Source organism: Gouania willdenowi, chromosome 17, assembly GCF_900634775.1.
Source record: "Gouania willdenowi chromosome 17, fGouWil2.1, whole genome shotgun sequence".
Taxonomy (NCBI): domain Eukaryota; kingdom Metazoa; phylum Chordata; class Actinopteri; order Blenniiformes; family Gobiesocidae; genus Gouania; species Gouania willdenowi.
This window is the reverse complement of record NC_041060.1, coordinates 25431445-25719802: the sequence shown is the minus strand read 5'-3', so window position 1 is coordinate 25719802 and position 288358 is coordinate 25431445. Positions and strand designations below refer to the sequence as shown.

General features: G+C 38.2%; 9 protein-coding genes and 1 long non-coding RNA gene across 27 annotated transcripts in view; 7 read left to right on the top strand and 3 right to left on the bottom strand.

Annotated features, from left to right (window-relative positions):
* Window positions 1-27992: 27992 nt before the first annotated feature.
* Window positions 27993-36359, bottom strand: LOC114478799 (mitochondrial ubiquitin ligase activator of nfkb 1-A-like). Its single transcript, XM_028472081.1, has 6 exons — window positions 36062-36359; window positions 33084-33203; window positions 30250-30337; window positions 30044-30164; window positions 28564-28795; window positions 27993-28484 (listed from the first exon to the last, which is right to left on the bottom strand). The coding sequence occupies exons 2-6, from the start codon at window positions 33198-33200 to the stop codon at window positions 27993-27995; spliced, it is 1050 nt and encodes a 349-aa protein (XP_028327882.1). The 5' UTR covers window positions 33201-33203; window positions 36062-36359.
* Window positions 36360-42525: 6166 nt separating this feature from the next.
* On the bottom strand, window positions 42526-43539 carry LOC114478864 (uncharacterized). The gene is made up of 3 exons (XR_003675913.1): window positions 43407-43539; window positions 43143-43343; window positions 42526-42743 (listed from the first exon to the last, which is right to left on the bottom strand). It is a non-coding gene; the product is annotated as an uncharacterized LOC114478864 (long non-coding RNA).
* A 14700-nt stretch (window positions 43540-58239) lies between these two features.
* LOC114478851 (uncharacterized) lies at window positions 58240-69928 on the top strand. 2 transcript variants are annotated; one of them, XM_028472141.1, is made up of 17 exons: window positions 58240-58749; window positions 60650-60759; window positions 60974-61042; window positions 61386-61439; window positions 61767-61983; window positions 62253-62328; window positions 62652-62902; window positions 63029-63094; window positions 64189-64262; window positions 64344-64477; window positions 64815-64985; window positions 65504-65590; window positions 66760-67016; window positions 67243-67371; window positions 68858-68998; window positions 69160-69265; window positions 69696-69928. In XM_028472141.1, the coding sequence occupies exons 1-17, from the start codon at window positions 58735-58737 to the stop codon at window positions 69911-69913; spliced, it is 2175 nt and encodes a 724-aa protein (XP_028327942.1). In that variant the 5' UTR covers window positions 58240-58734; the 3' UTR covers window positions 69914-69928. The 2 variants fall into 2 exon arrangements, with proteins under 2 accessions (XP_028327942.1, XP_028327943.1); XM_028472142.1 differs by lacking the exon at window positions 58240-58749 and having other exon boundaries at window positions 60252-60759; window positions 64788-64985.
* A 2339-nt stretch (window positions 69929-72267) lies between these two features.
* LOC114478853 (uncharacterized) lies at window positions 72268-78000 on the bottom strand. Its single transcript, XM_028472146.1, has 8 exons — window positions 76881-78000; window positions 75899-76211; window positions 75436-75634; window positions 75311-75356; window positions 74801-74892; window positions 74422-74532; window positions 73380-73656; window positions 72268-72770 (listed from the first exon to the last, which is right to left on the bottom strand). The coding sequence occupies exons 1-8, from the start codon at window positions 77055-77057 to the stop codon at window positions 72576-72578; spliced, it is 1410 nt and encodes a 469-aa protein (XP_028327947.1). The 5' UTR covers window positions 77058-78000; the 3' UTR covers window positions 72268-72575.
* A 12025-nt stretch (window positions 78001-90025) lies between these two features.
* On the top strand, window positions 90026-151423 carry mbnl1 (muscleblind-like splicing regulator 1). 12 transcript variants are annotated; one of them, XM_028472148.1, is made up of 12 exons: window positions 90026-90587; window positions 101593-102477; window positions 134852-135022; window positions 135164-135385; window positions 139999-140229; window positions 141204-141257; window positions 143121-143274; window positions 145031-145066; window positions 146852-146943; window positions 147190-147234; window positions 147872-147943; window positions 148057-151423. In XM_028472148.1, exons 2-11 carry the CDS (start codon window positions 102304-102306, stop codon window positions 147926-147928), a joined length of 1236 nt encoding a protein of 411 aa, XP_028327949.1. In that variant the 5' UTR covers window positions 90026-90587; window positions 101593-102303; the 3' UTR covers window positions 147929-147943; window positions 148057-151423. The 12 variants fall into 12 exon arrangements, with proteins under 12 accessions (XP_028327949.1, XP_028327948.1, XP_028327954.1 ...); XM_028472147.1 differs by lacking the exon at window positions 90026-90587 and adding an exon at window positions 91257-91472; XM_028472151.1 differs by lacking the exon at window positions 90026-90587 and adding an exon at window positions 91258-91472 and having other exon boundaries at window positions 147208-147234.
* Window positions 151424-156117: 4694 nt separating this feature from the next.
* LOC114478862 (ras-related protein Rap-2b-like) lies at window positions 156118-158152 on the top strand. The gene has a single exon (XM_028472169.1). It carries the CDS (start codon window positions 156374-156376, stop codon window positions 156920-156922), a length of 549 nt encoding a protein of 182 aa, XP_028327970.1. The 5' UTR covers window positions 156118-156373; the 3' UTR covers window positions 156923-158152.
* Window positions 158153-176088: 17936 nt separating this feature from the next.
* Window positions 176089-251335, top strand: kcnab1b (potassium voltage-gated channel subfamily A regulatory beta subunit 1b). 4 transcript variants are annotated; one of them, XM_028472162.1, is made up of 16 exons: window positions 176089-176199; window positions 190114-190170; window positions 190782-191253; window positions 207127-207170; window positions 214594-214631; window positions 222836-222915; window positions 223389-223433; window positions 229069-229113; window positions 230877-230920; window positions 237845-237931; window positions 248899-248984; window positions 250017-250137; window positions 250245-250339; window positions 250433-250553; window positions 250664-250752; window positions 250846-251335. In XM_028472162.1, exons 3-16 carry the CDS (start codon window positions 191039-191041, stop codon window positions 250933-250935), a joined length of 1200 nt encoding a protein of 399 aa, XP_028327963.1. In that variant the 5' UTR covers window positions 176089-176199; window positions 190114-190170; window positions 190782-191038; the 3' UTR covers window positions 250936-251335. The 4 variants fall into 4 exon arrangements, with proteins under 4 accessions (XP_028327963.1, XP_028327962.1, XP_028327964.1 ...); XM_028472161.1 differs by having other exon boundaries at window positions 190114-190174; XM_028472160.1 differs by lacking the exon at window positions 176089-176199 and having other exon boundaries at window positions 189856-190174.
* Window positions 251336-253206: 1871 nt separating this feature from the next.
* Window positions 253207-273456, top strand: pask (PAS domain containing serine/threonine kinase). 2 transcript variants are annotated; one of them, XM_028472139.1, is made up of 21 exons: window positions 253207-253480; window positions 253566-253808; window positions 255771-256000; window positions 256073-256243; window positions 257637-257771; window positions 257871-258005; window positions 258139-258331; window positions 259797-259978; window positions 260070-260175; window positions 260277-260460; window positions 262787-262989; window positions 263072-263186; window positions 264088-264665; window positions 264760-264902; window positions 266130-266297; window positions 266434-266559; window positions 266634-266768; window positions 271095-271294; window positions 272564-272697; window positions 272790-272939; window positions 273026-273456. In XM_028472139.1, the coding sequence occupies exons 2-21, from the start codon at window positions 253601-253603 to the stop codon at window positions 273196-273198; spliced, it is 3669 nt and encodes a 1222-aa protein (XP_028327940.1). In that variant the 5' UTR covers window positions 253207-253480; window positions 253566-253600; the 3' UTR covers window positions 273199-273456. The 2 variants fall into 2 exon arrangements, with proteins under 2 accessions (XP_028327940.1, XP_028327941.1); XM_028472140.1 differs by lacking the exons at window positions 272564-272697; window positions 272790-272939; window positions 273026-273456 and having other exon boundaries at window positions 271042-271154.
* A 1490-nt stretch (window positions 273457-274946) lies between these two features.
* Window positions 274947-284050, top strand: mterf4 (mitochondrial transcription termination factor 4). Of its 2 annotated transcripts, none has more exons than XM_028472165.1 (4): window positions 274947-275007; window positions 275897-276278; window positions 278741-278925; window positions 283269-284050. In XM_028472165.1, the coding sequence occupies exons 1-4, from the start codon at window positions 274981-274983 to the stop codon at window positions 283674-283676; spliced, it is 1002 nt and encodes a 333-aa protein (XP_028327966.1). In that variant the 5' UTR covers window positions 274947-274980; the 3' UTR covers window positions 283677-284050. The 2 variants fall into 2 exon arrangements, with proteins under 2 accessions (XP_028327966.1, XP_028327967.1); XM_028472166.1 differs by having other exon boundaries at window positions 274962-275007; window positions 275941-276278.
* A 4296-nt stretch (window positions 284051-288346) lies between these two features.
* LOC114478797 (probable G-protein coupled receptor 148) overlaps window positions 288347-288358 on the top strand; it is a 1561-nt gene continuing 1549 nt past the window's right edge. The window contains exon 1 of the mRNA XM_028472080.1: window positions 288347-288358. This exon is cut by the window's right edge and continues 97 nt beyond it. The gene's annotated coding sequence lies outside the window, so the exon portion shown is untranslated.

The window sequence follows — 288358 nt, the reverse complement described above, 5'->3', positions numbered from 1 at the left end:
CCGTACCATGGGAGTTTGTCACGCATTGCAAATGTATCGGCCAGCGTTGGTTGAGTGAGGGAGCCAGTTTGTTGTTTCTTCGCCTCGATAGTCTTGCGAAAATCCTCATGCTGTTTCAAATGCTGCTACTTCAAATGCGCAATGAGGTTGGTCGTATTAAACTTTGCTGGTTTTGTGCCACCACAGGAAACGTGTGCATGACAAGTGTTGCACTCAGCTGCAACGTCTTTGTTCGAGTTTATGGTAAAATATTCCCACACGGCCAACATCACTTCTCCTCCCAGTAGCGCCACGCACACGTCGTTGTTGTGATCATATGGGATATGACCGACAGTGTGAAGGCTTATTGCTGCATTGTTGGAGTGTGAACCACAGTCATATATATATATATATATATATATATATATATATATATATAGCACCTATATTGGTGATTTTAGATGACCGATAAAATCCGATATTCGTTTTCTGGCTGATATCGGACCGATATCCGATATCAATATCGGATCGGGACATCCTTATGTAAAACATCTTCTCATGAAACAAATACTGTTAGATAATAAACTTTAACTTTTGAAAATCTGTGCTTTGACCTATATTCTTTGTGCATGTCTTTATCTTTGATGAGCTCATGTTTGACCCTGACAATCACAAATATCTTACGTATCACAACAAAAGAAGACACAGATGCAGCCTGCATGTCCCAGCCGAAGGAGGAAAAAACTAGATAACAACATAGAAGGAAAATGCTGAGAAATCTTCATTTGAGGCCCAGGGAGTGAGCAGGCCCTGACGCCCATAGCTGTGAATTTGATGAGTGCCTGTTCTTCTATTGACTTGATATGACTTATTGATTCATTTTCTGTTCATCTCTAATAAATTGATTGATTCAGCAAAGAAAAACTTTTGACTATGTCTCTCTCTATGCAATCTCAGGTACTGAACACGAGAGTTAGCTCAAAAACTCTAACAATAGCAGAGCTGCCAAACGTCACCCTTTGAGTGTGACAGTCACGCAATTTGACCCATTCTCACACCACACGCCATACTGGGCATTTCTCACGCTTATATTTCCCCATTCATGATAATGAACTTTGGTCCTCGCTGATTGCCGTAGTTCGAGTAACTCTGATTGACTGACCAAGATAACCAATCCCAGACTAAGCCAAGTCTCATTTGTGCCTAAATCTAACCAACCACGGCAGGCACCACGCAATAATAAACCAATTAGAAGCAACGTAAGGCGGGTCTTGACTGGCCGTCTCTAACTAGTATCTTCCTCACACAACACGCGCCGAGTCGTCGACATGCTGTCAGAAAGAAAGTTTCTAGTTCACTGTTTATATTGCTGTGTGTGTTATAGTGTTAGTTTAATCGTCTAAAAAACTAACATTTTGTGTGTGTCTCTCTCTCTCACTCACGTGTGTGTGTCTGTGCTAGACATGAACTTAAATGAATTAAAACTCTTATTCAGCTACTAGCAGTGTTATGAACACTGCTAGTAGCTGAAACAAATGCCTTGTCTAATCTAATGTTCATTTGAACTGTTCTCATTTGATTATTTTTGTATCTAATACTGTCTTTTTATGGACCTTGAGTCTGCTGCTAAGACATTCATTCAATCAAAAAACACTTGATGTTTTAATATTTTTTACATGATTTGCTTTTTAATGACCTCCTTTCTGTTGCAGACAAGGAGAGCTGAGGTAAAGGTAGCACTGCCTTGGGCCACAGTGTTTTAAGTGGGAGCCCCCTGCCTCTGTCATCAAGGCATCAAAATTTGCGACAAACACCTACAATATGAGCCATGTCCCCAGTTAAATGATGGAGTGTTGGTTGAAATGAAATATTGACAAATAAATGTATTTTCTTGTTACAGTTTTCATTTCTAATTTCTGGTTGATTAAAACTAGCATTAGGAGGCCACAGTGCAGGGAGAGCTGCTGGCATGGAGGTGAGGACATCAGTCTTAAGGTATAAATCAATGTTAAAACAGGTCAAAGCCATGTTGAAAAAGGCCAACATATTTTTTCCCGCCAGAACGCATCATGTCACTAAAGTCTCACTCTTGTCATTTTCTGAAACTTGGCAGCCCTGCAAAAGCTTTTAAAACAAGATTCAACAAACGTCCACATGCAACAAACTTGTAGAAAACTGTAGATTAAGATTTACAGTGAAAAATAAAATAAAAACTTACATTAAGATGTTCATCATTGGCTCGACCTCTCCTGTACATGTAATAGCAGAATCCTGACACGGCCAAAGTGGCTCCCGTTAATAATAGTTCTGTAGCAGTCAAAGAAAACCCAGCCATTTCCTGCACAGACAGACACAGTAAAACACATCAGCACAAATCTGACTTCACGTTCAAGCTTTTTATAACTGTAGTTAAAAAAAATAATAATAATAATAATCATAAAAAATATATATATATACATATACTGTATGTCGTATTTTTTACTTAATGTATTTTTAATATGTCGTGCATTTAATTAAAAGATGTATGTTAACATTTTCTGAGAATGCTGGTCAATCATCTGTGCTTACGCGTGGTCTCAGGAGGTTCTATTTTAGTTTGTAGAGTAGAATAAATTCAAACAAGAATACATTGATTAATTTCAGATTTGTGCTTTAAATGTTTTTTGCACGGTTTAAGAACAGATTGTGTGTATGTACTGTTAATGACTGAGGCCCATTGTGTCTGACATGACTGATGACTTTGACAGATTTCTATTGTAGATAAAACACAATAATGATCCTAAAATGGACTCATGTGGTACCCCACACTGTATCATAGCACCCTGACTCATACCATTTATGTTGACAGACTTTAGTCTGTTATACAACTGAGCCAGGACATTGATGAGAAAATCCAAGTTAAAATTTTACAACAGCTTTTCCCAAAACTCCCTCGTTTTTGCGCTGTGTCCGCTTTCGTTGCTACCCGTCGGCCACAATTGGGTATACTTGCTTTATTTGGCCGATTCCACATGTTGTATCGACGTGAGCCGTCGTGGTTGTGGGTAGGAATCTCTTTGAGGGGCTGCTCAGCTAAGCAGAATGGTAAAATTGTAAATGGACTTGATTTATATAGCGCTTTATCACCACACTGAAGCAGTCTCAAAGCGCTTTACACATCAGCTCATTCACCCAATCACTCTCACATTCACACACCAATGGGACAGGACTGCCATGCAAGGCGCTAGTCGACCACTGGGAGCAACTTAGGGTTCAGTGTCTTGCCCAAGGACACTTCGACACATAGTCAGGTACTGGGATCGAACACCCAACCTCTCGATCAGTAGACAACCCTCTACCACCTGAGCCACGGTCATTCTATATTTTCCAAATCATAATCTTTTCCATTTAAGTTCACATATTGCCTGCTATATCTTGTAGCCATGGCAACCATACTTGCAAGTGACCATCAAACTGTGTACATGCATAAATTCAATGTTGATAAATGAAATAAATATACTTAGGTAGTTTTTTTTGTACTTTTACTCCACTATTGAAAGAATAATATAAGGATGTAGGACTGGAAAAGTTTTAAACTTCTTCTTACACCTTTTAAACAGGAATATCTTCATTGAGATGATTATTAAATGTGCATAAATTTATTCATTTATTATTATTATTATTATTATTATTATTATTATTATTATTATTATTATTATTATTATTATTATTATTATTATTATTATTATTATTATATTTTGCTTTTTTGTTGCTTTTTAACACACACATATATAAATACACACACACATATATATACATATTATACACACACACATATATATAAACACACAATAAATAAAGATCTTATCTAATCTACATTTCTCTCAATGCCCTTGTTACTCTGTACATTTTCTCTCCTGAAAGCTATTTTTTTTTTTTTGTCATTGCTTCATTTTGGATAATGAATGAATGAATGAATTATTTAATTAATTAAATAAAAAAATACATTTTATGTCATTTCGACAAATTTTGGGCGTCCTTATATTTCTTGCATTTTCAGCTTCCAGTATCTCAGGAACTACATCACATAGGAAACTGAAATTTGGTATATAATACAGTTCCACCTGCTCTCTCAGAATATACAAAACGATCTGACATACATCCTATCTGGTGGACATGCCAGCTCATCAAAAATAAAAAAAAGCTTGTTGGGGTTTGGGTCTGGAACATGTTTTAGTCTTCAGTTAACAACTTGGCATGTGCCGCTTCATGTAATTTGATCATCTTTGAGATACTGTATGTACATAGACTGTTCACATCACTAATGATTAGTCACATATATGCATTGGTTTTTCTTGAGTGACAGTCTCTTGAAATTTGGAGAAAAATACCTCATTTAATATAAGGAATATAAGAGAAAAAAAAACCTGATCGCTGTTTTAATTTATAGTATAAAGATGACTCTTTCTTGGAATATAATTTTCTTATTTATGCGATTTCTTTACTTTTATTTTGAACCCCAACTTTGTGAATAATGAAAATCCTTAACATGAGGCTATTGTAGCTAGCTTCTTGGTCTTATAATCATCCATCCATCCATCATCATACCCGCTTATTCCCGTTTAACAGGGTCGCGGGGGTCTGCCAGTGCCAATCTCCGGCTCTCATAGGGTGCTGTGCGGGGGTACACCCTGGACTGGGCGCCGGTCCATCACAGGGCAAGTCTTATAATCACATGTTATTTATTAGTTTTTATCCCCAAACCCCCCCAAAAAAAATTCCAATTTTGTGGAGCTGGCATGTCCACCAGATAGGATGTATAGCAGATAATTCTGTTTATTCTGAGAGAGTAGGTGGAGCTGTATTACTATACCTTATTTCACTTTCCTATAGTTATTGAGATATTGGAAGCTGGAAATGTAAGAAAAATAACGACGCATTAAAATCAACACAGACCCCCCCTCACTATATTGTCCATATCTCAAAAAGTATTCATCTGATCAAACTAAAAAGTACCCAGACAGCACGCATACGTCTCGCCGATGTCGGCCTCAGATCGTGCCTCGGCATTTTACTCCTAATGCATCATTTTGTGTGTTTTTTCCCCCAACATTTGTGATACCACTTATAAAATTGTAGAACTGTAAAATGTCACTTTCTGTTTTGGCTATGTCACTTTTCTTTTGGCTATGCTGCTGAAAAAACATTTATGACCATGAACTGTGTCTCTCTTTATTTTGTCCACACATAATAAGCTATTTAGTGGTAGGATATTGTTTTGTTGTTGTTGTTGTTGTTGTTGTTGTTGTTGTTGTTGTTGTTGTTGTTGTTGTGATAGCCCATAGGGGCTTCTGGGAGTGAAAAAACCCGCGAAACTGAGAAGTAACTTTGTGTAATCCATTGATTTTAACAATGTACCTGTAATCTGATTACCAATCATTTAAACTGTAACTCAGTGGTGGGCCGTCAGGGCCAGCAAGGCCTTCTCTGCTGGCCTAAACATAATCAGAAAATAAATTTAATTTTAATATATTTTTTTCATAAATAGGTATTAAATTATTCCTCATAGTCATTTCACTTCATTTCATAACCTTCCTCTTGGTTGCGCTGCTTCCAGGATTGTATATTTATCTAATAGCTTTCATCCAATCATATTTGAGCTGTCACGTGTTGCCAGGCTCCACAAAATCTTCCCGAGGTTTTCAGAATTTACAGTGGGGGCGCCTGTACACTTAAATGAACTGAAACAGACAGATTGTGATAACCAATCAGATTTTGAGTTGACGACATCAGGGCCAGCTAGCAGGCATCACGTTGAACGTGACACGTTCTGACGTTCACGTCTTCTGATTGGTTACGCACTAGTGAGAGGCAGCGCTATGCAAAGTAGAGTGACGTTAACCAAATTGAAGCTGGTGTCCCGTTAGCGACTCGAACGAGCTAAAATGTTAATAGTATTTTTTTCAACCCACAATGGCTGAAGGAGGAGAAGAGATTGACCTGGTCGCTGATATACATGCAACGCCATTTTCATGACGGACCTTTCAAGAAAAACTTGATATTGTGAGCAGGTCGTCCAACCCCCGCGCTAGCTAACCTGTCCCAGCCGGGAAAAGGGTTTGTGCGCCACTTTCAAAGCAGCAGCTACGAGCGGGATCCCTGGCTCAAAGGTTCAGAGAGACTCTGCTTTCAGCACTAGCCTCCATGTCGATAGAAAAAGGACTTATTGGTGGAACTGAGACGGACAGATAAACTGTACAACAGTCATTGAAGTCTTCTTGAGGAAAGAAAGGAGGATGGATTTTGTGTTCAAATAAGCAGGGATAGTCATTTTGGTGAGTACAAAGCTTTTTTTTTTTAATATATATTTTTGTGATTTTATTTCGTGAGCCCTGTCTTGACGGTCTGGCGGAGCGGTCTCCGGGCGCAGCCTGTGCTTTGCCGTTGAGACAGAGCTTATAATGTGGCGGTACCTGGCGCACCTGTGACTTCAGTGAAGGGACTGAATTGTTTATCTTTAATCTATATCAAAGTGGACGTTCAAGAAGTAGGCTACACCATTTCACCACTTTTGGAACTGAATGAATGAAACTGCTTCACGGGTGCGACAATGTGCTGTTTAGTGGACTTTAGTGGACTTGTGCAGTTTAGTGGACCCTCTACCACCTGAGCCACCGTGGCTCAGGTGGTAGAGGGTCGTCTTCTGATCGAGAGGTTGGGGGTTCGATCCCAGTACCTGACTATGTGTCGAAGTGTCCTTGGGCAAGACACTGAACTCTAAGTGGCTCCCAGTGGTCGACTCTCACCTTGCATGGCAGTCCTGTCCCACTGGTGTGTGAATGTGAGAGTGATTGAGTGAATGAGCTGATATGTAAAGTGCTTTGAGACTGCTTCAGTGTGGTGATAAAGCGCTATATAAATCAAGTCCATTTATATTTATTATACTTATAAATTGCATAATAATTTATTTCTGTGTTTTTGTTTTCGGTCTTGGTTTTCTCATTTTTGGTTTTTGGTTTCAGCCAAGAATTTTCATTTCGGTGCATCCCTAACCTTTTAGACTGATTTGAAATTAAACATATGATCCCACTTTAAACAAGGCACTAAGAACTGTGAGATTGCTTTCTCTTCCTTAGGAATCTGATATAATATTTCTTGACCTTTATTTGAATTAAAGCATTTTAGAAATTAATTCAATTTGACTTTTTTGGAAAGCACACCTATTGAGCTACGTCAAACGACTGTGCATTATAACTGGAAAACACAGAAACACACTTGTAGTGCAGTTCATAGACTCAGTTTCTCACCATGAGCGTGACCGGCTGTTCCACGGGCGCCTGTGCTCACAAAATGTAAATTTCTGCAACACGCCTAATGTTTACCGATTGACTTCACTGTACCTAAAAGAACGGCAGAAAGGAGGGGAATGGTTAAAATACACTGAAGTGAATTGGTAACCAAACATATCAGCAGAACCACAATTCCCTTTCTCCTGGAGTAACCCTAATAAGGTTCTTATAAGGGTTACTTAGAGATTGAGAAATACCTCTTTCTGTCGTAATGTCCATGCACCGATGCCGGTGCTGTTGACGTGTCCCTCTACATTCGATGCCAACGTATATAATGTCTATGATCAGACGCACTTCCATTAGGTGATGTAATAATTTTTTATTTCTTTTAGACGATAATAGTTATAGTAATGGTAATAATAATAATAATAATAGCAATAACAAAATAATTTAATAAGAATGCAGTAATAATAATAAAAACAATAAAAGTATTAATAAACAATATTTATTATTATCATTGATAATAAGGTAATATAATAATATAATGTATAAATAATAATATAGCAATAATAATTATAGTAATAATACAATGAGAATACCAGTAACTATAATATAAAATATTATTAATAAAATAATAATACATAAATATGAGAATATAATCATCTTTATAAGAATAGCAATAACAATAATACAGTAGTAGTACAATTATACAATAATTGTAATCATTGTCAAATGCAATGTATAGCCTTAAACAATGTTGTCAATGTGGAATCACCTTTCACATGTAAGATATTACAACACTATGACCAGTGACGTGCCGTGACCACTAGGGTTGGGTAGGCACGTTGAAAATCGAGACCACCAATGACAATTTCATATGTTTCTGCTGGCAAGTGTTAATTCAGTTCAAATCAACTTTATTTGTATAAAGCAATTTACAACAAAGTCATCTCAATGCGCTTATCAAAATATAAAATTCATAATAAGAAAGAAAAAACCCAACAACATCCACATGAACTATGTGTCGACGTGTCCTTGGGCAAGACACTGAACCCGAAGTTGCTCCCAGTGGTCGACTAGCGCCTTGCATGGCAGTCCTGTCCCACTGGTGTGTGAATGTGAGAGTGATTGGGTGAATGAGCTGATATGCAAAGCGCTTTGAGACTGCTTCAGTGTGGTGATAAAGCGCTATATAAAATCAAGTCCATTTACCATTTAATAGGAAGTCCTAGCTTTGCAGAGAGCTTTTTTATAAGCTAATAAACTTTCTCTCCAGGCAGTATAAACTTCTACCATTTTTGAGGAGAGCCACTTCCTTTCTAATTTTTGCTATGCCTGTTTTAGAAGACGCAATTCAAATTTATACCAGGGGGCGACCTTTTTATGAAATATCATCTTCTTTTGTAAGAAGTTGTGCTGCTGTAGTAGGCGACTAAATCATTGTATACCCCTATTTAATGTAGGAAGAGGGCCAGAAATGAATATTGATTTCCCACATGCCTTTAGAACATTAAAGAGAAAGTTAAACTTGTTCATGGTCTGTATCGATTCATGTTGGGTGGTATCGTTTGTCCCTACATGTAACACTATATTAGTGACAGTTGATGGCAGCGTAGGTAACATTTGATTAAGTTTGTTTAAGATAGTTTGAACTGTATCACCTGGAATACAGTGTGTATTGGCATTAAAGAATCTAATTTTCCTCGTTATTGAATCGCCGATAATGAGTGTAGTTTGCGGAAAAAGAGTGTTAGGAGTGGGTGTACGCATGTTATACTGACCGGGATTGTCCGGAGGGCGGATCACAGCTGGTTGTGGTGGAGTTTCCGTCCTCGGAGTTGACTAGCGTTGGGGTGTCTGTGTGGGAACGTCTGGTGGTGATCGGGTTGCAGAAAGCTGCGGGAACGTCTCTGTTCCCGGCTCTGGTTGGTGTTGAAGCAGTTCTGCTTCTAACGGCATGAGGGTCGCTGATATCTGTGGGTGATCCTCTGACATCAGCTGGCAGTGAAGCGGTGCAGCAGTAGCATGTCTCTGGACTGCAGCTTTGAGGAGGTTTCGATGGGCTACAGAGGAGGTTTTTGGCCGGTGGGAATTTAATCCAGGCGGTGGTGGAGGCGTTTTCCTGGCTGTTGTTTTAGTCGGCATAATTCAACTGAGTTTGTCCCCGTTTTTATATGAGAGCTTCAAAACCATTGTGGAGAGTAAGCAGAGGAGGAGGGACGCCATTTTCTGTGTTATTTTGTTCTCTATGTCTGCAGACAACAACCTCAGCCCACGATGGCAGGTGTGATGTGAAACAGGACAGTCCTGGACCCGGATTCTCCCAGGGAACTTTGTCGTTGTCACATAGAATATTTTGGAGGCAGGATGATAGCGCTACTGCTACAACCGTGTCTTGTACTTGGTGAGTAATTCATCTTTCTTTTTTAGCTTGTTAGAAAGGCGACAAATCTCTTTTTGTTTCTTTGTTGGCATTTCGTAGCAAAATGTCTCTCTGACGGCAGGTGAGGAGCAGCGTCTCCATCGTCTGTAGATGCGTTTGTAGATGCGGCCATCTTGCGGTACTCACGGAATAAAAGCGGCTCCATCATCCCCAGCAGCTTCAAAAGCCCTGTCTCAGTGGGGTTTATATATATATATATATATATATATATATATATATATAAGGAAACAATGTTCAGATGTTAGAGTTGTCACTAAAGCAAAAAAAAAAACAAGCTTTAAAGTCACTGACAGGGTTTTTTTTTTTAGAAAAAGGCTGTTTACGAAACAAGCCAGAAACTAAAATGTTATTTCTTATGAAAGTATAGGCTTCAATCTTTCAGAATCTGGTGTCAGATTAGTCATAGTACAAAATATTCTGTGGGTCTTTAAAAATCAATCAATATGCTCAAAAACGGCTGGCACTCAGGGGGTAGAAATTTTGAAAATGGCTGGCACTGAATGAGTTAAAAAGATGAGAAAGGCCTGTAATTTTCATCATAAGTATACCTAAACTATGAGAGACGAAATGAGAAAAAAAAATCCAGAAAATCACATTGTAGGATTTTTAATGAATTAATTGGTATATCCCTCGGTAAAATAAGTATTTAATCACCTACAAACAAGCAAGATTTCTGGCTCTCACAGACCTGTAACTTCTTCTTTAAGAGGCTCCTCTGTCCTACACTCGTTGCCTGTATTAATGGCACCTGTTTGAACTTGTTACCAATATAAAAGACACCTGTCCACAACCTCAAACAGTCACACTACAAACTCCACTATGGCCAAGACCAAACTGCTGTCAAAGGACACCAGAAACAAAATTGTAGATCTTCACCAGGCTGGGAAGACTGAATCTGCAATAGGTAAGCAGCCTGGTGTGAAGAAAAACAACTGTGGGAGCAATTATTTTAAAATTGAAGACATACAATACCACTGATAATCTCCCTTGATCTGGGGCTTCACGCAAGAAAATGATCACAAGAATGGTGAGCAAAAATCCCAGAACCACACGGGGGAACTAGTGAATGACCTGCAGAGAGCTGGCACCAAAGTAACAAAGGCCACCATCAGTAACACACTACGCCGCCATGAACTCAAATCCTCCAGTGCCAGACGTGTCCCCCTGCTTAAGCCAGTACGTGTCCGGGCCCGTCTGAAGTTTGCTAGAGAGCATTTGTATGATCCAGAAGAGGATTGGGTGAATGTCATATGGTCAGATGAAACCAAAATAGAACTTTTTAAAACTCAACACGTTGTGTTTGGAATAGAAAGAACACCATACCTAGCCGTAACGTGCATGTGCCTGCCTGCCTACCTCCTCCTCCTCCTCCTCCTCCTCCCCCTCCTCCTCCTCTATCTCCAAATCTGTCTGTTAGGAGACCTGACTATGCTTGATATTCCAGAAAACCAATCACAATCCATCCTTGCGGCACTCGCCACAGCAAAAAAAAAAAAAAACAATATTAGTGAATTGGAAAGATAAAAAATTGTTAAGCATAAACCAATGGCGAAATCTCCTCATAGAATTTATTTCCATGGAAAAGATCTCTGCTCTCAGAAAAAATAAAATAACCTGCTTTGAGAAACAAAAAATCAAGATTCAATGCAAATACAAAAGGACTCCTTTTCTAATTGCATTGGATCTTGATTTTTCATTTTTAGCCTGATGATCTAGCCTACAAGCAACTGCCAGCACCACTCTTTAATAACACACTGATCTAACTGTAGTCCTGGACCTCCAAGGGCTTGTGGGGTGGCCTTGACCTGGGTGGCTTGAGTGGGTTGCTGGGGTGTTTTGTGTGCCTCTGCGTGGGCGTGCGTCCCTTTCGGGTCCTGGGCAGTTTGGTGTTGCTCTCCTGCCCCCTTCGTGCAAGTCTGGGTGGCCGTTAGGGCTGGGGGCCTGCGTGTTTCTCTGCCACTCTTTCCTCTTGCTCTCTGGTTGTTGGGTGGCGGGGTGTTGCGATGGGTTGCTCCGCCGGCCGGTCTGGGCGCCTTGGCCTGGTTCCCTGGGGCGCCCCGTCGCTGAGGGTGCCGCTGGCGCGGTGGGCCGGGGGTGGGTCTTTGGGTTCGTCGTCTCGGGGCGTGCCCCCCCGCCGTCGGCCCGAGGACTGGCCGTGGTTCAGCAAGGTGCCTCGCCGCCTTGGGCGGGGTGGGGCTGGTGGCTGCGGCCTGCTGTCCTCCGGGCTGTGCTGGCGTCGGGGGTGTCTCATGTCGGCGCGTGGGTGATTGGGGTGGCCTCTGTGGGGGTGCATGGGTTCACCTGCCTATCGGTCCGTGGCTGGCGGGGTGGCCTTGCTTGAGTGGTTGGTGGCGTCCTTTCTCGTAGGGGGGGCCGGGCCGTCCACCTGCGGAGGGTGCTATGTTGTGGTGTCGTGCGGGCCTGTGCTGGCCCTGGTGTAGGAGCTGGCCTCTCTCCTGCTCGGCCGCCACCTGCTCTGGCTGCCCTACTAATCCCTCCAATTTTAATTACACCTCAACATACCACCCCCCAGAGGGTGGGACCACCACTTCCACCCTCCGGAGCTATTGCACCACATACACATATATACACATAGGCTGGATGGGGAGCACCGCTCTTCTGGGGCAGATGCTGACGGGGGGCCTTGGAGTTGGGGGTCGGGGTCGGTGGCGGGATGCTTGGGTACTCGGCTGCTTGGGGCTTCCTCGGATGTGTGTGTGGGGGGCAGTGGCTGCCTCTCGGCCTGGGATCTTGGGGGCGTCTGGGGGGTTGCTCGGCCGTGGGGGGGGTGGCCTGGGGCTCCCTGGCCCCCACTCTTTCTGCTGGCCTGGCTGCATCTGCAGGCCCGGGGCAGTTCCTGGGTTTGCGGTAACGGTTTTTTGCACATATATTGGTATACGATGCACTGGCACGCCTTGGGATGTGGGATAAAACTCATATTGGCCTAACTTTAGACACGTTAATCCCAAATACCTTTAGGTACTACCATTCACTCATTCCCCCTGTCCACAGCCACGACCATTATAGCTAAGCTTCACATTTGTCACCATACTGGCTTAATTACACAACATAATAAGCACAATATATTCTACAACTTCACCTCTCACCCTCACTGTATAACAATCTTTTCTCTTCCCCACCCTTTTTATTTCCTATCTTGAGTCTCTCCTCCCTGCTCCCTTTCCCCTCCCCCTCCACTTAGGTGTAACACTGCTCTCCCTTTTTATATCCTCCCTATGATAAAAGATTTCTTACCCTTCCTTAGGGAGGGCTGGTGATGGTCACAATTAAGCAATAAAATAAATCAATTTATTTTATTGCAATAACAAAACATGCATTGCTGTCATAATGATTGCACTTCTTGTAGTGTTGACCTTTGACAGCATGTGCAGACAAGAAAAAAAAAAAGATAGCAGTGACGTGCCATCAGGGTTGGCAATGCCTACCCAAGGGTGAATTATTATTTTGATTATTTGTTTTAATTATAATAAAATTATAAATTATTTATTTTTCCATTTCCAATAGCCTACAGTACCTATAAGTTTGAAAGTGTTCGCACTTTGCTCCTCTGCCTCAGTTCCCATTGCATGTTTTTACGTGTTTGCACATGCGCAGTCAGGTCCCCAAGATGACAACCATTTACGTCCAAAGGCAGCGTAGAGAGCTGCCTTTGGACGTAACCGCGCATATGCTAAATGCTATACGTAAGTTCACAGTGCATTAGTGAATCGATGCCATGTGACCGCTGCTGCTACGTTCTCTAGCTAGTGGGCGGGATAACACTAGAGTCAGGATGACAGCGCTAGAGATGATAAAGAAACTTTCTTCTGAAGAAAAACGACAGCTTTTAAAAGATGGGAGACCAACACCTGAGTTACCAAACCTTCAGCAAAGGTAAAGTCAGAAAATGTTTCATACCTTTCATCTTGAATGGTACAAAAGGAAGGATTGACTTTGTGGATGCTCCTCACTGAAGCTGTTCTGAGTTGTTGTTGTTGACATTTTCTCCGTGTTTCTGTGTTTCCAACACAAACGACGAGTATGGAGGCTATACTGAATAATTGTTTATCTTTCTTTAATGGTGTTTTACGATGTTGATTATGTTAGATGGCTGAATGCTTGTTCATGTGGATGTTGTTGGGTTTTTTCTTTCTTATTATGAATTTTATATTTTGATAAGCGCATTGAGATGACTTTGTTGTAAATTGCTTTATACAAATAAAGTTGATTTGAACTGAATTAACACTTGCCAGCAGAAACATATGAAATTGTCATTGGTGGTCTCGATTTTCAACGTGCCTACCCAACCCTAGTGGTCACGGCACGTCACTGGTCATAGTGTTGTAATATCTTACATGTGAAAGGTGATTCCACATTGACAACATTGTTTAAGGCTATACATTGCATTTGACAATGATTACAATTATTGTATAATTGTACTACTACTGTATTATTGTTATTGCTATTCTTATAAAGATGATTATATTCTCATATTTATGTATTATTATTTTTATTAATAATATTTTATATTATAGTTACTGGTATTCTCATTGTATCATTACTATAATTATTATTGCTATATTATTATTTATACATTATATTATTATATTACCTTATTATCAATGATAATAATAAATATTGTTTATTAATACTTTTATTGTTTTTATTATTATTACTGCATTCTTATTAAATTATTTTGTTATTGCTATTATTATTATTATTATTACCATTACTATAACTATTATCGTCTAAAAGAAATAAAAAATTATTACATCACCTAATGGAAGTGCGTCTGATCATAGACATTATATACGTTGGCATCGAATGTAGAGGGACACGTCAACAGCACCGGCATCGGTGCATGGACATTACGACAGAAAGAGGTATTTCTCAATCTCTAAGTAACCCTTATAAGAACCTTATTAGGGTTACTCCAGGAGAAAGGGAATTGTGGTTCTGCTGATATGTTTGGTTACCAATTCACTTCAGTGTATTTTAACCATTCCCCTCCTTTCTGCCGTTCTTTTAGGTACAGTGAAGTCAATCGGTAAACATTAGGCGTGTTGCAGAAATTTACATTTTGTGAGCACAGGCGCCCGTGGAACAGCCGGTCACGCTCATGGTGAGAAACTGAGTCTATGAACTGCACTACAAGTGTGTTTCTGTGTTTTCCAGTTATAATGCACAGTCGTTTGACGTAGCTCAATAGGTGTGCTTTCCAAAAAAGTCAAATTGAATTAATTTCTAAAATGCTTTAATTAAAATAAAGGTCAAGAAATATTATATCAGATTCCTAAGGAAGAGAAAGCAATCTCACAGTTCTTAGTGCCTTGTTTAAAGTGGGATCATATGTTTAATTTCAAATCAGTCTAAAAGGTTAGGGATGCACCGAAATGAAAATTCTTGGCTGAAACCAAAAACCAAAAATGAGAAAACCAAGACCGAAAACAAAAACACAGAAATAAATTATTATGCAATTTATAAGTATAATAAATATAAATGGACTTGATTTATATAGCGCTTTATCACCACACTGAAGCAGTCTCAAAGCACTTTACATATCAGCTCATTCACTCAATCACTCTCACATTCACACACCAGTGGGACAGGACTGCCATGCAAGGTGAGAGTCGACCACTGGGAGCCACTTAGAGTTCAGTGTCTTGCCCAAGGACACTTCGACACATAGTCAGGTACTGGGATCGAACCCCCAACCTCTCGATCAGAAGACGACCCTCTACCACCTGAGCCACGGTCGCTGACACACTGACACAGGGCTTTTGATGGCAAAATTATTATTATTTATCTATCTGGCTCAGAGTTGAATTGATTTCTCTCTCTCTATTTGTGCATAGTTACGCTCTGCAGGTGCCAAAGAGCGTGATGCAAAAGCAATGGGGCATTCTGAGCCATCAGTTATTTTGTGTGACAAAACAGCACCAATGCCGTATGGTGAAGCGTCACAAGCGTGTCAAAGGGGCAACTTCGGGTCAAAGTGTGTCAAAACTTTTTCTGACACAATGAGTCTCTTTGCCTTTTTAAAGGCTTGTTCACAGTCATTAGTCCAGCTCCATTTTGTGTTTTGATGGAGAAGACCATTGAGTGGGTGCAACAAAGATGACAGATTTGGCAAAAACTTGTGATAGTAATTAATGAGGCCAAGAAATGAGCGTAGTTGACTTACGTTTTCAGGTTGAGGAGAATTCACTATGGCCTCGATTTTATCTTGTGTTTTGTGTAGTCCATTTTTGTCTATCCTGTGCCCACAGTACTCAATGCATTCCTTGAAAAACTCACATTTCTTTTTGTTAGCCTTTAGTCCATAGTCCTCAAGTTTTGTGAGAACTGCATCCAAGTTTGCTAAGTGAGTCTTTGTCTGAGCCAGTAACAATGATGTCATCCAAATAACATTGTGTACTTGGGATCCCTTGGAGCACCTGGTCCATTGCGTGTTGCCACATTGCCGAGGCACTTGTGATGCCAAACACAAGTCGGTTGTATTGGTACAGTCCTTTGTGAGTGTTTATGGTGAGATACTTGCGTGAACTTTCGTCCATCTCCATTTGTAGATAGGCCTGAGCAAGGTCTATTTTTGTAAAGTGCTCACCATTTGCCAAAGATGCAAAAATGTCATCAATGCGAGGAAGTGGATACTGGACTGCGTGCAGTACAGGGTTAACTGTTCCTTTGAAGTCACCACAAATACGCACTCGTTCTGAAGACTTCTTAGCCACTGGTACGATTGGCGTTGCCCATTCGGACCAATCCACTTTGGACAAGATCCCTTGATCCATTAGTTGTTGTAGCTCAGCTTCAACCTTTGGGCGTAGAGCATACGGTACCGGGCGTGCTTTGTGGAACTTTGGCTTTGCATCATTTTGAAGCTCTAGACACGCTTTAATGTTTTTCATGGTTCCTATGCCCTCGCTGAACACTGCTGCATGTTTCTCTATTATTTCTGACAGCCTTTGGCCTGTGAGCTGTTTAGAAGCAATGTTCATAGTCTTTATTTCTTGCCAGTTTAGTTTGATTTGTCTTAGCCATTGTCGTCCAAACAGTGGCGCACCTCTTTCTTTGAGAACAAACAGTTCCAGATTACATGTTTGATTTTTATATTTCACATTTACTTTCAACTTTCCCAGAGGAGCTACTCTTTGACCTGTATAGGTTTTCAGTTTCACACTTGTGCGAGACAACTTCATGTCTGGAAAGTTTTTCATGTAATCTTTGTTGGATATGAGTGACAGTGCAGATCCTGTGTCCAGTTCCATCTTTAATGGCACTCCATTGACTTTTGGTGTCACCCATATTACATCACTATCATCCTCATCAGTTGCATATAGTCCAACACAAGACATTTCCTCCTCACTTGAGCTGTCGAACTCTGTTTCTGTGACTTTATGCAGCTTTTTCCCCCATTTTGCATTTGATTTCTCTTTATTGTATTTAGCTTTACACATCTTCTGTATGTGCCCCCTTTTACTGCATTGCCTACAATCTTTATCTTTAAACCAATAGTCAGCTGGGTCATGTGATTGTTTACCGCATCTGAAACACGGCTTCAATTTGAAACTACGTTGCTTGGTTTGTAATTCATACACAGCGCATGCAGCGGCCTGTTTACCTTGTAGTTCAGGGGCGTCTCTCGCTGCTGTTTTCACCGACACAGCGACATCCACCGCACGTTGCAAGGTGAGCCTATCCTCTGTTAAAAGGCGTTTTTGAGTGCTCTCATTGTGTAGACCACAGACGAACCGGTCTCTCAGTGCGTCAGATAGCCCCACTCCAAACTGGCAATGCTCCGCCAGCCTCCTCAGTTCAGCTATGTACTCCGACACGGCCTCAGTCTTTGCTTGGTTTCTTTTATGGAATCTGAAGCGCTCTGCGATCACCAATGGGGCTGGATTCAGGTGATTTTTGAGAGTTCTCGTAATCTCATCGATCATCTTGTCTGCCGGTTTATCTGGTGCAGTGAGGCTGCGGAGGAGATTATAGGTTTTTGCACCCATGAGGCTCAAAAGAACAGCCACTTTTCTCTCATCCCGGATGTCATTAGCTAAGCAATACTGTTCAAATCTTTCCACATAGATTGTCCAGTCCTCCACTGAACTGTCAAAAGTGTCCATATGTCCCACAAACGCCGACATTATGCCTCTTTATCGCGTCCAATCACTTTCTTTAGTCTCGTGTTATGATCATCCCCAGCTCCGGCGATCATATTTCCGGGTTGAGCAAACGCAATATTGCTCACAAAACCAAGTCTGTTTGTACCTTTTACTTGTCCTCGAGCATCCGCAGTAATTGCCCGGGTTCATGTGAATCCTCGTCGCCAGTTTTTTTTATGTTTATCACTTACATAACCTTGTAAAATAATAGACAAAAGCTCCGGTTGCCTGTTGGGTATTTTAAGATGAGGCACTATTCATTTCTATATTAGACATTTTAATTTGTCTCGTCCACCCCCCTCCTCCACCTTCGCTCTGTGCCTGGTCTCCCGTTGAGTTTGGCGTGAGGGGCTGCTGTGGGCCCGGGATCCTGGTGGGGTGGCTGTGGCCTTCGCTTGGGGGGGTGGGCATTGCTGTGCCGGGTGGGTGGCTTGGGGGTTGGCTCGTCTGGGGGCCTTGGGTGGTGGGGTTCATGGCTGTGCCGGGTGGGTGGCTTGGGGGTTGGCTCGTCTGGGGGCCTTGGGTGGTGGGGTTCATGGCTTCGGGACAGGGGGGGTCCGGGGTAGGGGTGGCACTGGGGGTGGCTACTCTTGGGGGCGACGCTTGCGTCCGGGGTTGTTGGGTGGCGGGGTGTTGCAGTGGGTTGCTCCGTCGGCCGGTCTGGGCGCCTTGGCTTGGTTCCCTGCCCCCCCCGGGGGCTAACTTGGGAGACCGCGGGGGCCGGCGTGTGTAGCTTCCGGGGGAGGGAAAAGTGAGTTGTGGGGCCTCGCCCGCGCTGGGGCCTCCCCTGGGTCGTGCTGGGTGGGTGTGTGTGGGGACGCGTCTGGTGGCTCCTGTCCTGGTGGATCCGCGTCGGGGGTGGTTGGTGTGCTGGCAGGGGGCGCCCGGGGCAGTTCCTGGGTTTGCGGTTGCGTTTTTTGCACATATACTGGTCTACGATGCACTGGCACGCCTTGGGATGTGTGATATAATTCATACTGGGCTAAACTTTAGACACGTTAATCCCAAATACCTGCTTTAGGTACTACCACTCACTCATTCCCCCTGTCCACAGCCACCAACTTTATAGCTAAGCTTCACACTTGTCACTATACTGGGTTGATTACACAACATAATAAGCACAATATGTTCTACAACTTCACATCTCACCCTCACTGTAAAATAATAGGTCTAACACTGCTCTCTCTTTTTATATCCTCCCTATAATAAAATATTTCGTACCCTTCCCTAGGGAGGGCTGGTGATGGTCACAATTAAACAATAAAATAAATCAATTTATTTTATTGCAATAACAAAACATGCATTGCTGTCATAATGATTGCACTTCTTGCAGACAAGTAAAAAAAATAAAAATATATGGTTAGTGCTTCTAAACCAACAACCTGTCTTTTAGATCCGATTCCAACTCCACTATTTAAAGATGTTCTTCCACTAATCAGCACTAATATGATGAACTGGATTAACACCGTGACAGGCTATGAGCCACAGGCCTTTAAAATCGCTGTAATCAAACCCCTCCTTAAAAAACCTACCCTATGCTTCATCCCGTTCAGAAGAATAAAGCATCAATGTTCAGCTCTGCTTCATCCTGTGGTGAGAATGAACTGAACTAAAACCCTGCCTCCAGTAAACTGATGGATGATTTCACTACAAAGGTAAAGGAAACTGATTTTTGAAGAAAATCAGAAGGAGCCAAAACTTAACAGTTAAAGACTGATTTAAATGAGTATATACATAAATGTTTGAGGAATATTTACATGCAGAGCATACAGTAATTATATACATTTAAATCTTGTAAGATGAAATCTGTCATTTGTTTCTGAAAATGTTGGCTTTTACAGTAATTTCACTGAGATGAACTGTTTGTAAAATACATCAATTGTCATTCAATGATATTCCTTTTTAAAATAATTTGTTTCCTCTAAATCTCACCTGCTTAATATCAAAATGTCAGTTGAGAATGATGATTCTCCTTGTGGTGGGTTAGCTGATCAAATAGAATTTTTCTGTGAAAATCAAGAAGATTCAGACCATGATGCAGCAGCAGAAAGTGATAAAGGACATAGAGAGCTTAATCCACCCATTGAAAAATCATAAACAAGGAAGTTCTCCCGTGAGAGACGGTTAACCCCTAAAATGCAAGAGCTAAAACAGCAAGAATCAGTTCAAAGAGAGGGAAAGTTCAAGTCAGCTTATGAAAAATGGAAAACTGAAGTTAGAGAAGTGCGTTCAACATTAAAGCATGAATGTTCTGAAAGCAAATTGTGTAACATGCTGGACACAGTGGAAAGACTTGAGACTGAACTGAAAAAATTATATGACAGCATTAGAGTCCATACAACACCAAGCCAAGAAATTAGGAGAAAGATAGATGCATGCACAGTTGTATCATCAGATCTAGTTGACATGATGAGAGTACGCTTGACTGAAGAAGGAGAAGACTTTGATTCAGAAGCTGAAAAGAGAAGATTACGGATGCTACTGGACAACAAATCTATCTATGGATCAACAGTCTCCAAAAGCAATGCCAACAACCGCAGCTCCAACCATTCCTCAGTTATCACTAACATTTCAGCCACACAGCAGCAAAGAAAGCTGAAATTGAAATGGAAGCTGCAATTGATGCACAATGTAAACAGCTAAAACAACTACAAAATCAAAGAGACATTGAAGTAATTGAAGCTTAGAGTGTACAATGAAGAGGAATTAAGAGCAAAGAGTGACATATGCAGCCCCCCATGCAGCATAGCACAGGGTCCTGCTCCACCTTATCCCTTCACAGATCAATAACAAAAGATGTGTAACAAAACAACGAAGCTATTTTATTGCAAGCAATGCAAGAATCAATGGCTCTGTCTCAACTTCCCTTACCAGAACCTTCTATTTTTTTCTGGTGACACACTGAAGTTTACAGAATGGAGTTCAAGCTTTAAAACTCTTATCTCGAGACGATGTTCAAATCTTGCAGATAGATTGTTTTACCGACAGTAGTACATCTCTGGAGAAGCAAAATCTGTTTTGGAAGGCTGTTTATACAGGAAAGACGATGAAGCATATCAACAAGCATGGAAGAAACTAAATTCCAGGTATGGTCACTCCTTCTCAATGCAGCGTTCCTACAGAGAGAAGCTTAATAAATGGCCATAGAGTGGCTCTAAAGAGTATATTAAGCTAAGGCAGTTCAGTGACTTTCTCCAAACATTGATTACAACGAATGGAAAGATGCAAACAAAACAAAGAAATGGAGCACATCAGCAAACAGCTCAGGTCCAATCAAGTGCATATGCTGTGTAGAAAACCATTCCATTCAAAAATGTCAGAGGTTGATGGAAAAGTCAGTGGAAGAGAAAGGGAAATTTGTGCAGGATAATAAATTATGTTTTGCATGCTTAAGAAGAAGACACAACTCTAAACACTGCAGAAACAAAGCAATGTGTGACATATGTAAAAAGAACCATCCTACTCCTCTGCATGAAGAGCGTCCCCCTGCAGACAACTTTCCTAATCAGAATGTACCTCAAGTGAGGGAAAACACGACATCATTGTCATGCTACGTAACTGGAGATGAAGATGCGGCAACTTCTATGACCGTTCCAGTGTGGATCTCATCATCAACTGTTACAGATTCTGAAATCCTGGTTTATGCCTTACTGGATACACAAAGTAGTCACACGTTCGGTGACAAAGAGGTGTGTGGAAGATTAAAGGCAGTAATGGAGCCAATAAAGCTAAAGCTTTCTACCATGACAGCAAAAAATTCAATTATATAGAGTCAGAGGTTTACTAGACTCCAAGTGCGAGGCTTCAACTCTCAAGATATAATCAAATTGCCTTCAGCCTATACAAGAGAGTTCATCCCACTTGAACATACACACATACCTAACGACCAAATAGCAAGTAAGTGGAAACATCTAGAGGCCATAGCAAAGAAATTGTGGAGTTGGTCTTCTAATTGGCTATGACTGCTCCAGAACGCTGGCACCAAGAAGAGTCATCACAGGAAGTGGCAATGAGCCTTATGCCATAAAGACTGACCTTGACTGGAGCATTGTAGGTAGCCCACAACACAGAGTAAACTCTAAAAATGCTATTGGTCTGTGCCATCGCAAATCAATCAGAGAGCTTCGACCTGTTACTCCGGCTGTTGTGTTAATAGCGCTTGACTCATATTTTTCACAAACCCCAGAGAAAAGAGCGTATCTCAAGAAGATATTCAGTTCCTGCAAACATTAAAAAGAGAAATCCATCAAAATAAGTGTGGTCACCTCGAGATGCCCCTCTCATTTAAAGTCCGACCCCACCTTCCAGACAACAAAAAACTTGCTCTCTTCAGGTTCAAGCACCTGCAAAGAAAGCTCGACAGAGATGCTAAGTTAAAAAATGACTGTTACGTTTATGGAAGGTGTCTTTAAAGATGATGACGCAGAGAGAGCAGACAATCCTCCGGTACCAGGGAAGGCATGGTACATTCCTCACCAAGGGGTGTACCACCCAAGGAAACTAGGAAAGATCAGGGTCGTTTTTGACTGCTCTGCTAAGTACGAAGGCATTTCCTTAAACAACCATCTGTTAACAGGGCCGGATCAAACAAATGAACTCACCAGAGTGCTCTGCCGATTTTGCAAACATTCCATTGCAGTCACTTGTGATGGGGAGAAGATGTTCCCTAGGTTCCACGTCGGCAGCGAAGACAGAGATTACTTATGTTTTCTGTGGTGTGAAAACGGAGATACGGATACTGAGCAAAGAGAATGCCGCATGAAAGTCCACCTCTTTGGAGCCTCCTCCTCCCCTGGCTGTGCTAATTATGCCCTGAAACATCTTGCCAGCCAGAATGAGAATGAATATCCTCTGGCGGCTAACTTCATCTAAAAGCATTTTTATGTGGATGTTGGCCTCATAAGTGTGAAATCTGTTGAAGCAGCAGTGAAGCTGGTGGAGGAGGCCTAGGACATTTGTGCAAAACGAAAACTACACCTCCACAAATTTATCTCTAACAACAGAGAGATTCTCGAGTCAATCAACATGACTAAACAGGCTGCTGAGGTGAAGCACGTGGATTTCACTTGCGACAATCTTCTAATGCAAACAGTATTAGGAGTGAGGTGGAATGCAGAGAATGACACCTTCTCCTCCAAAGTCTTGCTGGATGAGAAACCAGCTACTCGTCATGGAATTCCGACAGTTGTGGCTGCCGTTTATGATCCATTGGGATTTTTGGCCCCATTCATCCTGACAGGAAAATGAAACCTCCAAGAAATGTGTCAAAAAGGCATAACTTGGGACGAACTCCTGATAACCGAGTTGAAACCAAGATGGGAGAGTTGGGTTAACGACTTAGATTGAATAGAGCAGATTCAGATCCCAAGATGTTTCATACCTAAAAACTTTGGAAACATCATGAAAGTTGAGTTGCACCATTTCTCCGATGCTAGCAATCAAGGCTATGGTCAGTGCTCATACATCAGACTGGTTGGTGAGGATAAGGTCCACTGCTTTCTTATCCTGGGTAAATCAAGAGTTGCACCCACAAAGATTGTCACCATACCAAGGCTAGAGCTAACTGCAGCAGCGATCTCTGCAGCCGTGAGCAAGCTGCTAAAACGTAAATTTAAGCTTAAGGTTGACGTAGAATACTTCTGGACCGATTCACAAGTCGTCCTGGGCTACACAAACAATGAAGCTAAATGGTTTCATGTCTTTGTTGAAAACAGAGTACAGAGGATTAGAGAAAGCACTCATCCAGGACTGTGGTTCTACTTTGACATGAAGGAGAACCCTGCAGACCATGCCTCAAGGGGCTGAAAGGTGACAGAGTTAACTGAATCCAACTGGCTCACTGGGCCAAAGTTCCTTTGGGAGAGAGAAGTAGTTGCTAGCAAGGAAACAACAGAGTTGCTGGTGTGAGATCCTGAGGTCAAGATAACCCATGTGCTGAAAACTTATGCAACAAAGCACATAGACATCCAAGAACGACTTGCACGGTTCTCAAAATGGACTACAGCCATTAATGAAATCGCCCGCATTCAAAGACTTATAAAGAAATGTAAGAAAACAGAACCGTTAAAAGTTGAGGAAAGAAGACAAGCTTCACTCACACTAATAAAGCTTGCACAGCAAGATGAATTCAAAGAGGAGCTATGCATCCTCAACAAGACATCTGGAAGACTGCCTCGTAACCACAAACTCTACCAGCTTGACCCACATCTTCAAGATAATATCATGAGAGTAGAAGGACGTCTTAAGAACACAAATGCATCTCTTGCCCAATAATTCTCCCAAGAGATGGTCATCAATCGTCTTATATTAGCACACTGCCATGAAAAAACTAAACATCAAGGCCGATGTCAAACCCTGAACAAGTTGAGAGCCAGTGGCTACTGGATCGTTGGTGTCAGTAAGGCAGTGGCTCAGTATATAAGACAGTGTGTCGTCTGCAGAAAAGCTTGCAGGCCACTAGAGGAACAACGAATGGCAGACTTGCCTTCTGATCGAGTCAATCCCACACCACCGTTTACATACTGCGATATGAACTGTTTTGGTCCTTTTCAAACAAAGCAAGGTCGCAAAGTTAAAAAAAGTTATGGTCTCCTCTTCACATGTCTGTGTTCCAGAGCAATTCATATTGAGATGCTAGAATACATGACAACAGATTCATTTATCAACGCCCTAAGAGGCTTCATTGCCATTGGAGGAACCGTTAGGCACATAAGATCAGATCAGGGCACTAACTTTGTCAGTGCAAAACATAAAATGGGAAAAGTTCTGAAAGAAATGGATGAAGGCAAAATCGATGCTTATCTGGCAGATAGACAGTGCGACTTCTTCATGAACACGCCAAGCGCTAGTCATGTTGGAGTCATATGGGAGAGGCAGATCAGAACCGTGAGGAGTGTGCTATGTTCAGTTTTTGCTTGTGGTGCTGGAAGATTAGACAATGCTTCTTTGAAGACTTATTTTTATGAAGCCATGTCTATTGTGAACAACTGCCCACTAACAATAGACAGCATAAATGACCCCAAACACCTCGAGCCACTGACTCCGAACCATATTCTCACAATGAAGTCCTCCATTGCACTACTTCAACCTGGACACTTCATCACAGATGACCTGTATGCAATAAAGCCCTGGAGAAAGGTCCAATACCTTTCTGAACAGTTTTGGAGTAGATGGAGAAGGGAATATCTTGCAAACATCAATCCAAGGAAAAAATGGCACACACAAAGGAGAAATGTGAAAGTTGGCGACATTGTCATTGTGAAGGAAGACGAGGCTCCTCGTAATGACTGGAAACTTGCCAAAGTCCTTGAAGCTCATGAAGAGTGACCCTTAAGATGGGACAGCCAAAGATGAGAAAAGATGGTTAACGTTTAAGCAAGCCATCTGTTATTGAAAGGCTCATTCAGAAGTTAGCTATTCTCGTAGAAAGCAGCTGAATCTTTTGCCTATCACTGAATAGTTAGCCAATGAGAGTGACTATTTCCAAAATATGTACTAACTTTTTCAGGATTTATGTAGTTAATGGCTTTCATCTATGTCTTGAAGTATTATTGTATTGGTCTGAGCTAAAAGTTATAAAAATACACTTACATTACTGAGTCACAAGTAGGGCTGGGCGATATTTTTAGGCCATGTCACGATACACGATATATATCTCGATATTTTGCATTACCCTTGAATTAACACTTTGATGCACAAAATCACACCAGTATGATGATTCTATATGTCTACATTAAAACATTCTTGATCATACTGCATTAATATATGCCAATTTTAAACTTTCATGCAAAAAAGGGATATCACAACTAAGTCAAAGTTGACATAACTGTATTTATTAAACAGTGAGTGGCTCAAACATAAAATTGTCAACAGAAAGTGCACGTTCTGTGCAAAATTGTCACAGAGACATTTCAAAACAAGACATTAGTGCAGGATGCAACTCACATGGCATTTCAAAACACAAAATTAAAGTGCACTTTTTGTACATAATGCCACTACAATATTTTAAAACAAATAGTGCCCTTTTGTGCATGTTGTCATTAAGATGACATTTCAAAACAACACTAAATTTAAGTGCACCTTTTGTGCATAATGCCACTAAGATATTTAAAAAAAAAAAAAAAAAGAAAAAAAAAAAAAAGTCTGCGAGTTTAACGGTATGGTCATTTTCAACACCGCACAGACTACAAACGGCGATATATCGAGTATATTCGATATATCGCCCAGCTCTAGTCACAAGGTTACAAGTGGAAGAAGTACTTGAAAATTACCATTCATTTATTTTGAAAAAAAGGGTTCATATTTTCAAATATGTGTGTGTTCTTGATCAAAGGTAATTTTGGTGGGAGTGTAGCTGATACTGTCAGTCTGTTTTAGTTGCCATGACAACATGAGTGGTTGATTTTATTACAGTTGTCATATTATTTAATTTTGCATTCAATTATAGAATGTCTGCTTTGGTACTGTCATTTTAATGTCAATGTATTATTTTATTTATTTGTCCGTGATATTTGTCCTGTTAATAAAGTTTGAGAATGACGTAATTGTGCGACGGAAGTTTACTGGAAAGGACTCATAGTTAAGGCGGTTTTAAGCACGGAAAATATACACTCGTTGACCTATTTTTGCTCCTTTTTTCTGTTGAATATCAGTCGAACACGGTAAATATTGTTTATTCAATGCTTATGAGTGGTTTAAATAGTATGTGTGACATTTATATGGTAATTTGTGTCAAACTGTGAATCGTCTTTGTTATTTCAGTTTTCACGGTGCTCCACCCGTCAATTTTTCTGTGAAGATTAAAACTTTGAGTGACATCAGTTTGTCTCGTGAACTTTTTGAAAAACCGACAGTTATATCGCCCCTGCAGTTCTCAGTGCTCTCTCATGCTGTATTTCATATTTTAGGTTTGAAAATCTTTTATTAGATTTGCTGAGTCATCTGGAGCCAGGAGTGATGTCATACCACTTTTCTGCCTGGGCGAACCTCCCAGTGGGGCTGCACAATTAATCACATTGTTATCGTGATCACACTTTTGGTTGCCAGTATTAAATTAACCTGATCTTTGGCAATATTTACATTTAAAATGTGTGCTCTGCTGTAGGGGTGTCCCGATCCGATATTGATATCGGATATCGGTTCGATATCAGCCAGAAAACGAATATTGGATTTTATCGGACTGTATCTAAAATCTCCGATATAAGCGCTCCGATAAGTTTTTGATGTTTTTGTCCCCACCCTCAGTTGTTCCCACCATATACTGACAGTAAAAAATAACTGAAGTGAACTTGAATTGTTGACTATTGTTCTCTGTTTGAGAAACATCACTTGATCAAGCCTTTTCTAACATTCCACACTACAAAATAAGTAATAAAAGTATGTATGATTCGTGCTGATATCGTATTGGATTAATATCGGTTTTGGCCACCACACAAGGCTGCAACATCGTTATCATATCGGAAGTGAAAATGTTGTATTGGGACAGCCCTACTCTGCTGCTTATCTAATCAGGCACTTTCTCAACCATTAGTCAGTGGCAGCTTTCAGTAATTTTGGTGGATTGATGAGAGCTGTGAGCTGCAATTATTTCCAATGAGTTGCATTTTGTGAAAGCACTCTGTAGTAGTGTATTTATTCAGTTAACCCTTGGTACATTTTAAATTTGTGGGTTAATATCTTTTTTTTTTTGGTACAATTTTTATTTAAAGCTTCATTTTGCACTGTATACTGTTCATATATTGTTTTTTTTTTTTTTTTTTTTTTTTTTTAAAGTAGTTCAAAAGAAATACAGATTATCCCTAACATGATGAATAATTGTAATTATAATTGTGATTATAATATTGATCAAAATAATCGTGATTGTGAGTGTCAAATTCCCCGTTCATAATTAGCAAAAACAACTACTTTGAAGATCTGCTGAGCAGTTAAAAAATTTTAATCCTTCTGATTACACACATACAGTACAACCCTTTCAAAACAGCAAAAGTCTCATCATCAGTGAGCAAAATAAGGCACAGCGAACTGTTTCACTTTGAATATTTTTAACAAATTAATTTCAAGAGCGTAAAAACTTGGCATTTGTTCTTTGAATTCACTTTTATTGGAACAGGGATTGTAAAGCACACCGAGGCCTTGCAATCACGATGTCACCTCAGTCAACAATTGAACCACTCTAATGATGGCCTGTCTGCAGACGGGGCAGCGTGGCTGTGGTAAGGCCTGATAGCATCTGAAACAGCAGCATACATGTCCACAGTACAACAGGACACAGTTACGTGGCTGGTTGAGGCAGATCACGCAGGTATTGTCCGGTTGGTTGTCCTGTCCATCTTTAAGTCCAGTGGCGTTTAGAGCCTCACCCATCAGCCTTTCAAATTCCCTTCGTTCCTGCTCCTGTCTCCTGCGGCGATAGAAGCGAAAACCCACCCAGAAAAGCACTGCCACCCCTGCTAGGGCACAGACACCAAACCCAAACTTCCACCAAAAAGTGGAAGACAAAGCTTTTTCCTTCACATGGGAAAAGTCTCTCAAGCTGAGGAGGTACTCGGCTCCATTGGTAGGAGCTCGGAGGCTCAGGGTTCCATCTTTGTCTATTATTAACTCTCCAACGCCTGTGAGTGTGGTGCCAACCTGGAACAGACAAGTCCAGTACTTTACAACCAAGAATCTATTTGGAAACATTACAATATAAATAACATGAGATTCTGACCTTGAGCATTTTCTCGATCTCCAGGAAACCTTTAGGCTTCACCCCACTGAGGCATTGTCCTATGATGTCACCAAAAGTAGAAACGCTGCGGTAGAACTTCTCATGAACCGTCTCCAGGTATTTTCCAGAGGCATGGAAAGGTTCCTGGACCCTGACTGTGGTTTCATCTGAGCCCACCAACACAAATGGTACCATGGAGGCTCTTTGATAGACAACTCGGTCAATGACATCCCTGGAACAAACATATTGAATCAACAGGATTAGGAAACACATTGTTTTTAAAATGTCTAACAATCCCTTAACTTCAATTCCAAAGCAACACTTTGAGGTTTCCAGCAGTTTGAGTTACTCAGTCTACAGACTCAGATTATACATTTCAAAATGTCCCAAATTCTGTTTTATTTCCATTTCATTGGCTTTACCTCACTAAATGTCATTACGGACTATTAAGTTCACTGAAAACATGCCAAACATGCTTAATACGGAAACTGAGTTAATCTATTGTTATTAATTTCATATTTCTCTGCTGTAGAAGTGTGCCTAATTACCTAGTGCGTGTTTTGACATACGTCTGTTTTTGCTACACTTAGTAGACACTGTTTCATATCACCAGATTTCATAGTGACAATTGAAGTTTCCCTCTCTTTACTCAACCATTTCTGTTGTAAAATATCATGTAAATGCATAACCTTGGCCCAAAACATGAAGGTGAGGGTATGGTCTCTGTCATATTGCAATTTCTGCTTCTGGTTTCAGAGTCTGTTTGCGCACGCTTCTCAGAGATCCTCTGGACTTTATCACAACTGTACTTGGTCCACGTTATAACGATACAGAGCTCTGTGTGCTTGGATAATAAATAAAGCTAAGAAGCTGATTTTTATCAAGAATTTCAATGCACTTTGTGTTTTATTGAGAGAACATATTTAATTTGACTCTTTCAGCAGCCCAGTCTGTTAAAGGCCTGTACAATATTATTTAATGTATGAGTGGGGTCAAGTTAAACATTGTATTTAATGTTGTGCATTGTTAGAATGTCAGTGCTAATTTTTTTTTTTTTTTAATGCAATTGCAATGTTTTAATTTTAGTGAGGTTAGTACACATTCAGAGGCATAAATGCAATTGGACTTATAAATTGCATAATCATTTATTTCGTTTTTTCGGTTTTCGGTCTTGGTTCCTCATTTTTGGTTTCAGTCAAGAATTTTCATTTCGGTGCATCCCTAGTCTTTTAGACTGGTTTGAAATTCAACATATGATGCCACTTTAAACAAGGCACTAAGAACTGGGAGATTGCTTTCTCTTCCTTAGGAATCTGATATAATATTACTTGACCTTTAATTTAATTAAAGCATTTTAGAAATTCATTCAATTTGACTTTTTTGGAAAGCACACCTATTGAGCTACGTCAAACGGCTGTGCATTATAACTGGAAAACATAGAAACACACTTGTAGTGTAGTTCATTGACTCAGTTTCTCACCATTTGAGTGACAGGCTGGCCCACTGGAGGCAGGGCTCTTGAAGCATAAATCTCTGTAACACGCCTAATGTGTCCTTGAAGAAATGGCTCCTCATAGGTTCACCAATTGACTTCACTGTACCTAAAAGAGTGGCAGAAAGGAGGGGAATGGTTAAAATACACTGAAGTGAATTGGTAAATAAACACATCAGCAGAACCACAATTACCTTCAATGACAGCATATTGGAGACTTTCTCCTGGAGTATCAATAATAAGGTTTCTGAGATTTTCATCTATAGGGAGGATTGGGGCTCTCTGAAATGACAAAACACACATTAGAACACATGCTAAAGTAGACAGTAGATCATTTTGGAATGGATTATTATTCATGGTTTCTTTTTGTGTGTAATACTATAATCATATGTCTTTATGCTCAATAATCCTGTTAATAAAATACATTCTGAGTCAGGCCAACTTTTTACAAAGCCCCACAGGACAAGGACAAAGTTTTAGAACATCTGATTTCAACTTCATCTAAATCTAAAAACAGCACAACCATGTACGTAAGCGAAGAGACAAATCAGACATAAACAAGGGAATCAGATTAACACTAAAAGTCAGTTTGACCCAAAGATCACAAAGTCTAAATCATTAACAAAAAAGAATGATTATATTTTAAAATTAAACTTTATACACATTAAACAACTCATGTTCATATACTAAATAAATCAGACACCATAGACCCCTAAATGATAAAAATAAGGAATAAATCAATGATCTTATACATCATTTGTATTGCTTTAAATCAACAGTAAAATGTCATCTTTAACTAACTATAATAACTGATCATTGGATTTGTAATCGTAAAACATCTTCTCATTGAACAAATACTGTTAGATATAAACTTTAACTTTTGAAAATCTGTGCTTTGACCTATATTCTTTGTGCATGTCTTTATCTTTGATGAGCTCATGTTTGACCCTGACAATCATAAATGTCTTACGTATCACAACAAAAGAAGACACAGATGCAGCCTGCATGTCCCAGCCGAAGGAGGAGAAAACTAGATAACAACATAGAATGAAAATGCTGAGAAATCTTCATTTGAGGCCTAAGGAGTGAGCAGGCCCTGACATCCACAGCTCTAATAAATTGATTGATTCAGCAAAGCAAAACCTTTGACTATGTCTCTCTCTATGCAATCTCAGGTACTGAACATGAGAGTTAGCTCAAAAACTCTCACAATAGCAGAGCTGCCAAGCGTCACCCTTTGAGTGTTACAGTCACGCAAATTGACCCATTCTCACACCACACGCCACACTGGGCATTTCTCACGCTTATATTTCCCCATTCATGATAATGAACTTTGGTCCTCGCTGCTTGCCGTAGTTCGAGTAACTCTGATTGACTGACCGAGATAACCAATCCCAGACTAAGCCAAGTCTCATTTGTGCCTAAATCTAACCAACCACGGCAGGCACCACGCAATAATAAACCAATTAGAAGCAACGTAAGGCGGGTCTTGACTAGCCGTCTCTAACTAGTATCTTCCTCACACAACACGCGCCGAGTCGTCGACATGCTTTCAGAAAGAAAGTTTCTAGTTCACTGTTTATATTGCTGTGTGTGTGTTATAGTCAGTGTTTTCTAGTTACTGAAAAAAAGTAACTAGTTACCGTTACTTCATTCACAAAGTAACTCAGTTACTATTTTGACTACTTACACCAAAAAGTAATGCGTTACTGAAAAAAGTAACTTTTGAGTTACTTAGATTTAAAGAATTTGTGTCCATACAGCTTCATATCAGTGCTGTAATAATATAATAATCCACTGTTGTATCAACTGTGTATGAAGATATATATGTTGCAAAATGTGAGAGCTTGTAAAATGTGATGTGAGAGCTTGTAGAATGTGATTTCAGCTTGTGCATAAAAAATCCATTTAAAAAATAAATTTAATGTCACAAATGATGGAAAAAATGTATAGACTGATATTTACACATAAAGTTACAGCTTCAAACTTGTAATCCAACATTTATTCACTTGTTTTTAATTACTTGTGTAAATGATCATTTACAACCACAACTCACCGGTTACAACTTCTCCAATCTGCCGCTACAGATGCACAAACTACTTTTCTCGTGTGAATCTGCGCTGCTTGAGTTTTGCAACACATTTTGCGAGACGTTTGTAGTTAGGAAAAGGTTCTTAGAGTCATTTATGAACAAAAATAGTCATGGAGAGGGATTCTCCTTGTTTATATTTAGGTGGAGATGAGGATCGAGAGCTGACAGCTGATGGAGTGGCCAAGCGGTTAATGTATTTTACAAAATCTACAATCTGTATAATGTGACGAAGCAATAAAACAATGAACATGTATGTGAACTGTCTCATGAAAATGAAGATTTTGTAAAACACATTAAACGCTTGACCACTGCATTCATAAATGCCTACGGACCTTGAGTCTGCTGCTAAGACATTCATTCAATCAAAAAACACTTGATGTTTTAATATTTTTTACATGATTTGCTTTTTAATCTGTTGCAGACAAGGAGAGCTGAGGTAAAGGTAGCACTGCCTTGGGCCACAGTGTTTTAAGTGGGAGCCCCCTGCCTCTGTCATCAAGGCATCAAAATTTGCGACAAACACCTACAATATGAGACATGTCTCCAGCTAAATGATGAAGTGTTGGTTGAAATGAAATATTGACAAATAAATGTATTTTGTCAAAATTCTTGTTACAGTTTTCATTTCTAATTTCTGGTTGATTAAAACTAGCATTAGGAGGCCACAGTGCAGGGAGAGCTGCTGGCATGGAGGTGAGGACGTCAGTCTTAAGGTATAAATCAACGCTAAAACAGGTCAAAGCCATGTTGAAAAAGGCCAACATATTTTTTCCCGCCAGAACGCATCATGTCACTAAAGTCTCACTCTTGTCATTTTCTGAAACTTGGCAGCCCTGCAAAAGCTTTTAAAACAAGATTCCACAAAAGTCCACTTGCAACAAACTTGTAGAAAACTGTAGATTAAGATTTACAGTAAAAAATAAAATATGAACTTACATTAAGATGTTCAACTTTGGCTCGACTTCTCCTGTACATGTAATAGCTGACTCCTGACAGGACCAAAGTGGCTCCCGTTAATAATAGTTCTGTAGCAGTCAAAGAAAACTCAGGCATTTCCTGCACAGACAGACACAGTAAAACACATCAGCACAAATCTGACTTCATGTTCAAGCTTTTTATAACTGTAGTTAGAGTTTAATGAATACAACTTATCTGTTCACCTGCTAAGTAAGAGAAACCAAAAGTGACCTTTAAAAGTTGAAAAAAAAGCTTAAGCAGGAGCATGAACAGCTGAGGCCAGAAAGCAAGTTGTACATTTCCTGTTAATCCCATCTAACAGCGTTTGTTGTTTTGGACGATTCTAAATACCTTGAAGAGAAAATATGCTTCTCATCATGTTATTTTCCTTCTTCTTTGGGTTTTCATGCACCCTCTTTGTCGTACTACCGCCCTCATCTGACGGTTAACTCGTACCACCGTTCTTTAACCCCCGGAAGTGTTTAATTGGTGGCCACCATAGATATTATAATACGTAGAGGCCGCATCGACTGCTGCAGCCATAGATATCGTATATAAAGGCTAGATGCCTTACGGCGGATTCTGCCATGGCATCACCGGCGGCCATCTTTACTTATTTTTATTTATTTATTCAGTTTATTTCCGACATGGTTACATTCCCTTTTTTTTTTTTTTTTGTATATGCCGAAAAAGGAGACAAGAGAAGCAGTTTGCTTATCTAAGTCCCGTCCCCTATTTTGAACACAGAAAAATTACATCAAAGCTTGTCTCTCTGGTCAAACATTCTTAGGTTGTTCTGAACACAATTTCATTTTCTTTTTTTTTTTTTGTTCTTTTTTGTGTAGGATTTATTCTCATCTGTAGTCAGTGTTGTCTTTTTTTATTCCTCCTCCTCTCTATCGTTGTTCGTGTCTGCCTTGTTCCCTGTGGATTTCATTCCCAGACGTTGTTTGCGTTCCTCCAGTTCAAAAGAAAAGTTCATCTTCTTTCGAAGAACCTTGATATCTTCAGAAAATTTTCTCAACTGACCAATCACCATCAAGGCCTAATTAGGGGGCGGAGTTACTCACAGCCCCGGGCAGCTCTCTGACGGAGTCTTGAGGAACCAGAGGAAAGGAGAGTGATCTGCCAAATGTAAATACTTTTATCTCACTAAAATCCTGACGGATTTGGATTCGGTTTGCTTTCTTATTAACGTGGCTACAATTCTGGATGTTTTCAAATGTTAAAATTGCAGCTTCTCCCTTCAAAAAACAACTTAATCATGGAGCATAGTTGTGTAAGGCTGAGACCGCCAGATTTAACTTTGTTAAAAAACATCTCACGCTATGTTTCCTTTAGCAAATTGCTGACTGAAGATTGAAGTGAAGATTCCAGACTTTTGTGCAGTCTACGGATGCTCTAATCGCTGTTGGAACCAGAGCCTGTGGAATCACCTCTCACATGTAAGATATTGCAACACTATGACTATATTTAGGATATATTTAGTTACTTAGTGGAAGTATGTACAATACAGGTCCTGTTACAAAGGAACAGCGGGGCTGACATAACAGAATTGCAATATTGTTGTTGACACAAGGCTATTTAGAATATGTTTGTTTAATCAATCACTGAATGTTTCTTTTGGACACCTTTTTACCACTATTTTAATGTGGTTAGTCTTAAAATATCATCTGAAGTATCTTTATGTAATAAATATTGTTTATTGATTCCACTATGTTTTTGGGTCATTTCTTATCTCTGTCCTCCATGTGTGTACCTCCACAGTAGTCTAGTTCTGGGATTTCAACATGCAGCATTTCTTAATGTGTATTTGTAAACGGAAATCTTGTACATATTTTTTATTGCAAATAAATGTCACATTTATAAAATATTACTATGATACAATATTTGTTTAAACTAAACATGTAATAATTAAAATCATTTTATCATATTAGTAATATTCCTGTAATAAAAGTATACATATATCTCGTGTTGCCATTCTGTACGCCGAGTTTTAGTAGCTCATATATTAATTTAACATATTAATACTGTGTGTGTGTGTTCATTGCACCTATCTGAAGTCCAATGGGGAAATAAGTAGGTCATCCAAAACTATTGACTGGAAGTGTAATATAAATATCCATAAGTGCAATGTTATAACGACACCTCTGACCTTTATAAAATAAACAAAACCGTTTGAAAATTGGTAGAAAATTGAGCAAGATATTCTTATTTAAAAAGTACATGCACAATTACTACACAATTATGAGCTGACCGTGACAAGATGGCCGCCAGTGCGTACGAGACATTTAGCCTTTATATGATATCTATGGGTGCGTCAACAGGGCGGCCATCTTGGACCGGTGGCACTCGCTCCTACAGTCATCTCTAGAGGAATGATGTGTTTACACAATTAAAGTTGTCATAAATCGCTCAATTCTCAAGCAATTTTCACGGGGTTTGTTTGTAACAATCGTCAGAGATAGATAGATAGATAGATAGATAGGTAGACAGACATAAATAGAACAAAAGGAACCTAGAAAACGTTCAGATGTGCTCAGGGTTTTATTGACAACATTTTTATAGGCTATTCACTGTATTTGACAATTATTATTATTATTATTATTATTATTATTATTATTATTATTATTATTGTATAATGTACTACTACTGTATTATTGTTATTTCTATTCTTATAATTATCATTATATTCTCATATCATTGTATTATTATTATTGCTATATTATTATTAATATTACATTATATTCTTCTTCTTCTTAGTAGTAGTAGTATCAATAATAATGAATATTGTTTATTATTAATATTATTGTTTTTATTATAAGTGTTGAGTGGTAAAACCAGCATTTTAAATATATCGAAGCACCTTGTATCATAGCTACATGTGTGATATTTTTTTTAAATTAAACAGCTTGAAAATCTTTTCAAAATTCAACTACTTTGAGATTGAGAAATACCTCTTTCTGTCGTAATGTCCACTGTCTCCAACAGCACCGGTTCAATATGGCAGCGCTTTTAACGTGTCCCTCCACATTCGATGCCTACGTATATAGTGTCTTTGGAGTGGCCAAGATAAAAGAACGTTTCCTGATGAAAGGAGGCGCGGCCATAGGATTATGACGTCACCTAATGGAAGCGCATCTTAAAAAAGTGATCGCCTTTACTTCACTCCATTCCTTAACGTCGTCCACGGGATTAAGGAAAAGTGGAAAGGAAAGGAGATAGGAGGTGAACACTTGGACTGTTTACAAACTCTTCTTTTTCTTCTTTTGTATTTTATGGCGGTTGACATCCTGAACGTTGTATTACCGCCACCTACTGGATTAAGAGTGAACCATGGCTAACAGGAACCAACCATTTTGTCTTGTTTTTTAATTCATTTTTTTTATTGAAAAATAAAAATTTACAACAAGTCAGAAGTGTACGTTATAAAAATTTTCAGTGAGGAGACAAGCAAGAATCACATCTACAAAACTGAAAGAAAAACTAAATAAATAAGGGTTAATGAGTAATGATTCCATTTCTAAAATACTATTGTATATTGTCAAGGATTGGATGCTCTTCGTCTTCTTTTTATGAATAAGGGATATAGTTTTGATATATTCTTTAAATTCACACAGAAAACTTACAAAGTGGGGAGTAAATTTGTTGAACCTACATTTGTGAATATAGAATTTACCATATGAAATGAACAAATTTACAATGAAATCAACTTCATTATTCTTATCTTCAAAATAGATATCGACACATTTACAATTAATTTAACCCTTGTGTGGTGTTCGGGTCTGTGGGACCCGTTTTCAGTTTTTATTAAAAGAAAAATGATAGAATTAAATAATTTTTCAAACTGAGACTCACTGGCTTTGGCTCATTTTCTGTGAAGAACATATATCAGAAGACATATTTAATGACCACACACCGTACACCCCCCCTACACATTTCTATTACATATAAGATGTTCGGGGTCCACTGGACCCGGAGGTATTAGAAGTGTCTCTGGAAAACTTTCACATCATTTCCAGGATTATCCGCTTTGACAACCGAGATGACAGACCAGCTCGACGGCAGAGAGACAAACTAGCTGCCATCAGGACAGTGTGGGACAAGTGGGTGCGCTGCCTCCCCCTGCTGTACAACCCTGGGCCAAATGTCACCATTGATGAACAGCTGATGCCATTTAGGGGCTGCTGCCCCTTTCGGCAGTATATACCATCTAAACCTGCAAAGTATGGCATAAAGATCTGGGCTGCCTGTGATGCCACTTCCTCATATGCTTGGAACTTACAAGTCTACACAGGGAAACCTGATGGAGGAGCCCCAGAGAAAAACCAAGGAATGAGAGTTGTCCTCGACATGTCTCAGGGACTCAGTGGACACAACATCACATGCAACAATTTTTTTACCTCGCACAAACTGGGACAGGAGCTCCGGAAGAGGAAGCTGACCATGGTGGGAACAATAAGGAAAAACAGGTCAGAGCTCCCACCTCAACTGCTGACTTCAAAGAACAGGCCTGTAAAGTCTTCCAAGTTTGTTTACACGGCTGACACATCCCTGGTATCCTATGTGCCAAAGAAAGGCAAGAATGTGGTACTCATGAGTACACTGCACGGGGATGGAAGAATCTGTGACCAGGAACATCACAAACCAGAGATCATCATGGATTATAATGCCACAAAAGGAGGGGTCGACAATATGGACAAGCTGGTGACGGCCTACAGCTGCAAACGGAGGACTCTACGCTGGCCACTGGTAATATTCTTTGACATGTTGGACATCTCAGCGTACAATGCCTTTGTCATTTGGATGGCACTGAACCCAGAATGGAAACGAGTGAAGCTCCAGAAAAGACGGCTCTTTCTTGAGGATCTGGGAAAGGAATTGGTGAGACCACAAATCGAGACAAGAAAACATATCCCCAGAACCCCAGCCTCTACAGCCATGGTGAGGAGGATTCAGGAGGAGAATTCTGGTGCCCTGTCCACCCAACCTACAGAACCACAATCTGCAGAGCCTGAAGTAAGTGTGTGATGCTGTTGCAGTACATGTCTGGCACTCATGTCTTGTGAGAGAGAGAGAGAGAGAGAGAGAGGTGTTCTGATGTTTTCATTATTCTAGGTTGTGAACACCAGCAACAAGAAGAAGCGGTGCGAAGTGTGCGGACCCAAGATGGACAGGAAAACACAATATACATGCATCAAGTGCAGAAAGTATATCTGCAACACACACACAGTAAAGCTCTGCCCCTCATGTGTTATATAGGCTAGTGGCTAAAGGCCATGTGTTCAATGGGGCTGATGTGTTGTCTTGTTTACTCTGTGTTCATGTGTTGAGCTTGTGTTGTGCACCTGAATGGGTTAAATTTCTAGTTCAAAGAAATAAAAGTCAGTAGTTTTGAAAAACCTTGCTTCACTTGTAAATGTTTTCCACTCATATCTTGATTTTAATTGATTTTCTTTATTATGTTTTAAATAATAAGTTATAAATGTGACCTAACAAAGGTAAAGGGCAAATATTAACCATATATATTGTTTATACTGCTTGTAATTGGGATAAGGTAAACATCTGTTCAGTATTTTAACATAAAAGTGTTTGATTGTGAGGCATTAAAAGCCACAAAATGGAACGGGTCCATCAGACCCACAAACACTGGCTGAGTAACAACAATATGAACATCACACAAGGGTTAAATATTATTAATCCTGTGTTTAAAGTACTTTTCCATTAGAGCCCAAACATTTTGTGAATATTGAGTGAATACAGTAATAAAATAAATGTGTGAGGGATTCTGGTTCATTATTACAAAAACTGCATTTATTGTCAGTGTCTAAAAATGTGGAGAAATACAAAGTGTAAGATTTTAATATGATTTTCTTTATTCCTGTTATTAAAACAAAATTTGTAAGGCAGTGTCCAAGCCTTCACCCAATTAATGTTTGTAAAAAGGTTTCCTCTTGGAGATATTTTCCTCTTTTCATAAAATGTATCTCGTATATGTTTGTTGCACTTTGGGTCCATGATATCTAAACCATTTACTATTAGAAAAGGTTCCACTCTTATGCTTTCTTGAAGCTGAAGATGACTTTAAAAGGGATAAACCATCAGGAACAGCTTTGGTTACGATGGAAATTTTTTTGCTAGTAACAAGGAACAATTTGATTAGAAGGAAACGCTCGTAGCTTAGTAATGCTCCTTCAGAGTCAAAGAAATCACTTGTATAAATAATACATGATCAACCCAGTTTTGTCTAAATATTGATTTCCTTCTGATCGTAATGTTTTCATTACTTAAAATTATAGATTTGTGCAGGAAGAAATTGTGAGAGTAACACATTTTCTAAGCTAGAAGAGCCTGTTGATAAAATGTACATAATTTTAATGGTAATTTGTATTATATTATAATTACAAGTGAGTAAAAATGAAGACCACCAAGATATTATTTGGAATAAAATACCAGATAGAGTTAAGAGTTTTATGACATTCCTTTATCCATTTAATCTTAAAAGTATAGTTCAAATCAATAAAATTTAACAGTTCCTTGATCCTGAAAATATATCTTTTTTTAAATGGTGCTTTTTATTTTTCCAAGTAAAGTTAATAAATATTTTGTTAATTTCTTTAGACGTTGATTCCTGAACAAATAGAGATAAAGCAAGATATATTAGTCTTTAGATACCTTCAGCTTTTGTTCAGAGAATTCTTCCAAACATAGTCAAATTACGTTGAAGCCACATATTCAGAATATGTTGTGTTTTCTTAAACTGGAGAAGAAAGTTTTGTTGTCTAGTTATCAAGTCTTTTGTGACATCTATTCCTAAGTAATTGACAGTTTTCTTGAATGGTATATTACATACACTCTCACTGTCTGTATCATGTATGGGTAATATTTATTAATATTAATATTTACCTATGTTGAGATGTGAGCCAGATGCTTTGGAAAATGTAATTAATTGTATTGCTGGTTCAATGTGGTTTTTATCTTTTAAAAACAAAACCGTATCATCCGCCAATTGTGTAATTCAAATTCCTCTTTGAAATATTGATAAACCTTCAATTTTAGAGCTGTTTAGGATTTGCAATGAAAGGAATTCTGTTGCGATTATAAAAAGAAATGGTGAAATTGGACAACCTTGACGAACAGATCATTAATCATTAAGTTACTATTTATATCTTTGTAAAGCATTTTAACAATTGAAATGAAACTTTCCCCAAAGCCCATGAGATCTAAAATCTTGTATATAAATGGATGTTCCAGTGTGTCAAACACTTTGTAGAAGTCTAGAAAAACTATAACTGAGTTCACATGTTCATAATAATCAAGCAAATCCAATATCAGTCTAATGTTATTACTGATGTGTCGATTTGACATGAAACCTGTGTTTCATTTATGATTTCTCCAAAATCTCTTTTTAAGCATTTGGCAAAAACAAGTGAGAATAATTTATAATCAATATTTAGGAGGGTAATTGGCCTCCAATTTTCTATGCATAAAAAATCTTTGTTTGGTTTGGGAATCAAGCTTATTAATCATTGTTTCATAGTGGTTGTCATTTCTTGAATAGCAATGCAATCTTTATACATATTCATTAATGGGGATTAAATAATCTCCCAGAAAAATAGATAAAACTCTGTGGATTACTCTGTGGAAGCAGTTCAATACGAGATCTCGGGCTCAACCACACCCTTCTGAGAAAAATGCCTACAACAGAGTCTTGAGCAAAATCAAAGAGGAAGAGCCCAGACTTCATGTGCAGGGCTAATTTATACTTTTCACTTACGTCATCTGTTCCTCAGTCACTGTGACTGTGTGTAATCTGAATCCAATAAATAATACAGACAGAGTGTGGTTGAACCGTTATAATCTTTTCAACATCTTATTAAATAACAGCACAATGTTACAAATGATATCTCAAGTAATTCAGAAAGTGAGTTTTTAACTGTTTACACAAAGATTTCAATAATGCCATATATGGCATTGACCTTGACCATTCTAGGGAAAAAAGTGAGTGGCTGCAATAGCTCAGAGTGGAAAATTACAACAAAATGTTGAAACAGGACATGTTTACCTGCTGCACTTGTCTTTGCCTTCAGCAATGGTTTTAGCAATGATTATATGGTTAAATCAACACCCAACTAATTATTTAAAACCTTCAATATCTACAAATTATGTAATGCAATTTCAACAGAAATAGATATTCATGTTGATTTTATGAGTATGATATCAAGGTAACTATTTGATCCGACTGCATGTACGAGATCTATTGATCATAAATGGACATGAAGTCAGACTGTAGTCATACATATGCTTAGTGAAGAGTGTTTTACCTTGACAATGAGCCCTTATAAAGGGAGCTGTGGTGGCTCCAGTTTGTCTCTTTAGGTTTAAGTTCTCCAGGTCCAGTTCACTGGTTTCCTTCCTATCCATGGGTCTGACCCCAACACAACCTTTCAGCATCAAAGGTTTCAAATCCACAATCTTCCTGAATTGACACTTTTTTTTTTACCCAAAGGGCATTTCAAAAATTGACCCAAAGCTTTAGTGTGTATTGGGCTGGTGTCACATGACAGACTAGAGTTGTTTTTTTCTTAGTGATCTGATACCTACTACTTTCTCTCCTGTTGAATATTTATCCACCCTCTGGATGTAAAGAAATAATTGGTGTTTGGGGGAGGTTTCTCCTGTGGTCTCAGTTTGTTAAAGGGACAAAATGAAACCGGCTTTACACTCAACTTTAATCACTGTATCAAACCAGAGCCATCGAGAAAGGGAGGGAGTTGCGTCAACTCCGTTCACTCCAATGGTTCAGTTTTTTCACAGCAATGGCGGCTCATGGAGACTTGCATTCGTTCCCCTGAAGTAAGCAGTTCACTGATTAAGCCTATTGAAGCCACAGAAGGGAGAGAGTTTGTGATGCATTTTTGAACGGTAAGACGTTTAAATAATCATATTGGATATTATCATCAACGTGTGCATTAAAGCATGTTAGTGGATTATCCCCCGCTAAACTAGTAGATTAAGGGATAAATAGGAGATAACGGGTAAGGATATGGCGTGAAATTACAGAAAATAAGTTTGAAATAAAAACAAAATAAATACTTCAATTATTTTTGCTGTAGTAAATTCAATTAATGAATTAAATATTACTTTAGGACAAATGATTGTACAGTAATGAGTGAAAAATGAATGGATTTTTGGAGTACGAGCGAGGATGATAAATTTAACGTTAAACAATGAAGAAAGCAATTTTTGTGATATTGCTATGAATTTATACTGCTGCAGTATATTTGAGATTTCTAAACAGCAAGCTTAATGTGGCAATGTTTATGGGGACAACACCACCTGGGGGCCTGCACCCCAGGATATACATTTCCACGAGATGGGCACAAAGTCTAGAATAAAAACCCACAGGCAGAGAGCGTGATTCCAATCAATTAAAACGACTTTATTAATACGTAAAACAAACTAAATAAGAAAATCCATAGTTTGAGGACCTGCAAAGGAAAAACACAGAGCTGGGGCTTACCACCACAGCGGTAACAAAAAAGGGAGAGGATCCAAACTACACAACAAACCAAAAGTGAAAGACAAGGGACCACCACCACCACCACGGATCCGCTGTTGCCAAAAGGCCCCCAGCACCTGTCAAACAAAAAGAAAACAGTTAAACACATGCATTAATGGCGGCCCTCATACCACCAGAAACAAAAATAGACAATAACCCAACCCGAATAACATAGAAACAAAGCAACAAATGGAAAATAAGAAATGAACAATGATTACGTCAATAATTCAACGCACTGGTTTATAGGGAACAAAAATAATGAAAACAAATGACAAATCAACGTTTAGTGTGAGTTTAAACAATGGAGGCCATCCGCTGTCCCAGGAGCACAACAGGACTGAACCAAAGCAGCCACAGACACCAACAGTGACGTCAGAGAGACTCAGAATGTGTAAACACTGTAAAACAAACAAATCAATAACTAATATAAAATAATTAAAAAAAAAATACACATTTAGGGCTGAAATCATACTTACAACCCGGATATCAGGTTAGTGCATCACGCTACAGGAGGAGGTAAACATGTGGCTCAGGCCTGGGAAAGAGTTCCAAATAGCTTCCTCAGACCATCCTCATCGCACCATAAGGCAGACAATCCAACGCCCTACCTGCGGGTTTAGTCCTGCGCACCCACACAGACTCCAGGAAGCAGCTCCGCTCCCAGCCACACCACATCACTACAACGGAGGGAACCGGAGTAAACACAGCGCCCAGAGGATTGAAAACCAGAGCATGCCTACCTTATTATGCACATGGCTCCACACCAACACCAACACAGCGTCAAACACGTCAAACACCCCACACACGCACACACACGCACCAGCTCCGTGAAGAGGGAGAGAGAAGAAGAGGCCAGCTGGGTGCATTTATGTGCAGTGCACTAATCACTTAGTGGCCATACTGCCCCCCTGCGGTAGGGAGAGCAACTCCCTCTTGCCACATTAGGCAAAAAGGTAATTTATGGATTGAATTTTTGAATCTTTGAGTTTCTCCTAGGTGTAAATATCATGAATAAACTCAGCTAATTATGATCACGGTAGAGGGAAGGGGAAGTTAGAAGCCCTAAGTGAGATTGAAAGCACACAGAAGTTTCAAATAGGCCAACAATGTTGAAAATATTGTCAATAATGCAGTTATTGACGCCACCAAAAATTACAGTGATGTCAATTGATTTAATGGGCCGCCAGTGACGAATTCAGTCTTACATGAATCACGTGACGGTGAAGGATTTTGGACTTCCGTTGTCGCAACTCTTTCTATATGGTTCTGTATCAAACCAAAGATTAATGTGTTTCAGGGTTGGCATCAATTATAATTGTACTCACGTAATTGATAATTCATTACATTTATGGCGTAATTGTAATTTTGAAAATCTGTTACTGTTGTAATCATAATTAAATTGTAATTGAGTTCAGATAATTTACTTTGTAATTGTGATTGCCATGAAAATTCTATAAAAAATGTCAATTATATAGAAAACTGGGGAACCATGTTACAGTTCTATGTACAGTTCTACACATATGTAGTTAACAATTACAATTAATGTATGTATTAATAATTAAAATATGTTTCATATCAAGCTATTCCACATTTTACCTTTTGAAAAAGATACACAAAAAAGGCTCAGACACCCACACCAAAAATATCAAAACCTATGTTTTCAGTGATTAGGTAATTAATAGATAGGGTAGAAATTAGATGATAGATATTTGTTTTTAGTGTATTTTACAGCTGATTTAGGACCTGTTGTCATTAAAGATGCTCACACAAGAGGAAGGTTAACTTTTAATAGGTTATTTATTTCATGTTCAGTAATTGTGATTAATTGTAATTTATGTAACGTTTGTAATTGAAAACGTAATTGTAATGGACTTTGAGGATACAAAAGAATTATAATTTAATTTTAATTTAAAAAAATGCTGGTCACTAATCGTACTAGAATTGTAATTGAACATGGGTAATTGAAAACATAATTTTAACAGAAAAATGTATTTGAACCCAACCGTGGTGTTTATACCATTCTACAATTTATCTTATTTGAAGAAAAACTATTTTTTTTAATTGTGTAAATATGTCAAATGTTTTGTAGGTGAACCACAAACTAAAAAAAAAAAAAAAACAGATAGTGCACACACTGCTGAGTTGATCATTAACATTAAAGTAGGCTAATGGTACGCTTTAATGAGTGGGTATCATTTTCTTTGCATGGCCATGAATTACAGTAGGAGTGCATGTTGTTTTATGCCTAGAGGAATGTGTCTGAATGGCTGTCACTGTGTTATCTGCTGCTTTTCTGCACTCTAGTGTACAGTATTCCCACAACCATGCTCTGAGAAACTCAACACCCAAGTTAATAGTGGTGCTATTAAGTCTAACTTTAACTGCCAAGCGTGTTTTAGTTCTTCTTATGTAATGTATCAATACAATACAGTGAAAGGGATAGGCAAGAATGTAAGATATGAACGCAAGGAGCATTACTTAAAGAGAAATACATAGAAATACATGATTTAATTCAAATTAATTTGAATTAAAAATGTGCAAAAATATACAAACTATGGAATTCAATGTGCAGGAAACCCATTTTGTGAAAGCACATCCTAAAGTGTCTAACTGGGTCCAACAGCTGTGTTATGGCTTGCAATAAATATCAAGTTGCCTGTTTATGTGTGCTGGTTTTGTGGCAGCACTTTGCATGGTCCGAGTTCCTCTCATTCCACAGGACAGTGTGTAAACTGTTTGTCTGCTGATAAGGAGCTCCTCTGCAACGGACGGATACACTCCTTATTGGGCTATCGAGATGTTGACAGCACACTGACCAATATGGGCTGTGTGTGTGTGTGTGTGTGTGTGTGTGTGTGTGTGTGTGTGTGTGTGTGTGTGTGTGTGTGTGTGTGTGTGTGTGTGTGTTTGTGTGTGTGTGTGTGTGTGTGTGTGTGTGTGTGTGTGTGTGTGTGTGTGTGTGTGTGAACACAAAAATGTTCAAGTAATATAAAAGACAATAGAGTCAGGATTGACTGGATATTTGTTTGTGGGTGTGGATCAGAGGTGAACAAAGAAAAGGTGAAAATGCTTTTACTCTGGCATAAGAGAATGCAATGAAACCCATGATCTTATGTCTGAGACACAGCACAACTATACCCTCTGCATCATTTGCACCATTAGCACCATTAGCATGACAGGGCAGCAATGGTAATAACTACAGTATACATCAAATTCATATTGAACTTGATGTATGGTTATTACCAGAAAGCCAGAAACCATTAAACGTGCAATATATGGAAGAATAAAAATACTTAACATTGCCAAACAATATCGGAACTAATACCTGAACACAATTGATGAGATTATGCATTGAATGATTAGAGCAAATATATTAATTTAATAGTTTAAGTAGGTCAGGTGTGTCAACATGGGCAAGGTAGATTTTAGGTAAGGAAAAAAGAACTTTAACATTATTGTGCCCTAGTTTATATGATCAGTTCAATTCACTTCAAAATTTCTTGATTTTATTACTAATTTGTGTGTGTGTGTGTGTGTGTGTGTGTGTGTGTGTGTGTGTGTGTGTGTGTGTGTGTGTGTGTGTGTGTGTGTGTGTGTGTGTGTGTGTGTGTGTTTGTGTGTGTGTGTGTGTGTGTGTGTGTATCTATGACGGTAATTGTAAATTTTTTAATGCATGCTGTTTCTAAGTTGTCCAGCAGGTGGCATACACTAAATACTCAGACTAACATTTCAGAGCGTTAATGCAGTGAAGTTCTGCTCTAGTGAAAGCAGATGACATTCTCCATCAGCTATGTTTTAGAATGCTGCATTCTAAAGCAGAGGCAATAATTGATTTTTATGTATTTATGTATTCTATTTTATTTTTTGCAAGTGATGACAGAAGCAGAATTCAATATGCTGCTTTTGATTTTGGCTCTTTTCATTGCTGCTATTTGCTTTGCAAACATGACACCAGAGGGCAAGGGCAGCTCCCTTCAGAATCCCACACTCATCATTTTAGCCAAGCTGCTGTTGACTCTGCACCAACACTACAACAGGACAAGTAATTTAATTTGCCACCGGTGCTGACCTTGAAAGCAGGGAATGTAAGCCAGCAGAATCCCAATAGGGAGGCTTGAAGAAAAAACCCTTGTAGCTGAGAGGAGTGGTCAGACAGTGAAGTACGAAGCTCTCCCTATACCGAAAAGGAATCCTTCCGTCCTTCGAATGGGCATGTACAAATTTCTAGCTTTCTATATCTGAAAAATCCCCTTCAAACTTTGGTTATTAAGTTTTAAAACCAAATCAAAATAACAAATAAATGGTGTGGTTATTTAGTTTTACAGACTAAAAAACCAAAAACAGAATTACAGAAAAATCAAAACCCAGACAAGCAGCATTTTTCTGTTTTAAAGTTAAAACATTGCACTTCTTGTAGTGTTGACCTTAGACAGCATGTGCAGACAAGGTAAAAAAAAAAAAAAGAAAAATCTTCTGTTTGTGTGATATTTGGATATTTAAGAGAAACTAGGAGGAGAGTTTCATGTTTTAATCTCACCACACAGAGGGGACACACAGGGGGGCAGACTTTTACTCCCTGACCCAAAAGGAGCAAGTCATATGTCACATTACTGATGAACTGGTGAATTGAATCGTTACTAATACATAAATTTAAAAAAAAAAAGGATGTTAGGTAAAAAATGCACAGGATATGTGATTAAAGGAACCAGAGGTGGTGTAATGAATCTACTGGTGCTCCTAGTTTCTTGTGATCTACTCCTGTGTGCGTTGACGGCTGCCGTTAGTGGCTCAAGGCATTATAACGTGCAAAAAATATATTTTTTACTGTCCTCAAAAAAGCTGTGTAATTGTTTTTGCTAAAGTGTCAAATCGTCAAAGTTCTAACATCTATATCTCACACCAGCCTCAGAGTCGATAATAATAAACGGTCCTCCTAAAGCAATGGAAGCACAGCTTGTTAATGCAAGACCAATGTGAGTTTAAATCATTTTGTTAATGATTTGTAAAAGTGGTTGTAATCTACCATTTTTTAAAACATGATTTTTTAACCCTTAGATGCATAAGTGGGTCAAAAATGATCCGGTGACATTGTTTTCTTGCAATATCTTTGTATGAAAAATTTGTTATAATTTCATATTCCAGGTATTCCTCAAAAAACATGTTTTTGATGTGATGCCATTGAAAAATGTATTTTACCTTTTATACATTTTTTAAAAACATTAGTTTTTGTATTACTACCCCAAGCTTCCATAAGTGGGTCAAAAATGACCCGCATGCAATTCCTATTGAATCTAATGAGATCCTTTGATTCTAATCAACTGTGGCTGAGAATAATCTATTTATTTAGGACCACACACACTTTACATGTAAGTATTATCATCTTTCAATGATTTTCATTTTCAACAACATACTTGCACATTCATGTGTGTGTGCGCATGTGGATTTAATGGCCACCTTACCATGGTAAGCTATGTCAGACAGAAAGGAATGGCTGTGGTGCTCCTGAGCACGATGCACCATGACGAAATGGTGAATGAATATAGCAGTGATCAAGTGATCACATTCTTCAACAAGTCCAAAGGAGGTGTAGACACCATGGACCAAATGGTTGGCACCTACACCTGCAAGTGGGTATAGTTGTGCTGTGTCTCAGACATAAGATCATGGGTTTCATTGCATTGAAACACTTTTCTCTTATGCCAGAGTAAAAGTATTCTCACATTTTCTTTGTTCACCTCTAATCCACACCCAGAAAGAAATATCCAGTCAATCCTGACTCTATTGTCTTTTATATTACTTGAACATTTCTGTGTTCACACACACACACACACACACACACACACACACACACACACACACACACACACACACACACACACACACACACACACACACACACACTTTTCTATTGCTTTGTTCTGTGCAATCAATTTTCATTTTCTTTGCTTTCAATTATTAATGTTCAAAATGTTTGAACATGTTCCAAATGTTAAAAAGTGACAAAAATAACTCAAACATGAAATCATTCTTGTGTGTACAAAACATTACACAAATGTTTTAACAAAAATGACAAAAAAGGCACAAAAATGCATTGATTCTAATACGGGTCATTTTTGATCCACTTATGGAAAAGTGTAGGGTCCAGTCACTCATGCATCTAAGGGTTAATCTAATCTGGAGAGAAAGGTGTTGGAGATGGATAGATACTAGAGGTTGGACGACTGAGATAACAATACACTACACGATTATGTGTTCACAAGCATAATATGATATGATATTTTTAAAAGAAAAAGACAAAAAATTACAATTGACCAAAAGCAATTATTTTTATTGGATTTTAAACTCAGATTTTCACATTTCAAACTGAATACAAAAATAAAATAAATAATACCCGCAATAGAACAACTCGGACCCTTGATGAGACATCGATATTGCAAGATATTATGCAACGAGATCCGACCGCTAATAGATCCAAACTTCCTGAGCTTCATTTCTGGCTAAATCAATAAGTAAAACTGGACAAGAAAGCTATTGTATGTATTGCTTTATCTCGACCAAGAGGCCCTTCTATTGGAATCAAAAACATCTGGTGTGGGAAAAGACTTTATCATAAAGTTAATATGATTCCTTTGAAAACAAGGCTTTTAATGGTTTCATATGACTCCCGGGAATAAAATCCTGACTCACTGATCACATGGAAGTCCAGAAAGTTCCACATAACTAAGTGCGAAGTGCCAACTGAAGCTGACATCATCAGAGGACATGGAAAATCTAGGTCACATCTATTTTTATTATATGATACACACAGTATCAATAATTATAGCGTGTCTACTTCATCCATATCTCACAATGAAGCAGTAGATATGTTTTTATTATGGATAGCCACAAGGTTTTGCTAAAAGAACACTTTGCTTTTTATATTCTGTTACAGACTTGTTGATCTCATTTGCTGTGTTTGTTTTATTTATTTATTTTAATAAATGTGTTACCCTATGATGCAAATAGGGTTACATAAGATGATTGATTCCAGTTTAAGTATCTTGTTTTCATGTTGCATGTTGCATTTCTCTTGAGCTTTCGTTTGCGATAATTAGTGCTTATGCAAAATTCTTAAGTTTCAATTACCGATATTATCCTGTTAAGGGGTTGCCAGACGTCATATGCTGTCATGCTGTGTATGACTTTAACAGGGTTTCTATTCACCACAGCTGTGTCAAGTGTGGAACAAGTAGGAGTAGGAGGTAGATCTTAAATTCAAACTGCAACAGATAAGTCTGAGGACACCATTTTTAAAACTGGACCAAGTAACAGAAGTGTGTTCTGTATCGTAAATGGTAAACAGGGTTGGGAGCACTAACCATTGCGTATAATTTGCTGTAGTTTACATCTGGATATGGTGCAGAACATCTAAAATATTTATACGTTCTTCTACATTGTTTCTGCTACAAACAAAATTATTAATTCATTATTGACGAGAAAATAAAATGAACGTGTAATGACCACAAAGAGAAGAGAATGTGACTGCTTTTTTACACACATAATATATCAGGGGACTTGGTTTGAATGGTGGGAAAGGCAGATACCTTCATACAAAGAGGTCTGTAGAATGCAAGGGGCAGTATCTTTGGGTTGACTCAAAGTGAGTTCGTAAAGCTACTTTGTCATTGCAGCTCTTTCGCTATTGTCTAGTGTCCCATCAGCAGACGTATTGTGACGGATAAAGGATAAATTATGATTCTCCAGTCGCTAAAGTGACACATTCTAGAGTCATAACACATAATAACATTATCGTTTAACACACAGACACATTCCCTGTCACGTCGCTCATCGCCCAGAGGGAACAGATGTACTAATGTCTTCTCATAGTCATGTGATGTGATGTGATCCCATCGTTATTGCATTCGTAGCTTGTTGCCATGTCAATGTGGCATCTTAAATAACCCTGGTGAAAACATCTTCGGCCGGATTTCAATATTCACCATAATTCTAAATATAGGTCCATGGAGACTAAGTAGTTTCACAGACATCTTCAGGGGCTTCCTGCATATCGTCCCCAAAGCAACTGCTTTAAAGCAAGTAGTTCTGCCTTTTTAAGAATATTACTGCAGCATTTGTGAAATGTTGCAGATATGTTCAAAAAGCTGTTTCGGTGGATCTTTTTTTATGTTATTGTTCTACTGTCCCTCTATCAGAGTTTCAAAATATAGGGTTGCTATGCATGCATTGCAACGCAGTACAGTCTTCAATGGCAGAGTCTAAAACCACACTTACATTTCACTGGCTTCATTATGACTCAGTAATCATAGGCTACATTTGGTTTGCTTTTTTCTCTCTTCTGTAACTCTGCAGTGTTTAAAAAAACTTCCAGGCTTCTGTCTCGCTCTCTCCTTTCTGTTTATCCTCATCTTAGAAGACAGACCCAGAGTAGCTGAGCTAGAGGAGCTACTGGAGAAAGTGTTTGTTGACTTTTGGGCACAGACTGGTGCTCTGTATGAGAGCAGTCTGTTATTTATGGCACAGAGCTCTGTGTGATTGGCTAAAGAGGGATATAATTATGTCTGACGTTTGGCTTTGGTCGTTTAAGAATTAGAATAGGTGCCTTATCGAGTTCACTTGTTGCTAGGTTACTGAGTGACTTTTGGAGGATTGTATAGAAAACAACTCACCCTCAACAGTACACACTGATGGAACAAAAATTTGTTGGGGAGTTTTATTTTTTATTAAAGACATGGTTAGTGTTTGTTTGTGACTTGTTTGAAGCTTGATGGAGTCTTTATTTTTAGATAATAAAAAAAGTTTTCATTGTTGATTTACTGTTGGTGGCTGTTCTGTCTGCATTCAGAGTAGGGCTGGGCAATATGAACCAAAACTCATATCTCAATATTTTTTCTCAAAATGGCGATAAAAGATATTCTTCTTGATATTTTTAAGAACGTGTCTATATGTACGGTTGCCGTTCAGACAACCCCCGGTGCTATTGGTTACCGAAGTACACGTACGTAGCATCTTAGGTTTAGGTTTAGGATTAGGTTTAAGGTTAGGGTTAGGTTATAACCCAATATTGCAAAAATTAGCATTCACTTAGCATTAGCATTAACCTAACATTAGCCTTGCAATAGCATTAGCTTAGTATTAGCTTTAGCTGCTCTATTTATATTCTAGTTTCCAATGTTGTCACAGTGGCCCCTCCGACCACCACCAACACACTACATTCATACTAGGCAATGTGGGTAAAGTGCCTTACCCAAGGACACAATGAGAGAGACCACTGGGGTGACTGCCACCCCACTGTGGCACCTGGAATTCTCAGTGTTCTCCCATCCACCAACTAACCAGGCCCAGACCTGCTTAGCTTCCGAGATCTAACAGGATACATTACAAAAATGTAAGAATAAGACATCAAAAGTCAAAAAAAAATAAATGTGTCTTTCAAAAGTGGTACATTTCCAAATAAAACAAAGGTTGCAAAAGTTATTCCTCTGTACAAGGCTGGAGACAAGCACCAGTTTACCAATTACAGGCCGGTTTCATTACTTTGTCAATTTTCAAAAAATGTACAAGCACTTTGTTTCAAGGATGGACAGTTTTCTAGAGAAACAGAAATTGCTTATGAATATGGTTTTAGGGGAGGTAGATCAACAGCACAAGCAATAATAGATTTAACAGAAGAGATCTTAAGTGCTATTGATAATAAGAAGTATGCAATAGGTGTATTCATTGACATGAAAAAAAAGCATTTGATACAATAGATCATGGTACACTACTAAAAAAATGGAACAGTATAGGGTGAGAGGGGTTGTTCTAAAATGGATGAAAAGCTACATCATGAACAGGCATCAGTTTGTACACTTGGGTGACATCAAATCAAGTTACTTTAACATTACCTATGGAGTCCCACAGGGTTCAGTGTTGGGTCCAAAACTGTTTATCCTATATGTAAATTACATATGCAGTGTATTGGAGAAAGTAAAACTTGTGGTTTTTGCAGATGATAGTAATATTTTACCTACCGGTGAGGATTTGTAGCAACTGTTGGATGTGGTCATAGAATAAGTGAGTAAATTGAAATCACAGTTTGACCAAAACAAAACTCTCTCTGAATTTGGACAAACCAAAATTAATGTTATTTGGTAACCTAACTGTAATACAAACATAGATGTGAAAATGATAATTAATAATGTAGATATTGAGAAGGTATATGAATACAAAGAGTTATATTCAACCACAAACTTTGCTGGAAAGCCCATATAGAAGACATTGCCTCAAAATTAGCAAGAACTGTTGGAGTGTTAGGGTGAGCCAAATACGTTCTGAATAAAAAAGCATTATTTATTTTATATTGCTCACTTGAACAACCTCAAAACCACCCCACAAACATTATGTATATTGCAAAACAAAAAAAAAATCAATAAGGATTGTACATAAAGTGGGTTACAGAGACCACACCAATCAACTGTTCTTAACGTCAAGAGCATTAAAATGTATGGCTCTGGTCAAATTTAAAAGAGTGCAAGTAGTTTTCAAAGCCAGAAATAAATGATTACCTGATAACTTAAACAAATTGTTTATGGTCAAAGAGGGAGGGTATAAACTGAGGGGAGAGCAAAATTTAAAACAACCCAGTGTAAGAACGACTCTCAAAAGTAATTGCATTACTATCTGTGGGGTGACTTTGTGGAACGGTTTACAAGAAAACATCAAAATGAGTAATAATGTCATAAAACTGAAAATGTGTTATTAAAAAAAAGCCATTCTGGAGGTGTATGGTACAGAGAAGGAATGAAAATGTTGAGGATGAATGAGTGAGTCAAAATGTGGAGGATGAAGGAGTGAATGAATGGGGGGGAGGGGGGGGGGTATTAAGAATCAGTACTAGGAGTAGGACATGAAAAGCCTTTGCTTTTTCCTACTCCTTTTCAGACAAGAAAATATTGTATGGGGTGTATGGGAGTTTAGGGATCATTTTTTGCATTATCGTATATTTTAGTTATTATGGTATTAAATTGTTGTTGGTCCGAGACAAAAAATGATTCTCGCTTAAATGAATTTAAAAGAAAAAAAGAAGAGTAAAAATACCATCAAAAGTACAGTAAACAATGTTTTGAAAGAATCAGTCTGCTACTGAACTATTGTAACATTTAACAGTTTGCTAATGAAAACACGGCAACTGTTTTAATGTCTATATGTTAAAGCTGATATCTGGAGTTTCTGAGGAATCTATGTTTATGTATGATTCTTTTGAAGTTCATAAAAATACCTAACTAGTCTTTTACTATGGTCTACTGCCGGTGGTCATTCATATACATTAATGTATATAAGTCCCTCCTTCGTCCTATAGACCCTTATACAAATGGAAACGATCACCGACTGCTCCCACCCAGTAGGCTTCGACTTCCTGTTTTTGAGACTGTCAATCAAAGTGGCTTCCTGTACTTGAGACTGTTAATCAAAGTGAATGCGGAACTGTGCACGGAAACCCGATGCGACCTTGTTATGTTCCGCGATGCACGTGTAGAAAAGTAGAGGCGTGGTTGATTGCAGAGGCAGTGGGAGGATCTGGAGCTGAGGGCGGTACATTGAGACGTCCTCTCAGAAACTCTGGATAGCAGTTTTAAGGAAGGACCTAAGCTGGTATGAAAGATAGTAGTGTATTTGAATAAAATCTCCCTCATTATGGGCGCAATGATGTCTCGCTATTGTGTTATTAAATCACGAGACGAGTTTTTGAACTTTAAAAAGTCAAAGTCCATTTTATTATTTATTAATTTTGACTGTCATTTTATTTGGATAATATTTTTTGCCTTGTCTCTTTTTTTGGGATGAAATAATTGATTATTATTAATTTCAAGCACATATACTGTATCTTAATGAGTGACATTGTCGCACCAAATTTCCATTGCAAAATGTGCTCAAAAAGGACTCTAGTGATTATAGTAGTGATACTTTCTACCAAATACTAAACTGCATCTTGTTTTAAAGCAATGCTGATGCAACACTTTTAAACTAGTTGGATGTGTCATTTTGTTTTTCAATGAAGTAAGGAATTGGCTAATTTAAATGCTGGCAAACAAAGGAATTAGCAGTGCTAATTTAATCTAAGCAACAAGTTCTTATGAACAGAGTGTGCCATTACAGTGACTGTTCAGCAAAGTTTAGGATTGTTCACAATTCACACACACTTTAGAAGAACATGCACAGTTTGCAGGAAGAGGAGGACTGGATTCAAACCTTGATCTTTCTGGCTGGTGGCTATTACATTTCTGCACGAGTATCTCACTTAAATGATTATTGAATACACAAGAGGCATATACATAATTATTCCTTCCAAAGGCAGTTACTAATGGATATTCATATGTTCTTTATCTCCTCATTGTGCTTAGCGGTTGTGGGGGGCGGGGGTGGCGGTGGAGCGGGACCTTGAACAGACTAATGGGATTATGTCAGTTTGAATATTTCTTTGTCCGAGTGTTTCTGCAGAGTTGCAATGCAGCAGCAGCCGTTCATTCTCCTGCGTCCCATAGGTCAAGGCAGAGCTGGAGATGATTCATGAACATACAACCATAGATAATCTCTTTTCCTCGCCAGGGATTATGTGATCACTGCCTTCTATGATACATATGTATTCTTATTATTGAAGTATAAGGGGAGATGGAGCTCAGTAAGAAACCCTCATCTAATCCAGTTATTTTACATATATGAATTACTACGGGTAATACATACTGATGTGTCCATTATCATGCTCCCAATAAAAACAGTACTGCATTGATTTTTATTTTGTAGTATGTCGTGATTATTATTATTATTGAGGATGCAGGAGCCATCCTCACTATTCTTACTATACTATCTGTTTTCTTCTTCTGTCACAGAATTTTGGCACATTTCAACTCCTTAATATCAGAAAGTGTCATTTGTGAACTTTTGAATTTTTTATTTGTTTTTTTGTTAAAAAATGTCCCCATTCATTTCGATTGAGAATTTCAGCGTTTTAAGATTTACCAGCTTCAACTTTGAACTTCAGCTGTTCAGCCATTTTTCAACGGATTTCAACCATTCAGCTTTTAAAATATTCAGCTGTCTCATGGCTAATGCTAGGCTAATGCTATTGCTAGGTTAGTGCTAGGATCATGCTAATGCTATTGCTAGCTAATGCTAATATCAAGTTAATGTTAGGTTAATGCTAGGCTAATACTAATGCTAGCAAATGCTAATGCTAGCAAATGCTAATACTAGCAAATGCTAATGCTAGCAAATGCTAGGCTAATGCCAATGTTAGCTAATGCAAGCTCGTGCTAATGATAATGCTAATGCAGTGTTCAATGACGCGGGTCAGCACCTACATCCTCACTTGCATTTTCTTCAGGAAATGAATGCCAATGTTAGCTAATGCAAGCTCGTGCTAATGCTAATGCTAATGCAGTGTTCAATGACGCGGGTCAGCACCTACATCCTCACTTGCATTTTCTTCAGGAAATGCAATTATTGTAGTTATTATTGTTATGTTTTTGTTTCTTTTTAAATTTGATTATCAGGTTGATTTACTTTTCAATAAGATAGAGATAGAGATATCTGAAATCCAGAAAAACTACAAACCAGGAAAATTGTTAAAAGTCCCAGCCTCCAGTCCAAGCTGATGCACTTAACCTATGAAAGTTGATTTCTTGACTACAGGTATCTACCTATAAAAGCAAGGATGGTCTGTGTGTGTGCATGTGAGTGTGTGTGTGGAACAAATATCTCCCCAACGCGGTGCAAGTTCGACCTGAAACTTGGTCAACGGTTTCCAAATACCCCAAGTATGTGTATCTGTTATTTTGGAGTAATTTGGTCATTTCAAAAATGTTTATTTTAATTTTATTTCACTTCTGGACGGCCCCGAAATGAAACCTATTCAACTTTTGACCTCAGGGTGTGAGGGGGCGCTAGCGCACCATCTATATCTATTTCACTGCACAGCTCACTTCCGGTGCGTGCATGAGCTCCCGTGGACTTCTCTTTTCTCTTTTGAGGGAAAACACTTTTTTTACTGTTCTTTATTTGGTGATGACATTTCGAAACGTTTATTTTCATGTTAGTTTGACCGTTCGCTATTTAGACCAGACAGACCTCACCCGGAAGTTATTGACGGAAATGGGTGCTGTGTTGAAAGCTGCACATTTCTCAGCAGCGCGTGTGTGAGAGAGAACCAACGGAGGAGATTTGTGTCCATGGTAGAGACACACACACACACACACACACACACACACACACACACACACACACACACACACACACCAATCAGGTGCGCTTCATTATTGATCACCGTCTACATGTGTAATGGGCCACCATTTAGTCCGGTACAGTCTGTGTCACGACACCCGTCAATTGGATGGTAGTGACTGTAGTGTTGAGTCAGATCAGTAAACTGTGCTACATAGTGAAGCCCGCCTGATGATTACTGCAGCTTCACTCACGACACACCTGCCACTACGCCTAACTACTGAAAATAGATAGGTTTAGTGAAAGTTAGGCAGGCACACACACACTATATGACAACAAAAAATATGAAAATGGCTCAAAATACACAAAACTAAACATTTATACAAAAAATACACAAAATTACTCCTGAATCACACTATAATAGCAACAAAAACAATAATTATACAAAAATACACATGACTCCAAAAAAAACATACATTACAAAAAAATTTAAATAAAAAAACAGCAAACATTTATGCACAAAAAGACAACAGAAAGATATACAAATACACATGACTCCAAAAAACATACGTTACAGAAAAATACACCATACAAAAAAATATAAAAGTGATGAAGTTATGCACATGTCCCATAGAATTAAACCAACAAAATTGCACCCACATTTTGCACCCGCAAATATACCCCTTATGCTCCCACATGAATACATACTTCCGACGGGCACTGTACTAGTCTAACTAAAAAGCAAGGGAGGTCTGTGTTTGTGTGCGTGCGTGTGGAGCAAATATCTCCCCAACGCGGTTCGAGTTCGACCTGAAACTTGGTCAACGGGTTCCAAATACCCCAAGTGTGTGTATCTGTTATTTTGGAGTAATTTGGTCATTTCGAAATGTTTATTTTAATTTTATTTCACTTCTGGACGGCCCCGAAATGAAACCTATTCAACTTTTGACCTCAGAATGTGAGGGGGCGCTAGCGCACCATCTATATCTATTTCACTGCACAGCAAGAGTCACGTGTGCAGCCAGAGCCAATCGCTGCGCTCACAGCCAAGCAGACACGGACTGTAAACAAGAGTGAGAGAGAAGAAGACAGTTTTATACCGGAGAGGGGAGAGCAGCCGTGCTTGCACTGATAAACTAGCAAAGCTGATAAACTAGCAAAGCTCTTAAGTCTCACTTATTGGGCCTGATGTTAGTCACTGATGTTCGTGTGTGTGAGCCACGGCAGACTCCACTTCCTCCTGTGCCATGCTATCGTTAGCTTCTCAAACACGGGAGCTCTCTGAATAGATCATTTGAAACCGCCAGCCACTGGTGAGTCTTCTGCAGACACGTTTCCCATTGTTTAAACCATATAACTGTTGCTCAATAACTATGGGTTCAATATCATGCCACAGACAATTTGTGCGTGCAAAAAGATTTTGCATGTGAAATGATGTTTTGTAGTTGCATTCAAACGAGTCGTGCTTGTAAAAAAAATCTGAACCCGCAGAAACATTTTGTGGCTGTGCAAAAAACCTTTGTCTGCAGAAATATTATTTGCAAACATGTAGATCAGTTTTGTAGTTGTGTTTTTTTTCTGTGTGTGTGCAAATTAAATTTGTATCCGAAAAAACTTTCGCAATACAAAATATCTGTACGAGTGAGACATCTTGGGCTCGTGTGCAACACTGCACCTACGAGCTCGCAAAAAAAAAAACTACAACCACAAAACATTTTTACGGATTGAAGGCCAGTCAATTTCGTGCCACTAACGGCCAATCAGGACGCTGCATACTGGCGAGCCAAACAGCCAATGACAGAGGACTACTTCTTTTGAGGGAAGAAGAACGAAGAAGCAGCTCGCTTTTCTCGCTGCTAGCACTGAGAAACAATGGCCGAAGACCAAGTAAGTGAAGGCTGAGTTGCATTATAGAAAATAAATAATGTGATGTAGACTACAGAGTGCAAGCCTAGGTGTTTAAGATTGTCCTTTTCCACGTCTTTCACCTTACATTAAGGATATGGTCCCATTTACGAGGTTACATATTAATTTTAGCTTTCTGTGCTTCGGTTGCTAGTTAGGGTCCCGCTGTTTTGTCGATTCTACTTGAGCCCTGCCCTGACTCCATTCAACCCTGATCCGTGTTTATTCAGTTCTGAATCAACTCTGTCCTCCACACTGCTGTCTTGTCAGTAATATACAATAATGTAAAGGATTGAGGTACTGCCAGGCAACATTTAACAGGTTTAGCAAAGCGGCAAGAGTTCCTTTGATACCCGCCGAGAGTCAGGTTTTCACGTGACTGACTAACACAGGTTGGCAGGTACCCTTCGAACTATCCGGCATGTGGCGGTCAGAAAATGCTATTAAGGCCCCTACACACTGTACGCACTGTTACTTCATCCTCTGAATAAAGTGAATACAAATATGTTAATGTTGTGTTAATATTTACATCAATCATTATCTGTGTTTGTCACACGTGATCTTCACATGTACAGTATTGTAATAAAGTAGTATTGTAATAAATTGATTAATTAATTGTATTATAGTAGGCTAGTTGCTGTTACAGTAGCCCTACATGTTCATATTCAATTCATATTAATGCTTATTTATAAATAAGACATTTTGACCGTTCTTTGCACTACATATCCTTTATTTTAAAAAACAATTATCAAAATTCACAATGTTGCTGGTACCTTTTTGATTTGTCATTTTTTGTCAATAATACGCTATCCAATTCATTACTACGCTATTGTAACTTTTCGGCGGGAAATTTGAAAACGTAAAAAAGTAGAAAAAGCTTCACAAATAACACACCTGGCATACTTAAACGCGCGTTTGCGCCGGGGTCGGCGCAAGGAAAAAGAACACTTGCGCGGAGCAAGTAATGAAAGTGAACGGTAGTTGAGCGCAGATTCGAACGTTTGCGCGTACAGTGTGTAGGGGCCTATGCTGTAACCGCAATTCACCACAACACAATTAACACTAGAACGGCCAAGGCGGTCATTTTGACCGTTTTAAAATTAGCATTTTAAATAACTTTGTCAAATAAAATCGATGCTTGCTGTTCCTCTAACCTTTTCCTAAAATGGTGTGAATTTGCATTAAAAATTGATTTTAATATCGAGTATGTTAATAACAGAGGAAATTATCATTTCGGCCACAGGCGCATAGGATTTTGCGCTGTTGTATTTGTAGTTACCCAACGTTCTGGATCAGATAATGTTGAAGTATTCTGTAAAGGATTGTATGTATATATATTTACATAGATATGTGTGTATGTGTATATATACAGTGTATATATATGTATATATATATGTATATGTGTGTGTGTGTGTATATATATATATATATATATATATATATATATATATATGTGGAATCTAGAATTGTTGCTTTTACTTTAATTTTGGAAAACATTATTTGATTATAATTGATATTATTTAGCTGTATACTACCTATAAAAGGAAATGAGGTTTAAATGTAGCGGTCTGCTGGAGGCTGTTTTAGTAAAATCGTGACCGTTCTAGTGTTAAATGCAACTCTGTCAAAGATGGCATGTTTTGACACATCAGAAAGGCACCCATTATTCTTATTTTGGTTCACATGTGTCGACTTAGTTGCAAATTAAATGTATTATAGGGAAGTAGAGAAAAGTGAACCTGTTCTTGCCTTTCTGCTTTTGTTCCGCTCTTCTCACAATTACATGTTTTTTTCCCACGAGAGGTAGGAAAGAAAAAAGACTCCTTATGAAGTCTTCATTACATTTGTGAGATATTGAGATTAATGGTAACATCTCTTACAGGAACAGAACTCCAAGCTGGAGACAGCTGTTAGGAATTTTATCCAGGTCCTGTCTAACCCGCAAGTAATAGGAGCCCAAATGCAGGCAGGTAGACAGGGAGGAACACAAAGGTATATGCATTTTTTTTTTTTAAACGGGAATGTTTGTGATTGTGTCCATAATTCATTATATTCTTGCCACCTGCATTCACATAGACCTAGAAGTACGGTAAGCTACTTCTGAATTGTGACGGCTAACTTGGATGTTAGCATTCCAACTTTGAGACAACACTTGCCTTTGTACATTTTGAAATACTTAATTGTAAACAAGAACTTTATGCTCCAGCAACCAGCCATCCACCCAACACCGTACAGTACCACGGGCAGGCTCAAGTGTCCATCAAGAATTGCAAAGGTAAGGAGTGTGAATGAACATTTTCACCCCACTAATGTTGCTCTAGACCGGGGGGGGGCTGGCTCATCCTGCAAGATTTCCATGTTTCCCTGCGCAAACACACCTGATTCAAATTAATTAGTAATTATGCAGAACTTCATTGGCTGTTGGATCCATTTGATTTGAGTCAGGTGTTTTTTTTTTTGTTTTTTTACTCAGAAGCATTACTGCATTTTCTCTCATTGAATAGGTTGATTAATTCAACTGATTGATTGTGATAAACTTGGATGTTGATACCCCCTTTCAAAGACATTTTTCCCATTTGTCGATTTTCTAAAACTCCACTAAACACTTTATTCTCCAGCAACCAACACCAAACACCGCAGGCAGGCTCAAGTGTTAATCGTGAAATGCACAGGTAAGGAGTGTGACTGAACATTTGCACACCACTAATGTTGCTCTAGACTCTCCACACTGTTGATGGCGTTTTTTACTTAATGTTTGATAGGCATTTTGTTTTAATTTGATACAAATTGGTTGATTCATTTAACTGATTATGACTAAATGTATTTGAGTAAACCTTTAACTTGTAGAGTGCTCTGAATAGTAGCTATCGTAGTAAAGTGCAGTAATGAGCAAGGTGCCGGGTAGGGTAGGCTTGGCCAACAGCATGAAGTTATAGGAATTTGTTTTTCCAAAATAGTAACATTTATCCCATTTTTAAATGTGTTGATTTTTGGTACAGATCATTTCCAGCATTTTTCCAGGGGAAGAGTGCAAAGAGAGGAAAGAGACCCTTTCCAAGTGCCAGAGCAGTAAATTCCTACGGCAAACCGCTAGACTTCAATTTCTGTTTGCTGCCCGAGAGCACAACACAATCACCCCAGGATGAAATTGAATTATTGCAAGCTGGTCTCGGCAGGCGCTCTCTTACTATTTCTGAGAATGCAGATCATGAAGAGGTAAAATTATATACATTTTGGGGTAAATCTTTACGATTTGAAACAGCATGGTACATAATGATTGGACCTTTCACCAAATGTTTTGTGATGACTTTTGATAGCCATCAAAAGCGATAAACTACTCCGTGTTGATTATTATGTATTGTAAGGATTGCGTTGAAAGTAAAATGGGATGAATTTGACAACCAAATTTGCCACATCCTTATAATTTTTTGCTTTCAACAACCTTTTTACTTATAAATACCGTGTCATGTCATATCTTAATGTAGATAAACAGAGTCATCACAGAGGCATATCCCAAAATGATGAACTTAACCGGAGGTTGGCTCCTTTATAAGGCGGCAGGTATGATTTCCTAATCATAATAAAAGTGAAATGCATAATGTGTCTTTTTTACAAGGACAACAAACCCACCTGTCACATCATGTTAGCTACTTGAAAGAAGGGTCAGTGACACACCTCTTACTTTCAGTTAATATTCTTTTTGTGGTAGCATTACATCAATTTAGGATAGTGTTGATACATGCTCAGTAAACTGCATCAAATATAACTATTTTTGTAATCAACAAAGTATAATTTCTTGTATTGAAGTCAGATCCAAGATTAAAGTTTTGGGCATATAATCCTTCTATCTTTATAAAGACGTAGTTATTTCTTTTTAAACATAGGTGGCAGTGGGCGGAGGAAACTTACACTGGTGCCACAAGGTTCACAAGGCTACACTGCAAAGATGCTTAAAACCAACACTTCAAATGGAAAGCACATGCTGTACATAATACCCCTGCAGGAGAAGCTTGATGTTACCCCACTTCCTCATGATGCTCAGGAATTCAGCACAATGCCCAAATCATGCTGCATGAAATGCGGCACTACAATGCCCCTTCAGCTGCTAGTTGGACACATTGATGCATGCGTTGATGTAAGTTTTTCATTTACCACCAGTTAATGTCAAGAAAGATTATGCTTACAGTTTAAGAAAAAGCTGTCACTATAAACCCTTGAATAGTCATTGAAGTATGCATTGTTAAATATTTTTTGTTGCCAGGAACCACTGTTGGGAGACAGTGAAGATTTGCTTGAAATAGATGTTGCTACCGAGGATGATGTTAAGGTTTGTGGTTTTTAACGTTGAAAACTTTGTGTGTACATACCTTATGTGCAATGTGTTCAGTCATATTAATCCTCATGCGCAACACTCCAAAGAGTTGAGACAGATCCAAAAATTACTCACACATACACAAACCCGGCTCTGTGGAATGCTGCAAGATGTTCAATTTATTTGAATGGTCGACTCCCAACACTCTGCTTGTTCATTTTGCTTAATGACCGTTGAAAAAAAAAATGACCTCAGTCAATAGCGATGGGTGTTACAAAAGTGTCAGTTATAAAGAAATTACTAAAACATAATACTTCAAGATGCTTTTTAACTCAGATTTTTGGTAAGCAGACTGTAATAAGCGTGATAATCTAGTGTCCATTTGTCAATACCAGAACTTTAGCCCTTTCAGGACGAATCAAGACCCCTCCGCTTTCCCGAAATTAAAATACTAGAGAGCCCTACTTTACGTAGGGCTACTTAGGCTACGTATCCCTCCCCTTGATTTGGGGATTGCTTCAAATGTAAACGCAAAATGACAAAAATTCAAAAGTCTTTGTCATTGTGTGTTATACATTTGATGCAATCCACACAAAATGACAACAATAACATCTGTTGGGGGCTGCACCTCCGCTTTTGACATAAGAATGTCATGGCTGAACTACTGTTGTCAGTTATATACATGTTTGAAATGAATATGGTCTCTTTATGTCTTGCAACAGATCAGGGCCATTCAATGATTACTTTAAAGATATTTCTTACATATGTTTCCTTGAAAGTACACTATGTTTATATGCAAAATACTCAATGCTAAATATGCATTTTAAGGTCCAAAGAGAGGTGGATGCCTTTTGGAGACTAGCACATAATCAGATTTGCACTGATGATGAACACGTTTTGATCGGCTACTCCCTGAAACATCGGTCTCCCTCTGTTTTGTTCTTGACTGCATATTCAGCACTATTATACTAGATAAAATCCTTGAATTACTATTCTGTAGATGACCAATTCTTTTTAATTTCCATGTTCCTGCTACCTTGTCCCATTTCTGTACTACTTTTGCTGGAAATTATTTGTCTAACATATGACAAGTTTTGTTTATTTTGCAGGGCACCTGTCCAATTTGTGGTGTTGAGTTTCCTGTTTTTGTTTTACCCCATCATGCCAGTTCATGCGGTGAAAGGTAATGAAACAAGGCAAAAGTTTGATAAAGGGTTTCACATATTTGCGCTTTCTTAATTTCATGTTTATCTTCTGCTTCAAGGGCACCCCCTGATCGGGCAGGTACAAGTGGCTTGTCTCCATCTACCTCTTCGTGGGCACCTCCTGATCGGGCAGGTCCAAGTGGCTTGTCTCCATCTACCTCTACCTCTTCGTGGGCACCTCCTGATCGGGCAGGTAAATAAAGTACAATGCCTAATCTTTCAACCCATCACATCATCAGATGATGACAGCACCTGTGTTTCAACACCCAACAGCCTAGCTTTGGACAGAGATTGTTGTACTAAATTATGTCAGAATTATTTTCTCGACAGATTTCACATTCTGATGCCTAGTATTTGAATGCTTTAAATATGTAATATTAACGTCTCAGAAGTATTTTCAGTTACATATGCCTTTACTTAAAAATATGCACCTTACTTTCAGAGTTGAAGTAATTTGTAAAATGCCCTGACCCCAGAACCTGTTTCTCTGAACCGTTTACTAGCTTGGAAAAATGTCCTTTGTCCGAAAGGAGCAACAGCCCTCTACAGGAGACAACTGTTAAGGGAGAAGGAAACGGAGCCTCCAATTCGAGCCAGCATAGAAATAAGAGGGGACCAAATATCCCAAAGTAGAGAGATTCTCATGTTTTACAAAACCCCTGATGTTGACTGGGCATGTCCCCTACATTGTACTCTACAAGGTAATTCCCAACGCCTTAAGTGACGCACCATTACAAGATGCTATTTTCAAGTTGGTCCAACAGGTCTTTGTATGACAGACATAGAAAGGGTATAGCATGGAAATTGCTACATCACTTTTTCATGTCAATGCTCCATTAGATGGAACCTGTAAAAGCCAGAGTGAATGATGGCTGAACTCTAATGCATCAACAGAATTAACAGTTACCATGCTCACCATTGTCAGTAGTCCTAAAAAACTGCACTGCAACTGAACCAGTTGACTCCTTTTTTTATGCCACAAGTTTCTTTTGATTTGCAAACCTGAATATTGTTTACATGGATAATTTCCGCCAAGCTGACAAATGGGATAACCGCCTTGATTTGTCTCAAAGTACAAAACTGTTTGACTCTTGAGCAGACCCTTGAGGCAACTTTATTTTTCACAATGTGTTCCTGTTTTTTTTTTTCTTATGTGTAAAGTGGATCATTTAATACTATGGTGCATGAATACTTTGTGTTGTCTTTTTTTCATGCACAGGTGACCCAGCTGTTGGAGTCGGAGTGAATCGCCATTATCTTAGTTTGGCTATGTCAAAACTCCAAAATGGCTTCAATGTGAACACTGGTATGTCATTTGTTTACATATCCTTCATGGTTGTTGAGGATGACATTTTGTGTGAAAGATTACGCCTTGAGTATGTGAAATGAGTGTCTGGATATTAACCGTTCCTACAAGAAATATACTCTAGGGTTTTTTTTTATTAAATGTCCTTTACCAATTTATAATGCACATCCAGATTGGGAAACTTTTCCTTTTCAGTACCAATAGACTATATTAGAAAGTAGAAAATGCATAAAGTTTTTTAACAGTGCAATGTCTATATATCAATAAGTTAATGAAATGCGTCGATAAATAAAGACGGAAAAATAAGATATCCCACACGATCATCAAAAATGTGAAACACTGACAGATCAAATTCAGGCAATCACAAAAATCAACCTATCGCCTTAGGAGTATCTCCAGGATAAAAGATCTGATGTCTCAGCAGGACCTGGAAAAACTAATCCATGCATTCATTTTTACTCTGCCTCATTATTGTAACAACGTCTTTAAAGGTCTACCTAAAAAAATCAATCAGGAAACTGCAGCTCATCCAGAACTCTGCTGCTTCAGTTCTCACTAAGACCAAAAAAGTTGACCACATCAGTCCAGCTCTGAAGTCTTTCCACTAGCTGCCTGTCCATCAGAGGATAGACTTTAAAGTTCTGCTGCTGGTCTATAAAGCTCTAAATGGTTCAGGACCAAAATACATCAGTGACCTCCTGACCCAGTATGAACCAACCAGACCCCTCAGGTCATCTGGATCCGCTCTTTTATCAGTTCCCAGAGTCAGAACCAGACATGGAGAAGCTGCGTTCAGCTTCTATGCTCCACATGTCTGGAACAAACTCCCAGAAAGCCTCAGATCAGCTGAAACACTCAGTTTATTTAAATCCAGGTTAAAGACCCACCTGTTCTCAGCTGCACCTGCATAGGTTTTATTCAATAGTTCAAATCTGCACGGCTTCTTTTTAAAATTGAATCTTTATTTTTTTCTTTAATATTTGTTAAATTTTTGTTTTTTTTAAATTTGAAATCATGCATTTTATCTTTGTTTTCCTGCTCTTTTTTGTAATGCTTTTAATATTTTATGTAAAGCAATTTGAATTGTCTCGTACATGAATTGTGCGGAACAATAAAACTTGCCTTGCCTTTTTAAAATTGTATTTTTTTTGTTTTCTCCAATTCCATAGATCTGACCAACATCACAATGCTGTTCGAGGGAGAGCCGAACCATCTTCTGCCTGCCACTTCAGAGACTCTAATTGAGTCAGATCTTTTTGTTGTAACAGGCAGAATGATGGGCCATGCTTTTCTACATGGGGGCCCTCCATTTTATGGCCTTAGTGAGGCTATAGTTCACATGCTCATCCATGCTGGAGACATTGACACAGCAACTGTTACCATTGCTGATGTAGCTGATTATGACATAAGAGATACAATTAAAATGGTAAGAGAAAATGTTGATGTATTTACATTAGTTTTAACTAGCGTAATAACTGAATTTGAAGTTTACAGTAGCACCTATTCAATGAACCTGACCGCCAACCATCAGTGTTGTTTTTTATTCAGTAAGTTTAGATGCTTTATTGTGAAGCATTAAGTTGGCACACCTATGAAGATTTGATGTAAGAATATGGTTAAAATGGACTTTTGTTGTTTTATTTGTAATTAAGGTTGATGGAGAAGTCGATCTAACAGAGGATCAAACATCAGACATAAATAGCCTTGCTATGTCTTGGGACCTACCTCCAGTTTGCAAAGTCAATCGGCGCTGGCTGTACCAAAAGCTCCTGAAACATGCGGTGAGATAAACATACTTATACAGATAATTGTGTTGTTCTACAATCCTGCCCAAAAGCCATGTCGCATGTACCCATCTTATTTATAACAGCCCATAACTTGTTGAAAAATCTGTGTATAATTTGAAATTGGATATCAGTTTTCATAAAAAAATATGCTATATGGTTCATCAGAGTTGTAGAGCTTGATGAAGTCATTGGTCTTCCTCTCTTCTTCCTCCATTCATCCCTGGTTGTGCTCAATGAGATTGTAATGGCCAAGACTGAAAAAGTTAGATATTCTTCACCTTAAGGAACATAAAAAAAGAAGTTGATGTGTGGCAAGGAGCTCCATCCTGTTGAAAAATCTAAGCCCTCATGTTGCCCCAAATATAGTGGGAGGCCAGAATATCTTAACTGTCTTCGATGCCTTCCACTTTGCAGATTGCCCGGACACCTACATACTGGACATAACCCTAATCTTTGCATCTCCATGTTATTTTTTTCTGGGTGAAGTAAGGATCCAAACTGGTTATTGCAGGTTGTCTACAATACTGGCAGCACCTCGGATGCAGTTCAATTGATGATTTGTCTGAAAAAAATAACTTTCTCCCATTTTCTGCAGTCCAGCCATTCAGCAAGCCTGGGAATTGATGAATGCAACACAGTTTCGGCACGGTTTTTTGTTTAGTGTTGCTTTCTGAGCAGCAATATGACTAAAGACACCATGGCAAGCAAGAATTAGACTGGCTGTTCTTGTTGAAACAGGCCTTGCCGGTGTCCATTTTAAAAAAAGGGACTTGCCTTGGCCTGTCAAACCAACAAGCTGTCCTCTTGAGCAGTAGTCTTGCTACCAGGCCTGGGTTCATCATAAACATCACCAGTGTTCCTTCTACTTGCTGCTTAGATACACAATAACATATCTTAAACCAACAGGACACCTGGACTTCTTGATGATTAACTTTAAAGCTCTTGATGATTAATACTTCAGTTTCTGTCTTTTTAATAATAATGCATCAGTTTTATATAGCGCTTTTCTATATGCCCAAAGACGCTTTACATTACTGAATGCACTATTCATTCTCATGTTCGTACTTGGTGATGGTAAGCTAGCTAGTACTAGCATAGCCACAGCTGCCCCTCTGACCACCACCATCATTCATACATCATTCATACTCATTCATGCACCAGCGATGTTTTTACTGGTAGGCAAGGAGGGTGAAGTGTCTTGCCCAGGGACACAACAACAGATTGCCAGGAGCGGGGATCGAACCGCCTATCCTCCGATCAATGGCTCTTCCAACTGAGCTAAATGTCGCCCCAAGGTTAAGGTTAACATGCTCAGTTTAGGCAAAAACTACTTGGAATGGGGCCCATGAGATATTAGATATTTTCAGTATCGTGTAGTTTGTCCAAGACTGTATAGCTATGTCTTGAGAAACAATTGTGAACTGTGAAAAATTGTGCAAACGGCCATCAAACCTACTTGATTTTTTTGGTGTTTTTCTAGGTCATTGTGCGCCGTTTTCGGCAAATAAAACAAATACGCAAAGGCCTGAAGCAAACGAAGGTCCTGACTTTGCTTCAGGAAAGGCCGGAGACATCGACCATTGTCTTCCCTCGGTCAGAGGAGGCAATTCCAGATCCTCAGGTAGACACTGTCATCAGGGTTAAATGTTAATTAATGCATGTGGCTAAATGCAGGACACCAGCACATTTATTTCTTTCTCCAAAGAGCTTTTTGATTTTTGCCATATTTACATAGGTGTTCGATTTTAAAATTGCACCCGCCCTATAACTTGTGATTCTTAGGCAATCTTGAGTCTCGTTGTCTGGCCGGGGGAAGACAGTGATGACGAGGCAGGAGGAACCAGGACGGAACTGACCTGTGGGTTCCTTAGGAGGTTCATTGAGACGGGTAATATGACATGCTCAAACAGAACCATGACATTTGTACCTTCAGTGATTTTAAAATGATCCAATTATTTTGTGACACTTATTTGCATAGTAGCATACCACCGATACATGTGACCACTCGTGAAATGGTTTATTGTAATCCTTGACCCTGAAAACATGAAATAAAGATTTTTTTCTTTTTATATGAAGTATTGAATGATATGATGGGTTAAATGGTGGCTCTAATTTGCATAAAAACATATGTGGGACATTATGTAAACTTTTTAACATGGTCTATAATTTTCTGCATAATTTTTCCAAGCTAGTAGCACTGATTAGAAAAGTATATTTCTGGGGAGTAAAGAACAACCCCTTCTTCCTACTAAACTATATTGTAAAGGGCCACTTTTTGCCTATACCAACCTTTTTTCTTTGCTTCTCTGCAAATACAGGCTCCCCATCTGATTTAAAACAATTGATGAGGTTCTGGCTGGGCTGGGAAATCCCAGCTGGGAAAATGGCGGTCCGGGTGGTGGACAGGAAGCACCTGCTATCATCTACGTGCTTCGCCTCTCTGAGTGTCCCAGGACATTTTGAGAAATATGAGGAGTTTGCCGACTATGTGAGGAGGGTCATTGGGACCACAGACACTGGCTTTGGCCTAATCTGAGATTAGTAAGGAAGAGAATGGGATCTCGGTTTTTTCTTTTTTTTTTTTGGCCATTTGTTACCTTGGTCATGAGCTGCATTACTAACAGTGAAAAGATTTATGAAGGCCTAGCAATAATTAAAGAGACCGGCATTGTCAAGTTCTGCAGGCAGTTGTTCAGAGTCATTTCATGCAAGACTTTCAAATAAAGACTTAACAGACTCAACTTGAGTATCAATGAAGGGTCTTGATTGATATAACAAATACAAACTTGCGCCATGTCACCTTCAGGAAAAAGCTCTCTAAAGCCTAGGACTCTCATGGGAAGAGGGCAAATAAACAAACCATTTATAAGTACACAGTCTCAGGTGCTCCATAACCTGCAGTCCACCACTGCATAAATTTCTTTAGGGGTTCTGAATGTACTAATTATACCTAGTAACTGCAAGTATTAAGTAAACATTCAGAGACAGAAGTATGTGTATCACTCAATCACATGTATTTTTCTCAGTCGTACATTGCATTTGTAAGTTCGCCACCAGCAAACATTCATGAATCCGAGGGCTTGCACATATCTTTGGTGGTAGAGCCAAACTCCTATGTAGCCGAAAGGTCATGCAGGGCCACAAAATACTGAACAGGACACTTTCTTGTTCAAGTAAACATCCAACAAAATCAATCTTCTCGGCTAATAATCAGATGGGCACGCTGTTTATACTAAATGTAGCCAAATTATATTTTTTTTCAAGAATATTGAATTATAGTATTTATCAAAAATGCTGTGTGGTACAGGTTCAAAACTGGCACCCAAGGGGTTAGTTTTTTATGGTGATTAATTAAATCCTGATTTAAAAAAAGATAACCCTTTCATGATTTTTTTTTCTTTTACATGGTAAAAAAACAAAACTTATTGCAGTTTAACCCATAAATACCCAGACCCATTTCTATCACGAGGAAAATTAATGAGAGCGTAACAGGTTAAATAGAACACATTTCTTAAAAAAAAATCATTACTACACTAGATGGCAAAGATCTCACTTCGGACATGAAATAGTTAAATTATGTTATACTTTTTTTTTTTTTAATCAATCATCCTGATAATGTATTTCTTTGTTTTATTTCTATATCCTCAGATGAATATCCTTCAACGTTCAAACCATCTTATTAATGAAAAAAAAAAACTTTATAGGTTTATCATAGGCATTTTCTCGGATCAACAAGAAAAGTACCATCCGAACAGTGAAAAGAAAAGTCTAATAAGCCCTGTCTAGACTTAGCTGGGTAATTCCTTAAATGTATATTTATTTAGTCTACACCTCCCTATCGTCCACGCTAACCCAGCGTTTTAAGGTCGTTTACATGCACAGGTCGGTATGGGATTACACAATCATGCGACCTTAATCGAGTCGTAAACGCTCGTGTTGATGTGGATAACATTAGGCCTTTAACTCCCTGTATAAGCTTATTGTGTTAGTCTGGACATAGCCATAGAGTAGGTTTAGCTGTTTATCTCAATGATTTTGGAAGGCAATTATATCTATCAACACTCTCCCTGCCCGTGTCTTCACACCACTGATCACTATTGATCCTTTTCTACTCTTAACAGGGTATCAAAGCTCACCAGGATCATAACATTTTTAATTCCACATCTAATTAGTTCAACAATTTATTTAAAATTGGTAACCAATTTGTTGCTGAATAATGTAGAAATAAAGGGATGAGAACTTGAACTACTGGTGGACTGCCTGTTTATCAGAGGGGTTTGTGGCTGTGCCTAGGCAAAATGGTATGATTTAAAACAGACGCACGTCACATTTCTCATAGACGGTGCTGGTTGCATTGATTTTGCAATAACCATGTTTGGCACATTTCACAGGCCAGTGTGCAACCAGGTCCAGACTAACAATATCAGGTATGGATGTGCGGATCGATACTAAAACATATATCTCAAATTTTGGAAACTTTTTATGTTAGAATATCAATATTTTAATGATTTCGGAAAAGTATGTAGTTTTCATGAGCTGGATTTGAGTAGACGGAAGCTATAATATCAGGATCTAAATTATACCCAGTTGGTAGGAACTACTTTTTCTTCCGCCTCCCGTAGTATATCTCATTAAATATTCAGTAAAACAGCCGATGTGGGGTTTTAAAAAAGGTAAAGAAACAGCTGGAAACTATTTGATAGATTAGATAGATGATATTAACTAAATTATATAAATGATGACAAACATGCAGTTATTGTAGTATTTATATATTTATTGACGTATTTTACTGGTAATTTCAGTTTGAGTCCAAAAGTATTATATTTAAATTCCTTTCTACTTAGTGTCACCTGCTTTGAAAGTGATTCTCTAAACACATGAAGTCTTTGTAAATAGTATCGGATTGGTATCAGCAATACCAGCTTGAATTTTACTTGGTATCGGATCGAAAATTGATATTTAATATTGATATAATTTATATTGGTTAAATTAAGCTATAATATACAATATATAACTAAACATACATAAACACACATTTGTGACATAAGTCACCATGTTTTTTTTAAAACCAATTTTAGACTGACTGCCCAATGTGACATATGTGTCACACCAATTTTTACTTGATGATTTTATACAAAGTTCTTCAAGAAATTAATTGTGAAGGAGAAAAAATGATCTTCCAGACTTTATTCTACACCTTAGGTATTTTCCAGCAGGGTCACAACATACTGAAGAACATTGCAATAGATGTCTGCACCAAATGTTTCAGAGAAAGCATTTGGATGAAACCTCTCAGTCAGATCTTGAAGCTGTTCCCTGCTCAGTGGAGACAAGTACTCGGGTACCTGCAGTCCACCCTCGCATGGAATGTCTGTGTCGGGGAAATTGAAGTCCTGAAAGGGCAACAATACAGAAACAAGGTTGTATTCACCCAAAGGCAAATTAAAGCACGCCTATTTTTCATGCAGATTTCATGTAGGCAGTCAATGTGAATCACACAACATTACACTGACTCAAAGACCATATAAAATGGCTAATTAATAGAAAGTAAGGCAAATATTTTACAAAAACAGAGGAAGTCTTTCAATTAACAAAATACAGGTGAAAGAAAGCACAACTGAACAGCTGAGTGATGACACTGTGTACTTAAAGACAAATAAGTTTTGAATGACACTCGTCAGTATGCGTATGTAATGTGTATTTTGCTCCCGATATGAAATTTATTATGCGTTGAGTTTAAAGTAAAGAAAAATATCCGTGACAAGTAATGCAAGGCATTTAATGCTTAAAACCAGCACGCCAGTTCTTGGGTGAGCTTAAGAACTGCAATTTAGACAGCCGCTGTACCCATGGGAACAGAGTACAGCCCGGGTATGTAGAATGAAAAAATGTCATCAAGTAACTGGGGGAATTCAGGGAGTATCATAAAACAATGCTACACATGTAAAGGTAGGAGTCTTATGTAAATTGAGGTATACTGCCACTGAATAAAAATTCTTTACCTCAGGATTGTCTGGCTGGCTAAAATGGGCCTGCCTCATTCCCATTTCCCATAGCTGATCAGGAGTGCGATTGCCTTCAGTCCGAAGCGAATGACTGTTCCAACCATTTTGGAAAGTATCCAGATCATTCTGGATTCGGGGAAGAAAGACAAACTGGGCACAGAAAACATGTATCAAGTCAGCCGGATTAAGAAAGCCGTCCTCCTCCAAGCGATGGAGAACACCATAATAGATACTGCTGACAGCATTCCAGACATCTCGCCACAGTCTTTCGATTCTGAAAACCAAAGAAAATTCACATTAAAAAATCTTGGCTGACCTAAATTTTGTCAGTGGTATAAGTAACTGAAATGGACAAGATTCCATAATATCTTGTAAAATTTCAGGGCCATTCAATATTTGTTAATGTTAGGGGTCAAATTGACCTTTTTAATTTTAAAAATCTAATAAATATTAACACTTTTTTGGTATGAAATTTCTTCTGCTCACCTTATTTACTGTAATCAACATATAATAAAAGTGTACATTTAAAAAAACTATATATAAATCGTCATTCAACCATGATCTGTGAAAGTTTAAGAATGCCACTCCAATAAATATTGATTGAAATGGTTGGTAATGCAGTAAATGATGAGATTCACTATGATTATTGTATTGTCTTTGTCTCTGGCACTTTTAGATAACTGTACAGACCCTGGGTCAAATTGACCCTAGAACATTATTGCTGTTCCTGAGAAACAAACATAATAGGAGGGTTAAAGATATGTCTTACGTGGGCCTGCTACTCCATAAGGTATGTTCCAACAATGGTAATGTGTACAACCTATTTCACTTTGATTACATTTGCTGAGAGAAGTTGACAAAAAAGTAGCCGATTTTTCACATCCACTAATCTCAGGTTTTAATAAAATCAACAACTTTTTACACTAACCTATTGACTAGATCCCCTTGTCCAGCCAAAGCCTAAGAGTGAGCCAGTCTGGAAATTGATGCTTGCCTTCCTAGCTTAGGAGGTTCAATAATATTTAGTAACGGTTCTTACCTTTGGTTGTGTACACTTTTTCCAGAGATAAAGCTACCCCTGTCACAGCCACGAACTGCAAACATGTGCCTAGCAATGTGCACATTCTCCACGCCCATGTCTCCCCTAACCCTTGGTGTGAAGAGATGAAAATTAATATATACTGTAGCCTGTTTTGAATAGAAGCAGTAGTTAAAATTATGACATAACAACACACTTTTCCCAGTATATTTCATGGATAACTTCACTGATGGGTAAATACCTAAACTCTAGTGACCTAAAGATCACTGGGCTATACAAATAAGACAGTATGAGAGTGATGGGATAGGGCCAAGAGCATAGATCACACCTTTATTTTGCCCTCAATGTATTGACCAGAATGGACAACCTGTCATGTTACCTGGATGGATAACCATATCGGCCAACTGCTTCAAGAAAAAATTCGAGCGCCGTTGTTGCCTTGTTGTTGTTGGCGACTCGTAGGTAAAGGACCTATAAAAACATTGGAGTGAATGAAAAGTAAGAAAACTAGAAGCATTGAAATAACATTTCATAAACACCACAATGGTCTCGTAAGAGGATTTCAAATCTCTTCTATATGTAGAACAATTCCACTATACTGTAAGTGTGTAAAAAGACAAGAAAGCATATAATAAGTATACTCTCGCAAGACAACAAATCATGTTTCAAATAAACTTACAAACGCCATATGTTAAAACAACAATTCATTCCATAAATGTTCTTTGTGGAAACCAATCCACAGTAATGTAATAAAAAGGTAAATGCCATGGTGCAGTATCACCACTATAGTTGCATTTTCCCTGAACTTATTCACTCTGTCATACGTTTTGTAATTTTTAAGTTAGGTTTTCACTGTTCTTTTCGCTGAACTTTTGATTTGGCAACTTACTCTTCTTGAATAGCCATCGACACCCCCAAAGACTACAATTCCGTATCTATGGAATGAAAAAAGATTATTATGTAAAAACCACTGCATTTTTAGGTGTGTGTGTGTGTGTGTATGTTTGGTCTAACCTGATCAATTTGTGATTTGTATCGATGTGTAGGAGAGCAAGCGGAGATGGGACACTGTAGCTCCTTCTCACAACACACCCAAGCCTTGACATCCTTGAAAGGATTCCTAGGCTATCAACTCTGTGCATTGCGTCCCAGACCCTGGTCCATTGCAGCCTGTAGCCTAATGCTCTCAGATGCCCCTTTACCATCCTGTGACCTAATAGGACATGAGGGGAACAAGAGTGTTATTAGATACTTCTCAGAAGACTGAAGTTTATTGACACATTAGATAAAGTTAGTCTTTCAAATCAAACTAAACAAGGAGAAAAGATATAAAAAAATTCAAATAAAAACTACATCGTACATTCAAAACAAGGGGACATTGTCTTTACAAAGCACAACTCGAATTCACTCAAAGTGAGGTCTGTGTGGCTTTCACGGTAATAATAAAGATGTGATGTACTTTTGTTGACCAACTAACCCAAATTTGGAGAGGTCTGTTTGATCTCGATGATTAAACGGTCAAGGTCATCATCAGACATGTTGCTGTATCTGTCCCTTACAGACAGTCCCCATTCCTGCATCCTGCGGAACAATGTCCTCACTGAAATGCCTGTCAATTTGGAGATACATGTAATGGAGAGGTCCATTTCCAGGAGATCCTCTATGTGCCCTCGAGCAACGACAATCGGATGTCCCCTTTGGCTTGTGTCTCTCTCCACCACAACAGTTGTCCCTCTGTTGTCAATTTCTTCTTGTAGCAGTGTGAGAAGCCCATGTAGACCTCCAAGTACCTACATAAATACAAAAACCTTTCTGTAACTGCAGTCAATAGGCTGCCATCTTCCATAACGGCTCTTGATGCAATTTCCCTGCTGGGATTTTGCCATGTTGTCTGGCATATATATGTTGAAGTTGGTTTACTTGTGGTGTGGGTGGGTGAAGGCTTTCCGGTGTGTGTGTGTGTGTGTTTGTGGGGGGGGGGGGGGGGGCTGGAGGTAATATGTTATATGTATATATATAATTCCATGCTGTTTTTATATGTCAACGAGGCCTATGTGCAAAGAAAACACAAATTTCCTGTAAGGACATGTTGCTATATCTGTCCCTTACAGACAGTCCCCATTCCTGCATCCATCTAGTCTTTAATCCATCCCAAGAAAGAAAGTAAAACTAAACTTTTTCACAGTATAACTATCATTTCACAGTGAATTGGACCCACTTTATAGTATAAGTTTGAGAGAATCACAGTTTTACTATGATCTTGGAACTATGAACACCTGTTCATGATAGGTCACATCAACATCATAGTTAAACTGCAAGGTTTATCAAACCATTATGGACTCTAACAATTTGGCAGTGAATTGGAATATTTCACTACAGACTTCACTTTGCATTTTTTCCTGGGATTCACATTACCCAAACAACCTGTTTAAAAACAGCAAATATCATTTTTAAGATACCTCTTCTGGGAATTGCAAGTGATTAGATAAGGATGCAATCAGCGCCATATCACTCCTGCAGATAAACTCGATGTAATCGATGTCAATGGGCTGGCGAAGCAAGGCCTGTTCCAACCTGAACCGAAGCCGGTTCAGAACATCATTTCCCACAATCACCTGACAAAATAGAAAAAACATTCACTACATCATAAAGATGGGTACATTACATTTATGCACACAACATAACACTCAAGACCAACACCAGGGATTTTAACAAAATGCAGTGGTTAAAATCTAAACAGCAGTGCACACATAGCTTTATCTGGTGGCTTACTTGAACTGTGGCCTTTCCTTTGCTATTTATGTCATTTTAAAATCAGGAAAAACAGTAGCTCTCATGTAATACAATGTAATTGCTCATTGCATGTTATTCTCTTTTATTATTGTTGTTGTCTTTTATACTATACCCTAAAACCTCCTGTAGACAAGTGTTGCAAATACATAATAATAATAATTATACAAGAATGATTTTTTTTTAAAAAAGAATATCCTATGGAATAATAATACGGTATGGACGTACAGTGTGAGCTCTCAGGTTCTATCCGACCAGCGGGTCGTAGGCTATAGTGCGAGTACATGAGTCGTGAGCTGTGAACTTTTAACCCCTGCGAATTACTCGTACAGTGTGAGCAGGAGCTGAATACCTGCAACTGAAAAATCGCACAGTGTATGCCCAGCTGGTGGTGCGTTCCAGTGGTCCTTGGAACTCGGTTTTTCCGACGAAGAAATTACGTTTTGAAGTCGGGCTGAACAACTTATTGCTCACCCACTGCAAAATATATTTTAATGTATCTCAGCCTGTCTTTACCATTAACCATCAATTAACTTCTTATAAATGTAGAGTTGAGTAAATGAGTACAAAGATTGATATAACATTACAAGGAAGAACAGGAATGCCCTCGCACATGATTTTGAGTGATGGCCTCACACAGGGAGTAACAAGTTAAACTCCATTCATACAGAAACTGCTACCGTTTTACCGACATAATCTCTTTTAAATCACCAGCATTTGCATTATTCGTCCGTTGAGACTAATGATTGCAATTGCGCTATAAAAATTCTAAATATTGTTTTAAAAGAGCGGGACCCTAACTAGCAACCGAAGCACAGAAAGCTAAAATTAATATGTAACCTCGTAAATGGGACCATATCCTTAATGTAAGGTGAAAGACGTGGAAAAGGACAATCTTAAACACCTAGGCTTGCACTCTGTAGTCTACATCACATTATTTATTTTCTATAATGCAACTCAGCCTTCACTTACTTGGTCTTCGGCCATTGTTTCTCAGTGCTAGCAGCGAGAAAAGCGAGCTGCTTCTTCGTTCTTCTTCCCTCAAAAGAAGTAGTCCTCTGTCATTGGCTGTTTGGCTCGCCAGTATGCAGCGTCCTGATTGGCCGTTAGTGGCACGAAATTGACTGGCCTTCAATCCGTAAAAATGTTTTGTGGTTGTAGTTTTTTTTTTTGCGAGCTCGTAGGTGCAGTGTTGCACACGAGCCCAAGATGTCTCACTCGTACAGATATTTTGTATTGCGAAAGTTTTTTCGGATACAAATTTAATTTGCACACACACAGAAAAAAAACACAACTACAAAACTGATCTACATGTTTGCAAATAATATTTCTGCAGACAAAGGTTTTTTGCACAGCCACAAAATGTTTCTGCGGGTTCAGATTTTTTTTACAAGCACGACTCGTTTGAATGCAACTACAAAACATCATTTCACATGCAAAATCTTTTTGCACGCACAAATTGTCTGTGGCATGATATTGAACCCATAAATAACGCGCTGTTTCACTAGAGTCGATATTGACCTCAACCTGTTCAATACTCCATCTGGAAAACTGCGGATTCTGTGTCATGCTGTGCATGGAAGCTAAGCTCTGACCACTCGGTTCAAAGGTAAAAAATAATTTTTGTTTTTTAAAAAAAGACAGCCTAATAGTAGATAATACTATTCATTTACTTAGTCACTCATGTAGTTTGGATCTTTACGTTTTGTTTTGCGCAGTTTTAACTCAAAATACACAAAACTAAATATTTATACAAAAAATACACAAAATGACAACAGAAAGATACACAAATACACATATTGACTCCAAAAAACATACATTACAGAAAAATACACCAAACAAAAAAATATAAGTGAGTTAAAAAACAACAACAACAAACACATTTATCATGTTCATGTCCCATAGAATTAAACCGGGGAAATCGCACACGCTGTTTTATTTTGCACCCGCAAATTAACCCCTTTATAACACTACAGAGTACAGAGTATGTTCACCTTTTTGTACATCCAACCTTCAAACACATACTCATTTGGCCATAATTAACTCTACTTAAGCTCCCACATGAATGCATAATTCCGACGGGCACTGTATCTATTTCACAGCTCTCTTCCGGTGCGTGCCAGCTGAGTTTGGCCCTGATCTCGCTCCTGTGGACTTCTCTTTTAAGGAAAAATATTTTTTTACTGTTCCTTATTTGGTGGTGATGTCGTTTCAAAACGCTAGTTTGACCGTACGCTATTTAGACCGGACGGACCTCACCCGGAAGTGATTGACGGCAATGGCTGCTGTGTTGAAAGCTACAAATTTCTCTGCAATAATACATATATTACAGAAAAATACACCAAACGACAACAAAAATATGAAAATGACTCAAAATACACTAAACTAAATACTTATACAAAAATTACACTAAAATGACAACAGAAATGCACAAAACTACACCAAAAAAACAAACTAAAATACACAAAATTACTCCAGAATCACACTACAATGGCAACAAAAAACAATAATTATACAAAAAATTCACAAAAAGACAACAGAAAGATTAAAAAAATACACATAATGATGACTTAAAAAACATACATTACCGAAAAATACAACAAAAATATGACAATGGCCCCAAATACACAAAACTAAATATGTATACTAAAAATAAATACAACTAAATCTTTATACTAAAAATACATAAAACTAAATATTTACACAAAAAATACACAAAATGACTCCTGAATCACACTACAATGGCAACAAAACAATAATTATACAAAAAATGCACAAAAACACAACAGAAAGATACAAAAACACACGACTCCAAAAAACATACATTACAAAAAAATTTAAAATAAAAAACCAGCAAACATTTATGCACAAAAAAAACAACAGAAAGATACACAAATACACATGACTCCAAAAAACATACGTTACAGAAAAATACACAAAACAAAAAAATATAAAAGTCGTGATGAAGTCATGCACATATCCCATAGAATTAAACCAGGAAAATTGAACCCGCAGATATACCCCTTATGCTCTCCACATGAATGCATACTTCCGACGGGCACTGTACTAGTCTATATAACTTGCTTTTTACTTCATGTTCAGTCTAGAAGATGCATTACAAAAAGTTCAACAGGATAATCTGCATGTTTTTGCTGAGTTTTTCCAAGTTTTTTTAAGTTGAAGATTGAGACATCTATTACTATTATTACTCTCTTCTTATATTAGTACCATGCTGAATTTAGAAATAAATATAGGTAATACAAAACAGTCATTTAAAAGCTACCAGTATTGTGACATGAGGCAATAGGACCTTCTGCCTGAGTCGGTTGTGTCTGAACACAGTATAAAGATAAGACGGTTGTAAAAATGTCCATTCGGTCAGGTTGAATAAACATCAGTGTGAGTAATTATTGGGGTTGTCAAATTGTTTACGCAGTTCCCAGTAGAGTAAAGTTATGAGTGTTAGATGCAGAAGTGTTTGAAATGACACACTGGAATAACAAATTTGGATTGTAAGTCCTCAAAGTTTCTTATTTGCACACTAAGTAATGTAATAGTGCTTTGTAGAGACCATGGTGTTCACAGAGCCCTAAATGGGGAAGGAGTCTCACTCTGATTCCTGGCAGCTTGTAAAGCAGTGGAGGCTAAATTAGGCCTGGTTTCACTGACTCTCAATCCTTCAAGTTACTGCAGAACCTCAACGCAGAGCTAGACAAGCCGCTTGGCGCTCATTGAGGGCCACCAATGCATTTTCACTATTTACCTTGAAATAGTTATTGTCACAAATTAAGGGATAGCAATTAATAAACAAGTGTCAGAGTAAAAGCTTTCATTTTTATTATTTTTTAACCAGTTAACTCACCTAATTTTATCCAAAAGGAGGAAGTCAGCTTGTTTGTGGTGCCAAATGTAAAAATAACAATTTTTGTGCTCATATATTCTCAATATTTATCTTACTTTCTTTACATTTAGCCAGTTTTCCTCACATTTAAGATAAAAATTCATTGAAAAGAACAGGTTATTTGTAATCATCAACAAGTTGTTAATGTTTAAAAATATAAAGGTTACATTTAAATCTAAATGTTAAATTAAAAAAAACAAATGGTAAACTTAAACTGATTCAGGTTTTACTGCATTATTTATCATAAATGCCTTGCTCTCCCTCCTCGTTCACCCTGTTTTATATTTAAAATTCCAAGTATGTTGTGTCCTAGCAACATTTTCTTTGAATCGTGAACCACAACACAGTGTGGTTTGTGGCCTCCTACAAAACCCATTCAAACATTTAGACAGGACCAATGCTGCAACAAAGTGTACACATTCGTTCTAGTTGCAAGTATGATGCATGCGCTGTTGAATATAATGTTCGTCCTACTCTTTCAATGGTGTGGTTTAACTGATGAAATGCTTGTTGCACACTTCCCACGCGTTTCCCCTTTTTTTCTGCAGTTCTGTCCTGTGTGATTGAGCGTGTCTTACTGTCTGTGCTTGTAGTCGGAGACAGGTGCTGAGTGCTGCTGACTGTGGCAGCGTGTGTGGGCCCCAAGGGTCTGCCTCTACATTCCAGCGATAACTTGATAGACAGTCACCGGGGCAGGAAGAGGAGGGGTGCAAAGGCCTGTATCACACTCACAGATGAAGAACTGATGGGGTAAGTCCTGTGGAGGCTGTGGAGTGTGGACTACCCACTTCCTGGTTTCCAAACATGTTTTACTGCTCATCTCTGAGCCTAATAACTGCTCATGTCAAACACTTCCTCTTTTGACCCACACAGCATGACTGCACATATAAGCTATACACACAAAGCTTCTTCAACAAATGGATGGGAAAGGGAACTTTAGAAAAGAGGATGCAGAAAAAGGCGGGGATTCCGGCATTGCAGCCATATTTGGAATGAATACATAATGCAAACCAGAGGTACAAATGAGACAAGCAGGGGTTGTCATGGAGACTTGATGTTGCACAGTGAAGGTTTGCTCTAAGCCTGACCACATTTGCGGTATATGTCATTGCTGAGCAGTAGGTGCTATTATGAGTGTGTGAAAGAGCAAAAAAACGACATAGGGAAATGAAGGTTTTAAGTTCATCCCACAGTGCATTGCAACAGGGTGGCCTTTGTTGAAGTGGCTTTGTCAGTTCCTGTGGTATTTCAGCGATACACAGTGACCCAGGTAAGCTTTCTGACTGAGTAGTAGGTAGTATTTTATAACTTCATGAACAAGTAATATTTGTTATTGTTTGATTTCAAGTTACGTTTTGTTTTTAAGACTTTCCTGTCAAATGCAGCTAAAACGGGTTATAGCATTCTAAATCTTTTTTGGACTTGGTCACAATGAGTCCTCGTACCATGTGTGTAGCTTCTTGAGTTAAAAAAGTTGCAGAGTGTACAAAACAAATGCCTTTTTCTCCCAATGTGCATTTTCACTGTAACTTTACACCAAGCTTCGACCTAAATTATGCGTACAAACATATGTAGACAGTATAGTGTCAGATGAGGACATGATAGTGTGCCGTTTCCTCTTTCAGTAAGTCAAACCTGTCTTCTTGATTTGCACCTGCTTGAACAAAAGTTACAAGAAAACCACAAATGGTGCAGCAGGAAGCTAGGGAACTGTTACTGCAAATGTACACAAGAAATCAGTCTTTTACTCTGTCAATTCTATTGTAGAGAAATGGCCTGAGATTGCTTCTGTTTGGTTTTCTTTAAAACTCTGTTGTTGTTGTTGTTGTTGTTGTTGTGATCATCTGTAATGTGAGCGTAATGTGTATTTAGAGCTTTCATGATAGATGAGCCGTCATAGTTTGGCCCGCACTAAAAGCTATGGGACATTTCCTCAGAAGAGTGAGAGATCGCGTCAGCCAGCCAGTGTCCCTTACAGAGGGCTGAGAAATAGCAGAGTGCTGTGGTGGTGGGGAGTTAAGAGGGAGGAAAATAAAATGTGGAAGGCTTAGATGAGATTATTAAACAAAGAGAGGTAAAGAAGTTTAAGACCTGTTTAAAAAAAATAAAAATTTGCTTTTTGAAATTGTTTTATTTTCACTACGCTTCTCAAGAAAATTACTATTTTTGGTGGCTTCAATTTTAATCCCTATTCTTGGGTGCCAATTCGATTTTAATCTCTATTTTTGGGTGTCGATTCGATTTTAATCCCTATTCTTGGGTGCCAATTTGAAGTATTGCGATTCTACAGTGACGATTATCACAATTTGTTCCGTATCCAAACACATAAATTGAAACCGAAACTTCTAGAAATATGTCACAGTTCCAAAAAACAAAGCACATCGCATCACATTCAGTCATTCACTGATTTATCATTATTTATTCAGTGATTTATTATTATTCAGACTGAATTAATAATAAAATAAAATCTCCATCAGAAAGAAGTTTTCCTGGAGTTTGTAATCACTTGTTGGTGTATTACAGCTACTCAGTGGTCACCAACAAAAATGTGAAAACTACAATAAAGAAACAAATCGATTCTGGGAAGGAGAATCGATTATTAAAATCGGCAAACAAAAAACCGCATTAAATTGTATAATTTTTTTTCCCCCCTACCCTTACTATTGTTGCTTGTTACATGCAGGTTTTATTCACATACTTGGAAAATGACTCTGGAGCCAAAGAAGACACAATACAACAGTTTCAATTGGGCTGTATGATGCTTTCTTACGAGTTTACTAGTTTGGTGTTAAAGTGCAGGAATTCCCATTGAAATTTACGCACACTTTCGCACACACACACATCCGGTTTTCTCTGATTTTGAATGCATTTCAATGATTAGTTTTCTAGTTGCTTTTTCTAATCTTTTACCACTTCAACAGTGTCAATGACCTAATTTAGGAACTCATTTACACTCACTTCCATTTCTTAGAAATAAGATCAGTTCAGCCAACGGTAAGCGGGGCTCATACGGACATTTGAAGTAGAACTTTAGGTGTCTTTAATCTAGACCAAAACATATAGCTAAATTAACCTTGTTTTAAAGGTCCAGTATTATGTTATTTTTCACCTATCTCCAATTGTTTTAAAAACCCCAACAACATAGTATTTGAGGTTTATTTTCCCAAACTCGCCTGTTTTTTTGGAGTTTTAGCCCTCTGAAAAGTCACTTTCAGAGCACTCCCAAAATTGGTCTGACTGACCAATAAACCAAACCAAATCACAGCAACATCATTAACAGTTTTCCTTCTCCTCCTCACCTCTTCTGACCACAGAAATACTGCATTTAAGACAATTGTCCATTGTTTTGTACGACTGCTGTGTCGCATTGGGTCACAAATTTGTCAAATCATCTCTTAAAAGTGATACAAGGCGGTATAACGGCTACTAAAAGTGGAACTGATTGTGAGCGCTTTTTGGTTTATGTATGAACTAGATTATCTCTATACTGAACATAAAAATCTTAACTGTGATATCAACCTGCCTTCACTATGTTTGTTTTACCTGTGAGGTAGATTGAGAGGGAGGAGCTAACATTCATTTGTAGGGTAGGATGAGCCAGGATTGTCAGGAAGAGGAGTTTCCACCCTATGACGTATTATTGGGGAAATACCAACTTGCCCGTTTGGAGCTGACTTTTTACAAAATGTGGAATAACAAGGGAGGGAGGAAACATAACTTTTTCAATTTTGGCCTTCTGAATGAGGCTAAAGGAATGTATATCACTGTAGCAAAATCATTATTAGCTAATTTTTCATCACACTGCTCCTTTAAACTGACTGCAAACAAGCCATTAAATAACAGAGTTATTTTTAATGTAAATAGCAAAATATATGTTGTAAAAAAGTAATGAAAAGACAGATTTTGGACATGTTGTAAACTAAATGATTTACTCAACATTGAGTTAGTGAGCATAAAAGCAAAAGCCATGCAGCGCTAGAGAGTGAGAAGAACAGGAGCACTGGTGCAGACGAGTCTGCAGCAGAGGAGGGGAAATACCACGTCAGTGTCTGAGTTTCACAGAATCTACATCTTTGTAGGTGCTGCTAATGCCTCCTTCTGAGTCAGAGCAACATTATTCAGCTAGTCTCCTCATTACAGGTCATAAAAAGCTCAATATCAACTCTAGTGGGCCCTGTTAGTTTCATTGATTAATCCCAGAACAGATTTATCAGCTGACCAAAAGACATTTCCCATGTGCTTATCGGTTGTTTTCCTGCTTGAAAATGGATCCCTAGATCATTAATGAACAATTGCTGGATGTGGTTCAAAGCATGCACGTCACTGTCACAGCTAATACTGCCACTGTCTCTCTAGATTTGATTAACTCCCCTCTCACATTTCCTGTGTGCTCCAGTGTGAAGACACGTTGCAGTAGAATATTGGCAAGGTAACGAGTTTGCACTACAGCCGGAGCTCAGCCACAGATTGTCACGCAGGGTTTAAGAGACTGCTGTGTAAATTAGAGATGACTTATCACCATCTTTGAATTAAACAGCGCTGTGGAGCAACAGAAAGTGAAACACAGAGATCGGAGTGAAAAAGCAGAGCCACGAAAGCTTATACATTAAACAGACATTGGAAATTTCTTGTTTTGTTGATGGTATTAACATCTGTGTGTGTTCCATTTTACCTCATATAAGAACATAAAGAAGCGATTATTTTAATTTGCTAATCAGAATGAACATTTTCAGTTTAAAATGTTTTCTAGAAAGCTTTTCCTGTACTGGTGACAAATACTATGGTTGTATTAGTATTGTATAGGAAAATACTTTCTGTGTATTCAGCACAGGTGGCAAAAGTACTAGTACTCAAGTAAAAGTATAGAAACTTCAATTAAAAATGACTGGGAAAAGTATTGAAGTTGCTCCCGTAAGTGAAAGTTACAAAGTACATGCTACTAAATGTAAAAAAAAAGTAAAACAAATGTCCCTTCATTAATAAAGATGGTTTTTAACCAGCAAATTCCATATCTTTTTTTTAAGAACTAGTAGAATACTGGTGCATGAAAAGAAGTTAAATCTGTTTCCTTTGAACAACTGGAGAATTTAGCACTCATTAATAGAGGTGTCCCGATCCGATATTGATATCGGATATTGATATCGGATCAGGACCAGAAAACGAATATCGGATTTTATTGGACTGCATCTAAAATCACCGATATAAGCGCTTCCGCTCCAAAACGTCTATCCATAGTGACTGGTTCACACTCCAACAAAGTAGGTGGCGGTAATGCACCTTAACGTTGGTGCTGGTCTTATAATTTATTTTTTATTCAATTTATTCAATTGTAGAAAGCTGCAGATCTTATGTTGAAGGTTAAAATGTATGTAACCAATTGATTAATAATAAATGGGTCAGTTTTTCTCATACCTACTGTTGCTGACTATTGTTCTTTGTTTGAGTGACATCACTTGATCAAACCTTTTCTAACATTCCACACTACAAAATAAGTAACAAAAGTATGTATGATTCGTGCTGATATTGTATCGGATCAATATCGGTATTGGCTGATACGCAAGGCTGCAATATCGGTATCATATCGGAAGTGAAAAAGTTGTATCAGGACATCCCTACTCAACAATTTGTATATGAAATTTGCCCAGAAAAAAAAGGACAAATGCTTAATAAAACCCAGAGCAACTTTGAGTTTTAAGAAGTTGTAGAAAACAGGTACATTTAAATCAATTAAATCTGTTACCCTTTATGAACACCTGGAGAATTTAGCACTAATTTTAGATATAATTTGTAAATAAAATGCTCTTGAATGCCAGAATTCATAGCCCATGAGTTGCAGCTGTTGGTTTGCATCTTTTTTCACTGTGACGTCATTTTCGAAGGTCTTAAAAGTAACAAGCTGAATTTTAAAATGTAAGGAGTAGAAAGTACAGATAAAGTTATGAGTAAAAGTAAAACGTCACCAAAAAAATAAATACTCAAGTATACTACAGAGAGATACCAGAAAAAAACTACTTAAGTACAGTAACAAAGTATTTGTTCTTACCTCTGGTATCCAGGGGTATTTTTGACCATGTTTCTGATGCATGTGTGCTCCCAACACTGGATGAGGTGTGTTGGGTTACAACTCCCTTCTTTAATTCATTCCAACAACTCACACTGCAATAATAGTAATGTTGAAACAGGATGTTCCCTCTTTAAACCATTGTTGTAAATGATCTGGCATTAATCCAGACCCCAATCCCACCTCCACCAAAAGAAGTTGGAGAAAGTGCCAGAGAATGTGATTTGTCACTTAACTCTCACCCTGCGCTTTATTGCTTAATACTTTGTGTCTTTAATTGTTTACATGTACTCATTTAGCAATACTAACCCTCTTTATTCTTTATAGCTGGGGTTTTTAATTCATGTCGTCGAGTGCCACAGTCTCGCGTGTTTTATGCTTCCCTGCTTCCACACATCTGTCAATAACTGTTTCATCACGTGGCTCTGCAGAAAACCAGATAATGACATGCTCATTGCATTCAGATGTGTTGGAGGTGATAAACTGCAAAACAGTGTTAATCATAGTTTTCATCAACTATATTTTGTGACAATAACTAGACTATGATTAATTAAAAAGATTAAAATAATTACATGTGAACAAAAAGTAAATTATTTTGGTATATATATAATGTTCAAATGGGACGAAACCCAATAACAACAAAGTTTATTTTTTTAGAAGGTATCCCAACAAAACTACTTTTGTTACTTGAAGGCGGGGCAAGCCTTAATGCTATCCCATATCAGGTTGATGGATGGTAATTGATGCTTAAAAAATAAATAAATAAATAAAAACTTATGCTTTATACTTGACACACACAGATGTCATTTAGTTGACTAAAACTAGACTATAACTGAAATAATCCCGATGACTAAATTTAGAATAAAACTAAGTTGCATTTTAGACTATGACTAAAACTAAAACACTATATAGAACAGCCCAACCCTGGTGCGCAGGGTCAGCCAATGTCAGCATGTTCCACATGTCAGGCATAATGCTAGTTTCATCAGGACAAATCACTTTTATCTGACACACAGAGATAATGTCATTCACACACCCTTTCACTTCTCTAATTAGCATATTATACATGCTTTTCTACAGCATACGGAAATCAGAGTTCCTCATAGAAAACTCCCTCAAGCATGAGTGAGTACGTGTAAACTCTAAGCCTGTGTCCATATAGTCCCTCCTATCTCCTTTCCTATCCACTGTTCCTTGACCCTGGAAGTGTTTAAGTGACGGCCATGATAAGGAGTGTTCCAATTCTCTTAAAGCTATGGAAAGGAGTCTCATTACTTCCTTTGTAACCTCCTTTAGCTTAGGAAACACTGATGCATCATTTACCAAAGGAGACCAGATAATGCTGACCCACAATTCCTTGCTACAACAACATTTTAAGGGACCCGCTCATTTTGCAGATTATGTAAATTACCAATTCAATGATATGCCATAAACAACTTTTAATAATCAAAAACTTATATTTTACGATATGTAAGCCATATTATCAGATTATAACTGACATAAAACAGAGTATTCTGTCGCTCAAGAAAAAGCTATCAGACATTTTTAATTCACCTAGGTTGTACATTTGTATGCCTACAACGTAATGTAGGCCTATATATTACATAAATGTAACAATTTCATAAAATCGTACTTATTTTGGATTAATGTTGATTTCTAAGTGAAAGGTGAGTGTGAGCAACCATTCCCAATGTGTCGTTCTTTTAGTTTCACTTTTGTTCCTTGTAGCCTCTTTTCCTTTGATTTCCATTCAAACCTTGTGATATTTGACATTATATCAGCAGTTAGAGGCACAAGGGAAAGTATTATAAATATGCTTTTAGTAGTCCATTTTTGGAAATTTGTAGTTTTTCACCACGGCAGACGTCACTAACATTCGCTGCCATCGGATTATTACGTCACCTAGTGGAAGTGATTCTGATTGTCAGAACAATGTGAAGGCTTTTCCTAACTCCTTAACCCCGTGACGTCAGGGTTAAGGAAAAGTAGATAGCTTGATATCCAGAATCCCACCCTGTTGTTGAACCAGGAAGTATTGCTAACCACTTCAACACTGTGTACTTCTAAGTGTTTACTTTGTTATAACAACAGTAAACGTTGATTATTGCACAGAAAGTATCACTGTATACCATGTTTGACTCTTGAACTTATAAGAGCAATTTATTCTCCCATAAAAAATTTTTTGCATTACCTTTGGCAATATGCTTTTTTCAGTTTAATTCACTTTATTCATATAACACCAAATACAACCTTTATCCTGTCAAACTTAAAGACTGTTATTTCTACGCACAAGCACTTACTTGGCTGATACAGTTTGACTTGGTGCAGGCCACTGTGTGTAATGCATTTGTAATGTGGGCAGGGGCCAGTGTGAGGCTGAGTTAAGGGTTTCATGCCACCGCAGAAAAGCAGCCTTTAGGAAAGCGAGAAGTCCACGTTATCTCTCTTTGAAAATCACCCCTCATTGTTTTCTCCACACCCTTCAATCAATTATCTTTTCCGATGGCTCTTTTTTTCTTACTTTTCCATCACGTCATTAACTCTTCTTTCTTTTTCTTTTGTTTGTTTTCACAGCTTTTCTTCTGTAGACATATTTAACATTCCCGTCATAGCTACAGTACCTCTCACTTTGCCAACAAGTCACTTCTCTACATTTTGATTTTGATTTACCTAATCATTGTTCCTCCCTCTTTCCTTTTCCTTTAGCCTCTCAGTGTTATGAGGCAAGGGCAGTGCTGCTGTAACTGAGCCAGCACTTCCTAGTGTTGTCAAGGGGAGGTGTGGCCATGCTTTCATGAGAAACAGAGGGAGGGGAGAGGAAAACTGCAGGATCTGTAATGCCCAGTGCGTTCAGAGCTTACTCTTCCTCCACCTCGTCCTCTTCCAAAGCTGTTGCTATACTGCCGCACAGCAGACACGGTGCTCCTGCCGCAGACAGGCGACCCAGGCTGGGGGGGAAAATCAGTAAAAGACAGTCCCCCCGATTCAGCAGCACAGCTCTGCACAACCTAGCTCAGCCACTTCAAGAGGCAGGGGAGGGGAGACACTAGCGCACACAGCCAATGCTGCAACACACACATACGCACACGTATACATACACGCACGCAGGCAAACACTCCTCCTCTCTCTCTCTTTCACACACACACAGACACACACACACTGGTGCCCAGCTTTGCACAGCTCCTTTACTCATACGCTGCTGGATCACTCGCTTGCCTGTCCTCTACCAGCGACTCTGCCTTGCTGTGTTCTGCCTGTCTGCCTGAGAATGGTCCAGCCGGTGCCTGGGGGTCTGCTGTCGTGGCCTGTCTGAATACACGCATAAACACAGCGGGCCAGGCGACAGGCGGAAGCACACACATACATACACGCACACGCACGCACACGTACACAAACTGGAGAGCAATGTGAGAGGTAAGAGTCTGGGTCCTAACCCTTCCTCACAGTTTGTTTAGTTTTTATCGAGATCGTTCCTCCGATATGTGCTGCTGTCTTCACTTTTTACAAAGTATGTATGTGTAATAGAGCTGCTTTAAAATGGAGATCGTCTGCCCTATACTGTTTGCAGTCTGCGCACATCTGGCTTCAGAACTTGTTTCTCTTACGGCTGTGTCTGACTGTGTCTAGTAGAGACAGACAGTGAGAGAAATTCCCGACTTAAAGGAGAATGCCTACTTCCTGAGAGGAGCGCTATTAAGCAGGGACATTTGCTGGTGTATGTATGCGCGAGTGTGTTTGGAGGGCCGTGCTTGTTCCAGGAAGCTGTGAAGAGAATCAATATATCGCCCACTCCGCTTTCATTCCTCTCATCTGACTCAACATCGGGCATGTCGAGAGTTATCCTTCAGGGCTTGGTTAACAGGGAGCGTGGTCAAATATTTGACTGTCCTTCACGTCTTTCCTCTCCTGCTGCTGCGTCAGCCTTAAGGGGAAGCATGGTTTTGCATGTGTGTATCGGTGCTCCCAACGTGTACGTTGTGTATAAGGCAAAACTCCCTCCCCACTGCATGTAAATTATATGTGAAATGTGAAGCCGCTGCTTCCTTATATGGTGAGCAGTATTTCAGTACAGTAGAATCTTGCCAAGCATTTGGGGTCGCAGGAGGAGAGCGTGTGTGAGAGGGTGACTGTCTATGGGAGGGTGTGCTTTAGTGGATGTGTGTGTTTGTGTCTGAAGAAGTGTGTTTGCGTTGGTCTGACAGTAACTGGGCAGTAACTGGGACGAGAGACCTGACGAAGAGAGAAAGATTGAGTAAATTAAGGGGATTTTACCTTTTAATTTGTTGACAAGATAAAAAAGTAAGTATTTCCTACTTTATATGAGCTTTTTCAAGTTTTCCTTCTTTGGGCTGTTTGTATTGTTTCTGTGGATCAGACCGATTAAAAACATGGACCAGCAGGGCCAGAATGACTCATGTTAATGTCATTTTCTTGTGGTTCCTTCTGAACAGTGGTTGGCCTTTATTTAGTTTCAAAGTTTTAATCGCCCCGTGTGAGCCCAGGTATCTTTAGTGGTTCTCAGTCCCTTTGGTTTCCCTCTGTCACCTGTTTTATTCCCCCACCCTTCCCAATACCTCCCTTGGTTTCATGAGTGCTGGTTGTGGCTGTGGTCAGGGCAATGATTAGGAATGTTGTTGTGACTCGGAGGGATTCATGGTGGCTCACACAGTAGCAAACATACCCAAGTATGCCCAGCACGAACAGATGGGTGGCAGATTGAATATTACAGTCTCTACCATGGCTCTGCTGCAGGTAGACCATCAATTTGTAGATTGTTGTCTCATTGTTGTATTCATACCTGTGTACAAATGCTGAAGAGTGCACCGCTGTCACGATGGATGAGTGAAATTGTGTGAAAAAGTGTCCTTCTGATTTGGAGTCTGCCTTACGGACAGGATTATATGCATGGTTGAATCTTCACTGACAGGTTAAGCCTTTATTACACGAGGGTTTCTCTGTATACTCCTGTGGTGTTATGAGCACATTCAAACCCCCTATGAGCAACAGTTTGACACTGGCATTGGTTGAGTAAACCCCCCTACTTAACATGATCTCAAACTAAGCTGGTGTGATGGTGGGAGACACTGTTCCTCTACTACATGCAAATAATGAGTCTTAAAGCTGACATCATTAGATTTTTTTCGAGTCAAATCGCCAGTTTTTGTCTTTGCTGCATTGCCCACCTTTATCTGAACTGCACTTTACTGCTGTTTTTGGGACTGGTTATTAATGTTTAAATGTACGTTTATCATCACATTCTTGTTTTTATTTGTGTTTCAACCTCAAAGCTCGACTTTGAGTTGTTCTCTGTTTTTTAGGCTGTTGCTTGAAAATGAACCATAGATTTCAATAAGTTACTGAGATAAAATGTTCCACTTGTGCCGATGAGGCTGGTTTAGTACATATGGTACAAGCCTGTCATTGCCAGATCCCGTTAGATCTCGGAAGCTAAGCAGGTCTGGGCTTGGTTATTAGTTGGATGGGAGACCACTGAGAATTCCAGGTGCCACAGTGGGGTGGCAGTCACCCCTGTGGTATCTGTCATTGACACTTCACCCACATTGCCTAGTGTGAGTGAGTGTTGGTGGTGGTCGGAGGGGCTGATGGCGCACTATAGCAGCTTCGTCTCTGTCAGTCTGCCCCAGGGCAGCTGTGGCTACAATAGTAGCTTACCACCATTAAGTGTGGAGTGAAAGAATAATCCCTTAATTCTGTAAAGCGACTTTCCAAAGAGTGTCCAAAAAAACGCTATATAAAATTGATGTATTATTATTATATTGAGATGCTTTCTGTATGTTGTAACTTGTAATTACTAGATATTAACCTAATGTTTTTTGCATACATGTTAATAATGATTATTTAGAAGTGGTCCCAACTTGTTTCAGAGCTCATTTGAGACCTTGAAAAACTTTCCCAAGTGCCCTTAAACCATCAACCCAGACAATGTCAATGGCGGCCAATAAGCCACTCATTATCCCATAAGTTGTTCTATTATCCCCACATTATGGTGATTTCAGCACACACCTACACCCAAAGTTGCAGTGTCACACACATTCATCATTCATTTAGTCAGAACACAAGAACAGATGGAGATTTTGTCTCATCACATCTTCGCATTTGTGTGTTATCTTTTGTCGTGCAGTGTTATGGTTTTTTCTCCAAATAGGACTTAACAACGTAATATTCATTGTGTTGTTAAATACAACTGAAATTATTATTTAGAGGAAATAGTTAGTCCATGGTAAATAAGATGATATACAAAAGGGGCTCTGTTCTCCTTAGCTCATCTTGTGACCTGTGACAATCTATAACCTTTAGTCATTGCAAATTAAATAGAATATTTGGAAGAAGGGTATTTATCAGTTTGTGTTGCTGTGAGTGTTACACCAGGTTTATTTATCCTTTACACAGGGATGCATAGCAGTGCTGTGGTGCATAGAGAGGCCGTCCTGTGTCTTCATACATGTTTAGTAATGCGAAAAAGATGAAGACACAGCAGAAAAATCCCACTCAGATGTACACATAAGCCTGTGTGTGTGCGTGCAGAGGTCAGCGAGTGCAGTATTGACATGCTATATTCTAAGCACATGAAGCAGAGCCAGGGGAGTGTTGCATTTCCTCCAGCTCTGTGCACAGTGACAGCCTATATCAGCACACCGTCACCCTGATTCAACCTATGTCTAAAACCTGGAACTCACTAAACTACTTTTTCATGCAATCGATGCTGAAAATGCAGTGAATTTTTTTTGTTTTTTCTTTAGATATAGCATATGTATCAGTTACATTTGTATAACAATGACATTTTATTTATTCATTTTATTTCTTAGGATGTTCTGTGCAAGTAATGTCCAATATATAATAATGCACGCTTACTGAGAACCCACAAGCTAAAGAGAAGTCATTCATTTTGTTGTAAAAAGCTGCATATTTCAAATTGTGACTTTGCCGCTGCACTGTGATTTGTTAATGGTAATTAAATTAAGTATGTGGTAAACGAGGCTATTTTTAAAATTGCAGTATTTGTAAAGTTTACGTGACATGTACTCGATGGGAAACATTTTGAGTTGTTGTGACTCATATATTGTAAGGCCTTAGAATTATAATTTTGACTTATTTGCAGTGTTGGGAACGTTACTTTAAAAAAGTAATTAGTTATAGTTACTCACTACTTGTTCCAAAAAGTAACTGCGTTAGTAACTGAATTACTCTATAATAAAATTAACTCATTACCAAGGAAAGTAACTATTTGTGTTACTGTTAAAAAAAAAAAAAGTTGCTATATGTCAAATAATTCATATTTTTTTAGATGCGTGTGTCGTGAGGTGCTTCATTAAATTAGAGTTGTTTACAACGGATGTGTGTGTGTGTCGCGCGCGCGTGTGTCGGCACGTCACCTTAGTCAATCATAATCGCTCACCTTGTTTTTTACCCGCCTCCTCGTGCTGGCACATGGGTAAAAACACTGGCTCTGATTGGCTACCGTGAAACATGACGCCGCTTTAGCCAATCATAATCGCTCACCTTGTTTTTAACCCACCTCCTCACTACAGCTGCGTATGGCGCCAGGGATGCTTTCGGATAAAAGTTTATTCAATCAATACATGTAACGCACCGCATAAAACGTTCAGTAATGATAACGGCGTTATAACGGCATAAAAAGTAATTAGTTAGATTACCCCGTTACTGAAAAACAAACGCCGTTATTTTAAACGCCGTTATTCCAAACTCTGCTTATTTGACATCAAACCTGTCCTTGTGTAGCCTCTGAACTGAAGATATGTGCATACCTGCTTTAGAGGGTATGACATGAACTGCTGAGTTTCACTAACAGTGTGTCCTATTTGAACTATCTCGTTATGAGTGTGAACCGCACCTTTCTTTCTTTTTTTTCTGTCACAATGAAAGAGTCAAGATCCGCAGAGGTGAGCACGCTTCATTTCTTGCTTTCACTTTCCTACTTCAGTCACATGAGACTTATCTTCATCACAAAGACTCTCTTGTGCTCATAAAAACGTCTGAATGTGAGTATGTATCACTCTTCCCTGCCAACAGTAAAATTAATGGCAGATGTACTTGCGTAGTTTGTTTTTTTTTTATTTGGCAAAAAGAAGATTCAGACTGGGCCTTTTGTTAATGAGGAATGTTTTTTTTTTATCTACTTGCTTGCTTTTAATGTCGGCGAAAGTGTCTTCCATTCAGGCATCGGCTGGTGTCACATGATCCAGCAGTGTTGGTGATGCGCTGTTTTTCAAAGACGAACATCCTCTTCCTCTCTCAACCCAATAATGTTTCTACCACGTGCCCCACGGGTGAGAGGAAGCTGACAGTCTCTCTTGATTTTGCTCTCCTCTCTCTATGTCTTTCGCCATCTTTCCTTTCTACATCATGGTTGACCTTGCACCAGCTTGCAAGACCTTGAAGTCTAAAAGAGCAAGCTGCTGTCGATTGCTGGAAGACAACATAGACCAGACATGGGAAGTGTAATGGCACAGGAATGGCTAGAGAACAAGTATTAAAAACCAAAAATGTCAAACATCCACTCTTAAAAATTCAATTGATTCTGCATAACAGTGGATAAGAGAGATGTCACTGGTAGTTAGAGGGAAATGTGTTAGAGTGGGTGGCAACAAGAAATACAAAAGAGATGAAGAAACAAATGGGGGAAGGTTACCCACATTCAATTCAACTGTATTTGTATAGCGCAATTTACAACAAAGTCATCTCAATGCCCTTATCAAAATATAAAATTCATTATAAGAAAGAGAAAACCCAACAAGATCCACATGAAGAAGTATCTAGCGACAGTGGAAAGAAACAACTCCCTTTTAACAGGAAGAAATCTCCAGTACAACCAGGTTCAGAGGTGGCAGCCATCTGCCTCGACTTGTTGGGGTTAGTGGACAGAAGGACGAACAGAACAGGATAGAGAGATAGAACATCAAAGTATCTCAGACTAGTTGAGCCACAGATCAGGAACTGCCATCATCAGCTTCACGGCACCTGAAACAGAGCAGAGAGAGAAGGGTGAGGAGAAGGCACTGACTGCAGAACAACATGATACATTATTATCAAGTCCGCCTGCCTTGGCCTTGGGTCTCACTCCCAGTGGCCTGGTCAACACTTATTATAAAGGTGATGAATCTCTTCCCATTTATTGGTAAGCTAACAGAGACTCCAAGGTCTGTAAATGCGACCATTCACAGACAAGCCCATGTCCGCTCTATCGGTTAAGTAATGTTATGATTCAGTCCTGTTTATGCAGACTGTAAATCATAACCAGCTACATCAGAATTTGAATCTCTTCCCATTTATTGAACCAGTAAATGCGACCGTTTACAGACGAGCCCATGTCTGCTCTAGCGATTAGATTGTTATGATTCAGTCCCGCCACATACTGACATCAAGGGTCAGAATATGCACTCGTTATCATTCTGTCACTTTTTAGGATTATGCTACTCTGTTGTTTGCTTACAGATACAGATAATAAAACTACGGTAACTTATGGCGCATTTCCATTGTTGGTATCGGATCTACACGGCTCTGCACTCCTCGCTTTTGGGACCGATACGGTATTTCTGGAGCTTTTCCATTGAGCACCAACCAGACACGCGAAAGTGCCAGACTCCACGGATAGCACTTTTGCTGCCATCCTCACAAGTTCGCCAACAAAATTAAATGGTGGCCAAATGTTTTCACTCTGTGCATGAGTTAAAGGTAGGGTAGGTAATTTTTGAAAGCTAGCATGATTTTGAATGTAACCTGCCCGACGGCTCCGCCATTACCCCCCTCCCCACTCCCCTCTGTGCTATGTCTCACTCACATGCATGCGCACAGCTGCTGCAGAAGCAGACCTCAGCTCATTGCTTGTATTGTGTAGAAACTTTGTTGTCTCATTCACCAGTAAGTAAACAATAAACTTTGCCATTATATATACGTTCCTTTTTCAGAGCACATAAGATCTGACTTTCTGTTAGGACATAAAGACAATTTCAACCAAAAACTTAAAAAGTGTATCTGTAGAAAATCGCCGACCCAAGCCTTATTGACTCTACACTAATGATTATCTGAACCAATCAGTGTCTGCTTTGTGCCTTTGTTACGTACCTCCTCCACGTACTTCCTCCACGTACCATGGAGGAGATACTTTTTCTCAGTGGAAACGCGCAAAGAGATAGTCGAGCCGAGCCAAGTAGAGCTGATACCGCCAGTGTCAGTCTTAACCTTTTTTCATCAGTCAGTCTGTTATCTAAAAAAAAAAAAGACAAAATTCACCTTGGTAATATTTGATCAATTTCCTTCAAAACAAAAAAAATATTGTTCCAATGTCTTGAATGAGATAGTCTTCATCTTGTTTTGAACGGCCTGTAGGTTTACCCCATGAAGAAACAAAGATAGACGTTAAGTTTGTTTAAATTTATCTTTGTAACTGGAATGTTCATAAGTCATATACCAGTAAGTGATATAAAACAGGCCCAGGTGTAAACTGGAGTTTACATGTTTCCCCTTAGTGTGCAGAGCTTTCCTCTGGGTACTGCAAAGTTAAAGCCTGTTTTTGATCTGAAGAGTGAAACACTGAGTGCCTAAAATGGTTTATTTCAACATGCCTTTTTTTTTTTTTTTTTTTGCCTTTTCATAAGTCAAGTTTTAATGGTGTGACTTTGCAGTATGTGTGTATTGCAACAAAATCATCAGAAAATACAACTAATTATTATTTGTTCATAAATCATAATAGTTAATAACAGTGACGTAGAAGAAGACTTTGTGATTTTGATAGCAATAAATATTTGGTCTGTGGTATTCAGGTTTATACATGAACATTAGACTTGGCTGAGTTGATGTTCTCTCAGCAGTGAAGATTGAGTGATGATATAAGCAAAGTTCATGGGAAGGGAAATAGGCCTTAAGTTATGTAAACGGAGAAAACAGCCTGCTGTAAGAGTTTCATTCTTAAGAGAAATGAAATGTCTCATAAAACATATTTATTTGGCATTAAAATGTTCACAGAAAAAATGTTCACAAAAAAAAAAAATGTTCACAGCTGGTTGTGGTTAAAAAATAGAAACACTCAATAGATGTTATGATTCTTGTGTCCCTTTTCTGTTTTTGTCAAATCATTATTGCTTCTTCTTTTTTTCTCCCCTCCAACTGAGCACGATGTAAACTATATTCATTTAATCATGTATAATTTATTGTTTTTGAGAAGTCTTTCATGTGAGCTTGGTTCTGCATTAGTCATGGAAGAGAAGTCCAAACCCTTTGCAAACCCTCCAAAGGTCACTTTTAGCTTTAATGGAGGTCATTGAAAGTAAGCCTGATCTATTTTCCCCTTTACTTGGCTCCTCCTCTTCAGATGTACCATATATCCACGTTGCTTGGTCATCATGACCCACGCTGCACTGCTGCAGGGTTTAGATACAGAGTGATGCAGTGGTGCAAAGTTAGCAGGGGGGTTCATGGCACTCCTGCTCAGGGTGAACCTGCATTTTTTGTGAAATCATTTCTCAGCATGAGGGTGTGGTGACTTGTGCAGCCAGTATGATAAGAGCGGAATGGACCCAAAGGGGGCACAATCGTACATTTCTACTAAAACACTCCGTTAGTAAATAACACGTAGAGCCAAAACTTCTAACATGACAAAATCTATTTATTAATTATGTAAAAAAGAAAAAAAAAAAACTAGAAATTTGGAAAATGGTCACTATATTAGACAACATCTTAATTGGACAACCATATTATTGTGTGTATGCCTCTGTGTATGACGATTATGTATTTTGTCATAATTTCGAGATCATTATGATAGAACAACACTGAAAAGGATGAATATTACAATAGCAGGAACTGCCTAAAGGATGAAATAAAGCACCAACAAGAACCAGTTTAAAAAGCTTTTTAAGACATTTATCATTAGTAGCCTCGCTAAATTTAATTGGTGAAATTTGGGGTCGTAGATATTAAATAATGTAATATTAATTATAAATGTCCCGATAAAACTTTTTCACTTCCGATGAGATACCAATATTGCTGCCTTGCGTATTGGCCGATACCGATATCGACCCGATACGATATCAGCACGAATCATACATACTTTTATTACTTATTTTGTAGTGTGGAATGTTAGAAAAGACTTGATTATTAAAAAAACAGACCCATTTATTATAAACCAATGGATTACATACAATTGACCTTTCAGAATAAGAATATTCTATGATTGAATAAAATAAATAAAAAAATAAAATAAAATATATTGAAAAAATAAATGAAATAATAAAATAGAATATATTGAAGAAAAAAAAAAAGAAAAAAAAAATATATATATAATTATTTCGGAGATTTTAGACGCAGTCTGATAAAATTCGATATTCGTTTTCTGGCTGATATTGGACCGATATCAATATCGGATCGGGACACCTCTAATATTAGTATTATGTACATTCATGTGTATGTATGTATGTATGTATATGTGTGTATGTATGTACATGTGTTTGATGTGCCTGTATAAACTGTATTTATAACATTTGTGCCTAATATATATTGAATCTATGTTGTAAAAGTAGTAATAGAAGTTGTGTTTTTTTGTGTGTGATATTATCTCGAGAACTTTGTTTTGTTGTGATGGGGTCGGTATGTATAAGCTTTGCTTCAGCCTACACCCTTTCGGCCGAAGAATTAGACAATTGATGTTGTTTGTTTTTTTTTAGTTTTTCTGAAGACTGCAGAAATAACTTCAAATTCAATTAATCAGCAAAGACCAAAATTATAGTTTCACTACCTGGTAGGAAATGTACCCTCTATGCCAGCTTTCACGTGTTTAAATTCTAACAAGTGAAATTACTTCACTAACAGATGTTTCTATCAGAGGGGTAAAGAGTACCGATATATCCTACTCAAGTAGAAGTACTGTTGCTTGATTGAAATTGTACTCAAGTACAAGTAGAAGTAAGTCATGCATAAAATTATCAAGTATAAGTAAAAAGAAGTTCAGTTAAATAGTACTCAAAGTAAAAGTTACCACCAGTCGTAACTTTCACCCTACATGTTTATTTTTGGTAATAAACCATACCACCCTTACATACAGTATGTTTCATGTATAAACTTAAAAAGGAAGAGACCGAATCTTGCACAGTTGGAGTTAAATTTATTTTCCACAATGACATCTGTATAAAATAAAAGGTTTGTCAAAATGTACAATTATTTTTCAAATGAAATAACGCAAATGAATTCAATTCAAAATAAAAATTCTCAGACTAAAGTATAGCTAAAGTTATGAACTCTAAAAGAGAGAAAATAACCAGCATTCAATGCTGTTTTGGTGTCGTACATTACATTTAATCTGGTTGGTTGACTATGATGTGATGCATTTCATTGTTCATAATAAATAAAATGTTTAATTAAAATGTGTCAAGAAAAAAAATAGTGCAAATGATCAAGAAAACCCAGAGCAGCTTTGATTTGAACATTTTTTAAAAACTTGAAAATGTTAACCAATAAACTAAAGGACCTGCCTAACAGATTTTCTTACGTTGCGACATTATCTTCAAAGGTCTTGACAGGCTCATTTTTAAAATGTAAGCAGTAGAAAGTACAGAGATTTGTTTAAAAAAATAAGGATTAAAACTAAAAAGTCATCAAAAATAAAGTAAAGTACAGAAAACACTACTGACGGTATGTTACGTCTAGTAACAAAGTATTTGTACTTTGTATCTTGTCACCTCTACTATACAGTAGGGTCTCATCAGTGCTGCTGAATAAAATGTTATGTTATAGTTTGTCATTGTTTGAAAGTTACTTATTATCTACCAGTCTTTTGATTACATACATGTAGAGAAAAGGTGAGAGTTATTGTTCTTGTTACTGTCGCTCCCTCGCAGTGGGTAGGTTGGCTTGCTTTGGCTCCTCCCCTTTGCTTTCACCTGGTGCTCAGCCCAGAATGTAGCTCCAACTACGTAGCCTCCTATTGGTCCCGACTCTCACAAGGCTTCACAAGAAAGGAAATGACTAAACACTTCCCCTTGTGCCCTGCCTCAACTTCCCTCTTTACTTTCACTCTTATCCTTTCTCTCACCTCTCAACACATTTGCTATGGCCGACTTTGCTTTGCAGGACTGTAAGTGATACAGGAATTCATTTTATTTGAGGAGTTGGTGGAGGATTTTATGTGTTTGTGACATGACGAGTGTGTGTTTAGAGCGCTGGCCGGGTAAAATTGTTACTTGTTTTAGCTGACACTCCTGCATTTCTGAAATTTTACGTATTCCTCATTCCCACTGCTGCGTAGCTCAGCAGCGGCACGACTTGTGCAGTACACAAACTCATCCGGAGGAGTTATGAGGGGCAAATGGGGGGGATTTGTAAGCATGAGTGTGTGTGATGAGACTAATAAATCTGTCTGTCTTCCCCTTCCTTCTCTCTCTCTCCCCAGAGGAAGTGCCTTCCCTGATGTCTGCTGCAGCTTTGACCTGCTTCTACAGCTGAAGCTCCACCCTCCTCCCCGCCCCCCACCCCCCCACCTCGCTCGCTTGCTGCAACAGTAACACGAGTACAAGGACAACAACCACACCCTCGCAGCAGACCCATCCGCTCCCAGCGCCATCCACTCCACATACCTCAACCTCTTCTCACAAGACGCTCCTGCCACCAAGCGCCACCCACACCCACCCACCCCCCACCACCACCTCACTAGCTTTACCAGCCTTACCACGCCTCCAGGTCCACACAGCATCTCACCCACCTTGCCTTTCACCTTCGCCTTGAACCCTATAAGCCTCCACGCAGTCTTCAGTGTCCTTAATCCTCCTTTAGTAGGCCGCATCCACCTTTGTTGCCTGCTTTGTCAAACCAACCAGAGGGCTCCCAGTTTGGCCTTTATTTCTGTCTTTGAGGAATGTTTAAGCAACTTAGTCTGCTTTTGATTCATTAGGGGAAATAAGCTACTAGGACCCATAGCAGAACGCTGTCCTGCTACATTTCACGATTGAAAAAAGCTCTCATTTTGATTATTTCATTTCAACGTCACGGACCATATTAGCGCCACACAGACAAAGAAAACAAAACCTTAGTGGTGGATTAAAACAGTAGAGGTTCTTTGTTTTGCTCTCTGCTCAAAGGAATACTTTTTTGCCATCACATCACAATGGCAGTGAACCTAACACACATTCGTGACACAAAGTGGCTGACATTGGAAGTATGTCGGGAGTTCCAGAGGGGCACATGCTCGCGCTCTGACCAAGAGTGCAAATTTGCCCATCCAGCCAAAAGCTGCCAGGTGGACAACGGACGGGTCATCGCTTGCTTCGACTCACTCAAGGTAAGAAGGAGGAAAGAGATGAGAAGCGTGCCTTTACTTTGAGTTGTAGCGCAAGAGTGTACATGGAGTTGCACACTGAAAATAGCCTGCTAGACTGCACCATCTGGTTACAACGTGTTCGTTTTAGTCCCTCCTATTTCTGGTCAGATGACTGAGACATGTGATCAATGGCACAATCGAGATGGAGGGTTTTTGTTGGAAGATTTGTCTTTTTTTACTTGATGACACAGCATGTAGCGCACACTAATTAATGATCTGTTAACTTGTCATTTCTATTATTGTTTTCAACTCTGCTCTCTCATTTTTATGTTGTTTTTCCAGCTCAATGGGACATTGTATGTCATTTCTTGTTATTATTTTGCATTCCCCTAGGTTTTTCTCTGACTTTCTAGTTGATGCGAAGGACAGTCAGTATAATTCATCAACCATTTATTATTTAGTATTTTTTTAATTTTACTGAACAAAACCTCTCAATGCTAACAATATTTGATAAATATTTTCCAGGTTGTAAAGCAATAAGAAAGGTCAATTTTGGAAATTTTGTTCAAAAGCTACAGTATTCGATCAAAAAACATCTAATCAACCTAAGTTAAATGTTAACACAGGACCACCTTCACAATTCTTGCATCCATTGAACTTTTGAGTTTTTGGAGAGTTTGTGTTGGAATTTCTTTGCAGGATGCCAGAAAAGCCTCTTAGAGCTGCTCTTTTGAAGTGAATTACCTCCCACTACCATAGGTCTGTTGCTTGAGGATGCTCCAATGGTTCTCAATATAGGGTTGAGGTCAGGGGAGGTTGGGGGCCAAAACATGAGTTTGGTGCATTCTTATGTATGAAAATTTTGCTACAGAAAGCACGGCTCCTATTTTTGCCCCATGGAAGAAAGTTACCGGTCAGCTACTCTATAGAGGGTTTTCACGGCGTGTCATCAACCCGGAAGTCGCCATTTTGGAGGTAAGCAGCCGGTTTACAAACAGTACACAAATGAGCAAATCTCGAATTTTGAGAGGAAATGGTGAAATATTGCTGTGTTTTTGGCTGTACTAATCGGTCAGACCGTGAAAAACGTGGAGTTTTATAGACTGTCAAAAGTTATAACAGATTAGGGAAGAACAATGTCTGCATTTTATAGTCAGTAGTTCTACATCGGGAGAGCAGTGACATGAGACTAGCTCACCGTTGTGGCACCAGTTGTTATTGGTGTATATGCAAACACTGCCGCCCTCATCTCCTGTCTTGCATTTAAATTCAGCTTCAGGTAGTCCAGTTTGTTCTCCAGGGAGCGGACATTAGAACGCAGGATGGAAGGAAGCGGCATTCTCTGAGGATTAGCTTCTAGCTTGGTTGCTAGCACTGCTTCTGATCACACCGCTTACGTCTCCTCCGCTGGCGGACACCTCTGGTACGAGGCTCCACAGGTTGCTGGATGTAGCCGGAGTTGCAGTCCGCGGATCGAGGTCCAGAGTAGTCGCATCTAACAGACTATAACTGTTTGATTTGCCTGAATCTAAGATTGCCTGGTGGTCGTGTACTATTTCAGAGTAACTACGCTGCCGGTTCACTGTGAAATTATTATAACTGAGTTATCTGCGATTTTAAATCCGTTGCTAACGCAAGCCTCTGCAGCCGCAGCCGACCTGCAAACTTCTATAAGATCTAAGGTCTTCTGCTGTGTATTGGTTTGGTGAAATCCAGGTAGTTGATGATATCAGGATACATACTGTAATAGTCCAGATTTTTGCCTCGTAGATCTTGGTTTAGCTTTATTAGCCTTTCCTCTGATAACTTGTGAGATTGTTCTCCCTGATTTGTAATGATTTTTGGCAATCTATAAAATTCCAAATGTGTCTCACTGTTTGACTGATTGGTACAGCCAAAAACACGGCAATTGTTCACCATTTCGTCTTCAAATTAGGGATTTTCTTGTCTGCGTGCTGTTTGTAGACCTGCTGCTTTATCTCCAAAATGGCGACATCCGGGTTGATGGCGCGGTTGATGACGCGCCGAGAAAACCCTCAAAATACTTTAACCAAACTCATGTTCATCTGTTCATAGACGCTAAAGTGTCCTATACCAGCTCAATCCTCAACCTGACGTTGCAGTCTTGTTGGGACTTGGTGGTCAACAAGACATCTCTTTACAGTACGATAATCACGCTTTAAGTTGACATGAAATATCAAAATATTTGCATATCTTGTACAGGGCATTGTGCCATTTGATGCTTTTCAACAGCAGGGAGATCCTTTTCCCCCCCATTTTGCTCGAAACCCTGTGGCCTGTTTAAAAATGTGTAACGTTATCCTTTAATTGGGCTTACCTGGAAAACTAATATCACAGGTGTCTGAGATTGATTCCAGTGATTCAAAGAGCCCTGAGACACAATACCATCCATCAGTTTAATTGAAAAAAAAAAAAAGACACAACTCTAATTTACATAATAATTAAAAACGCAGCTTATTATCTGTTTTATGCAATTAGCACAGATATTTCTTACAATAAGGGAGAGCAATTGTTTTCATGTTTCCAAATTTAATTATCATTTGCAAGGTTGGAAATTATCAAGCAGAATTTTATGAAACAAATGAAACGCCTCAAGGCATTTGAAAAGGTTTTCTTTTCATTTTTTTCTCTCTCGGGTAATTACACAACCAATAGCTAACTTAAACAACAGCAAAACATAGATTACTAATAGAGCAAATGAAAGTTTAAAGCACAAGTTGTACAGTCAAGAATTCTTTTGACTTTTGATATATTCAGGTGTATAATTATTTTTTTCTCTTGCATTTACAGCTGGTGGAAGTCGATACGACTTTGAGCTTTGTGTACACGATGCTTGAATTCTAGACAGCAGCAGCATATTTTTGTTAACAAGCTTTTGAGATGGAACAGAGTTAGTGAATGTCTTGTCTCTGCCTCGAGGACAACATTTTAAACATATCCAGGAGCTAGGCAGTGGTGTCTTTATGTGCCTCTCAGTCATTAAAATAACTTCCTGTACTGTGGCTTAAAGGCAGCTAGCAGCAGTTTGTATGTGTCTGTTTCTCTTGGTGTGACATTCTGTCAGAAATGGGCCAGGGCAGATTTGGGGCACTGTATGTGGTAGTTTTCCATTTTTAGTCAGTGACACAAAAAGCTAACACCTCTTCTCCCCTCTTCGTCTCGCTCTTTCTGGCTTTTTGCTCAATCACATATTTTATCTCATTGCAATATCTCTTGAGATGGGCGGTTCCCGTCCAAAAGTTTCCATCTTTTACACGTGCAGACAAACAGTGGTGTGTGTGTGTGTGTGTGTGTGTGTGTGTGTGTGTGTGTGTGTGTGTGTGTTTGTGTGTGTGTGTGTGTGTGGCTGGTGTTTGGCAGGGTTTGGTGGAGAACAGGACAGCTTGTGCATGTTGACTCAGTGAATGGCGTTTAATTCCAGATGTTGGCTCTCGGCTTGAGCTGAAACTATTTTTTACTCGCTTGCCTCTGTACAAAGTCCATAGTTTAAGGTTATTACCTCTAATAAATACATAGTAAACTTTTGAAATCATTCATTCATTAATTTTTAAAACCCCTCAAAGATTCTCATAACTCTCGATTTTTCACACACACACACACACAAAAAAAAAAATTACTTTTTACTTTGCTGTAGTACTGTGTAAAACCTCCCCAAAATTCTTGTTAGTTAAGTTTAAAAAAAAAAAAAAGGAATAAAAAGCATCTGAAGCTGCTGAGCTGTTTCAAAACACACTGAATTTACCACTTTTGGATATTGCATGTCTTTGTGAAGTTCAAGCTGGTTACTGTGTGTTGATAAAGATCAGAAAAAAAACCTTTAAGCTACTGTGAGACATCAACAAACACATGTTGAAGTTTGGATACAGTTTACTACCTGAAAAGAATAGCAGGAAGTTATGTGAGGTATTTTAAGGGACCTACAGTAGTTTGGACCCATTTTCCACAAGCACTGGTAGATTAAAGGAGATGGGTCGTGCTTTTCTTTTTAACTGCTTGCCCCATTTTTTTTTCCACTGATAATGAAAAGCAGAGCAAGTCTGAAACCCACAATGGAAACAGCATTTAAAAGTACAGAATGTGGGTGCATACACCAGGGTAATAATAGTTTTGTATTTTCCTTTAGTTCAGTTCAAATGCAATTACTTTTAATTAGTTTTTATAGCAGATTTGCTTATTATTTATTTATTTTAAATTGCGGCATACCGTGAAATTTCTAAAATCGTCTGAACATATAGAAAAGAAAAGAAAATATAACTTTTTTTTAAATGTATTCAAAAGACTAATGAACACCTACCCACAAATGAAATACAACCATCACAAGATTAGTGATAGACCGACACATCGGCCAGCCGATATTATTGGCCGATTTTTGAGTTTTTTACGTGTATCGGCTTTGGTCGATGCAGGCAGCTGCACTCGCCGATCCGTATTATTTACAGAGAGCAAAAATATTTTTCACTTGTTCTTGTTCTACATTACCTGTTTTTAATATTTGTTAAATATTTTTTACTTGTTGTTGTTCTACCTCACATTTGTTAATTTCAATAAATGTTCCTTTTTTTTAAAATGAGACTCGTACCATTTATCATCATTGTGTAATTTTTATGATGTAAACTGAGGGAGCAAAAGTAGTATCGGCTCATAATATTGGCTCTAGAAAATCGGCAGTCCGTATTGGTCATCGGCTAAGGCTGATTGAAAAAAAATTCGGCATCGGCTGTAAAACATCCATATCGGTCGATTCCTACACAAGATAGCAGCATTAAGTACAAAACATGTGTCATACTCTGAGGTTAGTGTAGTCACCTGCTTCCACTTCTAACATTGATCCATCATTCATCCATCCATTTTACAACCCTCTTGCTCCTTTTCAGGGTGACGGGGGTCTGCTGGTGTCTATCTCCAGCTGTCATTGGGTGCTGGGTGGGGGTACACCCTGGACAGGGCGCCAGTTCATCGTACATGACAAAGTCATATTCAAAGAAATAAGACGTTTACACCATTACGTAAGCTGGTGCAGATCGTCATCACATGACGTCACATACCTTGAGCTTCCATATACAGCTGCTGAAAACCAGCAGATTGGCTTAAAAAGAATGATTAAAATCCATTCACAAAGATGAAAAAGGACATTGTGGCTATAATCGTACTTTTTATAAACATGTTTTTATTTTATTTTTTTAACACTCATTTTTTTCTTCATTTCAGTTAACCAAAATTTTATTTTTATTTTTTTTAACTTCTAGTCGTTTGTTTTAGTTAACTATAATTATCTCAGTTTACACTTAAAAGAACAGGAGAAATCAGCTGCTAATTTGCTGTTTTTGAGCACATACCCTACTTGACATTAACCTAGATAGAGAGGTTGAATTAGGACAAACTCTCAGATGAGATATGTTACACGAAGCAGATTTTTTTTCTCCTTAACACTAGACTTTTGCCTACACACACACATCAACACACCCTCGTGAACACGTGGACGAGCTCCCTGCCCATGAGGGAGGATCGACCTTCTTAAGAAATGAAACAATTAGAACAGGTCTCACATGATCACCAGCACACAGCTGAGCAGGTCACACCCAAAACCAGTCGTTTCCCCATCGGCCAACCTTTTTTATTTTTATTCTCAACATGTTGCACATGCAAACAAGTTGAAAACACAGATTGTGTACTGATGAATACTGTATGCGGGAGAATGTATTCATACCAGACATCTCTGACATGAATGTCAAGTTTCATGGGAAGATTTCCCTGTAGCAAACTATCAGAAGCTCTCATCTAGGCCACACGTGAATGTGCGCAGGGATACGTGGGTGTTCACTGGCCTTAAACTTGGCCTAACATCAGTGTGCAGCCATTTCCGTTGCCTGTCTATCTGGTTGGTGCAACACGGACAGCTCAGCTATGCCGGAGTTGGGTAAATATTTGGATAAGGATAATGGTAGCTCAGACTCCCAGATTTAAAGTCAGCCTTGTATCTTTGACTGTTAATGATTAGCTCCTTAGCATATAGGTCAGGTGTAATAGCCTAAATTGCTTTTGAGTCTGTATAGATACAGCACAGCCGTCACGTTCAGTGATGAGGCACGTCGAGAAACGTCCAAGGAATACACAACATGCCAAGAATCATCATGCAGATTATTTTGGTTTTGTTTTAATAATCAGAATAACTTTAATAACCCCAGGTGGAAATTACTTTTGCTTCAGTGGCTCCAACTAAGAAATTATAACAAATGTGAAAAGAAACAAAAGAATACATACATAAAGACCAAGAGGGATTAAATACATAATGCAAAAATGTTAAACTCTCCTTATAGGGTTTAGTTATAACTTGAGCGTAGGATTGCATAAGTGAGCAAGCTAATGCTTTTGGTAGGTTTACACAACGATGAGTGTGAAGTAACGTGTGTGTACTTATTGTGGTAAATGAACTTGTTGTTACTTGTTTTCCTTGTCTCGACTCCTTCTTCTTGATTTCCCGCTCAGTCTGGTTTTTGCCTAATTTACGCGAGACCTCACCCATGCCAGGGCAGGATGGTTCGCATTACACCCACGCACTCACAGACGTGCAGACACACACACACAGACACACACATACCCATGTGGCACAAGTTTTGGGGCCTGAGGTAAAATCGACTGGGAAGCCAGAACCAATCCTTGTTGACCCCCAGCATGCCCAGTCTATGTAACAGATAAAAAAGAGTGGCAAATCTATACCAAGGAAAAGTATTTGAAAACACACGCCCACACAGAAGCTTAGACTTTACACTTTGTCTAACTGACAAATTGACACACCCACTGTCTTCATGAAAGGGCTGTATGTGTATACGTGTGTTATACCTGTGTCGGTTCCCCAGTTTGAGCCAAGTTTACATTCTTGCAGAGCAGGAAGTGTCTGAATAGCTTTTGCTTTCTTTCCTTTTTATTTTTATTTTTTTGCGATTGAGCCCAACTGTATTTTTCCACTAAATCAACTAATATTTAGTGTGCACAGCTTCACAAAATAAATAAATAAACAAAACAATCAATGAATATTGCAAGTTAGCTTTTGTTTGTAGCTGCTTTTTATTAAAAAAAAAAAAAAAAAGGGCTAATTCTTCAGCCAAAGTGGTGTAGGTTGAAGCACAGCTTACACATACCTACCCTATCACAACAAAACAAAACAAAGTTCTAATTTGTTTTACTTGTATTACTGTTTTTACAATATACATTCAATATATATACTGTACAGTTCATACATGCAAATCAAACATATATACATACATACGCATGAATGTGTACATGACATATACAAAATAATATTATACTACATATCTACGACACAAATTTCATCAATTAAATTTAGTGTGGCAATATGTACATTAATAAAAACCTTGCATTGTTTTATTAAGTATTAACATATTTTATACTATTACAGTATATACATATTATATAGTATTGCTGTCCTAGGTAAAACTGTTGCTCACCTTAAATAAGGTTGTGAATCAAAATGTCCATGTCCATATACTGTATATAATATTGCTACTAGATTCCTTTGGGATTTGATATTAGATGGTGTCTTCAGATCTACACCAAAGAAAGTTAATTCAACAATATATGGAATGTAGGAAGATTTGTTCGATCTTAGAGTTTTTCAAAACAATATTAAAGCAACGCTGAGTAACTTTTGGCCACTAGAGGCGCTAGACCTGTAATTTTCAGTGCTGCAGCACTATTGCAAATATCAACAAACAGTCAGGTCAGCTTCTCTTTGTCTTTTGATTGTGTGTGCAGACAGTAGTTGACCTGTTGGTTGAAGAGAGATCATCAACTCACTGTTAAAGAAAAGTAAAGTTAGTTTTATGTAAGTAGGAATCTGTTGCTTGCGCAAAATGCCTGAAGGTGCGTTCACACAGAAGATGAGATTACATTCAAATGCATGTAAATGACACGACTTTAAGTTATCCCCCCTCAAGCGACGTGACGCGTGATTTGAGCGACTAGGTCAAGCGCGACATCGTCGCTCAAAGTTGAAAAAATTTAACTTTTTAAGCGACTTCAAGCAACAACTCTCCCGTCCTTCACTGTCTGTAGAGCCCAGGCAGCAGCCCCTTCCTGATCCCTCCCGCTGTAGTGCAGACGGCTACAGTGGAGGGCTGTAGGGCTGTACTACACTTCCTCAATTTATTAGTGCAAAATGAAGGCGGTTAACTTCTTGAATAAGTCTACATTCTGAGTGAACTCATCCTTTAGTAACTCCGTAAGTTAATAATTTAAACCATAAAAGCGGAGCTGTCTATGATAAGTGCTGTAAACATGTGACCGGAGAAGAAGGAAAATAAGTGATCAGACCTCTCTTTTTCTCCTCTGTCACTGCTTCCACACACACACACACACACACACACACACACTGTTCCCTGGTCATCGCGTCAGTGGAACGATAAAGTGATGGAGTCACCAAAAAGCACCACTTAAAAATAGTAGCAGAAGCCTTATGCATCTGCCATACGAAACGTACCGCAGGGTCCACAGGATCAACAAAAATGTCCCCATTTGCTTCATACGCACGTCTGAAGCGAAGCACATCCGACACAATGACGCATTAAACTCAGTGAGTTTCACTGCCTGCTGAAGCGAGGAGCTGCGCTCCTTTTTCTCCTCTCATAAACATAAACCACCAGTGAAAAAAGCCGGTGTGATTAGCGGCTAATGCTATCTTAGCTCAGTGCTACAGAGAGAACTTTTACCTGCTACTACCACCTCCTCGCTGATTCTCCTCCACGCCAAATCCGTCCTAGTCCAGTCCCGCTTATAAAGGCCGTGTCATACAGCTCCAGGTGGTCACACACAGCTTCAACTGGGTGAACAGACCTGTGTCCGTGTTGACGGCCTGACGTCATCGTCAACAAAGACTCTGATTGGCTTTCGTCATGCAAAGCAGTCGCGCGAGGTCAATATTTTCAATTCTTGCAGATGTGCGTAGAATCGGGAGCACGCTCGCACGGCCAATGCACTTGATGTGTGGATTGGACCGAAGTGCTGCACAGGAAAGACGAACATTTTGTGACGCATCCGGTGTGAACGCAGCATTAGCTCCATGAGTATATCAGAGCCTGTGGTCACGTGACTGCCGTAAAGTGAAACGTTCTCCAGGCATTCTCCAGGTCACATGACCTGGCCAACAACGGTCCGTCTTCTCCAAACTTACAGTACATCAGCGGTATTTGAAGACAGCAGCCCCGCTAGAAGCATTGTCCGCGGTGTGGCTTTAACAATAACGTACATTCTGACTAGTAAAAGGTTATTCATGTAGAAGTTTAAAGCTCATCGTGTTGTATGAGATCCTCTTTTTTCTTAGCATAGTTTTTCCAAATTCGGTAGTATCAAACTTCTTTCCAGGGACAAAACACTTAAATTTGATCAATGTTAAAAAAAATTAAATTAAAAAAAAAAAAAAAACATGAATAAATAACTCATTTGAAGTAGATTTATCAGCTTTTTTTGGCAAATCTGCCTGTTAATCATCATGAGGCATCATTGCGAACCACAAACTCCATAAATAAATGCTAAGGCTTTGTGCTTCCATTTAAAATTAAAGCCAGATGAGAACTGATACACCATTGTCTAAATACATACAGGCTGGACTTAAACCTAATTATAGTTTATATTCACTGTCTTCATGTTTTTCTGCACATTGTCCTGACTTTAGTTTGAGAGCATTCGTTATATAATATACATATTCAGTGGTTTGATGATGAACTTTCAGGTCAAGCGGGAACATTTACACACCACCACAGGTTTAAACTGAGCAGTAGTGGTCCAGACCTACACATGGCGTAAATATTAGCTGCGTTGCTAGACGACCGTTGTTTCCAGCCAGCACTCTTCACATGTTTATGAAAAGGTTCAGAAAGCTAATGTGTACGTGAGGCTGAGGTCACACAGTGTACGTGTGATTTTCTGATGTCAGCCTATCTGCTGTATTTGTTCATGGATGTTGGCTGATAGATGTGTAACATCCTGTATATTATTTTTATTCTGCAAAACTGAGCATGTTGATGAAGCCATAGCCACGAATTGGAGGGTGAGGCACATGGCCAGTAACAACCTATGGGAACTGATGAGATCAAGGTTTTAATGTATGGGACAAGCAGGGGGTGCTAATAATCTTTTTGTATAACAGCAATAATATTTCTAATGTTAAAACTAGGGCTGAACGATTAATTGCATTTGCGATATCACGATATCATAAAACGCAATCTTTTTTTTTTTTTCTTGTCCTGTTTTGTACTGTCCTGTTAAGTTCAGAGAATGTTTAAGTAGTGCAGTCCACATGTTTACATGTTTCATGAAATGTGAAGTTAAGTAAAGCCACAGATATATTTGTGTTATTGTTGTAATCTGTGCTTTAAAATGTACATTTCATATTTATTTAAAGTTTAAATAAATCTCAAATGGTTTATTATGAAACATATTGATTTATTGCTTGTGTTCATTGAAAAATACATGACAAGAGGCCCTTGGAAAATTAATCGCATATTAAATCGCAATTGCAATATTGAGGGAAAAAAATTGTAATCAAATTATTTTCCAAAGTCATTCAGCCCTAGTTAAAACTAAACTGTGTGAACCAAGTGAGTACTATACGATATTCTACCCAGTTTATATCAACATTAAACGTAGAGATTGAAAATCAAGTTGCTGTACATGTTCATCAGAAGATATTGATCATAAATTGAGTCAAAACTATTTGCTTTAAAACATCCTATTTATTATTAGTGTTTTTGCCCATTTTCACTGAAAAAAAAGAAAAAGCAATGGTACACACTGCCATCATAAAATAAAGTGCAACAAGTTTATTTTCACTGAAACTACTGTGTATAAGGCTCAAAGTTACCATGACAACATAGTGACGGCATTGTAACAACTGTAAGTGAGAACATTAAGGATAAATCACCCTGAGTTACTGACAATGCACAAAAATAAGAAAAAATAATGTATCCTATTGTATCAGTTTAAACACTGATCTGAACAGATTATATGAAAATAAAATGCGTGTGCATAGATAAATATTGCAGCCATTACGCACTGCCATGATCCCATCATAAAATCAAGTGCATCAAATAACCATTGTAACACATTGAAAGCATTGTAACCACCACTGAAGTATTGCACAACTACACAAAAATATTGATTAAATCTAAAAAAAAATTAAAAAATTGATTTAAAATCGGCACCCAAAAAAATAGCTTTTTTTTTTTTTTTTTTTTTCCACACCCCTACTATTTATATGGTTGTAGTAACTGTCTCACACAGTGTTGTTCTTTATTTAGCTCATTCTATGGCAACAGTGCCACTTTGCATCTGGCGTATGAGCTTATATGACGGAGAATTAGCTACAACAGCCTTTTATTCTCTGTGTCAGCCGTTCCCTGTCCCTCCGTCCCACTGTGTTCTTTTGTGGCAACACTAGCACAATAAACACTTCTTTCACACACCAGAAGAACCTCAGATACCCCCAGTGACAGGTCAAAGCCAAAGCTCACTACGAGAACTCACAACGCCAATAGTTGTTTTATATTAGTGCCCTTATATACTCTATAAACTTTTTAGGCTCAAGTACCCCCTTCCTCTTATTTCTGAATTCAAGTACCCCCTTTGTCTGACTACATTTTGCTCCGAATACTATGAAGAAAACAACTGTAGAGCTTAATGACGGAATTAACTCAATTCAAAATGTGTTGCTGTCGTAATCGTAACTAAATTGTAAATTAGTTTAGATCAGTGGTTCCCAAACTGGGGTACGTGTACCCATAGGGGTACTTGAACACCTCTCAGGAGGTACACAGAAACATTTGTCAGTTTATTTTTTAACATTATTGAGTTTTTTTTTCTTTCTCATCCATCAATAATAATGTGTGGGACAAGTCTTAAAAATACACCAAAAGTTCAAATTCTAAAACATCAGAAAAATCTGAAAAAAAAATGATGAAAAAGAGCTAAATTCAACATTAATGTTGGACGAGACACAGGAAAAAGTTTAGACGCAAATAAATAATATATAACTTGAGATAAGGAGTTCTTGGGGCAATGACGTTTGGGAAACACTGGTTTAGATAATTGACTTTGTAATTGTGATTGCCATTAACATTATCTAAAAATTGTCAATTATAATTTAATGCAAAACAGGGGAACCATGTTACAATTCTATGTACAGTTCTACACATATGTAGTTAACAATTATTAAATTTCAAATCAAGCTTTCCCACATTTTACCATTTGAAAAAAATGGAAATTGAGGGGTATACTGACACAAAATAGGCTCAGAGGCCCACACCAAAAATAATAAAACCTATATTTTTTATTGATTAGGAAGCCTAACAAGGTAACCAACAGATAGGAAAGAAATTAGGTGATTTTACTGCTGATTTAAAACCTGTTTTCATCAGCGATGCTAACAGAATGCTAAAAAAGAGGAAAGTTCACTTTTATTAGGTTATTTATTTCAGGTTCTGTAATTGAGGACGTAATTGACTTTCTGAGAGTAAAAAAGAATTGTCATTTAATTGTAATTTGAGGAAAATGTTGGTAACCGTAATAATAAATTAATTGTAATTGAACGTGGGTAATTGAAAATGTAATTGTAACTAAAAAATGTAATTGAGCCCAACCCTGGTGACAACACACATTTTAAAGAATTTAACTTTGTAAATAAATGGAATGTATTTAATGCCTCCTGGATAGATTTATTTCTGTAGTTTTTATCATTTCCCGTCATCTCCCACCTTATGTGGGACCGAGACTAATGTTCTCATGAAGTTCATTTCCATTTTCAGTTTTAAATAACAATAAACATTTCAAAAACTGTTTTTTTTATTGCTTTAACTTGTTTATTTTCCACTCTCTCTCTCTCAAGTACCCCCTGTAGTGCCATTGCGTACCCCCATTTGAGAAACACTGCTCTATCAGAAGCTTGGTGCTATCAGAAAATATATCCAGTACAAATATTGATTGCTAGGTAGAATTTACTCAAATAAATTGACCAATTATTTCTGTCTGTGGGAGATGAATTCATCGGAGGTTTGGGGGACTTCTAAGCGTAGATCTCGCTTCACCTCGTTCTGACCCGAGTCTTGTTTGTTATGGAGTGAAGGGGTGTTCCTAAAAGAAACCTATTCAAGCACTGAATGAACATTTTGAAAACTCTCCAAAGAAAAAAATATTATTTATTATTTAGCACTGCAGTAGATTTTAAGCCATGAAGTATCTGATCCTTGCTGAAAGGTGTGGGTATAAAAAGGCTTTGATCTGCCTGGTCTAGAAAAACATTGCTAACATAGCTTAAGCAAATAATAGGTTTGAGAGTTTGTACTTTTAATGAGACTTAAATAAATGAAATAATATTGATTTGAAAAAACACTTTATTGGTTCATTTGACGTTAAAAGTCATGCTTAGCCCCAGAATACATACATACATACATACATTTTCTATATTTATTTATGTATTGTCAGTTTTCTTCGTGTTAAATGTTAATTTATGTGATACTTGTTGGGGGATAAAAGACTCGTTTTGCTACCGCCACATAACATAAGCAAAACACATTGACAGACACTGTGAAATGCATTCCCCATTGTCTTAAACCAAGCACCAAATTAGCATGTTTCTAAATATTTCATCACCACTCTCCATGCACCAAAGTCAGTGTACTTTTGTGCTGTGTCTCTGTTTACATCATGTGCTGAATTGTACACAGAGAGCAGCTGCGGAAATAGTCTCTTATAGTTTTGCTTCATGATTTTCTCAAATCCCATGGTGCAGAACTTGAGGGGATCGGAGGAAGCTGATCCTCCTCATTTCCTCAAGGGAAATACCGAGAGTACAAGTAGAGGAATTCTACTAGTGGTGCCTTAACAAGATACATTCCATTTTTATGTCCTAAGTGCACAAAACAGAGTGTATCTATCTGCGTTTCCATTACCCTTGGAAATGTGCAAAATCTAAATAGCACAATAAAATCTGGTAATGGAAACACCTGGATTTCGAAAAAGCACTCAAATATCTCTAAAAAAAAAAAGGTTTGACGCTTTCATGAGAAGGTATTTTAGACTTTTCAATATTGAAATGTGTTGCAAAAGCACTTTTCCGACAAATAAACGTCACCGGGGGGGGGGGTCATTGACAGAAATTAACATTTTATTTTCATTTGAATTTCTCATGCTCACTCACGTGGTTCTGTGGTATTCACTAATGACTTATTAGACACATTTGGTACAGAATTTACATCCTTTAACACTTTTTTAAAGCAGTGTATATTTGCGGCTCTCGTGATTGGCTGATTTTTCATGGTGACTTACGTGTTCTTTCCACTGTGAGAGACGCTAAAATCTCATTTACTAATCTTACAGAATGTTTAACTGTGTCCAATCCTGCTGCTCTCTAGGAAGGTAAACTCTCTGTTCCATTTTACAACGTATTTAAATGAGTTCTTTGATTTTTTTCGCTGTGTTAGTGAAGCAATCCATTAATGAAATGGCAATAGATTTTATGACACCAAGAATGAAATGATCTTTATTGTAACCACCAAGACAGTTTATAGAACTTCAAGTTTTGGGGCTGTTGGGATAAGAAACAAGAGCGCGCACACTCATTCCAGTTTAGCTCAGAGAGACTGGGATCTGGTCTTTACTAGAGCTGGGTATCATGGGCCATTATCTGAAATGATTCGATTAAGATTAATGAGGTTTAAAATTGATTAATTACGATTCGATTTTGATTCAGTATTGATTGATTGATCTTTCGAATTGTACTTCGATATTAATAATATGGTTCTAAACTTCTGACTTAAAGCTAGGGTAGGCAATTTTCTCCAGATACATTTTTTAAGTTTTTGGTTGAAATTTTGTGTCCTGACAGAAATTCAGATCTTATGTGCTCTGAAAAAGGAACAAAGAAAATCTATCATCTGTAGCAGCTGTAAACCTGTAATAACTTCGACCAATGGAAAAAAACAAACCGTTTTTTTTTTTTAACCAATCAACATCTCCCTCCTCGTTCTCGATCCCTCGCATGCACGAGCTCACACTGAAAGTGCGTCTCCACTGACGGAGTTAAAACAGAGTTTTTAGTCACATTTTTTAACATATTTAATGGTAAAGTTTATTGTTTATTTACTGTTGAATGAGACATGAGACAACGTTTCTACACAATAGAAGCGATGAGCTGAGGTCTGCTATTGGAGCAGCTGTGCGCATGCATGTGAGTGAGACTAAGCACAGAGGGGAGGAGCGAGGGGGGTAAAGGCGGAGCCATCAGGGAGGCTACATTCAAAATCATGCTAGCTTTTGAAAAATCACCTACCCCACCTTTAAGTCTTACCCAGCAGAGCTTTGTCTGTATTCACCATATTTGCACTGAATGCACTCTTTCGTTGCATGGACACATGCTCACGGAAGACTATAGCGCGAGACTACTGGGGTTGGATTTTCTTTTTTTTTAAAATCAATTTCAGCACCTATGAATCAATTTCGGAAAATTTCACTGAAATTGATTCAAACTCGATTAAATGGATTATTTTACTCAGCTCTAGTCTTTTCTGGGAACGCTTTTCACTCTCCAGAATGATTTCACTCTCTCAGAAGTGCCCAGCTTTCTTTGTGTTAGTTGACAGCTGTCTCATTACCTCTCCTCTCACATGTGAACAGTCAGATATCAGTCACTTGGCTATGAAATGATCCTCCCATTAGACAGGTGAGATGCTCCAGGGCACTCCTACTTACTTAGACTCAACTCTCTTAACACCTTTGGGTTCTGCCGCTCTCTCTCACCAGCTGTTGGGCCCTTAAGTCCTGGACCTTTCTTTATTTTTGTGAAAAAAACATACACAAGATCTGATGCGACAGTGAACATTAGGCATATGAAAGAGGAATAGATTCATCAGTGCCTTGTGATTTTGTTTTGTTCTTTTTGTATGTAGGCCTTTTGCATTCCTGCATATGATCAGTGTCTGGGCCTGTCAGATGCAAAAAAATGTTTCTAAAGGTGCCTCGTCAGTTTCACCCAAAGGTGAATGCCAAACGTGTTGGCGTGAGCCGTTTTCTACTCTTTTTCTGACCTTCGCAGTTGGACATGTGCAATAAACAACATTATAGTGGGTGGTTTTCTTGATTTGATGGTTTAGTGAGCTTTCTTTGAGCATAATTGCAGCCTTAAAGGTGCAGTCCGCGACTCTCAGATCCCTCTCTCCCCCTCCCTCCCCGCTGCTCTCTTGCCCTGCCTCCAAACTTTCCAAAGTCCCTCTCTCAGAGAAGCTAACAAGCTAACGTTAGTCCAACAGCAAAATCACAATATTATAACATGCTGTGTTAAAAGCATATTACTGCAGCGCTTTTCTCTCTCTGTGCATAAACCTCAGCAGCAGCAACAACTCAGTGTCACTTACAGCAGCTCACACGGAGGCTGCTGCGCACACATGATGCACTACAGAGTTCTAGTGTACCAATTACAAATGTAAATCGAGCAGCAGTAATTACCTTTCAAGCAAAAAAGTCTACTTCTACTCCTCCAGACCATACACTGTAAAAAAAAAAAAAAAAGACATCGCTACAGCCCCGGGAAAGGGGCGGGGCCTTTGAGCAACAGCTGTCAGACACTCCATCAAACACAATCCTGGCTCTGATTGGTTCTTTTTGCTCGGTCGTGGTGCATTCTGGCAATCTGCCAAAGGCTGCAGGAGCAGCAGGAGGAACTCAGTGGCTAAACGCGGTAGCCTAGTCGAGTACTATACACAAGGAGAATGTGTCACAAAGTTTCTAATCCGAGGCTTTTATAAAAAAAAATGTGATTTATTTCAGTATTTTATTATATAATCGTTAAATGTAGGAGCCTATTGTCCTTGTATTGACTCAGATGTTTTCATACCTCGTACCTATGTGCAACACTGTTGCCTCCTAAACTAATGATGTCCAATCTCTGCACGGTCACACTGTTCAATAGCAGATCATTAGCTGTGACTCATAAAAGTATTGATTAAAATAAGTGATATTGATCCCCTATTAAGGTTTTGCTGCGTAAGACAATCCATGCATTTAATGTACAAAGTGACATTCTGGAGACGACACTGAAGAAGCGCAGTCAGGAGGATCGTAAATGTTGGCTTGTTGATGTGCTGCTGTACTTATTTCAAAGCTTATGGTGTATCATGTTTCAAAAGTACGATAAAAACAGATGACTGTGCTGACGTCAGTTTGAATGCAATAGACTTCTGCAGGACACGCGATGAGCCAGAAAATGTAACTTGATAAATGTGCTATTTTAAAATCTGGATTAATTTTGTTTGTGCATTTAAAACAGTATCAGATTAGTTTTGATTTATACAAAATGGCAGAGCCTTAGTTTTCTTCTATCAAATGCACAAATAGCATGTTTTTTTTTGTATTGTTTTTAATTACACATAAACACATGTTTGGATGCAAGTGGATGTTCTTGGTCTTTAACAACAATTTTTGCTTTATAAATTACAACATGATGAAAATAAATTACTTGAGTTGAATGCAAATTGAATACAAGGCTAAACCACTTCTGGAAATGCTATAAAGAAAGAAAGAAAAAGCATCCCTTTTGTGCTCGTGCCAAACCCCAAGCAGATAATCGCACACTGAAACAGGATTAGACCAGTTGACAGTGGGATTAGAGGGGTAGATAGGATTACACTCCTATATCTGATTAGCATAATACACACCAGATTACTGCAAATTTAATTAGTTCCCTGCCTTGATATTGTAACTCAAATACTAATAGAAATAAGCTTTATTTCCTTCTACTGGATTTATGTTTCATTATGTGAAACAGAGATGAAGAAATGCATTAAAGTAATGGGGGATTAGAAATATAAAAAAAAAAAAAAACAAGATACATTTATTTATTTATATACAGACCCTTTCAAAAAAAAATTTTAATATCGTGGAAAAGTTGTTTAATTTTCATAATTCCATTCAAAAAGTTAAACTTTCATAGATTATAGATTGAGGGCCCACAATTTAAACGATTTCAAGTATTTATTTGTTTATTTTTACATAATTTGGGCTTCCAGCTCATAAAACCCACGAAAACAGGAATTCAAAAATTTAGAATACTGTGAAGAAATCACCATTTAGTTTTCTGTCTTTGAAACAAAAAAAAAAAGGAGAAGAAGGACTGGACTGTTGGCCAGTGGTCCAAAGTTCTTTTTTTCTGATGAAAGTAAAGTGTGCCTTTCATTTGGGAATCAAGGTCTAAGGGTTTGGAGGGAGACTAATTTTTTGAATTCCTGTTTTTGTGGGTCTGTATATATACAGTAGATTAGTTTAGGAGATTAGATTAGATTATTATCCTGTTTGAAGTCTTGAGATGCACATTGCAGCCATTCTGAAGCAGTAAATGACATGTTGCTAAGATAGGTTTTTCTGCTCACAAGTTTAAACCTAAACAATTTTTAATCTTCCTTATTTAATCACTTCCTTGATTTACCTGGCAGCTATTTTAAGTTTATTACACATAAAGCCCATAAACACTCGGTTAAATGAGGACGACTCTGAAGAAATATTGGAGCAACAGTGTGGTTATGGACACCTCAGAGCACTATTGCACAATTACCATTTCCTTATTTAGAATACCGTACAGCAACCCTCATATCTGACTCTGGTGAGATAAACACTCACAATTAATGCTCATCTGGTCAATGCGTGCGTGTTTGCTCCGTTACAGTTAGTAAGCATAAGAAAAAATTAACAACAGCTATAAGAGTAAGTAATAAAGCACTCTGTGAGCTCAAGCATGGAGAGAAAATTGGTGCAAATAGAGTCATATTGAATTACATGTTTGTGTTAAAAGAGATTGTGAGACATAGCTTCAGAGAGCCATGTGGGGGGGTGGCATGCTGGGAAAAAACAGGGAGGTCTAAGTTTGGATCCGGGGCTCTTGTGTACGTGACATCTGACCTGAGGCGTATCTGAGAACCAACACCTTCTCAAGTGTGAATAACTCACTCCTCTGTGCATGCGTGTGTGTGTGTGTCCATGTGCATGTGTGTGCTGATTCATTTGCACACGTAAGAATAAACAAGCGCAATTGCTGGTTTGTATAATAATGTTTACCAAACCCTCACATCTCCACAGGTATGTCCTTTTCCCACGAAACTCTCTCTGTCTCCTGCTCACCTTATCCCGCTGTGTGTGGTCTGTGTTGCAGCGACACTCTACCACCTAATCCTGTTCTACGTGTAGTTGTTTGTTTATGGGTGGTGCTGTGTCAATGGGGGCATTTTCTAACTGTTATCATAGATTAATGCCCCCTCCCTCCTTCATATCTCTACAAGCTGTGGTTGGTTACATCTCCTCCCTGACCACTAGGCTGCACCTCAGTGGCTACGGTTACATGATGTATTTGAGTAACTAAACCCCAAACCCACTTTTTTATGCTGAATACATATGTATTTGGGTATTAAGTAGTGCTGTTGATTGATCGTAAAAGTATTTTAATTTTGCGTATTTAGCTGTAAAACGTCCGTCATACTGGCCACTAAGGGTTGAACGCCGACTATTATAACTGAATTTTGCTATTGGCTGAAAGGGATTCTTCCGAATTCCCCTGTGTCATCACTTTTACTGTTGCCTCTCCTATAAAACCTGTTAGGAGGGTTTCCTCCAATCACAGCCCTCAGTGAGCATTGATTGACAGGCAATAAGGAAGTTTACTGTGTTCCGTGTGCGGTGATGTTTTTGACTCTGTGCTTCTATAAAGAGCAGATTCTGCGCTAATCAGAGGGTTCACCAAGCTATGTGTGTATTTACAGACACATCATGCTATGAGTGTATTCCCGTCTGTCTTGCATGTGCGCGGACGTGTGTCCATGTTATTGCTATGTGCGTGAGAGCAGGGTTGTTTGCTCCTGAGTGGTGTCTGTAAGGCTGTGTGTGAGGTTCACGTCCTGATTGTGTGCCTGTGGTAGAATTGACATATTTCAACTTATGAGCTCACTGTGTGTGTGTGTGTGTGTGTGTGTGTGTGTGTGTGTGTGTGTGTGTGTGTGTACAGACACATCATTGTGTGTATCACAGTCTGTCTCTGCACACAGCACTATGGGCTGACTGAGTGGGCGTGTCTTACTGTTACAGCAGTAACGCCCATAATCAAGGAATTTTTTTAATTTCCCTCCGAGTGGCAAGTCAGCAGAAAGCAGGGCTTTAGTTACTCTTTAATTTGGATTGATTTATTCGGAATTAAATTTATTCAAAATTAAAGTGATCTGCTAGTGTTTGTAGTAATTCCGAATTGAGGTTTACATGGAAAACCGTTTTTTTCGGCTTTATTCAATTCCTCTTCAGGTCTGGGGGTTGGGAAGGATTCTGATTGGACAGGGGGTAAAAGTGATGTATCACGTCTATTGGGAAAAAACACACAACAACCTTTTCTTCTTGGCTACAACATAGAAGACCACGAGAACTGTTTTCAATTTTATTTTGATTGTAGTTTTGAAGCAGCAGCTCGATGATATCATATGGTTTCACTTTCGTCCGCTGAGCCGGAGAAGGAGGTAGAGCAGCGGAGAAAAGAGATAGACGACCATACTTTGGTCAATCGAAGTCATCGGTTAATGCAACAGCTGCTCTACTTCCACTATACAGGACGTTGAGTCAAAAATGAACTTTATAATGATTCATGCTCTAATGAAGCCATTCCGTTTGCCGAGGTCCATGTGCGTAATAAGTCAATGTGAATGTCCGCATGTTTATGTTTCCATCCATCCACTCGTTTCATTATATCCAAGTCTTTTAAGGCTCCTATTAAATAAATGTTCTCGGCTGGAGTCCGGGCGCCCATCCTGGACTATGTCGTCACCAGTGCGTCATCGCGGCAAGTCGCACATATGTGCACAACGACCGGAATTAAGTGTTTACAAGATAAAGGAATAATTAAATTTGCAATTAAAATCGGAAGAAAGCAGCCACCTAATTCAGATTTAAGTTTATTTCAAAATTACATTTGCATTAGGAATGAAGTGTTTACAAGGTCAGGATGTATAACTTTTATTCTGAATGAAAGAAGAATTAAAGCTCCTATGTAAACATGCCCAGTGTTTACATAGTGTCTCAGCAGGAGGGAGGAAGACATATTCCCAGGAGTATTTGTTCATGATGAGATATAGAAAAAGAAAGGCATAAGCCTCAATAGATCTCAATAGTAATGTAGTCCTGCTAATTTAGTGTTGAATAAGACTTCATTATACTCTACACTGTAGTAAATGTTTCTATTTCATTTCTTGCGAAAACACCAAGGACTCCAGAATAGCATTTGTTTTGGAAATTCCAGTTTCTCATACATGATTTTTAAAAATAAAAGTATTTTTCCTTTATTGTCAGAGTAAATCCATAATATTTTTAACATTTTTAACTGTGCCTAAACCAAACAGACCCACCACTGGGTCCAGTTTCTTTGAGTGTTCGCTGCTCTCTGGCAGAACAAAGCTTGGCTCACAGTATGTGTGAGAGAAGAAAGAGCTTTCATCCGTGTGTGTTTAGACAGAAGTCAGTGAAACAGGGCAGAGCACAGTTTGGCTACACGCCTGGATCGCACATCATGGCACCACAACACAACACGGGAGTGTCTCAGACAAGAAAGAAGGGTGTTTGGAAAAGTGTACCTGTAGTTTCAGTGCATTTTAAAGGACAGCTATTCTGAGCACGACAATATAAAGGTTGGTACGTAATATACTCTACAGTGCTGATCAAAGGATCCTCACTGTAAAAAAAACAAATGGGTAATTTCAGTTTTATACTGTAGGCATGTTGGGACACATCTATTAATAAGACATTTATACTTGATTAAAGATGAATTTTAAATATATAATTGAACGAAAAGTACAAATGTATTTGTATTATATAGATTTGTTTTAGGTTTAATTACAAAGTGGTGAACAATGCTGATATTGGGCCTAAAAATGGTTGACAATCTCCTCCCAAACATCCATCATTGATGACTAAAATTACAAGCCATATATTTTAAATCGAAATTTCCCAGTAAAAAATAACTCTCCCGATGTGATGTAATACTAGAGATTGCAGGATAATTCATGACCAAAAGTACTTGCATTAAACAGTTAAATATTGTCATATCAGCAACCTTGGACACAAGATCAGACAACACATTCAAAGAAAATAACAAATGCTTTCTTGGTTTTGTAACCACACCACCCTCCCAAAGAAGTATTAAGTTTCAGAACTTAATAAAAAGGTTGTAAAACTAACAAGGTGTACCAATTAAACTGTAGGACTTTGCCCCATAAGTTTCACGCTACAGTTGTTTTTTTTTTTTCCCATGAATAAAAAAAAAAAAGAAAAGTTGACCCCATCTTAGTTTAGCCTTGGCATTTTTTCCTTGGCGAATACGCTATCTATCTAAAACTAGCTATTTCAACACTGTGCAAACACCAGAATACTTCCTAACCATGAGGCTGCTTTCAGTTACATCGTACCCACGTTGGTTCCTCCTTCAGCACAGTTTAGTGTGTAAGAATCTTACCTTTCATGCTAGAATACAAGAGTCTGGATACATGACTAGAGTTTCATTTCATTTTCTAAATGCTGCAATGTTATTGTAATCGCTGACTCACCTGTCCTTCAATCACTGTGTAATTTGTAACACGCTCCTGAGCTGTTCAGCTTCTGACAAATGAGTTGTCGAGGCTTGTAAATCGGCACTTTATAGGGTAATATTAACTGTAGCATTTTAATAAGTTGCGTTTTTACAATTTGCAACCCCTCCTGCTATTTTACACACACACACACACGCACACACACACACACACACACACACACACACACGGAAAAGAAAACATCTTATTGCATGCTTCATCTCTTCCACTTGTGAGTACGGAGGCAGCCCCACCCAGCATTCTTTACACATTAGTTCATTGTTTGCCTAAATCCCACACAGTCACTAAAGCAGGGCGTGTGTCTGCGGGTGAAAGGCAGACAGTTTGTGGAGTGATGATTGGGTGGGACGTGTGATTACAAATTATCCAACAGCTCACCCAGTAGCCACTAGCCAGTATGGGATTATATGTTCCCAAAGTGACTCCTACTTGTAGCGTGAGATACACTTAAGGAATGGTTAGAAGGAGAGTTTAGTTTAGCGGCTCCTTTCTAAACATTCTTTGTGAGGACTTTCAGTGCTTCAATCAAGATTTTATCGTCATTACTTGAACCCCTTACTGGTGTGGTACTGGTGTTTAATACATATTAAAGGGGACATATGCTAAATCCACTTTTTTTAGCCCTTAGCCCTTAAATGCTAAAGTTCAAATTAGTCTCTTCAGGTGCTCCGTTGATATCTTTATATTCTGTTTTGGTCATATTTTTCAATCTGTTTCGATTTTTCTATTCTCTATTACATTCTTTGAACAATAACGTCACAGTATTTGCAGCTGAACTGCCAAATTAGGACATCCACTCCAGGCCCAACACTTCGAGCAATCCGCCATTTTTATTTCTCGCTTTTATTTTGTAGTCCAAGCTCAAGGAAGCCGAAGTTACGAGAGGATAAGTCAAAATGTTTGGTTGTTGGATGTAGTAACCCACACGCTTCATTACACCGTCTCCCAGCCTCAGAACCTTTTCGAAGTGCCTGGTTGAGTTTTATTTTTCACGGAAATGTACCCACATCTGTGGGTAAGGTAATTTTTGTGTGCGCGAAGCATTTCAAGGATGACTGCTCCAGCAACCTCTGCCAGTATAAAGAAGGATTTGCTGAAAGACTTTGTCTGACTGAGGGTTCAATTCCTTCTATCTTTGAAGACGACAAACAGAGCATTTCGGTAAGCTGTAAATAACGCTAAAAAGTGTGATAAGACGTCCCTGTCATTGTTTTGTTAGCATTAGCAGTTGCACCGTCTTCATATGTTAGCGCTGTGTGCTCGTTTTAGATCCTTGATGATATAGCCTACGTGATTTAATTTAAGTCTAAAGTTTTCATTAGTCATTTCATTTTTCCGTTTTTGTCTCCGAAAAGACTGTATTAAAATGCATTTCGTGAAGTTAGCTTGGCGCTAGCATTAGCTCGGTGCTTGTGTTGGCTCACTTGTTAGGGTTCTGCAGGTTCATCATCTTCATTTTCATCTCGCTCCGCCGGGTCAGACTCTGGCTCAAACATGTAAGGCTGGATGGACAAGTCTTCTGTTGTTGACATTTTGTAAGTAATGTGTGAATAAAAAGTTTCTGCGCCGCTAGACAATCGTATCTCTTCTATCAAACTACAAAAATGGCCAAACAGGGTGGAGTTGAACTGAGTGTCACCTCTGCAACCTGGAGAGGGGGCGGGGTATGAAGTGTCTCATTTGCATTTAAAGAGACCGCACCAAAATGAGTTGCTCTCAGAAGCACATCAGAAAAGGGGTAGAAAAGGGGTGGAGCAATAATAATGAGGAATTCAAACCCAAGCAGTGCAGTTCTGCTTTATATAGACCACAACTGTATAATTTATATGTAAAAAAAGGAAGGATTTAAAAGCATGATATGTCTCCTTTAAATGTAATATACATACAGTATAAAGGAAAATACTTAATTTGTCCTATTGAATTTTATTTATTTTTTTACCTCTCTTTTGGCTGTTAAATTGTAAAGAAGAATTCACAAAGCGTTTTTTGTTCAGTCACGAATAAAGAACGTGCGCAGGGTATAGGCCAGGGCTATTCAACTACACTTTGCTGTGGGCCGTATTGTTGGAAGGCTATGGTTTGTGGGCCGGACATTCTTGGTACAGTTGCTCTCGTAGTGAACTGACACAAAGCACCGTCACATTTTCAATATTTTTATTAAACTCTTTAAATTCTGTAAACAGCACCAGTTGAATTTGTGTACAAATAAAAAACATAAGCAGCTTCAAGTTTAATTAAATAATAATCACAGCACCTGCTGATTTAAAAAGTGCAAGAAATAAATAAACTGAGAAACATGACCAATTCCTGGTTTCATTACATAACAGTAACGGCACCTTCTGGGTATTTTGTGCAAGAAATTGAAAAAAACAACAACATCGCTTCAGGTTTAACTTAAAAAAAAAAAAAAGAAAAAAAAAAAAAAAAAGCATACAGGCATACACCTGTTGGCTTTTTGTGCAACACATTTAAAAAAGACATAACTAGATTTAGTTTTATTTTTTTCAAAAAGGGCACAGTCGCACAAAAAAACCTGCTTGTTTTCTATGCAAGAAATAATAAAAAAAAAACATCAACTGAAAAACAGTAACAGCACCAGTTTGCTTTTTGTAGGGAGATACTAATATTATATTATTATTATTTTCTAAAAGGTTACCTTATTCAGCCTTATGTAGCCTACGTATATTTTCATAAGAGGAACTATGCAGAATAATAAAATGATATGTAAAAACTTGTAAATATGCAGTAGGAATTAATCAATAAAACAGCCAGGAATAAATAGTTGCTCCCTGGTAAAGATAGTAGCTAAAAACTGGTACAATGATAAACATGGTGATATTACAGCCTGAGCAGCAGTACGGGGCCGAATTTACTCTGTCTCCGGTAGCCTATGTCTCCGAAATGTTTCCGGATGTTTTCCGGGTTTTAGTATCTCCCTTTTTTACAAGTAATAAAAAACACAAGCAGCTTCAAGTTTAATTAAAAAACAATGACAGCACCTGCTGGTTAAAAATTGCAAAAAATAAATAAACCGAAAACATCTGTGGATAAAACATCCACATTTCTCTCAGTTGTCGTATGCGACAGAGGAATTCCCTAATTGAAGGTATTACCTGTTGTTTCACTTTGTTGTCTGTTACCACTTCATTGACACTGGCAATTATGCATTATTTCACCGTTTCCGCATCGGTAAATGACTTTCTTTTTTCGTTACATTGTATATTTTCCATTGAATGTGCCACGCCTTCTGATTATCTAAAGCGCCTTTCCATAATACGCAACAGACCCTTCTCATAATAGACCTTTTTCACAACAGCTGGAAGTAGCACCTCCTGGTACCGAGTAACTTCCTGTTATTGCGGGTCTAAGGGAAAATGGCTCTTATTTATTCAACAGCGTTGCTCAACTGACAGCTTTTCTCGTTCGCTGATGCGGAGGCAATCGCAGCGGCGAATACCCAAACAAATAAACTTGATATGGCGTATAAGTTCTTCCATGAAGAATATATCCACAGCTATCACGATAAGAAAATGAGTAGCTTCATGAACTAACTGCTATCTACAACATATGAAGTATAAACATTGTAATAAAGAAACCTAATTTAGTCCGCCAAAATATTCGGAATGTTTAAAGAGAGGCATATTATAGACCTTTAAATTATGTTTTAACATTCTGATATGTGTTTGTCTTATTTACCTGTGGGTGGATGTGCTGTAGCAGCTCCATAGCTTTAGCATGGCTAGCTTGCTGTGAGAGGACAAGCTGGCGTTTCTGAGCCCTCTCGAAGGCAGAGTCGCTCTACGGTGGTGCGATAAAATTATTCCAAGGAAAGAGAGATGGAACAGCTCCACTTTTAAGGCGTCTGATGGTGGATCAGCTGACAAAATCCTCCTGAGTGAAGTGCCGGTGTTGTGTAGAATACAGATTCCAGACCTTCATCCCTCTTAACAGCTTAGATCCACCGCCTCCTTTGGTCTTGGTTCGTCGGAAAAGCGTGGTTAGACAGGCACGGCTGTTGCCCCACAAGAGCAACCAGGAACAGAACAAGAGCAACCACGCCGAGGATGAGCATTTTTGTCACTAACGCTAAAGCTATAACCACAGGAAGTTGTTGCACACCACTTCCGGTTTACAATGCAGAAGTGTGAAAAAGGTATATTGGCACAGTAAGCAGCAGTGCCGTGAAGTGTCGCAAAGTGCGGTAAAGTGTCACAAAGCCGCGTGTGTATAGTTTTTAGTGGATATTAAACAATTTATTCACTAACTATGGCTAGATGGGCCACAGGCCGGTTGAGTTTGAGGAGTGGGCCGGTTTTGAATAGCCCTGGTATAGACTATCGTGAGACAGGTTAGTTTTACTCATGACGTGTTGTTGCAAAAGAAATTCAAATAAAGCTAATGAGGAAGTATACAGATTACTTTTACTCCTTGTTTGTGATTCTTCGCCTACGTTGTTTTTCTATGAAAAGAAAGTGGAAAGAGTTGTCCTTTTCTGTGCTATGTTGCCATGGACACCGTTTGTGGCTGCCCCCTTAAAGCCACTGATGTCACAGTAACATATACAGTCCTATTTGCTGGTGTGGTGGGGTGGGGGTGAGGGGGTGTCCTCAGAGTCTGCATTGCCCCTTTCCCTGCACCCCTTTTAATTGCTTCTTCTGCATCTTCTAAGATTTCCCTGACACAGCCGGACTCGCTCTGTAAGCCCCACCATGAATCTCTCTCAAACAAACACAATTTGCAGTCGGACCTTTCGGAACTATCTATCCCAAATGGCTGCTCTGTTTGATTGATAATCCTCTCTACAAATGGTTTTGTTTAAAAAAATATTTGGTTCATCAAAGGCAGTGTGGCTTGACTTTTTCAATCACTGCATTCCAGCTCTAACACACACATTTACACAACTGAAGATGGCGGGTCATACGAGGTGAGCGCAACCTGATCTTTTTCTTTTTTTTTTTGACTATGCTACCAGCTCCCTCTGCGCGTGCGCGCGCACACACACACATGCAGCCTGAGTTTTCTGAACACTAGTACAAACTTCCTTCACGCTCTAAGGGCCTGATTTAAGATCCCAAATAAAGAGCGCTAAACAGATCGCGCAGGCAAATACTTTGCATGTGCTTTTTCTTTATCTGTAGTGAGTGAATTTCTAAGTTTGCAGCATAACTCATTGTACATGCGAACGTGGTTTAGACCGCCCTATTGAAATGAAAAATGTGTGTGCGTTGTGTGTTCAAAATGAAGAACGTTAGAGAAACAAATTTAATTTTGAAGCCATAAAAATGGAGGTTTTATTTATTTACTTATATTAACATATAATATAATATAGTGTATATATATATATATATATATATATATATATATATATATTGCACTATCCTGATAGCATGAGGTTACATCAACTGCAACATCTTCCAGTTTGCACTCTTTCACATTTTAATGCACACAAAGAGTTAAAACCAGCACTGAAATGCCATGTTATAGTATCACTAATAATTATTTATAAAGCAAACAAACTCCACACAAAAGAAAAAAAAAACATCTAACATAATAAACCACAGTATTACCTTGTCTGTACTTTAACTTTGCTGATTTATTTCAGTGAACTCAGTGATTATTGGACCTGTTATTTTTATTCATAGGAGTTGCATGCTTTGTCTGCAAATATTTGATTTACAGAAGTTGAAATACAAGCAGTTGATTGTTTTTCACATAATGCAGTTTTTATGGCTGTCCTTTGTGCCAAAGAACTGGGTGTGTGCGCTTCGCTTCATATATCATGTCGTCTACTATAATTTATAAAGTCATAAGATATTCCAGGAGATATTTGCTGGGATGACAAATTTGTATCCACCTACTACATTTGCTGCAAGAAACAGATGATTGACACACTCCTCTCTATAGTGCACATTCATGTGCACTGTAGAGAAAAGATTAGATCACACACATGGGAAGACATTTATGGATTCTTTATTAAATCTCTATGAGTCTGCCGTTTGCAACATATATATCATTTAGATTATGAAAAGCTTGTTTTGCTTTTTTTTTGCACCAAACAAACATGCGTAGCTATCAAAATGTATTCATCAACCATATGAGGCCAAACTATTTAGAATTTAAATTGATTTAAATTTGATTTAAATCAATCAATTATATACATTAAACATATAAGATATTTCTATTTCCTTACAAAAACTGAAATTTGTGCAGAAGTTTTACATTTAGAAGATCACTTTAATGTTATACGGTGTGTATGCGTGTGACCCACAGCAGATTCAAACCTGCAACCCATCGAGAACAAGTCGGAAAAAAAAATCTGGGCACTACGAGATTAAAGTCGTAATATTTTGAGAATAACGTTGTAATTTTATGACAATAAAGTCATATTTTAATAGCATCGTAATGTTATGAGATTAAAGTCGTAATGTTTCAAGATTAAAGTTGTAATATTTTGAGAATAAAGTCGTAATTTTATTATAATAAAATTGAATAACAAACGGGATCTTGTCTGCATTTAGTGACACACGTGAAAATTGTGAGCCTTTTGGTCCATCATCATCACAAGATGATGGGAACCAAAGAACCAGACTGAACGAGCAAATAGCCTTTTCTGTGGAGGGGGAACTGGCTGGAAGTGGTGACTTCAGGGCTATCAGTGCTAGTTGCGTTCATTGGGAGTTCCGAGCGCTGTACCATTACAAGTTTTTTTAAGATATGGCTTTATTCTCATAAAATTATGATTTCAATCTCAAAATATTACAATTTTAATAAAATTACGACTTTATTCTCAAAATATTATGACTAATCTTGTAGTGCTCAGATTTATTTTTTATTTTTTAACGTGGCCCTAATACGCTGTCGTACATTACATAGTTTCATCTTTTTTTCTATTATCTAGAGCGGTGTTTCTCAAATGGGGGTACGTGATGGCACTACAGGGGGTACTTGAGACAAAGAGAGGAAATTTAGAATGGTACATTTGTCTTCATTGGTAGGGATGTAACGATTCACTCAACTCCCGATACGATTCGATTCACGATACTGGGTTCACGATGCGATTCTCTCACGATTTTTTCATTTACAAAATGGGGCTGTAGACAATTTTTTTTTTTTGGGAAAAAAAACTAGAAAATACTGTATTATTTTCCTTTTATTTTTCATTGTCAAAAGAATTCCTTGATAAACTATTCAAAACAATGCAATTTAACTAAAAATAAATCTTGAATTAAATAAATAAAGGAATAATACAAATGAAAATGAAGCCTATTAATTTAAATTCTGGTTCTATAATAAACAATGCAAAACTGCATAATAGTTCTTTTTCTTTTAAAAGTGCAACTGAAAATGTATTTTGTGCCTTAACAATTGGACTTTAAAAAAAACAAAAAACCGTCATTGCACTGATTTACGTCATATTTGTTTGGACCAGCAGAGGGCGCTGGTAACCCAGTGGTCGGTTGGCATGCAGATATCTTGCAGTGAAGAAGAGAAGCTATGCTAGCAGACAGAGCTAATAGAAAAACGTGACTTTTACAGATATTCAAGTAATATTACAGATATTCTTTCGGTGCTAAAGGGGTAATAAATCAGAAAATCGATATCAACCGTGATACCTATGAATCGATTTTTAACTGCCTTACGATTAATTGTTACATCCCTATTCATTGCGAATCAAAACTCGAAACGTTCTATATATTTAATTGAAAGTGTCTATTCTTACGGTTGCCGTACGGACAACCCCCGGTTCTATTGGTACGTTTACCGAAGTACACGTACGTTGCGTTATAGGGTTAGGGTTAGGATTATGGTTAGTCTTAGTCTTAGTCACGTGACCCCCCCCCCCCCTCGGCAAGAATCCTAAACTCTGCCTATTAATAGAACATGAACTGCAAATACAAGGGTGAGTCTTGGTCTCACACCAGGAGGGAGATGACCTTAAATGATTAAAACTATAGAAATAAATATATTCAGGAAGCACTAAGTAGTAAGGTGGGGTAGTTGGATTCAGAAATAAGAGAAAGGGGGTATTTGAACCAAAAAAGTTTGAGAACCACTGATCGAGAGTGAACTCAAGGATGCATACGTCTCGTGAAATGCAATAAGTCCTCACTCGCATCATATCTGGGTTTGATCTACCACTAATAGTTAGCAGCCTGTTATTTGAGTCACTCCCAGCTGGGACATATGGATGCGTGTGCACTCATTGCCAGAGGTCATGGCTGATTGCATCCAGCTTAGCGGCACATCTAACCGGTGCTAAAAATACTGTATCGTCATATTATTTGTGTTAAGTGTAACAACAAGCCATCCTGAGTTCATACATTCAAGCTCTAAAATGATCATAGCAGAGAATAACCTTTTCCTGCTGCATGTATGGTACACTGTGAAAAAAAGAGGAGAGCAGGAAGAGGTCAGACAGACATATTTGTATGTGTTCACCAATCCTGTGTTTATACAACAGGTGGCAGATAAATGTCAGGGAAACGTCACATCGTCACAGTTTAGGACAGACGTGACCTGTTGCACAGCTGATCTGAATAAGGCCAGCGTTGATTTCTGAGCCGTCCCCTGGTGAGAGTCCCCTGCAGTACGTGACTTGTCTGTCTGCTTCACTTTCATTGACACCGGAGCACCAAACAGGTGCAAAGGAAAGACGGTGCTATAAGGACCTCAGAGGAGGACTAATATTTCAGACATGTAGCTGTCTCAGGTTCTCCTTTGATTTCACTTTAACTCTCTGAAGCAAAGTGTATCACATTTACAGTAAAGTGGCTTCCATGAAATCCTATACCCAGGATTCTATTCTCGGTCAATTTGAAGAATTATTTTGAAGACAGGAGTAGATTTAAAAGAAAATGTACCGTCCAGTTTCCCAGCAGTTTGTGAGTAAAGACGTCCCTCTCAGTTTGCTTTTACAAGTTTTATAGGAGAAAACAAAATGCCTTTCGTCAGATGTTTGTCTTTCTATGCAGAGTTTGCATGTTTCCTTGAGCAACAAGATATTTTCTGACATCATTAGTTGAGGCTCTCGTGAGTTTGTGAGTTTACGCCTGTGGTGGTCTTTGATGGTGAGGCCCATTCAGGGTTGTTCTCTATCTTGAACCTGGAGTTGGCTGGGAAAGCCATCAGCACCCGGAGATACTGAACAGGAAGTGGAAGAATAGGAGACAGATTCTTGTCCTTCCTCTTCTTTAAGGGTTAACAAGACTGGTGGTGATGGGATTAATGTTAGCTTTTGTAGTAATCCGCTTTGAAACTAGAAAACTGTAGAAATTTGACAGAAGAGTGATGCCACATGTCTATGATTAGAAACAGAAAAAAACATCCTAAGTGAAACGTGACAGGCTTCAAGCTAGATGTTGGGTTCTATGATGCGCTTCCTAAAAAGCCCTGAGACTACATTTTCTGTAACCTGAGATTTAAACTGCATAATTTCTTCATTAAGTATACAGAACCTTTTCCTTGATTCGGACTGAGGCTTGTTTAAAAGTAGTGATAATGGATCCTTAACGTTTACCAGTTGACAACCAAGAAGTAACACAACACATGATCCTGAAATAATAAACCAACAATGACATCATGGCACATTAAATATACGGTACCTTCTCTGTTTCCGTTAATTTTTATGCCTAAACTATTTGAAAACCACTTATGCCACTTACAGTAACCTCTGATGTTCCTATATCTGGTTTCTGTTCCTCTCACAGGGCCGATGCTCCAGGGAGAACTGCAAGTACCTGCACCCTCCGGCTCATTTAAAGACCCAGCTGGAGATCAACGGCAGGAACAATCTGATCCAACAGAAGAACATGGTGATGCTAGCCCAGCAAATGCACCTCGCTAACGCCATGATGCCCGGTACACAGCTACCACCAATGGTAAGAGAACACGTATAGAACACCACATCACAGCTATCGCCTAGTGCAAGACAACACACAGTAGGACAGCTTCAGGCATTTCAAAAAATAAATAAATAAATCTCTGTTTTACATTAAACTTTCATGTCTTTTTCTGTCTAGCCCATGTTCTCTGTGACACCAGGCCTGGCCACCAACGCCAGTGCAGCAGCAGCTGCAGCCGCGGCCTTTAATCCCTACCTAAGCCCTGTGTCACCAGGCCTGATGCCTCCGGAGATCCTGTCCAGCACTCCTGTCCTCATGGCCTCCAGCCCTGCCGTCAGCCAAGTCCCCAATGCTGCTGCTGCCGCTGCCCAGAAGCTGATGAGAACTGACAGACTGGAGGTAACGCACACAGTCGCACTACCTGGACTTTAGCGTTATGATGCAAAAAGTAGCTGCATCTAGGCCACGTGTGTCAAACTCAAGGCCAAATGCCTTTAGATCAGTAGTTCTCTAAGTTTTTAGGCTCAAGTACCCCATTTCTCTTATTTCTGAATCCAAGTGTCCGACTACAACATTTTGCTAAGAAAACTATTTAAAAACAAGTATAAATCATAATGATGGAATGAATGAATTATGACACATTTTAAAGAATTTCATTTTGTAAATAAGTGGAAAGAACAGTATTTAGTGCAGTGGTTCCCAACCTTTTCTGGATTGGTACTCAATTTTGATATCAAGGATTTCTGGAGGCCCCAAAGCCATTTTTTAACAGATTTTTTTATTTTTATTTTTTTACTGCATTTTAGTTGAAAAACATTTATGCTTCACGAAGTGAAAGTATAGAAACACAAGATTGTGTGTTGTTTTAATAAATAAAAAACAATAAAAGAATGACAATTAAAAAGATTCAAAAATCTATCCATTTAAACTCCAGGCGACCCCACATGGGGTCTCAATCCCAAGGTTGAAAAAAAACACTGATTTAGTGGTACCTGAATAGATTTATTTCAAAAATTTTTATCACTTCCAGTCACTTCATTTTCCACTCTTTCTGTCTTAAGTACACCCTGTAGTGCCATTGCGTACCCCTAGGGGTGCACATACCTCCATTTGAGAAACACTGCTTTAGAGCATCCAATCCGACCCGCAGGAGACAGTAAATATGACATGAAATATTGTGTAATCTACCAAATAATCCAGTTGTAAATATCTCATTTTCACCAATTGCAGTTTTTCTTTGCAGTCATTTTTAATTGCAAATTGTGGAAAGAACTCTCAATTTTTCCACAAAATCTTGCAATTTCTTACAAACAATTCCACAAAATTCCTCTAAATTACAAAAAAAATGGTGAAGTGAAGATCCAACAGGGACTGAAATGAAAAACTAGGACACAATGATGTCAAAATTGTTCTTTTGCAGCCTACTTCACATCAAACTGGTCCATATTTATTTGGCCCCTGAACTAAAATGAGTTTGACGTCCTTGATCTAGGCACTAATAAAGTGTGCATAATCATGTGTTTTCCTGTAAGCATGGAGTCTACTGTGGTGATAATGAGATTGTAAACAAGACATGTTGTTAACACGTACTTTAACAAGCATCACAATAATGACACCTGACATCTGACACCTAGCTCAGCTTGCTCAGCCACAGACACCAAACTGGTGTATAACGGTAGTTTCAGCATTTGTGAAATGCACAGGTATTTATGATTACCTCCAAAATGAATGAATAAAATGAGAAATGCCATCTGTTTGGACTTGTTTCCAAGTCAGAAGTTGATTAAGATGAACATTCTCACCTTTGCCTCATCTACCTCGAGTACATTTTGTTCATGGTTCATATTAATAATTTCACAAGATGCCATGAGACAAGCGTCAGAGCCGAGTCTGAACTTGTTTAACGCTGGAAACAGTAGCGATTTGTGAAGGCCCATTGATAGCACAAACTGCACAAACATCACATGCCCTTACAATGAAAGGATCAAACACAATCCACTTCAATAACATAACAAAACACTCTGCCATTTCCTGTAGCAACCTAAAACACTAAAGGTAACGGCCCAGATGTGAAGGACATATTTATATATAATGAGATGGTGCGAGACAAAATGAGTTGGATCATAACCCTTAAATATAAATGAGGGGCTGCCCCCTAGTGGCACTAAACAAAATGTTAAACCTGTACACCAGAGGAGGGCAACTTCTGTCACAGCGGGGGGCCACAAAAATATGTTTGTTTGATCGAAGGGTAATATTATTAACATCCATGTCAGCATTTAGAATAATGACCAATCTGGTCATTAACTCAGGAAAGAGTTTTTATAGTAATTTTGTGTGTTTTTCTGTCCTTCTGTGTATGTTTGTTGTCTTGCTCGTTATTTTGTGCATGTCTGTTGTCCTTCTGTGTAATTTTTCTGTAAAATGTATGTTTTTTTGGGTCATATTGTGTGTTGGTGTTGTCATATATATATATTTATATTTTTATATATATATTTATTTATTTATTTTGGAGTAATTTTGTGTATTACTGTTGTTGTTTTGGTAGTTTTTGTAGTAGTTTTGTGTGTTTCCTGCAATGTTATAATTCTTTGTATATTTTTAAATATATTTTTGCTTTTGTTTTGTGTATTTTTCTGTCATTTTGTACATTTATTTTGGGGGCCGCATGAAATTAGACCAAGGGCCGCCAGTCACCCATGTCTGCTCTACGCTGAAATTCCTGAAATTGAACGCAGTGTTCTAGTGTAGTACACAAAATATTACATTGTGTATAATGTAGAGTAATTATTATTAAAGGCAAAATAATGTAATAAATATATGGATAATAAATAATTGCCACTATTACAGTATATTATCGTACATATCTATTGTTATTATGGTCCAGAACTCAATGACAAAAATTCCTATTCTACGCTCAACTTTACTTTGATAGCATCATTTTGCCATAAATAAAACTATTATGTATTTTAGTTGTTGTTTTTTCCACACATAAGCATATCCATTGTGATAATTGCATTCATTGCTAGGGATGTGACAAAAAAAATCAATATGTCAAATCCTTCCTTCCAAGTGTGATACGATAATGGATGTGCTGGCACTAAATATCAATTGTTTTTTTTGCAATATAATAAACGTATTTTATGTTTTTGGCAAGAATAAAACATGCATGGCTGTTGCAGAAAGATTGAACTAGATTTAGTGTTCATCTTTGACGACACATACAAACAAAAAAGAAAAATACAAATGTATTGATTGTTTTTTTGGGGGGTTTTCTTGTCTGAATTTGTCATTTTAGGTTGACATTACATGTGAGAGCACTATGCATGTTTTTCTTCTTTCTTACAAAAAATACATAGTTAGAGGCATTGTAATGCATAATTGTGACTCTCACCAGCCCTTCCTATGAATGGATGAGCGAAGCTTTTTTAGGGGAAGAGATGAGAGATGAAATGAGAGGGCAGTGTTACACCTGAGTATCAGATCATCAGGTGTAAAAAAAGAAAATATCATTTTCACTTCCACGTGTCAAGCTAACATCATGTGACAGCTTGTCAGCAGCTGTGTTCTCGACTCATTACAATTAAAATGAGTTCAGGCCTAGTGGTCTTTAGGTAGAAAATAAGCACACTTTTTTTTTTTTTTACATGATTCCCAATAAGGAATTCTATGCAAAAGTGTATCAGTTGATTGTGCGACTATTTTCCTAGTTCTTTTCTCTGTATATTCAAAACAATGTGTGCACCAGACAGTATTTCCACTAGGTTGGCCATAAATTGTGACTTGGACCTGTCAAGACAGATTAAGAGGGGGGAGCTAAAAATCTGGAATACATAAACTATTGGCTGAAACCCTTTGCTCGAGCTGCTCTGAATAAAAACAACACTTCAAGCGACGTTGCTGATTAACAGAAGTAAACTAAAATGATAGGTAGTACTTCTGGTATGAAAAAAGGCTCTTAAAAATGGATGAAACTACTACACATTCAGAACAAAGAAGGTCTCACAGAATTGAGTATTCTCACTTTTCTTGATCGGGTGTTATAGTTAATCAGAGTTCACTCCTAAACATCCGCATCTCTGAGCTGTTTCAGTGATTCATCAGCATATCAACCTTTTCTTATATTTATTTTTACGGTGCCGAATGTAATAACTTGGTCACATACATATTTTAAAAAGCTAATTTTCCTCACATTTAGCCAAATTTTGTTTCATTTGAGACAGAAATTCACGTAAAACCGCATGTTCTATATCATTGTTAAAAATGTGTAAACATGAAAAATAAATCTAAATGTAAATGTAATTGTTTAAATGTTAAATGTAAATATAAATGTAAAAGTTAAATCTAAAGGTTAAATCTAAATGTTAAATCTAAAACTAAAATTTAAAAGTAAAATTTAAAAGTAAAATCTAAATCTGAAGGTTAAATCTAAATCTAAATGTTGAATCTAAAGGTTAAATCTAAATCTGAATGTTAAATCGGTCGCCATGTGTAAAGCTGAATGTTTAGAAATTATGCAGAGTGGGCAGGATGGTGCCTGTCGATCATTAGGCCCCGCCCACGCTCCACACACCCCACCGTTCACTGAGCCGCAGTCGGTGGTGTGGGCGGGGCCTTGTGATCAACAGGCGCTGATCAGCCCACTTTGTATAATTTCTAAACATTTAGCTTTACATTTAGCGACTGATTTAACATTTAGATTTAGATTTTACTTTTACATCTCGATTTAACATTTACATTTAGATTTTACTTTTACATCTAGATTTAACATTTACATTTAGATTTCTTTGTCATGTTTACACATTTTTAGCATTGATATAGGACATGCTGTTTTACATGAGTTTGTCTCAAATGAAAGTAAAATGAGCTAAATGTGAGGAAAGTGAGCTAAATGTTCAAAATATGTCAACCATGAAACAATGACCGAGTTTTTACATTCAGCACCCCATATGCTACGTTTGTTAGAAGTGCTAACACATATTGCATCTTTAATTTCACTGTTCTTTCTCTAGGTGTGCCGCGAGTATCAGCGGGGAAACTGTGCTCGAGGAGAGAACGACTGTCGCTTCGCACACCCCGCTGACAGCACCATGATTGATACCAACGACAACACCGTCACTGTGTGCATGGACTACATTAAGGGCCGATGCTCCAGGGAAAAGTGCAAGTACTTCCACCCACCGGCTCACCTGCAGGCCAAAATAAAGGCTGCCCAGCACCAGGTGAACCAGGCTACAGCCATGGTAAGCTGTCAGTGCACACACAGGGTCTATATTTAAAACAATGTGCAGCATTCGTTCAGGGTTAGCCCATATGTGCTTTAATTTGGTTACCATATCTCAACTTCTCTCTCTCTGTATTGGTTTGTATGGAGTAGATCGCTGACTTCTGCTTTTCAAATAGGAAGGTTTGCATGTTGGTTGGGGTCAACTCTGCTCATGGCTGGATGATACGAAAAAGGATCAGACGTTAGCCCTTGATTAGCCACATTCCTCTCACATGGAGCCTTTGTCTTCCCATATTTGACCAACCGTTTTGTTCCTTGTTCCGTCTCATCCCAGACCACAAAGCAGAGCGTCCAGTTCCTCTCTCTTCCTCTCTCCAATGGACCGTCTTTATTTATAACTTCATTGTTTCTTTGCTTCCTTTCTACACCGTTCTCTTCCTCTTGACATTAATAAAATGATTTGTTGTGCTTTCAGGCCTGTCTTACAGTAACGGCTCCTGTGAATGATAGTACAGTCTGTTTTCTACTCGTTGGGGCTTTAGTCAAACAGGGAACTCGGGGTGAATCATTGTGATGTGAACCTGACTATGATGTGCACACAGTGGATCAGAAATCTGGGATTTGTGCTTGTATTTAATGATCTGTCCTGCACAGTCACAGAATAATTTAAAGTAATGATTGCACTATTTTGTGATTGCTGTGTTCATTCATCTGCGTGTGACAGTCACTAATGTAGTTAATGTTTATTACTGGTCACTTTAACTGTTGAGCCCTAGAGCTATAGTGTCCACACTGTGCATGCCGTAGTCCTGTTATCCCCTTGTATATTGCATTCCAATGATTTGTTTTTTTTATTTGTTTTTGTTTTTTCTCACCTATACCCAAACTGCACTGCTGCCCCCATGATGCACCTCTGCTTGCTGGTTTATGTTAATGCGCTTGAACCCCATTGGCCCATTGCCATCATGTGCTCGCTGCCTGCTAATTAAGACTCAGTCGGCTGTCAAATCACTGAAGCGACCCCTCGACGCAACTTTTGACCTGGTACTATGACCTTTCACCTTTTAGCTTGGCATGTGGCTTTGTTGTAGAGCAGTGTTTTAACCAAAGTTACCAAGCTATTTTTTTGTTGTCGTTGTCCAAGTACAGTGTGTGTTTTATTTCCTCCTGTTTACCTGTCGTTATTGCATGTGATCAAATGATTGTGGCTTTTTGGAGGGTTTAAGTTGCAGCAAACTTTTCTTTTTAATGTATCCACCTTATTTCTGGGGTTGCTACTTCCTAATTATGGCACGACTTTCTCTTTGTAATAAACAAGTAACTGTAATTGCTTTGTTAGTATATACGTCGTATTACGCATAGCTCAACTACATAAATGTTTTCAAACACAGTCCAGGTCCATACACACACAAAATCACTTTCCTCTAGAGCACGCGTGTCAAATTTATGGCCCGGGGGCCAAATCTGGCCTTTTAGCGCATCTAATTTGGCCTGCAGCAGCAAGCAAAATAGTCAGAGAAACCATGAATCATTGTATAATTTAATAACTAATTTAGTTGTATATAGCTCAACTAGATGGCTCACATTTTCACCATGTTTATCTCACATTATGGCAGTCACTTTTAATCTCAAATTATTTTTCCTTGTTTTTTTCAAATTTTACCACAAAATGTCCCCAAATTACATAAAAATGGGTCACAAAATCAAATAAATTGAAGGTGAAGATCCTGCAGGGACTGATATCTGTCACTTATTGCTTTTATTTCATCAGTGCTGTACATATTTTATAATTTATTTATACCTGGAAGTGAAAACTAGTGCACAATAATGATTAAATTACTAATTTTCCCGCCTAAATTCTGCGGTCCACTTAAGATGAACCGCTCCGTATTTGGCCCCTGAACTAAAATAAGTTTGACGCCCCTGCTCTAGAGCTTTAATGTGTTTAAAGAATAGACACAATCATTATCATTTCGTCACTTAGTGTTGAAGTTGTGCCTATGATTATTATCGACCATCCATAGATCATCCAGAAATAGGTGGATATATTAAAATAACCTCTAAACAAACTCCTTCAGCCACAATCACTTCATCACCTGTTGCCTTTTTAACAAAAGTCAGTGAGGCTGAGGAAGTGGAGCTTCTGTATTGATGGCATGGCTTCAGTCTAAAGTCAAGTGGTCAGTGTCGTGGAGCAGCTCAATAAAATAAAGCATGCTAATGTTAGTGCATGTCAGACGAATTAGGGTGGGGCTTTAAATCAACACAGGAGCGATTCCATCATAACAAAGTAATACAAGTTGAATGATAGTTCACTCCATCATCTAATCTACTACAGATATTCAGACTTTAAGAAAGGCCTCAAGCCAAGATGCGACAAAACGTTTGTCGTGTGGTAATCATAAATCCACCTCTGACTCTTGCCCCTTGGCCTTAGACCATTTTTGACATTTGAGAGTGAACCATCACTTAAACATGGCTTACACAGTCTATCATGGAGCTAGCAGTGCAGCCTCCCTTTCTCTGTGCCTCTTACCTATTCCACCCCTCGTTAGATGCCCAATGGTTTCATTACTTAATGCTTGCTCATGTTGCACTTTGTCAGCTCTAGATTTACGTTAATATCCCAATATAATGACGTTATGAATGCTTGTCAGCTAGTGGCTCCATGCTGCTTGTGTAGTATTTGTGTCAGACTGCTGCTTGCTTGCTACTGACATGATGATTTTTGTTATTGTTGTATATACAAGGATGTTGTGACACAGGCTCTCTGTTGTCCTCTAACATATCTACCTCTTTTTGTTTTCTTTCCCATTTTTGCCTCTTTTCCAACACTCTTATCTTTCTCTCTGAATCACACACCTTTCTCTCTCATTCTCACTGACGTCCCTCCATCTGGATGGACAGGGCATCGCCCCTAGTCTCATGGCTCCTCTGCCAAAGCGGCCGGCCCTGGAGAAGGCCAACGGGGCCTCGGCCATGTTTAACAACGGCATGCTCCAGTACCAACAGGCCCTGGCCAGCATGCAGTTTCAGCATCAGGCTGCTTTCCTCCCATCAGGTATGGCTCCTGAAGCGACCGCCTCCAGTTATCGCCCGTGGGATGCCTGGATCAGTCTAACCTGGCTTAACCTGGCTCATGCTTGGCTGGGAATGGGCAGTGTGGTACTGCAATACCTACTTAATATTTGTCTTCACACATAAAATTATGCAAATGAAAACTCTCAATATCAGCAAAAACTAACCTGTTGAACTTGAGAGTAGCTTAAAAAAAAAGCGATTTATGCTTTGAATGGCATTGCATGGCTATTAGATGTTCAGAATAAATTTGCGGACTCTTCGTAATTTGGTTATTTCGTTTTATAACTAAATCAAAATAACAAATAAATGGTGTGGTTGTTTTGTTTTACTGACTCAAAACCAAAACAGAAATACAAAAAAATTTAAAAAACAGACAAGCAGAGTTTTTCTTTAAAATTAAATCTTGTCCTGCTTGTGTGATATTGGGATATTTAAGGGAAACTATGGACGAGCTGTTCTCGCTGTAATTTCACCGTAAATATCCAAATATCTCACAAACAGAAGATTTTTTGTTTTTTTATAAACAGAAAAATTGTGCTTATCTGGTTTTTGACATTTCTGTATTTATGTTTTGGTTTTAAGTCAGTAAAACAAAATAACCACACCTTTGATTTTGGTTGTTTGAAAGAAGGCTACGCAGGTTAGAATAGGCTAATTTAGTATCAGCCATGGTCTGGTTTGGCAAAGATGTTCAGTGAAACTATTGGCTTATGTGTAAAGAATGGTGCCATGATTTTCTTATTCTACATTGATTAAAAAACAGAGTTGACTGTATAGTACAGGTTTTTTTCTTCTGTTTAAAGTTACACACGTTTTAAATACTTTGACCCCGAGTAAGGTTGATGAAGAGGCCACCGAGCAGTCAGTGTTCACAAATTATACTCCAGTTCCTGGCATCGGCGCTGTGGTCCTGCTTGCCTTAGATGCTCCCTGCTCTGAAACAACATATTGCGAGGAAAAGATCATTATCTCAAGCCTTTTGCCGAGCTGACCTTTAGAATGAAAGGTGATGTAGTGTCGTAACATCTAAAACATACTGGACTGCAACCCTTTAGTAATTGACTTTACAACCGTAACATTAAGCTCTGTTTACAAGACGCCTAATTGTCTGTGTGCGTGCGTGGGCACAGCGGTATATTTAATTATTCATACATATGTGTTCTATGTTTTTAAATTCCACGTGGAGCCAATTATTTCTGAACATGTCGTAGCTTTTAACGCACCACATGTGGACAAGAACCTACTAATGACCTTAGCTTACTTCTGCATACGCGCTTCTTCTCAATAGATGCAGGCTGAGGCACAATATAATTGATATGCCTTTAGTTAGATTTCACTTTTCAGTTTGATCACCGCTATTATAAAAGAAATAAGAGGAGTTGGTATCTGGTAGCCCACACCGGAAGCTGAAGAGGCTGGCTTCTGCACACTGCTGTCTGCTGTTTCTCATAATGTGTATAGAGTGTCCACAATACCTAACACAAAACACACACACAATAACAAAATATTTAAATTCTAACTTGGTTTGATTAACAATTTAAATGTATTGAGTGCACCATGCAGTTTGCCTTTTTTTCCAATCACTGATTTCTGTCATAAATGTATTAATTGTTGTTTTTTTTCCCTCCCCCCACTCCACCATTATCTATTCCCTGACTCTAACGAACCTTGTGATGGGCTGTTTTGATTTCTCTTCCCTATCCAATCCACTTCCTGTTGCACTGCATGATGGGCAGGCTCAATTTTGTGCATGACACCTGCAGCAAGTGTTGGTAGGTTCCAGCTTTCCTTTCTTACCTTTAGTTATTTGTATCATGTCTGTGAGTCCACAATCCACAAAATCAAAAATATTTAGTGGCACCTATAGTTACTCTATTGCGAACTTGTATTTTGGTTTGAGTCATTGAGGGGAAAAAGTTGTACATGTTTTTAATGTGTTCATCATAAATACTACTGTTTAGTGTTTATTTGGATAGCCTTTATTATCAGTGACGTGCCGTGAGCACTGGGGTTGGGTAGGCTGGGCATTGCAAATCGAGACCACCAATGTCAACACCAATGACAATTACATTGTTTCTGCTGGCACGTGTTAATTCAATTCAATTCAACTTTATTTGTATAGTGCAATTTACAACAAAGTCATCTCAATGCGCTTATCAAAATATAAAATTATTAATCAGAAAGAAAAAAACCAACAAGATCCACATGAACAAGCATTCAGCTATCTAACAAAATCAACGTTGTAAAACACACATTAAAGAAACATAAACAATTATTCAATATAGCCTCCATACTCTCCCAACAAGATATATTTCATGACACAGCAGCGCATCCGTTGTTTGTGTTGGAAACACAGAAACATGAAGAAAATGACAACAACAACAACTTGGAACAGCCTCAGTGAGGCTCATCCACAAAGTCATTTCTTTCATTCACTGTAGAAAATACGAACAATTTTCTGACGTTACCTTTGCTGAAGGTCTGGTAACTCAGGTGTTGGTCTCCCATCTTTTAAAAGCTGTCGTTTTTCCTCAAAAAAAGTTTCTTTATCGTCTCTAGCGCTGTCATCCTGCCTGTAGTGTTATCCCGCCCACTAGCTAGAGAACGTAGCAGCAGCGGTCACGTGATATCAATTCACTAATGTACTGTGAACGTACGTATAGCATTTAGCATAGCGTGGTTATGTCCAAAGGCAGCGTAGAGAGCTGCCTTTTTATGTAAATGGTTTTCATCTTGGGGAACTGACTGCACATGCGCAAACACATAAAAACATGCTATGGAAACAGAGGCAGAGCAGCAATGTGCTTTTGGGAGGGGGTGTGGCCTCCTCCTGCCTTACAGCGGAGTGAGACTGTGCAGCGTCTCTGCCTTACCAGGAAATAGCGATGTTTAGTCATTTGGGCTATGAAAAGCACAAAATGCTGACACTTTCAAACTTAAAGGTACTGTAGGCTATCGGGAATTGGAAAAATAAATAATTTATAATTATAATTGAAACAAAAATTCAAAATATCAATTCACCCTTGGCTAGGCACTGCCTACCTTGCCTACCTTGACTGCATGTCACTGTTTATTATATATTTTTATATATATATATATATAAATACACTACCTGGGTATACCTACACCTACTTCCTGCTTGCCCACTTTAGTTCTCCTTCTCGATTTAAATTTGGCTTCTGGCTGGTCTAACCTGATGCCTGAAATCCTTCAAAGACATTTAAATCTGAGGGAGTTCAATTGTAACATGCTCCTTGAAGCCCTCTGCCATGAACACCCTTTTGGACATGTCTTTACACAGACAGTACAGGATAGCTCTTTATGGATTTATTTTGTACATTAAACACACAAAACCAAGGTCTCTGCTGCAGTGTGCCAGGTTAGGTTCTGTGAACATAAAGCTTGAGTCAGTGGCAGAGGGTTAAATGGAGAGCTGTTGAATTGAATCCCTCTCCGACCACTCCTTACCCCTCCTCCTCACATCTATCTGGCGTTGTGTAAATGGCTCCACTGATCCACTGTGTATTTTTGCTGACTTGATTTTCCCTCCAAAAAAGTTCCCATGATGCACGGTGGTAATCCAGCCTCCGTGTCTGCGGCCACCACATCTGCCACAAGTGTTCCCTTCGCAACTGCCTCCACCAATCAGGTTTGCACCTTACCAACTCATCTATCTACCTTCCAACCAACCAACCTACATAGCGATCTAGCTTTTTATCTGTGTCTAATGGTTGGGGGGGGTCAGTGCTCCCACTTGTTGGCCTACACCAGAGACCAACATGCAGTTCATATTACAGCATCTTCCTTTTCTTCTGTCTCTCTAGAGAAAAACTATGTTTTGCCTTTATTCTGTGTCCTCATTGTAATGCCAATTTTTGTCCTTTCCCATTTTGAGGACTCTTCTTTATCAAAGTTGACTACCAACGAATACATGCAATTGGTATGTATAAGGTAGTTCTTTTCAAACAGTTGTAAAGCCATTTGCACAGCTTGTGCAACAGTTGCTATCTGTGCCCTTTAGTGCTTGGCTTTTTCTCCTTTTGTTTATTATTTATTTTGTTTTTGATTTTTTTTGTCTATTTTGCTGCTGCTTTCAGCACTTATTGCTGAGCTTTACCATATCTCTTATGCATAAAATTTGATATTAGCCTCATCAAAGGCAGATAAATTAGTCTTTTCAAATTCTTCATCATTGAAACTCGTTTTTGAGTTGGGTTTTTTTCGTCGAAAGTGTGCAGGTCAACAACATGGAGAACCTAAATTTGCATAAGGGAATCCACCATACAGACAGTTGCCCATCCGCTCCATTCATCACTCAGCTCCTTTCAACCGCCTTCCCCTTTCCTCTGCTTTCCACTTGTATGCAAACACTTGTACCTTCTGTCTATCGTTTGAAACAATGTGCCATAACTGTTGCCAAAAAAGCTGTTTCTCTCTTCTTACTTTTGAACCTTTACAGCACTGAGCTCATCTTACCTCCAGAGGATGTGTTTTAATTGCATTGCATTGTTTGTCCACGCTGGAATTGTGGCTTCGGGAAGCTTCATTTCATTTCTTGTCTGTTTTCCATTCTCCAGATTCCAATAATATCAGCAGATCACCTGAGTAGTCACAAGTACTTGACTCAAATGTAGTTCCTCTCAAGAACAGTGAGTTTTTGTCCTCTGCTTGTATCACAATCTCTGTCTTAAGGTTACTTTGAATCTTGTATACATTTTTATTGAGTTCCCAAAAAACAAGTGAAATCCATCATGTCTTCCAGATCAAATGAATGTGTGCTGGCACCGTCCAAGCATCAAGAGTTCAGCCTTTATGTACATAACCTTCAGAATGTCAAGCAATGGGACAAAGAGGGCCTGCCATCTTGATGATCTTATCACAAGTGTCAAAGGAAACAACACATGGTCCGTGCCATTATCCCCTCATATCAATATCCAGAAAGACTTGGCGTCCAATTTAACATCCAGTCGAGAGAAGAGGACCGTTGGGTGACGGCGGGAAGCGTTAATTTACACCTCTGTGTTTGATTAAACCACAGCACTCAGTTTCTTCTAATTATCATCATTACTGCATGCACAGAAGGTCATGGGCGTTGTTACATGAGACGACATCTTGTGCTGGTACATTAGTAGACCAAGATATTTTGTTCCTTTTTTGAAAAAATTTCTCCTGCTTTTTTTTTTTTTCCTTCTTCAATTGATAGCCATATATCATCGTTTACAAGTGAAATGCGAAGCATGCACCTTGAATTTGAAATGAATATTTGAAAGGCACAATAATTTTAAGAGGAATTTTGTTTGCCGGATGAATTAGGCATGTACAGTATTGTGTTTTTATGGCTACTAGTGAAACTAGATGTTGAAATGAGGGTCTTGGACATATGAATGTTCTGGGTAAGCCAACATACCTGTGTACCTTGAAAGCACAGCCAGGCTAGCTTTTCTCACCTTGTCATGTGCCATCAAGGCCGTACAGCTACAACCAGAGTGTTATCTCAGCAGTGTTATTTGTTTACCGAAGGTAGAAGTTTTGTATGTCTCTTTATTTTTTCTTAGTTATGTTTTTTGTTTTCAGGTTTTTCATTGTGCGTGGGTTTTTTTTAAAAAAGACCCTTTTCAGAAGTGGGTTTTTGTTTGCCAAATTTGATGCTTTTTGTGGTTTGAAATCAAAATAGGTTTTTTTTTTTCCTAGTTTGTTGTACATCTTTACATTTGGGTGTTGATTTAGTTTGTTTGATTATGTCCACTGACCCTAGTCTGGAGAAGTGGCGGGTGTAGCGTTGATTGACGTTGGGTTACGTGGTTTCCCCTCTTCTAAAGAGGAGCAGCTCTGAAACTGTGTCTCCAAGAAGCACTGTTGAACCATGTGTTGAACCATGGGATTTTGAAACAACAGACCCAAAGGTCTATTAGGTCATTTAAACCACATGTGCACTTGAACACTTACATTTCTGTTCCCTCTTTCTTTTTTATTTTAATTTTTTTAAAGAAAAAATAGACGCATCCTATCCAAGGTGAACCTTCAATTTTAGGGGATTACAAGGCAATACGTGTCATCCACTTGTAGATCTGTCTACGAATACCAAAGCACAGTTTTTCTCTTAATCCTCTTTCAGAATGGGTCCCAGGAAACATCTCTCGAGAGGCTTAAAATTAAGGAAACATGTTTATCATCTTTAATCCAACTGTCTGTTTTTATAATCACGTCCTCTTTTATGGTTTTACACCAGTGTGTAGTGTGTCTTTATGATTGTAATGTACCTAACAAAGCCTTAGATTACAAGTCATGGGTCTTTACCCAATCAAATGTACCTTCAATCACCGTACAGATAAAGAACACCAATGATGTTTTATAGTTTTCTCACACGCTTATGTATGTTCTTGTTTCTCTCTGTAAAAGTAACAAATACTCTCTTAAATTTAATTGAATCTATATGTTATGTACTACTTAAGAATTCAAATCTATTGGAGGTATGTAGTTTTAGACTTTACTTTTTTTTTCGCCTTACTATATATTACTTGACAAAAAATGATATAGTCATTGTAGACGTTGAGATAGTAAGACATAACGTTTTCAAACCATATAAATGATTGTGTGTCAGTTTGAAATATTCACTTCATTCATATAGCTGGATGTCTTTCTTCTGTTTGTGATACAAGGAATGAGATCAATTATTCTGCTGCCGCCGCAGCACCTCTAAGGTAGACAACAAAGGGTTTTAACAGACTTTAATGATCCTTGTAATGTGTCAACAACACCTTTTTGAAAATACTATGGTATTGAAATCTAGGTTGTCCATGTTTCGGAGTAAAAAATTGTTTTCTACTGTATCCATTTCAAAGAGATATGTACTTATGTTTGAATATTTCTTAAGTTTGCCCTGAATGTCAGGCCAAAACGATCAGTGAGAATGAGGGGTGTTTTATGGACGGTGAGATTCAAGGATTTGGAGAAGTCGAGGCTTTCCTCCTCGAGAAGAGTCCAAAATGCTGCAGATAATGAGTTTAAACCTAAGGGACGAAGGTTGACTTTTTGCACTTCTGTATATAGTCAAATGAACAGAGAAAAAAATGTGTATCATATTGAGATATTATTTTGAATAGAAAAGATCTATAATTATAAGGATATTTGTTAGATTAATTTAAATTCTTCAATTAGAAGACCAGCTAAAAAAAAAAATAAAATTGCTTGCAAAGAAAGGCACTAGTTTCTTGGCCAATGCATTCAGAGAAAGCTATGCGCTTTTTGTCTTATTTTATAAGAGGCTACTATTGGCAGGAAAAGTTTTAGGGGAGCATATCCACCCATGTCATGCTAACATCACTTCTTCCCATTAGATGACGTATCCAATAAGGTCCATTTATCATTAGTTGGACTGTGTCGTGCAGTATTGCTGCTCCCATGGTGCAACTGGTACAGCCGCCATCTTTCAAAAACTATTCTATTATAGTTTCATATACTGCATGTGAACGAACAAACATGTAAACATAAGAGATATGTGTGACAAGAACTCACCTTCAGACTCCACAGTGCACAATATCTGTCATCTGATTAACCATTCACGCTGAGGAGAAACATAGCTTTACTAAGAAGCCATTTCACACTCGTGTGATGTAATGTTTCCTAAGCAACAATATTATTTCAAATATTAGCACTCATCCACCCCAGATAGGTTCTCACAGCCATATATTTGAAGCCAACTCATGAGCATGTGCTCCTGCTACCATAGCTGTGCACTTAGCAGGTGAAGACTCATCACTCCAAATGCATATTTGGCAGATTTGTCTTTGACATGAATGTAAGAGTTGCAGGTCAGGGACATCATGTTTCGGACCCCCAGTAGCTCTACACAGTTTCTGCAGAACCAAAGCACCATTTTCTCTCAAACCGATGTTCAGTTTTCCTTCCGGATCTCTTGGTATCTTCCCTGCTGAGTGCACATAATCGCTTTAACTGCTTTTTACTTGTAAGTGCACCCACCGATTATGTATTTGCTAACAGTTCCTACTCAATAATGTACTATTCTGTCTTCAGATTTGTTTATGCACATTTTATTGTTGCTCTTATTGACTCTTGCTGTATGGATGAAAAAAAAAAATCTGAATAAAACTTTCGATTTGCTCATGCAACTCTGTGAGTGTCATTTGTAACTTTGCAGTGATGGGGTCAATTACATTACATTTTCAATTACGATTACAGTGACTATTTTTTTTTTCTCCAATTAAATTACAATTTATTTTTTTTATCCTCAAAGTCAATTACAATTACAATTTATTTATTTATTTTATTTTTTTCAGGCAAAAATTATTCACCATTTGATGTTAATAAATAAAATAAAGTGTATCTTATATGAACATGTAAAAACCATGTTTAATTAGACCCATACATACTTATCAACATATATATCTCATATCTGATTAGCATTCCTGAAAAGGTGCAGGAAGAAGTAAACTTGTCAAATCCAACCCTTTCTCCAGTATTTAATAGTTATATATTATTATTGTCTTTCTTTATTAATTAATAATACAATTAATTACCACTACTGAACCTGAAAAAAACAAAAAAATAAAAGGTAACCTTCCTCTTGTGTTAGTATCTCTTGTGATAGCGGGTCCTAAATCAGCTGTAAAATACATTAAAAACAAATATCTATCTAATTTATTTCCTGTCTATTGGTTACCATGTTAGGCTTCCTAATCAATGAAAGTATAGGTTTGAATATTTTTGGTGTGAGCATCTGAGACTTTTTTGTGTCACTAAACCCCTAGAATGATATGTTTAATTACAGGTAAAATGTGGGAAAGCTTGATATGAAACATATTTAAATAATTGTTAACTACATACTGTACGTGTAGAACTGCAACATGGTTCCCCTGTTTTGCATTAAATTATAATTAAACTTTTATAGAATTTTCAAAGCAATTACGTTTACAAAGTCAATTATCTGAACTCAATCACAATGTATTTACAATTACGACAGCAACAATTTTTTTTTTTTTTTTTTTAATTTAAAAATACACCATAATTGTAATGAATTATCACTTACATGATTACAATTATAATTGACCCCAACCCTGGTTCTTTGTGGGGACTGGTCCCAGTGCAGGAGGTTATGATTAATGGATGAATAAAGGTAACAACCGGTTGCGATATAGTCAACATTAATCCCTGAATTTCACTCTCATCTGCAGCCGCCTTCATTTTAGAACATTCAGTTAAATTTGTGGAGCAGCTCTGTGGAGAATAGAAGGCTACATTGATTCTACCAGGGGTAATTTTACACATTATAATATTTATTATCTGGGTCAGAGTGCTTTGGTGAATTGAATTAACTATTAACCTACAAAAAAGGGATTTTCTGTAAATATTTATGAGGACGTTAGAAAGTTTTTAAAACTAAATGCTGACTTGGTTAACTTCAATATTTATGCAAAATAAAATCTACTTAAAGCACCAGTTTAATTCAGGTCAGGTGTGTTAATATGATTGTCTAACTCATTTTTTTCAAGTTTTTCAGGACACAATAAAAAACTTCACCAAAAGTGTGACACACTTGACATTGGCCATTATATCTTAAAGGGGTCAAATCACATGATCTGATCAAATGAGGATGTAGTCGATTTTACCTTAGATGGCCGACGTCACGCAGAGATGATTTAAAGAAGAAAAAGAACAATTTTGACAAAAACTGACTTAGCTGATTATTTTAACAGTGTGACGATATTCAGACGTAACAAACAGAACAGAGAATTGTATTAGCATCTATAGAGCCACAATATAATCTCATGTATTGAGATAAAAATCTTGATACGCCAAACATTGAAGCTTAGATTTCAGCATATGCTCGCTACCTCTTCACTTAAAGGAGGAGGGACTCACTCCCACAACCCATCAGGAACACATTTTAATTACATTATTGCACAACTTTAAAACACTCCTCAAAACCCACCTGTTAAAATGTGCTTTTCCTTTACCTTTCTTTTACTTTTATTGTTATTTCTTTGCTTTCTGTTTTCTGTAAAGCGGCTTGGAGTTCCAAAAAAAAGCTTGTCATTTAAGGTCCAATGTGACCATCTGCATTGTGGGGGGGGGGGGGGTAACTAGTAACTAAAGCTAAAGGTCATTGTTATTTACATGGTGAAATAACAATTATGAGACACGTTACAAGATGCAGCAGGAATATAGAATATAATAATAATATAATTTCAATATGTAATATAAACATTGTGTTTTAAACAGGAGTTCTCAACTGGTCTCACCTCGTCATTAAATTGCGACCTTTTTTATTTTTTTTTTATTATTCAACCAACCAAATTTAGTTTTTCAAAAATAGCTGTTGAAAATACACACATATATTTAAAAACATAAATCTATATATTTTCCTGTGCAACATACATTTCACAGCACGCCTGTCAAAAGAGAAGTTTCTTTCAAAATAAAAGACCAAGTCCAACATGAGAGACAAGTATTTATTTATTTTTTGACCCACTTTTGGATCCCGACCCACCAGTTGAGAATTGCTGTTTTAAACTGTTAATGTTGATTTGAATGAGCTTGAGGCAAAGTCAGAAAAAAATGATGCTAAAAGATCAATTCTTAATATTTTTTAGAGCCTAAAATGAAGAATAGAATTACTGACAAGAACCCTTATCTTTAATATCTTCTATCTATCATTTATTTATCCCTCATCCTTTATACTTATCATTATCATTATTATTATTATTATTGTTTCTTTGTTTTTTGTTCCACGCACCAACTACCAAGTTAAATTCCTTGTGCTGTCTTAAAACTGTACTTGGCCAATAAAACATTTCTGATTCTGATTTGGATTTGAAAAATAACTAGTAACTTTTATTTTGAGTAATATTTAATATTTGACTAGTTATTTTTTTGGTGACTTTTTATATTTATTCCTTGCGTTTTTAGACAAATATCTGTACTTTCTACGCCTTATTATTAATGAGCTGCTTACTTTAAAGACCTTCGAAGATGACGCCAAGACGTAACAAGATGCACAATTTTGGTAGTTTGAGCTTTTTTTTCTGCTAAGCAGGTCCCTTAGTTTTATAGTTAACATTTTCAAGTTTTTAAAAATATTAAACTCAAAGCTGCTCTGGGTTTAATTAAGAATTTGCAATTTTTTTTTTATTTTTTTTTTTTAAAACATTTTATTTACAAATTGTATCTATAATAAGTGCTAAATTCTGGTGTTCTTTAATGAACAGATTTAATTTATTTCCCTGTACCAGTTTTCTACAAGTTTTTTAAAAAAAATGTAAACTCAAAACTGCTCGAGTTTAATTGAGAATTTGCATTTTTTTTTTTTTTTTTCTTTAAACATTTTATTTACAAATTGTATCTATAATGAGTGCTAAATTCTAGTGTTCTTTAAGGAACAGATTTAATTTATTTCCCTCTACCAGTTTTCTACAAGTTTTTTTTAAAAAAAAAAATGTAAACTCAAAACTGCTCGAGTTTTATTAAGAATTTGCATTTTTTTTTTTCTTGACACATTTAATTTACTTTTTTAATTTATTTATTATGAGTGCTAAATTTTCCAGGTGTTCAAAAGTCACAGATTTAACTTGTTTCCATGTACCAGTATTCTACAAGTTCTTTAAAAAAAAAAAAAAAATGGAATTTGCTGGTTTAAACGCCCTGTTTTATTATTGAAGGGACATTTTTACTTTTTTACTGAAGTATATTTTGTAGCATGTACTTTTTTACTTTTACTCAAGTAAGGGAGCAACTTCAATACTTTTACTTTTACCGGAGTAATTTTTTCTTCAAGTATCTATACTTTTACTTGAGTACTGAAGACGAGTACTTTTGCCACTTCTGTTTGTACTTAAGTAGAATATATCAGTACTCTTTACACCTCTGGCTCTAACTGGTTCTCAAAATAAAGGTTCCAGAGACCGGGGACCCCCACTGTACCTGAAGGTGGTTGAACAGACATTGAAGAACATGTGGAGACAGGGCCATCGATAAGAGGAGAGCTTTTTGGGACACATCCATGAAGTCAGCAAAATGATGGTCCATTGTTCTTTGAATCTGTAATAACCACATTTATTTATTCATTACTTGGGCCATTGTATATATAGTCATTTTAAGGATGTAAATACTTGTTTTAATAAGAAATAAAAATGGCTTAAAAGTGACCAAAAATGGTGGAAAAGGTGGTGAAATAGGATTTTAAAAACCACAGAAATTGTTTAAAGTTGTAAATCAGAGTGGCTAAGAACAGACAGAAAAACTGGTAAAATGGGTTCAAAGTGTCAATGTTGGAACAGTTAGTTTAAACTGGCCAATAATGGTCATGACAAATAGTGACTGTGATTAAATTTGCAAAAATAAGCATGAAATATGGTTAAAAAAATTTTTAAAAAAGAGGTTAAAAGTTACAAATGGGTCAATATATGCAACATTGGGTAGAAAAGTGGAAAAAGAATGTGCAGAGAAGGCGTTGAAATTTGATGGAGAAGTGGCAGAAATGGGAGTAATGTTGCAAAAATGCATTAAAAAGGAGCAAAACTATGGCAAGAAAAAGAGATGATTAGAGATGAAATTGTTAAAAAAAAATAAAAAAAAAACAGAAAAAAAATAAATAAATATATTTTTAGTTTCTTAAAGGCATCTGGTGACCCCCCTCCCAGTGCCTTGCGACCCCAAATGGGGTCCCTACCCCAAGGTTGAAAACGTTGTTCTCACTAAACTCGTGCAGGGCAGAGGTCACGCACGGCAGGACTTTTAGGACGTGCACGCGCCTAGCAGGAAGTGCCCTGTGCTGTGTTACGGCTCCTTTAAGAAGACGGAACTAAGCGCTTTGACGCGCTGCTGCTGCTGCTGCTGAGGATGTGGGCAGGAAACGCCATGCAAGAGGCGAGAAGAGAAGCGATCACGCTTCCCCGCACCGTTGCACAACAGCGAGCGACCAACACGCGCGTGAATGTGGCCCGATGAGCGTGTAACAGCGGCCTGTCCCCGCGGACGGTAACGGAGCGTTAACCGAGCCACAGCGCTGCTTCCCCGGCCTGCTCGCTCTCAACACATCGCTGCTGCCGCGTTCCGCTCCCACCATGAGGGAGTACAAAGTGGTGGTTTTGGGCTCGGGTGGAGTCGGCAAATCTGCGCTGACGGTCCAGTTCGTCACCGGTTCCTTCATTGAGAAGTACGATCCCACCATAGAGGACTTCTACAGGAAGGAGATCGAGGTGGATTCTTCTCCATCGGTGCTGGAGATCCTGGACACCGCCGGGACCGAGCAGTTCGCCTCCATGAGAGATCTGTACATTAAAAACGGACAGGGCTTCATCCTGGTCTACAGCCTGGTCAACCAGCAGAGCTTCCAGGACATCAAGCCCATGAGAGATCAGATCATCAGGGTGAAGAGGTACGAGAGGGTGCCCATGATCCTGGTGGGGAACAAGGTGGACCTGGAGGGTGAAAGAGAGGTCTCCTCTGGGGAGGGCAAGGCCCTGGCCCAGGACTGGAGCTGCCCCTTCATGGAGACCTCAGCCAAAAACAAAGTGTCCGTTGATGAACTGTTTGCAGAAATCGTGCGACAGATGAACTACTCCACAGTTCCCAGTGGTGGAAACCAGTGCTGTTCCTGTGTCCTGCTTTAGGAACCACACACACACACACACACACACACACACACACACACACACACACACAATCAACCATCCTGCTGGCTTTCTTAGGCTAAAACTATTCCATGTCTCCCTCTTCACACTGTTGTCTTATTGTTGCACACGACAACCATCGATGATGTATCATAGTCTGGAAAAGTGTTTACACGACAAAGTACTTGAATGTTTCGGGAGATTTTTTTGTTTTTATAGCTTTGTATCTATCGGACACTTCTCTGGAAATGTGCCTCAATGTGGGAATGTCGTTTTTTTTCTTTCATTTTGTGAAACCTAAGAGACGTGTGTTTTCCTGCTTATTTTTTGTGCTGTTTTTTATTTGAAGTGGTTCCAAATCTGAGGTGTACTAGTTGTGTTTTGTTGGAAGATCGGCGGCGATGGCGGTGTTTAGTTGGGTGCCAAATCTCTCTGGCAGAGATGGGAGTGTTCTCCATCAGGGTTTTTTTTTTTTTTTTTTTTTTTTTTGTGCTTACAGGAGATTCTGCTCGTATTTAAAATCAATCAACCAATCAATCAATCACCACTGGAGCCTTGCACAGGTTACACAAATCCAGTCTTGTGTTATTTAGCCAAAATTCCCCTATTTGATCCCACAGGTGCTGACACACACACACACAGACACAGACAGAGAGAGAGAGAGAGATGCTGTAAATCTTGGGTTATGTGTGGTGTTATTTCCTATATGATGGACGTGTGCACAAACCAGGACCGTAGTGCACTGCTTTGCTGCATGGGGGGTGGGGGTGGGGGGGACACACAGGGACCCCCGTGTCAAGTGCCTTCCTACAAACTCTCCTGTGACTGTGCCAACTGATGAGCCCGACTTCTTCTGCAGTGTGTCTTGATGGCAATCAGAACTTCTTTTTTTCTTTTTTTTTTTTGGTGCAGTTTAAATGCAAAGCGCTTCTTCCTGTTTTACTGTCTGGGAACTGCAGCTTGAAATAGATCTGCTATTTTAACAGGTCAACAGGTCCTTTTTTGGGCAGTACTAGTCAGTCGTTTTGTCTACTAAGGTTTTTAGTTCAGTGGATGGCAAGCCATGTCCGCATGTTTTATGGAAAATGTTCCCTTTTTAAAAAAAATTAAAAAAAATGTGCAGTTTTTTTTTTTGATTGATCTGTAATTGTAACTTTCCCCTTTTGACAAATCGTCTGGCGTTCCGTGGATGGTTTGGAATACTTGTGATATAAAACGCATTTTATGTAACACTTTGTCTGAGCTCGTCTTGGCTTGAAAATCACTGATCAATGTCTACAACAGGGGGTGTCAAACGCGTTTTAGTTCAGGGGCCAAATAAGAAGCAGTTTGATCTCTAGTGGGCCACAGATTTTATGCAGGAAAACAAGTATTTTCATTATTGTGCCCTAGTTTACACTTCTATCTATACATAAAATACAAAATATGTAAGAAACTGACAATATCCAAGCAATAAGTGATAGGAAGTAGTGCCAACTGGATCTTTACTTCAAATTTCCTAGAATTTGTGACTAATTTCTTTTTAATTAAGGGAAATATCATGGAAAATTGAAGGATTTTGTAAGAAGTTTTAATTTTTTCACCAGTTTAACATTAAAAATGACTACAATCATGCTATATATATACATACATAATCGCATAATTGCGATTATGTATGTATATATAAGCTCCAGGAGTGTTGAGTTTCAATTACACAATGATTCATGTTTTTCTTTGTAATTTTTTCTTTCTCCCGAGGGCCGAATTGGATGCTCCAAAGGGCCCGATTTGGCCCCCGAGCCACGATCTAGACACTGTGGTCTACAACTTCCATTTCATTTTATCTAGATTTGTGGATTGGGGCAAAATCCAGAATAATCAGAGAAATATTAATAATTCAGGACTCTGGGATTTGAATTAGGATTCTCCAAAATCATGAAATGATATGAGTAACCTTTGTATGGATTATTTAAAGATTCTAAGTTCTTAAACTCTAAATCAATGATGACAAGGACTGGCAATGCATGTTTTAAACATGTTTAATGATTGAACAACAAATCGAATAACAAATATCCTTAAAATAAACCCTTCACAATATTATTAATTTAATATTAAATACAAGTCTAAAGAAAATAGTACACGATGTATGCTCTTGTTATTAACAGTCATAAATTTAATTTTACTGTTCTGAATTTCTAAAATACGCTGACACTCAGACTGTCAGGACTGACACATTCATAGATCACACCTATGGCTTATTTTCGAACTCCGGTTCAGAGGGTTTTTGACTGTGGAAGGACACAATTTGACACACAAACTATACACAACTCAACAGTTTCCCACTGGGAGTCAAACCGTGGGACGTCTAACTGAATGGTAGCTAACCTGAATGCTAACCAATACGCTACACCAACGATTCTCAACTGGTGGGTCGCAGACTTGTAATGGGTGGGTCGCAGACAGCAGGTCAAAAATAAAAAAATACTTAATATCTCTCATGTTGGACTAGTCTTTTAATTTGATGAGGAATGCAGTGAAAACCATTTTGCACAGGAAAATATATAGATTTATGTTTCAAAAACATATATGTGTGTGTTTTCAATGGTTATTTTTGAAGAGCTACATTTGGTGGGTTGCATTTTATTGACTGTGGCAAAATGTGGGTCCCAGGGTGAGACCAGTTGAGAACCCCTGCACTACACTACTTCCCCCTGTACTCACTCACTCACTATTTCTGTTTCACTATCTTATACGTAAAAACTTTGGAGCAAAACTTCACACATGTATTGAGAAAAGAATAGAATAGGGTGTGAAAACAAGGGATAATGATGTAAAAGGTTTATTAAAGCAGTGGTTCTCAAACTTTTATGGCTCAAGTACCCCCTTTGTCAGACGACAACATTTTGCTTAGAAAACTATTTAAAAACAACTAAGGGACATAATGATGGAATGACTGAGTGATTCATTAGATTTAGTAAATAAGTGGGGGAAAAAACTGTATTTTGTGCAGTGGTTCCAAACCTTTTTTTGGATTGTGACCCCATTTTAATACCAAGAATCTGGCAACGCCAAAGACATTTTCTTTCAGTTTTTGGTCATGTTTGAGCTCCTTTGTTTTTCTTTTCTTTTTTTTTTACTACATTTTAGTTCAACTAGATTTATATTTCACAAAGTGAAAGTATAGAAATGCAATTGTTTAAGATTGTGTGTTGTTTTCATAAAAAAAAAAAAAAAAATTATATTTACAATTATCAGAAATTTCAGGTGAAAAACACTGACTTAGTTGCTCTAGAATAGATTTATTTCTGTCATTTTTATCATTTTCGGTCATCTCACACCTGTCCAGCTAAGACTGACACTTTATTTGTTCATTTTCCATTCTCTCTATCTCAAGTTCCCCCAGTAGTGCTATTGCGTACCCCCGTTTGAGAAACACTGTATTAAATGTAATCATTAGTGGAGGGGGGTTTTGTGCTGTCAACAAAATCACTATGTTTTGCAATAATTCAGAATATCTCTCAACATGTTTTTTTTTTAATAGAAATGTTTTTATTAGATTTAAGGGAAAAAAAAGTATCATTGCAGCTCCTTCTAAATCCAACCATGTTGATTGCAATCATGTTGAAAAGACATCACGCTTACGCAAGACATAACAATTCATATTTATTTGTCAATATTTTTCGAAAATCTGCAGAAATGACATCAATACTTGAAATATTTCCGATGTAAACTGTGAAAGTTGCAGCTGTAGCTGACATACAATAACTGTATTTAGTCGTTGACCATGTGCATGCTGTGCTTCTCTAGTCACATGACCATTCTCTCACTCAGGGATGGCAGTCATGGTGAGAGGAAGTGTCTGACTGCACTGGTTTGTGTTTCCAGTCAGGGTTTCAGCTGCTTTCCCTGCTGCCTGTTGCTGGCTTTCATGGCGTCAAAGTGCAGGAAGAAGAGAGAGCTTGTTGTGTCCACGGCCAAGTGTGCTCAGCCATGCAGGCTGTAGGCTGGCATCTGGTGAAAGGCTGCACACAAGCAGCCAATGAGTCGCTGCCTGGAGTGTTCCTGACCACAGAGATTAAAGGTCAGATTATCAATCCAAGGGCATCCTTACGCTGCGGAGAAATATTGTGTTATACGCTTTAGTGAGTGTGTTGGTGAACAGCAGATCTGAGCTATTCATGAATCAGTCATGAGATTATACAGGAGTCATTGTAGGTAAATAAATACAACAACCATTTAGGAAAATGACACATTAAATATCATAGATCAGTGGTTCTCAAACTTTTTTTTTGGCTTCAGGTTTTCTCTACTGTTCTCTACCCCCTGATGTCCGACGACAACATTTTGCTCAGTATTCTCAGAATCAGAATCAACTTTATTGACCAAGTAATGTATTGAATACACACGAGGAATTTGTCTTGGTGACCTGTGCTCTCTCTGATAGTGTAAACATTAAATAATAACGATCAACTAGAATAAAGAAAAATAAATAAAAAAGAAGTATAAACATAAATATAAAGAGTAGTTAGACTAATGTGTGCAAACTAAATAAAATAACAAGATAATAATAATAATAATAATAATAATGAAATGAAATAAAAATACAATAATAATAATAAGATAATAGTGCAGTAGTGCATTGATGAGTAGTGCAGGTGAACATTTAAATGAAAATATTATGTCCATGAACATTCTCAGTGACAGGTTGATCCAGGGTTGTTATGTTTAGTTCCAGGTTATTTCACAGAAACAAGTCTGACACTCTATGACTGTTTAGAGTCTGGGGGGAAGAATCTGTTTTTATGGCGGGTAGTTTTGGCGTACAGTGATCTGTAGCGTCTGCCGGAGGGGAGGAGTTTAAACAGATTGTGTGCAGGGTGTGAGGGGTCTGCAGTGATGCTACCTGCCCGTTTCCTGACCCTGGACAGGTATAAGTCTTGGATGGAGGGCAGATCAACACCAATGATCTTTTCTGCAGTCCTGACTATCCTTTGTAGTCTGTGTCTGTCTAGTTTGGTTGAAGATCCAAACCAGACAGTGATGGAGGTGCACAGAACAGACTGAATGATGGAGGTGTAGAACATGATCAGCAGCTCCTGGGGCAGGTTGAACTTCCCCAGGAACCTGAAGGAGTCCACGGAAGCCACTTTGCTAATCAGAATGGGAAGGAGGGGGAATGGGAAGGGGGATTTCTCCTGAAGTCCACTGTCATCTCCACAGTCTTGAGCGGGTTCAGTTCCAGGTGGTTCTGACTGCACCAGAGAGCCAGCTGTTCCACCTCCCGTCTGAAGGCAGACTCGTCCACGTCCCTGATGAGACCGATGACGGTGGTGTCGTCTGCAAACTTCAGGAGTTTCACAGAGGGGTCCCCTGAGGTGCAGTCATTGGTGTAGAGGGAGAATAGAAGTGGGGAGAGAACACACCCCTGAGGGGCGCCAGTGCTGAGTGACCGGGTGCTCGATGTGATGCTTCCCAGCCTTACTTGCTGCTTCCTGTCAGACAGGAAGTTGGTGATCCACTGACAGGTGGATCCCGGCACTGTGAGCTGGGTGAGTTTCTGGTGAAGGATGTCCGGGATGATGGTGTTGAATGCAGAGCTGAAATCCAGCTTTATATAGATTATACATAAATATGTATTTATTTTCTACCTCGTCTACATTAAGAATGGAAACATTTAAGCAAACATTCCAATAATTAATTAAATACTAATTAACCATTTATGAACTAAGTAACCAATCAATTAACAAATACATTTAATTTAATTTATTGGTTTATTTGCCAGGGACAGTGTACAATAATATTAATACTGAAAATATACCAGAATTAGCCAAAAGGCAATTTTTATTCTGCAGTCCTTGGACAGAATGTTCAATTTTCACCCTAAAAGATTAACATTCCAAAAATAAATTATTTGTAAATTTAGTATACCTTTCACTTTAAAATAAATATATTAAAAAAACACATTCAAACAATAAACAAACCAACAACAAACCATGTATTTATTTATTTATTTATGAATACACATTGAGGATAATTTCTAAATAAACATAAAATACATAAAGAAATAAATGAGCATTCTAAAAATAAGGTTATTGTTAAATTATTGATTTTATTACAGTATTTATAATGTATCTATACATTTTATTTGTTTATTGATTCATTGATTCATTTATTCATTCATTCGTAAACGAGAAAAAAATACACAAGACCAATATGAAATTCACAAAAATAACAGAGAAACATACAACACGACATATAAAACAACCAAACGACACTAAAAACCCACAAACATTTAAAAACGACAACAAAAACAGAGAAAAACATACTGAATAAATGCACTAAATACTGTTTCATTCTTCTTTATTTACAAAATGAGATTCTTTAAAATGTGTGTTATCACTCATACATTCTATGATTATGCTCTATAGTTGTTTTTTTCACAGAATTCTGAGCGGACAAAGGGGGTACTTAAATACAAAAGTAAGAGAAAGGGGGGATACTTTAGCCAAACAAAAGTTTGACAACCACTGCTTTAAAACCCTCTTTGCTTTAAAGGTGCCAAACTCCCGAGTCACAGTTTGTCTAATAATAACTGACAGACACTTCACTGTGTATTTTTATATATATTCAAGCTGATTCAGCACTTTATCCAAAGGAGAAACCACAGATGTGCAGTCAGGTTATGACCTACAAACAACAGTACAGGTTTATAGTCCCTTCCACCCACTTCTGCTCAGTGCACAATCACACAAACATGTGGTTTATCCTGAACTTCCTCATGCACTAGAATAACTCAGAAACAAACACAGAGCAACAGTAACGTCAGCTAAAACTTGCGTAATTGATAATTAATAACTTAATAATAAATGATGGCGTAATTATTATTGTAATTTAAAAAACCTTTTGCTGCTATAATCCTAATTAAATTGTAATTTAGTTTAGATAATTGACTTTGTAATTGTAATTACCATGATAATTCTATAAAAAATTGCCATTGATAATTTAACGTAAAACTGGGAAACCATGTTACAGTTCTATGTACAGTTCTACACATATATAGCTAACAATTATTAAAATATGTTTCTTATAAGGTTTACCGACATTTTACCATTTAAAAAAATAAATAAATTTAGGGGTGTATACTGACACATAAAAGGCTCAGATGTTCACACCAAAAATATTAAAACCTATATTTTCATGGATAAGGAAGCCTAACAAGGTAAGCAACAGATAGATAGATATAGATATTTACAGCTGATTTAGTATCTGTTATCAAAAGAGATGGTTAACTTGTAATAGTTATATATTTATTTCAGTATTTGTAATTCATTGTAATTGAACTTTAGTAATTGAGGGTGTAATTGTAATTGACTTTATGAGGATAAAAAAAATTGGAATTTTATTGTAATTGGAAAAAATGCTGGTCAATGTAATCACAGTAGAATTGTAATTGAAACATGGGTAATTGAAAACGTAATTGTAACTGAAAAATGTAATTGACCTTATCTCAAACACATCAGTTGAAACACAGATGAGTTTGTTAAATATAAAGTAAAGGAAGTGAGTTGCTGATCGGGCATTTCCTCTTTACATTTCACTGCTTATTAATGGCATGTTGCAGAAAAGAAGCCGTATCTCTGTTTAACCACAAGGAACTAACTTCTGCCTTCATGGTGTGTGTGATATGACCTGTGTGTGTGATATGACCTGTGTGTGTGATATGACCTGTGTGTGTGATATGACCTGTGTGTGTGATATGACCTGTGTGTGTGATATGACCTGTGTGTGTGATATGACCTGCGTGTGTGATATGACCTGCGTGTGTGATATGACCTGTGTGTGTGATATGACCTGCGTGTGTGATATGACCTGTGTGTGTGATATGACCTGTGTGTGTGATATGACGTGTGTGTGTGATATGACGTGCGTGTGTGATATGACCTGCGTGTGTGATATGACCTGTGTGTGTGATATGACCTGTGTGTGTGATATGACCTGTGTGTGTGATATGACCTGTGTGTGTGATATGACCTGTGTGTGATATGACCTGTGTGTGTGATATGACCTGTGTGTGTGTGATATGACCTGTGTGTGTGATATGACCTGTGTGTGTGATATGACCTGTGTGTGTGATATGACCTGTGTGTGATATGACCTGTGTGTGTGATATGACCTGTGTGTCTGATATGACCTGTGTGTGATATGACCTGTGTGTGTGATATGACCTGTGTGTGTGATATGATCTGTGTTATTTAAAACGTGAGCAGTGAAAGTGAGAAGAAACTTGTGATAAAGAAGAAACTTGTTGTGTCTCTGTAATCTGATCTCAGTCAGATCACATGACACCAGTCATCATTGTGGATCAGAGGTGACAAGTAACAACAAGTAACATTGTTTCTATACTTAAGTAGTTTTTTTCTGGTATCTGTACTTTATTTGAGTATTTATTTTTAGACGAGGACATCCGGACTCAAAACGTCTCTCACTTTTGTTGTTGTTGTTGTTGTTGTTGTTGTTGTTGTTGTTGTTGTATACCTCTGTTATTCATGAACATATTGGGCTGAAATTTGGTAGCTATAATTAATGGATGTGTACGCATCGACGCTCGAAGCCCGATTTTCAATTTAGGGCCCCAAAAGAAAGAAAAAAAATCAAAAAACCAACGTCAATTTCTCATTTATTTGCAACTCAAATATTACGACGATTGCTGATACCAAATCACTGGCACATACCAATATATAAATGGGGCCCATTACCCCGTACATGTCACAGGGGACCCTGGGGGCCAGATTTTTCAAATGACTACTCCTCTGTTAGTTCTTGTTAGATCAGAATGCAATTTGGTATGAATACTCTATGAATGAATATGATGAAACGCTCTGAGCCCTTTTTATTCTGGTCATTTCCAAATTTATTTTAAAGGTATTTCAACGTAGATTATGATTAAGCCTCAAACAATTCAAATAGGGGCCCCGGGGGTCCACCCTTTTTTTTTGGTAATTTCCATTAAAGTCGTTTTCCCATTTATTTGTGAGTCAAATATTGAGTGGTACTGAATGATTGACACGTACCAATATATGAATGAGGGTCATTGCTCCGTATGTGCCATGGGGGCACCAGGGGGCCCTCGGGGGCCCCATTTTTCAAATGACTCCTCCTCCATTAATGCTCGTTGAATCGGGCTGTAATTTTACATGGATATTCTATGAGCAAATGCAACAGCCTATAGGACACCTTTTTGAAAAGTCTCCTCTTTCTGGTAATTTCTAAATTTATCTGAACATTGTCGTGTGATATATTGTTTCAAAGGCAATTCAATTACAATTTTACGTCGGACAATTTCATTTGTGCTACTCGGTGGAACCGAGTCGTTTCATTGAATTCTCGGGAACTGTTTAGTGCCACGGCCAAAAAATACCAACTGTGACAGTCGGAATGTCACACAAATCAGTTTTTCTCCAATCCAGCTCAGCATGTTTTACATACTGTACATGTCACCACTCAAGCACACCTGATAGAAATATTGAGAGGACGGCCTCACCCCTGCACTGAATCCAAGCTACAAGCCTGACCTGAAAAGGACTCACAAAGCAGATCGAGAAATCTCTAAATCACATGAACTGAAATCAATGTGGCAGCTGACAACAACGCATATATTCAGTGTGGCCTCAGCAGTGAGAGAGAACTCGTGGGAGTAGTGAGAAGCAAATGTGGAAAACAAGGATTCATTTGTTCGTCTTGTATCCTGTACATGTTGGACTGATAGAGGAGGAGAATCCTGCTGTAAATCCACATCTTTCTTCAATAATCCATTTCTGTAGAAGGAACAGAAGAGGAGCTGTAAGTTTAAAAACACAGATCCCAGAGGGCCACAGTCAGGACTTGTTTTATTATCAAATGGACCTTATTAGAAAAACTGTAATTATGCAACCTATATATATATATATATATATATATATATATATATATATATATATATATATATATATATACAATTACTAGGGGTGTGTTTTGCCTAGCATTTGGCAATATGATTAGTATCCTGATAGGTCGTGATACGATACAATATATCTAGATAGTATAAAAAGTCTAAGGCAATTATTGCGGTATTTTTTTTCATATATGACTTAAGAAACAACTAATCTGTACATGTGTACACCTTCGTGAGAACATTATGTTTGAAATATATTTTACTGGCATATTTTACACAAAACATTGACTTTAACATGCCATGTGCCAACAGCTTAATATAAAAAAAAACATAAAATCTGCCTGTGGCTTTGAAACCATCTTGGCTTTAGTGCAACTTAAGAGAGGTATATGCCTAGAACAGCAAATAAATGCATAAAGTTAGAACTTTCTTTTTAGATTTTATTGAAAAAACACTAGCTGGTCAACATGCCCAGGTTTCAGCACTTCTTTGTGCAGTTATAATGTCTCCTGCAGTGGAAAAGGTTTTCCTTTTTAAATAAAGTTTTAAAAAAAAATGTAAAAAATAAAGAAATTGATATGGTTGCATTTAGAATCGATCCGAGAATCGCGCGACGTAATATCGCGATATATCACTGAATCAATTTTTTTCAACACCCTAACAATTACTACGTTTTTCATGTAAAGTTCATATTTCTAACCATCTTAACCACTGCTTTGTAACTAGTTAAGCTTCAGTCTGGGGCGTAGCACCACATTTTGGGCCCTAGGTACAAATCATCTTGTTGGTGTCCCTTTTTCGCCTGGAGACTATACGAGTATTCTTGTATTATTATATAAGCTTTCTTTTTTCCTCATAATAACCCAGAGGTTTCCAACATTTTCGAGTCGTGACCCCATTTTGATATCACAGATGTCCGGCAACCCCGTAGAATTAGTATTTGATCATGTTTATTAAAGTGTGTTACAAATATAGAGCATGCAGGATTAGTGACAAAGTGACAAGTCCACCACCTTAGATATTTTTCTACTATATTTTATTTGAACTATATTTATATTTAAGAAAGTATATGATAGAGTTATTTCATGTTTATTGTGTGTGTGATGTGTATTTGAAAAATAATAATAATTTTAGATGGATTTTTAATTAGTTTTTACCAAAGTTCTTTTCTTTTTATCAATTACTAGACATTTTAAGTGACCTCATTTTAATTCTAGGTGACCCCACATGGGGTCCCGACCCCAAGGTTGAAAAACATTGCAATAATCTAATGGCTCCATATTCATTGCTTGTATTTTATATATCTGTTCTATTATATCATAGTGGTTTATTAAATAGGTTTACGTAATATGTTTGAGACATACTTTTTCTACAATTTATACATATACACACAGGGTGCGTTTCATTTCAATATAAATAATCTAAAATTGTTTAAAATGCATTTTCGTACAATTGTATAAAACAGACTTCTGAGGGCCTACCCCTGCCTTGGACCTTGGGTACCTTTACCCCCCAGTGTGACGCCCATGGCTTCAGTACACAAAAAAACACTGTGGAAAATGTTTTTTTTTATAAACACCTAGCGCGCCTTACGAGCCAGGTGGAGATTGACGGACACAGCGATACACATCTACAACAATGAGTGGCCCAGTGGTACTGAATGTTTAATAATGAAGTAAATACTTTTCATTGAAGTCTGGTCAAAGGCTGTATGCCTTATTATTTGCAAAGAAACCGTTGCGGTTTTAAAGGAATACAACCTCCACCGTCACTTTTCCTCCAAACATGCTGCTAATTATGCTAATAACCATTATTAACAAATTATGTTGGAGGGTTTTTTTTATGCAAATACTTTTTATTTAACTGAGCTACTTGTACACACACACACGTATATATATATATATATATATATATATATATATATATATATATATATATATATATTGTGTGTGTTATGTGAACTTTCAAGTCCCACATGTGCCCATTGCCCCCCAAATAATCCTCACAAATAACACATGTTAAAATGTGTTGAACCAACAGGGAACAAGTAACATAATATTTCATGATAAATCAAAAACTAAATTAAACTCATTATCTGAATTAAAAAAAAGTGCAGTAGAAAACCAAAAATAGAAAGAAATTCAGTACAAGTGTGAAATGAACTAACAGTGAACAAGTATCATCATGTTTCATAATGCAAGTATATTTCATGAATAAATGAAAACTGAAAAACTAAATCAAAATATTTACTTGCATAAAAAACAAGTACAGCAGTCCAAATATTCAGGAAACAACAACACTTTGTTTGAAATATGTGCCAAAAAGCTTAAGAAAACAAAAAAAGTTAATGAATGTTTTAAATCAGCTAATAAAAGTTTGTTTATAGTTCCGCTCCACTTCACATGCCGACGTTAATCATTATGTTTGCATTTTAGTTCCACGTTACATTTTGATCCCAGTCGCATGTCTAATGCAGTCATAATTGAATGCTCTTTTATTTTCTAATACATTTTAGGATTCTAAATTTGCCTAGTAATGATCTTTATTGTTGATTAAGAAAGGGTTTTTACAAAGATTGGCATGAAATTGGAAATTTCCACCTGTCATGTCTCCATTCTCTACCACACACTTTGAGAAGCACTGCTCTACTAACAGGTCTGTCTCTCCTTAAATGTTTCTTTAGAATTGGGGCTAAATTTGGGTGAAAGCTGCAAATCTTACATATGGTTGATTTGTTATGAAGTTTTATAAATTTGATCTTCAGACAAGAAGAAGAAGAAGAATGTATGTATGCATTGGGTGCTGGGCCGGCCCGTCTGTCAATTTTTAAAAGTCCGTGTGGCCCCTGAGCCAAAAGGTTTGCCCACCACTGTTCTAACATATGGTTTAGATATGAATCACCTGACAATATATCCTCAAAATCCTATTCTTTCAGATCACTTCCTGTTATCCTTTGAATTCAAAATATTATCCTGCTTAAATTCTGAGAGAAGAGTACACTATAGTAGATCACTGTCTGAAAAAGCTGTTGCTAGATTTAAAGATTGAATTAGTTCCATCACTGCTTACTTCTGCCACCAATAAATTAGTAATAACTGAAAGTGCTTTTACTGCTTTTTGATCAAAACAGATGGGATAAAACAACAGAAGGTGATGATAAATGTTCACTGACTCAGGGCCTTATAAGGCCATTGCATAGTGAGACTGAAAGTGAAACTACAACTGCCCCAAGGAAATGTTGGGCTTTGTGCAACGTTACAGGAATGTGGATTAACCCGTCACACAGTATGTGGAATCGGTGTTTCAGATAATTCATGGAAAATGACACATAGTTCCTGTGAGATTCATTCATTCATCTTTGGTTTGAATAGTATGTTAAGTTGTTTATTCAGACAGGGTTTTTCAGGAAAATTTTTAGTGCCATGTTTTACGGTACATTCAAGCTGGCCGTCTTCCACAATGACACACTAGGCTTTTTTTTAGGGCGGTTGTTGTTAAAAAAAAAAATCACACATCGCTGACTTCAACTGTTTATTCGGAGGAAACATCTCTTCCTCCTCCATGCTTTAGCTTGTCTGGGACTGTGACACGCCTCTGCAACGCTAGTCGGTGTCAAGCAATTGTTGAGTAGCTTAGATTTTTATTTCGGACGAGTTGCGTTGGTGTACCAATAGGGTTTCGGCATAATACTTAAGAAATTAACGGTATAAGTTATAACTGCTCGTAAAGAATACAGCAATTAATTGTGTAAATGGTATTCGTGACATCCCTAGTTGTACGTAGTAATACATTAAACAATATTAAAGAAAATATGCAGGAAGGCATTGCAAAATAGGGAAATCAGAGAAATCAGGTGGGACCTAATGTAAACACTGTACTGGAATCAACGGATTGACGTCACATCCAACCAAACATGGCTGCTCACATTTTAAGGTGTGTTTGGTTTAGTTTTTAACCTTTCAAAACATTTGTCACCATGTTTTTCCTGCTTTCAATTTTAGTTTTGAGTTTGGTTTTCTCGTCTGCAGGATATAGTTTCTTTGAATATTTGTTGTTGTTCATATTTGTTTTTGCATTTGGAATCTTCCTCACAATGGACACTTCCAGTCTGCCTCACCTCTGACCTCTAAAAACTTAATCCCAACCACAATACCTCACACAAAACCAGTTTATTCAAATACTGAAAACCACAATGTGGGATTTGTAGGTGATAAAATATGCAGGGCACTGAAAAGGTCGGTAAGATAATGGGATCATTGTTCTTTAAACTTTGAACATGTTTTATGATCACATCAATGCAGATAAAACATCAAAAGAAGATGCAGGGAGACAAGATAGCACAGCTACAGTATCTCCTGCGCATAACTGTAGGAAAAACCAAAGTTTGAAAGATTGTCATTTCATTTTGAGGTTGTAAACCTCTTTTCCTATCGTTGCCTGTGCAGCTCTGGTTGTGTATGGACATATGAGTCACACTGTTGCACAGATCTCTCATATTCAGGGACTGAAAATAGACTAAATGCTGTGCGTCTGCCTCTCACACCACATACCGAGTGGGAGGGCTCTGCAGACACTGAGGTGCTCTCAACACCTCCGCATTCAACCAACATCTTCTCTCCATTTTAAAGCCAAATACTCACATTGTGGATTAGTAGTTAGATGATAGTGGTTTATCTAATATGTTATTCTATGCTATCATTACTCTTCTGTTGCTTTGCTGTAGTAAACAAATATAGCTTGAATTCAATCTATTACTTTACTACTCATAAAGGTACAGTCTGTAGTACTGTTCAATGGGTGAAATTGTTCTTTCTTCCTGAGAGTAAGTATGTTTTTATCAAAAAAATGAACAAAAGGAATCAGACTTCAGTAGCAACTGCAATCCTATAAAAACTCTGACGAATCCCTGCCATTCTGTCTGAGTGGAAGCAACCAATCAGATGCCTTCATTTCTTGTCCTGGCCACGCCCCTCATGCACACTCATAGCGTGGTTCCATTACTGTAAATATGCAGCATGTTTTTAGAATGAATAGAATAATATGTTTAAAAGGCTACAAAGGCTGAGAAAATGAAGTGATGCAGAGGTCGCTGTCTTTCTGTGGAACTGTTTCATTTTACTTTAGGGCGTTTTCTCATTCAAGAATTTCTTGTTCAAGCTTGTAGGGGGCGTGGCTGTGGACGAGCCCACACAGAAGGGTGTGGAGCTTAGAGGAAGTTCTATTTCCATGTCTTGCTAGCTTTCCAACATGGCAGACATGTTAAAATCATTAGAAAAGTCGATGAACCAAACAATTGTTAAAGATTGGCTAAAAAGTTATTTTAAATTGATTATTGCATAGTTGTGCCTTAGGGTGGCCACAATAAAAGGCCACTCTGAAATGCGCAGTTTTGCTCATAGACTGTAAAAAGAAGCTCCACGCTGAGTGAAGCTTTTATTTTCAGAGCTCCTCCTGCTGACTGGCTGCAGTATAGGTCATAAACCCCGCCTCCTCAATGATAATAGATGAGATGTGGGTCAAACTGTGAAGTTAAAATACTTTTTTCCAAATCTAAACTCTGCTGTGATCATTAGTTCACCCTACATTGTGTTCAAGTGCTCATCTTTCTGTGAAGTTTGTTTTAAAAAAGTTATTTGAGGTTGAAAAACGGGAATTTACGTCATATATGACCATTAACAGCCGCAAATCTTGCATAGCTCTCTTTGTGAATAGCAGTTACGTCGTGAAGGAAAGCCGAGATGCCATTTAAGTAGATATTTGAGTAGAAATATATTGTGGTTTTGTACTAACCTCTAGGATCTAAACAAACCATTGGTAGAATTTCCAGCGGGAAATATACGTATGTTCTTGGGGTAGCTGGGCTGCGTAAATTATCAGGGCAGTACGCTAAATGGGTGGGGGGTGTTACCAGGGCTCCTCCCGCCGAACACTACTGCGCAGACTCTGGCTCCAAATGACATCAAATTTGCAAGATGGAAGCACCGTATTTGGCTTCAAGGACGTTGAGTGGGAACAGCTACTGAATTTGGCAGTACATCCAACCAGCCTCACAACCTCTTGTGAGGCCGGTTGGATGTACTGCCAATGTACTGTTGCGTGAAACGCCTTTGGAGACGTCTAATGGTAGAGAAATAAACATTCAATTCACGGGCAACAGCTCTGGTGGACATTCCTGCAGTCAGCATGCCAATTGCACGCTCCCTCAGACCTTGCGGCATTGTGCTGTGCGATTAAACTTTTTATTTTTAGAGTGGCCTTTTATTGTGGCCAGCCTAAGGCACACCTGTGCAATAATCATTCTGCCTAATCAGCATCTTGATATTGCACACCTGTGAGGTGGGATGGTATTTCTTGCAAAGAAGAAGTGCTCACGAACACAGATTTAGACAGATTTGTGAACAATATTTGTGAGAAATAGGTCTTTAGTGTATGTAATATTAAATCAATAATAATAAAACAAATCTACCTTCATGCACGTCCAAAATTTATACTGACAGAGGTTTAGTGAAAGACAACCACTATCAATCAGGGCTCCTCTTGCAGCTAAACGACCATAAGGGGGATGGTCACAATGTTATAGTTGAAAGACAGAGATCATTCAGGATCAAAATCAACCTATTTCAATGAAAATCATCTTTCATTTCCAAAAGACAAACCCACAATCCCCTTTTTGGAAATCATCTTTAGACGAGTGTGTCCTGAGTAATCTTGAATAGGCCTCAGAAAACAAAAGGTTAAGATGATGGATTAATACAAGCAGTTCTCAAGCACAGACTAGAATCCTGTGAGTCTCATTGCATTTGCTTGAGGTTGAATAAAGTGACTTCCTGCACCAGAGGTCTGGTTTGTTAAGTCGCTGCCAGAGGATCTCAGATTGTGTGCAGAGGGATGATGAGTCACTGTGGTGTTCAAGGAAGCCGTACAGCAAAGACATAAAGACATTAAGTGACAAACTGTTTGAAATAGGCTAAGTGCTCTGCATCTGTCTTCACACATCACACTGAGTGGGAGGACACAGCAGACATTAAGGATTCTCTGCTCATCCAAAAGCTTATCGTTGGCGTCTACGCCCATTTCAGCCCTAAATGTGCAACATGTGCGCTTGTTGTTTTGTGGTTGAAATGCTTTTTGAATGTTTTCATATAGACCTCATTTTCATTTGCAGAATGGCCAAGATACCAAATTAAACAATAAAAAAATCAAAAAAAAAAACCTGAGATAACATTTTAAAGCTTTTATTGAGCTGTAATACCTTTTATGACCACAATGTGGCAGACATGCACAACTATACTGTATAGAGTATGCTACGCTGTTTCTAATGGCATTTAGATTTCACATTTTCAAAAATTACAATTATCTAATAATCTAATAATAAATGACTCCTGCACTCAAATGTTCTTATTTAGTTCTCACTGACATTTGGCTTTTTTTTTTTTTTTTTTTTTTTTTTTATCTTGCTGTGGATAGAATTCTTTCTAATGGTACTTGTTTTATCTATAATTTGAATAAATACAGTCCCAAATCTGCACGAAACCTGCACCATGTTTCAAACGTAGACTTTTTGGTCCACATCATATCTGGTCCCATGGTTTTATACATACATCGGTGTAACTTTTACTGTTTTTGTTTGTTTGTTATCATATAAATGAAATTAGCTTGGTGGGACAGTGTCTGTCAGTGTTTGAATCACATTGTCCTCCTTCATGACTCGGCACAGTTGTCCCTTCTTACCCAGTACGACTCTTAATGGTTTCCTTTCTCTCTTTCTTTTGTTGGCAGAAACATCTTCTGTGTGTCAGTTGTATCTTTTTATCTATCTATTTTATCTATCTATATTATATTTATCCGGGTCATTTCATGTCATTTCAACTAATTTTCAGGCCTTCCCACGCACTTGAGTCTAAAAAAATTCAGAATGTTACCAATTGTTTTGTGATTATTCAATAGGCACACTGAACATTTTTAGTTTGATCATATTAATACCTTTTGAGATATGGCCAATTTAGTGAGGGGGATATGTGTTGATCATTTTTCTTCAATTTTCAGCTTCCAATATCTCAGGAACTACATCACATAGGAAACTGAAGTGTGGTATAGTAATACAGCTCCACCTACTCTCTTGGAATATACTAAATAAATCTGCTCTACATACTATCTCGTGGACATGCCAGCCCCTCAAAATTAAAAAAAAAAGTTTGTCTGGGTTTTATGCTGGAACATTTTTGTGTCTTCTGTAAACAAATGTGCATATGTCTCAGCTCCCTGCAATTTGATCAGCTTTGAGCTATGTACATAGACTGTTCAAATCAATAATGGTTAGTCACATATACTGTATGTATTGGTTCTTCATTGACAGTCTCTTCAAATTTGAAAAAAAAAAAACTTCATGTTACTGGTGAAAAACTAATAAACAATGATTATAAGACACAGAGGCATGCTACAATGGCCTCATGTAAGGGATTCTCAATATTCAAGAGTGGTGAAATGGTCCAAAATAACCTTTATACTATAAATTAAATGAGATCAGATTTTTTTTCTTACATTCCCACATACAGTTATGGGCCAGTGAAAATCTGTCACAAAAGGAACTGGAATTTGTGCCCCTCTCTGTAAATATCTGCTTTTGCCTTGAGTTTGATGGTACGTTATCCATCAGTTTCGTTGATGCATGGTTATTCTGACAGTTGACTGACGTACATATCCTGAGGATTTGTTCAGCTTTCACCGTTGAAGTCAGCAACAGCTCCGGCAAGAGCTGCCATTGTCTTTAAACATGTCAGTCACCTAAGAATAAAGCTGACATTACAGGTATGGCACACATCCATGGCAACGCTCAATGCTATCTCCTTTGATAGATGTGATGTATTTGTGTGCATCTATATCTGATGGCATGCTCTGTTGCTTCATTTACATCTGGCACGAACATATTTATCTTAATCACTCTGCTATTCAGGCATGACAAAAACTCAGCAACAAATAGATACAGAAATCTCCTTTTTGTCCTTCACAGGCAGCGTTACATTTGAACTCAGGTGCAAGCACAAGAAACAACCAAATGTGTCATCAAAAATTTGCATTGTCTGATTATGCTGTGTTCAGGGATTGCTGATACAAATATGATCCCATTGGTGGCCTGCGCCGAGGTGCACTCTCCCAGACACAGAGGGGGGCTGAGGCTGCATGGTTTGCCCCCCCCCCCCCTTAGCTGAAGCAGAATGCAAGAGGCTGCACCCCTCAGTCAAAACGACTCCGTCACAGAGAGTTGGAGCCAGCAGTCGTTCAGAGCAGAAGTGTAACAACAACTTTCTTCATGTGCACAGCAGTTTTCTCATGCTGCCCCACGGCACGGCACCGGTATGTTATACAGGTATGTTTTTCTCTGCAGAAGGAAGCATGTATTTACAAAAATATTACTAACATATTTAAATTGATATTTAAACAGACTATTTTAACAAATCTGCCATGAAGCATCATATACAGACAGGCAGCTTTTAGCACACACGTTTCTCAGCCGCGGCATCACATACGGACGATTGCATTCATTTTGTTTTGTTGTTTGTTACGTTTGGTGTTACCTTCGGGCTTTTATTCTGAAGGCTAATTTCATCCCTGGGTAATCTGTGCCACCTTTACTCATGCAACTGAAATTTTAAAAATGCCTTGATTATGTGCGTTAATTTGCTCCTGAAGCAGTTAAGACATGCCCAGTCACAACAGCCCACAGTGGTGTACAGTCATTACAAACTTACACAAAATCCCTACGTGACGCTCACCCACGCACACACAACACTACAAACACTATAGCATGCATGGGCAAAGCCCCTGGACAACCAACTCATGCACACACATAACCCAGGGAAGACAGACACACAGTGACAGACGAGGATATGCACACGATGTGTCTGTACATACAGTACACACAGAACTGGATCAACTCTCTGATTAGACAAGAATCAGCACTTTATAGAAGCACACAGTCACAAACATCACCACAGCTGAACGCAGTCCTCATGGAGCTGTCAATCATTGCACATCGAGGGCTGAGAGGGGAGGAAACACAAGTCCATCTGAGCTTTTATAGGAGGGGCGGGGCCAGCAGTTTTAGCTTGTGACGCTCAATGAAGAATCTCGTTCTCAGCCAATAGCAAAATTAAATTGTAATAGTCGGGTTTCAACCCATAGAGGGCAGTGACTCTGATATTTTACAACAAAATACAACAAATTAAAGTGCTTTGACTAAAATATTGAGAGTTTGGCTTGGATCAATCAACAGTATTACTTAATACCCAAGTACACATTCATGGAGCAGAAAAAAGTGGTTATGGGGTTTAGTTACTCTTTAAGGACTCCCTCTGACACCACTTCCTGGACTTCGTCACTGGTCTATCCACCTCTGGATATAGCACTCCAATCATCACACTTCAGCAGTCCCTCTGCCAAAGGGACTGCTGAAGTCCTGCTGCAGCAGCAGGTTGTGTGTCTGCATGGTTTCAAACATTCAATCAATCAATCATAAGGGTGTGCGATCTGACGATATTAGATTGTTAAGGATTACAACATGACGACGATCTCCTAAATCACAGAGATCATACAACCGTCTGTAGTTCACATTTTAACCCTTGCGGTGCCGTGTCTGCATCATATGTCTGTAGTCCATACACAGAACATCCAATGTTTTTTTTCTCTGCCAAATCACACCATTTGCTAGTCAGTACATAAGCATTACAGACATTAATTAAGATTAATTAAGTGCTTAAACGTGGCAGAAGTACGCTCCGCTCCCCCTCCCCCCTAGTGCATGGACACAGAGTTAGCTGTGCTGCTTCCTCCGTGTTAGCGACTGTCTCTCAGAGGTTCAGTGCAGATGTCTGTCTGTCTGTTAAACTCCATCAGTTCTGAGTGTTGAAGCACTGAAATATGTTTGAGGAAACACTGCATGTGTTTCTCTTCTATAACTAACGCTCTGTCGCTACGCTGTAGCAGAGATCTGCTGCTGTAGCTGACGGGGCTGTTTCCACATTCTTAAAGAGACAGTGTCCTGAATATGATTTACTTTAAAAACGACTTTCAACAACTCAGAGCTGCCCTGAAAAAAGCAACACTACATAACTGAATCACATTTCAGCCTTAATGAAGGAAAAAGTCAAAAGTGACACAAAATGTTGTTATTGTGCTGCTAGTGATTAATAAAAGGGTCTTTGTGGCTCCACTGACTTTGACCCATTATTGTTTTTCTTGTAAAACTATTGAAAAAAAGAAATAAATGGAGTTCATATCACCCAGGCCTAATGTAACCAAAGCAGTAATGTTTTATCTTGTAAAGGATATGATTGTCTAAACTGTGTGAAATGAGGCGTTCAAACACTGCTTTAAGTAAGTTATTAATATGAGTGTGTTACCTCACTAACAAATAGAAATCACTAGACTGATTTGCTGCCTTGTTATGTAGCAAGTGTTGCTAATGCTAATGCTACAATACTTTAGTTAAACAAAGTAAAAAGACTGGGACTAAAATAACATGTCAGCCTTTTTGTTTGATGTTAACTGTACGAGGAACCAGTTTGATGAATTGCTTATATACATTTTATTCCCCTTTCCCATTTAGGTCGATCATTTTAAGAAGGTGATTTGGTTTGTTTTATTGGTAAATAACTTTAAAATAGTCTAAATGATTTCAATGAAAAAAATTGTGATCGTGACTTCACAAAGAAAAAATTGTGACATGATATTTTTCCCATATCGCCCACCCCTAATCAATCTTTATTCCAGACACAAAAAAGGTCCATAAAACAACATGTAAAAAAAAGACAAAACAGAGAATATATCACTATTATGGTCCATGTCAGCAGTTTTTCCAGTGCCTCCAAAGCACCAAGTTGTACCTGATGCTGCTCTGGTCAGGCCTTTTACAAACAGTTAGAATTTCATTTTGCGAGTACATGAGCCTCATCATAAATGTATAAACAAAATAACTTAATATGACAGCGTTTAATGTGGTCACATTATTCTGCACAAACAGCAGACTGGCACTTGTCCAACGAGGGACTTTCAGTAGAATCCTGAGAGCATCGCTGTATGCTACTTGCAGTTTATGGAATTTAGCTTTTGTATCGCAGCACCACAAGTGGGCAGTATAGAGCGGTGCTTTAAAGGCTTTAAACAGAGCTATTTTCACATTTCTTGTACACATTCCAAATTTTAGTGCCAGCATGTTAGCTTGTGCATACAATGCTGCCTCTGGATGTCATCATCATCAGAGAGGTCACTCCTGATCATGTGACCATCACAGCCATCTCCCCTCCTGACAAATAGAACACAGGAAATACTGCCTTACACTGGTCTCTAGTCCTCACTACCATCACTATACTCTTTTTAGTGTTAAACTTGATGTTATTTTGCTCACAATATTCAGGGCACACTTTGAGCAGTTGCTGCAGACCTGCAGAGTAGGGTGACATGATGACCAGGGGCCTCATGTACAAAAGGTACGTACGCCCAAATATGTGCGTACGTCAAAATCCTGATGTTCAGAAACTGGAGTGGTCGTGGAAATGTGCGGTCTTTCACGTCAAGTCCTGAGGTGGTGTACGTACATTTCTACATAGTTGATGCTTTAAATTCTAAGGATTTATGAGGCACACAACCAAAATAATGCAATACATTCACGCATGAACCTCTGAGCTGCTGTTGACATGTATTATTTACACATTTTTTTGTGAGTTACAGTTTTTCATTTTTTTATCTGTCTGATCAGTCTCAGACACATGTTGTTCACTACGTCAAAGTTCTGTGCGCTGATCTACTACAGGTGGTCAGACGTCCTCTGAGTAACAGACACTTACGTCTGAACACTTTAAAATGCTTTCAGTCCAGCGATCATTAGCAGCCACACATACACACACACACACACACACACACACACACACACACACACACATACTCCAGACTGATCACCGCGACTGAGCGTGTGTGTTTGTGTTGCAAGGGGTTGTATCGGGCAGAGGCGAGGGGCGGTGGGGTTGGTGATTGACGTCCGGTACAGACTTCACGTTCATGGATCGCTTTAATACCAAAGCATTTTACACTGAGTCATATTTGTCTGTTACACATGTACAGCCTGTTTGATGATCGGGAGACGAAGACACACATTAAGCCTGACGTGTGCAATCAGAACTTTATTATTATTATTAGTAGTAGTAGTAGTAGTATTGCATTTTACGTGTCTTCCTTAATCCTCTATTCCACCTAATCTGCGCTCATATTCACGTGGATTCAGATGTTGAAATGCTAGGTGCGGGGATCCAGTCGTACTCACAGATTTGAACATCTGAATTTTTTCAAGCGTACGCCTCTCTGGATTGAGACGTACACTTTTTTCACACCATTTTATATGCAAGTCTTTGTACATGAGGCACCAGGTCATCAGCATAAAGTAGATGGTTTAACAGCCTTTCCCCTATCATTCAGCCGGTCTTACAGTTTTTCAATCTTAGGGAAAGATCATCTACGTATAAGTTAAAGAGCATGGGTGACAAAATCCCACCCCGCCTCACCCAATTTGTCACAAAAAAAGAAGTTGATATCACAGTTCCTTATCTAACCTGCATTGTTTGGTTCGTGTACCAAAAATGTAGGGCTCAGATTAGGTAAGGAGGATCCCCTTGTTATTGAAGTTTTATAAACAGTTTGCCATGGTTGATGCGGTCAAATGCCCTGGAGGCATCTAAGAGGTAAACAGAAACATTGTGAAGTTCTGCCCTCTGTACTTCCTCACAGCCTCTCAGGGCATAGATGCACATATCAGTTCCATGTTGACTTTTAAAACCAAACTGTTCATCAGTGGTGATAACATATTTCTGAACTCTTTCCAGGAGCATCATTTCAAAAACCTTTGTTATCACACAGGCCAATGCAATTGGTCTGTAGTTATCAATACTGGAGTTATCCCTGTTTTATCTTTGACAACAGGAACAAGTAGAACAGACAGCATAGAGCTGGGCAATATACCATGCATTAACATAGCTGTAAAACATAAATGCTGTAATTTGATCCAGGACACAAGATTTACTCATTGGAAGTTTCCTAATGGCTTCAGCTACTTCCTCAGTAGTGACGATCACATTGTCCGGGGAGACATCAGCAATATTAAAGTTTCTGCTTTTAACACAATTGAATAGGCAGTGTTGGGAACGTTACTTTAAAAAAGTAATTAGTTATAGTTACTCACTACTTGTTCAAAAAAGTAACTGCGTTAGTAACTAAATTACTCTATAATAAAAGTAACTCATTACCAAGGAAAGTAACTATTTGCGTTACTATTAAAAAAAAAAAAAAAAGTTGCTCTATGTCAAAGAATTCACATTTTTTAGATGCGTATTGCTTCACATACACGTTCTTGCCTTTGACCACAATTAATTTAAAGTAGTGTTTGTATCGTCACCTTAAAAATGTCAACTTTTCATCAGACTGCTCCACGCTCACCATCTCTGCTGCTTCATCCAATCTGCTGTGTGTGTGTGTGTCGCGGGTGCTGGCACGTTGCCTTAGCCAATCATAATCGCTCACCTTGTTTTTAACCCGCCTCCTCTTGCTGGCACATGTGTAAAAACACTGGCTCTGATTGGCTACCATGAAACATGACGCAGCCTAAGCCAATCATAATCGCTCACCTTGTTTTTAACCCACCTCCTCACAACAGTCGAGTCAGAAGCCGGGGATGCTTTCGAATAACATTTTATTTAATCAATGCATGCAACGCACCGCATTTAACGTTCAGTAACGATAACGGCGTTGTAACGGCGTAAAAAGTAAATAGTTAGATTACCCCGTTACTGAAAAACAAACGCCGTTACCTAACACCGTTACTTTAAACGCCGTTATTCCAAACACTGTGAATAGGTGACTGTAACGCTTTCTCCACAAATTCACATCATTATCAGGCCCAGTACGTCCTTCAACACTAGAGGGCAGAGGAACTTTAGAATACATTCATAACCTGGACTTCTTTCCAAAAGTCTTGCACATTATTTTGCAACAGTTTTCGGGCTAAAGAGTCAGCTCTGTCCTTTTTATGTATCGCACAGCATTCTTAAATCCCTTATGTATCTGTTTTTTACGCTCACATACAGTGCCAGTCCTTGGTTTACCTGCAGCTACCCAGTTTTTAAAGGCATCTTCAGCCTGCTGATGGTGTTTCCTCACATGCTCATTCCATCTAGGTCGGGCATTTTGTTATTTACAGCTTCTCTTACAGAATGGTATGTTTGAGTTTTTTTAGTTCAGCCACAACTAAATCATACATATTGCACAAATCTTCACTATGATTTGGAGTTATCACAAGTAAAATTGCCACACATTATAGCTTTGTAAGGAATGAGGAAATTCCTGAGGCTCCTTTCTGTCAGATTATAATAGTACTGTAGATCACACTCCACGTTCCCATCACTTATGTGGTTTTCATTATCATTATGTGCCACAGCTGGTAGTCATTTAGTGTAACAGAGACAGGCATGTGATCTGCTGTTGCCATCCCATATAAGAGCTCAACATCCACTATACCCTCATGAGCATCTGCGGTGCACATGCAGTGATCCAGCCATGAAGTTGTAATCCAGGTTTTACTAAAATGTGTCTAGCTGTCTCACGGTGAGCGTACCTTACTTGACAAGTTTAACTTATTGTCTTCACAAAACTGAATTAAATGCCGACCAAATATGGACTTCACATGAGAAATGTTTGCATTAAAATCACCCATTACATAAATACAAGTACATTCACTTTCCTCAATAAAAGAGCCAGTGAAGGCAAGTCTGTAAATATTCAGCTTCATTGTCATGGCATTCAAAAGGTGTGTAAACATTCAAAATAATAAAAACATTATGATCATTAGTAAATTTAATACCTATACGTCAATCAACATTAAGTCTGATCACACTAATAACAGAGTCATATTTCTTGTGCCACAATATGGCTACACCTCCAGATATTAGAACATGCACTATCCCCAAACTCAAGTCTGTTGAAGACTCCCCTGCCCGTGGAAGTCAGTATTAACAACAAGAGTTAAGTTTGTCCAGGTCTTGTTTTGAGAGGAAGGTTTCCTGTATACATAAAATGTCAGTGTTTTCAAACAGTTGGTCAAAAACAAGCCACTGCATTTTGTCTTAAACGCAGGCCCCGAGTGTTATATGGCACAACCCTCATTGATATTTACTTGACATGCGCATTCGACTTAACATCTAATAAAGCCACTGCTGCCTTCAGTTCACGTTCTTCTAATAGCGTCACCCAAATGAGCCTTCTGGTCACAAGGCCAGGTCACACATGTCTTTAACATCATCACACTCGACAACAATTTTGAACGAGCAAAATCTGCTCTGTGCTGAGTCTATCTTGGAGCATGTAACATCACGTCCAAGTTTGTTTTGCAAGTAGAGTGACAGTGTGTATGCCTCTAGTTCAGGCGCAAACTTTGTGGCAAAGACACACCATTTTCGTCCTCACAGTCTGAATGCTGCTCTCAGGGCCAGTTCCAGCAATGCCGCCTCTCGTCTGCCGTTGCAGTGGTCTGTGACTTGTGACTAATAGCACAAGCTCATCTTGCGCCATTGTCTTCATTTTAACCACAAGAAAATTCAATACCTCATCTGGACCCTCTGGATGTTGTTTTAGAATCGTGGTGCCCAATTCGTCTCCCGGTTTCTGGAGAGAGTTTTGTGTTCTCATTGGAGCATCAATAAACCTGTCATCTGGCTACCATCCCCAGTTCAAGGGCCAAACTGAGTGGATGAATCAGACACTGGAGACCTGCCTGCGGTGCCTGGTGTTCTCTAACATCTAGGAGCAAGTGCCAATTGACACTGCAGACATGTTCCCGTCAAGGGACCATCCATTATGGTCCATCCTCTGGAAAATTGTAGGTCTGTTCCCAGTATGAAAAATTGTTAACCTGGTCTCTGTGCGGATCAAGCTGTCGTCCTCCTGGAGGCTGTCTCAAGCCTGTGTGGACCAGCCTGCTAGTGCCAGCATCAGAAAACATCCCTCTCCCAGGATGGTTGGGGGCACTCCCGTCTATGCCATTGTTATGGTCAATTATTATATTCATCATCATATCGTCAAATGTATGTTCATGTGTACAATTTGTCATGTTTTAATACATGACGACTCCATTACTCTTTACACTTTTGAACAGCTGAATCATGATTAAACAGTACAGATCGTATTATTCTCAGTGCAGCACAGTCTCTGCCAAGGCCAGAATCTCTGCTCGCATGCAGCACACACTATCATGGAGATAAGGGTGGCGCCACATCTTCTTCATAACATAACATCTTCATCATCCTCCAACATTTCCACTATGGGCATCTGACTCCCTCCCTTTTGTCTCTCACTGTTGGGACCTTTTCTTATCTGTATAAAACCTTAAGCTGAAACTGTTAGAGGGCGCGGCACTTCCTTCGGACGTCCGCCTGGACAGACGCTAATTTTGTTCCATCTTGTACCTTTTTTCTTAGTTTAGAATAAACTATTTTTTATGTAAAATCATCAATGCTTCTCCTGGACTCCATCATTCAACCAGAGCAATGAATCATGTCTTCAAATGAGGTCAAATTCAGCCGTAACACCATCAAGCAACTCTTGGATGTTCATTGTTGTGTTCGTCAATGCCTTGTGGACTGGCAGGGGCACCGGCCTGAGGAGCGCTCCTGGCTCCCGTCCAGGTACATTTGTGAGCCCCGTTTAATTGACCCCAGATCTTCAGGGGGAGGGCCCTGTCAAGCATGCTGCTGCCCCTGGGGTAATCTGTGCCTTTATTTCTGCTACCTGCTCAGCTGCGTCTCATCTGCTCATTAACTCCCTGTATTTAAGCACTCCTTCTGCCACCACTCAGTTGCCAGATTGTCTGCATTACCAATGCGAGCATTACAGCATTTTTCCTTGTGTCCGGACTGATCTTGCTGTGTATGACCCCCAAATTGTTTTCTGGACTCTGCCCTCTGGATAATCCCTGTGATCTGTCGCCTGGTCGAATTGCTCACCTGTGCATGAACCTAACTACTTCGGGAAGGTCTCTGCTTTATGGATTATCCCATTGTACTGTTGCACTGAGTGTCTACCTGTGAACCATGGCCCTGGGTTAAACATCTAAATCACATTCCTGTGTCCGAGTCTGCTATTGTGTCAAGCAATCTAACTACCGTCTCACATGCAATCTGTGTCCTGTTTAATGCCAAAAGCTTTCATTCCAATGAAAAGCTGTGCACTCAATCACAGTAAGACCCAGAAATAATTACCCCCCATTTTTACAGATAGTGTTTGAATCCACAATCTGTAATTGGTATTTTTGAGGTTTCATTTGTGTAAAAGGATGGAGAATATCATGTGATACTTCACCTAAATGTTGCTTTTTATACTTGGTACAAGCCTTGTTCACTTGGCCTTTAAGGAAATGTTGTGTTTTTGTGCCCTTTAAGAATGCATGAGAGCTCGAGGTGTGCTTTTAATGCAGCGCTAGCTTTTAAGACAAGTTGGGTCATTGCTGTTCTTTTGGTTGCATGTTTTGTTGATCACAAGCCTAAAAGTGCACAAATTTAGCATCAGAGAAAAGCAAACAAAAGCAAAAAATCCTTAAATTCCCTGATGGATTCAGGTTGAGCTGACAAATGCAGTTTTAATCATTATACATTGTTTGCTTGCAAGCTTTGGCCTGGAGGCAGATATTGTGCAGGCATGCAAATGCTAGTGGTAAATAGCTCTGCTGGGAGGGCCTGTGAGGTCCTCAGGCATCTGTGGGGGTAGAGACACTAAACATGTCGGCACCTCTCAGACTCATCACATGCTGGGTTAACAGTGGCAGACGCTGGTATGATAATGATGCAGATGAGAATTGTGGAAAAGGCCATCATGACAGTGATGGGATTGATGCTCCTGATGAGATGTGATGGTGACAAAAATGGGTGTCCTGACCAAAGGTTTTGACGCAGTATGTGAGGCAGACTTTGGTCATCAGGAGCAGTTTGTCTCATCAGTCAAAACCTGATTTTTGCTCCTCATGTTGGAAAGCCTCTCACACGGTTTCAAGTTTATTTTTTGCCCTCAGAGTAAAATTCCTGTGCTTAATAGCTGTGACCATCATGTCCACATCGACAGTATTACCCTATTAAGGCAGATTAAATATCCAGAGCTTCCCCTGTGATCGTGTATGCACAATGCATCTCAATGACTTGCAATCACATATCTGCTGCACAGAGCAGAGATTTGGAGAAAACAAGACTGTCCTCATATGGAGGCTCAGAGAGAAGGATAGAAACAGCAAGAACAAAAAAGGGGATTACAGAAGGACAATAGAAGGAGAAAAGTCGAGAAAAATACAGCAGTGAAGGATGAGAGAGAGGCAAAGAGGAGGCACTGCTGCCGCAGTGACGTAATAGACTGCTCAGAGAGGTTTCCCTCTCATTGCCTCTCATTTTCACAACAAGAGGCCAGCACTGATAAGGAAGCCATGCATTTACAACACTGCATTATTATTATATGATACAGAATATTGTGCTGCAGAGCATTTTATACTGTGGCAGGTGTAGAAAACGCTAAAAAAGATCCAATCTTCTGACAAACCACGGGTGGAGATAGGAAACGATGCTGGCAGATGCTTGAAGCTGCTGGATATCAGGAGGAAGGTGACTATTAAGGGAATCATCAGTGCAGCAACACATGCACAGTAACCACATGATGCTGTGTGTCTCAGTTAAGTTTCAAACTCTATTATTGGTTTTTGCACAAACAATTATAGTTGAGTGCTAAGGAACACTATCCAATAGTAATATAATCAGCTCAATGAAGTTGAGTCGGAAGTGATTTGAGATCCAAAGGGAAAGAACATCAAGGAATGTGACCAAGTGTTCTTTAGCAACATGCTAAAGACCAGATATCTGTAACTACAGGGAGTTAATTTCATTGATTTACACATACAAAACAGTGTGGTACAGGATCCATCCATCTCATACTACTGTGGAGAACATGTAAACTCCACTTAGAAGGACCTTTGCTCCTTGAGCAGATCCTTCTGGATAAAACACGTGCTTAAATGTCAAAGAGGGAAATTAAACAGTACGACACTGGACTTTTGTTCTTCTTCTTAAACACTTGAGAAAAGAAATGTATATATGTTTATAAGGTACCTTGCAACAAGTGGCCCTGGATAGTATGTACTCTATTTTGCAATTCGGACAATTTAATTACAAAATAACAAAGTGTAAAAAAAAAATGCGGTTTGGTTCAATTTGGTTGTCCTTCATGTTTTTTTGTGCTTGAACTTTTCCAGAGTAGATCCACGTCACAGTTATTTCCCCTTTCCCAACAGCCAGTCCTAACTGGGTGCAGCTCTGTGTTGGAGAAGGGAAGCAGATACGGGGGAGGATGTCCACTTTTCAAAATCATATATGCATCTAGTTATAGTTATATATTTGTTGTAGGTGCTTTATATTTAACTGTGTGCTCGAACACGCAGTGATCTATTGTATTGACGGTCAGAATGATCTGTGAGTGATTGCTTGAGTCTGGTTGTAACAGGTGCAGTGAAGTTCTGACCGAACCTAAGTGTCAACTTCAGTGTCCCTGTAAGAACATTACTGTACATAAGAATATGCAGTCTACAGTCAGGAGTCAGCCCACTACAACAAACTGTATACACTGATTATTTAATTTGAATATATTTTAAGGCCTGTTTATGTGAAGAAGATTAGCATGGAGCGCATAAATAGAAAGCGGTAATCTGACCTTTTGCTATTGTGCTGCATAAACTCAACAGTGATAGTCAATAAAGTGATAAAATATTTTTTATTCTTATTCCTTCGGGTAATCTTTTATTATATTGGGGTACCAATATGGACCTATTTTATCATTAGTGAAACAATCTTCAGGGTGAACATGGCGTCTTTAAAGAGTAACTAAACCCCTGCTCAATGCTGAGCTGCCACAAGAAGGGAAATTTAAAAAATGCCTTGATTATGGGAGTTACTGCTGTAGCAGTAAGACACGCCCACTCTGGCTGCCCGGTGCTGTGCGCAGAGACAGACAATAATACACATAATAATGTGTCTGTACACACACACACATTGTGAGTTCATAAGATGAAATACGCACAGCCTTACAGACACCACTCAGGGGCAAACAGCCCTGCTCTCCCACTACCTCACGCACACAAGACGAGCACACACGTCCGCACACACACAGAGACAGACGGGAATACACACACTATGTGTCTGTAAATACACACGTAGCTTGATGAACCCTCTGATTAGCACAAAATCTGCTCTTTATAGAAGCACAGAGTCAAAAACATCATCACTGGAATACACGCAGCATGACACTTCCTTAGTGAGGCTATCAATCAATGCTCACTGAGGGCTGTGATTAGAGGAAACCCTCCTCCCTCTTCTCAGCTTTTATAGGAGGGGCGGGGCCAAAAGTGCAATCTTAAAGAATCCGTTTCAGCCAATAGCAAAATTCAGTTGTAATAGCCGGCGTTCAACCCTTAGAGGCCAGTAGCTCTGACATTTTACAACTAAATATGCAAAATTAAAATACTTTAACTAAAATACCCAAATACATATGTATTCAGTATAAAAAAGTGGGTTTGGGGTTTAGTTACTCTTTAAAGAGAGTGGAAGTATGTCACAAAATATTCTCTAAATTGCATTTTGCCTGGTATTATTTTAACTGACATTTTTTTTTATTATTATTGTTTTGTATGTTGGTATTTAACAGAGTTTGACAAAATTTTAAACAAAGTTAGACTTTAGCCATGAAAGATTCCATTACATTTTGGAGGGCAATACACTTATTCTGAATCAGTTTGAAACATTAAAAAGTGTCTATCTCTCGTCATTAGCCAAATTTCAATCTCAATTTTATTAAATTTGATTTTTTTTGGAGAAAATGGAGATGCCCACACATTTGGAACAACTGTATGGTTATTAAATAGGATGGGGATTTCTTAAATCCTTTAAAGTGTGAATGATCATAGTACCATGATCAGGATCAGATAATTATCAATATCTGGCAAAGAGAATATTTGGCACTTGACAGATGTTTTGCGCTCTCTCTGTACCAATTTTGAACTATGTTATCATTATTCGAACATTCTTGCCTGTGAATGCCTTTAATGGGCAGTGAAAGTATGGCTCAAAAGTGTATTTTGCAGTGTGTATCTAAAAATGTTGACATCTTTTTGTCTTTTCATGAAAACCACTTGGATTACTAAGTAAACATTTGACACTGATTATTACAGAAAAGCGAACCAATAAAGTCTGTTGATCTAAAAATCTCACCTCCCACGTGAGCTAACACACGAGCTGCTCTCAGCTTTCTAAACGACAGGGTCCTCTCGCTCTGACTTTTTACTGGTGTCTACTGTTATCACTTATCAGATGGGATCACAATGATCTAAATAAAGCTGTGTTGGCCTCGAGGTTTGTGGATGTTCAATGAACCATTGAATCTTGCATTGTCACATTACCGCTCAGTGGGGGAGGAAAGTAAGACGCTTGGTTTGCTTCATCGCTGCTTTATGCTTTATTAAGTTAACATTGGTCTGTCCTACAAAACTCTAGTGACCATTAGCTTAGCAGCCAGTAAAAAGCCTCCTACAATGAAGTGCAATGGGAAGTGAAACATGATTTTTGATGTTCAGATACAGTGTAGGTTACTGTCAACATCTTACTATTTTCACCTTGAAGTCTGTGACCTGTTTGATTTCCTTGGTGAAAATAATCTTCATGCATTTACTAAGAATTCTTGGTTGACATTCAAATTCACCCGATCACAGTCCTCTTCTTGTGGTGCCATCGTGGAAAATATTGCAGTTTCTCTCAAGCATCCAGTCAGAGCCAGTAACATGTACACAAAGTCTCTCTGCCTTCATCAGTCTCTCTCTCTCTCTCTCTCTCTCTCTCTCTCTCTCTCTTTCTCTCCGCTTAACACGCGCTGCATCTCGCCTCCACACTGCATCTGTCCTCCTCTTGCTCAAGTGAGGTACCATGCATCCTCCTCCTCTTTCCTTCTCCTCCTCCTCCTCATCTCTGCATGTCCACTACCATTCCAGTGTCCCTTTCCCATGCAGAGCCCTGTTACTGCAAACTGGACGATAAAAGCTCCGGAACTTGCTTGAGGACTTTGGGACAGACACTTAATGCAGAGGAGCAAGGACGCTGCCCGTGTTGGAAATGCAGATCTTTGCTGGACGTTTGCTTTGTGTGTAACGCTGCTCCATTTTTTCTCAAAGTTGCAGGACAACAGACGTCAATCAAGGACCTCGTCAGTTTTCTTCTGGCAACTCACTGTGTGTAAGAGAACTCAGTGTTTCTATTGAGTGTGAAGCAAATAATGTGCATGCTCACCGTTTGCTTTTGTGTGACATTAATATCTTATGAGTAAAAGTCTGTGATTAAGTGCATTTAGTGCACTTTTACTCTCTTCTCTTTGGGTGCTTGACTAAATTGTTTAAAGGGCATAAAAAGGACAACTACAACTCCAGGCAGTAGAGGAAAACCAGTTTACATTCTAGAGGGAGCATTGGGGGTAGATTTAGCAAACAGGAACAGACGTTTGAGCCAGAGATGTCCAAAATGTTTACAAAAAGGTAAAGGAAATAAAACAGGACAGCATCTGAATGATAAAAGCAGAGAGAGAGGGAGAGAAGGCAAGGCTTTGTTTTTCCCATTTTTTGCATTGCGATGTCAGTGAAGCTCAGAGACACAAGTTGGAAGCAAGGAAGTGGCGAAAACAGCCCTAGTAAAAAATAAAAAAAACACTTGAAAGTTCAACAAGTTTTTCTCACATCAGAGTGTGTTTTCTCCTGGAGACAAGTGTTCCTTATAACAGAACAGTTTGTTATGCAACAAAAACTATAACAGCAAAAAACTCCATCTTTCTCCCTTTTTATGCCTCCAGGTGGAGCCAGACCAGTTTGGAATTCTCACCTCAAGAGCAGAGAGCACCACTGATATGTCCAATCTGGATGTAACCTTAGTCTGAGACGCTTTTCAGCAAAGAAACCCGAATATCTTAGGTCTTATTTCCTCCTGTGGTTTCCATATGAAATTAAGCAGCTCCTGGGAAATCTGGTCTGGACCCCTGATATCTATTTTCACTTAACATCGAAAAGCACCTTTGCAACACTTCAGCCACAGTGGTGTTTGCCAATAGCCATGCAGGTGTCCTTCGCATGCACAGACCACGGCCTGAAGGCCCCACGTAACGGCGAGCACAGCAAGCAGAACGCCACCAGCCCCAACACCACAACTCACGCCCGTACCCGATTCCGCACCGTGGCCCTCATAGCACGCAGCCTGGGCTCCTTCACACAACGCTATCATCACAACCTCAAGGAGTCTACTGCCAAGCTCACAGGCATGAAGTACAGGTGGGTCAACATGTAAAATAACATTAAGATTGATGATCAGTGACTAGAAGGATTGGTTGTTTGGTTATTTTTTTCCCCCCAAGCTGTTCATTTATTGCTAACTGTCACCACTGTTGACAATTTTTCACTGTGATAACAAACACAAGGGATTTAAAGATGAGGACTTTGTTCGTGAGTTGATATATTGATCATATTTACATGACAACTAAAACTTTTCTGTTTCCCTCTGTCTGGAGCTACAAACGCGCTGCTCAGTGAAATTAAGGGACTGTGATCACAGCAGGTCACAGTCCCTCAGTAAAGGTTGCATGTTCTGCATGTGTACACTTCCCTCCAGTGAGTACTTTGGTTTCCTCCCACAGTCTAATAACATTGATGTCAGCACTGGGGTAAACACAACAACCTGTGAATTATCTTTTCGCTTTATCTTTTCTGTGTGCTTCTACTGTTCAACTAGCCTGGAATCCATCCTAATATCCTTGTGTTATTCAATGTTTAATACAGATGATTAGTCTGGAAGCACTCACAAGACGTTTGAATTTTGGGGGGCTGAGCGTAATGGGACAAGCACGCGCAGAGTAACCAACCTAACGAACAGTGGACGTGACGAGAAAAGCGCAACAAGCACAGATCTTTTTCCCTAAACAGAGCCGGCAGAGGAAAATGGTGTGTAGTACGGTACCGACTTACGGTTTTAAAGCCTCCTCTTGCTGTGGTTTCAACGACATATCCAGGTCTTTTAAAACAGAGCAGAGAGCGCAGCTCCGAACGTCTTCTCCGTGGCGGACGCCATGTTTGTTTTGACACTGCTCGGCGCAGGAGATATGACGTTCTTTCTGTATGGCTCTGATTGACTCGGTTTCTTTTGAACTGAGGAAGTGAGCAGAAACAGCGGCATTACTATACCCACTGTCTTACAAAAAGTAAGGAAGTGGGTGTGGCTTATCGCCAGGCTAACGTTCAACTGCCCTCCAAAATCTAGTTGCACACCGAGTCAGCTGGTTTCAAATTTGATTCATCAAGATAGTTTTTGTGTTTGTTACAGTGAGTGTAACGTTGTGCAGTTCCTTGGTCTTTTATTTTATCAATTGACATCCGTCACATAGCAGAGCAAAGAATAAAGCAAATACAGCAAATTAAGAGACAAGCAGCTTTATTTCCAGTTTAACTTCCCAGAAGTCTCATATCATAAATATAGAAGGGAAGGCAATCTTTAAAAAACAATAACTATTCCTAGTAGGTAAATTTAGACAAATGCATATTTTAATATGTGTGTGCTAATACCAATGATAGAAGGGCTGGATTAAATCATTCCCTGCTCTGGTTGTGGACTGCACAAATACAGATGAGATGCTCATTAGCAGACTTTCTGCAAAGCTGCTTGTCAGTGCCCAATCCTTTCACGGGCCTTTCATGTGCGTAGACTACGTCACTTCCGTTACTCACAATCCTTACGACAGAACAGTTGGGACGTTTGTTAAATATTCTAATAGTACACATGTAAACATGTGACTGTTTTGTGGTGATTTTAAGTGTTAATCAAAGAAAAGAAAAAAACTCCGCCAGACGATATGTACGAAAACGGATCAAAACACAATACACAGCATTGAAAACCAAACACAAAATAAAATAAAAACCAAAATAAATTGGAATCCACTCAAAACATACATTTCTAATTCTTTGAAAATAAAAGGGTTTCAACCTTTTAAATAGTACACAAACTGCCATAAAATAGGCCAACAGGATGTAGATGCTTTTCGCATTTATGTTGAAGGGATCTGCAAAGATCAGGCCCGTGAAAGGATTGGGCAATGACACTGCTTCAGGAGTTAAGGTGTGTTGGAACAGGAACACATTGAAAACCTGGTGAACCAACGACCCTCGAGGACCGTGTTTCGACATCCCTGCGATAATTTGGCAATCCCTAGACTAGTTTGTCACATTTCAAGTATTATGACTGTGATAGAGCGCACATGTGTATGTTCTCCTTGTGCCTATGTGGGTTTTCTCCAGGGTACTCCAGCTTTGGTTGATTGGAGTCTGTAAATTGCCTATGTAATTGTGAGTGGCTGTGTACGGTATGTTACCCTGCAATGGACTGGTGCTCTGTCCAGGTTGTACCCCCGCCTAACGCCCAATAAGAGCTGGAGATAGGCACCAGCAGACCCCCGCAACCCTGAAAAAGGAGCAAGTGGCTCAGAAAAAGGATGGATGGATGACTGTGACAGTAATATCAAATAATATCAAATTTGTGCATTACAATTATTGTATAGCAGAGAATATATTGACCTTAATTTTAGTAATGTGCATAACATGTTAGTAACAATTTAGTAGGATATTAAGGCCACAATATTGTTTATTCCACTAATGCCGTTTATTGTCGGGTGTAAAAAATGTTGGAGAAGCATGTACAGTGTCTGAAATAGGCTTAAAATGACTCAGCATGTTGGAAATAGATTCATCAATGTTTCCAAGTACCCCCTGCAATGTGTTCAAGTACCCCTAGGGGTACACGTACCCCTGGTTGGGAACCACTGATATAAAGAATAAATAATTTGAGTAAAAAAAGGTGAATCATTGTTGGCGATATTGATGCCGCCATGGTTGGATATCAGGTTTTGAGCCTTTGTCCAACACCTAGCAGGGCATTGTGGAGCGTGTGACAGCGAGGCTGAGCAGTGTCAGGCTACTGAAGTGCCTGTGTGGGAGTGAAAAAAAACGACTGGACCATGTAAACAATGCTCTCTTTTCACAGCGAGTAGGCTCTTTACCCAGACTGCAGGAGGGAAACTCCAACTTTCATCTTACACTGTTACCTCAGCAGAGAGGATGGCATCAACACTGAGTAGAGAGAAATGTAGGGTTGAGTTGAGGATGGATTTGGGAGAGGAATGCAGCTTCAAAGCAGAATGGAAAAAATAATTATAATGAACTTTTGAGTTGAGGAAGATGTAAAATGAATAAAATAATAGGGCATGCGGGTCACTTCACAGAAATGAGGCAATTAACACAATCTGGGTAGATTCGAATCAGGGCAGTTTGAACATGATGAGTGTGTACAAGTCACACAATCTCATCTTGTTTCCATAACAATAATAAAATGGCCAACTTTAATCTTTTCCCAGCTTTCAACAAGACTGATGAATGGATCCATTGTACAAACTGCAGAAATCATTCTCCCATTCAGTGAGAAAATTAATGATTGAATGATGTTATACAAATGAATTTCACCTTCAGTTCCATCATTTTCTTTTTTGCTACAAGCAAAGTTGCTACATGAGGTAGACTAGTACAGTGCCCGTTGGAATTATGTATTCATATACTGTAGTGGGAGCTTAAGTACAGTTGTCAATTATGGCCAAATGAGTATGAGTTTGAAGGTTGGATGTATAAAGAGGTGTACATACTCTGTACTGTGTAGTGTTATAAAGGGGTATATTTGCGGGTGCAAAGTAAAATAGCGTGTGCGATTTCCCTGGTTTAATTCTATGGGACATGCGCATGATAAATTTGTTTGTTGTATTATTACTCATTTTCATAATTTTTGTTTGGTGTATTTTTCTGTAATTTATGTTTTTAGGAATTATTATGTGTATTTTTGGAATCATTATGTGTATTTTTGTATCTTTCTGTTGTCTTTGTGTGCATTTTTTGTATAATTATTGTTTTTTGTTGCCATTGTAGTGATTCTGGAGTCATTTTTGTATATTTTCAGTGTAGTTTTGTGCATTTCTGTTGTCATTTTGTGTATTTTTTGTACAATTGTTTAGTTTTGTGTATTTTTTGTGTAATTATTTAGTTTTGTGTATTTTTTGTGTAATTATTTAGTTTTGTGTATTTTGCGTAATTTTCATATTTTTGTTGTCATTTGGTGTTTTTTCTTGTAATATATGTTTTTTGGAGTAATTTTGTGTGTTTTTGGAGCATTTTTGTATAGTTTTGTGCATTTCTGTTGAAGTTTTTTGTGCTTTTTTGTACAAATATTGTTTAGTTTTTTTGTTTTATTTTTACGGAGCCCCTAAAGGGACACAGGTAATTTTTCTTTTTTATTGTGTGCTCACGTAAAAGTTAAATTCGAGCACGTGATACTTGTATTGCGCAAGCGAGCACATAAAGGTAATTGTTAACCCTAATGCTGAAATAAAGCTTTACGAGGTCCTCTAATGTGATTAACTCCTTACAAGCAGAGCATGCAGCCTGATGACTGACGTGTATTAGCACGCATGTAAAACATAGGCTATGTATATAACCTCGGTTCTATGAGTAATATGAGTGAGATGTCTCACTCATATTATGAAATAGAACTATTAGGTGATCCCTTAGAACAACTTTTACGTGCTCACATATTAGTTTCACACGCCTGCCTGGAACCTTTACCTGAGCACGTAATAAAAAAATGTCCCATTAGGGGTATTTTGAATACCTTAAATGTGGTGAGGGGGCACGTTTTGAGGCGTGTGTGTGTGTGGGTGTGTGTGTGTGTATGTGTGTGTGTGTGAGAGACTTGCTACCTGTTTTCCTGTTTGCCATGTGGGACTCTCTCTATCTCCACCGTGGGTTCTCTCTCTCACACACATGCACGCGCATCAGCCGCGTGCATCCACATACTCCGTCACAGGTTGTTGAAATGTGCGTGTAGAGAAAAACAACCCGGGGGTCCAGTCTTCCGTTGTCGCAACTCTCTCTCTAAACGGCTCTGTGTGTGTTCAACATGTACATCCAAGGTGCGCATTTGGTTATACAGCACATGGTGAAAATATCAGTGTTTATAATGCCGTATCTGCTGAGAAATTGGAAGTTTTTGCCGTTCGCTTTCAACACAGCCGCAGCCATTGCGCGCCAATAACTTCAGTCCAGTTTTGAAATGACCAAATTACTCCAAAATAACGGATGCACAAACTTGGGGTATTTGGAAGCCATTGACAAAGTTTTAGGTCCAACAGATACCGCATTGGGGAGATATTCGCTCCACAAACACACACGCATACAGAACTTTCTTGCTTTATAGATAGATTATAGATAGATAGAAGATAGATAACGCTGTACGTTTTAATAACAACAAAGCTAAGCCCTTGCAATTGTTTTATAATTCTCAGTAGTCTTTGGGTTCGTTACGTGTTGCCTTGAATCATATCTGACTGAGAATCTTGATCTCTCTAACTTCCCCCTCCCAAGAAAAGAAAATGTAAGTGTTTCATTAACTTTTGTTAATTTTGTGGCTTTAGAAATGATTCACACAGAAGAGAAACCTTCTCTTAAATATGATAGAGTGTGGCTTTGTGGGCGTATGTATTGGCACATCGCACTACATACATGAGTGCATGAATGTGCGTTTGATTTGCGTGGCAATGAGGTTTCCATGCTGCGTACATCTGAAGGCGTAGCAAGTTGAGGCAGAACAAATAACGTGAAGTGCAAACTGGTAAAAACTAATAATACCACCACCTCCAGCAATTTAGTTGTCATGGTGATCCAAATATAGCATAATTATAAATGCGTTGTCCCCAAGCTGTAACCTTTTCAGGTTATTTGACCCCTTTTGTTAAGATAATATAACCGGCAAACAGCTTATGTTCTGGCCAAGATTTGTGATGCAACAAAAACATGTTGTTGTTTATCTTTACAAATTGTGCAGATTATTTCTGGTAGGCAGCATCGACTAAAGATCACAACGGTCGTTGGCCAGCAGAAGGCTTTTTGACAAGGCAGAAGGCTTGGGGACAGTTACGCTCAGTTAGTTCAGAGCTGCTCTGCAGATGGGCATGTTAAAGTCCCTTCTGTTGGTTCCTAAAGATGCACAGAGAGGGAGAGAAAGGGAGAGGGCTGTACTGTATGTACTACAGTTATAATGCTGTGCGTTGACAAAAGCCACACCAGGAGCTGCTTTTTGCACAAGCACTTAATAAAAAAATATCTTGTATTTCATAAGATCTTGCTCTTTAGAGCTTATTCACTTACAATAAATCAGTTTGCCCTCAGACGTTGGATTTGTAAGTATTGATGAGAAAGATGATGTTCATTTTCTGTAATGCCATATTTCCCCATATAAACCAGTCACCTACATAACAAGCTGTAGAGGGTTAATTTACTTTGTATATGTGTTACATTTCATTAAAATGTATACTATTAACCTGCTTTCTATTTCTTTATATATATATATGTGTGTGTGTGTGTGTGTGTGTGTGTGTGTGTGTGTGTGTGTGTGTGTGTGTGTGTGTGTGTGTGTGTGTGTATTATAACATTGTGCACAGTCAAGTACCTTCTATTTATTTATTCATCTTCTGTCCCCACTTTATTCTATTGAGTGTTACACAAGGCAAGGTACAGCTTTGACAGGATTCTGGTCTAAATGAGATGCTTTCCCACAATTATTCAAAGGTGTTGCATCCATTACAGGATGATGGTTCAGTGACACCTAAGATAATAAGTTCCCCCTCTCAGGTTCACACAAACGTATCAAACGGGAAGGAAAGTTGACAGAAATAAAAAAAACGAAGCAAAAAATGTAAATACTGACAACAGCAAGTAGCAAGGCGAGGAGGCAGCAGCTGCAGAATGGTCCGTGCAGCACAGTGCAAGTACATGAGTACAGCTCATTTATATACTGTGTCATGTGTGTGCTCAACTTTCACTCTGTGACACATTCATGATATATTTCCTCTCTCTGACTCCTGGTAATTGATCAGTTTTCACTCACACGTCAACAGTTTTCATCAGCCTTCAATAGGATGAGCATATTTTGTATTCATGCATCCTTTACCTCACTGCTAGTCTCAGTTGCAGTGATGTGTAGCTTTAATAATACAAGCCAGGATGTAGTGCAACTGCAGACCTGAGCTCTGCTCTACCATAAAAACCCAAATCCGACCCTGGAGAGAAGAGCTCCACAGTCTCTCTGTTTAAAAGCCAGAAAGTTCTCAGTGACTTCCCATATTTTATAATGAGCGGATAGGTTGATTGCAGCTGTAGTCAGGCTAAACGTATAGCATTCTCTTCCACGCTTGATTTTAATCTTTCCAAAAAGTTGGAGGTAACTGGACTATTTGGGTAAAAGACGTGTGGTATTTACAGAATGCAATGTGTAATCTATGAACACAATGGTATCTTCATGGATTTTCCAGTGAGATAGAATACCAATGGAAACCTCACCAAACACAGCTGAAAACCAACAATCAATCATAAAACAACACAGCCGCCTGAAAAGAGGGTCAAATAACCAATAAACTGATGAGCTTCCATTAAACCCCAGAAACATTCATTCAAATGTAATAATTTTGTATATATATATACGCAAATATATTTGCAACTTCTATATTTCCCCTGTATGCACCTTCTTCTTGGATGAACGGCTGTAGATATAATATGGGTGCAACTTACCATTTAGAACAGGGGTCTGCAATCTTTACTCTACAAGGAGACATTTAACCTCATCTCACCTGGATTAAAGTCCTCCTGGAGCCGAAACAATACCTTCTCAATGAAGACAATATAGTGTATTAAATTCTTTACAGTTAAAATTATATAGAATAATGTTTGATTTAATTAAAACTTAATTTAAAACAGTATCTTACATCTTCTTACACATCTCATTTTACATGAACACAATATTTTTTTTAGTTAATGAATTTGAAAGGCTCCAAAAAGTAATTTGAATTTGATAACACATGGTCAACACATGCTAATTGCTCATTTCTTGTCACACATAAAACATGCATATTTAACCGGCACATTGGTGGTTAAAAGAATCTGTTCCCACACAATTAAAATCTCTATTTTCTTCCAGAATAGTGTTTTTGTTGGTTTAGTTATTTTACCAGGGATTTAAAACTTAAGGTTAGTCACAGGTGCAGGAAAGTTGATGGTCTGTAGATGTTGCAGGAGGTGAAGTAGGAAGGTGCTGAGTCACTGGACAATGTGATTTATTTCTAGGTTAACTAATTGTTATATTGTGGAGCCGAAGAAAAGGAGTCAGAGGTGGAGTTTTCAGCACAGAACTCCAATCTTTATTTGCCATTTAACCAGGCTCTTCTTCACCTCTCTAACACAGAAGAAACCAGCATGTGCAACACACAAAATACTTCCCCCCAGAAACACCCTTCTCAACAACACTCTTCCCCCGCCACTCCCCATTTACTGGGTGAATTATGAACGTGAAAAACAGTCACCAGAATATCTTGATTTTATATGTCATTTATCATTAATAGCCTCTGTAAAAAAAAATAACAATTTATTTCAATAGTGTTTTTAAAGCTATAGGGAGCCATTGCATAAGAGTCAAAGAGCCACGTTAGGCTCCAGAGCTGCAGGTTGCAAACCCCTGATTTAGAAGGCAAGGGAAATTTATTTGTATAGTGCATTTCATACACAAGGCAACTCAATGTGCTTTACATGATAAAACATTCAACAGCTTAAAATCAATAAGAACATTTAAAATCATCAGTAAAATCAATTAAAATCATCAACAAACACATGACATCAACAACATGACTAAAAATCTCTCTCTCAATCATATGCAGTAGAGAAAAAAAAGTGCCTTTAACTTTGATTTAAAAATGTTCACATTGGATGCTGACTTCAGCTCTGCTGGCAGTTTGTTCCACTTCTTTGCAGCATAACAACTAAAAGCAGCATCACCATGTTTACTGTGAACTCTGGGCTCCACTATCTGACCTGTGTCCATAGATCTGAGAGACCTGCTGGGTTCATACCTGACTAACATGTCACTGATGTATTCTGGACCAAACCCATTCACAGATTTATACACCAGCAGCAGAACTTTAAAGTCTATTCTGAGACTGACTGGGAGCCAGTGTAAAGACTTTAAAACTGGAGTAATGTGTTCTGACCTCTTTGTTCTGGTTAAGACCTGAGCTGCAGCGTTCTGAACCAGCTGTAGCTGTAGAAGAAGGAGTACTTTTTGCAGTGTTTTTCTTCTTCTTCAAAATAATTGTAACCGTTGTCTTCTTTGTTATAAGAGCAAATTGGAATCAAAGGGATCTATTGATCACAGGTGTATAACTATAGCCATGGTTTTGTCATCCGTCTGTCCGTCTATCTCCTAATGTGGATGTTTGTTAGCAGGATATCTCAAAAGCTTCTGAAGGGATTTCAATGAAATTTGATGAACTGTTAGACAATGTCAAAAGGAAGGAGAAGTTTGATTTTGGATATAATCAGAAAGGTACTGTAGATACAGCAGTTCTAAACTTGGTGGAGGTTTGGGCTTCTCAGTGCCCTTGTTGTTGGTGTAATAGGTTTGCTTTTAGTCTTATTTTATGAAGTTGGTGGGTTCAAGTACCGGGGGACTCTTTTTTAGTTAGATTTTTAATGTTTTTTTTCCAGTTTATTTTTTTGTTCATTTATGTTTATAGTCCTTTGTTATGTATGGCACCCCCTGTCTTCTCTGTGTGCAAGTGCAGAGAGGTCATATAGTTCTGACTCTCCACACTGGTGAAACTCACCCCAATTGCCTTCGTTCGCTATTTAAAGAGTGATTGTGCGTGTGAGTGTTTGTGCTCCTTGGTGCCTTATGGTTTGTCTCTCTGAGGTCTTTTGGGTTCATGGATGTTGTTTATTTCAGTACTTTGTTTGGTATTTTGCATTTCATTAATGGCTTTAAATACATTACTCCTGCCTTCACATCCCTCAGTGTTTGGGTCCTACACATACACATACACTTCAAAAACCAAAATACCTCCTGCATAGTGTAATTGACTGTGTGTACAGCAATAAGCAGATATGAACTCTGTCAGTAACATATTGAAGCATATTTTTTGATGTTTAAATCTATATCACATACAGGAATAGCCCCCCACAATAATATTGTATAAGTGATCAGCTATAAAAGGATAATCAATGCTGGATTGTTGAAGAATTAAAACAGACACTGGTACCTGAAATATCACATTAAAATCTTTCAAAGGATTTTGTGATCTGCCATTTTGCGATCGTGTATTTACTTAAAGAGTCAAGTCAAATCTTAATTAAAAATAATTATTCCTAGCAGAATCAATCCTCACATTAATCTAATGAAAAAACGTTTGAATCTCAATATCATTATCATGTGCCTGGTGTCAAAAAAAAACACAAACTTATCCAAAGGAGAGGCTACTATTCTAATATATTTACTACTCTTTTGACATCTTAATATGATTGCACTGCAGATCTCTTTTCCTTCTTATGGTTTTCTTGTGTGAATCTCTCAGATATCTGCTCTGTACTAAATTAAGCAGCTCTGATCAGCCCACATGTTTTCCAATACCGGGTCACCAGGCCACAAGCTTCAGTCATGGTTTCTCTCAGTGGTTGTGTGTGAAATTCCCTACCTATTGATTCCACCACTGATTGATGTGTGAACACAAAGGATACATTTTGTCATGGTCTCTGTGTGTCTTCTCAAGCCCTGTGTGGATTTGTTCTTTGGTCAATGTTATTTCAGTTATTTGTATCTGTGTAGCTTTTAGGGTTTTTGTTCAGTTTTGATAACTGAGTCCTTGTGTGTCTGTGCTTTCTGGTATTCCTGCTTGTGTCTTCACTCAGTCTGGTCAGTAGTGTTTCCATTACCCTTTGGAAATGCACAAAATCTAAATAGCACAATAAAAACTGGTAATGGAAACACCTGAGATTTGAAAAAACCTCAAGTATCACGTAAAGGTTTTGACGCTTTCATGAGGAGGAATTTCAGACGTTTCGATATTGAAATGAGTCGCAATGAAACACTTTTTCCGCAAATACACTTCACAGAACGTGACATACATGGTCACATGACACAAACATGGCGCTGTACGTGTAAACAGATCGAGCACTGGACCTGTCTTAGCATTAGACTTAAAAAGCGAAGTCTCGCGGGATGAGAGTTCATGGGAGTTACGAGGCGCCTGCCCAAACCAACCTTCAATGGAAACACGTTCGAATCGCAATTATACTTTGTCGACATTTGTCGTAGTACAGCTGTTCTGGGATTGAGAATGTTTGGTTAGATGAAACGCGCTAGCGGAGAGAAATCCTTGATATGTTCATCTAGTTTCGTAGAATTGGCCCAGAATGTTTTGCTGGTGCATTATTTGTCATTGTCATCTTAATCTTTATTTTGTATCTTGTTCTTTCTTTGAGTTTTTGTAAAACTACTGGCTGGTTTTATGAGCACTACTCCTATTTGCTGCACCTATACATATCCGTGCAACAATTGTGAAAAGTAAATATGTCTATTGGTGTGTTTTTTTTATTTTTATTTTATTTTTATTGTCCTATACAAGAAAAAGTAATAATGGTGGTTTGGGCCTGTAAGAAGTTGTAGGTCTGCAGCTTTTTGTTTATCACACTGTGTAATAACATTTATCTGTACTTGATGTTTGATATGCTTCGATGTGAGGTTACTTCTTTTTTTTAGTTCTATATCTCTTCTTCCTCACCATCAATTCTCATCTTCATCATGTGGTATTTTTTTCAGCCTTTTTAAACTTAATCTGGTCTTTCTTTTGCTCAAAGCTCATGATATCAGTTCCCTACGTTCTTGCCACCCACACAAGCTGTGGTATTATTTTTAAAGTATGACCAGGCTTCCTCTCCTGTACAGAGGTATTTTTATAACAACATTACGGTTGCTACCGGGAGAGACTTAGAAACCAAGGAGGTAGGCGTTGTCTAAGCCTTTTGCCCATCAAAGTGGGCTTGTGTAGGTTTGCCTGGTTCACGTTAATCCTCTGTGAGCGAAGAGTTGGATCTATTTCCTCACAACCTTGACAAAAGGGCTGGTTGACAAGTATTGATTTGAACAATTTTGAGTTAGAATACAAATCAAAAGAAAAGGCCCACTGAGCCTGGGACATGTAAAACCTTGTTAGAGGTAGAACCATGCTCAATATTAAACAACATATATCATCCAGATGTTCCTTTTCTTACATCTGGAGATCCTCTAATAATAGAAAGCACTATGTACAGTAGCAGCTTGCACGATGCTCATAAGTGTTGACAGGTTGGCGTGTGGGGGCGTCATCAAATGAGACATTTGTCATTTTACTTCAAGGCATCTTTTGGGCACCATCCAAGCATAAGGGACTGAGGCACATTCACAGGCTTATTTCAGTGCAAGCACGTTGTCTTTCTTTCCGTGTAATTCTATTACGGTTTAAGATAAAATACACGGTCGAAAGTATTTCTGCATTCATTTTTTAGAGGCAAAAAGTCAATGTTATTTTGGGTCCTCATTATGGGGCACCGATCATAAAGTTGCGCATGCTAAAATAAACAGCAACTTTTTGCCACATTTAGGCACAAACCATGTTTAAAAAACATATGTGATTTTTTAAATGTTACTTTTGACCACATTTACAGCAATATTTGTAAAATTTGTGATATTTACTTTTCTCATAAAAATATAATGTCAATGTTAAATCTAACATTAAATCTAAATCTAAATCTAAATGTTAAATCTAAATGCTAAATGTTAAACCTAAATGAACTTTTGTTTTGGTACTTCAGGTGAATTTGCATATTAACTAAATATTTAGTTTCACCCATGACATTTAGATTTAAATTTAACATTTAAAACTTTGCATTTAGATTTAACATTTAACATTTTGCATTTAACATTTTGCATTTAACATTTTGCATTTAACATTTTGCATTTAACATTTTGCATTTAACATTTTGCATTTAGATTGAATGTTTAGAATTTAACATATACATTTAGGTTTAATGTTTAGATTTTACATTTAACATTTACATTTAACATTTTGCATTTAGATTTAACATTTCACATTTACGTTCAACATTTAGATCTAACGTTGACATTATGTTTTACGTACCACAAATTTCATAAATATTGCTGTAAATCTGGTCAGAATGAACATAAAAAAATTCCAATACGTCTTTTTAGATGTTTGTTGCTAAATGTTGCAAAAAGTTGCTGTTTATTTCAACAAGTGCAACTTTTCAATCGGCGCCCCATGCTCCACATTGTTGCTATTTAAAGTTGCACATTAACCTTAGAAACTGAGCATGGATGGAATCTATACACTGAAAAGACACTTCTTCCAAGAACTGCCAGTTTTATGGCAGCCAGTTTATTTATTTAATGTATTTAAAAAAAAATTGATTAGTTTTACCCAGAGAAACTTACCTTAACTACAGCCTCAGACTGTTTTCAAATTCTTTGTCTTCAGCAAACCATGACCCAACACACACAGACTGAGCCATAACACACTTCAGATATACAGTTCCCCCTTACTCCACAGTTCCACTCTATTATTCATCATAGAGAAGAGAAATACTCCACCTCATGTTGGGGAATTCCCAGATTTTGTGTCAGCACTGCATTTGGTCTCCTTGCTACCTAGGAGCCTATTTTAATTACACCACACAGCAAAGAATCCAGAAGATCATCAAAACTCTCCAAAATTAAATGTACACACAGGTCCTCATATATTGTTTTTTTTTTTTTTTTTTTTTTTTTTTTTTGGCACCAAGGAGGAATTACTGATTCACTGACTGATGCTTCCCCAGGTTGGACACCTAATTGAAATGGCTAAAGGCAGAGTAATGCAGCAAAGGCGCCTCCAATGAGTCTGCCCTCATCTCGTAGGCACAGGCCATTAGTCGTCAGGCACAGGAACACAACTTGAGGCCATTTTTTAACAGCCTCATTTGTTGTAATGAGTAAACGTCTGCAAAAGCAAGCAGAAGGCACAGTCCACCAACTTTAATTGGAGGTTGCTTCTTTCCCCAATTTGTCACAGTTTTCTCTCAAGAAGTGTTTTAATGTGAACGTGGCCTTGGTGAAGGTGTCAAAACACTTTATCTCTATTTCCCAGACCATGTTTCACATCATTCTCACTATAGAATGACCATGGGTCTCACGACATTGCCAGTGCTTGCGTCACTTTTTATTTTATTAACACTCCACATCCATCTGGCTAAGGGAATTGTGCTCTGAGAAAGAAAACAACAAACATGCCTTTTCAGTCATCTGTTTCAGAAAGCTAATTATTTGCTCCATACTGAGAGAACATATGACACGAGAATGAACTAATGCAGGAAATTAATTTAACACAGGCTTGGTAATAACTCGCAATTTATGCTGTGCATTTATTGCTCAGATTTACCAAAATGGACCAAAAAAAATCACCACCTGAATTTATAAATAAGGTATTTTGATATTAGATTTATGGGACGTCGATTGTAAAGCTGCACATGCTAAAATGAACTGCAACTCTTTGCAACATTGAATGAGAAAAACCACATTTAAAAAACGTATGTGCATTTTTTCATGTTACTTTTGACCAGATTTAAAGCAATATTTGTGAAATTTGTGATAGTTCTTTTCTCGTAAAAATATAATGTCATTGTTAAATCTAAATCTAAATGTTAAATATTTAATCTAAATATAAATGTGAAATCTCAATGTTTAATGTTACATTTAAATGTCACAGGTGAAACTAAATATTTAGTTAATATACTAAATATTTAGTTTCACCTGTGACATTTAAATTTAACATTTAAGATTAACATTTTAGAATTATCATTTAGATTCAGATTTAACATTTAGCATTTACATTTAACATTTATATTTATATTTATATTTCATATTTAACATTTAGATTCAGATATAAAATTGATATTATATTTTTACAAGAAAAGAAATATCACAGATTTTACAAATATTGCTGTATATCTGGTCAAAAGTAACACTATAAAAAAAATTCCCATGTTTTTTAGATGTGGTTTGTTGCTAAATGTTGTTTATTTTAGCGTGCACAAATTTACAATCGGCGCGCCATATAGATGAACTAATAACTATATAAATTTGTGACAGGATTTGTTTAATTATTGTCACACAAATGACAAACTTTGCCTCAAACATGATTTAAAAAGAAAAAAAAAAACACTTTCTCAGATTTCCTAAAGGATTTGCTGCTAATGTGGTAGTGCCAGATATCTCAGCACGCATAAACAGGTTTCATCAATGCTTTAATATACAGTACTAGTATAGCACAACACCAATGCGTGTCTATCTACAGAGGACAATATAAACATATTTCTCCTGTTGCAGTTCCAAAAGTAATCATGTAATCAGTTACCTGTCCTCTCAGTGCTGTCTTTTCTAAGGTGGTTGATTTGTGTCGCTCCAATGAACACCCAGTAAGCTCTCAATCATGATTCATGACTGCTGCTGCTGAAGGTGACACTTGTTCAGTTGATTCCACTGATGTGAGCGTAACTTAAACCGTGCCTTTAACAGTTGCTATGCACTGCGCTATATGCATTTCTTGAATTCCTGGTTTTCATCAGGGGGAAAAAAAGAACCCTAACTCACATTAAAAGTAACATTTATTGTTCTTGGAGAACTGCATGTTTTTAATGGCATGATATGCACTAACACACCTGAATTAAGTGAATTGTCATCATCTTGTTCTGCAGAAAGCCTATAATAATGAGCTACTCATCACATTTTAGTGCGCTAACACAGGGGTACATCTAAAATAAACAGGACAGTGGCTCTCCATGAAATGTAAGAAGGCAAAGGCAAAGGTGATCGAAATCACCCAAGAAAAAGAATATGGATTTAATAAAATCAACACGCACCAAATTAGGATTTGTAGCCAGTTTGGCTGAAACAGCTCTGAGACTGCGGCTGCTGTGGTTTCAGAATATTTCAAAAAAGAAAGAAAAGCATCAGTAGTGACAGGACTGACAACATTTAACAAGGTAGATATAGGTGTAAAGGCTCAGTGATGAAAACTGACAGTAAAGGCTTACTCATGCGCTCAAAGCATGTGAGCTGTTGAGTGAGCCTGGTTCTGATATAAAGGTACATTTTTTTTTTACTCTTTCCTACTTTTCCTTACCATGCTTTCCTTTTGTCCTCCTCCATAGGAATCTAGGAAAATCTGGATTGCGAGTTTCCTGCCTGGGCCTTGGTGAGTACATTGATTTATTTGGCATTTATCAATTGAAAAATTAATCACTAATAGCCATCTTATTCAAATTCCTTGATCGTTATGTCTCTTGAGAAAAGTGTTGTGTATGAAAATCAGGCTCTTATCTAAACCTCATGTATGTTTAATGTGTATGACAAGTCACAAGAGACAACAAAAAGCTGTCTGCAAAGCATTTACGCTTCTCCATTAATATTTAATTCCACCACTAGTTCAGCAAACAATGTGTTCAGTTAGCACATTTATCCATTGCACACCACAGGGTAAATGCTCTCATTTGTCATGGAATGACAGATTGGTTTAATTTGACTTTTGTTTGTGTGGAACTAAAGTAGCAGTGTGTGTGTGTGTGTGTGTGTGTGTGTGTGTGTGTGTGTGTGTGTGTGTGTGTGTGTGTGTGTGTGTGTGTGTGTGTGTGTGTGTGTGTGTGTGTGTGTGTGTGTGTGTCCAGTGGTTGGAAAAAGGTGTGTCAGACAGAGCAAAGCAATGATGCACAGAGTAAGATTTGCCCAAAACAAGCTGTGGATGAGTCAGTTAATCATCTCCATAGCGATTGTTTTTTTTTTTTATTTTTTTTTTATCACCGCTCACTGAATGGCTGCAAGTATTGAGAACATTCAGGGAAAAGATGCAGCTTTAGCTAAGCAACAGCATTGATTTTTCACTGTGTATAGGTTTTTGAATGCAGTACAATTTGAGTTTCAGTGTCTAATTTTGTTTTATTCCGTATTATTTAAACTGCATGATAAACACATTAAAGATTAGCACTAAAGTTGGAATGAATATGTTCTGATTGTGATCATTATGGTCTGATCATAATAGACTGGTCCAATGGCTGAGATTTGTGCACTGGAAACTGAATTTGAATAGTTGGTATTGAAATTAAAAGTAATAACTTGTAATTGAATCACTGTTTTGAAACTGAATTAGTAACTTGAAATTGTATTTTTTCTTGTTGAAAAAAAAACACAATTCAATTTCACTACACGGAGAGACTCCCGGTCCACGAGGTTAAGCAATCAATCACTGATTCACTATTCAGCTATATATAAACTCAACTTCTAACTTCTTCAAAATCAAAGAACCAAAAACTAAACAAAAGGGGGTACATTAAGGTCTTACTGTATGTTACGACTCTAAATTGGATTAATCTCCGTTAGCTGGCTTCAACTAACCAAACGCTCCCTGTCAGACAGGAGCTGTCTTACAACCGTGGATCACCTATAATCACAACACGTTCATTTAAGCCAAGTGATTACAGCCTCGCTACGTGTGCGTGCACATGAAAGGGGTGAAGATTGCAGCGTCTGACCAATCGCTAGAGAGAACTGGCAGACTGAGCGTCTTCACAATGAATGGAGGAACATTTTATGATCTTAAACAAATATAATGAATATAAATACACGATGACAGTGAAAAGCAACAATGAATTAGTGCTACAGTGGTGCTACAGTGATGCTACAGTAAACATAAAAGCTCAGATCTGACCTTTTCTACTCAATCAGATTTGATCCACTTCATAACTTGGCAGCGACCAGGTTAGGGTTTAAAATGATGAATAATTAAAATCCATAATTCAGACCAAAGATAACCCTGTTGTTACAGAAAAAGCAGGAATGAAAGAACCCAGACAGGAAGCTGCTGACACTGTAAATAAGCTTGCGCAAAAGCTATATATTTCCTAAAGAATGTCATCGGTAAATGAAAGGATTGCATTTATAATTAATGATCTTCTTTCCTAAACGCAGCTGTCAGATCTGTACCAACCAGAATCTTCTATCAATGGGCAGGTCTTTTTCTAAGAGATCTGATTGGTCAGGGGGCGGGGCTTTAGGACTCGCTAAAATCCAAACCAGAGCCAAACCTTGTCGCAATTAGGTTAGCCGTTCAGCATTAATTGCCATAGTGTTTAAGCTCCAGCAAGCTTTGTAGTCCAGCACACACTGATTAAATCCCAGGAGTTAGCGCGATAAGAGGTAATCTAGATTGGTAGTATAGGCCCTAAAGGAAAATAAAAACAAAACATTGCAAATCAACAAATAAGCTGCATCAGGGCTCCCATATGAGTTTGGTTTAAAAAAAAATTATATATGAATATAAAAATGTGAATTGGAACATAGGCACATCAGGAGGAGATCAGGGTTAAATATAGCAACAAATAGTCAGTCTATAAACAAAAACTGATAAATCTGGGGCGATGGAACATTTCAGTTAGAGTGTCTATGTGAGCTTTGGCTAAGGAAAAAAAATGAAAATAATACATATATGCACATATCTACATACAAATATATACATACATATACACAGGCGAACATAAACACAAACTTAAAATTAAAACAGTAAATTATTAGCAAAGTCTAAACATAACTTCCATTCAAACTTACTAGTTTTTTCAGGGCTATATATACGTATAATAAAGGCCTTTAATATAGATTTTTTTGTAGACGTAAACAGGAGTTCCATGAATCAGTGATTGATTGATCAACCTCGAGGACCGGAAGTGTTTCTGTGCATAAAATTTAATTGCGTGCAGGGAATATGAATTTGAGAAGCAGAAATATATAGATTTTTTTGGAATGTACTAAGCTTGATTTTTTTTCAACAAAAAAAAATAAAATTTAGAGTTACGAATGCAGTTTCAAAACAGTGAATTCGATTTCAATACCAACTATTAAAAATCTGTTTCTAGTGGCACAAATCTCAGCCCATACCGATCCCAGTAGTTTGCAGTTGAAATCACATCCTACATTTATCACATTTATTTACAGATTTGAAATCACTTTTCTGAAATGTATTTTTCAAATAAACAAGAAAAACCTGTATTTGAGTTTACGAGCCAATATTTATAGTGTTAGTCTAATTTTTCTGTGCTTCTGCTCAAGCAGCGGCTTTTCGGTATTTGCTGAATGCTTGCCCGTTTCTATTTGGAGTTACTTTCCATCGTCTCCCAGGACTACTGAGACTCAGGTGTTTCAGAGCAATGTCCCACGGTTTCACAGTGATTGTTGTTGGTTTGTTAAAGTCTTCGGGCTAAACACTGAACCTGAACATTTACTGGCTGAGAACGGGGCATTTTGGCTTTGCCCTCATTTATGTAAAAGTGTAATTATGAGTGTGACTGCGGCCAAGCAAGGCAAATTGCTTTAAACTACCAATGGAGTAGAAAAGAACAATTCATGAGGGAAATCGCTTCATTACTTCTATTCTTAAAATACATTTTCAACTCTTTTTTTTTTCAATAGTTCATTGTCTGGAAGAAAAACCCTTTCATTTGGTGTTGCTATTGAAAACATTATTATTTGTATGATCTGGGGTTGAAGGTGTATTTTGTGTTTGTTTTTTATTTACATGTTCAGTTGGTTATGAAGAGCCTTAGTTTTTATCTGCTTCAGTTTGTCATGTTTTAGTGAGTGTTTCATAGTAATGTTTGTAATGTGTTTTGATAGTTACAGTATTAGCTCTTCCCTTTGGTTTTTGGAATGTGTGTTTAAAACACACTCTGTCTCGTCTCTGTGTTTGTGGTTGTAAGAAAAGCAAGTGGAATTTCCTCCTGTCTCCACTCAGGTTTCCCATAGTGCCTGCTTGCCTCCTTCCACTACTTAAAGGGAACATCCACTGTTTTTACAAAGGTGGCCTAAAACCTTTGAAATGTCCTTATTAGATGATCTATATGCCAAACAAAACGCATTATTTTGTACCATATTTGTTTTATTAACTTTTTAAAACGGGACTACTTTACCATTTTCGAGTCTGTGCGCCGCCATGTTGAAATGACGTCATTGATGACGCAAATCGTCCCTTTCAGTCCATTGAGTTCTATAGGAGTGAAGGTATTCAGGATCATTTAGCAGATTTCTCAGTCAAAATGACAACTTGTGCTGCTTTGGGTTGCTCTAAAAATCAGTAAAAGTTAAAAAAAAGTCAATGTAAACCTCTTTTGTTTACCGAAATTTGATAAACAAAATCCGTGAGCGGAAAAAATCTGTTACAGCACGGGGCGACAGTTCCATCTCTGCTGTTTTGTAGACGGCATGAAGAAGAGATGAGGAGCTCCGGTTGCTTGTACATATTTTTTTTTCCTGTTTGCTCTCTTTGTCTCGTTTTTGTCTTGTCTTAATCTAACAGGAGCCTCTATCTGCATCCCGATCTTAAATCTAAATCATGGAATTGATCAGCTGATCTTTCGTTGCTATTGGTCAAATTTCTCAACCAGGAGGACGGGCATTGGGAGAGTCCATAAGTCCTGAGGACGTGGAAGACATCCACCACCAGATTGGAATTATGATAACGGGTCTTCTGCTGATGGGAACTGGCATTTTCCTAAATTTATTCCAAAATTTGGAATTCATTGGCAGCAATATTGGAAGCCACTTGTCATCGATGGAAGGGGCCGAGTTCTCAGAACTCTCTGATGGATTCCACCGTAATTAATTTTAAGAGGAGTGGAGAGTTCGTCTCAAGGAAATGGCAACATTATTGGATTATTGATCGAATGACCAGGAATAATAGTGCTGGGAGTCATGTTGGGGCTAGCCCGTCTGAAAACATCTTCTCTTATCTCATATCTCTTTCGGCCCCCTTGAGAACAGCCTGTCAAAGTCTGTTTATTTTTTTTCACACTCTCCATGGATGGATGTTGACCTTTCCCTTACTTTCCATGAACACCTGGCTGAACCTGAATGCTTCACCTCCTATAGAACTCAATGGGCTGAAAGGGGCGATTTGCATCATCAATGACGTCATTTCAACATGGCGGCACACAGGATAAAGTAGTCCCATTTTAAAAAGTTAATAAAACAAATATGGTGCAAAATAATGTGTTTTGTTAGGCATAGATCTTCTAATAAGGACATTTCGAATGGTTTAGGCCACATTTATAAAAACAATGAAGGATCCCTTTAAGGAGTGTTTAACTTCTGAGTGAGCACCTATGCATTGTCTTGTGATGCCAGCTGATCTGTGTTCCTTTCCTTTGGATTGTGGTTGGGTTTCGTTTCTAGGTTTTACAGTGTTGATTTGCACTGGATTTTTGAGTTTGTGCTTTTCTGAGCTTCTTTTGTACTTTGTTGAACTCTTGGGATTTTATTAAATATGGTCACAATATCAGAATTATTCTTCTGCCATCCATCTCCTTTGCATTTCAGTCCTCATGCCTCTTCCATAATCTGCTTAGTTTTAGTGACATTTAAAAAGAGATGGTTGGCTGCACAAATGCTTCTGTTTTCGCAGAAATTGGCTGATAGCAAAACTACTGATTCTAATAACACATTGTAACTTAAAATGTATGCCTCTTTTTATGTATTATAAGTGTACATTATTTAAAATATACCCATCAAACACATTTTATGAATATCAATGTGTTATTTGTAAGGGTATAAATAGTATTTATGGAAGAACGATAAGTGTTTACTTCTTCCACATTTACTTTGATGTAAAGCCAATACACATTTTCTCATGTTGTTTAATTTCTTTTTTCTTTTTTTTTTTTGTTGTTAGGATTAGTGTCTCATGACGGTCTAAACCCAGCTCACGTCCCCTATTAGTGGGTGAAGAGTTGAAAATCTGAGTTACAATAGAAGGATGTTTTGTGAGATGAGTACCATTATTATAATCAATGATCTATTTTGAAATTGTTAGATGTCAATCTGAAATTAAAGAATGGGATACGATGGGTTTTCTGTTTTGTTTTAGTTTTTTGTAATATACTAGTACAGTGCCCGTCGGAAGTATGCATTCATGTGGGAGCATAAGGGGTATATTTGCGGGTGCAAAAATTGGGTGCAATTTTCCTGGTTTCAATCTATGGGACATGTGCATGATAAATGTGTTCGTTGTTTTTTTTTACTCACTTTTATATTTTTTTGCGTGGTGTATTTTTCTGTAATGTATGTATTTGTGTATCTTTTTGTTGTGTTTTTGTGCATAAATGTTTGCTGTTTTTTTATTTAATTTTTTTTTTATTTTATGTAATGTGTGTTTTTGTATCTTTCAGCCATTTTCATATTTTTGTTGTATTTTTCTGCAATGTATGTTTTTTGAAGTCATCATTATGTGTATTTTTTATCTTTTGTCCTTTATCTTTTATCTTTTGTTGTCTTTTTGTGCATAATTATTGTTTTTAGTTGTCATTGTTGTGTGATTCTGGAGTCATTTTGTGTATTTTTTTTTTTTTTTTTTTTTTTAGTGTAGTTTTTTGGCATTTCTGTTGTCTTTTGTGTATTTTTTATATAAATATTTAGTTTTGTGTATTTTGAGTCATTTTCATTCTAAATTCATGCGCACCAGTCCATCGACGTGTACCTGCCTGCCTAATTTTCACTAAACTTATCTATTGTCAGTAGTTAGATGTAGTGGCAGGTGTGTCGTGAGTGAAGCTGCAGTAATCAGGTGACCTTCACTATGTAGCACCGTCTACGTAACATGTAAACACTTAGATCTGACTCAGAGCGTAACACTACAGTCACTACCACGCTATGGACGGGTATCATGACACAGACTGTAACCGGACTAACACTCACATACCTGCACGCATGTCACGTAGACGGTGATCGAGAGTGAAGCGCACCTGATTGACGTGTGTGTGTGTGTGTGAGACTCTACCTGGGACTCTAATCTCCTCTATTGGTTCTCTCACACTCGCTGCGAATAAATGTGCAGCTTTCAACACAGCAGCCACTGCCTGTCAATAACTTCGGGGTCCCGTCATAACTTCCAGGTCTAAATAGCAAACGGTCAAACTAACTGAATATAAATGTTTTGAAACGTCATCACCAAATAAGGAACAGTAAAAAAGTATTTTTCCTCAAAAGAGAAGTCCACAGGAGCGAGATCAGGGCCAAACTCAGCTGGCACGCATAGGATTTGAGCTGTGTAGTGAAATAGATATAGCTGGTGCGCTAGCGCCCCTTCTCACACTGAGGTCAAAAGCTGAAGGTTTCACCTCTGGGTGAACATGAATGTGCCGTCAAGCCGAAATAAAATTAAAATAAACATTTGGAAATGACCAAACTAACAGATGCACAAACTTGGGATATTTGGAAGCCGTTGACAAAGTTTCAGGTTGAACAGGCACCTCGTCGGGGAGATATTCCCTCCACACACAGACACGCACACACACACACAGACCTTCCTTGAATTTATAGATAGATGTTCTTCCACTTTAAACACAAACTTTATTTATTCACCAAAGGCACATAAACAAAAAATCCCTGCAGAGAATGTTTTACATAATCATATTTTTGAGCATGTTATGTTCTGACCACCAGGCACTCATCAGGCAACGAGCTGTTTCTCTTTCAGCTGTTCAACACTCACACCCGACATTTGTTTGTGATGCCTTGGAGGCAGAAATCCTTTTTATTATTTGTTTGTTCCAAAATGTTTGACTCTGATGTTTACTTTACAGGAACATGGGTAACATTTGGAGGTCAGATCTCTGATGAGGTAAGACTCTATTCTAACATAACCTTTAATGATGTAGCTCATGATCAGATGTTGGCAATTGTTACGTATCACCATGTCAGTTACAATACAAGTAGTGAACATTTGCTGTCAAAGAATTAATTCATGATAATATACCAACCTCACACACACACGCACGCACTCACGCACGCATGCACACAGCGGTATTTTACTAATGGTATTAAGCACTATAACTGCCAATCGAGAGCTAAAGCATCTGTCATATCAAAGCACTTTTATAATGTGATGCAAGTTGCTAAATCATTGTGGGACCCAATCTGCCATAAATACAGATCTCTTGTCAAGTTAATTTTTTTTAACTGCTGATTGTTTCCAGATTTATTCCCAAAATATTGTCCTTTGATGATGCTGCCCTGTGGCAGAAGCTAACACCAACCATCTGAGTGGAGATGGGGAGATAATGCACTGTGCCAGAAAGCAACAAAAAGGCCAAGATATGAATACAACAGCTGAGTTTGGGTTTTGATTGACCCCATATGGACTTCACATCTTGGTGCACATTATCTGATTCCAAAAGGAGCTCTCAACAGGTTGGATTATTTGGCTGCTCAGAGAGGATCACAGTTTTATGTCCTACTACTAAAGAAGAAAAAAATAGTTTTTATACTTGCACCTTAACTTATTACTCATATGCCAATTCCAGAGAAAATTTTCATTAGTAAAATAACTGAATGGTTGCACTTTACTAACCATTGACCAAGATAGTAGCTTTCCACACTTGACACTGCCCTCAACAATGCCCTCCGCACGGTCTCTGGATGCCTACGAGCCACCCCAACCCACCAACTACCTGTCCTAGCTGGAATCACCCCAGCCGAGGTCAGACGAGAAGGAGCTATGCTGGCTCTTGCACGGAATACACAGATGAGTGAATCCCACCCCCTCCCCAAGACCATCACGGAGAGACCGCAACGCAAGCGCCTAAAATCCCGGTGCTCATTTACCATACATGCCCAGCAGAGCTTCCTGGGTCAAGGCAAGATGGCAGGAGCAGTGGAGAGCAATAGAACATCAAGGCTCCACCCCTAGATTGAGGACCCCACAGATGTCCCTGGCAAGCACCAATCCAAAAGCAGTTAAAAGATTGCACTTCTTGTAGTGTTAACCTTCGACAGCATGTGCAGACAAAGGTAAAAAAAAAAAAGTAGACGACTCTCAATCGCCTGAGGACAATTGTGGGATGTTTCAGATGGGTCTTGCGGACAGTGCCCACTGTGAATGTGGAGACCCCCTACAGACTGTTGACCACATCATGACCAGCTGCCCCAAACACCGGCCACCAAACCTAGACTTATTGAACCTGGACGACGAGACGCTGGAATGGCTTGCTGCAACAGAGCTGAGGATCTTAAGACATACGCAAGAAGAAGAGTAGCTTGCCATCATTTGCAGTGATGCTGTACAGTAGAAAACTAATCTTTAGGCTCACAATCTCCCCCTACATGAGGCAAGAGTAGACTACATCCTAACTAAATATATTACACATGTATATCATATACATCTAGAATAGAATAATAAAACATTATGTTGGGGACAAAGAGAGCAAGAAACTCAGTCTTCGTAGTACAGATTCTCTCTGACGGCGAATAAATCCAGAATGTACCTGTAATTATCTAGCTTCGTTGTATAGGCCGTTTAAGTCCTGGATGACACATAACTTATTTTGAAAAATGAACATTTTATTTGCTTTAAAGACAGTTTTCCGAGTTTTTGCCCAGGGATGACAATGAGAAACATCCCCATTAAAAATCTTTTTGAGTCTCTGATCAAACATCCTCACAACTCTATTCAAAAGCCGCAGCATTTCACATTTGTGTCTTATATTTGGAGGCTCCCATCCCATATCTCCACTAAAGAATGTGACTTTATGAACTCCCAAGAAGGCCAGAATTGCTCTGTAATGTATAGAATTAGAACTCTGCTGCTCCTGGGACCCCCAAACACCAGAGCAACAATCAGACATTGGCCATACACATGAGTTATTGAGCTGTGTAGAAGTCTGAAGTCCAATATTAACAGTGTTTAGCTTTATTTAATACTGATGTCATGTGTTCATCTAATGTCAAACCAATATATTTGTAATGATCAGTATATGACAGCACCAATGAACCAAGACTAAAAACAACAGAGCTTCATTCAGCAGATTCTTTTCCAGAAGGTACTACTTGTGTTTTGGCTTGATTTACCACAAGTCTCCACTTCTAGCAGCATTCTGCAACAATGTCCAGCGTTATCTAAAAAACTTACACCACATCATCCGCATATAGTAATATTCCTACATTTTTATCCTCAATTTTAAGTCCAATATCAGAGGTTTTAATCTGTAAAGCTAGATAATTTATGTAAATAGAAAATGATGTTGGAGACAAAACGTTTAACACCATACTGTTGCGGAAAACATCCTGTTATATAATCATTAACCTGAACGCAGGCCACAGGTTTTTGATATAGAGACTTAATGGCTTAATAGTACACTCGTTCTCTCGAGATGGTCAACCGGCCTGCAGTTTATCAATGAAGAATATAATTTACACACATCTATCCCTGTAGTTGAAAGGAATCCTGGGGTCATTTTCCAAAGATGTGGATATTGGTCCCAGAAACATTTTGCCAAAAATCACATCCCCATAACGAATGGGTATGTGGCGCCAGGATTTTTTCTCTCCCGGTGCTGAGGGGTGCGGGATTAATATGTGGGGGTGCTGAGAATTTGTGATTTTTTTTCAAAACTATTACTTTTATTGGGAGATTGTTTTTTTTTTTTTCAATAAAAGAAGCGGGGACCACTGGGAAATGTGGTTGGTGCCCAGCTGCGCCTGGGGGGTGGGGAGTCCCGCCGTATGCCGTGTGGCCGGCATGGTTCGGGGGGTGTCGCGGGGCGGGTCCCTCGTCCCTGGGGCTCGCAGGGCCCGTCTGCGCCGTCTACCTTCTCCGGTGGCCCGTCATGTGGACGGGCCGATCTGATACCAGACAATAAGTAGTGGCGCGGGTGCGGAACCCCCACCTCTGGCTGCCCTACTAATCCCTGCAATTTTAATTACACCTCAACACACCATCCCCCGGAGGGTGGGACTATCACTTCCACCCTCCAGAGCTATTGCACCACATATACATATATACACAAAGGTCCACCTTTTTTTTTAATAGCACTTCATGGGGGGGTGCTATTGCTGGCGGAGGGGGGCTTAAGGTTTGGGGTTGGGGTCTGTGGCAGGATGCACTGGGTGCTCGGCTCCTTGGGGCTTTCTCGGATGTGTGTGTGGGGGACGGTGGCTGCTTCTCGGCCTGGGATCTCGGGGCGTCTGGGGGGCTGCTCGGCCCGGGGGAGTGTCCTGGGGCTCCTTGGTCCCCACTCTTTCTGCGGGCCCGGCTGCATCTGCGGGCCCGGGGCGGCTCCCGGGTTTGCAGTAGCGGTTTTTGCACATACATGTCACGGTCTGCTGTGGGTGTGGACCTAAATGCACGAAGAGATGGAGGCAGGACAGAGGCATTTCGTTCGCGGAACCAGTCCATGTTTAATAGTAAAGCAAAAATTCCAAAATCTAAACTCAAAATCCAAAAAACAGGGGAGCAGGAACAGGAAGCAAGAACAGGAATGACAGCACACGTGGAGGGAGACAACAGCGAACGAACCAACAATCACACTGTGACCACGCACTCAGTTATATAGTGGAGGAGGCCTGATTAGGAATGGGCCACACCTGGATGAACACATGAGGGAGCTAATCAATCACCCACCAAGCACACAGACATCACTGGGAGGTGGAGCCACAAGCAGGAACACCTGAAACACAGACAAGACTCAGAATAAACAAAGACCCAACAGAACATGACAATACACTGGTCTACGATGCACTGGTGCGCCTTGGGATGTGGGATAAAACTCGTACTGGGCTTAACTTTAGACACGTTGATCCCAAATACCATCAGGTACTACCACTCACTCCTTCCCTCTGTCCACAGCCACCACCATTAAAGCTAAGCTTCACACTTGTCACCAGACTGGCTTGATTACACAACATAAAAAGCACAATATGTTCAACTTCAACTTCACATCTCACTCTCACTGTAAAATAATCGATTCTTCCCCACCCTTTCTATTCCCTGCCTTGATTTCCTGCCTTCCCCCTCCCCCTTCACCTAGGTGTAACACTGCTCTCCCTTTTAATATCCTCCCTATATTAAAATGTTTCTTACCCTTCCTTAAGGAGGGCTGGTGATGGTCACAATTAAGCAATAAAATAAATTAATTTATTTATTTGCAATAACAAAACATGCATTGCTGTCTCATAATGATTTCACTTCTTGTAGTGTTGACCATTGACAGCATGTGCAGACAAGTCAAAAAATAAATTAAAAAAAAAAAATTCAATAAAAGAAGCTATGCATCACAGCATGTTTGGTATAAATATAGTTTTAACTGAATTTGGTCGAATAATCACCCTTGTTTTATATGAGAACAATGCGTCTGTTGTTGTGATTGAGTGCAAATGATTCGATAATCTTCTGTTCATCCAAGGCCTTGGTTTTTTATGCATGTATTGACAGGCAAGCAAGATTTCTGAGTCGAGGGTTTGCCATTTTGGTCCTCAGGTATATTTTAAAGTGCCGCATGGTGTAAAAACTGCGCTCACATAAAGCGGAGATGACAGGCAGCGTGACGGAAATCCATAAAAGTTTGTAGAGGTCCTCAAATGAGTCTTTGTATAGTTTAACCATGGACAATTTCACCTTGTTCTTCTTTACGTTCCAAGAGTCTGTGCGTTTGGTGCACTTCAGCCAGTAGGTTGTCTTTTTTAATCCCATAAAACAGCGCCATGAGCTCAAGGCTTTCCTTTTTAAGGAATGTGAGATTTTTATGGTTGAGGGCTGACGTGCCAATGAAAACTGCACCTGCTTCTGTTGAAAATCGTCGTCTCATTTCATTCACTAGTCAGTCAATGACAAGGCATAATGATGATGTTCGGAGTCCGTCTGAGAATACCATGGATGATTGACATGGAGCTTCAACTAGATAGTCCTGTAGATGACGAGGATGTTGGGTTGTCTCTTTTCTTGTGGGAGCTGAGACGGTTTTACAACACCGACCTTTGTGCACACGGCCTCTGCCTTGCTCCATAAGTTGCTCCAAGATTTCTCTGTGCGCTTTTCAATTAGGCTCATGATGACCCAGTGCACGAGGTCCGTGGCTGTCTCCAGCAATAAATCAGGGGAGTGCAGCGTGTCTGACAGGAACTTTGCTGTGCGAAAAAGATCCTCAAATAAGAGAAGATGGAGGATGAATTCAGCATCAATGAGTAAAATTAATAACCGTGCGTCATTTGATCTGTGTGGATTTGGCTAAGCTTTAATGTCATTTAAAGTCGCAATAATGGAAGGAAGGTTTTTTTGCACTGCCCACAGTGAGTTGTACTGGCAGGACCAGCATGTATCGGACAGTTTCTTCAGTTCAGTGGGTTGCTGAGAAGGCTCGAGCACCCTTTGCTTATTAATAAAGTGGGCATGGACAAATTACCCCATGAAAAACTTGAAGAAGTCATACAGTAGTAGTCATGCATTATAACAAAAAAATCCCCCGCTGGCTTTACATGGCATGGTGTGCATGGCAATGAATGTAGATTGCTTGAGGGACCTCTTCTCTGAATTTCTCCTGGACCCCGTTGTGAACACCTGACATTACGGCAGTCCCGTCATAACACTGAGCAATGCAGGCGGTGTGATCACTGTTACATTTACTCAGCGTGTCTTTGAACGTAGCGAAAAGTGACTCCACATCTAAACCATCAGCTGGTGTAAAATGGAGAAAATTATTCTACAACACTAACATATTTCACGTCGTGCACCACCACAGACACTTGTTCTGTTTTTGTTAAGGTCCTTACTCTCATCTACCATCAAAGCAAATATTTCAGCATCTTGTATTTCACTACTTATCTGATCCCTAATCATATTTGCCATAATGTCCAGAATTTCATTCTGTATATCATGATGTGTGTACTTTGCATTTTTCGGATTGTCTGCTATTTTCTGTGCAACTGTCTTGTCAAATTTGCCTGTTATTTGTAAAAGTTCAAGGAAGTTTCCCTGGTTGACAGCCGTGTCATTCTCTATGTCTCCTCTCTGTGAAAGTCCCTGGTATGCAGTGAAGCGCAATGACTCCACAACTGCTCTCACATACTCTCTGTTCTCTCAGACTATTTTTGCATGTCCATCACACAGTATTACATAAAGTTGAGCCAGACGCTTTCTGAATAATCCACTTATTCCATACAACCATAGCATACTTGTGCTCCATACTGGCATTGTGTATCTTAAATGAAGTTGTCGCCTTTCTCCAGTTGTGGTACCCATTGTGGATAAATGCTGCCTTCTCTCCATGGCTTCCTGGACATTGAAAATGGCGGCATGAAAAGCAGAAAACACAGTCCTTTGAAATAGAATATTCTCATACCATCTACGGTTGAAGTAACGATCCTGCTGTCCAACTTTTGTGGCTGGATAACGCCGAAGAAGAGGCTACCTTGGTTCTAGTGTTAAGGTCAGCAGTGCACCTAGCGTGGCCTGTAGAGCAGCCAGCAGTGATGTCAGGCCCTGGTTCACAGGTGTCCCTCTCTGATTCATTTTTTGAATGATCCTCTTCTTCTTTGGCTCCCTGGGAGACTGGTGGATTTTGTTCTTCATTTTATACGTCTACGGTCAGTCTTTTCTTCTTAATAACAAAATGATCCATTGCAATGTACTGCTAGCTCACCCTAAAAAGATGCGCGAAAAAAATTTCTTCCTCCCCTCCGCCTCACAACCCCCCCCACACACACACACACACACACACACGATAGGGTATGTCAATAAATGGTCACCACATTGAATGGGGTAGAAGCAGTAAATGGATTTGAACAGAACGCCTACTTGTGAACTTTTTGTTTTGAACTCAATAAATTATAATAAAAATATTTTTAAATATTAAAATAAAATGCTCGTGGCTCAACTGGGGCTACACAAATTCCTACCGTGGCTAGAGCGCCCCCTAGCCTTAGTGTAGCACCGTCCCTGGGTGAACAGTATTGTTCATGGATTCCGTGATTTCTTTTTCAACTCAAATTGCTTATTTGTTCTATGCTTTCATTTCAGAGTGCAACGACACAATAAACTGAATATTTTTCAGTAAAAAAAACTGGAGAAAGTGTGGTGTTCTAAAACATTTGACCGGTATATACTGTATATATTGTTGCTCAGAGTAATGTATTTCCTTGCACCCTTAAATACAACTTAAAGGAAATTGACTAAAAATGTGGTTTCCACTGTCCAATCCAGCCAACAGTCTCTTTGGACTCTATGAAGGCCAAGCAGCAAGCTCTATTTGTCCTTGTCAAGAGTTATCAGGGAAATGACACATTCTACTCCTTAATTCAGCCTTCAGGAAAATCCTCATCCAAGGACAACAAATGGCTGCCCCGACACTGCAAAGACATACCATCACACACAAAAAAAAATAGACAGCAAGAGAGAGGAGCCAACATGATTTAGTTTCTACTCCAGAATAATATGTACGGAGCCCCTAAATGCATACAGATATTTTTATTGCGTGCTCACGTAAAGGTTTTACGCAAGCACGTGATACTAATACGTGTTTGCGTAAGGTGCAAGGACTTTTTTTTTTTTTTTATTATTATTGCGTGCTCACGTAAAAGTTACACATGAAAACGTGATATTAGTATTGCGTAAGCGAGCACATAAGGGTCATTTTTAACCCTAACCCTAATGTTGAAATAAAGCTTTACGAGATCCTCTAACATGATTAACTCCTTACGAGCAGAGCACGGAGCCTGATGACTGACGTTTATAAGCGCGCACGTAAAACATTTTACGTGCACGCTTAAAACTATTACGTACTCCTTAGAACTACTTTTATGCACATAGTTTCACATGCTCGCGTGGAACCTTTATGTGAGCACACAATAGGGGCTCAGTACAGTAAATATGTGATAAGGGTCAAAGGTTTATTACAAATTTGTAGTTGTAGAAACTACAGTTTTCTTGATGGCATCCATTGTACAATGTGTCAGCTGGAGGAAAAAACAAGCCATTTTGTAATTTGGGTAATGTTAATGGCACTGGATGAAATCACACTGAGGTTTATGATGTAAAATGTTCTCTGTCTGTAACAGGTGGCAGAGCAGCTGATGACCATCGCCTACGATAGCGGGGTCAATCTCTTCGACACAGCTGAGGTCTACTCTGGGGGAAAGTGAGTGATGTCTTCCATTAGCTTCCAGTCTCACTTGCACGGAGCTTTTTCTTAAAGAGACTCATCAGCCATTTTACCAAAGCGTCAGGAGATATTAACTTGGTTTTAACCCCCGACCAGAAACTATACCACACAGGAAGACAAAATACACAGTAACTAAGGCTCACGGGCCATTTTTCATCAGTTTATTCTTAAACTACAGTAACTGTGGTGTCCTGCACTCAGTCTAACTTCATATGCCAAGACATTATCTTCACGAGTAAAGTGGGACACCCTGGAGCGATGCAAGGATAATTACTTATTTCAAGGTTGTTGGTGAAATTCAGGCACTCTGTCTTTTTTTTTTTTTTACCCCTCCTCTTTTTAACAGAGCAGTCATGCTGCAGATGTGTGAAAGATAACACAGGAGCTGTTTTGCTGTAGGAGAGATAGCATCCAGTCTGATCATCTCTTTTGTTTTTCTATCTTCACAGAGCAGAAATAATCCTGGGGAACATCATAAAGAAGAAGTGCTGGAGGTGAAGTGTTGTGTTTTATCAGGACGAAAACACATCCTTTGAAATCTAGTTCTAGTATCTCTGAAATTATAAAACTACAACACATTTTGAATTCAAACAAAAATAAATTAAAGACATATCTTTATTGTGTTATAATTTATGTTACTGGGATGTTGTTGGTACATTATATATTTGAAGTGTTTGTTTTTATTTATTGCTCACGGACTAACAGGCGTCTGTTCTGCTGGGACAGTTTTCTGCTGGACTTTGGAGACGGGCTGCAGGAATTTGCTCTCATTCTGTCACGAGAGCATTAGTGAAGTCAGAGTTTGATGTTGGGCATTACAGCTTTGTTCACAGCTGGTGTTACCACTTTTCTCACAACTAAAGTGCAGTAATGTTCTGGCTTCCTCAGCCTCACAATGGGAGCTGGTGCTGTCGTCTTTAAACAGAACTAAACTGATCCATGAAAATGAAATTAAATGCAAATATCAAATCAAATATTAAGGATGTCCCGATACAACTTTTTCATTTTCGATATGATACCGATATTGCAGCCATGTGTATCGGCCAATACTGATATTGATCCGATATCAGCATGAATCATGCATACTTTTTTTTTTTATTTAATAGAAAAGTAATAAGAAAAGACTTGATCAAGTGATGTTACTCAAACAAAGAGCAATAGTCAGCAACAGTAGGTATGAGAAAAACTGACCCATTTATTATTAATCAATTGGTTACATACATTTTAACCTTCAACATAATATCTACAGTATTCTACAATTGAATAAAATAAATAAAAAAATGAATTGGGGGGAAAATAATAATAATAATAATAATAATAATAATAATAATAATAATAATAATAAATCGGAGAATCCCAAAATTTGAATCCGATAATATCGGACCGATATCCGATGTTCGATATCTCCATAATATCTACAGTATTCTGCAACTGAATAAAATAAATTAAAAAAAATGAATTGGGAAAAAAAAAAACAATAATAATAATTATACATTGGAGAATCCCAAATTTTGAATCCTATAATATCAGACCGATATCCGATATCAGTATCGGAGCGGAACACCCCTATCAAATATGTGAATAAGAGTTAATTCCTCAATAGTTAGAAAAATGTGTATGAAATACTGATAGCAATTATAAATATATATATATTCAGAAAAAAAAACATCAAATATCTTGTAAAAAAAAATGTGTGCAATTCCAAAAGATGGTTATCAATACAATTCCAGCTGACTTATTTTAATTTCCTTGTCTTAAAAGCACTATTATTATCTCATATAGACGTTAGATGGCACAATATACTGTATAAGGCTTTAAACGTCAATTAGCAGGGGTGGGATGATTTTTCACAATACGATATGTGATTGTCAGTACCCGATACTTTCACGGACCTGATACTTTCAATGCAGGCACGTAGACTACGTCGCTTCCTTCATTCGCAATCTTTACGACAGAGCTCCTACGTGATATTTGAATAAAAACCGACCATACAATTTTATTAAACATTATTATTATAATTATAATTATATTATTATAATTATTTTGATAGTACACATGTAAGTATGTGACTGTTTTTATGGTGTTTTAAATTGTTAATTAAAAAAAAAAAGACTAAAAAATAAAAAACACCGCAAGACAATATATACAAAAACAGATCAAAACACAACATTGACAACCAAAAACCAAACAGAAAATAAAATAAAAACCTAAATAAATCGGCATTCACACAAAATATGAATTTCTAATTATTTTTGAAATAGCAGGGTTTCAACCTTTTAAATAGTACACAAACTGCCGTAGATAAGGCCGACCAGATGTAGACGCGTGGATCTGAAAAGATCAGGCAGTGACACTGATAATGGACTTGTGATAACGATACAGTCATTTTAGAAATAGGATAAAATTGCACTTAAAAAAATAAACATGCTTTTATTTAACTTTAACTCTGGACATATTTATATCCCATCGATACCAATACCCTTGAACATACATCTTTTTTTTTCTTCTTTCTACCTTATTTTTATTGGAAATCTTCAATACGGGTCAAATACAACAATAAAGAAGAATCCAGTAATATCTATCAGATAAAACGTAGGTACAATTATATACACTGAATTCATAAAATAGACAGTTACAGTGAAAATAAACATTTCATATACACATGTATCTTCTTTTTTTTAAAATCTAGTAATCTAAGCAAATCAATTATCCAAAATGTATCTTTGAATACATCAAGTTTCATTTACAGTCTTGCTGTTATTTGCTCCATATGGTACACACAGTAATAGTGGGGTGTTGAGGTTTGAGCCAAGAGACCGTAATCATTTTCTTAGCAGTTAAAACTAATATTTTAGGTAGAAATGTGTTACCATTTACTTATATTGTTAGGGAAAATTCCCAATATTATGAAATTTGGCTCTAATGGGATTTCAATGCCGGGACAATTTTTAATTTCATCTTGTATATTTGTCCAATAGTTAATTCGTTTTGGACAGTCCCGAACATACATCTTTTGATGTTTTATTATTGCAATATCTTCACCCAATATGTTGTCCCACCTTTATCAATTAGTATATTGTTTTACATTATCATCGTATAACAGCAGAAGTGGTTAGCATGTCACTAACCATTGTATAACATCTTTTGAAAAACAATCAATTAACCACTAACTATTGTGCATAATGTGGAAGCTGATTTTCAACATTTATTTGCCTCAAAAAACACGACTGAGACAATTGTTGTTGCAATCGGAAACAGTAGTTGGTAATAAGCGAAGGGTTTGGGGGCATTCCTGGTTTTGACTTGATGCAATGAAAATTGTCCACAGTTATGTTGCAGCATATTGCATAGCATGGTAAATGAAAATGCGGTTCACAGCTATTTGTTCACAGGAAAGGTGAAAAACCATGCATGCTACTGACTTTGGAATCCAATATGATTGACTTTCTCTTCAAATGCAATGATCTATTTCCTGTTAGATGAGGCTGGCGCTATGACAGACAGTTACACCCTCATGCAGAGGTGACAGTGAACAGATAAACATAAAGCAGTTTACTTATACAAACAAGGATGTCAGGTCAGGACAGAGGCTAACAAAACCTGACAGCCAGACGAGCATTGATTCACCATGAATAGATGTCTGACTATTATACAAGCTGGATTTCCATTACCCTTGGAAAGGCACAAAATCTCAATAGCGCAATTAAAACTGGTAATAGAAACACCTGGATTTAGAAAAGAAAAAAAACACTCAAATATTGCTAAAATGTTTTTATGCTTTCATGAGGAGGTTTTTCAGATGTTTCCATATCCAAATGTATTGCAAAAATGCTACGGAAACACTTTTTCCGCAATTATATTTCACAGGACGAGACGTACTTGGTCTTTCTCTCTGAGAAAACACGTCGTGGTACGTGTAGACCGGGACATTTCTAAGCATTATACTTAAGAAAAATATTACTGCCATATTAGACAGCAAACAACATCGGAATACAGAGCCGTCTTCCTGCAGCAAAGTGTAGCGGGATGAAATTTCACTAGGTCAGGGGTCTGCAACCTGCGGCTCTCGAGCCTCTCGTGGCTCTTTCACTTCTTTGCAATGGCTCCCTATAGTTTTAAAAAACAATAAAAACAATTGAAATAATGAATTGTTATTTCTCACAGAGTATTGAATATTAATGACATTGACTTCAAATAGAATTATGATAAAACCATTTGTTAACCTAAATAAATCACCTTCCTCGACAGACCATCAACTTTATTTGCACCTGTGGCTAACCTTGGATTTTAAATTCCTGCTAAGATAATTAACAAAAAGTATATTCAGGAACAAAATATAATGTATTTTAGTTAATTTAGTTTAATATGCATGCTTGATGTTGCAAGAAATGATCAATTAGCATGTGTTGACCAACGTGATCATGTGTTGTAGCCCTTCAAATACATTAACTCAAAAAAATATTGTTTACATAAAATGTTTCGATATGATTTGAACTGGAGAATTTAATACACTGTATTGTCTTTATTGAGAAAGTATTTTTTTTTGGCTCCAGAAGGACTTTAATCCTGGTGAGATTAGACAAAATGGCTCCTTTGAGAGTAAAGGTTGCAGACCCCTGCACTAGAGTTACGAGGCTCGTGCCCACAAACAGCCTTTAATGGAAATATGTTCAAAGCGCAATTATGCTTTGTCAAAATTTAGAAATATCACTTTTAATTTGTGAAAAACTGTAATGAAAACACAGCTATAGTCATGGTTAGAGTGACAATACACAGACCACCTGTCAGTCCAAACTCATCCTAAATACATTGAAGATGGATGACAAACTATGAGCAGCTGGTACAGATTTGGAAGGTCAGAGATAGAGAAGAAAATAAAACACACTGACGTTTCTAATATAATTTATAATTGACTTTCTACATAAATTCACTTTATTGATACAGTTTAGCTTTTACCTTTAAATACACTGCGTAGTTGCCCAGTACATTTTTTTAATAAGACCAGGAATAAACCCACAAAACTATATAATATAAACCAATGGCAGCTCTCCGTCTACATCCTATCGCTAGGTTTGAATTATTGATAATTCACGCATGCAGGACATTATACTGTAGGAGCTTCAGACAGGCAGTCCCTCTGAGACCAGGCTTTCCATGGATAAGGAATGAAGCCAAATCATTCTTTCTGATTGGCTGAATACAACAAACAGTGATAGTTACACTGGGTTGTGCTCTCATGGACACGCATTCATGATGAAGACAAACCACAGACTTCTTTGGAATGAAAAAAAACCTTTAAGGAAAGACTTAACCCTCCTATTATCCTGAAATATTACTAACACATTTTACCCTTGGGGTCACCCCTAAGCACTTTGTTTATTTGTTGAATACATTAATAACCCCTTGATGATGAAACCTTGACCTGTTCTGTAGCGCCACCTTCAGGTCAAACTTTCAGTTCTAGAGTTATCGTAGGAAATATCAGTACAACTGTGACAGGTGGACCCACTATTATATGTCTAAATGTTTGTTAGACAACTAGTCTAAAATTGGTCTACCAGGGGTATAAAACTGAAAGTTTTTTAGATGTCTAAATGTAGACTAGACTAGACTAATAAATAGTCATCAAATAATGGACTGAAGTGCAATGTCTACATTCTGTCTAAATATAGACAGAATCTAGACGATTGAAATTAGGTCTAAAAAATAACTAGACATCCAATATCCGTCTATCGCTCAGTGGGTAAGTAGCACACACACACACACACACACACGCACACACACGCGCGCACACACACGCACGCACGCACACACACACACACACACACACATTCAGGCCCATGGTGTGGAAGGTTTTCACGAGAATATTATCATCAAGTTTTACACAGCTAAAATAGCTCGGGGTCAAATTGACCCCAGAGGAACAATGCGTGCAATGTGTTCAGCACATTGAAAAAATATCATCATGATCATTTTATGCTTCATCAATTGTACCCATCAAATTAGGAAAAGTCATGAAACATGAAGATGATAAACAATGAATGGGGTCAAAGTGACCCCAAAAGATGATAGGAGGGTTAAAGCTTAATGTGGTATTTTGATGTGAACGTCTCCTATGTTTTTCCACAGGAGATCCAGTTTGGTGATCACCACAAAGCTCTACTGGGGAGGAAAGTAAGTCTAAATGAACTTCTGTGGATGTTTTTATTCAAATATTTAGGCTGTCTGAAAAATAACAACAATAGTAGTCTTCACTGAGTCTGCAATAGTCACATTTGGTCTCTTTGTACAAGTCGATGTACTTACGCTCACAGATGTAAAGCTCCTGCCAGAATGTATTTTATTCTGGTTCCCTTTAATCTGATGGAAATCCAACGTTGAAGTCGGGATTGTGTAAATTCCATTTATCTTTATCCTCTTATGTTTCCTGTTAAAGTATTTAAAATCAGTCTCTTACCAAAATGGATTTTGAGAATAACTGCTTAACCCCTAACTGTGTGAGCTGTGAGATTGCGAGAGAGGCTTGTCGTGCCCAACTCAGATTATTTCACATAAACTGAGAAACAGCATGGTTTGGACTCTGTAACTAGCATAATTCCTGGCAGGTTGGACTGTTACATGAAGGAAGGAGAGAGACAAACAGTTTGTATAAAAGAACAGAAGACAAGATGATTTGGGAATGAGCAGATTTGCTGATTCAGCACATTAAACATCACCTCTAAAAGGAAACAACATATTGTGCTGTGATGCCTGCATTCAGAAGTTTTTGCCAGTGAATATTGTTTGTACAACTATATTACTATACCACACATGCTGTTCATTTCAGGAGCCTCTAATCTAAGAAATTATTCAAAATTAGGAAACATCTTATCAATAAAACTTGAATGAAGATTACATTTTTACTTATTGATTTTAAGCACTCACTATAATTTGAATAAGTGTATTTTTTTGTATTTACTTTTTACTTTTTTCCAAACTTTTGAGCCACAATTGTTACATCCGTCTCTCTTTTATCAGTTTATTTACAAATAGCGTTCATTAATCAGATACTTCTACAACAATCATCTTATCTTTTGAATAAAGCAACTTCTTGCTTTTTTTTCCACTTGTGTGTTTTTTACTGCATTTCACCAACAGAAACAGCCTTGATACACAATGTTACACACGCTATCTGTCAGTAGTGGTAGTAGTGGTCCATGATGGATCTGTGGGTCGGACACGTTGGGTCACATGGTCCAAGTGGACCATGTGACCCAACGATGAACACCAAAAACAGGCAATAAAAGCACCCAGTTAATGCATCGGTGGGTCAATACAACACACACACAATGGGTGTAGATGTGATCGAGAAAACTGGGAGAGGGGAGAAAAAGTTTCATCTGAAAACAATGAACTGACAAAATCACTGGACTGAAATTGAGTCGAGTTTCACTGGAGAACACATGGAATAACTGGGATTACAGGAAAAAGTGTAAAAAAAAAAGTGTGTCTGCAGTGATTCTTTACATGACAGCTATTGGTCAGCTGATGCTCCAATGATGCTATGCCAGTGTGGGGTGACTTCTTGCTAATTTTATTGCGTTTACTCTGCAAAGTTCTGCTCGCTAACCTCTGCTCCAATGAGCATTGATGATAATCCAAACTTTTTGTGCCTATTCCTGGATTTATCCTTAACTGTACAACAACAAAAAAGACTAATTAAGTATCCACTGGCAGATCACTAATGGTCATAAAAATAAGCTTTGTTTACTTTGAGAAGCAACAAACCCAATTAGTTTTACTGCTGCAGGGAGATAGTGTGTGCCTTAAATCATTGCTATTCTGTTTAGCATCCATCAGTCATTTGTAATGCAGACTTTGCTTTGGTGTGTTTAAAGACCTGCCTTGGTTGTGGTCATGCTTATTTAAGATCAGCACTTTTTCCTCTTTTTTTTTAGAGCAGAGACAGAAAGAGGTCTCAACAGAAAGCACATAGTCGAAGGTAAGAAGTTGATTTTGTGTCCTCTGCTTTGTCCTTCACACCCCCCATCACTCACAGCTCCATTGTATTCTTCTTCCACCTCCCTCTATGTTTCCATCCACATATCTCCTGGTTTCTAACATGCACACTGCTGAATCTGAAAGCGGTCTTATCTAGTAATACATTGAGAATTGACAGATGAATCATTGTCAGAGGTGTCTTCTTAAGAAGCTCTCGCATCACCATGTTCTCCTCTTTAAATCATCCCCTCCTGTGACTCAGCAATTAGGTTTCAGTCTTTCACTAACATTTTTGCTTGAACTTAGTTTGATCTGCCTTACCTGGCCTATTGCTCAAAAAGCTGGGGTAAACATATGTAGATCCATTAATCAAATTACAAAAGAGAGCATTAAAGCTGATATCCGGAGTTTCTGAGAAACGTCTCGATGTCCCGCCTTAAACAGCTCCACTTCCTCCCACTGCCTCTGCCAATCTACCAGAAGCCACGCCTCTACTTTTCTGGAACGTAACAAAGTTGCATCGGGTTGCATTGATATAGGTCTATGGGTCAGGTAAGAGCCAAAATCATATTTACCTGTTTGCTGTTGTGACGCGCGGCCTTGTTTCCGTGCACAGTTCACTTTGATTGACAGACTCAAAAACAGGAAGTCGAAGCCTATTGGCTGGGCGCACTCGACAATCGTTTTCATTTTTTCAAAAGAATCATACATAAACATAGATTTCTCAGAAACTCCAGATATCAGCTCTAAGGATAATACATAAAGTGGAATTCCAGGCACCTACTAACGAACTGGAACAATAAAACATGTTGATATAGTAAGGTTAAAAGTGTTAGAGATTTTATTCAGTGTAAGAAATGAATCACTTTTTAAACCAAGAAAAGAGGGGTTTATATTTTAGAAAAATTCAAATTCAGAACAAATTTTAAAAGAAGATGCATTTCTGTTAACCGTGTTAAAATTTGGAATGATCTTGATGATCACTTTTAATTTAATGAGTCCAGTATTATGCTATTTTTCATCCATCTCCATTTTTTCCAAGAACCCCAACAACATAGTATATGAGGTTTATTTTCCCAAACTTGCCTGTTTTCTGGAGTTTTAGCCCTCTGAAAAGTCACTTTCATGACACTTCTAAAAACAGGCTGTTTTTTGGGCCTTCATGCACGCCTTCAGCGTAGAGGTTAGATCAGGCCCAAAAAATCCAGCCCGACCAGATTCAACCCGGGCATGAAGCCCGGACCCGTTAACTTGAATTGTAAGCACGAGCCCAAAGCAAACACGACGTAAATTATCATTTTATTGAACTTCGAGGTGCTTCGTGCAGCAAGGGGGGAGAAAGGGGGGGGGCGCACACACATGCACCACAGCCCAAAAGGTATTATAATGACGTGACTCGAGCCGTTATCACAGTTTTACAGGCTTTAATGGAGGTCGTAGTAACATGGCAAAAATAAAAAATCAATCACACAAAGAACCGTCTTACATCGTCATACACTCACACCACCGTGGGAACAGAATTGTTCACTCTTTTCCTCACTTACGCCCACCCTTTCCTCAGCCTCCCAGCCAATCAACACTCAGAACACAAGTAAACAAAGACACACATTGGCAGAGAACGCTGCACGTAACCGTGATGCCTTCACGGCCATGGGAAATCTCAGCATCAGTTAACCACTGAATACACACAAGTAGAACATAACCAGAACATAGAACACACTCCGTTACAGAATAGCAGACCAGACCGGGCGGCTCGTGCGTGGATCGCAGACCTGACTGAAGCACGCAATCATATTTGTTTCCTGTGCTTCAGCAGCAAGTGAGGAATGAGCAAAATCAGCAAATAATATTCAGTGAATGTGAACGCTGAACAACTAAACGCAACACAACGCCGTCAATATCCCGTCCCACTACGAGCAGAAATCACTTTAGAGATGACACCACAACAACATAGAAGTGTTTTTGTGTTTATTAAAAAATAATATTAATGTAATAGAGATTAAAAAAAAAAGTGAAAAATGGGACAATGAGGCCCGGGCCGAGCGCGAACTCGGGTCGGGCTGAGTTTCCGATCTGAGTTTCCACCTTATGACTCATAAGGGGGCAAAAAACGCCCGTTTGGAGCTACTTTTTACAAGATGAGTAATAACAAGGGAGGGAGAAAACAGAACTATATCCAACTTCAACAAAACCATTGTAAAGTGATTTTATTTCATAATACTGCCGCTTTAAAAAAAAAAAATATTTTGCTCCTATTGAAACAAAGTTTGTTTAAGCAGTTACTGCTTCAGCCCATTTCATTTTTGGCTGTTAAAATGAATGTTTATTCTTTGTATTGTATTGTATATGTTTGAATAAATAAATACATATCTATTTATCTATCTATCTATCTATCTATCTATCTATCTATCTATCTATCTATCTATCTATCTATCTATCTATCTATCTATCTATCTCCCGACTTTACTCCAAGAACTGTTCCCTCACTAGTACACACAGCGCAATGCACCTTCGCAGTGACTCAGCTCTCTCTCACATTAACATTCGCTACAGCCTCTCCAACTTTTCCCCCAAAACAAAAGATGTGAAGTCCACTCCAAAGGGCCAGATAAGGAGGACAGATGGTCGAAACAAAAAGGACAGAAGATTGAAAGGAGAAAGATAGGAAGCACTGATGAGGCTCTAAGGGAAATCTACAATGTCACATGTTATCTGACACTAATCTCTATTCCTTTATCCCCTAATTACTAAATCTTTAGGCCTGTCAATGAATCGTTTGATTGCTTAAGTGACATTTACTGGACATGATGTGGTGTCAAAATGCCATTGCCATCAGCAGAGACCAAATGCAGATCAACCCCTGAGGCGACAGAGGAGGAAAATGTCAAGGTCGTTTCAGCAGCGTGTAGCAAGCATGTTCGACTTCACATTTAATTAGACCTTTCATGGAAAGCAAGAAGAATTGAATGGTTTTCCTTTTTCGCACTGACAGACACTTAGTAGATATATTGTTGATGTCTTTTTTAGTTCAAACGCGTGCACGCGCACTCACACACACACTCCAGCTAATCCATTAGTCTGTGGAAAACTGCTGGCAATGACGGTGCAGATTCAGCTCTGTGTAATGGGTGTTTCTGGAGTTGTGGGTGTGCAAATGACAGAAGAAGGAATAAGTGGTTCCAACCGCAGTGAGGAGAGCAGGACTCAGGACTCGGATTAGTGGGTGATGATGAAGCCTCTGGCACTAATCTACAGGCATCAGACACTTAGTGGAGAACGCACGGATGCTCTTTTGCCTTGCGTCTCTTATTACCGTGCTGTGCTTTACTCCTGCACTCGTGTGTTTGTGCTTTTCATCTTTGTGTGTGGAAGTCATTAAACAACAAACTGTTTCTCGTTCGACATGCAAAGACTTTGACTTTCATTCAGTCTTTGATGACTTTGCCCTTTATCTTGTCTTCAAATTGTTTGATTCCTCTGCCAACTGTCAGTTATATAACGGAGAAGAAACACTGCACATGTGCAGATTGTTTTGGTCTTCTTGGTATTACTCATCCTAAAATCTATCCTTATGTTATATCTCAAAATTGTACTTTATCAACAATCCATCCATCCATCCATCCATCCGTCAATCCACCCATCCATCCACTTTTCACATTGGTACGTAGCAAGGTTATTTTTAATTTCAGTTAGTTTTTATTAGTGTTTAGCAGTTTTTCTTTTTATATTAGTTTATTTTTATTTTTTTGAAAATGCTTAGTTTTAATTTATTTTTAGTAGTTTTAGTATGAGCCGGAGCTAGGCACCAGCAGACCCCGCGACCCTGAAAACAGGAATAAGTGGGTCTGAAAATCGATGGATGGATAGTTTTAGAGTTAGTTTTATTTTATTGTTGTTAGTTTTAGTGTTGTTTTTTTTTTTGTAAGTTGGTGTATTTGTCAGGTGCAATACTCAAAATCATGAGAACATATAGAAAAGGAAATGTAGTTTTCAAAAGAAAGTGTCAGGATGGTCGAGTGGTCTAAGGCGTCGCACTGAGGAATTCTTCCATCTACTAATGTCGAATCCCACTTTTAACAAATTCATTTTTTCATTTTAACATATTTAAAATGGCAAATTCCACCTTCAAAAATACATATCCGACAAAAATAAACGTTTTAGGGTATTTCCTGGCTTAGGGATAGGGTTAAAATAAAAGGGTTAGCGGGGTAGCTAAAAATCAATATGAGCTAAAATACAACTGACAGAACTTTAACTCACGTGGTGCACCTATCACGTGACCTAAACTGGGCAATGAGGGGCGCTGCGTATCTATAGATACGGCCTTTTAAAAAATGTATTCAAAACACTGACATCACAGACCATGAGGTGCCCTACCGCTGCCGTAAACCAACAGAACCCGATATATATACACAGTAGATGAACCTAACAAGCTTATGAATAAAATACATTCACAAATACAAAAACAAAGGACGTTATTGCTATAATTCAAGTTTGTTTCAGTTAGTTTTGTAAACACCCGATACAGTTTCAGTTAGTTTTCGGGTTTTTAAACAGACATTTTTATTTTTATTTGTTATTTAATGTCTTATTGGTATAAGTTTGTTTTTCACCTGCCTCGGGCTGTGTATGCAAATTACCTTTTTTTCATAATCCAGCATATTTACAACTTGCTAAAATAGATGTTCATTAACATGCACTGTCACTATCAAATAAATAAATTAAGAAAATCTCAATTTTAAACCCAGGTTAAAAATATATACCACATTTTTCTTTCCAAGTCCTTCTTATGATCAAAATGATTCTCTCATAGCAATGATAATATTTTATATTTGTTCATGTTTACTTGTAGCAACATATGTGAATGTCAGAAATAAAAAAGGAAAGGTATAATTTTGAAAATATCATGTAACTCAGTACTACGCGCCTGAGATGAAAATTATTTATAAGGATTCTAATGAAAATATGCCTTTATAGGTTCTATTAAATGAAAATCAAGAAAAGCCAATCAAACAATTATTAAATATTTTGTTCACTCTTTTATTTTTACTTTAAGATTCAAACCATGGAGGCAGGACACAAAGGCTTTTTTTTTAAATTTATCTTAGGTGAAGATTAAATATTTAATTCAGTCCATCAGAAGTGATGATAGATTGCATATATTGTTTGGCTTGTTGGACTTTCAGTCTTCTGAGAAATCCCCATGAACCTGACATCTCAGATTTAAATGCAAAGCGAGCTGGACCAAAAGATAATCTAGACTAGATCAAGCTGGAAGGCCTTGAGTCACATGAACTCAACTGTCACATTGCCATGTTTCTCAATGTGCTTGTTTCAAGTCCCTCGGGACTCTCATTAACCTATTTATCTTCACACAACTACAACTTTTAAAAACCTTCTCCTGTGGACTGAGACAACTATGTTGCAAACATTTTATTGTAAAAAACCAAAAGGTAAGAAAGTGTCTAATAATCTGCATGACAGGGATTGACTAAAAGGAAGAAATAGGTGTGAGCTTTGACTCAAGAGGGTATGGGGCGCCGAATGTAAAGAAATAACCACATTTTAAAAATGTCACTTTTGACCAGATTTACAGCAACGTTTGAGAATTTTGTGATATTCACTTTTCTCGTAAAAAAAATATAATGTCAATGTTAAATCTAACATGTTAAATGTTAACAATTAAATCCAAATCTAAATGTTAACAATTAAATCCAAATCTAAATGTTAGATTTTAATCTAAATATTAGATTTTAATCTAAATGTTAAATCTAAAACCAAGTGCTAAATCTAAATATTAAAGGTTAAAGGCACACTGTGTAACTTTTGGCCACTAGGGGCGCTAGACTGGTAAATTTCACGCAAGCGCCCCTAGTGGCCACAAGCGCCGCAGTACTGTCGCAAAACCAACAAGCAGTCAGTGGGGCCAGCCTCCCTTGTCTTTTGGTTGTGTATGCAGACAGTAGTTGACCTGTAACTTTAGGATAAGGAATGGCTCTAAGGGCTGGGTCAGTTGGGCTGGGGTGCAAAGCAGGGCTGGGCTCACGCCGCGGCTACAGTCTTTGGGCTGAAGTATGCGCTGAAGAAGCAGCCGCCGCCGCGGATCGAGGCGGACAGGGGACGGGCGACCCCGCTCACGCCGGGTAGGGAAATACCCGTGTGTTGTGACGCCACGTGGGAACATATATATCCGAGCCTGTGGTCACGTGACTGCCGTAAAGTGAAACGTTCTCCAGGCATTGTCCAGGTGACATGACTTGGCAAAAGACGGTTCGTCTCTCCAAAATTACTTTGTCGGTATTTCAAGAGGGAAGCCCCACTTGGAGCATTGATACTGTCAAGCCCTGTATATTGGCCTGAGGAATCATTTAAAATAACTCATATGGGTCAACTCTTTAGATCAAAAAGTCCATGGTGTGGCTTTAAATCTAAATGTGGAGCGCAATCACTCCATCTGAATAGACCGTGGACAACACTTCTTTACGTCAATGAGATTTTAATTTAGTACTTCTGGAGAATTTTTTTATTAGCTAAATATTTAGTTTCACCTGTAAATTTAGATTTAGATTTCACATTTAGATATTTATTTAGCATTTAGATTTAGATGTAACATTTAAATATATATTTAGCATTTAGATTTAGATTTAACATTTAGATATATATTTATATTTACATTTAACGTTTAGCTTTAGATTTAACATTGAATTTTAGATTTGACATTTAATATTTAGATTTAGCATTTAGATTTAGATTTAACATGACATTCTATTTTTATGAGAAAAGTAAATATCACAAATTTCACAAACATTGCTGTAAATCTGGTTAAAAGTAACATTTAGCTACAAACCAGCTAAATGTTGCGAAAAGTTGGATTGTTACACGTTGAAAATATCTCAGTGTTTTTGACATTTTCTCTACTTTTAAGGTTTAAAGGGCTCCCTCCAAAGGATGCAGCTTGAGTACGTGGATGTGGTTTTTGCCAACCGGACCGACAGCAACACTCCCATGGAGGGTGAGTGATCACTAACCAGACCTCAGGAGGGCTGGACGAGGACGGAACAATGCATGTTTCTATGATACATGAGAAGGTGTGAAATACTGATGATAGCACTGTTGCAAGGCAGACGGTCTTTGCACTTTTGCCCTCAACTGAACAGAGTTGTGTTGGACTGTGTGCAGTTACCTCTAACACACACACATGGATGCACGCTCACACACAGCTGTCAATCTAGGTTCATCACTTGTCTTCTATTTTAGTCTCCCGTTCCTTCCTCTCTTGTCTCTGTGGGATTGCTATCCTCCACATGGTCTCTAAGCTGCACCCGCTCGCAGCCCTCCCTGTTCTTTACAAGCAGGATTATGTGGCCCCTCCAGAGGGAAGCTGGTGTATTTTGGGCTGGTCTCAGTAGATACAAGCACTATCTGTGTGCTTCATTCCTCTACCTGCCTTTCCAATCCAACATGTACTTTTTTTTTTTGTTTTTTACTGAATTAGGTGCTCATTCCCTTGTTTTTACGCAACCAATTTTGTATATTTTGTACAGAAACATTTCTATCTTTCTTTTCTATTTATCTGCCTTCCCATTCAATCCATCCATCCATGCAGTCCATGTAATTGATCCCAGGACTAGACCTGTCCATCTGTCGATGATGTGTCCTTGGGCAAAACATTGAACCCTAAATTGCTCCCAATAGTGGATTATCACCTTTCATGGCAGCTCTGTCACGTTGACATGAGTGTGAATGGGTGAATGTGGCTGATGTGGTAAACAAAGCACTGTATTTACCACTATCACTATTTAAGGGCCAATGATCCACAATAATTTTTTTTTAATTAGTTGAAATAGCCATTGAAATAAATACTACACATTTTACTGAATATTGAGGTTCATTTAGGCAAAGCAAATAGATTTATGTAGCTCATTTCATAAACAAGGTGAATTAATGTGCTTTAAATTTATAACAGTCAACATTTTGAAAGAGATTTTAAAATAAAATCAAACAGTGCACAAAACACTGTTGAGCATTTTTTGTGTTTTATAACTCAATGGTAAAATGTAGTTATGTTTGTTAAAAAAAAAAAAAATGTAAAAAAAAATAAATAATGACAAGACATAAAACTAAAGGCAAAAATTCACACCAATTCAGTTTAAAAATAAGTTTTTTAGGCCATCAAGAATGTTAAATACAACTTTTAAAAAACTTGTTTGTTTTGCATACCTAAAGATCAAAACTATGTGCCTGTGTTACAGACAGGTTGAGAAACATCATTACATCACACAGTGTTGGCATCTTGGGGGCACATTCGCGGGCGGTGCCCCCCCAGCTGACCTGCTGTGCCACCCCCCACACACACACGCTTCCCGCTACAGGGGGAGCTTTTTATTAATCAAAGATACTGTATCTGATTGGCTATCGCAACTGACTGTGTCCATTCACTGACAGCGGACAGGAGTCTGTTCCATAGATATAATGTTCTGTGGTGTAATTGTTTATATTTGTGCTTGAGAACGTAACCTAGAGCTGTTGTTAGGATCAGCCAGTAGAACGTGTATATGACGTCACTCACATTGCTGCATCGCGAAAGCGCTAAATCCAGATGGAGGGCAGGAAGTGAAGCTTGAGAATCTGCCGTCTGAAATCATCAAAATGCCCATGTTTTGTGGAGTTTACGGCTGCTCCAATCGTTCTAACCGAGAAAAAGAAAAGAGATTTTATAGAGTACCGAAGATTGTCGTTCACAAAGGTGATAAATGTAAAAAGCTCACAGAACAACGAGGTAAAAAGTAGATTGCCCCGTACCCCCCGCAGTTTTCTTAATGGCCCCCCTATTTAATACCGCCGACTCTGACATCACATCACCCAAAGGACCACTAAGAGACACAAAGGGAACACCTTTGGTCCACTTACCACCATTTGAGAAAGGCTGGTCTAATATAAGCTCCTAAACTTCTTGACTGGTATGAGACAATGCCTGAAAATCTCAACAATATTTCTAAAATATTGACTTAATGTACCAACATCAGAACAAAAACCAGTTCCGTCTGAAACATACAGGTGTGTAGAGTCGGTTTTAAGTTTACCATAATTGTATATTATATTAATGCTTTTGTGATATATAATGTAAAGCCAGCAGGTACAGTATATTTTTGTTTCCACAATCCAAATGAATTCTGACTTCATGTAAGATGGCTCATGATCCCTTGAGGATTAGAAAAATGACGCTGTGGCCACAAAAGTCTGAGTTTGTCACTACTATTTTACCCGAGTCATCATGTCATCACCTGCATACCAACAGTGCCTATAAACTTGTTTTGTTTTGCTCTCTTGTTCTTGAACTTGTGTTCTGTGAAACAGAAAGTTTGGAGTCAAACATTGTTTTGTGCCAAGTTTTTTATTAATCTACATCAGGCATCAGGATGAAGGATAATCCTAAACTCTTAGGAAGTGTTTACAATACTTTATTCCATATCTATTACTGCACACTCAGACAGAGGTGAAAGTACTCATGTTACTGTAATTGAGTTGCTTTTATGAGTACCTGTAATTTTTTTTAGTATATTTGTTGTACTAAAGTCTGTTTTAAAAGAAGTAAAGTGATTTGTTAAATTTCTACATCAAACCGTTATTTAGTAAATTATTATTTTTGTGATCATTTCGTTATGTCCGTTTACTGTTCTCTTCACTGACCTCAGGTCAAATTGAACATAATCCATATGTTCTTATAGTCGTGGCATTTCTGATCAATGCTTAGCCACTGTCTTTGATTCACTTTGGGGTTTCTACCTATTATGTTGTTATGCACATGGTACATTTGACATTGCACTGTTTATAAATGTAGCAATACCTAGAAATCCGTGTATCATTCTTTCATTCGTTTTTCATTATGTAATAAAAACACGAAAAATTAAAAAAACACTCATTATTTGATATTTGTTTCCAAAACCAAAATGAAAAAATGAAAAATGCCTTTTGCTTCGGTACAGAAAACAAAAAACGGAAAACGAACACCTTTATTCGTTTTCTCCATTACCGATTTGCCAACGTACGTGACCCGGAAGTGAAGCTTTACACATTCCGAGATATCTTTAGCTCTGCAACACTTAGGAGTCTCTAAATCCTCCGAAATGTCTATAAGGAGGTTCTGTGCCCAACACCAGCTAAGGCGAAAAGGACACGTTTCGGATGCACAGTTGGAAGCAGTGATCTTGTCATGCCGAACTGCCTTTAGTAGGGATGTAACGATTCACTCAACTCCCGATACGATTCGATTCACGATACTGGGTTCACGATACGATTCTCACGATTTATTTTACAAAATGGGACTGTAGACAAATGATGACTGAAAAATATTCCTTTATTTTTTTTTGGGAAAAAAAATAGAAAATACTGTACTATTTTCCTTTTATTTTTCATTGTCAAAAGAATTGCTTGATAAACTATTCAAAACAATGCAGTTTAACTAAAAATAAATCTTGAATGAAATAAATAAAGGAATACAAATGAAGAAGAAGCCTATTAATTTAAATTCTGGTTCTATAGTAAACAATGCAAAACTGCATAATAGTTCTTTTTGTTTTTTAAAAAGTGCAACTGAAAATGTATTTTGTGCCTTAACAATTGGACTTTTTTAAAAAAAAAAAAAACAGCCATTGCATTGTATTTATGTCAGTTATTTGTTTGGACCAGCAGAGGGCGCTGGTAACCCAGTGGTTGGTTGGCATGCAGAAATTCTTGCAGTGAAGAAGAGATGCTATGCGCAAGCAGACAGAGCTAATAGAAAAACATGACTTTTACAGATATTCACGTAATATTACAGATATTCTTTTGGTGCTAAAGGGGTAAGGAATCATTTATGAACATGTTTAAGAGTAGAAGGCGGCCAGAAAGAAAGTAGTAGCAGATTCCGCCCGCTGTCTACACTTCTGGACAAGAGAAGGATATATAGCGCCCTCTGCTGTTTAAAAAAGTACTGCGATTCAATTTTCACAGTATCGATGTGAACCGTGATACCTATGAATCGATTTTTAACTGCCTTACGATTAATCGTTGCATCCCTATCCATTAGCATAGCCGTTAGCATCGTATGAGAGTACACTTCCGGGTCACGTACTTTGGCAAATCGGTAATGGAGAAAACAAATAAAGGTGTTTGTTTTATGTTTTTTGTTTTCTGTACCGAAGCAAAAGAGCTTGAATTTGAAAAACAAGGCTTTTCCATTTTTTCATTTTGGTTTTGGAGACAAATATCAAATAATGAGTGTTTTTTTTTTGTTTTTCATGTTTTTGTTACATAATGAAAAAACAAATGAACAAATGATACACGGATTCTTAGAGATTTCATTTTTCTTAAATTAAATTCATTGGTGTTATTTAATTTTAAAAATAACTGTACATTTTGACAAACCTTCCTTTCAATTTATACAGATGCCTTTGTGGAAAATAAATTACTGGTAAGTTCCAATTGTGCAAGATTTGGTTTCTTCCTTTTTAAGTTTATACATGAGATGTTTACTGTATGCAAGGGAACCATAGCAAGATTTATTCCCAAAAATGAACGTGGGGGGGTGAAAGTAACTAGTAACTTTTACTTTGAGTACTATTTAATTGAGATACATTTTACATGTACTTGAGCATTTTATGTTTCACTTACTTGTACTTGAGTACAAATTCAATCAAGTAAGAGTACTTCTTCTAGTACTTCTAGTAGAATATATTAGTACTCTTTACACCTCTGCACTCAGGGCACCTGTGGGGAAACCCTAAACATCAGTGTTAGGTGCTCTGCTGTTTGTCTGCCACTTTCCTGACCCAGCAGGCTACGCCTTTTTCCCCTCCCAACTGAAGCAGGTGCAGCTGATCAGCTGGTGTTCAAAGGTCAGCTGGAGACCTCACTCAGCAGTGTACCTTATGAACACTCATGGGCTGCGTCCAAATAGTTCCTCCTATCTCCTTTCCTATCCACTGTTCCTTTACCTCCGGAAGTGTTTAAGTGGCAGCCATGATAAAGTGCATCCGAGTTCTCTTTAAGCTCAGGAAAAGAGGCTCAATGCTTCCTTTTTACCTCCTTTAGCCTAGGAAACACTGATGCAACATTTGCCAAAAGAGACAAGATAATGCTGACCCACAATTCCTTGTGGCGACAATATTTAAAGGGACACGCACACCCGAGCGCTGACAAGTAAAGGAGATCATGCAAGTTCAATGCAATAATATGGCTTGAACAACTTTAAATAATATAAAACCCATATTTTATTACATGTAAGACATATTATCAGATTATAACTAACATAAAACAGACACTCTGTGATTCAAGAATAAGAAATCAGAGACATTTTTAGCCACATTATGTTTTATTCAACATAATTCATATTTCAGAGTGGAAGGTGAGTGTGAGCAACCATTTTTAATGTGACGTTGTTTTAGTTTCACTTTTGTTCCTCATAGCCTGGTAGCCTGTTTTCCTTTGATTTACATTCAAACCTTGTGATTTTAGAGATTATATCAGCGGAAAGGGCTATAAATGTGCTTTTAGTCTATTTTTGGAAATTTGTAGTTTTATCACCACGGCCTAGTTGAAGTGCGTCTGATTGTCAAAACAAACTTGATGGCCTTTTCCTTACGAACACTTTTTCTTAACCGTGTGACGTCATCCACGGGGTTAAGGAAAAGTGGATAGGAAAGGAGATAGGAAGGACGCAGCCATGGTCTGACTGTCATACTGAGCTCGTGTGCTTGCGATACTGATGTGAGAGGAAGGTGTTAGTTTGTGAAACTTTAGTTAATCGTTATTTGCTGATTTACAGTATGTTGGGATGTGTAACTTATTGATTTAACTGGATCTTTGATGGTTTGTTGTGGGCCTTTCTCCCTTGGTTTAACAATTTGTGTTTGGTTTGATTAAGTCTTTATTTTGTGGTAATTAATAAACACAGCCTTTTTTCTGCTTCATATCCGTTTCCTTGTCCTTTATCCTGGTTTTTGTTATTTGTTCTTTTCCCTTACTCTAAGACACCATCATAAGGAATGTAACAATCAGTGTGTTACAGTTTGTTGCATCCTCTTTGCTGCTCTGCACAAAGAGCTGTGAAACCTGAAGGCTGGAGTGGGCCAAATGTTCCAGACATGGGGCCATGTGGCTGTACTGAATAAGCTCAGGGACAGGCTGATGGTGCCCAACATGCTGCACGTCTCACATTTGTAATTCACAAGGACACCGACACTAGTAGGATGATATAGTTTTTGCAGGGCTGCATTTATTTTTCAGCCCTTGTGTTAAGTTCATTACCTGATCATCAGTAAGCCCCAAAACAAATACACCCAAAACAGTTTTTCTACCTATTGCTTACCTTGTTAGGCTTCCTAATTAATGAAAATATAATTTCATTTTAATATTTTTGGTGTGGGCGTCTGAGTCTTTTTTGAGTCAGTATACCCCTAGATTTCAATTTTTTTTGGTTTGCAAAATGTGGGAATGCTTGATATGAAACATATTTTAATAATTATTGACTACACATGTGTAGAACTGTAACATGGTTCCACAGTTTTGCGTTGAATTATAATTGACAGTTTTTATAGAATTTTCAAGGCAATTACAATTACAAAGTCAATTATCTGAACTCAATTACAATTTTATTATGATCACGACAGCCACAGATGTTTTAAATTACAATTATAATTACATGATAATTGTTATCAATTATGCAATTACAATTATAATTGACCCCAACCCTGATAAGGGCACATAATGAAAGGTATAAAGATGCACAGACTTCATCGTGTGTATTTGCCCATAGTTTCACTTTAAAGCATGGAGAGTGTGGTGTTGATCATGTCTTGCTATATGTTGACATGCATTTATTTTCTAACAAACCTTATCTCTCAAAGTTCTTTTTACTCCGTTCACAAGGTTTTCTGTACTTGCATCTCTCCCTCCCTCTGGTTTTGAGTAGATGGACTGTTATTCCTCTACCCTCCCACCTGCTTCACCCACACACACGGACACACTTACTCTCTGTCTCCCACTGAGCAACATTTTGGTCCACAGAGTAAAGCAATGATGAAAAGAAATCACACTGGGTTTTTTGGTTGTTAATTTTTTTTCATTTCCATCTGCTTTTGGCCATCTTTTTAGCCTCATCTACTGTCTATACATTTTCATGTGCATTGTGCTAATGTTGCATATTTAACATCAATGGAGTCAGCTGTAGTGAATTACCTCATTGTTGGTCAGCTTATCCATTTAAAAGCGTATATAGAGGAAAAAGTAACTGATTTGTTACACTGCAAAAGCAGTAGTTAGCTAAATCGGGCTGAGACCTTTTTTTTTTTAATATAATGTGAAATCTATAAGGTGTCCATAGGATTGGTCAACATCTTGCCTTTGTTGGGCCATTGGCGTAAACGGACTATATTTAATTCCAAAGACACCAGGTTGTCTAGGAAAATTAAAATATATCAACACCATTACACTATCTGCCTCAACCAAGAATAGAAATCAGTACTGAACCTCTATTTCCTCCTATTTGTACCACTAGTAAAGTGCCCGTTGGAATTATGTATTCATATATATGGGAGCTTAAGTACAGTTGTCAAGTATGGCCAAATGAGTATGTGTTTGAAGGTTGGATGTACAAAGAGGTGTACATACTCTGTACTCTGTAGTGTTGTAAAGGGGTTTATTTGTGGTTGCAAAGTAAAATAGTGTGTGTGATTTCCCTGGTTTAATTCTGTTGTTTTTTTTAACTAATTTTTATATTTTTCTGTAATGTCATTATGTGTATTTTTGTATCTTTCTGTTGTGTTTTTGTGCAATTTTTGTATAATAGTTTTTTGTTGCCTATGCAATGTGATTCTGGAGCCATTTTGTGTATTTTTGTATCTATTTTAGTGTAGTTTTGTGCATTTCTGTTGTCATTTTGTGTATATTTAGTTTTGTGTTTTTTGACTAATTTTTCATATTTTTTGTTGTCATTTGGTGTATTTTTCTGTTCACACATCTGTTTTTGTGTGTGTTTTTGGAGCCTTTTTGTATATTTCTGTGTATTCTGTTGTTGTTTTGTGTACTTTTTGTATAAATATTGTTTAGGTTTTTGTTTTATTTTACTCATTTATTATAAATACCTTGTGTGTGTGTCACTACCTGTCTGCCGTGCTTTACCTCCTCACTGCCCCAAGTCTACATATTAGTCCATTTCAAGCTTTTAACGTGGTGATTTAACAACTTTATGCTGTTTATCCTTCTATTACAAACTGGCTGACTTTTACTTCATCCACGCTGCTGCTGGCGGGCTCTCTCTCTCTCTCCAACCGCGGACTTCATGCTGCGGACAGCATCACATTGGCACTTTGAGTCCATCTCGGTCCGCGGCTCTGCGCGCGCACGTGGCTACTCCAGCTCTTCAGTGATTAGTTGGCTGTGGTGTACACATGACTACGGTGTGCAGTGATTGGCTCTATGCGCGCACGTGACTGTAATGGCTCCGGCGGACGACGGTTTTTATGAAATTACTCATTAACTGTACCATTACAGTCCAGACAAATCCGACATCGCACACTTTTGAACCAAGCTGCTGCCATGTTCAAAGTATCAGCTCTGTCTGTCCCTGAACAGCAGAGATATTTGAGCCACAGACAGACACACAGGCAGACACATAGATATTACGAGTCTGACGTCAATGTGTGGTTGCTTAAATTAAGACTCATCAGAGGAGGGAAATTTTTTCCAATCTTTGACCATTGCCTGTAGTGAGCACCAGGCTGTCAGAGACAATGGCTGTGTTTGAAATCGCATACTAACGTACTACTCATACTCTGACGTCGAAATAAGTATGTACTATATTCACATTAGATACTATGGAAAGACTGAGTACGCGAGAAATGCACAGATGTGTACTACGGTATATCGGAACATTTTTAAAGTATGCACGGTGGGCACACTAGGCATACTCAACAGCCCCATGATGCATTGCAAGCGGAACGCAAAGTTGTCCTGGGACTGGCTTCAAGCTAAAAGGCAAACATCCCCTTTTCAAAATAAAAGCATCTATTCTTGTCTTCCATTTGTTTTTAAAGCTTTTGCAAATAGGGCTCCTGTTTTGAAGTTAACCAGAAGTTTAGTCAGCAGCATAATGGCGGGTCTCCAAAAATATGTTTCCGCAAGTTTTATGGATCAAATGACCACATGTTTAGGGTGACCAGATGTCCCGATTTACCCGGGACAGCCCTGGTTTTCAGAGTTGCATCCCGTGTCCCAGTGAATTTCCCCCAAACCATTGATTTGTTCTGGTTTTTCACAAGCTCTTCCCCGTTTGTCCCGACAATTAAGATGTGGACGTCTGTTGCGGCTCAAAGAAAAGACACTGAAAGCAGCAGCACATTTTGCTTATTAATGTGATCTATGTGAACTGCGAGCTGTCAATCACAACAGTTGCCAATACATACAAACACATGCAATATAAGCCACGTAAAATGCTCAAAATAACAAATGTGTAGTATAGTTATGTTATGTTGTCATTACAAATAAAAGCATTTGCAAATAATTAATTTCGAAAATCTATTGTCTTCTTTGGTTAAATTACTGTCCCGGTTTACAGTTTTAAAAATCTGGTCACCCTACACCAGGGGTGCCCAACCCTGGTCCTCAAGGGCCCCTATCCAGCATGTTTTAGATGTTTTCCTCTTCCAACACACCTGATTGAAATGACCAGGATTGTTATCAGGCTTCTGCAGAGCTTGATGATGAGTTAATCATTTGAACCTGGTGTGTTGGAAAAGGGAAATATCTAAAACATGCTGGATAGGGGCCCTTGAGGACCAGGTTGAGGACACATGTCGATATTCTATTTGGACACTTTCTCGTTTAAAATGCTTTCAGAACTTTCAAATGTGGCAAATCAACGGAGATATTTAGCCTCAGTGTGCTTCAGGTTTTTGTCGTTGTCAGTTTGAAATGCATCTTGGGAAACTTGGAAGTATACTTTAGTGGGAATGGTCCATCCTAATGATACTAATAGTACATTGTAGATAGTATGTACTCATTGAGTGTGTAGTATGTATGTGATATCAAACAGAAAACCTTCTGAATATTAGCTCTGTATTGGGTTGTTCCATTAACATTTTCTGCAAGATGGATTCTCCTGGTGTTCACAAACACCAGAATCCATCTTGTGCTGTTCCCGCCTTTGCCTTTCGAAACTGAACCACTGGGCTACCGCTATTAGCATAGCTCCAAATCAAAATAGAAGGACATCGACGCAGGAGGATGGTTAACGTGCCCTTAACTTGCATACTCGTGTTGCAAAAACAGCAAAAGTCACTCAACGACATTAGCATTACTATCCCAAAAGAAAGTTTTCACCAGCGGAGTCTTGTTGCTGTTGTAGCATGACGACATCATCATTCGTTATCGTGTAATTGGCTAAAACAAATCATGGTGGACAGGCGCTTCGCCCACTCAGCTTCAAGCATTCTGTTCATGTCCCTCCCTGGTTCCAAAAGGATTCTCCAGACACAGACCCAGATCGATGTGGAGAACTCCAGTTACAGGGAGGGGCTACATATCCATCTCGCTCTTGCCAACTTATTATTCTATGTCTGTCAAGACGATTTTGTGAGTTGAAATCCCAGTTAGTGAAATATGGTGACCAGTTAATCCTATGGTTGTTGCTCGGTTTGAACTTTAGCTGGTCACTTCTTGGCTCTGAGTTACTGAACTGTGACAAACTGATAAGCAGTTGAACTGAACAGGAAGTGAAGGGGTGAAATCGTCAGAAAGAACTGATGAGCTGCTGTCGCTTAAATTGCTAAAGAAGTTAAAAAGTATATCAAAAGAGAGATCAATGCAATAAATAAAGTGTGTGAAACAGCAAATGTTTTAACTTTCTGCAGGCTATTTTATAACTACAAATGTGGCGCCATCAGCTGTCCAATGTTTGCCAATGTATGTATTTATGTATGTATGTATCTGCTCTGTGCACAGAGATAGTCAGAGCAATGACGCACGTGATCAACCAAGGGATGGCCATGTACTGGGGGACATCACGGTGGTCAGCTATGGAGATTATGGTGAGTAATGTGACAGAAATATATTGAAGTCCACTTTTCCATAGAGTCTGGCAATAACAGTACAATGGACACACTGTGATGAATTTAAATGCTGTGACAATGCACTAGTAAAATAGTCACAACATTTTCAGAATGAATTCCTAAATGGGAAAATATTTTTCATCCTGCGTACTAAATTAATTTAACTCACCATTTCAATAAATATAGATATATAGAGTATAACAGACATGGGCAAATGGCGGCTCAAGGGCCACATTTGGCCCTCAGTCTAATTCTGTGCAGCCCCCAAGACAAATCCACCAAAAATTGTAATTCAAGAAATTGGAAGTAATATGAAGCCGAACATGATACACAAAATAACTCAGAAAACACGACAACAGCAAAATGCACAGAATGTCAACAAAAATACACAAAGTGACAACAAAAACAACAAAAAACACAAAAAAATACTCATAAAACATGCAAAGGGACATCAGAAACACATAACAACAACACATACAGTACATACATAAATAGAACACACACATACAAAATTACTTCAAAGACACACACAATGCCAACACAAATACACAAATTGTGCACAGAACAACAAACATTCTGAAAAAATAAACAAAATGCAAATAACAAAAAATATAATGACTCATAAAATACACAAAAGTAGAAATTCCCTAAATAACAGATACACAAAATAACTACAAAAACACACAAAATTACTAAAATAAAACTAAACACAAAAAAGAGAACAAACAATGATAAAAAAAATTTTTTAAAAACGCTTTGCTCTTCCTTGTGTTGGTTATTATTCTAAATGCTGACATGAATGTTGATCATGTGGCCTTCAGATCAGACAAACACGTTTGTGGCCCCCTGCTGTGATAAAAGTTAGAGTATAAAGTGATAAACACCTGAGATCCATCCTATCCTTTATAACTTTATTTATAGGCAAGAAACAAAGATGTTTCATATTACTTTGATTTCATAGTTTTACACCTCATCCTTATTTCTCATTTTGTCTTTATTTCTCTGATTTAGGAAGCATACTCTGTAGCCAGGCAGTTTAATCTCATCCCACCCGTGTGTGAGCAGGCAGAGTATCATTTCTTCCAGAGGGAGAAAGTGGAAACTCAGCTTCCGGAGCTCTACCACAAGATAGGTATGTGTATAATGAGTTTTTTTTTTATTATTATTATTTTTCCCCTCTTATCTTAAAGCTGCAGTGATTGTGTATCCTGCTATTCAGTGCTCACTGTGTTATTTCAGGTGTGGGTGTGGTCTCCTGGTCTCCACTGGCCTGTGGAATTATCACAGGAAAATATGACAACGGCATCCCGGAGACTTCCAGGGCCTCCATGAAGGTGCACTTTACGTGTGACATTGTGTGTTTTGTAGGAAATGTTCATCGCTTTGAGGTAACACTCAGATTATTCTGCTTTCTCCTCCACCTTTAGCCATATCAGTGGTTGAGAGAGAAAATAATGAGTGAGGATGGGAAAAAACAACAAGCCAAACTAAAAGAACTGGCTCATATTGCAGAGAAGCTTGGGTGCACTTTGCCGCAGCTAGCGATTGGTAAATATCAGCCAACAAAGCAGACGCTATCTCATCTTTATACTCTTTTTAGCACCTTGATATTCACTTTTAACCTTTTAATTATTGCCATTCGTGTTCCTGATCTCCAGCATGGTGCCTGAGGAATGAGGGAGTGAGCTCAGTGCTTCTGGGGTCATCCAATCCAACCCAACTCACGGAAAATCTGGGCGCTATCCAGGTATTAAAGCCTCTGTCATCACTAATGTTTGATTTTGGAGCACAGCTGTATGAGTATGCAACATTAAGCCCCCTTTGCTTTTGTGTTGCTCAGGTAATCCCAAAGATGACAGCGGGCATTGCATCAGAGGTCGACCATTTACTTGGAAACCGCCCACACAGCAAAAAGGACTACCACCATTAGGATTTACTCTATTTTAGTAAACAATGCTTAAAAATGCCTATCAAAGCTCCTTTTTTCACAGCCATGGCACCAGATGTTGTGCCCAGCATTGCTCGAGTTTGTGTTTAATGACTGTTTGTTGGTCAGACTGTTTAGTGTCCTTTGCTTTGTTCCGTCGGAAACAACATTAATTGTATGAGCAACTTGACAAAGCATGCATGCTACAGCTAATGCAGACAGCCATTAGGCAAATCAACAGCAGCTCCAGCAATGAGAGCGCTGCATAAAGACCTCCACCACACTGTGCATCACTGGTATAATACGGAAGAGGATTCGGGCCACTAAAAAAAGAACCAAAAAAACAGAGCCAATAGTAAAAAAGAAAAAAACACAGCCAGTAGTGGAAGTAATCTGTTTTGTTTTGTTTAAAAAAATCAAGACTAAAAAAAAATTACTTCTACTACTGGCTCTGTTTTTTTTTTTTTTTTTTTTTTTAGTGGCCCTAATCCTCTTCCGTACTGGTACAACTATGAAAGGAGCAAGAAATATAATTTAGATAGTACTGTGTAACTTTATCTGTGAATATTATGTAAGAGGAGCTGTACGGCCCTCAGAGACATCACTGAGTTCATTGCAATGCAGTTAGTGCAGTGAACAAGCTGGATGAAAATGTATTCATTGTACACAATACTATTTTTATGAATGGTTGTGGTATATATGTATATGAAATGAATCGGTGATGACGTTTATAACTGTGCCTGGTCTCAACAGACTTGACAAACACTTTAAATGCAGCCAGCTGAAGTTTGGCCCGAAAATGTGATATATCATTTCATTCTGAGGAGAATCAGAATCTGCTCACAATTGTTTTCATAAATAAGATCATTTGCAGAAACGTGTTTGGAAAAATCTGTGCTGACTGTTATAGATACATAAACAGAATTTTATTATAATTCCTCAAAGCAGCTATGTCAGAATGAGATATGCGTGTCCTTATGCAAACACACTCTGTGCTCCTCCTTTGTTCCGTCATAGTCAGGTTTCCCGTCTGTTGTTATCTGGTCTGGTTCACGTAATTTCCGTCTGTGTTGTGGCTAAAACATTAGTCGAAGTTTGGGAGATGATGCTCCCAAGGGGCACCATGTGGATTTTATAAAGCCATGTAGCTAATGCAAATGCTAATGAAGAGACCATATGGACAAGTAACTGCACCTGGAACATGCTGATTTTTTTTTTTTTTTTTTTTTTACCCAACTTCTCCAAAAGTCACTTTTGTGAATTGAAAATATTTTTGGTTTTATCTTTGTTTAAACATGAAGTGTTGTTTCTTTAATTTGTACATTAAAGTAAAAAATGCTTATGATTCTCATGTGACATGTTATTTCTTCATTATTATTCTTCTGGTTCCTCAATAACCCACAAGAGTTTCATCCAGGTTAGATCTGAATATTACTGTACATTTCAACACATACTGTATGCTTATTTCTGAGGGAAGAACATTCTTACAAGCCTTTTAAGGTGTGAATGATCATGAAACCATGATCGGGATCATTGATCCATATACTGGCAACTGCCCATATCTGGCAGAGGTTTGCTCTTTTTTAAAGAATTGACATTAACACAGCAGAGATTACAATGTTTTAAGGTTGAATGATTGAGTATGCAACTATTCCATGTTAGTAATAGTTTGAAAATATCTGGCGATCTCGCCAAACTATCGATCAATTGCAGATTTGAAATGTAAAAATGAAAAGTTCGTAGGCATGCACATCCCAGAGGATGACTGGGTTCTTAACTGGAAAAATGATAACAAAAGTAGCCAAAGTGAGTCCACACACCAGGTTTTTGAGCCTGTAATGTTTCATATTTTTGATTAAACCTGTCTTTTGGAGCTATACCTGGTGTGCGGACTCACTTTTTCTACCTAGGTTTGAAATGTAAACCATATTTTCCAGTTAGTTAAAAGTAATGTTAGACATTAAAGAATTTTTTATTTTTTTTTAAATGTATTACAAAATAGTCTTAATTGTATATATAATTTAAATACTAATGATTTTTGCTTTGATAAACTTTTTTATATTATAACTTGTATAAAAGATCTCGGTCTTGCAGCAATTCAACTTTTCGGATGTATTGTATTTGTAATTTTTGGCCAATTTTTGTATTTTATTTATAAAGTTTTTTATTTTTTATTTTGAAAGAAAAAAAAAAAAAAAAAAAAAACACATTTAGTATGGCGAGCTGTGATTGGTTCCTGAGTTTTCTTCTTCTACTCCCGCCTGAAGCCCGCGGTTTCCAAACTCAGACATACAGCACAAAGGTAAACGACGGCTAGAAAAACCTGCCCCTAAATGAGAGAGTGTTCAGTTTGTCGAGCTAAAGCCACTGAGAGTTGACTGAAAGTGTAGCTACACGGACACAGAGGTGGAGCTGCTGTGATAAGCTGGTAGTAGCATTTAGCAGCGCAGTTAGCATCAGCACAGGAAGCAGATGCTAGGAAGGTTACCTTGTCAACTAGTGTCAACGGAAGCTGCCTTTCCTGTGCAGTGGGAACAGTCTGGCTCAGGTGAGACTTGCCATTCATTTAAAACCAATGCAACTGTTTGTGTTTTTGTACCAGTATTCTTCTTCTCTCTTCTTTGTCTTGTTAGCTGGACCAGTCTGAGCTTGTAAACAAGGAACAACAATGTCGAACCTGTCTGAGGCTCGTTATAAGGCGCACTATGGCGTCATCGAGAAAGGCCAGACTGTCTGTGTGGTGCAAGACCTCTCATCTGATACATTAGAGGATGATTTAGATCTGAATAAGACCTACCCCTGCACCCGGAGGCCACTCTACAATCAACTGAGCCTTTTGGGGTATCAGCGGTGTTACTACCCTGATTTACTGACAGGTTGGTTTCACTGTTGCTCTATCACAATAATGTGGTTGTGTCTAATCCGAGGTCCACTTTGTCAATATTGATGTCAATTTGTATTTGGGATGAACGATTATGGAAATAATCTATTTGGGAATTTTTATTTAGTTTTTATTTTTTTACTCAGTATGGCATTTGTGATTTAATATGCAATATTTTTTTCAAGGGCCTCTGGTCATGTATTTTTCAATGAACACAAGCAATAAATCAACCTGTTTCACAATAAACAATTTCAGGATAATTTAAAATTTATAAATACACATTTTAAAGCAAAAATTACAACAAAAAAACAAACAAATCTGTGGCGTTACCTCTTCAACATATCTAACTAACTTCACGTTTCATGAAACATGTAAACATGCGGACTGCACTTGCCATCCTGTGATATAAACATGGGAAAACTGAGCACTGGCAAATATTGGAAAATTTCATTGAATGTGTGTTTTAAGGGGCTGCAATTAGGGCTGGGCGATATATCGAATATACTCGATATATCGCAGCTTGTAGTCTGTGCGGTGTTGAAAATGACCATACCGTTAAACTCGCGGACTTTTTTTTTTTTTTTTTTTTTTTTTTTTTTTTTTTTTATAAATATCTTAGTGGCATTATGCACAAAAGGTGCACTTAAATTTAGTGTTGTTTTGAAATGTCATCTTAATGACAACATGCACAAAAGGGCACTATTTGTTTTAAAATATTGTAGTGGCATTATGTACAAAAAGTGCACTTTAATTTTGTGTTTTGAAATGCCATGTGAGTTGCATCCTGCACTAATGGCTTGTTTTGAAATGTCTCTGTGACAATTTTGCACAGAACGTGCACTTTCTGTTGACAATTTTATGTTTGAGCCACTCACTGTTTAATAAATACAGTTATGTCAACTTTGACTTAGTTGTGATATCCCCTTTTTTGCATGAAAGTTTAAAATTGGCATATATTAATGCAGTATGATCAAGAATGTTTTAATGTAGACATATAGAATCATCATACTGGTGTGATTTTGTGCATCAAAGTGTTAATTCAAGGGTAATGCAAAATATCGAGATATATATCGTGTATCGTGACATGGCCTAAAAATATCGCGGTATTTATAAAAGGCCATATCGCCCAGCCCTAGCTGCAATATCTACAAGTGAATTAGTTGGTAATTTATGGCGGTAGACCAATATGGATTTTTTTTTTTAGGGCAGATGCTGATATCGATTTTTTTTTTTTCTCCTTTCAGCCTTAGCCAATGACCGATACGGACTGACAATTTTCTTGAGCTGATACTACTTTTGCTCCCTCAATTTACGTCATAAAAATCACACAATGATGATAACAAATAGTACGAGTCTCAATTTTTAAAAAAGGAACATTTATTGAAATTAACAAAGGTGAGGTAGAATGACAACAAGTAAAAAATATTTAACAAATATTAAAAACAGGTGATGAAGAACAAGTGAAACATATTTCTGCTCTCTGTAAATAATGCAGATTGGCGAACGCAGCTGCCTGTATCGGCCGATGCAGATACACGTAAAAAACACAAAAGTCAGTCGGTCTATCACTAGTAATTATACATTAATTCTTGTTTTTTTTCTGTCATTTTTACTTTCTCCTGTGAGCCAAATTAGATGCCCTAAAGGGCCAGAATTGACCCCCGGGCCTTGAGTTTGACTAGTGTGCTTTAGATAAAGGCAGGATTTGGAAGTTAACGGCTTTCGCATACGATCACATTCATCTTTTGACGTGTGACATGGGTGGTGCTGAGTCATCCCAATATAAAGAATGCCTCTGCTTTTTCTATGGCTTGTTACACTAGTTTTACTATTTACCTAAAGTATTACCAATAAGCTTAGCAACAAGCGTGTCTACAATTAATTTGGTGTACATATTAAAGCCTATGTTTACTGACTGTAAAATTGAGGTTTTTCCTGTTTTGGTTCTGCATTTCAGGTCAGCATTTGGATCTTTGCTCTCTTGCGAAAAGAGGAAATAACCGTATTTCTAGCTTTCTTGCTGAAGCCAAACATTCTAGCAGCTTCCTGCAACACCTGCCCACTCTATCAGAGGCAGAGGAGAACTTTTTCAAGCAGCTCATGTCTGGAGAATTTGAGCTGACTGGAAAGCCAGCAGCCCTAAACCCAAACAAAGTCATTCTTAGAGTCAACCCTAGAACCAGACAGGTACTGAGGATGCAATATGCCAGAAATAATGCTTTGAGTCTTGTTTGACATAGGGTGTGATTCTTTTTACAGGTTTTGTCAGCAAATGAACAGGCCAGCAAGCTCTTTGAATGCTCAGGCCCAGAGCTGAACGGGAGAACCCTGTCTTGTATTTTAAAGAGAAATGTTCAAATCCTAGTTGGTGCTTTGGGAGAGGAATATCCTCTGAAAGATGGAACAGTTGCAGCTGTTTCTGGAAAAGTGGTATGAAATGCATATATACTGCTGTATTTATCAGAGGTGTAAAGAGTATTTAAGTAGAAGTACTGTTACTTAATTGAAATTATAGAAGTAAGCCATACATAAAAATTAGTACAAGTAAAAATTAGCTCAATTAAATAGTACTCAAAGTAAAAGTTACTAGTTACTTTCACCCCCCCCATGCTTGTTTTTGGTAATAAATCTTAATCCCTTGCATACAGTGAACATCTCATGTATAAAGGTAAAAAGGAAGAGATCAAATCTTGCACAATTGGAACTTAATTTATTTCCTCCAAAGAAATCTGTATAAAGTAAAAGGTTTGTCAAAATGTACAATTATTTTTCAAGTATAGCACATTTATGAATTCTAAATCTGAGATAATATCCAGCATTCAATGCTGTTTTGGTGCGGTGCATTACGTTTAATCTGATTGGTCGCCGATGATGTGACGCATTGGATTGTTGACTGATCATTTTATATTTAGTATGTCCATTGATCATTTAAAACTAGAAATGTAAGGATTCACTCAACTCTCGATATGATTTGATTCACGATAAGATTCTCTCATGATTTATTTTACAAAATGTGACTGTAGACAAATGATGACTGAAAAACATTAATTTTTTTTTTCTTCAAAAAAAAAAATACTGAACTATTTTCTTTTAGCTTTCATTGTCAAAAGAATCCCTTGATAAACTATGCAAAACAATGTAATTTAATTAAAAATAAATCCTGAATGAAAAAAAAATCAATGTTACAAATGAAGTCTATTCATTTAAATTCTGGCTCTACAGTAAACTATGCAGAACTGCATAAGAGGTATGGATTTCATTCTCTATCATTTCTCCCTTTCCTCTGTGTGCTGCTCTTATCTTGGATTTCACATGTTCTTTCTTTCTCACTTCTTTCATTTTGTCTTGGGGAAGCCAAAATGCTTCCACAATTCTGATTTAAAACATGGTAGTGCGTCCTGAATTTCAAAATAGTTCTAGCAATTCTAAATAGATAGCACCCTTTGCTGTAAAAAAAAAAAAAAAAAAAAGTACAGCGATTAAATTTCAGAGTATCGATGTGAACCATGACACCTTTGAATCGGTTTTTAACTGCCTCACGATTAATCTTTACATCCTTATTTTAAAAAAAACAATACCAATTTACTCAGTAACGGTTGGATGTAGAAATGTAATGAATTACTTCTATTAAATTGTACTTACGGTAACGACAGGTCGAATTATTGATTTAGAAATATACAAGTACCCATAAAAGCAACTAAATAACAGTAATGTGACAACTTGTAATTTGTTACTTTCACCTCTGGTATTTATGTATTGTCTTTGAAATGTTAACTGTATATTTATATATGTTGTCTAACAGTGGGGTGTTGTTATTTTGTAGCTGGATGCAGTGACACCATCTGGTGACGTGCCAGTATCTGTTATCACCCAAAGACCATCACAAACTGAAGAGATTCTTCATCTCATTATTGGAAATGTGGAAAGATTATCAGCTTTTTTGTCTTTTTCACAAGATGTACGTATTACATTCTCACGCAAACTTTGTCACATCTCCTGTGAAATTATTTCTCCTCTTTTTCTGCTTGTTGCATATGACATAATTCTTTTTTTCCAGGGCTGCATCCAAACCTGTGACACAGCTTTTGCCCACATCCTTGGGTACCAGAGTCCTGAGGAGCTAATTGGCATGTCTGTTAATGAGCTAATCCCTTCTTTACAAATCTCCATCCACAGTCATGCATTGCCTAAAGTAAGAAAATCACTCACATGCCAGCTTGTGGAAATCTTTTATTTCATTTGTTTTTTGTTTTTTTTTTAACTCCCAAGACTTTTCCCAGCTCACCACTCTGCCCAATTTCTTCTTTTGATGACCACTTTTTCAGATGCTGAGGGTTCAGAGAGTGTGTGGTAAAACTAGAGACGGTACGTTAGTCCCACTTTGTGTCAAACTTCAGGCTGCTGTACACTGTGGAAAAAACACAGTCGGAGCTTCAGATTACCTTGAAACATCAAAGGAAGATGGCAGACCAGCTCCTCTCAACTCCTCAAAGCAAGAAGCCTCACCCAATGAACACTGTAAGACACCATGTGATAGGCGCCAATTTAACCATAATTAATAATACCTCATTCTGTGGGCACTAGTGTCTAATCCAGTCACACTGTTGATGTGCAAATTGTTTTATCACTTTGCAGTGCATGATGTGGGCCTCTAAGGGATTGGAATTTTAACAATTCTTGTTTGTAAGAAAAATTATTAATAACATTTGGCAATTTTGGGGCATCTTTTTTTTTTTTTTTTTTTTTTTTTACTTTTTTATTAGGGATAAGGTAAAGATTAATAATGAGGCAGTTAAAAGTTGATTCAAAAATGTCATGGTTCACATCGATACTCTGAAATTGAATCAGTCCTTTAATTTTTTATTTTTTTTATAGCTGAGGGGGCTATGTATTTAAAATTTGAAATTCAGGACGCACCACCATGTTTTAAATCAGAAGTGTGGAAGCATTTTGGCTTCTACAAGACAAAATGAAAGAAGTGAGAAAGAAAGAACATGTGAAATCCAAGATAAGAGCAGCACACAGAGGAAAGGGAGAAACGATAGAGAATGAAAACCATAGTTTGTTTATTTATATTATTTCTTTGACATGGGATTTGTTTTAAAGTCCAATTAAGGCACATAATACATTTTCAGTTGCATTTTTAAAAAGGAAAGGAACTAATATGTAGTTTTCCATAGTTTACTGTTGAGCCAGAATTTAAATGAATTGGCTTCTTCATTTGTTCTATTTCTTTATTTCATTCAGGATTTATTTTTAATTAAATTGCATTGTTTTACATAGTTTATCAAGGGATTCTTTTGACAATGAAAGATAAAACAAAGTAGTACAGTATTTTTATTTTTCAAAAAAAAAATAAGATTTTTCTGTCATTAGTCTACAGTCTCATTTTGTAAAATAAATTGTGGGAGAATGGTATCGGGAGTTGAGTGAATCGTTACATCCCTACTTTTCAAATTATTGAAATGCATTTGTTTCTCAAGACTGGTAGTAGAAGTGGTTTCTGGTACAAAAATTTAAATTAAAAAAAAAGGTACAGTTTACAGTGCAAAATGAAGCTTTAAATAAGAATTTACTAAAAGAAATTAATAAAATTAACTCAAGAATTTAAAATGTACCAAAAGCTAACTGAATAAATTTATTATTATAGAGTGCAGAGCCCATGTTTTTAAATGTAAATATTGCAGACGATCAAGTTAATTCAATCGCGGCAACCGAAATTGTGATCACGATTAAAATTGGATTAATTATGCAGCCCTATTGTTATCTTCAGTTCCTCTGTCTGACAAGGAAGCACCACCTGTTTCACTTGTCATCTAATGTGACCCATATTGATTGCAAAAAAAAATAAAAAAAATACACAGCATGTACTTTGAAAGGAAAAAAATTGTTTTGTTTACTATGTGAAAAATACATTATATATGTTATTGTCATTCTGAAAATGAGTATTCTCTTCCTCTTATCTGTATTCATGTTTTCCCAGCCATTAAAGTAGACGGCACCAGCATCTGTTCCAGCCCAAAGATGGAGTACTCTGGAACTGTATGGGCCTTTGCTCCAGTGGGCAGCCTCCTCCTGCTCAGTCCTAATGGAGCCATCTCCAGCATACACAGTCACCTGGCCCTGAGTCTGTTTGGCTACAGCGAAGATGAACTGCTGGGAAAGGTTAGACAACACTATACACCCAGTTATTCATGTCATTTTCCATGTGCAACACTCTCAACCCCCACTTCTGTTGCCAACTCATCATCTACAGAGTATCACTGTGTTGATGCCTGGTTTCTATGGGTGGATGTCTGATCCACTCTTCCCTGACTCACAGGCTGGTAGTCCAGCCTCATTCAAAATGTCAAGAAAATCAGGTTTGGCATTTTTGTTAAATTGAGTAAGAAAAAGATGACAATACAAATATAAATGTTGTCTGTAAATGTGTGTGGCTGATTAATGTTCCCATTGATCTCAGATGTGGACCCTTCCTCATTGGTGGCAGGGGATATGGCCATGGTGCAGCAAGCAATGCTGGCAAGAACTGCTACAGGGAGAGGCAGGATCTTCACAGAAACCAACAACAGCAGCAGGCTGGAGAGGCCGGGCACTGCTCTGTCTACCCTCTCTCCTCCTGTAGTCGCCTCCACACGTATGGTTGCGTAAGTCATTGGGTTTTTTTATCATTCACTATTTTTCAGAGGCAACAAGTATATTCTGGGAGAAAAATATTATTTTCAAACAGGATTCAAGCAGCATTTCCTGTTTCAGCCTCTCTGCCTGAAGGTCATCAGGTTCATGTTCTGTTCTAGTGCAACATTTGCATTTTGCTGAATGTGAGTCATCTCCAATGCCTCCATCTGTTAAGTTCATCCATCCATTTAGTCATACATACCTGCTAACCCTGTACAGCACATGTGTCAAACTCATGGCCCGGGGCCCAAATCTGGATCATTGTGTAAATGAAACTCAACAATATTTGCAGGGGCTCACAGTTTTCCCTTACAGGGGCTTACAGTGTTAGCTTATATTTTTAGTCATTTTTAATGTTAAAGGGGACATATCATGCTAAATCCACTTTTTTAGCCCTTAAATGCATTTTGTTGTTTTTTTAGAGTGCTTAGAAGTACAGCAAAAATCAAATTAGTCTCTTCAGGTGCTCAGTAGATATCTTTATATTCTGTTTTGCTCATATTTTTCAATCTGTTTCGATTTTTCTATTCTCTATTACGTTTTTTGAACTATTACATCACAGTATTTGCAGCGGAACTGCCAAATTAGTACATCAACTCCAGGTCCAACACTTCGAGCAATCCGCCATTTTTATTTCTCGCTTTTATTTTGTAGTCCAAGCTCAAGGATGCCGAAGTTACGAGAGGATAAGTCAAAATGTTTGGTCGTTGGATGTAGTAACACACACGCTTCATTACACCGTCTCCCAGCATCAGAACCTTTTTGAAGTGCCTGGTTGAGTTTTATTTTTCACAGAAATGTACCCACATCTGTGGGTAAGGTCATTTTTGTGTGCGCGAAGCACTTCAAGGATGACCGCTTCGCCAGTATAAAGAAGGATTTGCCGAAAGACTTTGTCTGACTGAGGGTTCAATTCCTTCTATCTTTGGAGACGACGAACAGAGCATTTCGGTAAGCTGTAAATAACGCTAAAAAGTGTGATAAGACATCCCTGTCATTGTTTTGTTAGCATTAGCAGTTGCACCGTCTTCAGACTTCATATGTTAGCGCTGTGTGCTCGTTTTAGATCCTTGATGATATGGGCTACGTGGTTTAATTTAAGTCTAAAGTTTTCATTAGTCATTTCATTTTGCCATTTTTGTCTTTGAAAAGACTATTAATATGCATTTCGTGAAGTTAGCTTGGCGCTAGCGTTAGCTCGGTGCTTGGGTTAGCTCACTTGTTAGGGTTCTGCAGGTTCATCATCTTCATTTTCATCTCGCTCCGCCGGGTCCGACTCTGGCTCGAACATGTAAGGCTGGATGGACAAGTCTTCCGTTGTTGACATTTTGTAAATAACCTCTGAATAAAAAGTTTATGCGCCGCTACATAGCCGTATCTCTTCTATCAAACTACAAAAATGGCCGAGCAGGGTGGAGTTGAACCGAGTGTCACCTGAAGAGGGGGCGGGGTATGGAGTGTCTCATTTGCATTTAAAGAGACCGCACCAAAACGAGTTGCTCTCAGAAGCACATCAGAAAAGGGGCCTGTGGAGCTATAATAATGAGGAATTCAGACCCAAGCATTGCAGTTCCGCTTTATATAGACCATAACTGTATGATTTATATGTAAAAAGGAAGGATTTAAAACCATGATATGTACACTTTAAACAGTTGAATAAAACTCAAAATTCTTACTTCTTTCTGCTCCCTTTCATTCATATTTTTTTCTTTTTTCAATGTGAAGGAGAAAGACGTTTTTTAATGTCTTGAATGAAATAAATATATAAACAAACAATTTTCCTCCTATTATTACATAATATTTCCCTGAAACTGGTCACAAAATCTAGGACATTTAAAGTGAAGATCCTTTTGGGACTGACATCTGTCACTTATTGCTTGGATGTTTCTTAATTATTTTGTAATTTATGGCCCACTTTTGATCAAACGGCTTCATATTTGACCCCTGAATTAAAATGAGTTTGACACCCCTGCTATACAGGGTCACGGTGGGTAAAGTACACCAGTCTATCACAGGGCTAACTAGCAAAGGAGATGGATAATTAGTCACAAACGCACATTCATGCCAACGACCAATTTATAAAACAACTTAAAATACATGATTTAAACTGTCAGAATCTAAGAGTAACCCCAGCCTGCTCTGAAACAAATGCCAAAATCAGGACAAATGATTGTTAATCATCAGTTCATCTTTTTCACTTCATGACAGTTGGATTATTCCAGTTTTCAAAAATATAGAGGCATTTCTCAAAACTCAACTGCATATTTCTACTGTGTACTTGGTGTTCCCCCTCAGGGCCAATGATACTACAGAGCTGATCAAGGAGGCGGCCCAGGCAGTTCCCTGCAGCAGTCAGCTGGACTGTGTGGACGATACACAGTTGCTGCTAAAAACATTAGCATTGGTGGACCCTCCTGAAGAACACACACAATGCTCAACTCACTCTGAGTTGCAAAACCACAAGAAGGAAGAGCCACATGGCAGTGGGACTCAGACCAGTAAGAGTACCTCAGGTGTGGTGTAAGGAGGACTGCCTAATCTGTGATTTATTGTTTTTGTTTTATTTTTATTCTGCTATAGGCATTAATGCTGATGACAAGATGAGAGCCAACGATCCCACTGTGAAAACTGTTCAGCTTTCTGATTTATCCATCCTCCAAAACTCAAGCTTTGAAGTCATCTCACTGGAGAGCAGGTGAGTGAAGTCATTGGATCAGAGACCAGCTCCACTATGGGGTGCCTAATGTAAAAACTTACACTGTTTCATAGCTGACATATTTTGGACATTTAACTCTCTTTCCTTACATTTAGCTCATCTTTCTTTGATTTGAGACAAAGTCATGTTTTATATCATTGTTAAAAATAAATGTACAAATACATCTAAATGTAAATGTTAAATTTAATTCTTAATGTAAATCTAAATGTTAAATCAGTTGCCAAGTGTAAAGTTAAATGTTTAGAAATTATACCAAGTGGGCCGGTCAGTGCCTATCAATGATGAGGCCCCGCCCACACTCCACAACCCCACCTTCCAAGGTGTCCTGCATCCTTGGTGTCTTTATCACGGTAAAAGTGAGTTGACATACAGTATGCCAGTACTCTCAGGGTTCTATGTCTGTTACACTGTGTGAGGGCAGTGGTCCTCACATTCCCTCGGTTGATATGCAGCCCGTACACCAGTCAGTACCACTCTTTCCAGTTTGTCAGTTTTAAACGATCCCGCAATATCTCGCTCTTCCCTCTCTTTGTTCACTGAGCCGCAATTAATGGTGTGGGTGAGGCCTTGTGATTGACAGGTGCTGACCTGCCCACTTTGCACGACATTTAGCTTTACACTTGGCGACCGATTTAACATTTAAATTTAGATTTAAAATTTACATTTAGGTTTATTTGTCATGTTCACATTTTAAACAATGATATAGATTTGCTGTTTTACATGATTTTTTGTCTCAAATGAAAGAAAAACAAGCTAAAAGTGAGCTAAATGTTCAAAATATGTCAGCTATGAAAAAGCGATTGAGTTTTTACATTCTGCCCCCAATACTCCACTGCCTGTAATGGAAGTGCATGTTAACGATTGTTCCGCTGTGTCACAGGTCGTCTTCTGGCTTCTGTGAGAAGTTTGCTGGTCAGGGCGGCTCGGACCCAGCCCAAGTCGAGGACTTTCATTCAGCTCTTGAGGCTGACTCTGCCAGCTGCTTTCTGGATATCAACAGCAATGGCGACGTGGTGACCCGAGCACTCGCTGACCTGGAGCTAAACAGCAGTATAGAGATGGTCAGCGGTGGAGGCTACAACAACCGACACTCAATGTCATCCTGTGATACAGAGGAGCTTCTGCAGACACCATCTCCGTGTGTAATAGAGTCTGATGATGAGACGGAGCCAGTGCAGGATAGGAATGCTGCACCTGAAGGAAAGTTCTTGAGCGAGGATGTGAAAATGGACACTGGGAAGCAGGATCATTGGGGCGTTGTTTCTGCAATAGGCAAAGAAAAGAGTCACGAGTGTTGTGAACAGATTAACGCTGGGGTTCAGTCGCTGACGGACATTCCTGCAACCTCAACTCCTAAGAAACAGAAGACTAATGAACACAGTGCGTCCTCAGACTCTGAATCCATTCTGGAGGGACAATTTAAAGGAAGTGGATACCACCGCGATGGCACAATCATTGGTCAGTTAGATAAAGATATTTACAGTTTTCCTTCCTCACTAATTATGCAAACTTTTTCCAAAATACATTTTAAAATGATTTTTTTTTCTTCTAGAGGTGCACTGTGACGTTTGCAGGATCAAAGTCTCAGATGGAAGCTTGATGTTCTGTGTGTGGGTGAGCAGGCCTGGTCAGCAGTGGGCGCTCACACAGACTGAAAGCTCACTACACAACCAATCAAGGGCCAGTTTACAAGAGGTAAATGACAATAATAATAATAGCTCCGGTTAGGGTTGGGATCAATTACCTTTTTCAATTACAATTATGTTTTCAATGTTCCATGTTCAATTACATTTCAATGGTTACAGATCATTTATTTAAAAAAAATTCCCCTAAAATTCAATTACAATTATGTTATCAATTACTAAAGTTCAATTCGAATTTTACTAACTTTTATTCAGTTGTGATGATTGTGTGCGCTAATTGGCAATTAATTATTATTACAAAATATGTTGTTGTAATCATAATTCAGATGTAATTAAGTTCAGATAATTGAGTTTCTACACAAATAGTAAAATATTAAAACCAATATTTTCATGGTTAAAGAAGGCTAACAAGGTAACCAAGAGATGAAAAACAAATTGGAGGATGGATAATGTTGTTTTCCACAGCTTATTTAAGACATGAGTCAATACCGACCCGTTATCATAAGAGATGCTAACACAAGAGGAAAGTTATGTTTTATGGGCTTATTTAAGAAAGGTTCAGTATTTATGATTAATGGTAATTGAACTTTAGTAATTGCGAACGTAATTGTAACTAGATTTCGGGGGGAAAATAATAATTTTAATTGTAATATTTGGATAATTGAAGACTTAATTGTAATATATAAATGTAATTGACCCCAAACCTGGTGTGTAAAATGTAATTTTAGAATCTTTACATTTATATTTTAGTGCAGTGATTATAATATCTAATGTAAAAGCCCAACTAAACACAAAAGTTGGAATTTAGCGATGGTTATAAACTCTTTGTATTGTTACTTTGTATCGCCCCTATTAAGAAAATATATTATATCCTAACTTTAACCCACTCGCCCCTAACTCTCCTATCCCTTACCACCTGTATGGATGTAAAGATTGTGGGAAAACTTGATATGAAACGTGTTTTAATAATTATTTACACCATAATTGTAATTAGTTATTATTAATGAGATTACAATTATAATTGACCCCCAACCCTGGCCCCAGTTCCCGAAACCATTATCAAAGTTACATTTGTGCAAAAAGGATAATTTATTGACTTATTTTATAGAATGACAGAGATGAGAGATGAGATGTTATTATTATTATCATTTACCTCTTGTAAACTGGCCCTTTCTGTCAAGAAAATCTAAAAAGAGAAACATTTTCTTTTTCAAATACTTGTTGAATCCTAGTTTATCGTTTCTCATGTGATCAAAACTGATGCTCATGACTGTTTTAGAGAATTGGAGATGTCAGTCAAAGAGAAGCCATGCGCTCCTCTATGGACTTTGAACAGTCTCGAGCTTGTGACGGACAATTTGAAGAAGAATACCAGCCCGTCAAAGCTGTGGGTAAAGGTGCGTTTGGTTTTGTCTGGAGGGCAATACGGCGCTGCGATGGACAAGAAGTAAGCTAACATTTCTTAAAGACCAAGTTGTGACCTTTTCAAACTTAATATGTATTATGGAAACTTTAAGATTGTTTAAAAAAAAAAGAAAAACAAGATTATGATACATTTGTTTGTTTGGCTTTTAAATCCATAGGTAATAGTGAAGTTTATCAGCAAAGCCAGAATAGTGAGCGACTGCTGGGTAGACGACCCCATGTTGGGGCGTGTGAGCCAAGAGATAGCCATACTCACACGAGTCCAGCACCATAACATCGTCAAGGTATGACTTTAATGGCACTAAAAGGTTTTTAACCCCTAACTTTTTTTAAAGAGCCTCTTATTTCTGTGCCTTAGGTGCTGGAGGTGTTTGAGAACGGCAGTTACTTTCAGATGGTGATGGAGAAACACGGGGATGTCTTGGACCTCTTTGAATTCATAGACATGCACCCAAGGCTGGACGAGCCGCTGGGTAGTTACATCTTCAGACAGGTACGTGTATTAGGGCTGTGCATTGCCATGATTCTGACCATACAAATCACCATTTGCATGTCACAAAACGATATCAATAATTACAAATTTCACCTTTACAAGTACAAAATAATATGAAATACAGTTTATTTCATGTTTTATAAACTTCCGAGAAGTAGTAAATGGTAACTAATAAAAACAAGTGGTATGTTCATCAAACTGTCAAATTACATTTTTCAAAAAAAGTTTTACATTTGCTTCTACAACAGATTCTGACTCTGTTACATCTTTAAATAAATAAAAATCATCTATAAAAGTGCCCAGTGTGTTTATGAAAATAAAGTGCCATCAACTTCCAAGCTAAAATGCATTGATGAGTTAAACAAGGTCTGATGTAGGGCTGTAGTCGACCAAGGAAATGGTTGGTCGACCAAGACTATGGCACACGTAGCGATTAGTCGACAAAAAAAAAAGGAGAATGAATGAGCAGGTGCAGAGGATGATGAGGAGAAAGAAAGAGAGACAAATATTTTGTTTTGGCGTTTTTGTGGTGCTGATTTACTTTTAAACACAGACCATTTATGATATGAACGTTATTCAAGCTTTGACCAGAACCCGACAAAGCAAAAGTGAAACCTACAGACATTAGGTATTTATATCAGAGCCTGACCTGAAACCAACAATTAAACCTATTTTTTCCTCATACAAATGACGTATTCACGTTTGTTTTAGTGGTAAGCCTGCTTTTATTAATAAACAACTGTTAATATCAACATCAGATCAGCGCACGGGGAAACAAAACGTACGTCAAACACAGGTGCGCAGTGCACACCGCGGCGTCAGAGAGCAGTGGATCTATTTATGTAATCCACTTATCAAATATAAGGATAATCCATGTTCTTGTGCAGAAAAAGGATTGATTCAATAGTGCCGGGCTATTCAAATGGCGGCCCCCGGGCCGGGTCCGGCCCCTGAGGAATTTTATACCGGCCCTCAGAGTGTACTGTAATCATTACATACAGTATCTAGTCATATAGTGCATGACAATGGCTAATTATATTAAAAAATAAATCGTGCATAAAAGCAGGCCGAATCTACCTGTTTTAGCCGGACATGTATTTTAGGGGACCGCAAGTGACCAATTAAAAATCGCCACTGGCAGCGCCGCGGTATGACCTTCCGGACTTTTTAGCATGAAGGTTGGCTAACAAGAAAAATGTCTCTCTCTACTTTAAAAAAAAGAAAAGTTGACTCAGAGAACAGGCAGTTCAACAATGAATGGACAGAGAAATATGCATTTATTGCTGTCGATGCGAATCCTGTGTGCCTAATCTGCAATGAGTGCCTCGCCGTGAGTAAAGAGTATAATTTGAGAAGACATTTCAACACAACGCACGCTAAATTTAACACTACTTTTCCACCTGGCTCTGCCGCTCGGAAGCAGAAGATATCGGGTCTTACATTGTGTTATGAGCAAAGACGGCGGATATTGTTCCGGGCTTGTACGGATCAAGAGAGAGCAACAGCTGCATCGTTGCGGGTGGCATGGATATTGGGGAAAAAGAAAAAGCCGTTTACAGACTCGGAGACTGTCAAAGAGTGTATGCTGGCATCCATTGAAGAGGTGGTAACAGATGAGAAAACACGAAAAAGCGTTATTGATTCAATCCGGCAAATTCCAATATCTGACACGTCAAATATAAGGAGAGTCGAGTCCCTTGCATCGGACGTTTTCGAGACGCTTATGGACAAGCTGAGGAAGGCTGAGGTGATGTCTTTGGCCGTGGACGAGTCGACCGACAACAGTGATGTCGCACAGCTGTGCCTTTATGTGCGATTTTATGATGGAGCATGTTTTCATGAGGATCTGCTTGGACTAATTCCTCTGGAGGGGCAGACCACCGGTGAAATTTTATTCGCCAAAATTAGTGCATTCTTTGAGGAGAACAACTTGGATTTGGCGCGCATAAACATGCTGGTGACGGATGGCGCGCCCTCGATGGTCGGCAGGGATCAGGGTCTTGCTGCGAGGATGGCAGCCGTGGCTCCGCAGATGAGATCGCTACATTGCCTCATCCACCAAAGCCTTCTGTGTGCCAAACTCAGTGGTGAGTTGAAAGAGACCATGGACTCTGTCATGGCAATTATAAACTTTATCCGTTGCACCTCCAGTTTACAGCACCGTCTTTTCCGCAAGCTGTTGGCTGACATGTCTGCTGAATACAAAGATTTGCTAATTCACAATGACATTAGATGGCTTAGCAAAGGAAACGCACTGAAACGTTTCTGTGAACTAAAAGAGGAGATTCTGGTTTTTCTCCAGTCTTCAAAACTGAAAAAAGCTGGCAAGTTTCTGTCGCTGATGGGAAATAATGAGTTTAATGCTACTGTTTGCTTTTTGAGTGATGTTTTCTATCATTTGAACCAGCTCAACATGGAGTTGCAGGGCAGAGATAAAACAGTTTTCGAACTTGTGGAGAAACTTCGTGCTTTTCAAAGAAAACTCTCACTCTTCTCTGCTGATCTTTGTCCTGAGAAGATGCTCCACTTCCCCACATTAAGGAAATCTGGCCTGCAAATTACCGAGGTGATGTCAGGCTTTATTGACTCATTGAAAAACAACTTTGCCACCAGGTTTGATGATTTCAGCATCTCCAGTGAAGTGATGAGATTTGTTAAAGACCCATTCTGTGTGAATGATGAGGCAGACTTTGCATTGAAAGGAAAGGAGCTAGTACCATCATTGGATGAGAGTTTTTTACAGCTGGAACTCATTGACATTCAGTCATCAGATGACTTGCAACAGTCATTGCAGCAGGCAGGTTATGAAAAATTCTGGACCCATGTAGTCAGCCAAGAAAAATTTCCACACTCAAGGGGTCTTGCACTTTTTCTTCTGACAATGTTTGGCTCAACATACACTTGTGAGTCGTCATTCTCACACATGAATGCCATTAAAACACACAACCGCATATCCCTCACTGACCAGAATCTGCAACACTGCTTGTGCATTGCCCTGTCAACATATACACCTGACTTCACTGCTCTTGCTAAGTCAAAAAAATGCCATTTCTCTCATTAGTTAGCAAATGCTGGTAAACGACATGCAAGATAACAGGCATATTAGTCAAACAAGTGATGAGTTGTTGTTTTTTTTAACCGTATACTCCTGCAATTTAGAACATGTTATTCACCTCATACTTAATGTTTTTTCTTGATATGGTTTTGTTCAACTGAACTGAAAGTTGAGGTGTCTGATTCAATTTCAATATAGGCAGATAAGAAAAATTAAATGACGTGAAGAAAGGTCAACTAAGTGACTGTTTAATGATTTTGTTGTTTTCATGTTAGCAGGGCTAAAATTGATGAGGTGATTATTGTTGAAGTATTTTGAATAGTTATTTGTCAGTTAAATGAATTAAAATGTTTACAACTGATATGCTCATCTAAACTGCTATTTGAAATACATTGCCTTGCTATGATACCATGCACTGTTATGTTAGAATTATTTTTTGTACCTTACTATGCACTTTGGTTTTATTTTTGTTGGAGTCCAATCTTAAATATCTGTGATATGGCTGACCTGGACTGATTGTCAAGGTAACTTGATTTATGTTCAGGATGGACGGAAGTTAGTACAGTAGTAGTCCATGTGGGGATTTATGTCCATAAATTGTTCTGCATTAACAAAATTAAATATATTGATTCCTTAAGTATGTTATTGTTGTAATTTCTTTATTTGTTGCTGTGATTACCCATATTCTCCGGCCCCTCATTTTGCCTAAGATTCATGAACTGGCCCCAATTCCAAATTAATTGAATAGCCCTGCAATAGTGGATGCTTGTTCTTCAAGCCTGTCTTAATTAATTCCCTTTCTGCTCTAATCAGAGCAGTCAGTGATAGCGCAACATTTTTTTTTTTTTGTACCCAGCGCTCACTCACACAGTTGTTGCTGGACATAGAATCATGTTTAGGCATCAAATAAAGGATATTTGATATTTAATCCTTATCACCTATATAAGTGCATTGCATTTTTTTTTAACGCTATTGATACTGATACCGTTGCTGGTCGACCAATGAAAATCTTGGTCGACCACGACGGCATCGACCAATTAGTCAACTATATGACCAAACTTGGAAGCCCTAGTCTGATGTGGTTCACTGACACCTAGTGACTGGGAGGTTACATGCTACGTATATGTTGGCACAATTCAAAAAAGATTTTTGTTCAAAAACATGATATTAAAAAAATCCTCCACCCTTTTTTTCCTCCACCCTTAATGTGTATAACAGGAGAGGCTCTGATATGTGACACATGCTAACCTGGTGACTCCTCCCCTTTCCAGTTGGTAGCAGCCGTCTTTTATCTGAGGACAAAGAGCGTCCTTCACAGGGACATTAAGGACGAGAACATCATCATCGACAAGAGCTTTCACATCCGACTGATAGACTTTGGCTCTGCTGCCATGTCGGCTCCTGGGAAGCTGTTTCACAATTTCTGTGGCACACTGGAATACTGCTCTCCTGAGGTGCTTCAGGGGCATCCGTAAGTAGACCATTTACCTCTCATGTGTTCTAAGCTTATTCAGACACAGATCAAAGGTTTGTTTTCATTACAGTTGGGTTTTGGTTTGATTGAAAAACATATTTTCAGAATCAGAAGTACTTTATATATTTTTAGAAACTTAGCGACCACTTAAACCATAAAACCTGCTCTCACAGTCCACCTAACCCAATGGTCAACTAAAATAGGTAAAGGTAGAATTTGGATTCATATTCTCGCTAAACTGATTTTAAAATGAACACATGTTTGATTTTATTTCTTTTTTTTAAAACATGAACACTTTGGTGATGACTGGTCAGCAAGAATGCAAGCGTTGTCGTTTTCTCTTGGATGTGCAGACTGGGATGGGATTTGTTAATTGAACAAATGTTATTTTTTTACGTTATTGCAATAGTTAACAAAAAAATAATTGTAAAGGACAACTGTTATCGAGAGTACACTGCATTTTTTAAGATATAAATGAAATAGGTCAAGAAACAAAAAAACACATGCCTGCTGCTTACAAAAGAAAATGAATAAATAAAGAGGGTAAGTGTCTTTTTGTCACACATTCTTTTGACGCAATTGTGTAGTCTACTTAACGGTAGTCTATCTCAGAGTACATTTTATTCATTTTTTGCAAATTATCTCTGTCAAAGTTTCGGTGTTTAAAAAAATTATTAAAAAACCATGGTATCTTTAGTGTTAACAGATGGTTAAATTAGTTTTTAGACCAAAAATTATTTATAATTGCACTTATTCTTTTGCCTATTTAATTTATTTTGCTGTGAACTATTTAGTTATATTGAAGCATTAGAATGTATTTTATTCATCTTTGATAAATGGGCATTATTTGCACTTTAATTGAATAAAATGTTGTTTAAATGTTTGCCAAATGTGCATTGGTTATGACTTTGCATTGTTTGCATGTTAAGTACATTGAATGTACACGTTTATGACGTGTTAAGTAAAGATTCAATGAAAAAGTTATTGTGTTTATCATTCATAGAGGATTATTCCCTTGGTATGTAAATTAAGTTTTCATTTCCGCAAAAGAGCAACAGTAAAACAAAAATGAATGTAAACAGAGGATTATTTGACATAAATACAGTATGTATATATTGACTATTTAAAGCTTCGTCTTCCTTGAAAAAGTTTACATTTTATTTTGAAAGTGCTGGAGAAGTGCTTGAGTTTTACTCTTAATAAGCTGTATGAACCCTGATTATGTCTCAGACATGAATCTAATCAGCTTGTCTGTTTTTTCTGAAGCTATGAGGGTCCGGAGCTTGAAATGTGGTCTCTGGGGGTCGTGCTCTACACTCTGCTGTTTGGTGAGAACCCTTTCTGTGACGTGGGGGAAATCCTAGAAGCCAAACTGCGTCTCCAATATCACGTGTCTCCAGGTGTGAATTTGATTTGGTTTCGTCTTTATTTTAAATGTGTACTCTCCATTATTGTTGCTCCTTCACCCTACACCTCTGCTGTTTCCTGTCAGAGCTGCGTGGGGTGTTACATGGGCTGCTGCACCCTGATCCCACGCACAGAATGACGTTAGACCAGCTGCTGCTGCAGTCCTGGGTCAGTCAGCCCATTTCGCTCGCTGAATACAGCTGGTCCGAAGTGTGTCCTGCTAGTCCGAGTCACTGTGAGTTCATTTTAGCTCCATGTGAAGCTTAGCCAAAAACACACACGATTTTTATTCACTGAAATCTCTCCTTTCTTTTATTACAGGCACAAGAAAGCAGGTAGAACCTAGTCCTGAGGTCTGTGTGAGAGAAGACCTGTTCCCAGATGAAGGTGATGAGACTCTCCCTGATGATGAGGAGGAGGAGGAAGATGAGGAGGAGAGGTTGTCGAGGGTTGCTCTGGTATCTGAGCTCCAGAAGTACTTGGTTGAGGACTAAAACATGTCTACAGGTGTCTGGTGCAGATATGGCTTTTAAAAGAATGAAAGGAACATGTACCACAACCTCTGAGAGACCAGTCACCACCGTGTGACCCCCATGTGCCTTCTAATAGATTTCTACCACTTCAAAGGAACAACATGATATTAACTTTTTTTTTAAACTTTAATTTTATCTGTACTATTTATTTATTTTACCTTTAAACACTTAAGGCTGATGTTGATATCAGTGATTTCTTTTCAACAATGTTGTTTTTATTTGAGCACCGTTGTGTAATTAAGTCATTTTCTTGTCACTATAATTTTAACTTTAAGTATAGTTTTATAGAGATTATATGCTATTTATTTTTATTTGTAATAAATGTTGCACTACAAGCACAATGTACTTTGTAAGGACTTTGTCTCTGCTGAAATGAATTGTATAAATAAATAAATACATTTAAAAAAAAAAAAAAAAATCTTTTTTTTCTCATTTTACAATGACTTCATTCCATTACACAAGATAGTGAGACGACAGGCTTAGAAAACCTAACTTTTAGTATGAGGTGAATATAAACAGAATTATAGCTTCTCAACGCTGAGTTACTGACATTACCATGTCTCACTAACCTTCCACTAGAATTAGAACTTTCTCCAAAATTAGTTTTTACTTTCTTACGTTTTCTCTATCAACGCTCAAACTACCTTTGCTCTCCTTTATTAGGATGATGCTGTACTGATACTCATCAACTTAGAACAAGCAGGAACGGTGAATAATTTATCCATCCATTTTCTACTTGCTTGAGTAGTTTATTTCAACTAAACTCATTATTTGAACCAATAATATATTAACAGTGAGACAATTAATGGCCTCCTAAAGCCACCATTACCGCTTCATTAGTTAAACTATTAATTTTGTTATAAAACTAACCAGTGGTTCACAACCTTTTCAGCCATCGACCACCAAATTATAAGTTCCAGGGACCACCACTGTGCCTGAAAATGGTTGAACACAGACATGAACATTGAAGAACATGTGGAGACAGGGCCATCTATAAGGGGGTAGATTTTTGGAGCCCATCCATAAAACCACATTTATTTATTTATCTGAATAATAACCACTGTTATCCAGGAAGTTTAGTATTTTTTGTGCCATAGTCTATAATCATCTTAAAGAACTGACAAATCGTGAATGTGGATAAATTCGTAAAAAAAAAAAATAAGCATGAAATATAGTGAAAAAAGGTTAAAAGTGACAATAATGGGTCAACATATGCAACATTAGATGGGAAAAGTGTTTTAAGAGCTTTTCCACACTTATAAAGTGGAAAAAATGCAGGAAAGGCTTTGAAATTTGATGGAGAAGTGGCAGAAATTGGAGTAATGTAAGAAAAATGCAGTAAAAGGAGCAAAAAATGTTTTGCTGAAAATAAGTTTAAATATGGCAAGTTTGGTGTAGTTGCCAAAAAAGGGTAAATACGAGCAAAAATGGACTGAATTTTCTGTTTCTTGAAGGCATCTGGCGACCCTCTCCCAGTGTCTCGTGACCCCAAGGTTGAGAATCTAAACCATAGTATTTGGAATACAATACTTTTTAAAATGTATATATATATAAAAAAAGCCTTAATTTAATAATAGCTAAAAAACGGTTGTATAATCTATGTATCTATATAAGAAATTAAAATTTATTAAAAAATAAAAATAAAAAACATGAAGTCAAACAGTGAGCGGCTAATAATCCTATGTGGAACCTTTGGACAACACGACGTTGTACATCTACGGACTGTTTATCAGACGGACCAGCATGTGTAGCCGTGTAGCTGTGTGTCAGGTTAGTGTGATTAAAACATGTCTGTTTGCGTTCATCCTTGGGTTAATAAACATGGAATATCGGCACATTTATTCGTACTTTTGACATGTTTTGTATGAGAATAGATAGCGTTAAAATATGTTACTGTACCCTTGTGGTTTACTGTTAGCTAACGATAGCATGGAGCTGTTTTTTTGTCTTTATTTATTGTATGTACAACATTTGAAATACACGTTGTGTAAACCAAGAGTGAAAGAAGAAACAAAAGGTGGAAATTAACAAAATAAGACAAAACTGCGTTTAAAAAAAATAAATGACCTCAAATAATGCAAAGTAGGGTAGATTTAGTGTTTTACCTTGTATAAATATTGTAGACTGTTTATTTTCAAAGTATTTAATATATGTATTTATTTTATATATATATATATATATATATATAATTATTGTTATTTTAAAAAAGCTACTTTATTGTAGGGATGTTTCGATACAACTTTTTCACTTCCGATACGATACCGATATTGTAGCCTTGCGTATTGGCCGACACCGATATTGATCCAATACGATATCAGCACAAATCATACATACATTTATGACTTATTTTGTAGTGTGGAATGTTAGAAAAGACTTCATCATGTGACGTTACTCAAACAGAGAACAATAGTCAGCAACAGTAGGTATGAGATCAACTGACCCATTTATTATTAACCAATTGGTTACATACATTTTAACCTTCAACATAATATATACAGTATTTTACAATTGAATAGATATAATATATATCAGAGAATTTAGATGCAGTCCGATAAAATCCGATATTTGTTTTCTGGCTGATATCGGACAGATATCAATATCGGATCAGGACGCCCTACTTTTTTGTACAATCTGTGTTATATTGGCTGTTCCTCCACAGGTTGTTGGCTGGATGCTGAAAAGGAATATTTCCTCTGCACTCAGCTCTCTCGCCTTAAAGAGATGTCCCCTCTGGTTTCCACATACAAGCGTCAGGCTGCTGTGTTCCCCACCCAGCCCTCTCCCTGACCAGTCCCTGCGCACTCTGACAGACATGGGCTTCACCGACACCCAGGCAGAGGAGATACACATGGCTGTGTCCAGTCTGAAAGGAGGACGTGCCGTTAAAAACGTCACGTGCACCCTCGGCACGTTGTTTGCGATGGGTTTAAACTCCCACACTGTGCTGAAGCTGCTGCAGAAATGTCCTGAGCTGTACACGATCAAGGACACACAGCTTCAGCAGCGCATCAGCAACCTGAGGAAACTGGGCCTGGGAGAAGGTGAGAGCTGGAATCTAAGAATCACTTAGTTAGGGCCCTGTAAAATCCGCGTTCACGGAATCGTGGACGGAATCACGAAATCTATCAATAAAAACAGTCAAACGCAGAAATGGACAGAATCGGCATGAAACGCCATCACCGTGGGGCAAAGAACATTTTTTTTATGGGGAAATGTTTCCGGGGACCACTTTTTTCAGGCTAAAAAAATGTGTGACCTGTCATTTTCTCAGGAAATACCAGAGCTATAAACTTTAAATGATTTCTAGTTATGTATAATAGAGGAATAGACGTTTGTTAAAAAATAAAAAATAATTTTTTTTCTACAATAAAGTCACAAATAAGCAGTTTGATATTAATCAGTCTGCAAGAAAACTTGCTTTTAGTGACATGAATTGTGCTCTGTGTTGAATGATGGAGTCCAGTCAGAGCATGATTATTTTATAAAAAAAGATTTATTATAAACTAAATGAAAAAGAGTACAAAAAAAGGAGAGTGTCCCATCCTATAGGAAGGGCTAAATGAAAAAGAGTACAGGATGGTCCAAAAAGGTTCTTCCCCGGCTCCGGATATGCAGGACTAACTTAACAGTTTCACAGCTTAAGCTTTATACAGATAGGAGAAAAAGTCCCAACCCTGAAAGAAATAAAAGGAGGGGGTCAGATGCTCCCAACAGTGGAAATGTTGGAGGATGATGAAGACGTGTATATTATGAGGAAGGCCTGCGCCACTGATATCTGTCCTTGATTGTGTGTGTGCGTGTATATCTGCATGTGAGTTTGAGTTTGGCACTGTGGATACAATACGATCTGTACTGTTAATCTAACATGACTCAGCGGTTCAAAAGTGCAAAGAGTAATGCAGTCCTCGTGTATTAAAACATGACAAATTGTTCACATGAACAACGATATGATGATGAATATAATAATTGCCATAAGAGAAGAATGGTGAAATATTCAAGTGTCCAAATATGCAAGACTGATTGATACAAACTATTTTGTTTAATTGACATTACTTTGTAGAAACCTGTTTTTGTCTTGATATTAAACAGTTATTTCAAATATTTATTAGTGTAAAAAAACAAAAAAAAAACTGTTATACCTTCATTTATTTATTAAAGCAGTAAAAGGGAAAATCCTCCAAGGGGTTGAATACTTATGATGGACACTGTAATTCAGTGCAATTCCACTTTATTTATATATAGCACCAATCACAACATCAGACAAAAACGTGGTTTACTTGGTTTCTAAGAATGGTTGAAAAAAAAAAACGTTTTTAATATTCTTTTGACATTTATTTGAAAATATTTTCAAATTAACATGTCATCCAACAGTGCTTTTTCAATGCAGGTATGTCAAACAACACCAAAATTAGGTATATGAACAGGTAAGACTAGTTTATAGAGCGCCCCCATGTGACCAAACTAACGCTGCGTTTACTTTTTGTCCTTAATGAAATCATGACGTAAAATGTTATAAAAAAAATATATATATACACCATTTTGAAGAGAAACAACAATTCACTGTAAGAAAGTCAGGGTCCATCGATTTTCAACCGTTTGTAATATTTATTCAGTCTGCATTGAAGTCACGGGGAGTAAACGTAGGAGTAAATGGCTCTTTAATCGCTAAGGAGAGGTTTACGTAGTTGACGTAGCGCTCTTCTTCTCTACAATAAGTCCGCCGTAAAACCACAATGGTTGGAACTGTCTCCCCCTGCGGTCACAGATTTTTTCAGGTCACAGATTTTGTCACAACACCGGTTTCGCGTGACGTCAGCACTTGACTTAGCAACGCGCGCCGCCATGTAAAGAGTGGTAATCATTTGCATGACAACCGCTATTTACTGCTGATTTTGCAGTCTGGCTGATTTTTATCATATAATGCTCAAATCCTGCGTCGTATTTGGCTGTCATAACCACGCCTGGCTGAAGGAAAGCATAGCATTTTTCAGAATACCGACAGAAAAAGGCCAGAATCTGTCAATCACTTTTTTCAGCCAATGGTGACGTTCGTTGACCCGCGCAGTCTCAAAATTCACCGCACACATTTCTCTCACAAATGCACAGATGTTTCACAGCACAGAAGCAGTTTGTAAATGCACATTCAGCAATTTGCATTATTTATTACAAGTGTGCCTCAAAATGATATTTTGTGAAGTAGAGCGTGTGCATTTCAGAATTTATATTACAAGTTTGCATAAAATAAATATTTGCGAAACAGATCGTGTGCATTTGTGAATCTGAAATACAACTGCAAAACAAAGCATGTGCATTCGTGAAAAACCCTGCAAGAGTTCATTCATTATGATACTGATCTGATTCCATACAAACTGCTACTTCTATGGAATGAAGATGAAACTGCACTAGAATATAAGCTAAATAACAGGGGAACAAATCACTTTTGAGTCAAGATTGTATTTGCTTTTTACATGTTACAGATGTGTTCTCCTTCATCTTCATGCAGGCAGTATGCAGAGAACAGTGTCTCATTACCCCAAGATCCTGACTGTGCCTGTAAAGAATGTAAAGAATACAGTGCAGTTCCTGAGAGAGAAGTGTCTGTTCACCACCCAGCAGCTCACAGACATCCTCAGAGACTGTCCAGCTGTGGTGATGGAGGACCCCAGTCGACTGGAGTACAAGTTTCAGGTGAGCAAAATGTAATAGCACAAACTATTAAGACATCTCTCTAATAAATCAAGGAAGTTCTGTGCGTGTGTGTGTGTGAAGCGAATTTCTCCCCGACGTGGTGTCTGTTGGACCTGAAACTTCTTTTAACAGCTTGCACATAGCCCCATGGTGTGCATCTATTATTTTGGAGTTATTTGATGATTATGTTTCAAAACGTTTATTTTAATTTTGATTAGAAATCAATGTGGGTTACACCTGACAGAGGGTTATGCTGGGTTCACACCGGATGCATCACAAAATGTTCGTACGTCCAGATTACACACTAAGTCAATGGATAGATGCGGCCCAGAGGCGAAAACTTTCCTGCGCGGTCCGTTCCGAGCGTCAAGAGCGTTGGTAGTGCGAGCGTGTTCCCGGTTTTTCGTCATATTTGCACATTCGCAAGAGTTGAAAATATTGAACTCCTGCGACTGATTTGCAAGACGAAAGCCAATCAGAGTCTTTGTTGACGATGACATCAGGCGGTCAACATGGACACCGGTCTGTTCACCCATTCAACTACGGAGCTGTGTGTGACCACCTGGAGCTGTATGACACGGCCTTTATAACCAGGACCAGACTAGGAAGGATTTGGCGTGGAGGAGAATCAGCGAGGAGGTGGTAGTAGCAGGTAAAAGTTCTCTCTGTAGTTTTCATCTTTGAAAGTCAGCACTGAGCTAGGATAGCATTAGCCGCTAACCACACTGGCTTTTTTCACTGATGGTTTATGTTTATGAGAGGAGAAAAAGGAGTGTAGCTCCTCGCTTCAGCAGGCAGGGAAACTCACTGAGTTGGATGTGTCGCTGGTGGGTGGTGCTTCACTTCAAGCAAATGGTGTGAACGCAGCATTAGACCGGAGAAGGGGGAGGGGCGTCTTAGCCGCACTCACACTGATATACTAGCAAAGCTCTCAACCAATGCGTGAGACACACGCATTTCAACCTTATATGACACACACACCTGCATGTGTGCGGCTGATGCGCATGCGTGTGTGAGAGAGTGAGCCCACAGAGGAGGGAGGTGCCTGCGCGCGGCTGATGTGCACGGCTGGTGCGCGTGTGTGTGTGTGAGAGTGCGGGCCTGTTCTTTCTATGCGGTACCACAACCACAAAGAGGAAAGGTTTTAACAACACCTTAACACCATAATAACACACACACACACCGTGTTTCCTCTGGAAGTGTTAGCCACACACATGATTTATAGATGAAGTTATTCTCAGTCTGCTCGCTAAGTTACATTTGTTTGTATATGAATTATTAACCTTGGATGATAAGCAAGCCTACATTAGGAAATGTTAAATGCTAAATAAATAGTTTTGTCTTTTATCAGATTCTACCTAAACAGCAGCATTGGTGCAAATTTTATTATCAAATTATCATGTGCGTCTCCCATAGAATTACACCAGGGAAGTCACACATGCTATTTTACTTTGCACCCACACATATATACCCCTTAATAAGACTACAGAGTACAGAGTATGTTCACCTCTTTGTACATCCAACCTTCAAACACATACTCATTTGGCCATAATTGACTGTACTTAAGCTCCCACATGAATGCATACTTCCGACGGGCCCCTTACTCGTATCTATGAAAAGGGGAAGTCAGTATTTTAAGATTATTCTTTTCATTCCTTTTCCACCACATAAATAAATATATTGCAAACCAAGTTTTAAATAACTATAATTATGATGTTGCAAAACAAGCGAATGTAAAGAACAGAACAATGTTGTGTGTTGCAACACTTGCTACATAATAAGGCAGCATATCAGTCTAGTGATTTTGATTAGTTTTTGAGGTAAGACTCATGTTAATAACTACTTTAAGCAGTCTTTTGAATCCCTCATTTCCCACAGTTTGGACAATCCTATTCTTTAAGATAAAATGTTACTGCTTTGGTTACATTTTTCCTGGATGATATGGACCAATATTCATATTTCAATATATTTCCTCAAAATGGCATTTTTTTTTTTTTTTTTTTCCAATATTGTTTTCTAATAAAAACATTAATGGGTCATGGAGAAAAATGCCACAAAGACCCTTTCATTAATCACTAGCAGCAATATCAACATTTTGTGCCACTTTTGACTTTTTCCTTCATTAAGGCTGAAATGTGTGATTAAATTATGTAGTGTTGCTTCTTTCAGAGCAGCTCAGAGTTGCTGAATGTAGTATTTAAACCACACTCGGGGCGTGGTCCCTTTAAGAAAATCATCCAAAGCGTCCAAATCAGCCTGTGAGAGAAATGAGCTATAAAAAAAAAAAAAGAAAATGACAGGAAATCATTTGTTAAATTTCCAAATGTTTTTATTTCCAGGTAAATATAAACAAATGCTTTCCTTACTGGGAAATTGCAGTAGATTTTAATGCAGTCATTGCTATGTAAAGGTGTTAAAACTAAGCAACTGTAATGTCCAAATTGCACTTTTTTCATTAAAAAAATGTCAAGATTTCTGTGGTCTGGCCTCACATTGTTTTCACAAGACAAGTTATGTAAGAACAACTTGATATCCTGTCCCGCTGTGTTGGGCCAATAGTGTATGAATGGACAATGACCTTTCACACAGTTGAAGTAATCTTACTGTTTGGGCTGCTGTTCTCATTGTAAAGTGTTGGCCACTCATTCTGCTGATACAGCTTTATTGCCTTCCTCTAAACATGGCCATATATTTCAATCAAGTGCACTGAGGTTGTAAAATAACAATAGGCTTAAGGTCAATAGGAAGTGTTGAACTAATATTACACCTTTTCTTTATTTACCTACGAGAAGGTTTAGAAAGAAGGTGTAAGAAAAAATCGATTCCTCGATGTATTGCAATATTTCACTGCGCGATTATTGTATTGATCCAAAAATAGCAGGTAAACTCCCGGTCACTAGGTGTCAGGGAACGCACCATCAGACCTTGTTAAAGGTCCCATGTCACCCATCTTCATTTGTTCCAAGAACCCCAAAAACATAGTATTTGAGGTTTATTTTCCCAAACTCACCTGTTTTCCAGAGTTTTAGCCTCTGAAAAGTCACTTTCTGAGCAACTCTACACAAACAGGCTGATTTGCGGCCTACTTATGCATATTCATGAGTGGGCGTGTCTATAGACGGGACACTAACTTCCTCCTCCCCGCACGGTGATGTAGGGCCAGAGGACGACCCGCCCTCCTCCCACCCACTCCGTAGCTGCTTTATAAACATGAGACAGAGCGTGGGGGCGGGCGTTCGCCGGTACATACATAGACTGTAGAAAATACATATACAGCATTGCGCGGACGCTGAAATGCTCACCTTCGTGGGCGTGTCTGTTTACATGTCAATCACGTCCAATTCCTGGAGGCGTGACTTCTTCAGCTCAGTGCCGTGTCAAATTCGTCATCAAAGTGAGAACGCGTCATTAAATTGGAGCGAGGTGTTTGGGCTCACCCTGCAGTAAGAAAGGAGTAAATCACCCTCTAACTAACGATTGAGGGAATCAATGAGTAAAACACTTTGGACATGTGTATGAAGCCTATATAGCACTTTATGATGTTTAAAGCACAAACAGTTACAAAAGTTGATTTAGCTTTACATGGGCCCTTGAAACTACCTCACTCCTCAATGCATTTTAGCTTTATTTTCATAAAACATAATGGGCACTTTGATAGATGTGGTTACTTTTAAAAAAAAATAATAATAATTTGAGAGCTTAAGAGAATCAGAATCTGTTGTAGAAGCAAAAGTTTGATACTTGTACTTTAATTACAGTTATTTACCATTTACTTGTTCTCACAACTAAAGAAAAATGAAATAATAATTTGTATTTCAGGCATTTTTATACTTGTAAAGGTGAAATTTGTAATTATTGATATTGCAATATATTGTGCTGTTTAGTATATTGGGATATATCTTATCGTGACATGGAAATCGTGTATCGTATCATCAGATTCGTGGCAATGCACAGCCCTAACAGCCCAGCTAAAGTTTGGAACCGTCTTATAAATATTCAATAAAAATTTGAAAGATCAACACTGAATCGAAATCGAATCGTGATTAATTGATTCAAAACCTCATTAATCGATAATGAATTGATTCAGGAAGTTGGACGTGATACCCAGCTCTAGTGTTGTGGTTGGAATGCTAATCACGTTTTCTGTTAGTGACTGTAAATGTATTTCTGCACCTTTGGTTGAAACAATGTAAGTAAGTGTCTTTGCCCTAAAAAAAAACTCTTTTTTAATCACTTGATATATTCTGTGTGATATTCAAACATGTGATGCAAACCGTAGAGTCATCTTCCAGCTCTCATTCCAGGTTTTTTCCACTTTGAATCTTGTGCTTTTCTCTTCTCAGTATGTCTACTTTCGAATGGGCGTGAAACAGGCGGAGATGGTGAAGCACAGGCTGTTTCGCTTCACTATGGACGACGTTCGCTGTCGGCACACGTTCCTTGAGCGACGAGGCCTGTACCAAACCCCAGACAAGAAAGGCCAGACGCTTATCATCAACCCCACACTGGACGCCATCCTCCACGTGGACAGGAATGACTTTCTCACACAAGTGGCCAACGCGTCGGCCGAGGAGTTCGAGGTGTTTGAGAAACTGTTGCTAAGAGAGAGTCAGGAGGAGGAGCTGCAGCAGGGCAGGATTCAAGCTGATGGTGATGATGAATATGAGGAGGATAATAATGATGATAGTGATGAAGATGATGATAGGGAAACAGAAGGGAGAAGTGGGTATAGAAAGAAGAAAAAAAGATGAGTGTTTACCAAAATAATTACTGTAATTGTATTGAATAACTAACTTTATAAAGAAAAAACAATAAAATGCTGTCAATGTGTTCTTTGTGCTGCTTTGAAATATACTTTGTATTTGAGATTTTTAGCCAATCATGTGCTCCTTTTGATGGAAACTCTGCAGCCGGGCTGATTAACTACTTTATAAAAACATCTTTAATGGTACTATTTGAATTTGATTTCAGCAATCTTCACAAACACAAAAAAAAGTGCAGAACAAACAACACTCAATTGTCTAATGCTTCATCCAAAATGGTGTAGGTTAAAGCAGAGCTTATACACACCTACCCCATCACAACAGGACAAAACAATGTTCTCTACATAATATCACACACAATAAAATATTTAACCTATATTACAATTTTCACAATATATATTCTGCACAAGTTTTATATATACAGTTTATACATTCACTTCAAACATATATACGTACGTACACATACTGTACATACACATAATATACTATATCATATTTACGACACATTTCATCTTTCTGCCTTCTTTCATCTCTGTAACATTGCTAAAATCAGATCTATCCTGTCTCAGAGCGACGCCGAAAAGCTAGTCCATCCTTTTGTTACCTCTAGACTGGATTATTGTAATTCTCTTTTAGCAGGCTGCCCGAGCAAGTCGCTTAAGACACTTCAGCTGGTTCAAAATGCTGCAGCACGTGTACTGACTAAAACTAGGAGAAGAGATCACATTACTCCTGTATTAGCCTCTCTGCATTGGCTTCCCATAAAATATAGAATAGAATTCAAGATTCTTCTTCTCACTTATAAAGCCCTAAATGGACAGGCACCAGTCTATCTCAAGGAGCTTGTAGTGCCATACAATCCCCCCAGAACACTACGCTCTCAAAATGCTGGCCTACTCGTTGTTCCATTCATCTCTAAAAGTAGTATAGGAGGAAGAGCTTTCAGTTATCAGGCCCCACTTCTCTGGAACCATCTACCAACCACGGTTCGGGGGGCAGACACCCTCTCTACCTTTAAGGTTAGGCTCAAAACATTCCTCTTTGGTAAAGCTTTTAGTTAGGAACCAGCTCATAGCTCATAATTAAGATGCAATAGGCATAGACTGCCGGGGGGGGGGGGGGGGGGGGGTCTGGCATGCTCGGTTGGAGAGGGCGTTAAGAGAGAAGTCATTTAGGTTAGAGAGGGACCGGAGAGGGTCCCATTCCTCTCTCTAACACTCCCTCTATGTCTGCTTCTTCCCTTGTGTGTTTGCTCCTGTACTCCTTCTGGCTTTTGTCTTGCAGGTCCGTGGGATCCTCAGTGTGGAGTTACAGAGACTCAACAACTCTGTCTCCACCCTTTCCTCTGCACACACCCAACACAGCATAACGTGGATGGCTGTTCATCATAGGAATGGGATCCACACAAGGTTCCTGCTGCTTAACAGAGGGTTTTCCTTGCCGCCATGATGAATTCATGTTGGGTGTGGGATACATATGTATGTGTATATATGTATATATGCATATGTGTGTATCCATAAAATGAAGAGTCCATCCTTAAGACTGCTCTACTGTAAAGTGTCTTGAGATACCATTGGTTATGATTTGGCGCTATACAAATAAAAGATTGATTGATCAATTGAATTCAGAGTGGCAATATGTACATTATTAAAACCTTTTATTGTGTGTTATTATATTTTATACCATTATATACATATTAAATATTATTGCTGTCCAAGGTAAAATTGTTGCTCTTTCTTATACTTACTAATGATATGTGATTTGAAAACCTTTTTTAAACTGGTTTATGTTGGTGTTTTGTTTTATTTCGTCCTTTAGGCAGTTCCATAATTTAACCCCTGATATTGTTATACATTTTCAATGTTGTTCTAGCATACTGGATCTTGAAATGTAGTTTTTCCCTTAAATTAAATTTCCATTCTCTTTCTAAAAATCTTTTCTGCAGTAAAGATTGCTTATCATCTAAAGCGTGGAGTGAAACAGGAAGTAAACATGTAAACAACAACAAGGCTATAGAATATAATACATTAAAAGCTTGTTGTAAATGTACTTTTGCTTTAGTTGCAAAATGAATAAAAGATCATTTTACTGTAGTTAAAGCAGTGCCAGGCAGTACAACGTATAAATGCATTAATAAAACACACTTCAGCAGGTAAAAGCATCAACGTGATATTGATCAGAATAAACCAACTGTTATTTATATTTAAAGCTGGAAAAAAAATGAAATAGGTGTGCTGTTGGCCCAGTGTCTCAGCATTTACAGCGCAAAGGCAATGATGCTGTATGCTGAAATTGTAACACAAATTGTCTCGAGCAGGGGTCACCAACATGGTGTCCGTGGCCACCAGGTAGCCCACATAGACCACAAATAGTGGCCTCAGGCCTGTTCTTATACAGCAGCACCAACAACCAATGAGCTTTGTCCAAAATGTGATTGACATACTTGCCAGGCTTCAAAGTCACAAATATAAATGCAGGTAACAGGATGTAGTCAGAGCCTTTGTAGAGTTACATACTGCTGCACTTGATACGTTTTTGTATTAAATTCACCTTTTTAAATGTTTATTCTCATTAAAACAAATTTGGGTGTTGCAAATAGGTTTTTTTTTTTTTAAAAGCTCTAGGTTGTGGTAAGATATATATATATATATTTTTTTTTTAATGCAAAGGGGATTCTTGCAAAATATTACAAAATTGCTAAATTGTACAAATGTTTTACAATTGCATGAATTAAGAATTTCCTACCTTTTTAAGTTACTATTAGTTTTCCTTATTATCCTACCCATTAATTAAAGTGAAACCGTGGACAATTTTTATTTAAAAAATGTATATCAAACCGGTATTTAAAAATTATTCACTAGTTTCACTAGTTAGTAGCTTGCAGTTTCAGAAAGCTTAGTGACCCCTGGTCTAGAGTCTGTATAACTCAGTATAACACATTGGAGTCACCATTTTCCCTCTCCATGCAATCAAAATTAATCAATATCTAGTAAATTTCCAAAAACACCAGGAGATATAGCAGAATAGACATTAGTAATGCTGGGGTACCCCGATTGTTACCGTCACACTAAATGGTATTTCATATATATATATATATATGTAATTAAAGATATTAAAAAGGACCACCTCAATAGTAAGGATGTTTTAAGGCAGCCCCAGCTTGACATGTACATGGCTTGACAAATCAGCTGCCACCATCTCACCATCTCACTGCCAGATACCACAGCACCACTTCAGTGGAATAATGCATTGATTCTCAAATTACACTGCACCACCACTTTTCTTTTTAAATCCCAATCTGATCAATAGCAAAAGGCCTTGAAACTAATTATTTTAATATTGTCTAATAAATAAATCACCACATTAAATTAGGGGTGTCCCCATCCGATATTGATATCAGATATCGGTCATCAGCCGGAAAACAAATAATGGATTTTATCGGACTACATCTAAAATATCCAATATATATTATATTATATTTATTCAATTGTAGAATACTGTTGATATTATTTTGAAGGTTAAAATGTATGTAACCAATTTGTTAATAATAAATGGGTCAGTTTTTCTCATACCTTCTGTTGCTGACTATTGTTCTCTGTTTGAGTGACATCACTTGATCAAGACTTTTCTAACATTCCACACTACAAAATAAGTCATAAAAGTATGTATGATTCGTGCTGATATCGGATCAAAATCGGCATCGGCCAATACACAAGGCTGCGTTATTGGTATCGTGTGTGTGTGTGTGTGTGTGTGTGTGTGTGTGTGTGTGTGTGTGTGTGTGTGTGTGTGTGTGTGTGTGTGTGTGTGCGTGTGTGTGTTAGTGGGTAAACATGGATGACAAAGTAAAGTGCTCTAAAAGTTGTGTGTACGTTACCATTGGTGGAATATTCAAATTGAGGAACTACAGTTTGTTCCCTGTTCTATCTTTAATATTAGGTTCTTGCTGACATATGGACGACCTTCTCTAGAATGGAAAGTACTACTGTATATATTCTTTTTAAATCTGTGAGTATTGTGCACCTCAATAATGATGTAATGTGCTAATAGGAAGCTCAACTTGTTTTTTGTTTTTTTTCTTCTTCTAATGGTTGTTACTTTATTTCACTTGCCTTTTTATCGATACAGTGATAAATGTGCTCAGAGATAGTTAATAATAATAATACATTTGATTTGTATTGCACTTTACATATGAAAACACATTTCAAAGTGCTACAGGGAAATAAAAACACCAAACATATAGAAACAGTAAAAACAGCAAGAAACATATTAAGAAAATGCAATAAAAAAATAGGTGGGTTTTTATTTCAGTTTTAAATAGTTAATCCATAATCCATACAAACATGCATATAATGTTTTTTAGACTATCCATCATCCTCAAGTTCTGTACAAATTCAGAAGTGAGGTCCCTACATAATGAGATGTTTTTATCCATTATCTAATATATTTCATTTTTTAAAAAGTTTTGTTAATTCTAGTGATTTTCTTTTGGATATCCTGTTTTTCGTTTGATCCCAACATGTTGCTCATGCAAGTTTGGATCTCCAGAATTACTGTAGCAGCATGAGAAGCACCTAATAGGGTGAAAGGTCCCACCTTGTTACTACGTAACAGCAAAGTGGTTGACATTATCTCTGAAAGTCAACACCGGGCACATCTGATAAGACCAG

Excerpts from the sequence above, each read along its gene's own strand:
- LOC114478799 (XM_028472081.1), bottom strand. The coding sequence starts at position 33,200 with ATGCCTGAGTTTTCTTTGACTGCTACAGAACTATTATTAACGGGAGCC. Across the intron at positions 30,165-30,249 it reads CCAATATGCTGTCATTGAAG|GTACAGTGAAGTCAATTGGT; the intron begins GTAATTGTGGTT and ends CCACTCTTTTAG. Across the intron at positions 28,796-30,043 it reads GCCAGCCTGTCACTCAAATG|GGATGTCATTGACCGAGTTG; the intron begins GTGAGAAACTGA and ends TGTTTGTTCCAG.
- LOC114478851 (XM_028472141.1), top strand. Across the intron at positions 63,095-64,188 it reads CTACCGAGGATGATGTTAAG|GGCACCTGTCCAATTTGTGG; the intron begins GTTTGTGGTTTT and ends TTTATTTTGCAG. Across the intron at positions 68,999-69,159 it reads AGGCAATTCCAGATCCTCAG|GCAATCTTGAGTCTCGTTGT; the intron begins GTAGACACTGTC and ends TGTGATTCTTAG.
- LOC114478853 (XM_028472146.1), bottom strand. The coding sequence starts at position 77,057 with ATGTTTTTTCTATTTTGTCAGGTGATTGTGGGAAATGATGTTCTGAAC. Across the intron at positions 75,357-75,435 it reads ACAAATCACAAATTGATCAG|ATACGGAATTGTAGTCTTTG; the intron begins GTTAGACCAAAC and ends TTCATTCCATAG. Across the intron at positions 74,533-74,800 it reads CGATATGGTTATCCATCCAG|GGTTAGGGGAGACATGGGCG; the intron begins GTAACATGACAG and ends CTTCACACCAAG.
- mbnl1 (XM_028472148.1), top strand. The coding sequence starts at position 102,304 with ATGGCAGTGAACCTAACACACATTCGTGACACAAAGTGGCTGACATTG. Across the intron at positions 135,023-135,163 it reads GTACACAGCTACCACCAATG|CCCATGTTCTCTGTGACACC; the intron begins GTAAGAGAACAC and ends TTTTCTGTCTAG. Across the intron at positions 146,944-147,189 it reads CAACTGCCTCCACCAATCAG|GACTCTTCTTTATCAAAGTT; the intron begins GTTTGCACCTTA and ends TCCCATTTTGAG.
- LOC114478862 (XM_028472169.1), top strand. The coding sequence starts at position 156,374 with ATGAGGGAGTACAAAGTGGTGGTTTTGGGCTCGGGTGGAGTCGGCAAA.
- kcnab1b (XM_028472162.1), top strand. The coding sequence starts at position 191,039 with ATGCAGGTGTCCTTCGCATGCACAGACCACGGCCTGAAGGCCCCACGT. Across the intron at positions 223,434-229,068 it reads ATAAAGAAGAAGTGCTGGAG|GAGATCCAGTTTGGTGATCA; the intron begins GTGAAGTGTTGT and ends GTTTTTCCACAG. Across the intron at positions 250,753-250,845 it reads AAAATCTGGGCGCTATCCAG|GTAATCCCAAAGATGACAGC; the intron begins GTATTAAAGCCT and ends TGTGTTGCTCAG.
- pask (XM_028472139.1), top strand. The coding sequence starts at position 253,601 with ATGTCGAACCTGTCTGAGGCTCGTTATAAGGCGCACTATGGCGTCATC. Across the intron at positions 259,979-260,069 it reads AAGATGAACTGCTGGGAAAG|AGTATCACTGTGTTGATGCC; the intron begins GTTAGACAACAC and ends CATCATCTACAG. Across the intron at positions 271,295-272,563 it reads GAGGTGCTTCAGGGGCATCC|CTATGAGGGTCCGGAGCTTG; the intron begins GTAAGTAGACCA and ends TTTTTTCTGAAG.
- mterf4 (XM_028472165.1), top strand. The coding sequence starts at position 274,981 with ATGTGTAGCCGTGTAGCTGTGTGTCAG. Across the intron at positions 275,008-275,896 it reads GCCGTGTAGCTGTGTGTCAG|GTTGTTGGCTGGATGCTGAA; the intron begins GTTAGTGTGATT and ends GTTCCTCCACAG. Across the intron at positions 278,926-283,268 it reads GACTGGAGTACAAGTTTCAG|TATGTCTACTTTCGAATGGG; the intron begins GTGAGCAAAATG and ends TTCTCTTCTCAG.